We start from the raw sequence: 286698 nt of genomic DNA on the forward strand, positions 1-286698 counted from the left end.
GTCCCAGGTCCCAGGAATCAGGATGTGGACCTCTCTGGGGACTGCTGTTCAGCTGACCTCACTCCGGATGCCTGCTTTCCTGGCCCTGCATGCCTCCTGCCGCCATGGGTTCCCTCTCCTTTGCTACAGGCTGGACACCAGAGGAGCAACTTAGTTCTGACCTGGGGTTCTGGTTGAGTCAAGTGCAAGAGGAAGTCTGTGTCCCTCGGAACACCCCCTAGCCCTCTCAGCCTGTGCTGGTTGCAGTGGAAGAGCATCTCAGAAGGCGGGTTGCAGCCACAGATCCCAGAGAAAACTGACTGTGCACTGTCTGTTTATCCCTCATACACTGGAGTGCCTGCCACGCGCCTGGTCCTTCTCAGAGCTACAGGCACAGCTGCTGGACGGATGGGGCCCTGCCCTCAGGAAGCTGACCTTCTCGTGGGGGAGAAAGGACAGTCAGGGAGGGGCCACTTAATAGGCACCAGACCAAAACCAAGGCAGTGGGGTGTGGAGATGGGGGTGCCAGGGGGGCACTCCGTTCACCGTATGGGACTGGGGAGGGGGAGGCATGCAGGCTGAAGGCTGGGGTTCCGGGTCTGACAGTGGAGCTGATAGTGATGTCGTCTTCAGAGAGGGGTTTATAGGAGGAGGACGGTGTTTTCAGGGCTGTGGAGAGGTGACAGGCCCCAGGTCTGTCTACTTGGGGTGTCAGTGGGTGAAGAAGAAGAGTCTGAACTGGAGCTAATGGACACAGCCTTTGTTCATCCCAGGATGGGAGTCAAAGCAACGAGGTCCCCGTGGAGGAGACGACAAGAGGGTCTGGGGGCTGATGCCTGGGGGGCCTCCGTTTGGGCTGTGGAGGACGAGGAGCCAATGGGCAGAAGCAGGGAGACAGGTGCACAGATGTCCAGAAAACCAAGAGTGAAGGAGCATGTTCACATGGTGGAGAGCAGTCAAGAGTGTGGATGCTGCAGAGAAGCCCAGGAAGGGAATGCTCCAGAAGGACCCGTTTGGTTCCACTGGAGGAGGGCCCCAGTGGCCTTGGTTTCGGCAGCGTGCTGGGAGCAGAGGCTGCCAAGGGTGGCAACGGAGGGTGAGCAGGAAGAGAGGATGCGGGGACAAGACGCGTGAACAGCTCTTTCCTCGGCCGGGGTGTGCGGAGAGAGCCAGGTCAGGGGCTGGAAGGGGGCGTTGGGGGTGACGACTTTCTCCGTCTTTATTTCTGGTTTATGTAGACAGGGGACACCCAGCTAGTTTAAATGCTGATGCTCGGGACCCAGGAGAGGGGGGGCATGAGGATAAGGGGGAGTGGTTGACCAGGTGTTGAGTGGGCGGGAGGAGGCTCCCCAAGAATCCCCATGTAGGGGTGGGCGGCCGCCTGGGAGGAAGGACCCAGCGCAAGGAGGTCGCGAGCAGGAGGGGTGTGCAGTGAACATATAGGCACCAGCTCTGGGCAGGATGGACGGCAGCCTGAAGACCCCCTGGATGGGTCGTTATGGGGCTTTAAATCTATGAGTGATGTGGTCCATTTGGTGCCTCAGAACCAATGTCTGCCAGCTGAGTGAGTGGGTAGGAAAAGCATGAAGACCAGTAAGGAGGCCGATGTTGAGACCCGTCCACCTGTTGGGACGGTGCTCACAGGTGGCCTTCCGCTTGGCAGAGGTGCTGGCGGAAACGTCCATTGTAACTCAAGATGGGGAATGTTCTGAGATGTGGTATGCTTTGAAGTTCATTTTTGGAAAGCTTTTTTTTTGGATGTGGGCCCTTTTTAAAGTCTTTACTGAATTTATTACAATGCTGCTTCTGTTTTCTGTGTTGGTTTTTAGGGGCCACAAGACATGTGGGATCTGAGCTCCCTGACCAGGGATTGAACCCACACCCTCTGCATTGGAAGGCAAATTCCCAACCCCTGGACCACCAGGGAAGTCCCTGTTTTTAAATTTAAAAACACAAGATCTAGGGTGGGTGTCCCCAGCCTCCGGACCGAGGACCGTACCTCCTGTCAGATCAGCAGCGGCATTAGGTTAGAAACGAAGTGAACAATAAATATAATGCGCTTGAATCATCCTGAAACCATCCCTCCAAATCCCATTTTTCTGTGGAAAAATGGTCTTCCATGAAATTGGCCTCTGGTGCCAAAAAGGTTGTTGTTCAGTCGCTAAGTCACATCCAACTCTTTTGCAACCCCATAGACTGCAGCACGCCAGACTTCTCTGTCCTTCACTGACTCCTGGGGTTTGCTCAAACTCATATCCATTGAGTCAGTGATGCCATCCAACCATCTCATCCTCTGTCATCCCCTTCTCCTGCCCTGGATCTATCCCAGCCTCAGAGTCTTTTCTAATGAGTTGACTGAAAAGGTTGGGGACCACTGAGGTAGGGGATAGACTGGGCTTGGATCCTGACTCCCTCCCAACAAGGTGTATGACCTCGGGCTGGTTACTTGACCTCTCTTTGATAGTTAATCGCTTGTAGCTGTGTAACAGATTACCTCGAAACAGCAGCTGCAAAGAACACATTTATTATCTCACAGTCACTCTGAGTTGGGAAGCCAGGAGCAGCTTAACTGGGGCCTCTGCTCAGGGTTACTCATGGGGCTGAGATCATGGAGGCAGCAGAGAGGCCGCTGAAGGCCTGACGGGCTGGGATCCCCTTCCGGGCAAAATCAGCGGCTGTTGGCAGGACTCGGTTCTCCCTGGGCTGTGGACTGAGGGCCTCGGTTCCTCACTGTCCAAGGCCAGATGCCGTCTTGAGTTCCGAATGGAGTTTGTCAAATAGGCTGGTGGAAAATTGAGTCTGGAATTCAGGGGTAAGATCCAGGCAGGTGATATAAACATGGGCCTCCTGGGCACGTAGATAGTATTTAAGTGATTGGATGTGGTCACCACGGAAGCCAGGGCAGATGCAAAAGGTCCAAGAGCTGAGCCTGAGGGTATCCCAGTGTTGGGAAGAAGCGATAGATGGTGAGGAGAGGCCAGTGGAAAAGAAGTGACTCGGGGACCTAGGGCCAGTGAAGGAAGCGTGTCAGGAAAGTAGGAAGGCTTAACCCGCTGTTGCTGCTGACCGTTCCAGCAAAATGACGGTGGACTATTGACCGCTGATTTAATAATGATCTGGGGCCACTGATGACTGTGGCAGGGTAGCATCACTGGGCATGGAAGCTGATGGGAGTGAGTTCAAGAGAGAATGGGAGGGGAGAGGCATGGGAGAAGGTGGACACATACAGTATTTCAAAGAGTTTCGCTGTAAAGGAAAACAGATATAAGGCAATCACTCAAGGGGGAACTGTAGGATTCACAATTATGTTTGAGATAGCAGAAGCAGCTGCGTGCTTGTGTTCTGATCAAAACTGTCTAGTAGAGAAAGAGGCTGGGTGATATCGTGAGAAGGTGGGAGGGAATGGAGGTGGGGAGCATCCAAGAAAGGAACGGGGTGGTTTTTGAAGTATCACGAGGCAAAGCCAAGCGAGCACAGGCACCCTGATGCTGGTGGGGCAGCTGTGGCGGTAAGAGCTCATGGTAGCTCCTTCCGGCTGCTTCCGCGTTCCTCCCCAGAGAGGAAGAGAGGCTGGGAGGAGAGAGGGAGGGTGGCCGGAGGAGGCGCTGGGAGTTCAGGGAGAGAGAGGGCATGTGGAAGGGCCTAGAGAGGAGGACAGGAGAAGAGGGCTCTGGCGTCCAGGCAGTGACGGTCAGGTCTGCAGCGCCTTATGTTTTCCTGCGGCCACGTTTGTGCGCATGGCGGAAACGGAGTGTCGGATTTAACCAGCTTGGGCGGGTGGGCAATGCTGGTCTGTGGGGTTGAAGCTGGGGAGGGGGAGGAGGGAGCACGTCAAGGGAAAGGCAAAAGTGAGAAAAAAGGTCGAAAGGCAAAGGAGCGTGGGTGGCAGGTGGGATGTGGGGTTACTGGAGTCGGAGCTAGAGAGGACAGGGTGAAAAGGGGGGTGCCTGAGACAGCATCGGTGGGAGGCTGGGCTACGGTTATTAGCATTCCGAGGGCTAAGGGCCACGGTTCCGGGACTGGGCATCACCTGGGCCTGGTCGGGCCCCACCCGAGACGGGCTGGGTCAGAATCTCTGGGGGTGGAGCCAGCAATCTATGCTCTCCCCAGCCCCGACCCCCCGCTTTCTGACGAGCACGCAGGTTTCAGAACCACGGCTCTAGGGTAGAACGGCCCACGGAGGAGGACAGTGTCACAGGGCCAGAAGAACTGGAGAAACTGAGAGGTCAGGAAGGCGAGAGCACCGTTTGAGGGAGATGAAATTGCTGAAAATTAAGACGGGGTACATCCGAATAAAGAGCCCAGACTCAGGACCTACAGTTGCTGAGAAATGAGCACAGTGGCTGGGTGGAGAACAGTCTTGAAGTGGCAAAAAAAAAAAGTAAAGAAGCCCCCTACCCTGGAGCCCAGTGATATAAGGGTGCTGGGAGACAGGCAGCCCCTCTGAGGGGCGTCGAGGGCAGGACCACGGCTCCCCACAGAGGTCCACTGACGCCATGGCGCTTGTGCACGTTACCCTACACGGCAGGGGGGACCTGCAGGTGTGACCGCTAATCTCGGGGTGGAATGACTAACGTGGGTTGTCCAGGTGAGCCCAATGTAGCCACCAGCGTCCTTATAAAAGGGAGGCCGGGGACGCAGCCCCAGGGAGGGCGGCCGGGCGGGGCGGCTCTCAGATGGCGGCTGCTGGCTCCCGCACGGCGGCAGGCCCGCAGGCCGGGAAGCCGGCCCTCCCCACGAGGCCGCAGCAGGGACACGGCCCCCGGGCACCTCGAGCTGCGCTCAGTGACACCATTTCGGACCGCTGACCTCCAGAGCCGGAAGGTAGTGAATTTGAGTCACTTTAAGCCACTGCGTTTGGGGTCGTGTACCATGGCCGTCTGTGAGGGAAGCGGGGCTTTGGGAGGCGGGTGGGTTTCGGGGCAGAAACACCAGGCAGTCGGGCGGGAAGGGCTGCCCGTGTGGGGTTTTGTGGACCGTGGGCCATGAGGCGTGGGGAGCAGAGAAGCCGCGGCCGGGCCTCCGCAGCCGGGGTGGGCGCAGGAGCGCGAGACGCGGGGCGGCTCGAGGGCCTGACGTCGGGAGGGCTGAGGACGGACGTCCGCGCCGAGGGTGAGGCTGAGGGTGCCCGGCTGCGTGGCGCTCAGAGGGGCGCAGACCCGCCCCGGGCGCCGGGGCCTTCGCAGCAGCCGAGGCGCCCGCGGTGCAGAGGTCAGCAGGGCCCTCCGCGGGGCGGGAGGCCGGCGCCACGCGGTGCCCTGGCCCGCCACGCGGTGCCCTGGCCCGCCCCGCGCCGTCTGCAGAGCGGCTGCAGAGCGCGGTGCCCTGGCCCGCCCCGCGCCGTCTGGAGAGCGGCTGCAGAGCGCGGTGCGGGAGCGGCGGCCGCAGCTGTGTCTGCGCGGGACCCGTGGAGGCGAGCGGCGGCCAAGCGCGTCAACAGGACGACTGGCGGGGCAGGAGCGCCTCGCCCGCCAGCTTCACCTTGTCAGACAGACTCCCCGGGGCGGCCGCGCGTCGCGTTCGCGTTCGGCGTGTAAACGGCAGCTGGCCGGCCGCCCCGCTCTTCCCCGTCCCCAGGGAGCCGTGGAGCCGAAGCAGCCAGCTTTTTTTTTTACCAGCGGCAGGGCCACGGGTGACGGGCAGGGTGCCAGAAGGCAGATAAGAGCCTGGCGGGCGTGGGTTCCAAGGAAGATGGTTTTTACTGCCGTCTGCAGCAAAGGGAGCTGGCTCACTCTAGGAGCCAGCCTGGAATCATCCACGGATGTGTAATTAGAAGTGAATCAAGTGAGACATTCGGGACAGGAGAAAGGTCTCTCTTGAGTCAGATGTTTGGCTTTTTTAAATGTGTTAAATATTAGGAAATGATGAATTCTCCATGCATTCCGGATGAACCCATTGTTCCCAGTGTCACTTGTGTGTGTGAAACGTGGACGTGTTTGTTCATTCTGCACACACTTCCGGAGGGCCTCCTGAGGGCAGGGTCTGGGCATGTGGCACTGAGCCAGAACAGACTGTCCTGGAGCTCATGGAATTTACAGGTGTGGGAGGCAGACGGTAAACAAGCCAATAGTTGGAACAGTCCACGGGGCTGCAGAGAGTCAGACGACACAGCAAACACGCACTCAGTGTCAACTCCAGTCCCATTCTGCATCTGTTGTGCTGGGTGTGTTGGGGGGGCAGTCAGGGAGGGGTAGACCCCATATTCTGTGAGGTCAGGGAAGGCTTTTGAGGGTGAGATGTTTGATTGAGGACCCCGAGAGGTGAGGGCGAGCAAGTCCATGAACCTCGGGGTCAGAGTGTTTCGGCTCTTGGCAAAGCCGAGACAGAGGTGAGATGGGTTCAGGCTGACCGTGTGGCTGGAGGCGAGTCTGGTGAGGTGGTGAGCAGGGAAGGTTGTCGAAACTCTTGACAGAATTCCAGATCATTCTAAGCGGGAAGGGAAGGTCTTGGTCCTGTGACTGGTGGCTGCTAAGCCTCTCAGACCTAAGTGACTGAGCTGCCTGTTACTTTGAAATTTAAAAAGTGATACCAGCGAGACGGCAGTGGAGGAGCCTTCTACGGTCATTCTCCCACGGAACACTGATGTCGTCTTCAGCTTTACCGAGGTGTGACAAGTGAAACTGTAAAATATTTAAAGTGCACATCATGATGAGATGATAAAGACTGTGAAAGGATCCCGCATTAAATCACACATCCATTCCTGTTCTTTATCCATTACTTTTCTTTATTTTTGGCTGCACTCTGGGTCCTTCTGGCCGCATGTGGTTTTCTCTCACTGCAACAAGCAGGGACTACTCTGCAGGCACAGTGTCCGCCTTCTCTCGTTACAGAGCACAGCTCTAGGTGCTCAGGCATCAGTAGCTGCAATTCTTGGACTTAGTTTCTCTGAGGCATGTGGGATCTTCCTGGCCCAGGGATCAAACCCATGTCCCCTGCATTAAGAGGCAGATTCTTTACCATTGGGCCACTCAGGAAGTCCTGACTACTGCTTGTTTTGAATGCTGTACTGTTAGCTTATTTCAGTGATACAGTGGCGATATGCTCTGGGGGCTTCCCAGGTGACTTAGTGGTAAAGAATACGCCTGCCAGTGCAGGAGACGAAGGAGACTTGGGTTCGATCCCTGGGTTGGGAAGATACCCTGTAGTAGGAAATGGCAGCCTGCTCCCCTATTCTTGCCTGAAAAATTCCATGGACAGAGGAGCCTGGTGGGCTACAGTCCGTGGGGTTGCAGAGGCAGACAGGCCTGAGCGTACATGCACTCAGTATCAACTCCAGTCACTGTGTTTTACATTAGATCCTCCGAACTTATTTATCTTACAGCTGAAGTTTTGTACCCTTTTACCAACCCCTCACTATTTCCCTCACCCCCGGAAACCACTTTTTCTAAGATTTTGACTTTCTTTTCTTTCCTAGATTCCATATGTAAGTAAAACCATGCAGTGTTTGTGTCTCTGAGTTTGTCTTATTTCATCAGCACAATGTCCTCCAGTTTCATAGTTTTTTTAAATTTTATTTTTATTATTTTTTTTAACACCAAAAGCATCTTGTATTGAGGCATAGCTGATTAACAATGTTATGATGGTTTCGGGTGAACAGTGAAGGGACTCAGCCACGCATACACACGCATCCATTCTTCTCCAAACCCCCTCCAGTTCAGGCTGGCCCATAACATCAAGCAGAGTCCATGTGCTCTACAATAGGCTTTTGTTATCAATAACCTCAGATATGCAGATGACACCACCCTTATGGCAGAAAGTGAAGAGGAACTAAAAGTCTCTTGATGAAGGTGAAAGAGGAGAGTGAAAAAGTTGGCTTAAAGCTCAACATTCAGAAAACAAAGATCATGGCATCCGGTCCCATCACTTCATGGGAACTAGATGGGAAACAGTAGAAACAGTGTCAGGCTTTATTTTGGGGGGGCTCCAAAATCACTGCAAGTGGTGACTGCAGCCATGAAATTAAAAGACGCTTACTCCTTGGAAGAAAAGTTATGACCAACCTAGATAGCATATTCAAAAGCAGAGACATTACTTTGCCGACTAAGGTCCGTCTAGTCAAGGCTATGGTTTTTCCAGTAGTCATGTATGGATGTGAGAGTTGGACTGTGAAGAAAGCTGAGCACTGAAGAATTGATGCTTTTGAACTGTGGTGTCGGAGAAGACTCTTGAGAGTCCCTTGGACTGCAAGGAGGTCCAACCAGTCCATTCTGAAGGAGATCAACCCTGGGATTTCTTTGGAAGGAATGATGCTAAAGCTGAAACTCCAGTACTTTGGCCACCTCATGTGAAGAGTTGACTTATTGGAAAAGACTCTGATGCTGGGAGGGATTGGGGGCAGGAGGAGAAGGGGACGACAGAGGATGAGATGGCTGGATGGCGTCACTGACTCGATGGACGTGAGTCTGAGTGAACTCCGGGAGCTGGTGATGGACATGGAGGCCTGGCGTGCTGCGATTCATGGGGTCGCAAAGAGTCGGACACGACTGAGCGACTGAACTGAACGGAGCCTCCATACTGTTCTGCATAGTGGGTGTACCAGTTGACAGTCCCACCCACATACAGGAGGGTTCCCTTGTCTCCACGCCCTCTCCAGGATGTACTGTTTGTGGATGTTCCGACGATGGCCACTCTGACTGGTGTGTGATCTCCTTACAGTTGTGAGTCGCATTCCTGTGATCAGTGACTTGGGGGCGTCTCCCTGTGTGCCCATTCGCCATCTGTATGTCCTATTTAGAGATGCGTCTGTTTGCTCTTCTGCCGTTTCTTTGAGTGGGTTGTTTGTTTTGATGCTATTAAGTGTCATAAACTGTTTGTAAATTTTGGAGACTAATCCCTTATCAGTCACATCACATTTGCAGATATTTTCTCCCAATCTGTAGGTTATGTTTTCATTTATGGTTTCCTTTGCTGTGCAAAAGCTTGTAAGTAGGTCCCGTTTGTTAGTTTTTGCTTTTATTTCCATTATTCTGGGAGATGGGTTAAAACTGATGTTGCTGTGATTTACGTCAGAGAGTACTCTGCCTATGTTTTCCTCTAAGAGTTTTACAGTGTCCAGTCTAACATTTAGGTCGTTAACCCAATTTGAGCTTGCTTTTGTGTAGGGAGTTAAGGAATGATCTAATTTCATTTTTTTCACTCGTGGCTGTCTAGTTTTCCCAGCAGCGTTTGTTAAAGAGACCGTCTTTTGAACACTGTGTAGTCTTGTCTCCTTTGTCATAGGTTAACTGACTAGGTTCGTGGGCTTATTTCTGGGCTTTCTATCCTATTCCATTGGTCTATATTTCTCTTTTTGTGCCATCACCATACTGTTTTGATGACTATAGATTTGTAGTATAGTCTGGGGGCCTGATTCTTCCAGCTCCTTTTTTTTTTTTTTTTTTCTTTCTTTTTCAAGATTCCTTTGGCTATTTGGGGTCTTTTATGTCTTCATACAAATTTTGAGATTTTTTTGTTCTAATCCTGTGAAAAATGCTATTGGTAATTTGATAGGGATTGCACTGAATCTGTGGATTACCTGGGTAGCACAGCCATTTTGACAATATTGATTCTTTCAATCTACAAACACGGTGTATCTTTCCATCTGTTTGTCTTCTTCAGTTTCTTTCATCAGCATCTTATAGTTTTTGGAGTACAGGTCTTTTGTCTCCATAGGTAGGTCTATTCGTAGGTATTTTATTGTTTTTGATGCAATGGTAAATGGAATTGCATCTTGAATTTCTCTTTCTGATCTTTCACTGTTAGCGTATAGAAATGAATTAAACTTCCGTGTCCAGTTCAGTTGCTCAGTCGTGTCTGACTCTCTGCGACCCTGTGAACCGCAGCACGCCAGGCCTCCCTGTCCATCACCAACTCCCAGAGTCCACCCAAACCCATGTCCATTGAGTCCATGATGCCATCCAACCATCTCATCCTCTGTCGTCCCCTTCTCCTCCTGGCCTCAATCTTTCCCAGCATCAGGGTCTTTTCCAATGAGTCAACTCTTTTCATGAGGTGGCCGAAGTATTGGAGTTTCAGCTTCAACATCAGTCCTTCCAGTGAACACCCAGGATTGATCTCCTTTAGGATGGACTGGTTGGATCTCCTTGCAGTCCAAGGGACTCTCAAGACTCTTCTCCAACACCACAGTTCAAAAGCATCAGTTCTTCAGTGCTCAGCTTTCTTCACAGTCCAACTCTCACATCCATACATGACCACTGCGAAAACCATAGCCTTGACTAGACAGACCTCTGTTGGCAAAGTAATGTCTCTCCTTTTTAATATGCTTTCTAGGTTGGTCATAACTTTCCTTCTAAGGAGTAAGTGTCTTTTAATTTCATGGCTACAATCACCATCTGCAGTGATTTTGGAGCCCCCCAAAATAAAGTCTGACACTGTTTCCACTGTTTCCCCATCTATTTCCCATGAAGTGATGGGACCAGATGCCATGATCTTATAGTTTTCTGAATGTTGAGCTTTAAGCCAACTGTTTCACACTCCTCTTTCACTTTCATCAAGAGGCTCTTTAGTTCTTTTTCATTTTCTGCCATAAGGGTGGTGTCATCTGCATATCTGAGGTTATTGATATTTCTCCCGGCAATCTTGATTCCAGCTTGTGTTTCTTCCAGCCCAGCATTTCTCATGATGTACTCTGCATATAAGTTAAATAAGCAGGGTGACAATATACAGCCTTGATGTACTCCTTTTCCTATTTGGCACCAGTCTGTTGTTCCATGTCCAGTTCTAACTGTTGCTTCCTGACCTGCATACAGGTTTCTCAAGAGGCAGGTCAAGTGGTCTGGTATTCCCATCTCTTTGTGAATTTCCCACAGTTTATTGTGATCCACACAGTCAGAGGCTTTGGCAGTCAATAAAGCAGAAATAGATGTTTTTCTGGAACTCTCTTACTTTTTTGATGATCCAGCGGATGTTGGCAATTTGACCTCTGGTTCTTCTGCCTTTTCTAAAACCAGCTTGAACATCTGGAAGTTCATGGTTCACATATTGCTGAAGCCTGGTTTGGAGAATTTTGAACATTACTAGCATGTGAGATGGGTGCAATTGTGCGGTAGTTTGAGCATTCTTTGGCATTGCCTTTGTTTGGGATTGGAATGAAAACTGCCCTTTTCCAGTCCTGTGGCCACTGCTGAGTTTTCCAAATTTGCTGGCACATTGAGTGCAGCTTCTGTGTATTAACTTTGGAAGCTGCAACTTTACCAGATTCATTGTGCTCTGTCCTCCGGGTGACTTCCCCATTCTTCTTGTGTATTGTTCACCTCTGTCTGTTTTTTCTTTAGTTCTTCTAGGTCCTTGGTAAACATTTCTTGCATCTTCTCAGTCTTTGCCTTCGTTCTTTCTCTGAGATCCTGATTTATTTTCACTGTCATTATTCTGAACTCTTTTTCTGACGTTGCCTCCATTCTTTTCCCCGAGATCCTGGGTCATCCCCACGATCATTATTCTGAATTCTTTTTCTGGGAGGTTGCCTATCTCCACTTCATTTAGTTGTTTTTCTGGGCATTTATCTTGTTCCTTCATCTGGGACATAATCCTGTTTCTTTTCATTGGTGTTAGTTCTGGAGGCTGATGGGATTGTAGTTCTTATTCCTTCTGTCTGATCTTTGGTGGATGAGGATAAGAGGCTTGTGCAAGCTTCCTGATGGTAGGGATTGGCTGTGGGGAAAGCTGGGTCTTGCTGTGGTGGGCAGGCCATGCTCAGTAAAACTTGAATTTAGTCCTGCTGATGGTGGAGGCTGTGCTCCCTCCCTGTTTGGCCTGAGGCAACCCAGTCCTGGAGTCTATCGGCTTCGATAGTAGGGCTATCGGTACCTCCAAGAGGGCATGTGCTGAGATGCATCTCCCACAGTGCCACCGCCAGTGTCCCCCTCACTGTGGTGGGCCACTGCCGGCCCACCCTTCTGCAGGAGACCCTCAGACACTCCCAGGTAGGTCTGGCTCAGTCTCCTGTGGGGTCGCTGCTCCTCTCCCCTGGGTCCTCATGTGCACAAGACCCTGTTTGTGCCCTCCAAGAGCCTGTTTCCTCTAGTCCCATGGAAGCTCTGCAGTCAAATCCCGCAGGCCCCCAGTCAGATTCCCTGGGGATTCCCGGTTCCCTGGCTGGTCCCCAGGCTGGGGAGCCTGATGTGGGGCTGGAATCCTCACGGCAGTGCCAGAACTTCTCTGGTATTACTGTTCTCTAGTCTGTGAGTTGCCCACCCAGCAGGTATAGGATTTGATTTTGTTATAATTGTTCCCCTCCTGGCTTCCGCTTTGTCCTTGGACATGAGGTATCTTTCTTTGGTGGGTTCCAGTGTCCCTGCCGATGGTTGTTCAACAGCTCGTTGCGATTTTGGTGCTCTGTCAGGAGACGATTGCCTGCGCCTCCTTCCACTCTGCTATCTTAATCTCCTCCAGTTTCACAGGTTTTAACATATCAAGATACCATGTCGTATGTCTTAACTACACACTGTCGATCATGCCTTCATAAATTTGGGGGAAAAAACAAATGCAAAGGGAAGCCACTGTGCAGACAGGGAGGGCAGGCATGAGCCAGGGTAAGGGCAAAGGTGGCCCAGGGGCCCAAGGCAGAGCTGCGATTCTAGAGATGGAGCCAGCCACCAGAACGTGCTGATGTGTGGAGGCCCAGGGAGTGAGAGATCCAGGGCTACTCCCAGCTGCTTCGATGGTGGTGTCATAAAACAGGGTGTGCTAGAGGGTTGGGGCTAAGCAGTGGAGACAGGAGATTGGAAATTAGGAAGTTTGGGGGTGTGTGGAGCTAGAGATGCCTCCTGATTATCAGAGTGAAGAAGTCACACAGGCAGGTGCGTGAATCTGGAGCAGGTATGTGAGGGTGTATGTGAAATCCGGTGCCAAGATGGTCCTACGAATGCTTTTCCTCAAGAACCGTCCTGAAGGCATTAATTGCAGAGAGCTCGCGATCAGATCTCCATGGCAGCCCTGACTTTTTGAGAACCAGTGAAAACCAGCAGCCTTGTGATCTGGAGTGTTTCATCAGCAGCTCATAGAAAACCCTCAGCTCCTCCCTCTGACCCGCACTTTAAAAAAAGCTAAGATCCGAATATCACCGTATTTTGTATCTGGAGTTCAATGCAGAATTTTATTTTTTGGCTGTGCCGGTACTAGGTTGCTGCACGCGGGCTTTCTCGTGCAGCGGTGAGTGGGGGCTGCTGTCTGATTCTGGCCCATGGGCTTCCCATTGCAGTGGCTTCTCTTGCTGCAGAGCATGGGCTCTAAGGCATGCAGGTTTCCGTAGCTGTGGCGCGCCAGTTTAGTTGTCCCGAGGCATGTGGAGTCTTCCAGACCAGGGATTGAACCTGTGCCCTCTGCACTGGCAGGTAGATTGTTTTTAAAAATGTGTGAGTGTGGGTATGTGTGTGTTAGTTGCTTACTTGTGTCTGACTCTTTGTGACCCCGTGGACTGTAGCCTGCCAGGCTCCTCTGTGCATGGAGTGCTCCAGGCAAGAATACTGGAGTGGTTTTTCATTCCCTTCTTCAAGGATCTTCCTGACCTAGGGATCAAACCTGAGTCTCCTGCACTGCAGGCAGATTCTTTCCTGTCTGAGCTGCCAGGGAAGCCCATTTATTTTTAATTGGAGGATAATTACTTTACAATGTTGGGCTGGTCTCTGCCATATATTAACGTGAGTCAGTCAGAGTTATACGAGGGTTCCCTCCCTCCTGAACCTACCTCCCACCCCATTCTGCTCCTCTAGGTTGCCGGGGGAGCACCAGGTTGAGTTCCTGCGTTGTAGAGCAGCTTCCCACCAGCCATCTGTTTTACATATGGTAATATGTGCATTTCAACCCTGCTCTCTCAATTCGTCCCACCCTCTCTTGGCAGGCAGATTCTTCGCCACTGGACCACCAGGGAAGTCCCAGTGCAGAATTTGAGTTTAAAATCTCTAATAAACCAAGAATTCCCCAAAATCCTGCAGTGAAGCAAGGGTTTCCATCTCTTTGGAGATAACTCTGTATTAAGCCATTTGCCTAGACAGCATATTCAAAAGCAGAGACATTACTTTGCCAACAAAGGTCCGTCTAGTCAAGGCTATGGTTTTTCCAGTGGTCATGTATGGATGTGAGAGTTGGACTATAATGAAAGCTGAGCGCCGAAGAATTGATGCTTTTGAACTGTGGTGTCGGAGAAGACTCTTGAGAGTCCCTTGGACTGCAAGGAAATCCAACCAGTCCATCCTAAAGGAGAGATCAATCCTGGGTGTTCATTGGAAGGACTGATGTTGAAGCTGAAACTCCAATACTTTGGCCATCTCATGCGAAGAGCCGACTCATTGGAAAAGACCCTGATGCTGGGAAAGATTGAGGGCAGGAGGAGAAGGGGACGACAGAGGATGAGATGGTTGGATGGCATCATGGACTCGATGGACATGGGTTTGGGTGGACTCTGGGAGTTGGTGATGGACAAGGAGGCCTGGCATACTGCGGTTCATGGGGTTGCAAAGAGTCGGACACGACTGAGCAACTGAACTGAAGCCATTTACCGAGCTGGACTTCTGAATTTTCCTGGGAGAGTGGAAGCAGAGATAGATTAGAGTGGGAAGCCCTCTTTGGAAGAAGCTTGGACCAGTTCATCGTAGCCTCCAGGGCTCCCCAACAAGAGAAACTACTCTGCTTTCATTTCTTAATGATGCCTGTGGTCTGTGCCTCCATCACAGGGTTATTTCATAGTCAACCTGCTCTTGCCAGGAAATCTGTTTCCTTCCCTTCTGTGAACCTGAAAAGGTTGTGTAGGAGTCAGCGTTGTGCTTTCTCCTGGAAGCCCTGTTCCTTCTTAATCTCCTGTGTGTTATAAGCTGGTGTTGCACGTCTCCTCCTCAGCGCAGATGTATGCACCCCTCCGCTGCAGGGAGCGAGGAACATCAGCAGAAGGTGCAGAGTCTCCCCGCGGAGGGGAGGCCGCATGCCCCAGCCTGTGTTTCCCTTTCGTTTCAGGATTTGAAAGTTGGATAAGTTCAAGATTGTGGCTTTAACTAGTTAACTAGTTGGTTAGCTATCTTAAAGACCTATCGTCAAAGCTCTGAATGCTTCCTGCCAGATATTGGGGAACTGAAGCCCAGCTTTGACTATTAGTTTCCCAACCTTTTAACTAGTAGATGTATTAATAGTTAACATGTATTAAGCTCTGTCTGTGAAATGGGGACTATTCTTATCTTCATTTTACATCTGGGGAAACTGAGGCACAGGCTGACTTTGTTTACCAAGCGTAGCTCACATAAATGTAGAACAGACTAATTTTTTAAACGGTCACATAGTTTTATCTATATAGGTTTTTATTTTGTTTTCTGCTTCAGATGATTCTGGGTCCCATTCAGGAAAGGGGGCGTGAGGTCTTCAGAAAGTGAGTGAATTAGAGCCAGGAATATACAGGCACAGCAAAAGTCCTGAGGGGGCAGAGTTGCTGCTAGGGTGAGTGTGTAGGGGGGTTGTTCCTGGAAAATATTTCTTGTGGGATTCTTGTATTTATAAGCGATTTGAGTCATACTCAAATCAACATTTCATGGGTTTCTCCGGTGGCTCAGTGGTAAAGAACCTGCCTGCAATGCAGGAGACGAGGGTTTGTTCCTTGGGTGGGGAAGATCCCCTGGAGGAAGGCGTGGCAGCTCACGCCAGTATTCTCCCTGGGAAAATCCCATGGACAGAGGAGCCTGGCAGGCTATGGTCCATGGGGTTGCAAAGAGTCAAACACAACTGAAGCAGCTGAGCATGTGCATACTCAAATCAATATTTCAGCCCTGTTCTGTCGGCCCAATCCCATACGAGCCCACAAAAACGAAAATCCTGTGCTGGTCATTAGGAGCAATCTGCTCACCAGGAAGCTCTTCTGGAAACTGGCTGGGCCCTATAGGTATGGGTCCTGGAGCTCTTTGTGACATCTGGCTAACCTTGTGCCCCAAAGGAAATGGATGAGATGGCCCCACAAGAGTGGGGACCAGGGGCATTTCAAGCCAGCACTCATGCAGGACCTTGTGAATGCTTAGGATGCCCTACCCACGTGGAACAGCTGGTTCCAGGCACTGGCAGGGGCTTGGGAAGTCCCCAAGAAGGTATCCCAAATGCAGGGTATGGTGGGGTGCAGTGGTCCCTGAAGCACAGGGCCTGAGGCAGGGACCCTGCTTCCCTGGGGTTTAAGGGATGCACTGAAGAGTGGGATGACCTTTGAACTGTATTACTTTAAGACTTTCAATAGCAACCTTTCTCCAAACTTCATAGATGCTTTAGCTATAAGGAGAAAAAACTGTTATAAAGAGGAAGCCAGCCAGAAAATTCTAGTTTTTATAATATCTAATTCTGCTTGTGGGTTTGATGGTAAAAGATAATTTGGGGGAACTTGGGGATTTTGTTCAAGCAGGAGACTGTTTTGCCTTCCAGGTGTCCAGCGCAGCCCAGTTTACTGTAAGAGCTGTGTGACCTCCTGCGAGCTGGCCCAAGGTGGATGCTGCTTCTAGAGGGGTCTAGAGACACAGCAGAGCTGCGGTGGGGGAGCGGGGCGGGGCCCGGGGAGGGGCGGGTAGGACAGACCCGGAGTGAGCGCACGGCTCTGTCACCTTGGGCTTCTGATGTCAGAGGTGAGGGTCCCTTCCACACAGCCTCCTAAAACCATCGGCATCTCTGAGTACTGGAGGTGGGGGTTTAGTCTTCAGGTTGTGTCTGATTCTTATGACCCCGTGGACTGTAGCCCAGCAGGCTCCTCGGTCCATGGGATTTCCCAGGCAAGAATACTGGCGTGGGCTGCCATTCCCTTCTCCAGGGGATCTTCCCGACCCAGGGATCAAACCTGGGTCTCCTGCAGTGCAAGCGGATTCTTTACCACTGAGCCACCTGGGAAGCCCTCTCCAGTGTTAGGAGTGTCTTTTGTATGCTAATGAGATGATTGGTGGTTGAGGATCCCTAGAGAGCTGCCAGAAAGGGGCTGGCTGCTGAAAGAGGCATGATTGGAGGGTTGGAATTTTCAGCCCCAGATTCACCAATGGCCTGTGATTTAATCAATCACACATACATAATGAAACCGCGGTAAAAATCTCTAAAGGACTGGGCTTGGAGAGCTTCTGAATTGGTGAATCGAGTGCTGGGCGGGGAGGATGATGAGCCCAGAGAGAGCAGAGAGGCTTTGAGCCCCTTCTCCAATCTTGCCCTATGCATCTCTTCCATCTCTTCATCTACTCCAGAGTTGTATCCTTTATAGCAAACCTGTAAATATAAAGTGATGATTTCCCTCTTTCCTCATAGCTCAGTTGGTAAAGAAGCCGCCTGCAGTGCAGGAGACCCTGGTTCGATTCCTGGATCAGGAAGATCCCCTGGAGAAGGGAAAGGCTACCCACTCCAGTATTCTTGTCTGGAAAATCTCATGGACAGAGGAGGCTGGTAGATGCCCAGTCCATGGGGTTGTAAGAGTTGGACACGACTTAGTGACTAAACCAACTACCACTAGTGGTTAAGAAAGTGCCCTGCAATGCAGGGGACTTGGGTTCAATTCCTGGTCAGGGAACTAAGATCCCTCGTGCCATGCACTGCAACTGCTGAGCCCACGACCCGCAACAGAAGATCTTGCCTGGTGCAGCGAAAATCCTGCATATGGCTACTAGGACCTGACAAAGCCTAATAAATATTTAAGTGATAATAAATATCAGAGGTTAGAAGTAAAATGGGCAAGTGCCGATCTCATAGGGCTGAGACGAGCAGAAGAGCCACGCATGGTTCATGCACACACAAAAAAATAGTCCCTGCTGTTAGATGAACTCAAAATGGAAAGGGGTATTTAAGCAGCATCTCTAAAGAAGAGATATACCCAAGGAGCCATTGCTTTCAACAGTTTTATTGCTAAACTATCATGATACAAGCCGTATAAAAATACTTTACATATAGCAAAAATAAACTACATTAAACTGAAGATTAAAAACGTTTTGCACGGGAATGTGATGTATTCAAACTCCTTTTAACAGTCAAGATTTTCAAAATCTTTTTTTAAACCTTCCAGCACCACCCCAGGAGAGACTTTTTATTTGTTGGAGAGTTAACAAGGACGTTCTCAACATCATCTCCCTCTGAGGGCACTAGAGGCAACAGCAGGGAGTGAGGCTCTTTGACAAGACGTGTGTCAAGGTGCTCAGCTTGTCCCAGCCGCAGCCTCCATCAGTTCAGGTCAGTCAGTGTGCTGAGAGCACCTGCTGATCGCATTATTTGCATCTGAAGCCCAACTAGGTAGGCGGAGTTTATTCTAATTGGCCAGCAGCCACTTACAGGCAGGGTTTAAATCCTTTCTTCCAGCACTCAACTCCCCAGCTTGTATTTTTGAGAGGGGAGCTGGCTTAGGGAGCACAGCTAGCTCACCAGCCACCAGGAGAGTTTGTATTCAAACAGTTAAGACAGTGGTGTTGGCTATAACTCAAGACACTCATGAAAACTGAGAGAAACTGATGTTTGGGACCAGTTTCATGTGATGCTTCTTTTTCTTAGGCAATCAGTTGGAATGCAGGAAAACCACTTGCATTGGCTGGTTTGGCTCCATGAGATTTATCGCCCAAGACCCAAGATGTGTTGGGTACCCCCTAAGGGGCTGGCCTCCAAGACTGAGTTCAGGAAGGTTTACCCCAGCTTGTCAAAAATGTCACAACCCCATGCCTCTTGTAAACGTAAAGCAAACAGTTGTTAACCAGACCCTGACATTCTTTCAATTCTGAACAAAATAAAAAGCACTTGGAAAGGGTTTGACATTTGACATGAAAATAAACAAACTCAAGCCTCCCTTTAGTCCAGAGTGACAAATGAGAACACATGGGCTTCCGATCTGTCTGCACAGGACAGCTCCCACACTGGCCAAGGCTGGCTTCCTGAGAGGGATGGCTTGACCACTGGATGTAAACAAGAAAGGCCGAGTCCGTGCATGTCCGTTCTTAGAAGGAGTCGCCTCGATTGGTCAGGGTGGTGTCTCTGCTGGAGAACTCTGGGCGTCCCTTGGGTGGCGTGTCTGTCTGCCAGGATTGAGTCGGCTCGGTAAGCCGCAGCCTGTGCTTCTGTTCTGTGGACGTGAGTCTTTTTAGACTCCCCATTACAACACAGGCGGTTCTGTCACCTCAGAACCACCTACTGGGGCCCGAGACACTTCCCAGTTCTCAGTGACAAGAAGGCGGCTCAGAGCCGAAGCTGGCAGCGTCCGCAGGCAGCACACAGGTGCCGCTGCCTCCCATGCAGCCATCCCTCCCCTGCCCCTGGACGGGGCTTCCAGGAGACAGGAGATGGGCTCTGAGCTGGGCTTGTTTTGTTCTCCTGGAATGAGTAACACATCTTCAAGAATACATCCTCTCTCTCAAAGAAAAAAAAAAAATCCTCAACAGATATGTAAAAAGAGACATTTGAAAAAGATTTTAACCACTTATAAATATTTTCTATTCCAACAAGGATGTGATATTTTGAGGACAGATACAAAGCATAAAAATACAGATAAGAAAATAAAATTTAATACCATACTCATTAATTTGGGGTTGCCATTATATATTATCAAGCAGCAGGTTTTTTGTACAATACAGGAAGACTCGAAACTTTGGAAATATACTACATTCAGCAACAGGGCAGATTGCTGTTGGAAGGGTTATCTATTTACACGACCTTGGATGTAGCAAGTGCAAACCTCCGCCTAACAGATCCTTCTAACACACGTGCAACACACCCATCTTGACAGTTCAGACATCCTTTTTCTCTCTCTTTGAGGCCCGATTGCCTCTTCCCATACTGAAAATATCTCATGAACAGTTTACTTGGCCAAACTTCCCCCGGCCTCTGTCACTGACAAAACTTTCTTAATTGCTGTCACGTCCTATTACGTTCTCTTGCCTGTTTATGTCTCGAATCTAATGCTTTTGTTTCTCTTTCCTTTGTTATTTGGTATAGCTGCTTATGAAAGTGCTTCCTATAATACCCAGCTAGGATGTCTTAGAAGAAAAGAGTTTGTGTCTTACAGACAGAAGCACATGCATCTATACGTACAGAAATCTGAGCTACTAGGAGGCCCTTTGCACTAACGTGGTTAGAATAGTGGTGGAAAGCGCATTAGTCCTTTTCCACCCCATGCACAAGGCAGCTGAGCGACTTTGCTACAATAGCAGGAAGGCACTTGGGTAAAACATTCAGATAACCGAGGAAAGGCCAAATTCCCTCATGTGCAAAAAAAAAAAAAAAAAAAAAAGGCTCCCAGCCAGGTCAAGTGAGAATAGATTGTTCACCCCTTCCCCGTGAAGTCAGCACTGCTGGAGAGTTCTTTGGGTAAAGCTGCTTAGATAAGGAACTCTTTATCAATGAGGAAGAATTTTGCATCCCAGAAAGCTTGCATCCTGCAATGTTGGTCAGCTTCTGACTGACACTCTGTTGAAAAGAATTTTGCTAAACTCTGCTTGGGGTGGGTGGAAAAGTCCCCCTCCTTGGGGGAAAAGAAATGCTAGGTCCTGACGGAAAGGGTGCAGACAGGTGGCTGCAAAGGCACTCTGTTCTTTCTTTGGAGCCCCGCACACAGCAGGCCCGGGTCACCAGGCCCTGAGTTCTGGTCCAGCTGTCGAAAGGTGCTCTCTCTCTGGGGAGACTTGACAACCAAGCCAGAACTTAGAAAACCCACGGGGAACCCTTAACTGCCACTCGTCTCAGAGAGATTATCAGCTCTAAGGGAGAAGGCCTGAGCAAAGCCTTCCGAAGACTGCTAGGAATATAGGAATACTCACACTCCAGGCAGATTGGGGAGAAGCAATTAACATCTAAGAAAGAATCCCTGGCTTGTCCTGGGGTCACTGCAATTAGTGTAAACAGACATCTGTGTGATTAAAAATTCACCTGCCAGGAACTTGGAGGGTTTTGTTTGCAAAAATTGCCCTGCGGAGACAGACACTGGCGGGTGCACTCCCAGAGATAAACAGGGCGGGGGTTGGGGGGCGGATAAACTGCGCACCCCTTCTGAGTGGTCAGAGCCGAGTGCATCCAAATTGAGGGCTGTGCAGGGGGTGGGTTTGCTTCTATTTAGGTCACTTTTGTGTTGGATGAAGCAGCTAATGTAGATGGGTCTTTGGGGGAGGGGGTGGGTTTCAATGGGTCCAGGCAAAGGTAACCAGCGAACTTTGGGGCCAAATCCTGAGCCTTCTTCCTGGAGGAACCCACCCACTGAAACACTTGGACCTGCCAGCGACCACACTTAACAAAGATACCTGCATGGTGGTTCTTTGGGGTGGTGGGAGGGGATTGCTTCAGCCCTTCTGCCATTCCGTCCCAAAATTCAATGCACATGCTTAAGATTCTTCTTAACTACATTACGGAAAAGCACTTGGGCTGTTGGAGAAAAGTGGGAAGAGCAGAGAGTTGTGAAGCTTGTCCGGCCGCAGTGGACGGTGCTCACCCTGCAGCTGGGGTGACTCCCAGCAGTCCCGTGCAGGGGGGAAAGGCAGCTGGCCGAGAAGGGCCCCCCTCCAGCCAGCTTTTTGAAAGCAGAGGAGGTGGGGGGGAAGCAGACACGTCATAACTTAAGGCCAAGAAGTTTTAACAGGTGAACTTGTATAAGCCAGATCAGGTTTGTTTCTTTTTGCTTCAGAAGCAGAAAATCTAAAAACCAAGCTTGAGCTGTGGCCCATCCACAGTGAGGCCCATGCGACCACTAGGCGAACATGGGCCGGCTTCTCTGTTTCTCTCCAGCCTGTCAGCTAGGTCACGTTTCTTTGGTGGCTCTGTTGGAGAACCTCCTTTCCTTCAAAAGGTACAAGAGTCATATTGGTGACCCGAGAAAGTGAAGGCGAGGGCTGGGGTTCAGTTGCCACGCCACCATCTTCTGTTCCAGCGGGTGGTCTTGATCAGAATGTATCTGGGGTCAGCAGGCACTTAAGGCTTGGATGGGACACGGTCAAAGTCAACGGAGATGCTCTTTGGGATTCAGAGCAAGACCCGGGATGCAGAGAGAGAGAGGAGGCGAGCTGGGGAATGAAGGTTAGCTTTCAGCGGGTACTTGGCCCTGCCCGCAGCCCCGAGGCAGGGTTGATGCTAGGGCGGAAGGCTAGGAGGCCTGGGAGGCTCCGGGGTCAGCGACGTGGACGGTGTCATTCATGCTAATGACTTCTACGTTTGATTTCGGGCAGGAGGTCCTGAAAACTCCTTCCTGATAATTTCATTGACTACAAAAGAAAGAGAAGGGGCAAGTGAGATGGCAGAAAAAACACAAATGTGGTCAGCTTTCTAGAACCTAATTCAAGTGGGCTGTTTTTTAAAACAGGTTTTCGTGCTTTGCGATAATACATTCGACAGCTTTTAACATAAGAAATGCCTTCCCACATTGTGACACCCCCCATCCCCTGAAATGATGCTATTTTGTGGTATGGGTTTGTTAGTGAAAATTGCCCAAATGGTAACTTTTAAAAATTGTGGTGGCAGAAATGGGAGCTGGGCCACGGGCACGATTTACGGAACACACACTTCTTTTTATTGGATGCACTGAGGTGCTCTACTTATACCAAACTCTGTCTGTTACTAGGACATCCAGAAGACACCCACTCTGTGACCAAAACACAACTTGACCCACAAAACCTACAGCTCTCAAGAGGGGCCTTTAAAAGGAGAGAGGGCGGAGCCGCCACGAAGACTAGGCCTCAGTGCAAAGGAAGCCTCCATCTCTCCCAGCACGAGCAGGCATTCCACCCCTCACCCCTCCTCCCAGGTCACACTATGAGCCTTCTCAAGTAGCAGCATCCTCCAGGGGCCCTGGAAAGTTCCATTACCCCCTGCCCCAGGAGACTTTGGGGAATCAGCAGGGAACCAAGAAGGCGACGCCACCCACTAGCGTCAAGGAACTAGCCCTCCTCTCCCCTTCTCACCGCTCCTCTGAGGCACTCTGCTCTGTTGCTGGATGAGCGGGGTTTAACTCTCAGCTCCCGCACTAAATGGGCTGTGTGACCTCACCTCTCCGTGCCTGTTTTCTGCAGAGTCTGCAGAGTGAGACTCCTTATTGTGTGGACACTTCAAGATGGTGAGGATGCTGGGTTCTGAGGTGCACGCAGGAGCCGCACGTGAGGCCAGGTGCCCAGCACCGTGCAGCTGTAGCTGTGACGGGCAGTGCCTGCCCCATGCTTCGTGCTGGACAGGAAACCCAGTGCTCTGCATCAGTGGGCTCTGCTTCATGGCAGAAAAGAATCGGCACCCTCCCTGTTCTTCAGATGTGCGCTGAGAGCAGGTTCAGGGAGAGGTCGAGGGTTCAGGGTCCAGAGCCAGGTGGCTGGGGCTGGACACCCACCCGGCCACTCCCCCCGCCCCCCCCCCCCCACTGGGTGAGCCTGGCCGTGGTGATGGAGCTGCTCTGTGCCTCCGCTTCCCCCTCTGCGCGTTGTATAAAGACATGCCCTTCTGTCTACAGTTGTTGAGGCGCTTAAATGAGATAACACAAAATTACCCCAGTCCTCAGCGTACAGCAGATGCTGGTGTGCAGGGTGGTATGTGCAGATGTCCTATGAGAAAGTGACCGTGTACAGAGTGACAACTGGTTCTCGAGAGCAGGAACGGACCCACTGATAGGAACTCAAGAGGATGGCTCCGTGAGTTCAGCTAACCAGCTCTAACCGGGCACTGACTGTGTACCAGCTGACTCCCAGGAGCGGGCTGAAGAACCCCCCCCACCCACCCCCTCCCCGGCCTCTGGGAAGCGTGAGGGGCTGGGGGTCCTGGGCGGGGGCCGCGGGGCAGGAGCGAACGCGCGGTGCCAGGGGCGGAGGTGGGGCTCGGTGCGGCTTCACGCGAAAGCTTTTCAAAGCCCGGATTCTGAAGGGCTTCCTGTTTTCTCAACCTAGGAAGCCAAGAGGAGTCAATCCTCAATGGAAACTCTCCACCGCCTCAGTTTTCTAAAAATAACCGCTGGGCAGAACCGCTGGCAGCGCCGCGCTCACCAGAAGGGTCGTTTCCCTCCTCGGGTCTGCGGGGCGGCCAAGCCCCCGGCCCGGTGGACAGGGCCCACCCCGGCTCTCAGCCCGCGGGCGCTGGGCCCCAGGCCCCGCGCGCCCACGGCGGCCCTCTGGGGAGAGGAACCTTTCGGAAACCTCAGGGCTCCGCCCCTGCCGTGGCCGAGAACTTCTCGCGCAGAAGCGGAGGTGGGTGGTGCCCACGGCTGTGGCCTCAGGGGCTCTGGATAAAGTGTGGGCTCCACGTTCCTCGAAGAGGGGGTCTCAACAGGACCACCTCACCCCGACTTGAGAGGCCCCACCTCTGCGACCTCGAGCCCTGGGGTGGGAGGGGAGAGGCGCCGCTGCCCTGAGCTGACTCTGGATGGATCTCATGATGTCAGCAGGCAGCTGACATCATGTGTCCGCCCCCCGCGGCCCTGCCGCCTCTTCTCTGTCCCATCTCAGCCTCCCTTCCTCAGTCCAGCCCACTGCATGCTTTGCTGTCACTGTTTAGTCGCCAAGTCATGCCCGACTCTTTGTGACCCCATGGACTGCAGCCCACCAGGCTCCTCCCTCCATGGGATTTCCCAGGCAAGAATACTGGGGTGGTTTGCCATTCCCTTCTCCAGGGGATCTTCCAGACTCAGGGATCGAACCCACGTCTGCTGCATTACAGGCGGATTCTTTACCACTGAGCCCCCAGGGAAGCCCCTACCACGTGCTAAAGGTCCCCTTTACCCCAGAGCCCTGCCCTGGGCCCCTGTTTCCCCTGGTCTAGTCCCCACTGTGACCTGCCTCCTGTCGCCCTCCCGAACCCCTGCAGCCAGCCACGGGCTTGTGCTCTGCGTGCTCTCCAGGCCGGGTGTGTGCCTCCCGCCTCTGCCCGGCTGCGGGTCTCCTCGCCTCTTCTGCTTTTCTCCCTCACTTCACTAAGGCTCTGCTTGGCCCTGGCCCTGGGGACAAGCAGCAGAGACACCCCCCGCCCATGGAGCTCAGTCTCCTCCATGTACCAGTTCCCAGCAGTTCCCGATCCTAGTTCTTCAGTTTTCTTGTTCCCTCACAGCACCCGGGCTCGTGAAGATGCCTTGGTACGTGGGAAGCACTCAGTAACATATTAATGAGAAAGCAGAGCTTAGCAAGAGGCTCAGTAGCCTCAGGACACTCTGTCCACACTGGGATTTGGCTCCAGGTCGGACTCTGAGGTCTGAGTGTGGAAGCCCAGTCTTCCAGGTCACTCCCATCAGCATGCGAGCGTCCTGGGCACCCATTGCATGCCACCTCCTCCCAAATCCGGCCACGAGCAGTTCTCCAAATGGCTCCTCTCCCTGTCCATATCCTGACTTCCCTCCTGCCCCTCTTCCTGAGTATTACCTTTGCCTGGAAGCCACCTTATGTTCCTTCCCTGGGGTCCTGACTCCCTCCGGAAGCAAACACTGAGTCCTCCAGGCTCTCTGCCCCTCCTCCCAGTCACCTGTCTGCTCGCTGAACCGTGCACGGCAGCACGCATCTTAGCCCACCATGAGGACCCTACACCACCAGCCTGGGCCACCTGGTTTTTCTCTTATCCAGATGACAGATGGGTTGTTGGTAGGTTGCTTGCCTGGAGCTTCTTCTCTGTTAAAGAATAGAAGCTGTTCACTTTTTTTCAGAGCTGTGTGCCAGGCACTGTACCAAGCCCTCAGTTACTTCTCAGACCACACCTAGCAATACAGTCATCCTCATTTTGTAGATGGAGAAAGACAGGCAGTCACCTGGCATAGCAGATGAAGGGGGAGGGATCAGGATTTGAACCCACAGCCCATTTTATTAACCTGTACATTCATTATATGGCTTCACCTTATGGGTAAAGAGACTGCTGTGAAGCTTGCTGGCCATCACCTTTCTTCTAGGGCCCTGGAACCCTTAGCATCATTTGTATGAGTCAGGAAAGACCAGGGCAACCTCTGCTAGGTGAATGAGCAGAGGCGTGTGTGCTGAGTGGTTAAGGTGGTCACTGAGAATCACTTTCTTGGAACAGAATTGAGGCCAGCAGCGTTCAGTCTGCCACAGACACCGCTGACCTTTCATTACCCTTATAGAGAGGGGCCGTGATGAAAACACGGATGTCGCACACGGCTACAACCTCAGGGTGACTTCTAAACGGGACACCCAGGGCTGAAACCAGAAAGAAAAGACAGACAGATGGAAGTATATAAAAATTATACATTTTTCTTTAAAACACCATAAAAGAAATATGTAATGTTTTCAGGTTACATGACAAAGGTCATTTATATATAAAGAGATACTACAAATCAATAACAATCCTAATAGCTACAGACATAAAAAGAATATAGCAGGGGTTAAAAAACTTTTTCTATAAAGGGCCGGATAAAAATATTTTCAGCTTTATTATAGCCCCTTACTCAGTATCTCAGCTCTGCTTAAAAAAAAAAAAAAATGAAAGCAGCCACATAATATGTGAGCAAATGGGCATGGCTGTGTGCCAATAAAACTTTGTTTAACGAAACAGGCTGGGGGCCGCATTTGACCTGAGAGAGAGTTCCCCAGCTTTAGTAAACACACCAACGGTAAAGAAGAAAAGGAAAGCAGAGTGTGTTTTCTTTCCCTACTTTTCCGGGGTACCAGTCCGGGGAATCAATGCCTTTTACTAGGACTGTTCATCAAACAACTCTGGGTTGATTAGTGTTCAATTTCTTGAAGCTAATTTCTGCTAGCACCCCACTCTGCCTCAGGAATTTTCCGGTTCACTTGCGGGCCGGGACCTCTGCATGCCGGCTTCCTTCTCCGAACCGAGCTCGGAGGTTCTCCAGAGAATGGCCACTCAGGGTTGCACACAGAAACCCACACAGATAGACCAGAGGTGCCACTTAAAACTTTCCAGGGAATTTTGACTATTCTAGGCTTTCTTCCCTTTAACTGCTGACTTTGGAACTTAATCCCCTGAGAAAGAAGCACCGGGAAGGAGGGGACGGGCCTCATCCTGTTTCTCTCCCAAACCTCAGGCATGTTTTCCCAAATCTGGTCAGACCGTGTGCGGGCCCTCGAGAGCCCGGGGCAGCCAGAGAGTGGCTCCTGGAGCAGGGAGGCCGCGCGCTCGAGGCTGGACGCCGAGTCTGTGCGTTTCGCTCCCGGAGCAGGGTGCGCTGACGGGGCGGCCAGACCCCTGCGGGCCTGCTCCTGCGCGGGCTGCTCTTTTCCCGCCGGGGCCCGAGCGGCGCCAGCGAGGTGGCTGGACCCCAGGGCGGCCGAACCAGAAGGCCCGTGCTGCATTCTCCGGATGTGTCCCCCTCTTGCCCCAGCTGCGCTCAGGGAAAGCCACTCTGAAGGCCAGGCATGAGCTCCAGAGCTGGCCTGCTGTGTCCTGAGCACCAGGTCCGACTGCCCCACGAGCCAGCGGAAAGGGGGCCGTTGCCAGCGGGGGACATTGCTTCCCCTGTGACTGGGGTTTCACAAGCTTTTCACTTGCTAAGTGCCTCCACAGCCTTTCTCCCCTCCCAGCCATCCCCACGGGCTCTGGAGGCACTGAGAGCTGGGGAAGAGCTTTCTAGAAGGCCCAGGCTTCAGAGGCTCAGTGGAAAGGACAAAAAGCCCCTTGATGAGGCCTGTAGCCCAAAGCTGTGGGTGGGGTCTGAAGAGTTACGTGATGGTAAGTCCCCTCTGAGGCCATGCAGAGCAGAGGCAGCCTGCCAGCGTTCCCGGGCCCCTGCGAGGTCACAAGCATTGCCAAGTTCTAAGATCAGGGAGGGAAGAAGCGCGTTCAGGAGGCTCTTTGACAGCTGCCTGAGTCTGAGCACTGATCCTTAGCTGCATTTTTGTCATCCTGGCCCCCGGACGCAGACTTCACGGGTGGGACTCTTAGTTCCCGCTGGGTGTCCAGTCAAGGGCCACTGACGTTAATGGTGCCTTTGCACTGTCGATGGTGTTTGAGAGTCACTGGTGGGGAATGTGCTGGGAAACCCTCCCCCTGCTAAGGTTCATGCTGCTGCTGGGAAGTTTTGGTACGTCTCGGCGGGCGTCCTTCTCTGGGAAACAGGGTTTGGGATGTCAGCTCCACCGTGTGTGCTGATGGAGGTGACACTGGATAGTTACTTTTATTGGGTTTTCAGCGTGGGACGTGTGCTGCTGCTGAGGCCTCTGGGTCTGGCCTGTGATGGAGGGAACCCGCTTTCACTGACAAATGGACGATTAACACATCAATGACCAGGGGGTTTCTGCAGAAACTAATGCCTGTGGCTGAAATGCGTCTCCTGTCAATAATGTCTTTAAAAAGTCACAGCCCAGTAGAACATCAAGAGGCACATAAGCCAGAAATACTGGCACTGGCTGGCCTCTGGCGAGCCCTCACCATCTGCTGGGTACGGTGCGCCCTCCCTGATTCTAACCACCTGCAGGCGAGTGAATAACAGCAGTGGCAGCTGAGGCGCAGGAAGGTAAAGGGCAAGGTAAAGGCCCAGGTGGGCTCTACCCCCAGAGCCTCCTGCTCCGGTGCGGTCACCTGGGCTCTGCACAGGCCCAGATTCCAGGGTTGGCGGTGGAGGGGGGATCTCCTGAGCTCAGTGGGAAAACCACACACAGCTCTAGCCTAGGTCCAGAGCCTGGTTTCCCATTCAGAAGTCGAGTGGTGGGTTAACCCCTTCCAAAGCACCGAAGAAGGCCCCTCGGGGGAGGTGGAGCTTTGAGTTGACGACCGGACTGGAGACAACTCAAGTACTGGGCACCTCCAGAGGTTTCTGATCTGCCTGCCCCCCCTCTCGTTCCCCAGTGCAGAACGCCCCATGACTGATGGAGAACACGTTCCCTCACTGCAAACACCACACACGGGGTACAAAACCGCCAGGGAGCTGACTCAGGGCAGGAGCAGAGCTTCCAGAGGCTGGGACCCAGCTCTGCTGCCTCCCCCCTGGGAGAGCATGCAAGCACCCCACGCCTCGTAGCCACCCCCTATGCCCCACCCAGCCGCTGGCTCCAGCCTTCGAGAATCTCAGGTATGCTCCCTGGGGGTGGTGGGGTCTAGCCCTCAAGAGTAGGAAATGTTGGAAAATGAGAGGGCCTTCAGGTGGTAGTTTTCCTTTAATTAAAAAAAAAAAATCAAGGTAAGGAAACACACAGCTGGAAAACAAAAGAAAAGGCAGAAGATATCAATTACCTTTAACTTTGATTTCTCGGATCAAAGATCACAGTCATTCTGTTTCATAATATGTTTTGTATCCAGCTAAGGTGTGTGTCTATCAGCTCTGAAAAAGATGTGCAAAACCATTTTTGAGAAGAAAAAAAAAATCACCTCTATTACACTTCCAACTCATGCTAATATTATCCATTTAATGAGTAGCTGTTGACCCAGGGCCTCTCAGAACCCAGAATAGAATTCAACCCTCTGGCCATAGTTTAAGCCCCCAATTCTGTATGGTCTTAACATCTGAGCCAGAATTCACCCCAAACCAGGGTAATATCACTGAGATGAGGAACGTGGTACAAAGAAACAGGGATCTCTGAAATCAAAGTTCATCAGCAAAGATAACGGTAGTTTTTTTTTTTTTTTTTCTGTAAAGTGAGACAAAATGACTGTATTGCCAGTATGCCGTGCAATTTCAAATCATGGCCAGCTAAAGAGATAACACTGGCAGACCAGAAAATCAGAATCTGATGACGCAGCTACTCAAAATGTAACCACCTCCTGCAGGCTTTTCTGTCTACGCTACATTTGACCCCTGCTTCCTCCGCAAGAGAGAGACAACCTCAGTGGGCATGCAAATTCTCACCCCTGTACACTTTCTTCCTGTTTTTCTCTGGTTGACAAGTTACTATTTTTATAGTCCCTGCCCAACTGAAGGTGCTCAGCAAGGAGATGGGAGCTTTGTATTTCACAGGCTTTCAGTTATATCCCATTCTCGCTTCCATTTAAAATAGCCCCGCTCTGTAGCTGTAGCATGCCGACAGCTTTCAAAGTACTGGTTTTCTCAATCCCTCTTTAAAGTGGCCGAATTAGAAGACCAGAGTGCGTTTTGAGTGCTTGATTCAGAAGTATTTTCTGGGATTAGTTTCTTGCAGGGAATGACCTCGCCTTTCCCTAGATGCAGCCTTATTTACATCCTTAGGTAAACCAGGATAGTCTCTCAAAAAGGCACGAGCGCCCTGCATGCTCATCTGCAAGGCAGAGGACACGCAACAGTGAAGTCGCGTCTGCAGTTCCAGGCAGTCCCGTGTGCTGGGCTCTGGTCAGGGCTGGTCTGATTGGGACTGGCTGGGTTAGGCACAGGCTGCTGCTCATCCCCCCTCTCCTCCTCCGTAGTGGCCGTGAACACAGTTGGGACCATGCATTTCAGGTCCTCTCCTGAAGCGGAAAAGCCCACAGGTGGCTCCCTCACCCTCTCTCCTGTCTCTGCTACTACACACTGGCTGGTTCCAAATCCAAGGCAGACGGCTGTCTGACCGTTCACCACTCAGGGCCTTAAAATGACCAAAGGACTCTTTTCAGCCCAGACCTCACCCCTGAACGTCAGACTTGGACATTAAACTGCCCTCGAGGCATTCAAAACTTCACAGTCAAAACCCGTCCCCTGACCGTCACCGCCATCGCCCCCGGCACCCCGCTCCTCTCCTTCCATGGTAGGAAACGTGCCCGCCCTCCTTCCGGTCGTTCAGGTCAATCTTGGTCACAGCCCACATCCTCTCCAGATAGAGATGCTCCTGGGTCTGCCCTCAAAGTCTGCCCAGAAACTAAGCCTCTCCCACCTCTTGTCTGGCCCCAGCACTGGCCCTCCCCCGTCTCTGCTTCTGTTCAGGGTTCCTGGTCCTCCCCTCAACCCAGCTGGTCCTCTTGGCACTTAAGGCACAACATATGGCCTTGGTGGCTGCTCCTGGAAAAAAATGGCTCCAAGGTGCTAACATGGCCAAGATGCTTGCACTTTATCCACCAGTTCAAGCGGGCCTCCCTGGTGGCCCAGCAGGAAAGCGTCCACCTGCCAATGCAGGAGACACGGGTTTGATCCCCGGATCGGGAAGATTCCTGGGGAAGGAAACGACAACCCACTTCAGTATCCCTGCCCGTGAAATCCTGTGGACGGAGGGGCCTGGTGAACTATAGTCCGTGGGGTCACAAGAGCTGGGCGCGACTGAGCAACGGCAACCGTTCAAGTTGCACTGAGTTGGGGCGGGCACCGTGTACACGTCCAAGGTCACACCCTTGGAGCCCCACTTTTGAATCAAGGTGAAACCCCTGCAGCAGCAGCAGGTCCCCCAGGAGCCCAGGGCTGCCCCAGCTCCACACCCGTCCCCCTGTCAAGAGTTCAGAGAGTTCATAAAACATCACACTGATCGGTTTGGTTGCAGACTTTTGAGGTGCAACTTCCTGTTCAGTTATGAATTTTCACCTTTTGATCGTCTGCTGCTTGGTGGAAGGCAGGCACCAGGAGCCAGAGGCAGGGCCTGTCTCAGTTCAGCCGAGACCTTGACCACAGCCCTCCCACTCTGCAGGAGGTTGCCCAGGCCCCTTCCTTCCTCCTCAGTTATCTCTGGGGACGGGGGCTCTGATGACCACTTCTCCGGCCACGTTCCTGAGGCAGAGAAGGACGGAGCGGGCCCTCCAGGAACTGCCCTGGCTCCGCGAGTGCTAGCCCCAGATCAGGACTCCTCACACGCGTGAGATCATCGAGCTGCCCTGGGGACGGGTGAGAATGCAGTTTTGCAGCAGCAGGACTTGACATGAAAGCACTCAGGCAGCGCGATGTGAAGTCTGACAACCTCGGCCTGAGCCTCTGTTTCCCACACAGCGGGGATCAGGACACCTCCTTGGAGACCCTGCTGGGAGACGCAGCTGCCTTAGTCACAGGCAGATGCTCATGAGCTCAGCCGTACAGACCGTAAAGAAGAAAGACGGAAGGACGAGAAGAAGCTGTGGAGGGAGGCAGGTCAGCCCGTTCCGTGCTCCCCAGGAACCAAGAACACAGCTCTGTTTCCCTATGTGGCTAAAGACGAAGTCCACGCCATTGGTCAGCTGTTAGTAATGTGGACACGGAGAGAGAAGGCAGCGTTTAGAGTTACAACGCGCTCCCTCAGCGACACCAGGAAACCGCCCAAAGGCAGGGAAAGAGGCCGCCTGGTCCCAGAATTGCTGCCCCTCTTTTGCAGTCTTCTATGAGGCTACCGCTGAGGGCCAATAGAGTGATGATGGGCACTTTTCCAGTCCTCAGCATAAATCAGTAAATTGCCCTGCTAGTCTCGTGGATTTAGGATACGGATTAGGAATGGTTCATTGATTTTCACAGAGAATCAAGACGAAAGCGCAGGGTGTCAGCAGATAAGAGACAAACTCAGTCTGTCACCTGGCAAGTTCTACAAGCTTCCAGCCTCCTGAGACCACAGCACACATCTGAAGGGGATGGCGTTCAGTGGGAAGTCTGCGTCAGAGGAGGCAGGCTGCTCTTGGTGGGGGCTGAGTCACTTAAGTCGTTTCCAACTCTCTGTGACCCCAGGGGCTGTAGCCCTCCAGGCTCCTCTGTCCAGGGAATTTCCCAGGCAAGAATACTGGAGTGGGCTGCTACTTCCTTCTCCAGGGCTCTTTCCAGCCCAGGGATTGAAGCCGGGTCTCCCGCACTGGTGGGCAGATTCCCTCTCACTGAGCTGCCAGGGAAGCCCGGACTGGTCGTGGTGGTGGTGAAGTCGTTGAGTCGTGTCCGAGTCTGCGACCCCACGGACTGTGGCCTGCCAGGCTCTTCTGTCCATGGGGCTCTCGAGGCAGACTAGTCTTGGGAATGTTCAGTTTAACACTTTTATAATGGAAACTCCAGGGTCCCTCCCAACCAGTACAGAATGTGATACCATCTTCTCCATCCCCCGCTTTTTCCATGATTACACATCAACTTACCATCTAGGGAGAAACTTTCTCTAAGCTAGAGAAACTCAGCCTCTCTCTAAGCTACACTGCCCTACCAGGAAGGCACCAACCAACTGTATCAACTGAGACCTGAGCTGAGCTGAGTTCTTCTGCCCCGTCCTTTCCTCCAATTCAGCAGAATTTCTTCCGATTACACGTAGCTAAAGAGGTACCTCTCCTATCAAGCAACCGCACGGCTTCTAAGGTAGCAACCACAGGCAGGAAAGCATTCTGAACAACACGCTTGCCTCCTCGTCCCCTGCCACTTCATCCTGGCCTTGGCCCCAGAGCTCTGCCGAGCGGCATCAGCCACAAAGCAAGCATTGCACAGTGGGCCGTTGCCTTTAAAACAAAACGAAAGAGAAGCACTTGTCACTCCGTCCAGTTGAGATTCGGGAGAGAGTGATCCAAACCCACAGCTCAGCCTGCAACCACAAATGAGATGATAAAATAAATACCTAATTGTCTGGGAAGCCAGCTTTGTCTTTGGAGGTTAGAGGCATTAACCAAGCATTTCTGTGAGGATGTCTGTGTCTCCTTAGCCTTGCCTGTGCGGGAGAGGGGACTGAGGCGGGTCAGACAAGCCAGGTGGGTGAGCAGGGAAGCGCGGGGCGAGAAGACACCGCTCCATCCTGAGCCCCGTTCCTCGTGTCACACAAGCGCACGGAAGTCCCGTGAGGCCTCTGAGAAAAAGTCCAAATCTGCAGGCCTGCCTCGCACCACCTTTCCTTCAAAAACCAGCATAGCTCCTGCTGCTTTGAAAGGATTCACTGGCTATTTGCTGAATCACCTAGTCTCATCTCCACCTTATCCTTCCATCAGTTCACCTTGCAGATTGTTCTGTCCTGCCATGTACCACGACCCGCTGACCCACAGCCCACCCCCTACTCCCCCCCAGCAAGAAGGACACCCTTACATTTGTCCATGTGTTTCCAGAGCCCGACCTAAGCCCACCGCCCCCAAGGAGGCATCCTGGCCACTTCATGCTCCATCAGGCTTAGGCATTTGGTCCTGAAATTGGCCCCCGAAAGTTTTCAGCCACATCTGTCTCCCTCTCGAGGCCCTCAGCCCAGTTTGGTGTAAGAACTGACGGACCTCACTGTCCGTCCAGCGAATGCTGTCTCCGAATGCACCTGGCGAGCCCACACCGTGGAGCCCCTTGGACAGCCCGCCCGTGGCCCGCCCGAGGAGGAGGAGGAGGATGGGCAGGGCCAAGGAGCTGGGTGACCACGAGGTACACCTGGGGCCTGGGCTCCCCGGCCACCCTGTGCAGGCCAAGAAGCCACTGGCTGCCTGGACCAAGCAGGTACCAGACCCTAAACTTTTCCCTGTGAGAGTCACAGGTCCAGGCCTGGCATGGACGGCTCGCACCTCACAGAGCCCTTGGAGTGCACAGCGAGGACTATGTGTGTGACAACACCCTAGGTGTCCCTCAGATACCTTAACTCTCCCAGGACACGTGAACAGAACCCCAACTCCTGACTCAGGCCCCTCGATCAAACCTTCACCTTGCTCGGACAGCACAGTTTGTGCTAGGGACCCAACTGTGTCCCGCAGCGTGCCATGTGGAAGCCCGGACCCCCAGTGCGATGGTGTTTGGAGGTGGGCCTCTCCAGTCTCTGGAATTCTGCTATGACAGCTGCTCTGCCCAAGACCACCACTCTCTGATCTCTCTGCATGTGCCCCACCCCGGGCAGGCGTCCGCCAGCTTGGCACCCAGGGTCACGGTTGGGGCAAGTGAGCTCACGGGTGTGAGCAAGAAGCAGGCGCTGTGGGGCCCCGGCATGCTCCCCAGCGCCACACACACCCCAGCGAAGCCGCCTCTCCCTGCTGCGCACCCGGCCTCTCTGGACACAGCCAGCCTCGACTGAGGCCCGGTTCCTCTGGCCAACAGCCCCCTTTCCCTCCCACCCTGACCTCTCCGGTGTGGCCTTTCTGTGTCTGGCGGGGTCGTACGTGTTCAGGGTGGTGGCACGGCTGCCGGGTGCAGGGGCTGAGTGCTGTGGGGAGGGACCTACACCCAGGGCAGAGCCACAGGGAAGCACCAGCGGGGAGCCAGGCTGCCGGGGCCCAAGTCCGGCCGGCTCGGCCCTGCCGCGGATGAGGCAAGCCTTGACCCACTCTGCACCTGCCCTGCAGAAAGTGGGCGATGCTGGTTCTTAATCTGAGAGGGAGTTTTACCAGTTTTAGAGGGAATCAATGAGTTGACACAGGTGCTGTAGACAGCATCCAGTGTGTTGCAAGCACCCCCCGACACACATTCACCGATGAAATGGGAGCCAATTGCTTCACTTCGTGGACCTCAGTTTTTCATCTGTGAAATGAGTGTCTCTTAGAAAGACAGTCGGAACAATGCAAGGTGACAGAAAACCCCATGTTGGCCTCCATTCCAATTAACATGGTTAGTGTGTACTAGTCTACCTCACACAAAACATTTGGTTAACAGATTGAATTGATGGGTGACCAGGCCACCTTCTCTCACCAAAGCACTTTCACCTTGGAAGCTGCTTCTGAGTTTGCAGCGTGGGTGGGTCTGAGGTCAGCCAGGCCCCCAGAAATGCATTTTCACATCCTGCCGAGAGGGCCCTCCTGCCCCCACCCAGGCCAGCCTCCACAGTGCGCCGGCTGCACTGGGCCAGCAGCACGCACAGCAGCCTCTGAGTCACCAACTTTCTGCAAGCCAGAGGCCCCGGAAGCCAAGCCCCTCAGCAGCCCCAGCGTCTCACCAGCAAGACCGCGGAGCCTACGAGAAAAGTGCTCCACCTCGTCCCAAACTGTCCTCAGCTCTCAGGATGAGTAAACACGGCGCTTCTGAGGCTCCGGTTTCGAGTAAGAAGCCGAGGTGCTAAGTGGGTGGAGGGCAGGTCGGTGGCTGGCAGCCAAGAAGGTGCCAAGCACTGGGGGGGAAGGTGCCCTGAGCTGAGCCAGCCTCCGGGGACATGTGCCAGTGCTCACAGAAGCGTAGCACTAGCTGGGCCAGAGCGAAGCCCGCCTTTCCCTCGCACATGGTTACCACGGTGATGGCTCCTGACTGGCGGGGAGGGCCAGCATGGCTCAGGCAGAAGGACCCTGTATCTTGAAGCTCAGGACATGGTAGCATCAGCCCCTCGCTGGGTTGTCATCACTCCATGAGAGCAGGAACCTCGTCTCTCACTCACTGCCGTAACCCCAGCACCAAGGACAGAGCCTGGCACACAGCAGGTGCTCAGTAAATGTTCTTGGAGAGACAGCTGAGTCAATGAATGAGAGACAAACTCCTGACTGTTTTAGATTTAACCAGAATTTGCCCAGTTAATCCTGGTTTTTGATGGCCTCCAGAGGCTGGCCTGAAACCCCAGTTAATAGGAAGGGTGAAGGTCAGCTGTTCTGTTAGCTGCAGATGAAGCCTTCAGAAGCGAGAGATGGCAGGACTTCTGCGGTGGTCCAGTGGTTAAGGATTTGCCTTTCAACACAGGGGAGTAAAGTAATAATTTTATGCAGCAGAATAGTAATTACCATTATTTTTAAATTTTATATCACACTTTCTATCACACTCCATGTGTAATTATTTAATTATAATTAAATAGACCGGGGAGATGCCCTCAGTCTGCTCTGGTAGTCCTACAGATTAGGTATTAACTGTCCCCATTTCACAGGTGATGAAACTGAGGCACAGAGAGATTAAGGGTCATACACAACTTATACAGATGCTAAATCACAGAGTCAGAATTTAAACCTACGCCAGTGTGCCTCAAGCTACCGGAGATGGGAATTCTTTTGTGATTATCATCTGGCAGTCAGAACTTGCTTCTTTGAATGCACCTCGGAGCAGAGACTGGTCCTTGGGAGACCCCAACTTTGATCAGGGTTACACAGTAGAAGTCACCCATCGAGTATTCAAGGAAAACAGAGAGTGCACTAACATAGCATTAACTGTAGTTAATCTAGGGGATGAGATTTAATAAGCAAAGAGTGACTTGGCCCCTTTGGGGCCACAAGGCCAAGCCTGGGGTACAAACCTAAAAGGTGAGATGGTGCTGGATATCCCTAAGACTTAACGCACAGCCAAGGCCTGGGGCTCAGCGAGACACGCAGGACTTGCCTGGTGGTCCAGTGGTTAAGAATCTGCCTTCCAAGGCAGAGGACGCAAGTTCGACCTCTGGTTTGAGGAGCTAAGATCCGACGTGCCGTGGGGCTGCTAAGCCATCGTATCGCAACTACTGAGCCCACGCGCTCTAGAGCCCACACTCCACAGGAGACGCCCACACGCCACAGTGAAGAACCCGCGCAGCCGAAACAGAGAGAGACGGCAGCTTCCCAGGTGTGACTAGAGCCGTCCCCGCTGGCTTCTGTTGGCAATAATCTCCAGCAGAAGAGGGAAGCTGAAGCCCGCTCCCTAGAAACCCACCAGCAGCCTGTGTGTCCAGACCTGAGAGAGCCTGTGCCCGCCCGTGGCATCGCTCTGGCTCTGGTGGCACAGGAGGCATCCTTTCTCCATCTTAGCCTCCCAGGCAGGGGCCCGTCCGACGGGGAGATCCGGGCGATCCCAGAAGGTGACAGAGGTGAGGGGCTGCCTGGCTGCAACTCTCCACAGCTGGACACCCGGTGGCCTTCCATAAGAATCCCATTTGGATGAACTCTCACCAGCCAGCACCAACCCCCTGCTGTGGCCCACGGGTCCCACTTGGCCTCGGAAAAGGCCGTCCCTTTAGCAGCGAAGCTAACGCACTTCTCTTCCTCACTGTCCTCGGCGCCCCTCCCAGCCCGCCTTCTACGCTCCAGGTGCACCAAGCACACTCCTGCCCCAGGGCCCCTGCACTTGCTGCTCCCACTCCAGGGATGCTCTGCCCTTAGAGATCGGCAGGCGTCCCTCAGCAGGATCTCTGCTCGTGTCCCCTCTGGGACGCCCCCCTTCTGGAACAGCAGCGCCCCGGCCACTCTCCGTGCCCCTCAGCCCCACCTCACCTTTGGACACAGCACTTGTTCTAGCTGGTGTTATCATGAGACCACGAGCTCAAGGAGAGCAGTGTGTTCCCTGCAGAATCCCCAGCAGTGGACAATAAGCAGCTGGATGAATGGCCAAGTGAGACAGGGAACAAACAAATGGACAAACTGTGGCTTCTGAGTGTTGGTGACCCAGTGTTGACTCCATCGTGGTCAAACATGGGGTGCTGTAATACCTGTCTCTGCAGAGCGGATGCCAAGAGAAAGAAATCATGTTTTGCTGTCCTAGGGGAAAATCCAGGGGCTCTGAGCTGTGGGCTCCTTATCTGACCGGTGGAGTCCCAGCTCCAGAGTCCCACACGGACCACGGCCCCCAGAGCACCTCGTACCGAGCTCGACACACAGTCGGCATGTTAAGTGACGCCGCGAACAGGCTTAAGACGCAACTGTGGGATCTTTGTTTTCCACTCTGTCCAGCTTCAAGGAGGAGAAACTGTTTCTCCATTTGTGAGCGTCTCTGTTCTGAGTGCATTTCACATGCCAGCTGGGATGTGGCTACAAATTGCCCACGAAAAGACCTTAGCAGCAGGCAGGTTTCTAATAGCAGCCTAGCCTCAGGAAACTGGAGACACTTAGAGATACGAGGGTCAGCTTTCCAGCTACAGCCCTCCGTCATCCCAACCCTGGGGACGTGTCCCCTGCGGCCACTGAGCTTCTAGGGGAGGAGGTGGGTGTGGGGACCACAGGGATGAATTTGTGCGGTGCAGTGCGGCCCACGTGGCAGGGCCAGGGGCCAGAAGGATAGCAAGCCCCTGCGAGGGTGGGCGCATACTCTACTTCTCTCCTAGCAGATGCCCTTGAGCAGGTTTGAGGAGGAGCCCATAAACACACAGTCCTGTACAGTGTCCATTTTCCCCAAGTTGAACGAAGGATTCGATGATCTCAAGTTCACATCAGGATTCAATGCCATTCTGTCAAGCCTGACAAGCTGACCCTCTTAACGTATCTGCAGAAAAGCCAAAAGACACTTACTAGGGAATGACCAGCTGGTGACTAAACCTACCCCAAATCAAGAATATCTACAAGGTGGCTGTGATTAAGAACTGTCTCTGGGGACACACTCTATGGAGCAAAGCTGAGAGACCAGGAAGGCGCCTGCACTCACTTGAAAACACTGTTTACAACACTGACGGGTTACAGGCCCGTAAGGAAAGGATGGACTTCTCCACGGATGAGCTGGGACCACCCCTCATCCACATGGAAAGCAAGGAAATGAGAACCCTACTTTGTTTTGGACATGACAGTCGAATTCGGGTGGACTACAAACTTAAGTGTAAAAGGTAAGACCGTGATGTAAGTGGAAGACAATTTAGAAGCGTCACTCTCTGTCATCCGGGGAGAAAGAGACTTCCTAGACCGGTTCTTCCGGCTCGAGGAGCTTCACAATCACTGGCAGGCTGGTAAAAGTGCTGACTGCTGGGCCCAGCCCTCGCGTTTCTGATTCAGCAGGTCTGGGATGGGCGGGGCCCAAGAATTTGCACTTCTGACATGCTCCCAAGTCACACAGATGCTGTGGGTCCAGTGACACATTTTCAGTAGCACCATCCCAGACGATGCTCAGAAAGCGCAAACCTTTTCAAAGACAAATGTTAACTGTTATAAGTTACTGTTCGTGGAGAGACAGCATCTCGCCCACAGGAGTTGTGCAAACACTCGAGTAATCGTACAGCATCAAACGGTGGGAGGATGCGGAGCCAGGGAATGACTTCTCCGAGGCTGACGGGAGTATAAACTGGTACAACCGCTTCCGAAGACACTTTGGTGCTGTTGACTAACGTGGCAGAAGGGGACGCCCAGTGACCAAGCAATTCCACTTGTAAGTACAACCCAACAGAAACTCTTCTGTGTGCAGAGAAAGGACATTCTGGAAACCACTGTTCTACCAGCATAGGGGTAAAAAAACACCGGGAACAACCAAATGTCCACAATCCATACAGTGGACTGATGAGCTCTACGGTGGACTACGACATGGCAGAGAAAAGAAGAGCAGCTACAGAAACGACAACGTCATGCTGAGGGAAAAAGCAAGCTGAGGAAACTAGTTACAGCATGACCGCATTCATGTAAAGTTCCTAAGCATTCAAGACCCGTGCCGCTCAACATCCTGCTCAGAGACTCAAACAGGTGGTGAAATTATTTTTTTTTTAAAGCAAAGAGACAAACACAAAACTGAGTGAGGATAGCAATTAAGTCTAAGGTGGTAGGGAAGAAAAAATACACTCAAAATTCTGTGCTCCAGGAGCTCGACCCGGTGCCGTGTGACCACCTAGGACGAGGCGCGTGGGGGGCATTCAAGAGGGACGGGGCACGTGTGTACTTACGGCTGATTCACACTGTTGTCTGGCAGAAGCCGACACAGTATTGTAAAGTATCCTCCAATTCAAAATTTTTTCCAAAAAAAATAGTGAAAAAAAACCCTCTGTGCTCAATCCAGGCTTGGAGCATCATGATATGACCACTGCAGAAGAGAGACAGCGGACCCAAGCACCTCTGATGGAGGAACACACCACGACTTAGGAGGGAGCCTTGCCTGAAGCGTCAAACCCAACCTGATCCAGCGCTCGCTTCCCTCCTGACTTACAGGAAATGCTCAGGACGGAGCAACGGTGATCGACGGCACCGAGGAGCTGCAGCCGACAAAACCCAGGCTACGTGCAGGCCACCTGTTTCTCCAAAGCAAGGAGAGCTAGGGGAGAAGATGAAGGGCACCCAGACAGGCGCCATTTCAACAGTTGAGACAAACCATGGGGAAAGGGCATTTATGAGGCAGCAGAGAACCTGAGCATTGAGCCTGACAGTGAAGATTTTAACATACTATATATATAAGATGGGTTTCCCAGGTGGACCAGTGAGTGGTAGAGGATCCACCAGCCAGTGCAAGAGACTCGGATTCCGTTCCTGGGTCGGGAAGATCCCCTCGAGTAGGAAACGGCAACCTGCCCCAGGGTTCCTGCCTGGGGAATCCCATGGACAAAGGCGCCTGGTGGGCTCCAGTCCACAGGTTGCGAAGAGTTAGATGCGACTGAGTATCCACACACACACATATAAAATAGAATATCTGTGTGCAATTAAATCACTCTGTTGTATACCTGCAGCTAACACATTGTAAATGAACGATACTACAATTTTAAAAGTTTTTAATTTAAAAAAAAAGCCAAAAAAAGAGGTTCACTGTGAGAATGAAAATCAGAGAGAAGTTTTTTTTTTAAAGACTCCTCCTGTAGAGAAACAGAACTGAAAGATTTGCAAATACGAAATGTTTTAGAAGGCAGAAGAGTACAAAGACAATGATTATGCTCTTTTTCTTTACACTTGGGGTAGGTACACAGTATTCATTTGTATTATTTTTTATATCTCACGTGTATTTAATGAAGGCCGTCTGGCATTTAAAGGAAAGGGAGAGAGGGAGAGAGAAGGATGGGAGGAGAGAGGAGGTGGGAGACGCGCAGAGGAGAAGGGGGAATGGGGAACCCAGAAGGAAGACGAGACGAGACTGCCTTGTGCCTCCGACCCAAGAACCAGCCCGGGGAACAGCGGCAGCGTGCCCGTGGGGGAGCAGGCGGCGGGGCGGGGGGGCTCTGGCACATAAGGCCCAGGAGAAGGTCACCTCCTCTGAGAGGCCCTCCCAGACCCTGTCCGGAGTCTCCTCCCACAATGTCTGTGTCTCTCCAAAGCGCGTCTCACCATCAGAAACGCGTTTCTGTCCTATTTACCATGCCTTCCCCATCGGGCGGGGACCGCCGCCCAATCACCCGGCACCCGACCTGGCGGCCTCCGCTGTCGAGAAGTCTTCCTGTAAGCTGGCACCTTCTGAGCGCTTGCTCGGTGCCGGGTCCCGGCCTAAGGAAGCTACGTGCATTAACCAGCCAGCATTCACAAGGCTCCCTGAGTAGGTGGTACTGTTATTATTCTTCCCATTTTGCAGTTCAGTAAACAAAGAACTCAGTGGAGGGGCCTTGCTCGGAGTGACGGCCTGCTGCTGGCCGAGCCAGGACTTAAATGTAGGCGGGGGTCCAGGGCACAGGCTTGGGACCGCTCTGCCCTGCCTTCCCGCCTCGCCAGTAAACGCTGGTTTAATGGCAAAGACAGAAGCTTTTTGTTCAGACCTGAGATGACCAGAGTTAACCGTTGAGGTCTGGGAGGCCCTGGCTGGGTCAGCCTGGTTCTCCCACGGCTCACTGCAGACCTGGGGCTGTCCTCTGCAGGCCTGATTTTGGACGTGTGCACAGGCACACACACTGCGTGTGGCCGCGTTGCAAACCACAACGCAAGTCACCAAGTCGGTGCCCTCTGATGTGTTCTCTGCAAAGTGGCAGGAGGTGCTCAGCAAAAGCTGGAGAACTGACTGTGTTTCAAGAATTGAGGCCAGAATGCCAAACCTTCCAGCGCAGAAATTGGAGGTGCCAGTGTCTACGTGGAAACATCCCATCCTCCTTCTCCCTGAGAGATCCATCAGCCTGAATGAGCCCCCATGGGATTTCAGGGCACCCACAGGTGGGGGCCCTTGTCCTACCAGTCACCCCTATTTGAGCACCTTTTCTTCCTGCCTCCCTACCATCAGACAAACAGACGGGCCCCTGAAAGTCCAGCAGATCCCTCAAGGCAGCCAGTACCTCAGTCCCCCAGGGCTGCGATTTAGAGTCTGGATTTAGGAAACTTCCCAGAGGGGTCCCAGCCATGGTCAGGCGCCAAGAGCCCACGGCCTGGTGCCCCCCATGGCCTGCACTCTGACATCAGACAGCTAGGGGCTGGGGTGGGGGACGGGCCGGGGCCCAAAGGGGTGGCACCAGGGATAGGGCTGAAGTCCTTCCCCAGACCCTTCCCCCTCCTCAGAGGAGAACAGGAAACTGGCGGGCAGAGGGGCGGGTATCCTCTTCTCTGAAAGGGGCCGGGGCTGAGTGGGAGAAGGGGTTTCTGGGCTGAGGCGTGAATTTCTCAGAAGCCTGGAAAACACAGGGCTGGTTTCTGTCTTCCGCCCCCAGAAATGCCTGAAGCCCCAGCAGGGAGGGAGGGCCCGGACAGGCCTGGGTGCAAACACGGCGCTGCTCAAAGAGGGAAGGCCTGGGCCAGCTCGGATGCCCACCGCGGGGCGTCCCCAGGGGACGCGCCTCCACGAGGATGGGGCGCTAGAAGGCGGCAGTCAGAATCAGGGCACCGGAGGCAGCAGGGCCACCTCTTGGCATGAGAAGGGGGAGCGAGCCTGTGGGTGTCTCTGCAGAAAGGGCGCCCTGGCCGAGCTCTGCAGACTCCCACGCGGACGGTGGGGGGCAGGTCAAAGCCGCGCCACCGACCCGGCGGAGAGCAGCTGCCCGGCCCTGCGGGCGGCCCGCTCCTGCGGTTGCACAATCGTTTCCATGGCGCTCGGCTTTGCTGTCACAACAGCCCCCGGATGGCCCAGCGCTGGGCAGCGCTGCCGGCTGGAGGCGAGCAGTGGATTTCCTCGCAGGCCCCGAAGCCAGCACATTTTTGAAGGCCTGCCCCGGCCCACTCTCTGGACTCGGCCTCTGTCAAGTCCACGGGGCAGTCAGGGGCCCGGAGAGCGTGGCATCGAGGAGGGGCTGGGGGGCCTGCCGGAGTCCACCGTGTCGTCCCCACAGGGACGGGACCCCACACTGCATCCCCACCAAGGGCCAGCAGGACACTCAAGGGCCCCAAACTCCAAGCTGGCCTTATGATGCCAAGCGAGTAAGATGCCCCCACTGCTCACAGTAAATATAAACACTGCTGTAAAGGTGAAGGTGGGTGTGTGCTAAGTCACTTCAGTCGTGTCTGACTCTTTGTGAGCCCATGGACAGTAGCCTGCCAGGCTCCTCTGTCCTTGGGGATTCTCCAGGCAAGAATACTGGAGTGGGTTGCCATGCCCTCCTCCAGGGGAATCTTCCTGACCCAGGAATCGAACCCGTGTTTCACGTCTCCTGTGTGGGCAGGGGGGCTTCTTTGCCACTAGTGCCACCTGGGAAGGTGACTGACTGACATCTTAGGCTTACAGACATTTGATTAAACATCTACCACTTCAATGCTGCGGCTCTTCCTGCTACATCTCTCAAACCTTTTTAATGGCCTTTGGCAAAGCTCACAGCCCTAAAGCTATAGGGATAAGACCTGATTCTAGGACTCGGGGCACAGGTCATCTCCCCAGATTTTATACGCTGTGACACCTTGCTAGCAGTTGCTCTGGACTTTGTTTGTACTCCTGAACTCCCAAAGAAATGTGTGGCATCTTGCTCCCCAAAAAACTAGATAAAGAATATCTGTATTCTTTATTCACTGTTTTTCAGTTACTCACTGGCTGTGTGATCTTGGGCCAGTTACTTAACCTCTCTGGACTAGTTTCTTCATTTATAAAACGGGAATAATTATAGTCCATGCCTCATGAGGCTGTTGTGAAGATTAAATGAATTAATATAATGATGTCTTAGAAGAGTGCCTGGAATATAATAAGTGATATCTAAGTATTAGCTTCTATTATTATTAAAAAGAAGTAGAACCATTGTGGTTTTATGATGAATAGTTGTAAGTCATTTAAGACCCAGGCAGTATATAATCTCCATTTCATTCTGGGATATTCATTCAGTTCCACAAATATGTGATGAGCATCTTACGTGCAGGGAGCTGGGCTGGCCTGCACAAAGTGGACTTTAAAAAACGCCGTGAGAGGCTTACCTACTGTGTGCAACATCAGCCCCAGGGAAGCTGGGGTAGACAAGTTAGAGACACTGGTCCTCACCACCCGGAGACTTGAACTGAATGAGAGAGAAAAAATATGGAGAAATACCTGAAAGGCATATGTAATAAACAGCAACTGCAGGGAACCAGGTGTGTCTCCAGGACTCATATGAACAGAAAAACCCTATGGCTGCAGGGAGCTTGTCAGAGTCTTGAAATGCTGGTCAGGTTTCAAAAAGCATCAGGGAGAGGGGAGGACATTCTAGGCAGAGATGATGGCTTGGGCACGGGTTCAGAAGCAAGAAAACCTCAGCACAGCGATGTGTTCTCCACTCAAAGCCAAGAAGGGTGGACAAGGACAGAAACAGCTCCGAACAGCGGGAGGTGCATCTGCAGGCATGACTGAAAGCGTTCTGTTTCTACATTCCCATTTAAAATATTATTTAGTAGCTTTTAGGGTCATTGCTAGGACCTGAAATGTGTCCCTTCCTTTTATCTTTTTTCCCTTAATTTTTTTAAAGTAAAGACATGCATATGGAAAAAAAAAATCCAAACCATAAAAACAAACAGGAAAAGATCCCTCTTCTACTCTTATTTCCAGCCGCTCAGTACCCCCCCGTGTGGCTGACTCTCATTATCAGACACTGAGGTTGCTTCCAATCCTCTGCTGGCACGAACAGGACTACAGTGGACCTCTCGCACCCTGCATGCAGCAGGGTGTCCAGAGGGCCTGGGCTAGCATCCCTGACAACGAGGCTCACTGTGAGGCCTGCACAGATGGCCTCAACCGGAAGTGCTGATAAGCTAGTAAAGGAGGGTTGGCACGACCCTGGACAGGGCAAGATGCTGAAGCCGACAAGTGCCAGCCACGTGGCTGACCCTCCTACATGCACTTTTCATAAATCACTTCATTTAAACCTGAAGTACTGCTATTACTTCCATTTTACAGAGGGGGAAACTGAGGTCACGGACATTAAGTCACTTGCCTATGGCAACATCTCAAATGCCTTACGACAGATAGGGGAGAGGGGCCAGGAGCAGAGTAGGGTCAGGTAAAGAGCTCACTTGAGCACTGGCCAAGGCTGGGGTTCCTGCCGGGTGTCCACACACAGCGTCCAGGAGGCAGTCAGATCCCCGGGTCTGGAGGGAAAGCTACTTTTCTGATGTCTCATCAGATACACGGAGTGAAAGGCCCAAGATCAAGGGTCTGTTTTGTTTATGAATTGAATCTAGATCACTCTTACATGCATGCTTCCAACAGCTCATCCCCTGAGCCTCGAGCTTTGAGACCTGAGACTCATCACGACCTCGCTCCTCAGTCTGGTCTCACAGCCCTGATTTCGGAGATAATTAGTCTCTGCCTTCCAAAGGTGCTTATTAACTGGAAGGGCTTGTTGTTACGTTATAATTATTTCCTATACTTGCCAGCCTGTCAAACACACAACCAGACTGCAACCTTCCACCTGCCAGCAGCTTCCCTTCCCTCCAGGAATCAAATCTGAACCTCCTGCTATGGCCTCGGAGGCAGTCTGAGATCTGGCCTGTCCTTAAAATCTCATCTCCTGGTCGTGAATCTCAACTATCCCAGGCCCCTCTTCTCTCCTCCACACAAACCAACACTCAGACCGGCTGTTCCCTCTGTCTGGAATTCCCTGCCCCTACCTCCTCCATCAGGTCTCAGCTCAAGGTCTCTCCTCAAGGAGGCTGTCCCTGACGGCTCCACCTGAAGATACACTGTCCTCTACCTTCACTTCTGAGTTTTACTCAGAGCACTGAGCCCGTCTGAAACTCGTATTGGTTGCCGTTCAGTCACTCAGTCGTGTCCGACTCTTTGAGACCCCATGGACTGCAGCACGCCAGGCTCCCCTGTCCTTCACTATCTCCTGGAGCTTGCTCAAACTCACGTCCATCGAGTCGGTGATGCCATCCGCCATCTCGTCCTCTGTCGTCCCCTTCTCCTCCTGCCCCCAATCCCTCCCAGCATCAGGGTCTTTTCACATGAGTCAGCTCTTCACATCAGGTAGCCAAAGTATTGGAGTTTCAGCTTCAGCATCAGTCCTTCCAATGAACAACCAGGACTGATCTCCTTTAGGATAGACTGGCTGGATCTCCTTTCAGTCCAAGGGACTCTTGAGAGTCTTCTCCAACACCACAGTTCAAAAGCATCAATTCTTTGGCGCTCGGCCTCCTTTACGGTCCACCTCTCACATCCGGCTTCTGATTAATGTCTCCCTGAGAGACTTGGTCCCAGGAGGTCCTTTGTCTACTGCAACCACTATTTTAGCCCAGCTCCTGGCACAAAGCCCAGGAGACAGTGGGTGCGCAGTGAATGTCCATTCAGAGAAGAATGGATGAATGGGCAGCAGCTGATTAAAGGTAAACCAAGAAAACAAATGCCCCAGGGAGACACCCCCCGGCAGTGTCCCGAGGCAGCAGCCTGCCAGCCACATGCTAGAGGAGGCCTTCCCCCGTATCTGCGGGGCACACAACAGTCTATAAAACTGCTTTTCACACATGCCTCGCCCAAGGCCACAAGCAAGGAAGAGGCCACGTGGGGCTCCGAGTCAAGCTTCCTCTGGTAACCGCTACTTATCAACATCTTCTAATCCTGAAGCCACTGTCCTGGGCACTCACCAGGGAAAACACTGAACATAGCCAGGAAGGAGGTCCCAGGGGCTTCCCACACCCCGCAGGAGCCCAAAACTCTCCAGTCTACGAAACAGAGCTTTAGAGCCAACACTCAACATTATGAGACTACTGTTTCAAGCAGAATCAAGCACTGGACCCTTCCGACTGGTGGTTCTTAACTGGGGGCGGTTCTCCCCCCAGAATATATCTGGCAGTTACCAGAGTCACTGCTGGTTGTCACAGCTGGGGTGTGTGTGTGTGCTGGGGGGTGCGCTGGGATGCTACTGGCATCTGGTGACTGGAGCCCAAGGCTGCTGCTACATGTCCTGCAGGGCACGGGACAAGCCCCAGGACAAATGAGCAGGCCCCCAATGTCAACAGCAAGCAAGGTAACAAATGTTTTGGGGTTCCTGGATTGAGTCTGAATTTGAGCAGGATTAGCAATAACTGGACGTGAGGCCTCTTCCCTCTCCTGCTGCAGGTGTTCTTCACAGACTATAACCGCCTGACATTGTTATACACAGTCAGCCCTCCCCACCCGTGGTTCCACAGCCAGAGAGTCAACCAACCATGGACTGAAATATTTGGGGGGAAATTCAGATAGTTCTAAAAGCTAGGCAACTGTTTACTTAGCATTTACCTTGTATCAGGTATTACAATTAGTCTAGAGGTGATTTAAAGCATCGGAGAGGAAGTGTATAGGTTACATGCAAATACTACATCATTCTATATACGAGACTTGAGGAGCTGTGGATTTTGGTATCTGCAGGGGGCTCGTGGGACCAAGTCCCTGTAGATAGAGAGAGACAACTGCATCTTTATTTAGCTATTTGGTTGGGTTCCCTAACTGGGAGGGGTAAGCTTCTTGAAAGCAGGGACCTTTATTATGCACTGCTGTGTCCCCAGGAGCTAAAAACTGCACTTGGCATACAGGAGGCATTCAATAAATGTTTGTGGAATAGAGGAAGATAACTCCTAAGAATATTAAACAAAACAAAACACCCAACCTCCTTTTGTATCTTTTTCCCCAAAATCCATTCTCCCCGTCTTCCACTAGCAGCTCTGCACATGGTTGTGAAGGTTCTCAGTCGTGTCCAACTCTTTGCAACCCTGTGGACCGCAGCCCACCAGGCTCCTCCGTCCATGGGACTCTCCAGGCGAGAATACTGGAGTATTCTTGTTGTTGCCATTCCCTTCTCCAGGGGATCTTCCCCACCCAGGGGTCAAACCCGGGTCTCCTACATTGCAGGCACACGCTTTACCCTCTGAGCCACCAGCACCACTCTCTGTACATGGTTGCGTAAATATAAAAACTACATTTCCCAGCCTCCTTTGCAGCTCACTGTGGTCATATGACAAGACTCTGACCAATGAGGCATCAGACACAGGGATTAAATTCAATTTCCAGGTCATGACCTTAAAGGGACAGGACATGCCTTTCTTCCCCCCTTTCCTGGACCTTCTCCTGCATCCAGGAGCCATCTTAAGACAGTGTAGATAAGCGTACCCTCCTAAAAACGGCAGAGTGAAAAGAAAGAGCCTAGTCTTGGCACCATGGGACCACAATACCAACCCTGGATTGCTTACGTCTGTGCTATTACATGAGAAAGAAATCATCCATCTAGTTTAAGCTATTGTTACTTTGGGTTTCACTTATAGAAGCCCTCTACATTCTCATCAATACATAACTTTCCCCTGCCCTGCAAACTATTTAAACCACACAATACTGCAAGGAATATCTCAGCCAGCTGGCACTCAAGAGCTATTTTATGATTTTCCCCTTCACACATACAGGGAATACAACTCTCAGTTTACATACAGAAATCTTTCTTTCCTGATGCCTCAGAATATCTGAGGACATTGCTTCATAAGCCAGGGGGAGAAAGGAGAGGAAGTCATTATTTAGATCCATCAAATGATAAGGACAAAAGAAACAAGAAAAAAGCCCATTAAAATCTTAAAACATCAATTATGTTTCAATCTATGAGTTCATAATGGTACTTTTTTAAAAAAAGTCCTTAATTGATCACCACTAGAGGATGTTAATGAACCAAACCATTATTTTAAAAACTGGTAAATAGAGGGAAAGAATCCAGCATTCATCCTGCTCTTCCTATATGAATTCTACCATTGTTGATGAAGGAAAGTTTCTCTTTATAGAACTTTTCCAGCTAACAGAGAGGAAGGGAAGACAGAATTAGAACAGAATATAACCACTTTACGGATGTGAGACTTGGACCATAAATTAGGCTGAGAACCAAATCGATGCTTTTCAAACTGTGGTGCTGGAGAAGACTTGAGAGTCCTTTAGACTGCAAGGAGATCCAACCAGTCCATCCTAAAGGAAATCAGTCTTGAAAATTCATTGAAAGGACTGATGCTAAAGCTGAAGCTCCAATACTTTGGTCACCTGAGATGAAGAGCTGACTCATTGGAAAAGATGCTGATGATGGGAAAGATTGAAGACAGGAGGAGAAGGGGGAGACAGAAGATGAGATGGCTGGATGGCATCACTGACTCAATGGACATGAGTTTGAGCAAACTCCGAGAGATAGTGAAGGACAGGGAAGCCTGGCGTGCTGCAGTCCATGGGGTCGCAAAGAGTCGGACACGACTAAGTGACTGAACAACAATCGCCACCTTGCAATCACTGCACCACTGAATTGATGCAGCTCAGCACAGACGTCAGCAGCTGGTGACACGACCAAGAGGGCGGCACCTGATACCACGTGCTTCCTGATGGAGAGATGCTCCCCCCGCGGAGCAGTCTTGCCCAAAACTACTAAACCCGAACCCATGAAAGCGCCAGAACTGACTGCCAACTTACAGGAAATACGGAGGACAGAGGAACAGGCTAACCCTCGCCATGGGGACATAACTGGTGAAAACCGGACTGTGAGAAATTGTATAGGATGAACGATCTGGTCTTTTTCAACAAATAAATTGCTAAATAATGATGATGATGATGATAGAATGAAAAAACGGGTCCTGCCATTTACTCTACAGGGGGAACCTCTGAATGACAACAGTCTTAGACACTAAAGGCATCCATGGGCACTGCGTGGGCTTGGTCTGAATCCTGATCCAAACTATAGAATAATAAAACAAGGAGAAAACCTTTATGATATGGGTGAGATGACCGGAACTTTATACACCAGCTCTTTCCTGATTTTAAGGACTTTTCGTTAAGTTTCTTGCACATTAGTGGTATACTATGAATGTTTTCACAACCCTTTTCTTTTAGATGCAATACTGAAGCTTTACACATGAAATGGTATGGTTTTAGTATCCAGGATTTTTGATGTAGAGAATTTGCTTCAAGTTATTATTGTGAAACGGAGATGGTTGAAGGTGTAGGTGTAGAACAAACCAGATCGGCCACGAGTTGACCACAGGTGAAGCCGAGGGGTGGGTAAGTAGGTACATCTCGCTCCTCTATATTTATATATATATTTATAGCATTTCCATCCAAAAAGGTGTGTTTAAATCTTACCAGCAGCCACAAGGAGGGGGAGGGAAGCAAGAGGGAGCTGACACCTCCAAAGTCCCCGCTGCGCACCAGGTGCTGGGCTAGGCAGCCACAGATGTGAGTGGCACTTCCCGACGACTGGTAACAAGGGCAAACGCCAAACAGGTCTGATGGAATCCCTGGCCGGGCGGGGTCGGCCAAGTGTAAGAGGGACGACGGTACCGACGGACTGGTAAAGAGCGAGGGACACTCCACCCACGGTCAGGAGACAGGAGGGGGTGGGGGCAGCTATGCACAAGTGTGTGCTCTGTCTAGAGGAGGGGTCTCCACTTAGCACCAGCCTTGACTTTGACTCCAGGTAGCCGCCATGCAGAGTGTGGGGCCTAGGGCGGCCAGATCTTTGGATTTTCCAAGGAAAGCCGGAAATCTGTCTTTTTATATGCAACCTCCTAGTTTTTAAACGTTGGCATCTAATCCAAATATTTTTTTTTAAACATTGCGTGGGCCAAACAAAATATGTGCAGGCTCAGTCCGGCCATGGAGCACCAGTGGGGCGCCCCCGTGCCAAGCCCTGCAGAGACCACAACTCAGTCCAGCTGTGAGGCGTGGAAAGGGTGCATTCATCAACGCTGGGTCAATTCTTTTTTAGGCCTCCAATAAAGCTGAGCATTCAAAAGACACCATCCCCTTCCAGAAATCTATAAGAACCGGCTGCGGAACATTTCAAAGGCGTTCCCCACGTAGTCGGCTTATGCAACAGAACCTCCACTCTGCCCAGGGTGTTTGGAAACTTAACAACCAGGGAGCGGCCTTTCAACTTTCCCGGGATGGTGGAACTAACGGGCTTCAGATGAAACCCATTTGTTGGTTTGCAGCATGCCTGGGACTTAAGTCCAAACCGCCTGCAACAGGCAATCTCGTCATAAAACCGGATCGGGGTTCTTGGTGCTCACTGTAAAATGACCGCGGCGCACACTGTTTCGCTTGCCTGGCTGGAGATCTGATTTCATGGCCGCTGAAAGGGATGCCGCCGATGTCATCCTAACGCCAGGAAGGGACAGGGCTGGATCTGAGGACCTGCCCAGACTCCCTCTTCACACTCCACCCTCAGGGTGCCTTGACTTCCCCTCGAGAGAGAGACGAGAGACACTTGACATCGTGGATGAGCAAACCAGGCTCCAGCCTTGCGCTTACAGCCACGGTCTCAGCTAACCAGATCCCAGGGCCCGTAACAAATTAAAGAGGTGTCAGGAATGCGGTGGAGAAGAGCCAGAGAAATGGTTTCATCATTTCCCAAGAACAAAGCCTTTCTCTTTTTGTTTTTTGGAACGGAATGAAAAGTAAAAGAAAACGGTGCTAAAATAGAGTCGGTCCACAGCAAGGAAAGAGAGTCCAGAACCAAGCTCGGGGATAAGAAAAGGCAAAATGCACCCAAAGCTCAACTCTGCGGAATGGAACAAAACCAGGGCTATTCCATTAAAGAAAGGTGGTGTTTTTTTTTCTTCTATAAAAATAAACCTTACTATTTATCTGAAATAGATCTACTGATATCGGAGAAGGTAGGGAGTACCAAGTAGAAATTTAGCATTAAAATAAGATTTGATTGACTGTCCCTCGCCAATATAGTTCATAGCCTCAAATAACTAAATCGCCTTTCAAGTTCTAACTTTGCCAGAGAGAAATGAATTACAGCTCAAGCTGATACTGGGGAGTTCTGTGTTTTTTAAGACACCCGTTCTGCACGATCTTAGGTGATTACCTGGGATGAGGCAAGATCCATCACAAGTACGGTCCTGCACGGAATGACATTACGATACACCCAGTTGCTCACGATCCTGAAACAAGCCACGTCTCCAGCCTGCCTGGCACTTACACCGAGGGAGGAAGTGAGCCCTAGCAATTTCTGGAAGCTGTGCTAGTAAGAATGAAACTCTAGAAGAGCCTTGGAAAAAAAGGCCTGGACGCTCACCTCCTTACATACCTTGCTTAACTGATCACCTTATTCCTTTTCCAGGATGTTCACCTGTTACCACCAGACCATAACCTCATACTGAAGGTGGAAACGGGACGTAGTACAGTTTAAACTGGGGGTTTTGGTGGCTGACTGGGGGGCCTTCGGATGACACCAAATAATATCCCTGGTCCTCTTTCTGGGGCCCTGTCTGCTCTTTGTGGGTCAGAGGCTGCTCTGGAATGCAGGCTGAGTGGACAGCAAGTCTGAGAATGGACTTTCTTGTGGTTTGGTAGCATCTGACCTCAAAATGCAAGAGCACATTCCTCTGAAAACATCTGCTTTGCAGAATCTCAAAAAGATGGCTGAGCACTTCTGCGTCTGGAGTCAGCTGGAAGGTGGCCTCTTAAATTTTCATAAGCCAGCAATGCAAAGTACGCGTGATTTGGGATGAAAGGACAGCTAAGTGCCACAGCTAGAAGCTAGAGGTTCTCAGAAGGTGAGGAAACACCAGGAGGGGCAAAAGAAAGGTGCCCCTGGGACAGAAGCCTCTCCTGGGGGAGAGGGAGGCAGAGGCGCCACTGGCTCAGTGATCATCGACCAGGAGTTCTCACACGTTGTTCAGTCCCTAAGTCGTGTCCGACTCTCTGCGACCCCACGGACCTTAGCCAGGCGTCCCTGTCTGTCACTGTCTCCTGGAGTTTGTTCAAACTCGTGCCACTGAGTCGGTGATGCCATCCAACCGTCTCATCCTCTGCTACGTTCTTCGCCTCCTGCCCTCAATCCTTCCCACAAATGGGGTCTTTTCTAATGAGCTGGCTCTTCACATCAGGTGGCCAAAGTATTGGAGCTTCAGGGTTGAATATTCATTGGAAGGGCTTCTCTCTAGGCAAGCAGTTTCCTGGACTTCGGCCCTTTCCAGTAAGACTCTGAATTCCCTCTGCTAGCCCAGCGGGGTGACAAGGACCCAGGCTGAGTCAGCCTCGGAGCTTTTCTCCAGAGCCAGCTCTGCCCTTCTACCTCGTCGGTCTTCATCAGGTCGGGCGGCTATAACAGAACAGTCACGTGGGGGCTGATAAACACAAATATTTGTTTCTCACAGTTCCAGAGGTTGAGAAGTCCAAGATCAAAGTGCCGGCAGATACAGCCCACTTCCTCCAAGACGACTGCTTTCTCATCCCCGCCTCACAGGGCAGAAGGGAACTAGAGGTCTCTTCTCTAAGGGCAGCAACCCCAGTCATGGGGCTCCGTCCTCGGGACCTAAGCACTTCCCAAAGGGCCCACGGCCTAAAGCCATCACACTGGGGGATACGCTTTAACTTATGAATTGAGGGGACCCAAACACGGAGACCACAGCTGGGGCCCAGAATCGATGATGATGGTGGCAGAAAAGAACACGAACCGCTGAGCACCGCGCGCACACGCACAGGTCTAGTGCTTTCCTTTCAAGATGCTCCCGTTTCCAGGCCTGCAGTCACCCTCAGAGCTGGGGGCCTCGGCCATCAGCCTGAGGCCAGCCTGGAAGCCAGGGAAGACAATTCCAGAAACTCTATAGCCAGCAGGCCCCGAGTCAAAGCTGGACCCCCAGAGCAGACATCTCATTCCTCAGTGTGGGCCCCTGACATGCCCGCCCATTCCCTGCGTGACGGGTGCGTAAGTGCTGCTTGCAATGGCGCGATACGCTCATTCCCGACCTCGGGGGCCTGTGGCATGTTTTGCTCCTTTTGGTAGAACCAAGGGGGAAAAGAAGAAGATATATCTGCGTGTGCTCACGATTACAAACAGAAACCACAGCATGCATTCCCGATCGGGATGATACACCCCCAACGGCGAGGACGGTCTCACACATCACCATGGTCTGTGGCCCTGCAAAGGGCCTGGTACCAAAACAGGTATCGGGATTGACAGTTCATGGGGGCGGTGATTAGGAAAAAAATTATTTTAAAAGGGCCTAAGTGGAAAGGGTGGCCTTAGTGATTAGAACAAAGAAACAAAACAAAACCAAGAAACGCCACTCTAGAAGGCTTGAGAAACCTGGTGTCAAGGAGCAGGGCAGAGATGGGAGGACGATGTCACTGGGTATCTTTTCGTATTGTTTTTTTCAAGCATGTGGACACACTGCCTTTATAAAAACACAGATATCTTTTAATGAACTTTAAAAAAGACGGCTGACCAAAGCCTTCAGCAGAAGCCTGGACTCTGTTGGTGTCCACCAAAGGTGTGTGAGTTCAACCTGGCCTTGGTGCTTTCTGGTGCCCTCCCAGCCCCATGCTACAACACCCAGATCACACTCTCCATGGTGCCATCAGCCAGGCAACCACTTTGCTCAGTTCTCATCAGAGCAGACGATCCCTGCCCGTCAGCCTCCGTCAGCACCGCCGCCCCCAGGGAGGCTGCCTGGAAGCCCAGCCTGCCTGGGCCAGTGCGGCGGCTGGACGCACGGCCGTCGTCAGCGGCAGGCAGGCTGTTGTGGGCTTCGCCCGCCTCTCCAAACAGGAGCTGCTTTGTGACAGCTGTGCCATGGGCCCTGAGCAGCCCCAGCGAAAAGCCCCCCAACCTGCCGGACAAGCCGTGCCAGGCATATGTGCTTCCCCACTTCCTACACGCTGGAGGGTGTGCCTGTCTGCTGTCCACTCTGCCCTGACCTGGTTCTCACGCTCTGGTACATTGAGCCTCTGGGTAAAAGGCTGGGACCCTCTGCCAAGGGCACAGCAAGCAAAACATGGGCCTGACGTTCACGCTCCACCGGGAACGCAGAGCAGGGCTTCCCAGCTGGCCCTGGGCCCAGGGGATCGGCCCCTTGTGTGAGAAGATGTCCTGAGGCCCCTGAGAGAAGCTTGGGAAGGGAACCGTGGGCCCGAGCCCTGGGGCTCTGTCCCCCTTACTCCAGCCCATGTGGAAGAGACAGGGCTTAAGGGCACATGGGCTCATCACCGAAGACCAGAATAGCCGATTTTTATTCTCTTACGCAGATGTGTGGTAAAAATGTTGAACCCTGTCCTCCAAGAAGTCAATTAAATTCACAAACAAAAAGAGTGGCTAACATTTATCGGGGAGTACTTTGGGCCAAGCCCTGTTCCTAAGATATGATGTGCCTTAACTCAATACGCTCTCACCACAGCCTTAGGAGGGAGGAGCTTAAACCAGCACGGAGGAGAGGACTGGCGAGGCAGCGTTTTGTAAAGCGTGCCAGCCCCGCCCCTGCGTGCTCCCCACAACGCGGGCCACGGGACTCACTGCCTTTCTATCAGGGTGTGTCTAAAAGGAAGCAAGCCCCTTGTTTTCCATCTCTTGCCTCCCTACTGTCCACTGTCCAAAGGCAGCCAGTGACATCTTCGAAAGGGAAATCAATTCATGGTGCCCTCTTGATGAAAACCCACCAAGAGTAGCCCACGCCTCTGAGCTCACAGCCTGGTAGGGAAGAAGAAAGAAAGTGAAGTCGCTCAGTCGGGTCCGACTCTTGCGACCCCATGGATTGCAAGCCTGCCAGCCTCCTCCATCCACGGGATTTTCCAGGCAAGGATACTGGAGCGGGTTGCCATTTCCTTCTCCAGGGGATCTTCCTGACCCAGGGATTGAACCTGGGTCTCCTTCCTGCACTTCAGGCAGACTCTTGACCATCTGAGCCACCAGGGTACAGAGAAGGTGACCAGTTAAGTCAGGATGGAGGAGAGGGGAGAGGAAGTCAGGAGAGGAGCCGGATGGGTGGGGGCAGGAAAGGAGGGAGGGAAGGATTTGCTCAGGGCTCCCAGAATCAGGCTACTGTTTTGAGCTGAAGGTTATTTCCCAGGTACAGCCTGGGGCTTTAGAGCAAGAAGCCAGTTACAGAAAGGGACAAGTGGGACAGAGGAGAAAAAAAAAAAAACAGTGGACGTGTGTGCAAAGCATGCATTTCAGAAGAACTGTGAAAGAAAGCCTGGGTCCTGGCAGGCACACAGGAGAGGAGTGAGGATACGTTGGCCCTGGAATATCACTTATTTTGCTAGCTCAGAAAGAGACTTTTGGAAAACGTCTCGAGTCCTTGGAGTGGAGAAAGCAGAAGCTGCATTTTGGAGTTCCAAGGGAAAAAAATGGGGGCCAAGACAGACAGCGTCTGTGTGCAGGAATGCAGCTTGGGAAGGAGAGCGGTGGGACCAGGTGGGACGCAGACCAGACGCGCCGGGTCGTGAGCCAAGGGTCGGGGAGAGCGCGCCAAGGGCCGGGGCTTCCCGGGATCACAGCAGGGCAGCGTGGCCACTGCAAGGGTGATGCGTCTGCATTTAGACCCAAGTCCTCCGTGGCGACCCCTTCCCTTTCCAGCTGCGGAACCTTTCTTTGACCCTCAAAGCAAGTCAGCCCAGCTCTCACAAAATGACCAAGGAAAGTCAAGTCTGCCAAAATCCCAAGGCAGAGGAATGGCATCTGAGAAATAGCCCCCCATCCCCACCCCAGGAGCATCTTCTGCTGGAGTTCGGGTAGCCAGAGTGTATTTTCTGGGGGGATCTCCACTGGGGAATTGATCAAAGGGATGGAAAAGGACCTAGCAGGTCTCCCAGACAGACTAGAGAGATGACCCCGGATTTCCAGTTTACTGGTCAGGAAGAAGCGCCAGAGAGCTGACCGGCCTGAACCCCACCTTTATGAAGTCAACGGCGGAGCCTGAGAACGTTCTCTGAGTACATTGGCATCTGCGAGAGGGACCTCAAAGCCAGCAGCTGGCAGACGATGCTGTAGCCCTCTTCCTGGTGGCTACAGCAGTGGGGCAGGCTGGGGTTAGCCCTGAACACACAACAGGCCACACAGGCGCCTTCCCGTTGAAGGGACCGGGGCTGGGCAGAGGCTTGGGGACAGCACCAGTCAGGCGCAGAGCATCTCACCAGTGGCCAAGGGGCTGCATCTGGGGGCCACACGGGTGGAGGTCATCCCCTGCCCTGTGCTCCGCTCTGGCCCCAGGAACATGAAGCCTGAACACGGCCCACAGGATGGGGCAGGGCCGGTTCTGAACTCTGAGATGCCTCGGCGTTACTCTTCCTGAACGTCAGGGGAAAGGGGTCCCAGGCCGGCCAGGCTGTACAGCTGGAAGGGCTCTGTTCACACGGAGTATACTCAATATGAGCAGCACCCCTGGGGTTGTACAGGTGATGGAACAATTTCCCTTGTTTTGGAAGCCGAGAGTGTCCACGAGGTCAGTAAAGGCTCTGAGAAGTCCTGCAGTAAACAGGTGCTACAAAAACTTGGTTTTATCAAGTGTTTCTCCCCTTTTCCAGCCACGGAACCCTCGTTTCAGAGAATGCCTCCTAAACTTCCAGGGAACGGAGCTTACGGTTTGTCCTTATTTTAGTTGCTCAGTCGTGTCCGACTCTTTTGCGACCCCATGGACTGTACCCTGCCAGGCTCCTCTGTCCATGGGATTTCCCAGGCAAGAGTACTGGAGAGGGTTGCCATTTCCTTCTCCAGGGCATCTTCCAGGACCAGGGACTGAACCTGTGTCTCCTGAATTGGCAGGCGGATTCTTTACCACTGAGCCAGCAGGGAAGCCTGGGCTTACGAAGAGCGTACTTAAGAAAAGGCTCCACCCAGAGAAGCAGGTTCACTGTATCGGGTTTTCCAAGACAGCCCTAGAGCTGACTCGTGTTACTGACCCTCTGGGAGGCCATCCTCACTCTGACCTTGAACCTGCCTGTGTTCAGACACTCAGGAGGCCCCAAAGGGTCTCCATGCTCAGCTGCTTCCTCCGTAACACAAGCTGTCTGGGCAACAAGAGGTGCTCAGAGCTTACTCATGACCGTGGGTCCTAATGCATTTCAGAGAACCAGCGACTGAGCCCGTTCTCTTTCCAAGATGCCCCCGTTGGTCTGTGTGGTGGGATGACGGACAGGGCGGGAGGGGCTGGTACATTTCCTACTCCAGAGACCAAAGCGATGTGGGACAGAGTCAGGGGAGCACAGTCCCAGCCCCTGCTCCGGCATCACTTATTTATGGAGCGCCTCTGCCTGATCCAGCCCTGAGCAGACGCGTGGAGAGCGGTCGGGTTACAGCCCACTTTATCCATCTCTCAGTCGGGAAGGCACTCCGCACCAGCGCAGTTTGCTACCCGCTTTCAGCTAAGCACTGACGCTCGATCTTCGCCATTTCGGGTATACATTGTTTTGCGAATGGATGGCCCCAGGGTCTCTCTCTTTCAAACAGAGCACAGTGCTCCTAATTCAATCTGCGTTTGAATGTTCAGGACCAGTCAGCTCAATGATTAACTCAACAGTACTCCAAGGTCACCTCTGTAAGGCACTTGGGGCAGCCTGACTCTAAACTAAGAGGTTCTCAGGACCTTTGCTGGATACACTTGGGGGGGAGTTTTTGAAAGACAGTTTTACTAGAGAGGGGACGTGGAAACTACAAAAAATGGCGGATTGTCAAAACTTTGCGTAAAGTAAAAGTCAACAGTCTCTGAGTGAGCGCCCTGCACTCACTGTGTCTGACACCTAGCACCCGGTCTTCATGATAACTATTGTGGCTATTTCGAAGTTTTTTGCCTCTTACTTCCTATATCTTGGTTGCATTTCCGAGAGTAAATTTTCCTGAATAACTGACATTTCGGGGCGTCTCAGATGCTGTTGCCAGTCAAGGACGAGGCTGGAGCTGCAGATGCCAGCCAGTGGGACAGGCCTTCCTTCTCATTCAGAAATCCAAGCCACCCGTTTCCTTCCTTCCCCAGGGGAAGGCCGCTTTGCCCGCCCTGCCCTCTCTGCCCCTGCAGTGGCATCTGGCTGGTCCCAGGTGAGTCCTGCCTGCACAGCTCACCGTCCCTCGCTGCGATCATAGACCCACACCACCAACACTGCCACTCCCAAGAAGCCTGCCCCCGGCTGGGCCCTGCCACCCACTCGGGCACCTACAGACACACAAGGCTGGCTCTGCATCTGTCCTTTGGCCCAACCAGCCCATCAGCTGGGCTCACCACAGCGGAAGCTCACTGTTTCCCTGCATCAATGTGCGGCTCTGTTCCACGGGCACGTGGTAGAGACCGCCTGCAGCCTGCCCGCGAGCCCCCATTCATGCACCCTTCCGAGGCAGCCACCCTTCAAGATCTCCCCTTCCCTCTGCCCCACCCCCTCCCCTAAATACACAACAGAAGACTATACAGTGGGAGGTTTTTTTTTCCTCTCCAGGAATAAAAGGTTAGCTTTCCTTCTTTTCTGTTCCCCTATGCTCGGTCTAAATTTGGCGGATGGAAAGAGAGTGGAAGCAGTTAAACGGCCCTGATTTGTGACCCAGGGCACACTCCTAGGGCCGGAGCTGCCCCCACTTGCTCTCTCTGTTGCCGTGGTTTTAGGAGGAGCAACTAAAACCCATAGTGCCCACCCCAAACTCCTGTTGGGCAATGATTCATGCAGAGACTTGGCTGAGGCCTTAAAGGTCATCTTTTTCAATTCCCTTCCTTTAAAGAGGGGGACACCCAGGCCCCAAACAGGTAAAGGAGGCTATCCAGGCCATACAGTCAGCTTGCTGGGGTCGGGGTAAAGGGGTTGGCTACAGGGCATCGAACTCACGCACAATGAGGAAGACAAGCCTCTTACCGTCATCCAAGTAGGTCTGGTCCAAGTTCTGCTCCTGTTTGATCGTCACGCCCGCGGGTAACACTTCCTTTTGGTCACTGACCGGGGGTCCGTTTTTGGCGGCTCTTTGGCTGGGGGCGTTCTGCTGCTGGATGACGGTGGGGTAGGACCCAGGGCTCAGCCTCTGACCCTGACTGACAGGGGGCGGGCCGGGCCTGGCGGGGCCAGGCGCGAAGTTCTCGCAGTACACGATGTGCTGGAACTCCTGGTGGCTCCCACAGCGCAGCGGCTGATTGGTGGGCGAGTAGTGGATGACGGGCGAGGCCTGCTGGTTGGCCGGGCTGGAGTGCAGCAGCGCCGTGCCCTGGCCCTGCGAGCCGGCGTGCACCAGCACAGAGCGGTGGGCGTCCGCCAGCGCCAGCGGGCCGGCCATGAGGGCGGGCTGCTGGTAGCCCAGCAGCCCGGGGCTCAGGCTCTTGCCCCGCTGGTAGAGGACGGCCGCCGGGTTCTGCTGCTGGTAGCGCGCGTCGGGGGATGAGAGCCCCGAGCGGAACTGCTGGCAGGGAGCCATAGTGGCCACGAGGCAGGAGGGGGGCTCGGCCACCATCGGGTGCTGCGCGTAGTACGGCTGGCTCCCCAGGCCCCCGTGGGCGGGGCTGCAGATCAAGGCAGGGTCGTACTCATCAGTGGGCTCCGTCTTGATGGCTGGGACTGCGAGAAGAGAAGAGCACACGGGCGGACCTCTCTTAGCGCCGCCGGGGGAGCACAGAGGATGGGCAGATGGTGATAGGAGCACAGCCTCGGGAGGCCAGACGGCCGGGATCAAAGATCTAGGCTCGGGTAAGAGCTCCCCCAGTGCAACTGTCTTAGGTTAGAAGTTTTACCTTGGGTGATGGCCCTGAACTGTAGGTCTTTCTGATAGCGGAAAGTGGCTGGTGGGTTGCCGTCAGCCCTGGACCATGTGCTGTCTTTTCCCCCAGGGGGAGAGCTCTGACAAGAGCTTGATGTCAAATTATGCCTCCGCCTCCTCCCTCTGCCCTGGAAGCTCCCATCCCTTCCCTGCCTGCCGTCCTTATCACACTCAGCATCATCTGAAATGTCTGTGCACTCCACGCGCTCAGTTATTATCTAAACACCGCCCCCTCCACCCCCTGCCCCGCCTAGACTATCAGCTCCTCCAAGAGAGGACTCTTCTTCTTGGTCTTTTTTGCTCAATGCTGGGACCCCAGCACCCTGAACAGTTGTTAAGTTGTGTTCGACTCTTTGGCAACCCCATGGACTATTGCCCGCCAGGCTCCTCGGTCCATGGGATTTCCCAGGCAAGCATACTGCAGTGGGTTGCCATTTCCTTCTCCAGGGGGTCTTCCCCACCCAGGGATCGAGGCTGGATCTTCTAGATCGCAGGCAGATTCTTTCCTGCCTGAGGCACCGGGGAAGCTCACCCTAAACAGTACCTGGCACTGTGCGGGCACTCAGATATTTTCTTGACAAGGGAATGAATGAAACACGGCTCTCGCTGCCTGTCTTGGAACTGCAGTGCTTGGTGGGAATGAGGCCTCCTGGCCTGGTGACCCGCTCAGTAACTGTTTATCTACCAAGTGTCCACCTACTGTGGGGTCCCTAAGGAGCTGGATTTTAGGGCATATTCACTTTCTGCCTCTACTGTGATCAAATCTACGACAGAGAGACGAGTCATCAAGCTTGCCATCTTCCAGTAAACAAGCCTACATGTGCCCCATGCTTACTCTGCCCTTGCAAGGGAAAATACTAATAACGATAGCCAATATCATTGATGTAGATGGTCCCAAGCACTTCACATGCATTTGATTTCTACAGCTCTCATAAGGAAGGTGCCACCTGACAGAGGAGGAAGCTGAGGCTCAGAGAGGGTGAGTCACTTGCCCAAAGTCGCCCAGCAGATGACAGGCATCCTCACCTGCACACAGTGCCGCCTCTTCACGCCCAAGGGGCCTCCAGAGAGAACTCCTTACCTGGGTGGTAGGTAAAGTGCTGAGGCTGGCTTCGTTTTCTTTTCCCATTGATGACGTAAAAGTTCACCTTCACCGAAGTCCGAATGTGCTTGTTCCGATACTCAGGAATCTCAACAAAAAGCATGTTCTGAAAGAAAGTTGTCAATGATTTAACTGCAACCGCAAGTAAATTCCTACCCAGGGTCCTAAGCACAGTGAGCCAGCCCATCTAAAAGGACTCGTGGTGGGGAGGGACACACTGGGAGTGTGGGATTGACAGATGCACAGTACTCTATATAAAACAGACAAATAGGATTTGCTCTCTAGCACAGGGAACTGTATGCAATCTCTTGTAATAATCTCTAATGGAAAAGAATTTTTTAAAAAGAGACTATGGATACATACGTATACACGCACATAACCGAGTCACTTTGCTGTGCACCAACAGCATATTGTGAACCAACTATACTTCAATAAAAATAAAAAGACTCATGACATATCCTGCAGGCTTACAGGCAAAATTCTAATTAAAGGGAACTTGACTTTTCAGCTGCAGCAAAGATGACTTACTACTTACTCCATCAAAGTATATTAAGATGTCACTGTTACAAATCAGAGGGTCTGATGCTCAGGAAACGTATAATTCACTCATCAACTCAATACCCACTAAATGCCTGTTTGGTCCAAAGCACTGGCACGTTGATGAAGAAAGGACAAAAAAGAGGGAAAGAGAACACAAGGGTTGGGGGTGGACAGGACAGGGCATCCGGTCAGCGCATCTGGGTGCTTACAGGCTGGCTCTTGTCTTTATCCACCGTGGCCTCCATCTCCCAAATTTGCTGCCCATCTGGAAAAATTTAGAAATGACAGACTTTGAAGGAATTCTTAGCAGCAGGAGATTTAAGACAAAAACTCACCAACTTATACCGACCTTGGCTTCTAGGTTCGATCACCTCAGTAAAGTACACCTACCTGTGTGCATTAGGTACGCACGTATGTACATATACGTATTTTTATTTCTATAAACACATATTTCTTTTTGCAAAGAAATATGGACAACAGAAAACTGGGCAGCGCTACAAAATCAGGGAAAAAATAGAAATTGTCCATCATCCCAAAACCATTATCTTTTTTCTCTATAGTTAAATATCTACGTCTTTCTTTAAGATACAAGGATTGTCATATGCTTTACTTTATAATATGCTTTGTTCAACCAAAGGCTATTTCCAAAATGCTCTGCATATGCCAAGACTGTCGCAGGGGCCCCATTACAGACCCACGGCTGTCCCAGACATGACTTCTCCATCGTCTGAGAACACAGGTGGCTCACATATTCTGTCCTTGGAGGTTTACACAATGTCCTGGCTCGCGAGGCCTTGGAGAGGGAGGGAACACAGGCGCCCACCCTCCACCTTTCAGTCAACGGAGAGCCTGGCTCTCACGTGACCCATCACAACAGGCGCAGAGAGGTTTCAGTGGTGAACCCTCCTTCCCTGGGGCAGGGCACTGGCTCCCCAGTTTGGGGCCAACAAGCTGGGCCAAACAAAACTCTGCATTTGCAAATAATAGATTTCTTTTGCTGACCACCTACATTGGCCAGTGGGCAGTTTGGGGCTGAAACAAATCATTTCCACAAGTGTTTCCAGGGTGTTTTGTGGAGCACTGGCTCTGAAGAATATTAAATGGGTTTATGAGAAAGGAAAGCAAGCTCTACCAGCTAGTAAGCATTTGGCAAAGGCAGAGTCAGGCAAGTGGATTTCTTTACCGCAGGACTGCTCAGAGCCTTTCATCTGCTCAGGTGTAGCATTAACTCTCCAAGGTGGGCTGGGTATGTACTGTGTCCCGACGTTTGGCCAAAGGACGCTCCCCCACCTTTGTAAGCGTGGTGATTAGCAGCTTCTGTGATAGGTCAGATTTGAAACATGTCCTGGACCAGCAGGTTTACCCAAAGAAACTGAGTTTCCGGGCATTATTTCAACTTGTAGAGGGCATATTTCCCAACATAATAAATAATAAAAAGTTGTGATTGCCACCAAAGCTGATGCAATCGAGATGACCTGTAGGAAGAACAAGTACTAAGCCGGTTGGAGCCATCTCCAACAAGCCAGCCTGCACGTTCTGGCCTTGCAGTTCCTGAAATGACGAGGGGAGACACAGGTTTATGCCCGAAGGGAAGAGATCCCTGCGGAAGGGACCAAGTTAAGAGTTGCCACTGTTTCGCCAACACCCAACACATGGTAGTGCCTAGCAAACATTTCATGTCTGAATGTACCAAAGTGTCAGCAGCGCCAAAGGCTGCTGACAGGGGCGGGGAAAAACCAGGAGCTGAAATCAGCCACTGCTCAAAAGGAAGCAAGAGAGGACAGATGGATAGACATCAAGGAATCTGAAGTCAAGTCATCAAGACAGGGTACGTCAGTGTGCGAAGCCCCGGACAGAGCTCTTCTGAGAAAATCCTCACTTTTAAAAATCAAAGACAGGTCACAGGTCATCGAAGAGACATGTGTCCACCTCTCAGAAGGCAGTCTGAGCTAAGCACAGGTCCTCATCAAAAACCACATCCTCACTAGCTGCAGTGTGAGCTATGTCAGAAGGTCAAGTAACAGATTAATCCAAGAACGATGTTGATGTCTGGTGCATCACTCTCCTCCTCAGCCTCTCACTGGCTGAACTGAGCTCTTCCATCATGTGGCTGCAGATTCCCAAGACCATGCAGCTTCTCCGCCAAGTTAATGGAGGTAGGCGGGCACTGGTGGTGGCTTGGCCTTCAAGACTCAGCTGAAGTCCCCAGTTTTGGACCAAGTTTATCCCCTCTGGGTACCCTCACCATCACCTGCCCTACAGGATACCTTCAAGGGCCATGACTTCATTTTATGCCCCAGGACTCAGTCATTTGTTGACATGATCAAAGTTTTATTACATCACTGCAGTATGTAACAGTTATAATCTAAGTGGTGGCTGAAGCAGAAAAGTGCTTCGTCAAGGAAAACAGAGGTCCGTGGGATGGAAACAACCCAAGTGACCATCAGTGGATAAAGGGAAAAACAAAATGTGGTCTATACATACAGTACGAATGTGAGACTTGGACCATAAAGAAAGCTGAGAGCCGAAGAACTGATGCTTTTGAACTGTGGTGTTGGAGAAGACTCGTGATAGAGTCCCTGGGATGACAAGGAGATCCAACCAGTCCATCCTGAACGAAATCAGTCCTGAATATTCATTGGAAGGACTGATGCTGAAGCTGAAGCTCCAATACTTTGGCCACCTGATGCAAAGAACTGACTCACTGCAAAAGACCCTGATGCTAGGAAAGACTGAAGGGAGGAGGAGGGGGCGATGGAGGATAAGATGGTTGGATGGCATCGCCGCATCGGTGGACAGGAGTCTGAGCAAGCTCCAGGAGTTGGTGATGGACAGGGAGGCCTGGCGTGTTGCAGTCCGTGGGGTAGCAACGAGTCAGACACCCTGAGTGACTGAACTGAACTGATACATACACTGGAATATTATTTAGCCTTAAAAGGGGAGCAAATTTTGATATGTGTGATAAGCATAGACCTTAAAAACATTACGAAATACACCAGACACAGAAGGACAAAGATGGTTTGATCCCACTCATATGAGGCACGCTGAATAGGCCAATTCATAGAGACAGAAAAGGGACTGCAAGTTACCAGGGGCTGGGGGAGGAGAGAGTTATTATTTAACAGGCACAGATCTCCTGTTTCAGAAACGGGAAATGTCCTGAAACCAGTGCTGTTACACAGCGTTGTGACTGCATTTTAATACTACTAAATGATACGCCTACAGATGGTTACAACGATCAGTATTATGATACGTGTAGTTTGTGTGTTAGTCACTCAGTCATGTCTGGCTCTTTGGGACCCCGTGGACTGTAGCTTGCTAGGCTCCTCTGCCCATGGAATTGTCTAGGCAAGAATATCGGAGCAGGTTGCCATTCCCTTCTCCAGGCGATCTTTCTGACCCAGGGATGAAACCAGGTTTCTCCCGCACTGCAGGCAGATTCCTTATGGTCTGAGCCACCCGGGAAGCCCAGGGTGCAGTTTACCACAGCTCTCTCTTTTTTTTTTTTTTTTTAAAGCCAACTGGCCTACAGAATGGCTTAGTGGCTTTTTAACTAGCTGCTGCCGTTTCAAGATGAAATTTCATCTAAAAACGAAGATTTTGCTCTTGAAAAAATAATTCCAACAGGTGGCATGGTGCCTGAGTTTTCTTTCCTTTCAAATATGGGTCTTTTCACCATTATTTCCATTTTTTTTAAGGCCCCAAAGGCAGTTTTAGACATTTGGCCTGGCTGCCTGAATGGAGGGCGGGGACACGTTCCCAGAGAGCAGGGCCACACTGCAGACTTGTTCTCTGCTTTTTCCCGGGACGACGTGTCTGGCACTTAATAGATGCTCAGCAAACACAGGTGGACTAAATGCACAAACTGACCTCAGGATTCCCCGGCGCTCAGCCCATCACCAGAGCTCAGGAAATGGCTGGCTACTGGCTGCTCTGCAAAAAGACCCCACGAAGCGAAATCACCGCCTGTCTGTGAAGAGTCCTTTGAGGGAACTGACTGAAGGAAGGAGCCTGTTATTACAGGTACAGACAAGGAATCAAACTCAACGAGAGCCACTCAGCCCGAGTTCTAGATAATTTTAGGTAATCCACCTCCGGGTTGCTACCCTAGGTCCGGGACTCAGAAAACCTGCCCAGAACAGAAGAGGCTCGAGAAGGCCCAGGCTGCTTCCACTGCTCTGGGCTGAGATGAAATAAAGGACTTCGGTCTCTCGAGCAGATGTTCGGGCAAACTTCCCCTGTCCTAAATTAACAGGGGCTGGCAGCCAGCACAAAATAGGCTCTTCCAAGTCTTTACTCAGAAGCTAAAAGAGCCAGCTCCTTCGGGCAAAGAGGTTGGGTCTACAGAAGCCTCAGCAAGACTCTGTAAGAGAAACAATGGGGTGGGAAGCACACGGCTCAAGAAATATCCCAGCCTTTGCTTTAACTTGGCGGCTCCGCCGCCAGGAGAACACGGGGGCGCGTGGCCAGTGGGTGGATGGTCCTGTGGAGCTCTTGCAGGCAGCTCTTGAATCCCCTGATGGAGGAGCGCACCCGGAAGCAGCAAGCAGGGCGGCATCGGGTCTGAGCTGGAGTCTCCGCAGTCAGCCTCATGTCAGCGGTGGGCTCACGTCACCACCCCCCGCAGAAAGGAGCACGCGCTCAGAAGAAGGGAAGCAAGCCCGTCCTCACTGGGGCCCATGAGCGTGCCACTGGGCTCCAGGCGAACCGGGAGGAAATCAAAGTGTCAGTGTGGGTTAGGAGCCCGCGTGTGACGCTTCCCAGGCCTGGCTCTGCTGTTTAAAATTAGCTCCCTTCTCCAGGAAGATGGCTGAAGTCATTTGGGTCTGCTCTTTACGATTGCTTAACTAGCAGAAAAACTCACGCTCCCTGGATGCATGGGCTTAATGAGCCGGGCAGATGCGGGGTGGGGGGCGGTCAGGAATGGCCCCTTAGGATTTCATCCACCCAGAATGGTACCTCTGGGCTTCTCAGGTGGCTCAGTGGTAAAGATCTGCCTGCCAACGCAGGAGACGCAAGTTCGATCCCTGGGTCGGGAAGATCCCCTGGAGAAGGAAATGGCAGCACACTCCAGTACTCTTGCTGAGAAATCCCATGGAGAGAGGAACCTGGGAGGGCTACAGTCCGCGGGCTCGCAGAGCCAGCCACGACGGAGTGGACTAACGACAGAAACGGTGCCACTGCCCTCGATGGGTCTCCTGAGAGCTGGGGAGGAAGAGCCTGATTCCCACACCTCCCCTCTTTCCTTCCGCCTCCCCACTTCCTCGGCAGGCTTACCCCGCCCCCTGTGTCCCCATCTGCACAACTGGAGCGCCTGCCCAGTCACCTCACCACCCCCCGCCTCCACCCCGAGCTCATTCTCCCTGCAGATTGCCAAAGCAATCTTAAAAATGTAAATTCAATCATGACATCTCCCTGCTTAAAAGCCTCCAACAGCTACTCGCTTCTGGAAGGAAATGCAAACTTCTCGCCACGTCCACACAGCCCAGCCTGACCTGACCGCCCCCGCCAGCGCCCACCCCCCGCCCCACCCTGTCCGCGACCTCTCCAGGCCTGACTGGTGGTGTACTCGCCTTCACCCTGCACCAGCCGCCTGGGTCTGCTTTCAGTTCCCCAAACACCCCAGGCTCAGCCCCACGTTGGGGCCCTGGCCCGGGGCAGGTCCTCTTGCCTGGACACTCTTCCGACCACCCATGTGGCTCCCTCTTTCCTGCCTTTAGGGCTCCGTGCAGAGGCACCTCCTCAGGGAAGCCCTCCCTGACTACACAGTCCACAGTTGCCAGATGTAAGAAACAAAAATACGGACCGTCGAGTTAGACGTGAATCTCAGAAAACAAGGAACACTTTTTAAACTACCGTGTGTCCCAAGCTCTGTGCCTCTGTGGGGGACACACTCACACTAGGAAATCTGGATTCAAGTTAGCATCCTATACTTTCCTCTTAACCTCCAGACCCTTTGGTCTTGCTCCTAGGACTGGTTCCCCTGTCCTCACAGCACTCATCCCATCTCAGAGTGACCTGCTTGTAGGCAAGTCTGAAACTAGCCATGTCCTGAGGGCAGGGACCTCCTTGGTCATATGCCCCCAGGGGCTGGCACAGAACCTGTGCACACTAGGTTTTTAATAAATATCTAGGGAGCAGCCACGGAAATCCTGGGGGCTGAGTGTGTGGAGGAGCGAGGCCAGAAGAGCATCAGCACACCGTCTGCATAGAGGCCAGATTTCAGCTCAGCTTTCATCCCAGCCCAGGGGCACCTCTTCTCAGCGAGGGGCTGTCATCCCTGCGTGTCCTCCACCGGCCGCCACAGTCACTCAGAGAACCAGGAAGCGGGGGTGTGGGGCCCAGCCCTCCTCTGACGTGTGCTGTCAACTCAAGAAAGTCTGCCCAGCTCCCACGGTGAGCGGGCTTCCCAGCTGTAAGATGGGGGTAGGGGGCGGGGCATTCCTCAGTTTCCCTCCATCGCGTCAGGCATGACAGCAGGGTCTGATGGCTGGGAGCCGAGAGGAGGGGAAAGGCTCACCTGTGCCAGGAAGGACCCTTCTCCCAGACAAGAAACCAACCTGGGCCTTACTCACTCGGGTAAGTAAACCGAGCTCCCAGGGGACACGTGGACAGTCAGCTGACATCTTCTGGGCATCTACCATGGCCTAGCACTTTCAGATCCTCCATCTCCTTTTACGGCCCAAATACCACCAAACCCCCTTTTACAGACGGGGAAACCAAGCCCCAAAGCACAAAAGACGAGGTCTATCCAGGCTTCAAGCTAAATCTGCCGGACGATCCAAAATTCAGCCTGCTTACCCTTAAACACGTACCACTCTGTTTAAAAAGTATGCAACCAAAACTGTAGGAAAAAAAAAAATAATGCAAGAAGGCGTCAGACAGTTCGTTAATAAAAGGTATGATTTTCTCGACGGGGGTGGAAATTCCAGCATGCTGACTGCAAATTACAGAAAGTCTCTTGGCGCCAAGAACAATTTCTGATGGTGAAAACACCAGGGCCCATGTTAATCAGAAAACTCATGTCCTCTTTTTAAGATGCTGAAATAGCAGGATCCTTCAAAGTCTGTTCTTGCACATAAGAGGACTGGAGTTTGGACAAACAGCCCTCTGAAAAGACCATTTTCTCTCTCTCCGGGGGTGGGGGTGGGCTCCTGAGCTGCAATCTGACTTCTGTCACTGGGGGAATGCTCAAAGTCCCAGCCAGCTGTGTTTAAGTGGTGGGCTCCAGCCCAAGGGACCTGTGACACCGTGGACATGAGTCACCAAGGGCAAAGGTCTACAGAGCCTTAGTCATGGTCGAGCCCAGCTTAAAGGCTGACCTTTCCCAGAGGCAAGTCCAAGGCAGAGAGAATCCCAGACCAAGTCAATTGTTTCAGAAGACACCAGATGGGGTGAAGCCAAACCCATGGGGAAAAACAGGTGGGAAGAGGAGGTGTCTTCTCTAAGTGAGTTCCAATGTTTCCAGGGGACGAATCCATGGAAAAGTACTTAATTTAGCAAAAAATTTTTATTTTAAGCATATGCATTTATATTTATTAAACAAAGCTCAAAATACAACCTTTGGGAACCTCCAAGTCATAAAATGACTCACATTAGGATGTGATGACTCAGTGGGAAAGAGGGAATTCCAATTCCACCACCCACGCCTTCTTTCTAAAAAATCAATTTGCCCTCTCAACAGGTGATAGGAGCCTCTGCCATCAGACTGGTCCAAGAAACCATCCAGCAAAACAAAACACAAGTTCTCTTCAAACAATTTAAGTTTCAAAGCTGAGTAATCCGACACAGGCACATTTCCAACCAACGCCCCCGCGGGACACAGAGGGCCAGGGAGCTACTTGGCTGGGGCCAGGGGGAGGGGGGGCCCGAATTAAGAAAGATTTACCAGCTGAAAAATTCCAAAACCCTGTGTCATGTGGAGGAACCTTCCAAAACATTGGATCCCACCCAGGCCCGGCGAGTCGCTCGGAGCCATGGCAACCCCGTTTCCGCCGCCACATCACTTTTATTTTTGTGTCCTTAGATTTTTTCCTGTTTTGCAATGTTTTGCTGGGACCCCCGACTCCGCCTGAGGCCTGGGTGGCCGGGGGCCAGGGTTACCAGCTGAAGTCAGGAACAGCCTGGACTTCCCAGGGTGAACTTTGCCTGCGGAGGTTACACATTTCTTAAATTTCAGAGAATATAGAAAGGCTTTTCAGCAATTACTGAAAGTGGTCAATAGGAAAGCTCTAGATCATTCTGTGGGGTTCCTCTTTGTCCTCTTGTGAGAGAGCTCTCTAGGGTTGATGATAAATGTTCCCCAGGATTCTGGCTCTGTCACCAGCTGGGAGCTGACCTGGGGGCCCATGGCTTGACCTCTGTGAGCCTCAGTGACCTCATCTTTAAGATGGGAGTAATCGTGTCTGCCTCTCCAGGCTGGTGTGACGATTAAATACATTCACTCAGCAATATGCCTAAATACCTGCTTAGCAACTAAACCACCACCACAAGCACCTACTAAGTGCCAAGGTTGTTCCAGATGCTGCAGACACAGCAGCAAACACCATGTTTCAGCCCTCAAGAAACTATTTGTGAGACTAGATAATAAATGAGAAAAAAAAAAAAAGACAAGATCTCTTCAGTAGATAGGACTTCCCTGATGGTCCGGGGGCTAAGACCCTGCACTCCCAATGAAGAGTTCAATCCCTGGTTGGGGAACTAGATCCCACATGCTGTAAATAAGGATCTCAGATGCCACATCAAAGGTTAAAGATCTCATACGACCTGGTGCAGCCAAAATATTAATAAATAAATGGTTTTTTTTTTTTTTAAAAGGGTGATTCTCATAGAGCTAAGAACTTCAGAAAAGGCAGGGCAAGGAGGTCGAGCACCTTCGGAGCAGATGGTCAAGGAGAGGCACCTTAAGAACGTCACCTCTGAGTTGAGCTTTGTAGAAATGGGAGGATGCAACCCATCAGGAAACAGCAAAAGCAAAGCTCCTCTGATGAAAGGAGAGCGGGGTGTCTGAGGACAGAGTGAAGACAAGATAGCTAAGGCCCCAGGAGCAAGGGGGAAAGCCCAAAGGGCCGAAATCGGAGAGATGGGCCAGGGCCAGCTCGCGCGGGCCCCTAGAAGTCCTGCAAATCATTAAAAATAGTAATAAAAACAATATAATAATCATTATTATTACTGCTGCTATAAATAAGATGCCACTTTCCAAAACACCGAGCTTTTCTAACTTAAGAAACACCACGCTCCCCTTCTCCTACTGTTTTTCCACCATCCTCCAATTTGTCATCCTGCTGGAGTGGAAACTGCCAATTCCATTTCAGTCGACAGCTATAAAAAGCACGCTGGAGCTGGTGGTGCCGATGACCCAACGTGGGGGCTAAGATTAGCCCAGGAGGCTGTCACCTTTCCTTAATGTGAGAACCAGCTGGGGTTCCCCTTCCTTGGAAAACTTCAACTGTTCCACTCCGCCCCACCCCACAGCGGCCCAGCCGGCCAAACTGTCCATGGAGATGGGAACGGGGAGCCGTTTTGGAAAAAAGAAGTTGAGCAACAGGGATTCCCCCTGCAGAAGGCGGTCCCGGGCTGGGCGGCAAGTGCTTGGGGTCAAAAGAGCAGGACTGGCTCCCTGCGAATACAAGGGCATCCCACCTCCACCTGTTGGAGCCTCTGGGGGCCAGATATCCTGCCAGGGAAGCCCTCCACTCCTCAGGGCCCGGGGCCACCTCGCACACCCCAGCCTGTCTGCTGGCATCGGTCCAGGGACCGCATCCACCCCGGAGTCTTTTCGATCAGACATAGGACAGTCGTAAAGGACCCTCCTGCCCTCAGTGACCCACTGCAGACTTCAAGAGGCTGTCTCACCACAAAATGGTTCAAGTCAGCGGCTCAGAGCAGCTAAAGGACCTTCAAGCCGACTCACCTGGTTCTGACCTTTTTCAGAGTAGAATAGCTAATGATCAGGCTTCCTAGGGGCCAACCCAGCACTGCCATTCACCAGCTGTGTGATCTTTACTCAGTTATCTAACCTCTCTGTACTTGGTTTCTCAGCAAAAAAGGGGAAAAAGAAAAGAAAAGAATAGTAGCTATCTCCTAGAGCTGTCACGAGGAATTAGATTGTTAATGTTAACACCTACCAAGGGCTCAGAATAAGGCCTGCACCTAGTTTATTATTACTCGTCCTTTTCAGTGTCTCCTCGTTCCATGAGATAAAATCATACTCAGCCTTGTCCTTCCACAGTCTAAATATAATAACAGCCACTAATATTTAACAAGCATCTATGCAAGATGCTAATATTGGAGCCTAAAATGCCAAGCTCCATGCAAAGGGCGTAATCTGAATCCTCTCATTTAACTTTCCCATCTCTCAAGTGAAGTAAATCATCTGTATTTTACAAAAGAGGAAATGCTGAGAGAGGTGAAATGACTTACCCAGGATGGCAAAGCCACCAAATGCAGGTCACAGATTCGAACTCAGGCCGTCTGACCTCACAGCTACGCTGGTGACCACTGCAGCTGACAAGCCTCCCAAAGTGCGCCCACGAGGCCTATGCCCGGGGCAGTATGTGTCCAATAAGTGACCTATGGCCTGAACAAGGAAAATGCTGGAGAGACTGTAAAAATGACAAGGAACACTCCTGATGTACTGAGTGCCCACTGCTTGCTGATGCGTTTAACTCTGGGAGGGAAAACTATTAACTCATTGACTGAAAACGGAAGTCCAGGGAAGCTGGATAACAAGATGACGCTGGGTATTATCTGCAGGTGAGCTCCCCAACTTCTGCAGGCTTAGCCACCTGCCTGTCTGTCAGATGAGACAAGGCACACCCACAGAGAGGAAGCTTCATCATTCCTCTTATTAACATGCAGCTTTGCAAAGCTGAGAGAGACTCTGGGTTTTCCTCCCTTCAAGCGGTAAACAAGTTTCTTCTGAAACCAAGAGAAGGAAAGCTGTGGAGTAAATGTCTGCCTGCCTTCCATCCTTCCATCCAGCAAATACCTATCTGAGGCCCCTGAGCAGCCTCGCAAGCACGTGCGCCCCCAGGACAGTTGAAAGCTGTCTGGCTCCTAGCTCCACAAGGGACTTGGTAGCACCTGGCCTGCAAGCCACCCCTCCATACTTCCAGCAGGCCCCCAAGGAGACTGCTCACCTGGACATGGAGAACAAGACGTCTATGTATTCTCAGTATTTTCCGCTCTGCCGATAAGGTGCCTTGAAGCCACACACTTCTTGTGGAAGTCAGCACAAGACCAGCGGGATGGTTTCCTGGTCCTAGAGACCCATCCCAGCTGAGGAGGCTATTGCTAACTTGGCTGTTTACATTTCATGCACTTTCCTGCTTGAGAACCCACCACGGTCCTCATACCTTACTCACGTACAGACGAAGTCAAGGCTGTGTCTCTACCTGGCATCAGGAGATCTCTCTGAGCTCTGCTCATCAAAACACTTCCTGGTGATAACCAGCCTCTACTCCAGCCACACAGGTCTGCTCTCTGTCTCATGAGAGCCCAGTAACTTCTTGCCATTGAGAATACTGTACACTGTTTCACTGCCTGAAAAATAAAGCCTTCTCCAAAATGTGTCAAGATGTGCAATGCCTTTAAACCCAAGACACCACATGTCGGCCTCAACCTTAGGAAATAACAGTAACAAACGGCATGAGCTAATACATACTGAGCACTTACTATAAACAGTTGGCTCTCTGTATCCGCAGGATCCACATCCATGGATTCAACCAACCACAGACAAAAATATTCAAAACAAAAAAAAAAGTTTAAGAAAGTTCCAAAAAGCAAAACTTGAACATGCCACTCACTGGCAACTATTATCATAGCATTTTCCTAGTATTCAGTCTTCTCAATAATCTAGAGTGATTTAAAGTACATGAGAGGATGTACATAGGTTATACCTATGTACACAAAGGGCTTGTACACTCTCCAAGTCTGGTATCTTTCAGGATCCTGGCACCAATCCATTGCAGACTCTGAGGGACAAGTGAACCGAGCATTTACGAACTCTTCATCTCATGACCATCCTCTAAGGTATGACTGTCACCATCCTCGTTATACAGAGAAGGAAACTGCTGCCCAGAGAGGCTAAGTAGCTTGCCCAAGGTCCCCCAGCTAGGAAGGAGGAGGACTGGGCTTTGAACACAAGCCATCCGGCTGGAGCGTGTGAGCCCTCACCTAGCTGATCAAAGGCACAAACGGGAGGCGCGTCACGGAGTCACTTAGAACAGCACAAAGTTGGAAGCAGCCTCACGCCCAGTAAAGGAGGACGGTTAAATAAAGGATTAGCCACCACAGGACAGACCAGCACACCCACCTACACGTCCGCGCTCCTCCTCACGACACCATCACAGCCCCTCACACCCACAGGGCCTGACTGCGCGCCCTATTTCACATCATTTTTCTATTGCAATGGCGTCGGCAAGCCTTTTTCAAATCATCTGCCTTCTGCCGTGCTTCCAAGATGTGAGGAAGCCGTTCTCACACCCTGGACATGAGGCCAGCCCATCCCAAGAGCAGGTTCTGTGTGAACGTGGGAAGCAGCCCCCCTTTCAGTGATGCTCAGACCCACGATGACCTCGCGCGAACAGTGGCGCCCAGAGGAGGCACCCTCATGCAAAATCCCCACAGTGGACAGCCTGCCTGTGGGCCATCCTCAGGGCCCCCCACAGTGGACAGCCTGCCTGTGGGCCATCCTCAGGGCCCCCCACAGTGGACAGCCTGTCTGTGGGCCACCCTCAGGGCCCCCCACAGTGGACAGCCTGCCTGTGGGCCATCCTCAGGGCAGCCAACAGACAGACATCAGCTCGCCTTTGATCTGACCTGAAATCATGTCCATAAGAAAGAAAAAAAAAAAAGGCTCAGCCTAGCACTCGTAACTAAGCGAATTATATAACCTGATATTTTTCCTACTTCAGACCATGGTCTTTTTAAAACGTCCTCACCCACTCCAGTGTCCTTGCCTGGAGAACCCCAGGGATGGCGGAGCCTGGTGGGCTGCTGTCTACGGGGTTGCACAGAGTCGGACACGACTGAAGCAACTTAGCAGCAGCAGCAGCGGTAGTGAACACTTCACAGACGGCCCGTATTAAGAAAGGAGGCGCATGCCGCTAAACCTCTCATAGCAAAGGCGTGCAAAAGTCAAGTATGAATTCAGCACAATCTTTTAAATTAGAAAACAGGGCATTTCTGGGACGGGTTGAAACCACTGGCCCAGTATTGGTGGAAGTTTCCAATTTGTAAGTTTCTGGAAGGTAATTTGAATTCTACAAAGCGATACATATTTAAAGCTCTCAAAATGACTACCCAAAATCCCACATGGGAATAAACCCAACATAAACAAAAAAGATACACGTGGAGTTTCATGTGTAAGAAGACTAATTAATTAGTCCTACAAGTATAACCAGACAAACTGCAGTATTAGTTACAATAAAAATATAAGCTGCCAATGTTTATTGACTTACAATATACCTGGTGTTGTCATAATTACCTGACATGTATTAACTCGTTTAACCCACATGACAACCCTATGGGGTAATAACTCTTGTTATAATCATTCTATTCATAAAGAAACAGAGGCACAGAAAAGTCAGGGAATTTGTCTAAGATCATAGAGCAATCAAGTAGCAAAGGCAGGATGTGAACCCAGGATATCCAGGGCCTGGACGTATGATATCAAGCATGTACGATTAATCATTGTGCTCTTACTATTCCCTGTTTGATAACAGTCTAAAATCTGAAAAAAAAAAAAAAAAAAGGTGTCTCCTGATGTGTAAAAAATAATTTAAAAAGAAGAGTTGGGGGTGGGAAAAGCCTTCTCATCCAACCAAACAAGCCAGGATGAGCTAAAATACACCATAGGACATTCATGCAACAGTGGGCCATGTCGGTATCAAGGTCCCTGGAGACAAGGAAAATGCTACACAGTGGGATCTAACCCCCCAAATTAAGAAGAAAAAGATGGTCACTTTCGTATGGCGCTCGGAAGGCGCTCTGACCTGTGGTCTTCTCGGTGAACACGACTTTGGACTCGGCCGTGAAGTTCTGTCCCGTGAGAATCATCTGCTGGCCGCCGTACACCAGGCAGCTGTCGATGTCTTGCCTTTCCACCATGGGCAGCTCGTGGGCGGACCGCTGGGCTGTGGGAGAGAGAAAAAGACGTCGCTATGATGACGGAAGACACCCACTCGGAACCGTCCCGAGATTTCACGGGGCACAATGCACTCTGCCCACCTCTGTCACTGGTCACTGCAAACGCGGAACCCTCAGCCCTGGCAACCAGTGACTCTGCAAATGTTATGTTCTTGTCAACATGCCCGAAGTCTCTGGGGCTAATTTTCTCCTAACAACAAGTTTCATTTTCATGACTCAAGAGACCGATGCCTGTTCTCCTTTTAGGAAGGAGAGGAGAATAAGAATTTGATTTTTTTTAAATAAAAGGATAGGCAAATCAACCTTTTTTTAAGAGGTTTCCTTTGCTAGAGTGCACGCTCTTCTCCTGCACGTGATGGCGGCCACACACAAAGGGCTCACAAACGCAAACTTGAGGACCTAATTCCTGAGAGTGTAGACACCTTGGCCTCTGAACTCATTCGCCAGTCTGAACATAATTCGCTCCCATCACATCTCTGACCACATTTTCTAGCACTCCCTTTCGCTCACTCCCCTTCAGTCACACTTCTAGAATGTTCTCACCATCTCTGAAACACACAGCACACTGCCATCTTTGAATGCTTGCACTTTCAAGCCCTAGCCCTCCTCTCTGGAAGGCTCCTCCCCGCTTGCCTGCTCGGCTGCCTTCCTCACTTCTTCCAGGTCTCTACACAGATGTCACCCCCTCAGAGAGGCTTCCTTGACCCACCCTCGCACCCTGCCCCTCACAGCTAACACAGCAGGACCACCTGTCCATCTGTCTGGCGGTGCCCCCCACCTCTCCTCTTTATCCTGCTCCATCCTGCTCAGTTCATCCCCAGAGAGCTTTCCACCTTCAGAAACGCTACCTGTAGCATTCTTGGTTCCCCTGCATTTCATCTCTTCCCTGCAAGAATGTAAGCCCAGAAGAGAGGAGCATCGCTTTGTGCATGCTGCGAGCCCAGGGCTGGGCCCAGGGCCCAAGACTTCGCAGGGAGTGCTTGAGAAGGATATAGGGATGGATGGATGGAGACAGGTATAGGATACAGATGTATCTCAATATATCTTGATACATATTTATCTCGATATCCTCATCTGTATCTGCAGTGAGGAATGGGACAGGCTGACTGTTTAACTACAATGATATACTTGAATGCTCACTGTAACGTTCTAAGAAAAGAAGTATAATGAAATTATATGCCTTCAGGGAGAAAACGGAACCCTAGAAATCAGCTATGGTGATGCTGAGATTTGACCTGAGCCCTTAAGAGCTGGCCTGTCCAGCTCCAGAGCCCCCTCCTTTAGCCCCTCCGTCCAGCCAGTTCTTCTGGAGGACGGGCTGCAGGAAAGAGTGAAGACCCTCTCCAGATGCCTGCCCTGGGCAGGGTGGGAAATGGGTCCAGCCGACACGAGGGACCGTCCCTTGGGCTTCGCCTTGGCAGCGTGGGCCGCGGAGGCCGGCCCGCCCCCTGGGTGAGTCAGCCTGAGCTCCTGGCATCCCTCCCAGAGCCCGAGGACTGGGCAGAGGGCCAGCCCTCTCTGTGCCAGGGGCCGGCAGACCGCCCCCTCCAGGAGCCCAGGGACGCAGCCGCGTGAGGCCCGAGGCGCGGGCCTAACCCTGCCCTCCCGGCCCGCCTGGGCCTCCAGGTCCAGCACCCTGTCCCTTCTGCCCTGGAGCCCTGTTGAAACCCATGCCTTCAGAGGCAACCGTGCACGTGGCAACCTTTAAGGAGTCTGCTGTGGACAAGACACTCCCAGACACTGTACATCGAAAACACAGCCCAGCGACTCTCCGTGACCTCCCTGCCAGTATCTCCCCATCCCAGGCTCAGCCCAGGCTCTCTGTTCCCAGGGCCCAGCCAGCCAGCGTGGTTCTAAGGGGCTCCCAGTTATGGGCACGTATTAAAAAGGCCTCTTGGCAGGAGCTGCTAATTTCTCCCACATGGGCTGGGTTATTAATCCTTTCTTTCAATAGAGGAGTTCTGTGTGACTTCCTAATTGAGCTGCCATCAATGGAGATTTATTAGCAGTGAAAACAGCAGTCACACCGCCTAGAAGAGCAGGTCCCGGCTTTTCGGATCTGCCTTGGACGTGTTTCGGGGGCGAGGAGGGGCTTTTGGTCCCAGGGATGGATGGGTGGGAAGGCCACAAGACCCATGCCGCCCATTCTGCAGGTGGAACGCCTGAGTCACCACTCCTGGGCGAGCTGGCCAAGGGCTCGAGTCCAGCCAGGCCGGGGACTGGACGTGGCCACGAGCTCTCAGTGCTGGGCGGGAGGCTGGCCCGGCCAGCTGCTCTGTGAATCACCCAGCACTACTGTGAACACGGCTCGGCTATTTCCTGAAGCAGCCTCCCTGCTTCTCCCTCCAAAGCCTCACAGGTTCAGGCAACCAGCTGATCCTCCCTTGACCAAATCTTCATTTCCCACCCCTTCTCCTTGATGCTTAGTCCTCAGTCATGTCAGACTCTTCGCAACCCCGTGGACTGCAGCCCACCAGGCTCCTCTGTCCATGGGATTCTCCAGGCCAGAATACTGGAGTGGGAGCTGTTCCCTTCTCCACGGGGATCTTCCCGACCCAGGGGTCGAACTCAGGTCTCCCGCATTGCGGGCAGATTCTTTACCGTCTGAGCCACCAAGGAAACCTCTGCTTCTCCTTACCCGAACGAAAACCATCTTTTCTAATGAAAATGTAAAGACAAGAGTCCAGTCTCGCTTCCTGTAAGCTTTTATCTAAACTGTGGTCTTGCAACTCAAAGTGTGGGCTGCATCCCAGGGACGGGGTGGGGGGTGGCGGGTGATATTAGAGACGTAGAACCTTGGGCCCCACCCCAGACCTACTGAACCTTGTTAAGACTCTGCAGCTTAACGAGGAACCCAGCTGACTCTTACGAGCTGTCAAGGGTAAGGAGTACTGCTTAACCCTAGCTACACATGAGCATCACCTGGGGGGTCGAAACAAACATGACATTCCAGCCCTAGTACTACCATTCTACAGACAGACAGACATGCTCAGAACTCGGCTCCATGGAGGGAGCCTGCCCGGGTGAGGCTGCCGTGTGGGACCGTCCCTGGTCTCAGCTCAAGTCCCCACCAGGTGACCCTTTAGGGGGCTTCCCGGCTCAAAACCTCACTTTGCCAAATTGGAAAAACGGGGCCCTCAGCAGACCCATCCCAGAGGCTGTTTGAGGGTTAAATGGGAGAATTCACAGAAAGCATATTTGATTTAATAAATCCCAGCCGGTAAAGCAAACACCACGATGCGCCGCAGTTCCTCGAGCGGCTGCCCTGTGTCAACCGATACCTGCGGACTGTGTCCGCGTGTTTACACACAGTACCGCGCTCACTGGCGCAGTTCCTGCTGGATCCCGACCCCTAACCCAGGTGTCTTGGCCCTGAGTCCCAGCATTTTTCAAAGTGGGGTTCCCAGGTTACCTGGTTGGGGGAGGTGCTTAATAAAAATGCAGCCACCCAGGCCACACCCCTAACCCTGGGCCCCAGCGGCTCTTGGAGGAGGCTGGACATTTGCATTTTTACAATCTTTCCGGGTGACTTGTTGAAACACACTCTGCTTGAGAACCAAGCCTCACACTTAAAAGGCCACCTGAGGACCAGGGGACCTCCTCCAGGGGAGGCCCTGCACCCTCAGAGAGCCCAGAGGCAAAGCAAACAAATCCAATTAGCCTCTGAAAGAGGAATTGAGAGGCAAACAGCAACCAAAAGTGCGCTCCCGGGGTCCACTTCCTTCTCCCTCTCTGAAGGCTACTCATTGGGGTGACACTGTCACGGAGGCAGGGCTCCCCGCAAGCCCAATGGGCCTCCCAGGCCTGCAGCACCACCCCCGACGGCCCCCACCAAGTCCCGCTGGGCTCTTCAACCATCAGCGGGGCCAGCCCTCCAAGCCACCAAGCCCTAGAGTGGCCTAAGCAAGCCGCCGCGGGTCATCAGCTTAAAGCTAAGCCCACGGCCCGCATCTCACCTGTGGGCAGAGGCCAGCCCCTCCGCTCCTGCTGAAGCATCGCGGTGGCCCTCAAAGCCAGGAGATTTCCCCAGGCTTTCCTCCTGCCCCTGGATTCTGGCACGTCATAAAGGGGCTTGGGGCTCCTGGGTTTTACGAGCTCTGAATCAACAGGGCGCTGTTGGTTTAGCCTGTCTGGGTGTTTACTTTCACTAGCAACAGTGGCTGATGGGGAGTCGAGCCGCGGCAGAAAAGACTAAATGAAAGAAATTCACCCCAGGCTGGTCCTCCAGGTCAGCCTGGACAGGGGACACTGCTGTCTATCTGTCTGCCATTCTCTATCACGGGGCTGCCTGGCCAAGAATGCCGGAGAACTGCAGGGAGAGGAGAGGCTGGCCAGGGAGATCAGGCACGCAGGGTAGGTGGGTTCTGTTAACAACTGCAAATGGTTACAGCGGCCGTAGAGAGGGCCTTGGATCCCAGAGACTTCTCATACACATGGTTCTTTACATTATAAAGCACACACATAACGAGGGAATGCATGGTCATGGGTCAAAGGAAGGATGCCGACAGGTGACTACCTGAGTCTGAAGCCCAGCTCGCTGATATCGCTAAGATTAGCTTGGGGAACCTTGGGCGAGTCATTTCACCTCTCCGTGCCTCTGTTTTCTCATCTACAAAATGGGAACGCATCACACAGTGCTGACCTCAGAGGGCTGTTTGCAGATTAAATGAGCTGGCGCACGGGAAGTGTGTGGTACCTCGTCAGAGCTCCGTGAGCGTCAGTTCTGTTTATTTTTATGGCTGAACTTCATGAGACCACAGAGCAGGAACGATTCCCATTATGGAGCTGAAGGCGTTGAGCCTCCCGGAGGAGGAGCTCCATGCCTGGGAGCTCACAGCTACAGAAGGCAGGCAGGCAGAACTTGACCCCAGACTGTGGGATTCCCCCACCCAGAGGGACTCCTTTTTAGTAAAATGGGGAAGACTCAGTGGGAAAGCGGCCAGGCAGCCTGAACCGGGAGGCCCCCCCCTCCCGCCACGTCAGTCTCACCCGGGCTCCAGCACTGACCATCCCCCAGCCGCAGAGCCCTTCTCGCCTGTACTTCGGGCCCCTGGCCTTGGCCATGAGCCTGGCCTGGCCCGGAATGCAGTGCTCCAGCCTCGCCCGGGAGGGGTGGGGAGCAGGCCTGGCAGACGGCCCCTCAAGCCCCCACCCTGGCGCTGCTGGCTCTTCCCTGGGAAGTGGGAGATGGGGATAGGGGAGCCCAATTCTGAGTGGGGGGTTCACCTCTGTGAGGGGCCTGTGAGCACCCACAGTACAGGGGTGGGATCCATGGCGCTGAAGAGCCTTCCAGCTCTGGACCTCAGGGGGTCTCAGCTTCCTCATACAGAAAATGGAATACAAACCCCGGCCACTGGGTCCATGGCGGGGGGACCCGCTCCACTGTCCTCACAAGGAGCCCCGAAGAATACTCCCACGGGTCTCCAGAAATCAAGACCCTTCTGGGGGGCTCCGTGAATCCCCACATGACTAGTGAGCTTCCTGGCACTGGGGGACCCAGGCAGCCCCAGCAAAGAACTGAACAAGGGCTTTAACCCCTAGCTCCTCCCTTGCCAGCCATGTGATGAGCAAATCAGTTAGCCCTTCTGAACCTCAGCTCGCTTGATACAAGCTCAATCTGTAAGATGAGTCTACCGAGGCCGGGGGACTTCCCTGGTGACCCAGACCAGCGGTTAAGACTCCGTGCTTCCAACGCAGGAGTGTAGGTCTGATCCCTGGTCAAGGAACCAGGAGCCGATACGCTGCATGGTGTGGCCAAATTTTTTTTTTTAATGATAAAACTTTTTTAAAAACTAGAAGCATAGGAGAAAATCTTTATGACCTTGAATCAGGCCAAAAAAAAAAAAAGTGTTCTGAGGCTATGATGAGGATGGAAATGGGTTAACATACAGGGCAGCTGGGGGCACACAGCAACTCTTCAATAAAGGGGAGTTTCACCTGCCCCACCCCTGCAAAATGAGCTCGGTAAAAGGCCACAATCCCAGGGTCAGGTAACCCTATCAATTAACAGAGAAGCCACCCCAATCCTGGGCTCCCCCAAACCTAGCTTTCTGGTAATCACCACCCAGCCAACCCACAGCAGATAACCATCTGAGCTCTGCTGAGCAGCAGGGTTGCGGCTTGCTGCCAGCTCCCCTAAAACAGAGAGTGTTTGCTGAGCCCCTATACTTGCTGCTGCCTGGGCTGTGCACTCTTGGCAGTGACACGGGGGCAGAGAGAGGCAGGTAAACACGTGCTTTGCAGAGCGTTGGGGACGGCTGCCGTAGGGGCAGGACGAGCCATACCACAAGAGAGATACTGGGATTATTCTACTGATACAGATATTACCATTCTTACCAGCCCCACTTTACAGATGAGAAGACTGAGGCACAGAGCACTAAGTAACTTCCCTGGGACTAAACAGTGAGTAAGTGGCAGAGGCAGGATGTGAACCCAGGTCCACAGTCCTAACCAGCACCCTGCTGCTTCTTCCCATCATGCTGGTTTCTGACGTTTCTGAAACGTGGTTCCTTGGTCACTGCTTAAAAGCCACCTCAGGGAGGAGGCCTGGCCTACCTGCCCTCTGCTCCATGCCCCGACGTCCTCCCACATCTGCTGCTACACCATCTCGAGGGAGACGATGCAGTGTGGCGCAATGGGAGAGCGCCCACAGCCCCCTGAGGGTCGCTGAGCTGGTCTCCAGTTTCTGTGAGATGATTAATCAATCAATCTGTCACTCCTGATGGAGCTCAGCCTGGGTGTCCTGGGATTCAGCAGGACATGGATGTCACAGTCGGCTTGGCCCCTTACTAGCAGTGTGAGCACAAGCAATTAGCTTGACCTCTCTGTGCTTTAGTCTTCCCATCTGTAAAATGGGAATGGATGCCGAGTTCCTAGAGTTCTCACAAGGATTCAGGAGCAACGGAGACAGTGCTCGACGCACAGGGTGACTAATAATGGCTGCCTATCCCTCACCTCTTCCCTGTGTCCCTCATCTCCGTTCTTCCCTTGGTCTTCAAGTATCTATCAGCATCTGCTCTGTGCTAGGCAAAGTGCTAAACCACTTCTCCCCGGCGGTCCCGTGGTCAAGACTCCACGCTCCCACTGCAGGGGTGCAGGTCCGACTCCTGGTCGGGGAACTGAGATCCCACATGCTGCACTGTGTGGCCACAGATAAATAAGTGAGTGCACTCAGTCACTGAGTCAAGTCTCAATCTGTGACCCCAGGGACCAAACCCATATCTCCCGCATTAGCGGACAGATTCTTTACCGCTGAGCCACCAGCGAAGCCCATTATGATATTCAGTTCTGTTTGAAGTGTCTGCCGGCTTGTTGACTGCGGATTTTCCCCACTAGAATGTGACCTGCGGGATATCCAGAACTTTGTTTTGCTCACTGCTGGATCCCTAGTTCTAGCACTACAGATACACTCCCAAAGGAGAAGGGGGCAGCAGAGGAAAAGATGCTTAAATAGCATCACTGACGCAAAGGACATAAATTTGAGCAAACTCCAAGAGATGGTGAAGGACAGGGCAGCCTGGCGTGCTCCAGTTAATGGGGTCACAAAGAGTCAGATATGACTTAGCGACTGAATAACAGAAACAACAAAATATGTTTTTAATTGGAAGAATAACATTAAGGGGCCCATAAGAATCACGTGGGTCATTCTGGCTTCTGGCAGGGGCAGACGGACAAGACAGCATCTCTGATTTATGAAGCAAAGCGCGACCAGTTTGCCCGTCTGGTCTCCCTCATTCTAAGGATTTCCACAAAGCGCTGCCGTGCGATCACCCACCTCCCACATCAGACTTCAGGAGTGAAGTGGAGGGGTAAGGGAGAAGTGCGAGGGAAGAACAGGCAGGTTTTCTATGCTCTCACTTTCAGAAAATGGCATATGAAATAATTACATTTCCATATGGAAAACAATGGGACTGGACCTTACTTCACACTGCACACAAAAATAGATCAGAGATGGTTTGTATCCCTAAATCTACTAATAAAAGCCAGAATCAAAAAACTTTTAGAAGAAACCAGAAGACAGTGTATCTGCTATCATCAAATGGGCGGAGATTTCCTAGGGGAATGTAAAGAATAATAATCCCTAAAGAAGAGAATAAATTAGACTTCATAAAAATAAAGTATTGATCCTCTCAATACGGCACAATTGAGAAAATAAATAGGCAAGCTACAGACTGGGGGAAAATATTCTTAATGCATAAATCTGACAATGCATAAATGACTGTTGTATATTAACAATAAAAATACAAGGGACTTCTCTTGTCCAGTGGTTAAGACTCCATTTCCAATGCAGGGGGCGTGGGTCCAATCCCTGGGCAGGGAACTAAGATCCCGCAAGTCACGCATCGTGGCACAGTCAAAAATTTAAAAAGTAAAAATATGAGTGACCCCATAGACAAATGAACAAAATCTTTGAACTAACACTTTAGCGAAGAAGACATATGATAACCAATAAGCACACAGATAGGGGTCAGCAACATTCGCCTTCAGGGAGATGCAAATGATGGGTTATGCACAGTGAGACCCCGTCTTACACTCACCGGCAAGACTGTAATTCGAAAGACTGGCAGAGCCAAGTGGTGGTGAGCATGTAGAGCAAGTGGAATTCCCAGATACCCCGGTACGGAGTGTAAAGTGATTTGGAAAACACATACATTGAGACACACACTTTCCCCCGTGACCCAGCAATTCCATTTCTGGGTATTCACCCGAAAGAAAAGAAAGCGTTTGTCCACAAGGGCCTTGAAGGAGAGTGTTCATAGCTGCCTTATTCATGATCCTCAAACCCCGGAAAGAACCCAAATGTCTATCAGTGGTAAATAAACAATTGTTATATTCATACAGTTGAATACTGTTCAGCAATTAAAAAAGAGAGAGAACCACCAAGTCACGCAATAACAGCACTGGATCTCAAGAAACATCCTGCTAAGTAAAACCAACCACACAGAAGAGCCCATGATGAGTCCGTGACACGAAGTTCTGGGAGAAGGAAAGCTCACTGAGGTGACAGAAACCGCAACAGTGGTTACCTGCGTGGGGGCTGGGGAGGGGGCGATGGCTGTGGGGGAGGAGGAAACCTGCAGGGGTGGAGGGAAACGCCCTTGATCTTGCTCGAGTGGCGGTCACACGGCTGTGCACGTCTGTCAGAACCCACCGCCTCTGCGCCATCTCGTGCATCTGAATTACACCTCGGAGAGATATCTTTGTGCCACAAAAGAGACACTGGAAACAGCGTATGAGAAAAGCCATTTTCTAGTCCACACCTCGTACCCACACCCCCGACCTCTGCAGGATGAGCAAAGGGAGCCTGCACTCCGCACGAGGCGGGCATGGTCCAGTGGGGTCACTGCAGTGATCGGAGAAGCCCCTTGGCCAGGCAGGGAGGAAACTGGGGAGGCTTGCACAGGACGCGGGGCGCCTTGCTGCCTTTCCATCCCGCCGGGCAGCCTGGGGATACTTGTCATCATGCTTTCGATTTTTCAACAAACATTCTAGAGTCAGCTGCAGTGTGCCAGGCCCTGACTGACACCCTCCTGGTCCCTAATCCTAACTGAGAGACGGACAGGTAAATTAGGTGTCAGCAAATAGAGAGGGGGACCCTGAACTCTGTGGGGTGTGGGCAAGATTCCCCCTTATGGGGGCCTGTCTAAACAGGGGCTTTGGATAAACAGAGATTAACTGAGTAATGGAAGGATGGGGGAGGGCCACGGCAGTGGGTGTCTAACTTCATGGGGATGCGAGGTGGAGGGAGTCAGAATCACCGGGCCCCTCTGAAAGTCTCCAGGCCCAGACCTCCCTGCAGACCAACTGAATCAGAGTTTCTGATTCAGATGTGGGCATCGTATTTTTTCTTACAAGTTCCCAGGTGATTCCAACACACAGATAAGACCAAGAACTAGCGTTCTGAATGGAGGGGACAGTGCAGGCAGAAGTCCAGGAGCCAGAGGAAGATCCCAGTGGATCTGGGAACTGCGGAGCAGAGGAGAGGGAAGCCAAGAAATCCCACTGAACAGGTGCAGCGGGTTGAACCGGGCCGCCATCAGGGCTTCCCGTCCACCCAGAAGTCAGAACACGCCCTCATTTGAAACAGAGCCTTCGATGATGTAATCGAGGACGCAGGCGAAGTCATCCTGGAGTGGGGGTGACACCCAGTGACAGTGACCTCACAGGGGTCAGAAGGGCGCACCCAGAGGGGGTCCTGTGGAGACAGCGGCAGAGACTGCGGTGACGCGCCTACAAGCCGAGAAACGAGCGTGACCACTGGCCCCACCGGACGCCAGGAGAGGGGCCTAGAAAGTCTCCCCAAAGCCTCCAAGAAGGGACCCCCCTGCCGACACGCTGATTCCAGGCTGATTCCGGATCTCTGAGAATCGATGTCTGCTGATGGAAGGCTCCCCGGCGGTGGTATCTGGCTTCGCCCGTCCTGGGAATTCGCACAAGAGGGACGGCACGGGTTCCTCCGTCACAGGGAGCTTGCAGCTGAAGCTGAGAGCTCGGAGCAACCCGAGGGGAAGGAGAACTGTCCCACGCCAAGGGGCCCGATGCGGGAAGGCTGCCCACAGCTGCGCCCGTGTGCAGGCTTACTGCTGGGCAAGGCAGGGCGTTCCCTTCTGACCTCTTCCACGTTCTCCCGCGAGTGGGAGGAGGGTTATCTGCCTGGCGAGGGTGGGGGTGGCCTCCAGAGCTTGGGAGACCCGAGAAGGTTCAAAACAGTCTCTCTGCTGCGAAGAGGGGAGGAAACCCAAAAGAGCTCCTTGGCAGCACTGAAGAGCAGGTGGAAATGAGACTAGGAAACACCACGGGCATCTGTCGGGCACAAGTGAGACGTGGCCTCAGCCGTGCCAGCCAGAAAAGAGATGGAAGAATCTGCCTTTCCAGCAAGTAACTCCGCTTTCCAAAGAGTGGCCTCCAGGGTCCTGCTCGAGACTTTTCCACTAGATTCTGAGAAATCACCCTTGATCCCTGAGACGTCCTGTAGTAAAGATTCCTCCAAAGTTAATAAGTTAAGCCTGCGAAGCAGCAGCAGCAGCCCACTAAGTGTTTTTCTTACCAGCTCACCTCCCCCGAAGGGTGTACATGAAATCAATTAGTGAACAAACATTTATAGTACACATACTGTGTCGATAAGGGCTTTGCAGGCGGTGCCAGTGGCGAAGAACTTGCCTGCCAGTGCGGGAGAGGTGAGAGGTGTGGGTTGGGTCCCTGGATCAGGAAGATCCCCTGGGGGAGGGTACGGCAACCCACTCCAGTAATCTTGCCTGGACAATCCCATGGACAGAGGAACCTGGTGGGCTACAGTCATGGGGTCGGCAAGAGGCGGACACGACTGAAGAGAGCCGGACAAATTCTGTCCCTAAGAACCAAATGAACGGGGAGCCAATTAGCCCATAAATGCTGGTGAAACTGCCAGGTGCCGATCCAGGAGAACAGAGCAGAGGAGGAGACAGAAACGGCAGAGGATTCTGTCTTCCCTCTGGGAGAGGGGACAGCGGCCCACCAGTAGCTCTGCTTGGTCTTGCCAGAAGGGTGGGTGTTACAGAAACCCAAAGCAGGTATTTCACAGAACTAGAAAGCTGGAGACCAAGCAGAAACGAATGCATCACCTTACCAAGAACGTCTCGGTTTCCTTATCTGTCAAAGCACAGTAGTTGAATCAGTCAAATGCATTTTTATGAGAAAAAAGGAATGCTCTGTTCAAAGTTCAAACTACTTTTTAACACCCTGGGGAGGTATGTGCAGTCACTGACGATCCTTAAAAATCTCAGGCTGATGGGAGATAAAGGGACTGGAAGGACCGAAAGATGGAGAGGGATGGGGCTCCTGTCACTGGTCCCTCCGGCTCCCCATCTTGCTGCAAACCACAGCCCCATCCTGAACACTGAGTCATCTGCCAGAAAGGGGAGACCTTATCTTCTCAAAATCCCCTAATCACTGAGGAAGAGCCTGAGTTTCCTTCCCCAAACATCTTGAGACGTTCAAAACCAAGAGCAGGGCGGGGCAGCCACCGTGACCAGCGCTTGGGGGCCCGGGGCGGGCTCTGCTGGGGAAAGGAGGGGAATTCCAGGGCTTCTGAGATGATGTTTTTCAAACACTTGTTTTCCCTTGTTGTCTGCCTTTGGGTCTGTCTCCTCTAACATTAGAGCACAGACTCACCACCAGATCCAGCCTGACCCCCACCCTGACTCACTGGCCTGGGCAAAGACCACAGGCCTCCTTCCTCCTCTTCCGAGGACCGATCGAGACCAAGTCCCAGCTTCTCTCTCAAATCGGGCCCACCCGGTCCCCTTGCTGGCTGAAGGCCAGTCTTCCTCAACGCGTTCTGCATAAAATATTCATCCTTTCCCTTTGCTCATGGGTGTCCGATTAAAACTACTTCTGATGAGTCTAAGACGTGTGTAGTCAGCTGACCCACGGAGTGTTTTGAATTTGTTGCTGCTTTTAAAAAATCAGGGATGAATTGGGAGCGTAGAATTGATGTATACGCAGTACTGTGTGTAACAAAGATGGCTCGTGGGAAGATGCCGTGTAACACAGGGACCTCGGCCGCGTGCCCCGTGATGACCTAGAGGTGTGGGAGGAAGCTTCAAGAGGAGGGGCATATGTATACCTACCGCTGATTCCCTTTGTTGTTCATCAGAAATTAATACACTGTAAAACAATTATACTCCAGTAATAAAATAAAAATCATGAGATTATTGGTTTATCTTTAAAAAAAAATCAGAAGATTTGGCCACACTGAGTCGACACTCCCACATGAAAACGCTGGCTGGGTTTGAGTAACAGCTGCCAACTGAGGCGGGGGATATGCCATCCTGGCCCCCAGTCTCCACCACACCTACTGTTGACCCACAACCCATCACACTCATGTCCAACACCTCCCTGGTCTCTGTAGGTAGCTGATTTTGTGACACCTAATTACGGTAAAAGGTTCAGTAAAAAAAGGGAGAAAACCCTGAAACATAACTGAATATGGAACATTACTCTAACATAAAGAAACAAATTCTCAGAAGAACAAGACTTCAAAAGTTATATAAACTGCTTTTGTTTCTATAACTGTTTACTTCTTTCCCTCTTTATGCTTTTTAAAATGACTTCTAAACTCTCAAAAGCTGAGCTGTCAATAAGTTTTGTCAGGTCTAACTACAAAATCCAACAACAAACTTGCCCAAATTACCTAAGAATGAGCTCAGAACAGTTTCATTTTTTGAAGCCTGGGGGAGCTGGGCCAGGCCTCTGCTCAGAGCCTTGTCAAATGGCAGATCTTGGCACCCGTCCCCATACAGGATTCTGAAGATCTTCTGCATCTTTGTTTGGGTATCTTTATCTCTACCAGACCACAGCTTCATGAATGATAGAGAAAATATCACGCTCATCTGCAGGTCCTCAGCACGGCACGAGACAGTGAGCAGATTCTCAGGATACACACAGATGGACTGAGGGTGATGGCGATGCCTGGCTCCTGTATAGCAAAGCTCCTGCTCAAAGCCCACTCTGCTGGGACAAGTCACCCAGCCCCTCATCTCCATCCTTCTTCTCTAAAAGGGCGTGATAACATGAATTCTGCACACTGACCACTCAGCCTAGTGACTGGTGAAGTCACCATTCTGTAAGTGAGAGCCACTGCGATGTCATCATCATTCTACTGAAAGGAGAGAAGAGGACGAGCAACGGAGGACCCTCAGTGCAGCCAGCTCACTCCAACTGCATCTGCCCTTTTTGAGACCAGCCCAACATGTATACACTTCAGATCTTCTCAACCAAGCTGTGGGCTACTTCTCAGCCATGCTATTTTTCGCGTGAAACCCTCCACAAGTAAAGCAGAGAGAAACCCTGAAACGTGCTCTGTCTCTGGGCCCTTTGGTCAACTTGGGCCGCCGTTCATCCCTGTGGGCCGTGCACAATCTTGCAGGGCACCCTGCCCAGGCGACAAGGCCCGGGGTGGAAGGTTGTGTCCGCTGCACTTGCCACACACCCACCCTGCCCAGAACCCAACTTACAGCACTCGATGGGGTTGGACGCCGTCTGCAAGGAGACGATCCTTCCGCTGGCCTCGGGAATGTGCACCCGGAACACCAGCCTCACACGCGTGTTCTTCCTCCCAATGTCCGTCTCGCCTTTCCGCAGCTCAATGTCCGCGTTCCTCAGCTTCAGGATCCCCGCGCAGTCGATGCTGCCGGAGAGGAGAGAACCCACTGACCACCGACCATCTCAGGGAGCTGGAGGTCACCCACAGTGGGCGACTGCAATATACAGATAAATTGTTCAGCCAGGAATTAAGACCACAATGGGGGGTAAGACACAAAGCGATTAGGGAAACTCCCTGGGGGAAGTTACTTCTCTAGGGAGATTCTGCATGCCAGCTGTTCCACTCTCAAAAGTATCTGAAAAAACTCAAACACGCAACTGGGGAAAATTGGTTACGGACTATGTAATAGTAAGAATAGTGTATCGACAGCAAACACCTTGAATCTGATACATGTACCTTGGTGTAAAAAAGGCGTAATGTTTGCAACTAACTCTGAGCCGGTTCCGGAAAACACAGAGGGATGGGGAGAAAGAGTCATAAAGCAAACGTGGAAAAGGTTAACAATTGGGACACCTGAGCAGACGGCGTACCAGGAGCTCTTTCTATGCTGCTTGCAGTTCTCAAGTTTGAGATTAGTCTCAAATAAAGTTGTTTACACTCCACATGGCTGCAATGTTCACCACATTTGGGCACATGCATATTAGCCCTGTGAGGTTAGACCTACCTGCATTATTACTTAATGATTTTAAGTCAAATAAATAATTTTCATAAAAAGTTTAGCCTCATTCCAAACATCATCATCTAAAGGTGCGTGAGCAGCCTTCCTCGCAACATACCTGAAAAATATCAGGGTCTAGAACTTTTCAGGTGGAAACTTTTAAAACAGCAATCTCTGTGGGTCCATCACAGACTGGGGACCCCATCAAGCTGCTGCCATCGATTCCACGGAGTCAAGCCCGCACCTCTGCTGCGCGGCCCACCCCCTCCCTGTGAGGACCTGCTGCACCCCAACCTCGGCCCACCCCCTCCTGTGAGGACCCGCCACCGTGGCCCCCGGCCTTACGTTGCCCTCATGTTGTTTTTCGGCTCCAGCGGAATCTCCAAGACTTTGGTGTTGCCCACGATCTTCTCGTAGCTGGTGGTGGTGACGGTTTTCCCTGTGATTCGATGTACCTGGTAGAAGGCATGGGGCTTAAGGATCCTCTCGTCGGCCGTCCCAATGAAGATCTGAAGCCCCAGGGGCTTGTTTTCCATGTAGCCGTGGAGCTGAGGGTGAGAAAACAAAATAAATTGTTACAGCACCATTAACACATGGGGCATTGGGCTTCCCAGGGGTAGAGAATCCGCCGGCTAGTGCAGGAGATGAAGGTTCGATCCCTGGGCTGGGACGATCCCCCAGAGAAGGAAATGGCAAGCCACTCTAGTACTCTTCCTGGAGAATCCCCTGGACAGAGGAGCCTGGTGGGCTACAGTCCATGAGGTCCAAAGAGTCAGACACGACTTAGCAACTGAACAATAATGGTGGCTGGTGTCCCAGCAAAACAGACCAGAGAAGCGCCTGAGTGGCCGAAAGGACACAGGACTGTGCCGAGTAGAGTGACGGAGAACTGGAAACCACCCAGATGCCAGTCAGAGGGGAACGCCTAGATAAATTACAGGGATCCTCTCTAAAAATGAGTATTAAGCAGCTTGAGAAAGAATCTGATAGATCAGAGCTGCATTTATGGAGAAACAGCCAGAAACTATGCTTCACTGGTGACTAGGGTCACAGAGATGGTAGTGAGAACAGAAAATAATCGGAAAAGATAAACCAGAGCTCTTGACAGTGGTTACCTGGAAAGATCAGAAGAAGGAACTTTCAATTTTTATATGACTACATGTCAATTAACAAGTCAAATTTTATAATTTTAAAAAAGAGCAAGGCAGAAGTACTGTCATCGAGGTTAAAAGGGAAAGACTGGAAGAAAATATGCGTAACGTGTAATAGGCAAAGGATTAATACATAGAATACGTAAAGTATGCCTACAGAGGGGACTTCTCTGGTGAGAAGGTCACCAGAGGCAAACCCCCCACCCTCCTTTTTTCCCAGTAGTAAGAACACGGAACATCTACGGTAATTTTGGGGGATAAAACAAGGAATAGAGACCTGGTCCCTGTGTTTTGGAACTTAGAATCTAGTGCGGAGTGGGGGACAGGAGAAGAAAGAAGAAAACCTAAAACAAGTAAATAAATGAAATCGTTAAACACTGTATTAACTCTTAAAGTCAAGTCAAGTCACTCAGTCGTGTCCAACTCTTTGTGACCCCGTGGACTGCAGCCCACCAGGCTCCTCAATCCATGGGATTCTCCAGGCAAGAATACTGGAGTGGGTTGCCATTTTGGCAACAAATATTCCCCCTAGATTAATTCAGCTCAGGGGCAGCAGTGGTTCCACAGAGGAATGTAGAAGATTAAACTGCAAACTGTTTTAAGAAGTGGGTACTGGACACTTGCAAAACACCAATAGCTCGTATAGAGGTTAAGTCTTACAAACATGCCAAAAGGCACAGTCATAGCCATCCATGAGTTTCCACAGCCACCCTGGGACGCTAGAGAACGCCCCTCCAGGAAAGCTTAGCACCAAACAAACAAATAAAAAAAGTTCTAAGTTCCAAAACACAGGGACCAGGTTTATGTTCCTTGTTTTATCCCGAACCCCTACCACAGATGCTCAGTGTTCTTATTGCTGGGGGAGAAGGCGGATGGGGCAGTTCACCTCTGGTGACCTTCTCACCAGAGGTCGCCTCTGTAGGGGGTTCACTGGCGGCCCAGAAGGTAAGAGTCTGCCTTGCAATGCAGGGGAAACCAGTTCAGTCCCTGGTCCTGGACAATCCTGTGTGCCGTGGAGTAACTGAGCCCACGGGCTCTATAGCAAGAGAGGCTGCCACAGTGAGGAGCCCCCACGGGGAGGAGCCCCACGGGGAGGAGCCCCAACGGGGAGGAGTCCCACAGGGAGGAGCCCCACGGGGAGGAGCCCCACGGGGGAGGAGTCCCAACAGTGAGGAGCCCCATGGGGGAGGAACCCCACGGGGAGGAGCCCCAACGGGGAGGAGCCCCATGGGGAGGAGCCCCACGGGGAGGAGTCCCACGGGGAGGAGCCCCACGGGGAGGAGCCCCAACGGGGAGGAGTCCCACGGGGAGGAGCCCCACGGGGGAGGAGTCCCAACAGTGAGGAGCCCCATGGGGGAGGAACCCCACGGGGAGGAGCCCCAACGGGGAGGAGCCCCATGGGGAGGAGTCCCACGGGGAGGAGCCCCACGGGGAGGAGTCCCACGGGGAGGAGTCCCACGGGGAAGGAGCCCCATGGGGGAGGAGTCCCAACAGTGAGGAGCCCCACAGGGAGGAGTCCCAACAGTGAGGAGCCCCACGGGGGAGGAGTCCCAACAGTGAGGAGCCCCATGGGGGAGGAGTCCCAACAGTGAGGAGCCCCACGGGGAGGAGCCCCCAGGGGGAGGAGCCCCAACAGTGAGGAGCCCCAAGGGGAGGAGTCCCAACAGTGAGGAGCCCCATGGGGAGGAGCCCCACGGGGAGGAGCCCCACGGGGAGGAGCGCCAACGGGGAGGAGTCCCACAGGGAGGAGCCCCACGGGGAGGAGCCCCACGGGGGAGGAGTCCCAACAGTGAGGAGCCCCACGGGGAGGAGCCCCCAGGGGGAGGAGTCCCAACAGTGAGGAGCCCCAAGGGGAGGAGTCCCAACAGTGAGGAGCCCCATGGGGAGGAGCCCCACGGGGAGGAGCCCCACGGGGAGGAGCGCCAACAGGGAGGAGCCCCAAGGGGGAGGAGCCCCAAGGGGAGGAGTCCCACGGGGAGGAGCCCCATGGGGAGGAGCGCCATGGGGGAGGAGCCCCTCGGGGGAGGAGCCCCATGCACCACAGCTAGAGGGCAGCCCCCGCCCGCCACAATCAAACCCGTGAGAAGCAATGGAGACCCAACAGAGCCATACACAAATAAATGAATATTTTTTTAAAAAAAGAATGACTACGAATGAATAAGTAAAGGACAAGATTCTTGGCCATCCTGTTTAAAATCGAGTCCTACCCCCACTGGCTCTCCCTAACTCCTTCCCCTTCTTTTCATCCCATAAACTTCCTATATATTTTCTCAGTTCCTTCTGCTTAGGTCTTTCTCCTACAACGAGACTATCCCCTCCCTGCAGGCAGGGATGTCCATTGCTTTAACTTGCCACAGAATCCCTAGCACCTGGAATAATGCTTGGCACATGGCAGGCATCCTAAGACAATTTGCTAAAATAAGTTAATAAAAACCATCCAACAGCGAAACAGACAACAGGTCTGAACAGGCGATTCACAGGAAAACGAGTGACCATGAGCACAGAAAAGACGTTCAACTTGCCTTGTAAACAGGAAAACGCAAATTAAACAACTATGGGATATCACGTTTCACGCACTAGAGAAGCACCCATGTAGATATTTGATAATATCAGGTATTCTGGAGGCTGTGAGAACGCACTTTCCTGAAGCTGATAAGAACGTAAATGGTTTAACTATTTTTCGAGTAGCAGCTATTAAAATTAAAAATACATATTCCCTATGACCGAATAAATCCACTTCTCAGGATGTACCCTAGATGATATCTGCATACGGGGTAAGCACAAAAATGGTTACTAACACGAACAGAGTAGATGAACCTAGTTTCATCAATTAGGCTTATGAGTAATATAACATGGCCTGGCTATGAAAGACTGCAACAGTTTAAAAAAACAGTATGGTAGAAACCTATGACCTTGCCCAGGAAGATCGAAGACATACTATTGAAAGAGAAAAGCAACTTGTAAAAAAAAATTTTTTTATGGACAGCAGGATACAACTTATTATTTTTAATGCTCCATGCTTTTGATCCATTCATTTATACTCATGTAAATACAAGAACAAAAGGTGTGGACGGATGTGCTCCAAACTGACCATACCATGATCACTTCCAGGGATGGAAGAGAAAATCAAGGTTGAGGTCAAGGTCAAAGAGGACTTCAACTTGATCCACAAAGTTACAGGCAGAAGAGCTGCCTGGAAACCTGTGAAATTTAACACTGGTTTTTGAAAATTATACATCAGAAAAGAGAAAAGGATGCTGAGCTAAGAGTTAGAAGTTGGGTTCCTATCCAGCCACTCCACAGCTGAGAGGTGCTGGGAAAATCCCGTACTCTTTCTGTGACTCTGCTCCTTTCTCTGCAACTGGGAGGAAGCGGGGTTAGACAAGTGACAACTCACTTGAGATCCCACCTTCCGCAGAGTTTTACAAGGGTTCAGCAGGCTGTCTAGTCAACTATAAACCCAAGGCTCCAGGACAATAGATGATCACACATGGTCTAGAATGTTGCTGTTCAAGACAGCAGATGATATAAAAATTGAGCTGAGAAGTCAGTTTCTCAGTCATACAAGCCACACATGACAAGCACCCAGGAGCCACAAGTGGCTGGCGGCTACCACGATGGACGGCAAGATAACAGGACGTTTTCATCCTCGAGAAAGTTCCACCAGACGATGCCAGTCCAGAAAGATGGCATCTCTCGCGCCCCTCTAAGCCCTAGACCAAGAGGCAAGCTCAGGGTGGAGCAGGGCCAGATGGCAACCTTCTTCATAACCTGACAAGCTGACACCCACAACATGTACATACGTGTCAGATACACATCCGAGAAGCACCCTTGGGCAAAGGTGGAAATGCAGTCAGTCTTATCTCTCCACCCCCTCTCCCCCACGCAAACTGCAGAACAAGGTCCTGATGGAGACAAAAATCACAGAAGGAAGGGCAGCGTCCAGAGGAGATTTTGCTTTTGTTGATCTTGCCTTGCATTTGGACCCAAGATAAACATCTCTCCTCACCTGCTGTTCTGGATTTCTCAGGAGGTGGTAATTACAGAATCGGTCAGAATCAAGGAGGAAAGTAGGTGGCATAGACAGTGACCCTAGTGGTCTGAGGCTCCGTCCGCCTCCCCGTGACCTAAGAGCAGAAATCGCAGGCTGCGGGCATTCAGGGTGAACAGCCAGAGAACGGCGGGAGACGGAATCTGTCACAGCCCCCCGGCTCTGCCTGAGTCCAGCCACCTCCGGATCCCCTCCCCAGTGGCATGCTCATCAGCTCACCACCGCCTCTCGAGTGACTGCTGATGCTCTCTGGCTGACCTCCTGCTGGTGTGTAACAGAACCGCCCACTGAGCCCTAAAAAAATGCAAATAGGAGCCACATAGTCCCCCGCTTACAACCCTCCAAAGACTTCCTGTGGCTGGAGAGTAAAATTCAAACTTGATGCCATGGTCTATCTGTGAGGCTGCCGTCAGCCCAGCCTCTGTCTTCCTATCTGTCCCCCATTACGCTCCTGCCGACACCAGCCAAGCTTCTGTTCCCTGCGCACACCAAGCTCTCTCCAAACTCAGGGCCTCTGCATAGCCATCTTCTCTGCTCGCATACTCTTCTTCCACTGGTACTTCCAGCTCTCAGATCTTCAGGTCTCTCCCAAACCACCACTATTTACATATGCCCAGCACTGGAGCCAGCTCTTTCAGACTAGCAAGAGTCAGTTGGTTAAATTTCCAGGAATTTTGAAGAGCTAGATATCACCTTGATAGCCTGAAACCAACCACGGTGAGGACATCCACACTGCGGAGATCAGCAAATGTTAAAAGCTGGGGCTCTTTTTTCCAGAAAAGTGGATCTTAAAGGCTCACTCACACACCACTGGAACAGTCCCTTCGTTACCACCTGACACTGTCTTGCTAGTTGTTGATTTGCTCAGCATCTCTCCTTCCCACTTGAACAGGAAGCCCTCGGTAGAGGAAGTGTGCCTGTTTTGTTCAGCGTGATCACTGAGAGTCAATGGCCACCATCCACAGCACTGCGGTGACTAAGCATGCGCTGCCCTCAAGGCCGAGGACCAGACTCCACGTTTCACACGTGAGGCAACAATGCTAGGCGGGATGGGCCCATTCTATACGTGAGGACACCGAGGCTGGCGAGGTCCTGGCAGCGCGCCTCAGTGGACACTGTTAGTGCAGGGCAGGGCAGGGTGCTCTGGACCTCCAGGCTCTAAGTCCACTTCCACGGTGTACTGTCCGTGTCCTTGCCATCTGGCGGGTTCACAGCTGCTTTATCATCTACAGCTATGGGTCAGAAAGAGCAGACTGGGTTCTCAAAGGAGACACGAGCCAGTGCTAAGTGGTAAGATCCAGAGTGTTCCTCCTGCTGAACAAGAAGTGGGGGGAGGCGGGTAGAGCGAGAGAAGCAGAGAACGGGCAACAGCAACCAAAACAAGTAACGCTGCTTCTTGAGAGAGGAACCTGCTGCTTTCAGCAGAACTCTCTGGGTCTCAGAGCAGCCCCTGCTTAAGCTGGACTAGCTGACGCCACGTGCGCAGACGGAACCCACCTCACCCACGTGAGCTCCCCCTCTTAGAGAGGGTGGGAGCAGGGATTTCACATTTGGTCAGATACACACAACTCTCCATCCAGGCCCTGCTTCTTACGAGCAGCTGTGTGACCTCAGAGCAGTGACCCCACCTCGCTGAGCGTCCGTTTGCTCCTGTGAAACAGGGACATCACCTCCCACTTCCCAGGGCTCTTTGAAGGCTAAATAAGATGACCTCTGTAGGGCCCCGAAGCCCAGCACACAGGAGGTGCCCACGAAACAAGACTTCCTGTCATCAGAGGATGATGCAACTCAAAACACGGAGGTGATACAACAGGACTGAGTGGAGGAGCGAAGAATGAATGAGACTCAACATGAGAAACATAGCCCGCAACAGTCCTGTGAGGTGAAGCCCAGGCCACTCGCCCCCTCGTCTCTGTGGGCAGCCGAAAAGCCCCTGATGTGGACGGTTTGGAGGACCAGACCACCTAAGCTGGAAAGACAGCTTCCCCTCCCCTCTGCACCCTCCCCCTCCCCAGAAGGTGGCCGAAGTACCCAGAGCATGTGTATTCTGGGGGAGCCTTGCCAGTTCTCTGGAGGTTTGATAAGAGCATATAGGGATTTACTTGCTTCTCCAAAAACTGAGTGATTGGGTCTTGCAAACAGAGCTTGATGTCTTGGGAAGGCAAGACTTACCCCTGAGGTCCCAAACACCCTGTGGTCCCCCGTTAGAGGAAGACCAGGGTCTTGAGGCCTCTCTCCAGGCTTCTCCAAAGATAAGGTCATCTCAGGGGCACTTGGCAAGCAGGGTGGCCTCCCAGCCATAGCAGACGCCCGCCTGCCCGCCCGTGGCAACCTAGAAGCTCAAAGTCAGCGAGCTTCCAAAGCAGAAGAGGCTCCACTTGCCGCAGCCGAGGTGAGAGCAAATGTGTTCCGCGTCTTGTAATTTCCCAGGCAGTCGACAAGATTCCAGGAAGAAGGGGGTGCTTCTGACCACAAGGGTCTGCTGCACAGGCAGGCGGGTGTCAGAGCTGATTGCACCCGCACAGCAGCGTCCAGAGGGGAAGGCAGGGCCATCCCTTTTGGGGTGAGAGGGCTGAGGCTTAGCGGGATTAAGCCACTTGCTCATGACCCTACAGCTCCAAAGCCATTGGTGGAACCACAGGGATGTGGCCAGACCTGCCTCCTCTCTGTCAGCTGCCTCCAGATGCTCCCAGATCTCAGACTGTGTCTATTAAGGCAGGCGGGTCCATCCCACCTACTCAGCCAAAGGAACAAGGAATACAAGGAATGGTGTCTGCATCTCAGAGACCCTCAGTTTCCCAGAGAAAGCTCATAAGACCCACCCTCACCCCCAAATTCAAGCTCTGCCCACTCTTAGGGGCAACTTAACATTCCTGATGCGCAGATTAAAGGGCGCTGGTACACGGTAATATCTGCTTTCCCTTTGTCTTGTTATGAAAGTGGTAAGGGCTCAACCATAAACTGCAGAAAAAAACGGACAATATAAAAATACATGAATTATAGAAGAGCTTGAGAGTCGCTTGGACTGCAAGGAGATCCAACCAGTCCATCCTAAAGGAAATCAGTCCTGAATATTCATTAGGAGGACTGATGCTGAAGCTGAAGCTCCAATACTTTGGCCACCTGATGCGAAGAACTGACTCACTGGAAAATACCCTGATGTTGGGAAAGATTGAAGGCGAGAGGAGAAGGGGATGACAGAGGATGAGATGGTTGGATGGCATCACCGACTTGATGGACATGAGTCTGAGCAAGCTCCGTGAGATAGTGAAGGAAAGGGGAACTGGTGTGCTGCAGTCCATGAGCACGAAGTCCACGGGTCACAAAGAGCTGCACATGACTTAGTAATAGAATAACACGGAGAAAATACTCCTGCAAAATAAACACACATCCTGGTATACACCTTTCTACCCTCTTCTTCTATGCACTTACGGAAGCACAGCGGGATTCTATTTTAGATATGGTGTGGCCACTGCCCTTTGTCACTAAATGCTGTTTAATGGGACAATCTCAAATGACTGTATAGAATCTCCCTGGGCTTAGACTGGTGCAAGACTAGTGAGGTGCCCAGGCACACGATTTAAGGAGGCACTGGCTCTCAGGGCTGTGCAAATGCACACTGGGTACCTGAGAGTGGGTGCTACCTTAAATTCTGCCCTTCCCTGCACCCCTTGAGGTCCTCGTATGTTTGGACCACAGCTTCAAGGCCCCCCGCAGCTGGGCACTTAGGTTGCTCAAGCATTCCCTCGTATATAATGTTGCAATGAGAACTCAGAAATGACACTTCCCTGAAAACCATTCTTCTATCAACTCTGTTCAGAGTTTTTAAATACTCTCAGATGCATGAGGCTGCCATCAAATCTAAAATGTGGGATTGATTTTCAAAATGGCAACTGGCCAAGGAAACTGTTTTGAATTTTACTAAAATCAAATTTTAACAATGTTAAGTAGCATTTTTTTTTGTCGAATTTGGAATATTAGGAAACTGGTATCATCCTCAAAGATTACATTGTGAAAGAAGGAAAAAGCCCATGGGGGCATTTCACTGTGATTCCCAACTGCCACACAGCACGTGGGGCAAAGGTCTGTTACAAATGCACATGGATCCCAAATTCTGCCTTTATTTTTAGATGCAAAAGATTGCAGAACATACCTGCTACCCCTACCACACTCCCATCACACACACACACACACACACACACAGAGACACACACACACAGACACACAGACACAGACACACACACACACACAGAGACACCACACACCACACCACACACACCATACACACACACACACCACACACACACACACAGAAAACTAGTCCATGAGTGTACTCTGGTCTCAGTGGTCCCAACAAGCATTACCTAGCCACCTAATGAACACATAGCAAAAACATCATTAAAATTCCTAACTCATCCCTCCTCCCTAATCCTCCCTGTGCCTCACCTCCACAGTGGCTCCATCTCGAAGTCCTATCAGTATGATTTCCTGAAGGGCACTCAAATCCATCACCATTTCCCCATCCATCACTTCCATCCAAAACACCACTGCTTCTCTCCTAAGGAGTTTCTCTGTATCGCCCCTGGTCCTCACACATCATCCTCTGTCCTGAGGACAGACTTTTTCTAAACTCCCAGCTCCCACTGGCTGCACCACCCAACATCACGCCCCCAGCCCTCACCACGGGCTCCCTGCGTCTGACCTTTCAGAAACACGCTCTCCCCAAGTTAATTCCTAGTCATACTGCAGTGTGGCTCAAATATTATCTCCCAAGAAAGTCTTTCCTTGCTCCCTGGATGAGGTGGGGGTCCCCAGTAATAGTTTTCTTTGTTGTGTTTCTCATAATTGCAGGATATAATTAGGTGCCCAATTAATTGCTGCCTGTCTGGTCCCTTTCCATCCTCCTGAAGTTCCATGAACAACTAACTGCCCTTTTACTAAAGAAGAAACGGAGGCTCAGAGATGCCCAACTGAGCAAGCTGCAGTGCAGAGATTTGAACCCACGTGTATGGCAGGAAAGATATTTCCTTCATCTGCTCTATGTCCAGCTGATGCAAAAGATGGAACAAGGGCGTCACCCAGGTAAAAGTTGACCTGGTGGAAATACATGAATCCAAGAGCAGAGTCCGCAGAAACAGGGTGTGCCCGAATCTGTGGCAGACAACTTTGCAGTTGTCTGTCAAAATTACAAATTACTACACTCCCTTGGCTGCATCCGCTCCTAGTGAGTGGGTTATCCGTGGATGTGCAACAAAAAACTAATGACGAGCTTATTTGATGCAGCGCTCTTTAAACCAGCAAAATATTGGAAGCAACCTAAAGGTCCATCAAAAGAGCACTAGTTACATCAGTAGTGGCGCGTCATGGTCTATAATACTGTTATTTTAAAAAGAGAATGAGTGTGCTGAGGACCAGCACCACAGTGAGTATGAGTGGCAACCCCTGGAGTTGCGCAGTGCACAATCCGGGCAACCATACGGGGCACCCTCAGGAAGCTTTTTATATACTGATATAGAATAATCTCCAAAATAAAACATCACTGTGAGAACGAATGTATCTGTTGTGTTTCTAGAGTGGAGAAGGGATGTGTGTTTATGTGTATGTGTGTTGTGTAAGTGTATATCCAAAATAAAAGTAGAAAAGAAATCAGGCCTTACTTTACAATGTCTACTGAGCTTCAATCACTCCCAGGAAGGAGCTCTGTTGTCCCCGGACCCCATGGTTTTAGCTCCCCTGAACCCAGTACGTGGGTTACCGTTCAACACAAAAGAAGGTGTAACATAAGAAGAGTAAAGCCAAAAATCCATTCAGACAAAGTGAGCCCCCCAGCATTTCCCTTTGTAAACCCTGACATTTCTTTTAAAAAGCCACAAAGGAGGAAAACAAAAGCGATAAAGGCAGAAAAGCATATGCCCCGTCCCATCCCATCCCGTAAGACAAGTGAAGACTCAGCAGCCACCCACAGCAACCTCAGGAGCAGGAGTCCAAGGGGGAGCCCCCCAGCAAAGGAAGAGGGAGGCAGAGGAGCCAGCAGGGCCCCCTGGAGTCCAGGGGAGGGGCCCACGCCAGCAGAGAAGCAACCACACACCGCCTCCAGGGAGCGGCACGTCTTGGTGGCTCAGCGCTGGAAACCCAGTGACGCGCACGTCCGGTTCCCACCGCTAGGGTCCAAGCTACCGCCAACTTTTGCCCAGACCGTTGCAGTGGACTCTTCACTGGGCCCGTCTCCTGCCTGGCCTGCTACCTCAACCTCCCTCCTGGTCTCTCTGCGTCCTTCTTGCCCGTCTCTTCCCCTTCCCACGTGATCTCCTGCACAAAGCAGCTAGAAAGTACTTTAAAACTGTACGTGAGGGACTTCCCTGGTGGCCCAGTGGTTAAGACTTCGCCTTGAAAAGCGGAGGACAAGGGCTCGATCCCCGACTGGAGAGCTAAGATCCTACAAGCTGCGAAGCAACGAAGCCCGCACTCTGCTAGTACCGAGCCCGAGCGCCGGAACTAGAATCGGTGCGCCAGGACGAAAGATCCCGCAGGACGCAACGAAGGCCCAACGCAGCCAAGTAAACAAACATTGGGGAAAAAATCCACTGTGCGTTCTATCCTTTCCCTCCTCTGCTCAACCCACCCCTACGCCTCGCCCAGAGCAAACATCTCGTTCAGATCACAAAGCCAAGGTCTTTAACGTGGCGCAGAAGACCCTCCACCTCCAGCCCACCCTCCCGGGTCCCTCCGCTGCAGCCACAGGGGTCTTGCTGCCCTCCAACAAGCCCAGCGGGGGCACACTCCAGCCTCCAGGTCTGCGCACGTAATGCTCCCTCTGCCTGGGGCGCTCATCCCCCACGCCCACAGGGCTCATCCCCGTGCTCTCTCAAGCCTCTCCCCAGCTGACCTCCCATCAGAGAGGCTCTGCCTGACTGCTCGCCCCAACACGGCAGTCCACGCCCATCTCACAGTTCACCCACCCACCCGTGGCTCTGTGTTGCAACAGAGATTCATCATCGCCAGACACTCAGATGTATTTATGTGATTTTTTTTCCCCTCCCCTACTAGGGCATCAGCAACTTCCCTGGGTCGTTCACAGAGGTCTTTGCAGTGCCTAGAGCAGCACGCAGGTGCTGGACACGCGCTCGACCCCAGGAGGGAGGGGAGCCCCGTGGGAGGAGTTTGAGCGGCTGTCATCCTTCCAGACCTGCCCTCCTCCTCCACAACGCAGGGCGGTTCCACCGCCCATGCAGGCACCACAATTATCTTCCTGGCCCGCAGAGACCACTGTGTCCCGCTCAGTGTGGGCAGGACTCAGCTGGCTGGACAACTGGCACCTGGACTCCCCCTGCTCCAAAAAGAGGTGGCAGTTATCTCCAGGGTGTGATGGGGGACGAGCCTTCTGTCTGCTTTCTCAGCCAAGCGGGGGATGCCCCCGGCCAGGACGGTCTTCAGCCTGGGAGGAGACCTCTGGAGCCAGAGGCCTCTCTGCCAGAGCCATATTCTATTTTATTTCACTTTATTTCAATTGAGGCATCACTGATGCACCATGTTATATAAGTCTGAGGTGTACGATGTAGTGATTCACAGCTTTCAAAGGTTATATTGTTTATAGTCATAAAATATTGGCCCTGTGCCCCGCGCTGTACACTCTATCCGTGGAGCTTATTCACTTTATATGTAGTAGTTTGTACCTCTTAATCCCCGGATCCCTATCTGGCCCCTCCCCACTTCCACAGGGCCAGGTTTTTAAGAAATCGCACAGCGAGCCATAAAAAGAGAATGAGCCACTTTGCATGGGCTCGAAAACAAAACAAGCCAGTCTCTCTCAGTATTCTAAATTAAGAATCAAGTCATTCTATATTTCTCGCATCACTGGAAATTAAAAACAGACATATCTACCGCACAGCAAGCATGCTGACTAAAGAGAGAGGCTCGATGGCCTGGCACATGCTAAATTTGTTTCCAATTACCATGTCCACATTTGAAACCCTGAGGAAGCTGGGGAACACAGGGTGGTGAGATCAGAGGCAGGCACGTGAGCCCAAGCGGGTTCAGGATCCAGCGCTCTACCCCACAGCCCTCTCCCCGGAGCCCCCAGGGGTCTTTGAACAAAGAAACTGGGTCACTGTGCCCCTCCCCGCCCACCCAGACACCAACTTTCCCTTCTCTGGCCCCACCCACCCCTCTGTGCGCTCAGCCCCCAACTTCTGGTCCACCCGACAGAAACGTCCGTTCAGCCACGGCTCCCCACCGGCACCTCCATCCTGAGCAACTCTCCTTCCTGGCCAAGGAGCGACTGCGTCACCTAGGAGATGAGTCTGGAAGAGCTGGACTGAAACATGCAAGCCTTTCCAGAGTCGACCTTTGGAAGGAGCTTTGGGCTTTTTTTTTTTTTCTTCTTCACTGCTTTAAGAAGCGAAGCAAGTTCTCATCACATCTCTCTGTTCTCCTCCCGGGGCAGAACCAGCATAACCCTGAGATGAAGAGCAGGATCCCTGGAGAAGCCAGACTGTCTGGGGTTACATCTTGGCATGGGTCCCTGACTCCATCACAGCAGAGAACATTTACATCTCAGGGCCTCAGTTTCCTCATCTGCTGATGGGACTAATGATAACACAGCCTCACTGGGCTGCTGGGAGGCTCCAGTGCGGGACACACAGGCATGCTGCAAGCACTCAACAGATGTCGACTTCCATGACTATCCCTTCACCTACGGCTGGGTGACTTTGGACGGTGAAATTCCTCCTTCTAGTCTAAGGACTTGGAAGAAACCACCTTGAAAAGTTTTCTTTGGTCTCTAAAACGAAATAACCCTCAGATGCATTTAGAAAATCCAAAAGCTTCATCACGGTCTATAAAACCCTACATCACCTGGCCCTTGCCCAGGTCACCAACCCCATCTCCCCACTCTGGTCCAGCCACATGGGCCTCCATGCTGCTCCTAAAACACGCTGAGTTCACTCCTACCCCAGGGCGTTAGCATTTACACTCCCCCAACCTAGAACTCTCTTCCTCCAGGTCTTCCCATGGCTGGCAACTGGGTCTTTAGGTCTCAGCCTGAATCCAGGGCCTTCTCCAAGCAGCCTTTCTAGAGCAGAGCCTCCTCACGGTCACGCCATCACTCCTGCTGGTTTCCTTCGATAAGTGTTATCTCATGCATTGGCTCATTGCTGTCTGTCTGTCTGCTAGAATGAAAGCTCATTCATTGCTATGTCCCCACATCTTGAACAGTACCTGGCATATAGCAGATGTTCAATAAATATTTGCTGAGTAAATAAATGAACAGATTAATTCTTAGGTTCCTATGTGGCTCCACACACTGCCAAGTGATTCATCCTCCAGTGACCCTGAGAAAGGAGACTTATTCATGTCTAGAAGAGAATCCCCATGTTTGGAGTCTGCCTGAATTCACTACCACTTGAGCCAGTCGGCAGGAATGTGTCTCACCATGAAAGAGACATATTATACCAGGCCAATTTCATTGGAAGTCAAAGAGGAGACAAACTCAGGCTGGAAAAATTAAGTGTACAATCTCTTTTCCAGAAGCATTTAGAGACGAACATAGGGAGAAACTGAGTTGAAAGGGCATTGACTTGGCAACCTCTTGAAGATGGTGAGGAAAGGTGAGACACGGGCCTTTGTGTTCACCCAAAGAGCAGACAACAAGCAAGAGCAAGCTTCAGAAACATTTCTCCATGAGCCTCTGGCCCAGGGCATCGGCCTGATATTGAGGAACAAAGTGTCTGATGTCTGCAGGGTACCTGGGCTCTGGGAGAAGCAGGGAAGGGGGAGAAATCGAGTGCCCCCTGAAAGGGGCAATGGAGGACTGAAAGGAGCTCATGAAGCCCTTGGGCACCTATCTGACCCTGACCAGTGGTACCCAACACAGCTGCGTGAACACCCGGGGATGCTGAGACGAGAAGCCACAGCCAGCTCCCAGGGCAGCCCCTCTGAACACTTTGGTGAAACATCCCAAAGAAAATGCAGCTCAGCTCACATAAATGTTCCACTAAAGACAGTGCCATCTGGGCGAGGCATAAACTCTGGCCCCTCCTCTTCCTCTTGGGCCAAAAGCTGAAAAAGAACCCAGAGATGGTGGGGTGGGAAAAGCCAGAACTAGTGAAATGCAAGACAGGCAGCTGAGCCAGTCAAGGCACTAAAACTGTGAGTTACTCCCAATCAAACGACACCCCCCCCCCGGCCCCCACCCCAAAGGCCACGCAGGTCTCTGGATCCAGACCAAAAACTCTGAGTCACTTTTGCCACAAAGGGGAAAAAAGGAGAAGGCAGACGTGATGTGCACCTTTCCGCACTCTATTTTGGGATTTTAAAGATCCAATTTCTTTCGTTTCAAAGGGTGGGTTTTTGGAGGGCTCTGCATGACCCTTGCGCAGTGCGCACGGCGAGACGACGCGGAGACGGGCCTCTGTCGGTGACCTGGGGAGAGGCAGGGCCCCTCTGGCAGATCAACAGATCGCATCATCCGGGAACAAGGAGCCCGTTCTTCTGCGGAGCCACTTGGGGCCGGCTTTCACAACATGATGGAAGCATGTGGGCTGATCCGGCCTGACTCACCTCTTTCTGGAGGCAGCCCCGCGCTCATTCACTCATTTATTCGTTCATTCAGCAGACAGCCTCTCAGGGCAGGGCTGCGAAGCTGAACGCTGTTCTCAGAAGACTGGCCAACCACACATGCCCTGGGTGGAGAATCAGGTACCTCCAGATGGACGGTGACATCCAAGACTATCACTGTCCCACAACTTACTGAAGATGCGGGGCTTCGAATAACTGGTGAATCGGGATTTTTCAGCCTCAGCACAATTGACTAGGGTTGGTTTAGGGGCCAGCTTATTCTCTGCGGGGCTTCCCTGGTAGCTCAGCTGGTAAAAAAAATCTGCCTGCAATACAGGAGACCCCAGTTCGACTCCTGGGTCAGGAAGAGCCGCTGGAGAAGAGATAGGCTACCCATTCCAGTATTCCTGGGCTTCCCTGGTGACTCAGCTGGTAAAGAATCTGCCTGAAATGTGGGAGACCTGGGTTCGACTTCTGGGTTGGGTAGACCCCCTGGAGAAGGGAACAGGTACCCACTCCAGTATTCTGGCCTGGAGAATCCCATGGACAGAGGAGCCTGGCAGGATACAGTCCACCAGGTCGCAGAGTCAGACGCGGCTGAGCAACTTTCACTTCTCAGTGTGGGTGCAGGGATGGGGGGCGGGGCACGGGGGCGGAACTGTCCTGTCCATTAGGAAGGTTTAGCAGCATCTCTGGCTCCGCCCACAAGATGCTCCCTGGCCCAACTCAGTTGTGATGACCAAGAATAGTCTCTGGACACTGTCAAATGCCCTCTGAGAACAAAATCACGGCCCTGGGATCATCCATCCTAGACCTTTCCTGCCCTCTCATCAGGAAGCATCCTCCATGGACCCCTCCCAAAGCCCTCTTACAGCTACAAGGTTAATATTTACCTCTCTAGGCGTCCTAGGATAGTGCTAGTGGTAAAGAACCCGTCTGGCAGTGCTGGAGATATAAGAGACGCAGGTTCAATCCCTTGGTTGGGAAGATCCCCTGGACCAGGAAATGGCAACCTATTCCAGTACTTTTGCTTGGAGAATATCAGACAGAGGAGCCTGACAGGCTACAGTCCATGGGGTCGCAAAGAGTCAGACACAATGAAGCGACATCCAGTAGCACTCTGTAGGCCACAGGCTATGGAAAATCAGATAATACAGGAAGGACTCACATCTCTCAAAAATTTTAAATTGTATTATAAAGGCAGTGCTATAATGTCTTTCTTCAAGGTCATCTGTTGGGACAGAGACCACTTGCTCTCCACCCATTATCCCTTTCCCCTTCCTCAGTAACAGAATCTCTGCTACCTCAGGGGGCAACAAGCCCATCTGAGACCCACACCTCCCAGCCCCTCTGCAGGTGAGTGCAGCCACATTACTAAGTGTTGAGTCAACGAGATGTAAACAAAAGTGCGGAGAGGGCTTGCACAAAGGCTCCTGAGAGGAAGCTTTTGTCCTGCTTTCTTTCTTCTTGGAATTACACTGCTTGGGATATGGATGCAACAGCAGCAGCTCCGATAATCATTTTGGACTGTGAGGCGACCCTGAGCAGAACAGGAAGAGAGGAGGAGCCTGGACGGCTGATAACTTTGCAGTATTTTGGAGGACCCACCTCTAGACTGTCCCCATAAGAAAATAAGCTTCTCAGTGTTTGAAGCAGCTATTTGGGGTTTCCGGCAGATGTGATCCAAGCCTAACTGAAAGGCCCATCATCCCACCACCCTACCGTTTCCTCCACACCTTCACGTCCCCTCAACTGCCCTCCAATGGGAATAAGATGACCATGCTTACGTGAACCTCAATTTAAAAAATACTCAAGGTTCAAAGACTAGACATTTTGGTGCACAAGGCTTCGTAAAAATTGATTTCTCCTACGAGCCAGTGCTGAAGTCAATCGGGAAGAAGGTGCCACAGACAGAGAGTCGGAAGATCCAACTGCTCAGAAACATTTCAGGCAGAGACACTCCAGTCTGCTCGCCTTCCTAGGCACAATCAGAATGAGTGTCTAGAGAGGCTGTCTGTCTGACACACGCGGGGGTGACGATGGCGTGCGCTAGAAATAAAATCGCTGCTTACTTTCTGTCTGGTTTCCGAATTGCTTTTTCCTGGTTGAAAGGTGCCAGGCCTGGCAGTTTTCTAAAAATTTAAAACTCAAGTCAACAAATATTTGTTGAGCACTCTATTCACACACACACAAAAAGCCACGCTAGGGAAAATTTGTGTAATGGGGGATGCTATAATTAATCGTCATCTTCATAACAACAGAACCACCTAATGATGTCCTGAGGGCTTGTTAAATACTGGGCATTGTTCCACAGCTATCAGCCCATCCAGTCCTCATGGCAACCCTGTAGGGCAGACACTACTATTTTATGAGGGAACTGAGGCGCAAAGAGGTTAAGCAATTTGTTCAAAGTCACACAGTCAGTAAGGGAGAAGCCAGGGTTCCAAGCAGACAGGTCTGTGTCCAAGGTCCATCCTCCTGACCCTAGTATGATACTCCGCTCCTGCTGTCTCAGAGCGGGGGAGACCCACAAGGGACCCACACAGTGTCCCCAGAGCTCACCCACACTCTGGCTGCGTTCCTAAGCTGTCACTGGGCCTCTAGTTACCTAATCTTTCTCTTTTACAATGTAACTTGTATTTTCACTTGTAGAAACATATAAAAATACATCTTACATTTTTTGCATAATATGTAGCTACACAAATATTTATAGAAGCCTGCTGTTGCTCAGCCCCTAAGCTGCGTCCAACTCTTTGCCACCCCATGGACTGCAGCATGCCAGGCTGCCCTGTCCTTCACTACCTCCTAGAGTTTGCTCATACTACATGCACACCATAAATAGTTATACAAACTAGTATGTATAAGAATAAATAAACCAAAAGGTTATATTGAACAATACAGAGAATAGAGCCAATATTTTATAATAACTATAAGTGGAATATAACCTTTAAAAATTATGAATCACTATGCTGTATACCTATAAAGTATATAATGTTGTACACCTCAAATATATCTCAATTTTAAAATGTTAAAAAAGAATTAGTAAACTCAAGTTAAAGCTACTAGAAATATTTAGATATACAATAACGCTCTTCAAAACTCTTCAGTAGAAAATGCTGACAAAATGTTGATGGTTGTCAAGTGATGAGTATATAGGGGGTTCATTGTACCATTCTAATTTAATATGTTTAAAATTTTCCATAATTAAAATTTTTAAAGAATAAAAATAATTAAATTTTTATTTAATTAGGATCATCAGTCAGCAATCAAAGGTACACATAAATGCACAGAAAAATAAAGGTGCCAAGAAAACAATTATAAAGCGTTTTTTTGAAATGATGATTAAGTACCACAGCATTCGTTGCCTAGGAAGCCCCAGGGATCACTAACTGACTAGAAGTCCGTCAGAGGCAGTGCTGGGGAAAGCACAGGCATACTTGGGAGCCAGGCGATCATCAGGGACTGGCTAGATATCTACCTCTATCAGCGCCGGACACAGGAGAGGCTCAGCAAACCTTTTGCTCAAGGAGCTGAGAAGCTCTGCAAGGAGAAGCGGTACCACTGCCCTGCCTGTGTGCCAGTAGAGGGATCCTGTGCGCACAGAAGGAAGTGGAGAAAGAAAACCCGCCGAGGTGTAAAGCTGAGGCATGTTCCTATGACCAAAAGTGGCCATTTCCCTGGAAGCCATGTGCCAGCCTGCCCGTCTTCCTCATTCTGTGTGTGCACCTGTGCCAGCCTGCCCATCTTCCTCATTCTGTGTGAGCTGCTGTGGGGTCCCCAGGGGTGGGCTAAGTGTTTCACAACCCGTTCTCCATGGGAAAAAGCTCAGTTTGTAGGGTTTGCCGATTTTCATGTTGTAAATGTTCCCACCGTGGTTGATTTCAGTTGGCAAACAATCCGCCTGCAATACAGGAGACCCCACTTCAATTCCTGGGTCGGGAAGATCCCCTGGAGAAGTATTCTGACGTGGAGAATTCCATGGAATCACAGAGTCTGACGCGACTGAATGACTTTCACTTATGGAAAGTTACCGGGTTTGGGAAGGGATGTTCAGCGGTGGACCCTACAGATGATTTCCACGGTAGGAAGACATTGGATGTAAATAACCTCAGAGGCATAGATTATAGGAAAACACTGCAGAATCCTGAAAACTTCACAGTAGACTCCCATAAACCAGTACAAACCAGCAGGGGCGTCCCCTGGGTAGACGCGGGTCTCTACACATCTGTACACAACGCACACCTGCCTGTACATCCATCTATCCACTTCCTACTCTTGTCCCACCGATGGGGAGCATGCACGCAGGCCCCACCCCTCTCTCCAGGAAAGACCTGAGGATCTCTCTAGGTCTGGCCCCATCTCCCTGTGGCCCGCCCTCCATACGCAGCTCCGCAAACATCCGGCTACACCAGCCTGGGCTCCCGTTGGCCGGATCCTGGCCCCCGATGCTCCAGGCTCCTTCTCACCCAGCAGGAGCCTGGTCTTTCAATCCGATCACACACATCTTCCTGTCTAGACAAGGCCGCTGGCTGCCAGGGCCCGGAGTGAATGAATTCACAGCCCTCCGCACCCTGGCACCGCCGGGCCCTGGCGGAGCTCCGCAGGGCTAACCCCGGGAGCCCAAGGACCCCTGCTCGGACCCAGCACAGCCCCCCGGGCTCGTCCAGGAACCACAGCGGAGACTCCAGCTGCAGCCAGGGGTGGGATCGCGTGAGCGCGGCCGGTCGGGTGGCGTGCCACCCCCGGAGAACCGGGCGCTGGCACTGCCAAGAGCCATCCGTCATCCTTGCGCTGAAAAGTGGGAAAACAAACAACAAAACCCCGACCCCGCCTCATTTAATGTGAACCAAATACAAAAGCCACAGGAGAAAGGCTTTCCTCTTTGCGCTTCCCTTTTCCGGCCCAGAAACACCAACAGGCCAAGATAAGGGCGTTGTGGCCGCCCCCTGGATGGTTTCAAAGGGTTGGCACCCACCCACTCCCAGGCCCACTCCCATGGCTAATGGCCTCCCCCGCCCGCCGGAGCCCCGGGGGGGTGGCGGGGGAGGCGGCCGAGGCCTCACGCCAGGGGCTTGGAAGCGGTTTAAGGCTTGCGCTGCAAAAGGGAGGAAGCGCGGCCTGTCAAGAGGCGTGATAAAGCATCTCCATATCGGGAACTTTCCTTTTAACTGCATCCAGCCAGCGCCGGGGCTGGGCCCCTGTCAAGGCCGAGCGCCTTCCTTTCATGTCGCCCCGTGTCCTCCGGTCACCACCGTGTCCGTGGGCCCACAGAGTTGGAGCATCGCGTGCTGGCATCCTCAGCTTGGGGCCAGCATCTCCGAGAGGCCGAGGTGCTGAGCCTGCAAGCCTGGCCGTCTGGTGGACCGTGCGGCATTTGCAAAGTCACCCAAAGCCTCTGGGCCCTGGATTTGTCACCAGGAAACCAGAAGAAGGGATTAAAAAGCAGTGGAAGCCAGCGGTGTAGACCAGGGGCGGGGCTGGGAGCTGGCAGACCCAAGCTTGAGTCTTGGCTGCTGAACTCGCTGGCTGGTAACCTGGGACGAGCCACTCAGACCCTCTACAAACGCGTCTGCGTGTGTAAAATGGAAACAGCGCCTGCCTATTCCACAGACTCACGAGGAGGAAATGAGTTGTTACACACGGGCAACTTACAACCGTGCCGGCACACACTAAGCGCTCAATGCACACGAGCCATCCTCTTCACTGTGTTTTCACGGGGCTGTTGTGGACACGGGATGAGGTTTAGTGGCATCATGCCACGTCTGAATAATGGGAAATAAATGACGTACCAGAGAAATCGCTTTAGTCTCGCAGACCATTCCGCTCACCTTCCCACTCAGGGGTGACGCCCCAGAGGGACACGGTGACCCCTCTCTCGCAGGAGGAGAGAGCCTCCCATTATGGCTCTGGACGCAAGCCAGCTCCTCTGTCCCAGGGAGCTCTGCAGAAAGAGCCGCCTGGTCCAACACCCCGAGAAGACCCAGCCGAGCCAACACCCCTGAGAGGTCAGTGTGTGGAGGCAGCACCGAGTCCAGCTCAGCCCCCGCACAGCCCCTTCCTCCGTGCTGACGTTGGCACCAGGATGCTCTCCTACCGGCATGGGCAGAAAGACCCAGCAAAGAGCCTGGCCCGGAACCCGGCGGCTCTGACCGTCAGCTTTCTCAGGCCCCATCTGTGTCTCAGGTCTGAGATTCACTGGGGCCACAGAGCACCGCCCCGACTGTACAAGGGTAGAAACAGACACCCACCTTGAAGGTGCTCACTGCCTCGGGGATTAAAGAATACACGCAAAGAGCTTTGGGACAGCACCCGGCACACAGCGAGTGCTCCATAAACGTCTGAGGTGCCATCACCCATTTCAAGCCTTTCAGGCTTGAAAGGCAGCTCAGGGTCATCGTTCATTCATTCGGCTCACGAGTCCTTAGAACAGAGAGGAAGGGGTGGGGCCCACGCTGCCACCCAGGCCCAGCCTGGCACCAGGCACTGTGACGCCCCCAGACGGTAGCTCAGAGAGGTGAAGTAAGCCGCCCAAGGCACCAGCTCAGAAGGGTTACAGCTGGGAACCAAAGGCCAGTCCAGAGGCTTCCCCAGCCAGCTGCTCCGCTGCTACGGCGGCTCCTCCCATTTCCTCTTTGTTGAAAAATCGTCCTTTTACTTTCAAGTGGAAACGCAGCACACACCAGTGATTCCCTTCCACTTCACTCTGAAGAGATTTGTTATTTCAGGCCCCAGAGCCCTTTCCTTTGCTACCATTTTCAGACCTCTGCTCATTCCGGCGGCAGCCTGCCCTAGCCAAGAGCTGAACACCGCTTCGTCTGCGTTCAGAGCCTGGGGACCGTGAGGGGGTGAGGGGCTGGAACTTGGCTGCCAGCGGAGAGGCCCTCCAGGCCCCCCACCCCCCATCCCCTCACAGCAAGGGCGAGATTCTCACCTCCCGAGACAGGGAGGCGAGAGGCCGAGAAGCCAGAGTTTGCCAAGAAGGGCTTCTGGAAGGAAAGGGAAATGAAGTCTGTTGTAAAAGGAAACACTCACTCTCCCTCCTCAAGGACTAGCGAGGCCCGGGAGGCCGCCTGGACGCCCAAGTCCTCTGTTCGCAGAGAGAGACGATGAGCAAAGAGATGGCCACTCGCTGGACTGAAGGCGACTCCGAACGGGGGTGCCCACTGCCCGCACGTGAGCCACACGGGGACAGGAGGCTGCACAGGGATGCGAATGCACCCCATGGGAGGGTCACAACTGGGGCCCAACAGCAAGTTCAGAGGCTTCCCCAGCCTCCTGCCCAGGCACTGGGGTCTTGGAGCTGACCCCCCGGCAGGCAGAGTGAGCCCCCGCCCAAGTGTGCGGGGCCAGAACCCCAGCCACCCCAAAGCCTCCTTTCTGATGGAAGCAAATGCAGCTTCTCCATCATTTCAGGGGCGAGCAGAGACAAATCCCACCTTCAACGCCCAATATGAAGCTGGGGGCTGGGTGAGTACCTAGGGCGTATGGGTCCTGTCGGGTTCAGCTTCATCCGGTTCTGAGCTGGGATTTCCTTTGCTCACTGGCAGAGTGCAGATAAAGCCTGCAGCCCTTGTTTTTAGCAAGCATGGAATTTGGAGGGGCTGAGGGAAGCAAACTGGCTCCCTGTCCTCAATCCGTGGGGTTCAATTACGTTTCTTTCCGTTACTTTCTGAGCTTAAAACCCATGATAAACACACTCGTCCCCGCTCCCACGTGCAGGAGCTCATATCAACCACGCTGGCCAGGCTGACACCCCAGTGTGTCACCTGATGAAGAATTTAATTCACATCTCAATTATCCTTCTGCCTTGAACTCCATGAAAAATCTGTGCAAAAGAACAGACCCCCAACCCCTCGCTACTGAAATGAAGGACAACACCGTCATTTTTATTGAGGGGGAGTTCAACTTTAGTCTCACTTCTATCTATTCTTTTTTTAAAAAAGACTTTGAGTAAATCCAAAGTCCTTTTTCCCTGAATATTCATGGAAGGACTGATGCTGAAGCTCCAAAAATTTGGCCACCTATGCTTGGAGCTGACTCATTGGAAAAGACCCTGATGCTGGGAAAGATTGAGGGCAGGAGGAGAAGGGGACGACAGGGGATGAGATGATTGGATGGCATCACCGACTCAATGGACATGGCTTGAGCAAGCTCCAGGAGATGGTGAAGGACAGGGAAGCCTAGCGTCCTGCAGTCCCTGGAGTTGCAAAGAGTCGGACACAACCGAGGGATTGAACAACAACAAAAATGCTTAGACATGAAAGTCAGTGAGACCTGGGAAGTTCTTTCCAAGCACTTCCCACAACCAGGAACAAATCCCCATCCAGGGTCACCAACAAGGCACCCAGACGAGCCAGGGAAGGACCTGAACAAGCACACTGGGCCTGGTTACAACTAGGGGCCCTGGGAGCCCAGCTCTGACCTCAGTGGAGGGCAGCCTCCCAACCCCCAGCACTCTTAACACAGAGAACATGGGCCCAATGTTGCCAGATCTTCTGATTATTAACACCAGCCAGAGATCCAACCTTTTAAGAGAAATCTCCGAATTTTAAGAGTTGGTAACTGGTGTCAACTTGATATCTTGAGCTGCTAAAACCATCCGCAGACAGACTCGGGCCCCGAGCTCCATCAGTTCTACAGGCTTTCTAGGCTGTTCCTGAAGCCTGGAACATTCTTCCCTCACATCTCTCAACACCCCGCTCAAATGTCACCTCCTCCCAGAAGCTGCCCCAGGTTTTCTGAGCAGAGTGAGTCGCTCAACCCAGACCCTCACCACCTCCTCCCTCTAGTACAGGCATATCTGCTTTATCCTTATCTCCGTAAAAAGAACAGTAATAATAATACCTAACCTCCATGGGACTCATTCTGCCAGGCGCTCTGCTTAGCGCTTCACCGCCAGCATCTCTCTTCCAAGTACCGTCACCATTCTACCTTAGCCACAGAGAGGTTAAGTCACTTGCCCAGAGTCACACAGCCAGTAACTGGCAGAGTCAGGCTGCGAACACAGGGCACCGGGCTCTGTCCCTCCCCCTGCCATTAACTCTGCCTTCAACTGCCTCCCTCAGACCTCCTGTATTCCCAAGTCCAGGTGCCCCAGCAGAGCGAGCGCTCCCTGAAGGCAGAGGCTGACTGATTTCTCTCTCCACCTAGGGTTCAGAGCTGACACGTGGTCAATATTTGCCGACTGGATGAGGGATGCAGCCCAACCTGACCTAGAAACCCCTGGAAGGTTTTGGGGGCGGGCATAAGGGTGTTGTCCCCTAGACGTACGTTGTCCTCAGCAGCTCGCTGGGGGTGGGCAGATGGGCCCAAGAGGTAAGGAAACCCCCCCACTCCCTGACTGAAGAATGTTACTCCTGTCCCAGCCCTGAGAGGGGACTCAGGTCTGACCACAGGACAAGACCCGCACCCCGGTCCCCAGCGAGTCACAGCCTCCCCAAGTCCACTTGGCACCTGGCGACACATCTTCCAAGGTTGTGCCTCTGCCTGAGGAGAGGACGACACACCCACCCCCAACCTCATCCCCCACTGCGGATCAAAAGTCAAGGAGCGATCTGCTTCCCGGACAAGAGAAACAAGTCCACCAAAAATTAAACACACACCAGGAAAATGCGTGCGAGCAGGACACGGGGGTGCGGGCCCAACGGGAAGGGTACATGGATTCTCTCGACACACCCCAGCAGCTCCCTGTCTGATCCCCTTTCTGTACAACCAGTCTTTGGTAGAGACACCCGGCTGAGCCCGAAACCGCCGCTACCGCGAGCCCAGGAGCCCGACACCGCCCGCCCTGGGCATCCACACTGAGTTTCCCGCAGCTCCTTCCAGCCGCCCGGACCCCTCCCCCTGCAGGGCGGGCTGAGGAGGGGTCATCGGAACAGGAAGACGACGGGGTGAGAGCTGGGAGGCGGCCTGCATGGACGGGGCCCTCAAGGCACAGTAAACAAGCCTGCTGCCTTGTTCCCAGCCGGAGCCCAGGAGGCCCGAGCCTAGCACTGCCCTGAAAGCACCGTTCAAAGTTAAAGTTAGACTCACGCAAAGCTGCAGCCCCTAGGGGAACTTGGGCTCCACAACAATCCTCCCTTTGACTAAAAACCACCAGGAAACACCCACGCGTACTTCTCGATTAAAAAAGGAAAGTGAAAAATAAGGTTCTTCTTCTTCTTCATTATAAAACTAACTTGTGCCCATTCCACCAAGTCCGCACTTCTGTTAGCCTCCGGGGAGCCAGAGTCACGCTGGGCAGAGACCAGGGCGGCGGAAGCCTGGGCACGTCCCAGGGCTCCGAACTGGCCCTTCTTCATTGTTGTCACTTCCTTCCTCCGCTTCCTTCAGCACAGCAGAGCCTCCGAGGGGCCGCCTGGGCCAGCACCCCAATCACTCCACGGGGCCAAGGCGAACTGGGGCTCCCCAAGGCTTCCGAGGGCCAGCAGGACGGTCCCTCAACTGACGCCCGTGCACTTTAGGTGCCTCTGAGTGACAGGCACGGTGCCCAGGCCTGGGATGGAGCTGGAGTGGAGGGTGGGCGGGTGGGTAAGCTGGAGGGAGGGGTGGAAGGAGAGGAGGAAGGGAGACTATCTCGGGCTACAAAAAAAAACACCCAAAGAAAAAGGGAGCAGACAGCAGAGGAAAAAAAAGAAAGTGAAGTCACTCAGTCGTGTCCGACTCTTTGCCACCCCATGGACTGTAGCCTACCAGGCACCTCCATCCATGGGATTCTCCAGGCAAGATTACTGGAGTGGGTTGCCATTGCTCTCTCCAGGGGATCGTCTCTACCCAGAGACTGAACTGAGGTCTCCCGCCTTGAAGGCAGAGGCTTTACCCTCTGAGCCACCAGGGGTGGCAGAGGACGAGGGTAGCTATTTTAACAGAGAAATCAGGGAGAGCTTCTTTGTGGTGCCCGTTAAAGTGAGACTTGAGTGAAGCAGAGACAAGGGCTGTGTGGATATCTGGGAACGTGAAAAGCAAGTGCAGAGGCCCTGAGGCAGGATGCAGAGGGCCGCCAGGACGGTGCGCGTGGCAGCGTCAGGACGAGCAGAGAGGCAGGCAGGGATCGGCGGACACAGGGCCCCGCAGTCCAGGGTAAGGAGTCCATGTGGTGGGGGCAGGACGGGACACAGCAGGATTCAGAACCAGGGAGGGCTGTGGACCCAGACACGTCTCAGACAGACCCTCGCAGGGGGAGGGACACCAGTTAGGAAGCCGTAGTGCCACCCAGACAAGGGGGGGGATGAGAGCCCCAAGGGGCAGAGGGGAGGTAGTGAGTGTGGCAGGGCCAGGGGCACTGAAGTATCAGCGTCACCCTCCCTGGCACAGACACACAGGCCTGTGACAGATGCCAACAGGCAAGCACGGTGCTGAGAGAAGCGCACAAGAAGGAGAGAAAGATCGGAAATCTGAAACAGTTCCACATGCTCTCAGCATAAGGCTTACCCTGGGCAAGCCACACATTTCTTGCGGGCTCAGCTTTCTCATTATAGTACCCAATTCATAGGGGAACTATGGGTAAGGCAAGGTGATACTTAGTGTCTGGCGTCTTGTACACGCTTGATAAAAAATACATTCCCAACTTCTGCTTTTAACACTCCGAGTGGTGGCTCTGCCAATTTAGTCACTGAATAAACTTTATAATTCATATCATCTCTCTGAGCCTCCATCTGATAAATGTAAACCAATGATGACTGTACCCTCCTCAAGTACTTGGTGTGAGATGGAGTGAGACATTAGCTGAGCAAAGAGTCTGGCCCTTGGTAAAACAGCAACTGAGGCCCTCGGTAAAATGGCACCTGAGGCCCTCAGTGAGATAGTAACTAAACCTCTCGGTAAAATGGCATGAAGCCAACACACCGGTCATTCAGCTAGATGATTTCTAAGTCTCCTTCCAGCTCAAGGATCCCCAAACTCTAAACCAGTCAGCTTCAAGTCCATGAATGAGTCAACTCTGGAGGGGGGAAATGATGCAAGTGATACAGGCCAAGGTGGTGAGAAGCTGGAACTCCCACCTCGAAGTGAGCAGAGCTAAACGCAGGCGCTTCTACTCAGGTGACACCTAGTGATCTGAGTCACAGCCTCACGTAAGTGTAGGGGTGGGAGGGTGCTTACAGAGCAGCACCCCCTGTTTCACAGCCAAGGCCCCACCGCTCAGAGAGGAGACGTGTGAGACCAGGGCCGCACAGTCAGGCTCGGGCAGAGGTGGAAGCTGACGAGGCTCCGCGCCCGCTGGTGAGAGAGCAGGAAGGAGAAAGCAGCAGAAACCCCACGGTGAGAAAGAAAGGCCTGGAGAAGGGAGGCCTTTCAGACGAGCAGAAACGCCCTTCTTGCCACCAAGAGGTGAAGTCGAATAGACATCTTAAAGGACCAGGTCATACGTCAGTGAGCTGAGCAGCCGGTGCAAAGGCTGATGACTGTCCCTAAAGCTGCTCACACTCAGATTTTTCCTCTTTTTAAGAATTATATCACCAGGGCCATGGCTAAGTTGCCTGGCATTTTTGTACAAATTAGGAAAAGACGCCTCTCCTTCTGCACCCTTGGAAGGCACGTGCCAGGACACCGTCTTGATAAATATGCGAACATGAACAGGTGCCCTTGTGATATGCAGGCCCTTGGGCAGTGCACAGCCTGCGCACTGCACTCAATGACACACAGAAGACTCCCTGGGCTGAGACTGGGGGACCTCTGTCTACATTCCGTGGTCACATAAAAGGCACTCAAATGCCACAGCAAAGTCATATTGGGGGGGAACATGTTCACTATTAATACTTAATCCCTAATCAGACGGAGAAGGCAATGGCACCCCACTCCAGTACTCTTGCCTGGAAAATCCCATGGACGGAGGAGCCTGGTAGGCTGCAGTCCATGGGGTCGCGAAGAGTCGGGCACAACTGAGCGAATTCACTTTCACTTTTCACTTTCATGCATTGGAGAAGGAGATGGCAACCCACTCCAGTGTTCTTGCCTGGAGAATCCCAGGGACGGGGAAGCCTAGTAGGCTGCCGTCTGTGGGGTCGCACAGAGTTGGACACGACTGAAGCGACTCAGCAGCAGCCTAATCAGAACCCACCTCTGAGCTAATGTCCAAAGTGGACACCAAGAAGGCTCCTGCCTCAGGGCCTCTGCACTCGCCGTTCCCTTCCTACAGCACTTTCCCTCAAGACAGTGACACAACTTATTCTCTCACTGACTCGAAAATCTGGTTAAATCTCACCTCTTCAGAAAGTTCTTCCCTAGATAGCATCCTTACCAACTCACAATCATCTTCCAACCCCCATCCTGCCTTATTTGTCTTCTTATTGCTTTTTTTTTTCATCACTAGATTTATTGTTTTGCTGTGTGTCTCGCTTCACCAGAACACCGACCCTGTAAGAATACAGGATTCATCTGTTCTGTTCACTAATCTATCCCCATCTCCAGTCAGCAAATTTTTCCTGAAAGGACATGAATCACCAGGAGATCTTATACAAGGGAGGTTCCAACTCAGCAGACTCTGCATTTTGAACAAGCCCCCAGGTTCAGTTTAGTTCAGTCGCTCAGTCATGTCTGACTCTTTGTGACCCCATGAATCGCAGCACGCCAGGCCTCCCTGTCCATCACCAACTCCCAGAGTTCACTCAGACTCACGTCCATCAAGTCGGTGATACCATCCAGCCATCTCATCCTCGGTCGTCCCCTTCTCCTCCTGCCCCCAATCCTTCCCAGCATCAGAGTCTTTTCCAATGAGTCAACTGTTCACATGAGGTGACCAAAGTACTGGAGTTTCAGCTTTAGCATCAGTCCTTCCAGTGAACACCCAGGACTGATCTCCCTTAGGATGGACTGGTTGGATCTCCTTGCAGTCCAAGGGACTCTCAAGAGTCTTCTGCAACACCACAGTTCAAAAGCATCAATTCTTTGGTGCTCGGCTTTCTTCACAGTCCAACTCTCACATTCATACATGACTACTGGAAAAACCACAGCCTTGACTAGACGGACCTTAGTCGGCAAAGTAACATCTCTGCTTCTGAATGTGCTGTCTTGGCAAATGGACTGAACTGAGTGAGAATCCAGCATGGAGCCTGGCATGTGGTGAAAGCCCATCAACGTTTGTTGAATAAATAAGAGAGAAGCAGGAAAACCCCTCAACCCTACTCCAAGCTTTTCGTGCTACTTTTTAACCACACCATCCTGCCCACACTGATACCATCTGTGGCTTTTACTGCCAATGTTATCATTTTTGGATGGAGTGAGAAAGGATACAGGCACGGATGTGGGATACAGCCAGTGTAGGCTGATGGATTCTTTTACGTCACTATACCTGCTGCTTCTAAGTCGCTTCAGCCGTGTCCGACTCTGTGCGACCCCATAGATGGCAGCCCACCAGGCTCCCCTGTCCCTGGGATTCTCCTAGGGACAGGTACAGCCAAGGCTTAACAAACATTTACTTGAGGCAGCTTCCAAAACTATTCATTAGGGCAGTAGTTACAGTTTCACAATAAATGTCAAATTAGGGAGATGGAATTCCCTTAACAGCAACCTCAGTTTGAATGAAAGTTCTATTTGGTTAAGTAAATGATGCCAAGAAGATCTACTCAGCTTTACTTACTACTTGGAAAATCAAAATGTGATGCCTTTTTAAGCTCCACAGTAATAATGGCCTTGATCGTTTATTGGCGATTTTAAATATGCAGGGCATCCTGCCAAGCCTTTATAAACTACCCCACCAGTGATGAAGGCGAGGACAAGAGTGCGTCCAGCCACAAGGACAGACACAAACCGCCGCTCGAGGGACTCGAGAAACTGGCGACACTGGCGCTTCAGGGAGATGAGGCGCCCCCGCCCCGAGGGTCTGAGGAGGGAGGGAAGGCTTGTCCCGAGCATCTCCTGTATGTCTCGAATTCTGCACCATGCGAATACACTTCCTTCCCCAAAAGTAAGTGGCACAGGAAACCAGAGCTGGCTGTACTCAGCACCGTCCCACCCCCTCTAGATCCTAAGAGAGAAGTAACATGCTGTCCGCTGTGAGGGACCCGGAGGCCCCAGGGGTCAGCTGATCCTTGTTCAGTCACGCCAACTAGCATGATGAGAACAAGTCAGGGTGGGCAGGAACCCAGGTGCGGGCAAGGGCGATGGGCAGCAGGAGAGCAAGCACCCTAGCAGGGGGGAAGTCTGTCCTGATGTTCAAACAGACTGGATTTATTTCCTGATTCTTTTTTCCCCAAATACCTAGGTAACAACAGAAGCCCCTAGGAGCAAGCTGGAAAATTATCTCAGGATCATCGATGCCTCCTAAGGGTGCAGGCTTTGGAGCTGGAGCCTCTAGGCTCAGGTCGAGGCTGACCCACTTCCTTAACCTCTCCCTGCCTTCAGGTGTTCCTGGAAATCATGGCAGCATTGCATCCTCTCACACACGGGAGGCACGCAAAGCAGCTCCCAACTACCTTGGATGTTAGCTATTATCCCCAGATATCATGAAAATAAACACAGATTCAGTAAAGTAAAGGCAGGGCAGGAGCTAGGTGCCATGAGCTTAAGTGTGCAAGCATGGGGAAAGCACCAAAGCAAGGAGATTAGTTCTCTCCAGGTGACAAGGGGGCTGTCTGCTTCCTGTTTTATACGTTTTTCAAATGCTGAATACATACTAAGATAAAAATAAGAGAACAAAAGTGACATATATGATCACACATTACATATACCTGATGCACATAAGCACACATATACATAGTATATGTGTTTATACATTTATATTAAAATATTACATGTATGTACACACACACACACACACACAGCCCCACACAAACTTCTCCAAACCTGAGTCAGAATGTTCAGAACCAGCCAAAAGCAGTGAGCCTGAGGACCATACACAACAGGGGAGACAGCTTGGCCAAGGAGCCCTAGAGGTGCGCTTTCAAATTCAGCTCCAGGACTTCCCTGGTGGCCCAGCGGTTAAGAACCCACCGGCCAGTGCAGGGGACACAGGTTCGATCCCTGGTCTAGTCAAATGCCACCTGCTGCGGGGCAACCAAGCCTGTGCCACAACTACTGAGCCTGCATGCCCTAGAACCTGTGCTCAGCAACGAGAGAAGCCCCTTTAGTGAGAAGCCCACGGCCCACAACTAGACAGAAGCCCCCGCTCACTGCAGCTGGAGAAAGCCCACACACCACAATGGAGACCCAGCACTGCCACAGATAAACTTTAATATAAATTCAGCCCCACCACGTCTCAGCTACACAACCCTGAGCGAGTCCTCTGACCTCACCCAGGGCACCTGCCAGCAGATGACAGGCACGCGTGTCATCTATCATCAGCATTGCGGTCGTGTCCATCCCAGCGCCAGGGTGACAGGCGTGTGAAACCAAATGTCCATGCAAGAAAAAAAGGCTCCTTCTTTATCCTCACAGGATGGTCCAGAGGAAGACAAACCACCACAGGAAAGAGGGATATTGTGCACACGGGAGTGCCTGGTGCACGCCAGGCGCCGTGCTACGCATTTCCCATCTTAAGTCATTTATCTTTGCCAAAACCCTAGGAAGTAGACATTGGTATCGCCCTCTCTGCTCAGTGGTGTGACCTTGAGCCTCGGTTTCCTCATCTGTAAATGGGGTTAATAGTGCCTCCTGCAGGTGGCACATGGGGAAGCTTGGTCAGAGTCACTAGTGACCATCTGTTCCCTGGGGAAGGCACTCAGCACCCCCAAGCTTTGCTCACCAGGCAGGGACAGCATGCCTGCCTGAGCCCCTCCGTGCGACATGCCTGTCACATAGTAAGTGCTCAATAAACAGACACAATTATGGGCAGAACCAGCCCATGGTGCTGCGAGGCTCAGAACAGGCAGCCCTAACCTCCACACCAGGATTCATAAGATGGTTCTTCTTCCAAAAGGCAGCACAGACCAGTGGTTCAGCGCAGGTTCTGCCTGAACACGTCCTATGTCCAAATTAGAGCCACCACTCACCGGCTGGGTGACATCAGCCAAGTTGCCTACCCTCTCTGTGTCCCAATGTCCTTGTCTGTAAAACGAGTCATCCTACCACCCACACTCTATGGCGTGGCTACAAAGATTTAAGCAGCTCACTCGAAGGAGAGTCCCCAGAAGATGCTCAGCACATGTAGCTGCTATTGTTCTATCCGCCCGCGTGGCCCTTAACAAGGACCCACAGATTTCTTTATGCACAAGTGAAGCTTCCTCTCTATGTTCCCACTGGTTGCCTGACGTACTGCAAACACTGTTCGCTTTCTGGAACAGCTATTCCCTCAAGATCCTAGAAGCCTCCGTTCTCTGCTTACACTGGGGGCGAGGGGTGGGCGAGGTGTGGGCGAGGTCTGGGACTCACCCATGGTCATTTCTATTGTCCCGTGAGCACCTCGTGCTTCCCACAGTGTTTCCGGCGTGCAGTCAGGAGCGCACTGCACCATCCAACCCCGTGCCGCCCCGCCCCTCCACACCCGTGCAGGCCCCGCCCCCAGGACCCTCTGTTCCCCGCCCCCGCCCCCCCCCACGGCTCACCTTGAAGGCCAGCACCTGTCTCCCTGCTTTTATAAGGCCTACGTGAGCACTCCAGCCCCAGCCAAGGTAACCCAGGAGGGCTACATCTGGCCCACAGCTACACTTGGTTTGGTCTGTACTCTTTTATTAAAAAAGAAAAAATTTTAATTAGTGGCCAGTGTTACAATCAAGAGAGTGGTATGTAGACAAAGGCTGGGCAGTGAGGACGGCTCCTCCTAAAGCTGGCTTCGGCATCCCCACCCCCCCCCCCACCCCACCCCACCCTCACTTTTAAAGGAAAAGGCCGGGTCAAGCCAGCCCCGATGGTCCCTCCCCTCTGAAAACAGGAGCACCGCAGCGGCGGGGGCAGGCCTGCTCAACCCTCGGAACTCCAGCCTTCCCCAAGACTGCGGCCACACCGCGACTCCTGCCTGTGACCCGCGTCTCAAAAAAAAATCTGATTAGCCTGAACACCGAAAACCCAACCACCTCTCAGGTGCCCCACCCCTCAGGGCCAGTCTGGCCGCCGCCTGTGTCGCCTGGACCACGAGCCTCCCTTGTCTCGCTGCTCCTCTCCCAGCCCCCCGAAGGCAGGCAGCCAGAGGGACCCCGTCAGACCCCAGCCCCCACCTTCCCGTGAGTCTGCAGAGCCCAAGGCCGAGTCTGCGCATCCTCTGGGCCCCGCCTTCTCCTCCCGGGTCCTGACTCAGCCTGCCCTGCCCACGCAGGCCTCCTCTCTGCCCCCAGGCCGCACCCAGCGTGGCCCTGGCCCCCCGGAGCGCTCATCCCCAGAAAACTGCACCTTCCGGTCTCTGGGCTCAGATGCTAGCTTCTCAGGAAGGCCTATCCGACCATGCCCACTTCCCCTCCCCCACCCCGGCAGGTTTTCCCACAGCACTTATCACCTTCCAACACACTATTGAATTTTCCTATTTATTAGACGTATTGTTTATCTCGCGGCAGCCAGAAAGTCAACGCCCTGGGGGGCAGGAATTTGCCTCTGTTTCGGTCACGGCGGTATTCCCAGCGCCTGGACCGGGGCGGTCACCTGGAAGGTGTGTAGCAATGAATTCTGAGCCAAGGAGGAGCAAGGCGAGCCTCGGGTGATCAGCGCCCACGCCCCTCCCCTGAAGCTGGGGCGTCGTTTCCCTCTCCGTTCCTTCCCCAGAAGGTCTGATGGAACCTCTGTCAAGCAAACGCAGCAGCCCTGATCGAGACAAATTAGCCTCAGCAAGTCCCGCTTCCGTTTCCCCAGCCAGCCTCACCGAGCACAAGAGCGTTATGAGTCGACAGAAGCCAACAGGCTCAGCCGACTGCCAGAGAAGCGAGGCTCCCTGTCACGACTCCAGTTTCGCCTGGTAAGGAGGAAACCCCATCTGGCTTCTTTCTCCCCTGTCTCAGATGTAATTTAAAGTGAGTCGCAGCAAGGACAAAAGCCTAAATCCAACAGGATGAAAATCACTGTCCTGTAATCTGTTTTACGGGAGGAAAGCTCAGAGACTTGACTGGCCGCCTCTGGGCTGGGAAGGCGGCAACTGGGACAGGTGCGGCCCGGCCTCCTGGTTTTCTCCCTGCGAAGCTCGGTCCTGCTACCCAGGACGAAACTGAGATCAGGTTTCTGCATCTGCAAGGAATTTCTCCTAAAGGAACTGCCCATGTTGCTTCCATATGTCTGAACATCTGTTGGAAAGAATCAGGAGTATTGTCTTTGGAGGTGTGTAGTGTGCTTAAACAGCCTCGGATTTTGATTACTTTCTAACAAAAAGGATGGCTTTCCAATCCTTCTTTTAGTTGAAAACACGTCCCAGAGAGTGGTGAAAATAACATTTATCGAAATCCCCCACACAAGGATGGATGAAGAAACTAACTGAGTGTCCTCTACGGGGAATTTCTAATGCAGGATTACGGTGAAAGGGTCTGGAAGCAGGCAGGGAAAGGGTTAAGTGACAATGGCAGCTCTCAACTGGGGTATTATGAGCTCCCATCAGCTAGAGAGCCAGGGAAACACTTAAAGCCCAACCTTACAAAGCTACCTTTGAATGCCAGCTTTGTCCACCCAAGGACCACTGCTTCCTGCCCTGAAATAGAAGGAGGAAACGATGGCCAGGTTCCACCAAAAGGCATGTGGCTCTTTCGAGGTGAATTGAGTGGTTCCCTTTCTCTGATCCCTACAGGTCAAAGTCAGGTCAAAGAGCTAAGATACCCAGACTCCTCAGAAAGAACCATAAACTGGCTCTAGCTTCATACGATTTAGAGCTTTCTAGGTGAAACTTCCCGGAGAAGGCAGTGGCACCCCACTCCAGTACTCTTGCCTGGAAAATCCCATGAATGGACGAGCCTGGTGGGCTGCAGTCCATGGGGTTGTGAAGAGTTGGACACGACTGAGCGACTTCACTTTCACTTTTCACTTTCATGCATTGGAGAAGGAAATGGCAACCCACTCCAGTGTTCTTGCCTGGAGAAGCCCAGGGATGGAAGAGCCTGGTGGGCTGCCATCTATGGGGTCGCACAGAGTCAGACACAACTGAAGCGACTTAGCAGCAGCAGCAACAACAGGTGAAACTTCCAGGTTCATACACCCAACCACAGACTTGCCATCATTGCCTGGATGCCTCGCAAGCTCTTTCTAATTCCCTCATCCCACAATGAACTTGTAATCTTCCCCTAAGAAAATGACTTTCACCCCAAGTCTTCTGGAGTGGCAGATGATACCTCCCCTCTACCCACGGCTAAGCCAGCACTGAGTCCTGAACCTCATACCATGGAACCCATTCTCTCCCCTCCCAATGCCACCTCCCCATCCTCATCACCTTGGCCTTCCACCTGGCACTGCCACAGCCTGTCAAATTCGCCTCCCTGCTTTCTCCCTTAGAGGAACCCACTCCTTAGAGGGAAGCCCGAGCGATCCCCAAGTATTCAATCAGAATCGCCTTCCTTCCCTGCTCAAAACTCACCACTCCCTTCCCCTTGCCCTGAAATAAAGCCCTGGTTCCTCATCTTGGCTTATGAGTCCCGCCAACCATCATCCTCCAGGCTAGTCAAGTGACACCGGCCTTCCTTCGGGTCCTCAGAAGTTCTTCCCTGCCTCAGGAGCAGTGTCCTGTACACGGAACACTCCCCCCGCCCACCACACCAAAAGAGAGAGAGAGAGGATGGGCAATACTCCTCTTCTTGCTGGCTCAATCACCTGCTCCAGGCCCCAGGTGACAAGTCAGCTCCACAGAGAGATCCCCCGTCTAACGCAGGTCACCCGAGTCGCGGCTGCTTGGCACAGCTCGTTCTGTCTCAGCAGTCACCCCCAACTGCACGTCCAGCAGATGAACTCCCAATCGGCTGTCAGTCTACCTTGGAGTCCAGGTATAATCCCAGATGGCCTCATCTGGCCTGCCTGACCCACCCACATCTCAGCGACAGTCACACCAAACCATCCTGGTCTGCCTGGCATGCCCTGCCCAGCCCCTCGAGTGCCACCAGGGCCCAGACCTCATCCATCTCACACCCATCAGTACTTTACCAGCGCCTGGCGCGCTGCCAGGCACACAGCAGGTCCTCGACAAAATATTCACCGAGCGAATGAGTCATGAGATCTGAAAAGCATTTAAAGTTTGGAGCAGACTTTCTTCCCAGACCAACTGACATTCAAGAGAAAGAAAAGACAAAAGAAAAAAAAAAAAACAAAAAACAAAAACAGCTGAACGTGGCATATGCTTAAGATTTGCAATTTTATATTTAAACAAAGCGAAAGAAATGGTCGTGTACTCATTTTATTTTCATATAAAGAAGCGCATAAAACCACTAGGCATACAGAAAAAGTGAAGGTTTATAGGTGGTAAATAAAGAGAAGGGTGGGAGCCAGTCACTGAGAGGGAGAGGAGAGAGCCAGGGCACAGTACAGAAATAGACACAGATGGAGAGAGAGGCAGAGATCAGGAGAGAAACCGGCAGGAGCTCCTAGGCAGGACAGGAAGCAGGGCTCTTCCAGGATTGGAAGGGCAATCCTCCAGGCTTTGACAGAGGTTTTCACACCTCCTTAAAGGTTGAGAGTCCTTGTCTTCTTAAAGCCCCCTCTTCTTGTCATTTTTCAAAGAGGGTTGTTTTTTTTTTTAAATGACTTCCTAAGCTAAAACAAATCAGGGGTTAGCACATTTCATTTTGAAGAAAACCTGATCTATTCAAATGATTTAAAAAAAAAAAAAGAAAGAAAGGCTTCACTTTGTGTCTTTTGAGGATGTGGCTATAAACTTTTAAGTCATACATTGGGTTTTCAAACCAGAAGAGGGGCAGCTGGCCTTCCCTGGAGGTGCAGTGGCTCCGCTGTTGGGGGGGGCGGGGGGAGGACGCAGGTGTGACTCCCGGTCAGGGAACTTACGATCCTGCGTGTTGCACGTGCAGCCAAAAAAAGAGAGAAGCGGGAATGCCAGGCACAGTGTAGAGGACATCTTCAGAACTGTGTCTACAGTCTACTTTCTTTTCTGGAACTTTCCATGGCCCCAGCCCTTGATGAATGGGTGAGCAGAGCCTTGCACTCCACATGGTCTGACCTAACTGGACAGTGGGCGGCACCCTTCCTAATCAGAGCCAATTAGGATCTCCCTAAAGGTCAGGATTCGGACTCCAATGAGCTGGTGAGGGACTAGAATTAAGACAGCATAGGAAATCTGACAGGCAGGAGGTGCGGGCATCTTTCCACCAGGTCTTCTCTGTCTGGTGAGAACGAGGAGGCAGGGAAAGTTGGTTTGCAGAGAGATGTGGAATATGAGAAAAGCTGTCTAGCAGGCAAAGCCAGACACCAGAGTCCAAATTCTAAGTCCACCATTCGAGAGCTATGACCTTGAGTAAGGTCCTTGACATCTCCCTGACCTAACTGTAACTACTTCCTAAGGCTTTTGTGAGGATTAAATAAATTTAACTTAACACAGATCCTCACTTGGAAAGGGTGTGACATGAGATAAGTGCTCGCTAAGTGTTAACTATTATTTGCATCATCTTGCTAAACTGTGAGTTCATGGGGGTGAGGGTTTCTGGCTGTTTCGCTCATACCATACCCCAGAATCTAGAACCGTGCCTGGGACAGAGCAGTGCTCCACACAGGCTTGCTGAAGAATCAGAGAGCAAAGGCACCACGTAGCCCCTCGAGGACAGACACCGGGGACACAGCCCCCCAGCTCTTCTTCTTGCTTCTCCCCTGCTTTGCCTGTGCCAGGATGAAAGCCAAATCCTCCCCACTGGTTGACCAGGCCACCCACGCTCCCGCCCCCTGGCCCTTCCCAGTCCAGTTACGTTGGCTTCCTCAAGTTCCTCTGCCACAGTTTGCTCCCTTCTGCCCCCGGGCATTTGCACCTACTGTTCCCACCACGCATCCTCAGCGCTGGTCTCGTCTTTGAGGAAATCTCACCAGGGAAACCTTCCCCCGTCTACACTGACTTATGCGCCCAGAGCCTCGTGCACGCTTCCTTCCTGCCACTTGCCACAGTTTGCAACGTAATTGTTTTCGTGATCATTTAAGTCAGCAACTTTATACCCCCAGATCGTGAGCTCCATAGAGAAGAAGACCATAGCTTCTCTGTCAGTCTTTACTGAACCTCAGCATTAAGCAGATGGCAAAGGGCAGGTGCTCAGCAGATTCCTGCAGGACGTGTCCACCTGTTGACTGGATTGACTGAGCAGAGAAAAAAATCTTGGGACTCGTGACCACCAGCCCAGGTTCTTCCGGAGCTGAATCTCCTGACCTGATTATATGTAATTCCAGTAGGCTCCTCATACACTCCCCCTTTGCTCACTGCCTTTCAATGAGTTTCTCTCTCCGTTACAGCCAAAGGCTTTGACTCCAACATACCCTGCCACCAGCTCCAGGCCAGGAGGTTCTCATCCTAGAGTAGATAAGCCTCACTTGATGACGATATGAAGATTTTCTTTTCCAAAAATCAATTTTCAAACATGATGGAGCAAATAATATGAGACCAGCCCTGCCATCAAAAACAACTACAAAATATGACAAAAGTTTATAAGTCAACTGCTTTCGGGGCGGGCGGGGGGGCGGGGGTTGGTTAGAGGAGAAAGGGCACGTGGATATGTGCGGCTGAGCCCCTTCGCTGTCCACCTGAAACTATCACAACATTGTTAATCGGCCACATTCCAATATAAAATAAAAAGTTAAAACAATGCTGAATATATTTGCGATCGAAGGTCATGAAAGGATAAAGATGGATGTGCCATTTCAACCCAGGAAAGAATAAGCCAACTGCTTTCAGGTATTAGACAGCAGGCAGCATACAACCATGGTCCATGACGGAAAGGAGACGCATCAGGTGAACACAGGCTCCCTGCAGCTCTCTGCCTGGGGACACTTTCCCTCCCACATGCAGAGCGTGGAGTTCAAACAGAACACAGTGGTCCTGCTGAGCAAGGGGTGGCGGCAGGGTTCAGAGTCCCAGGCTGTGGAAGCATCTAGAATCTGTGGGTAAAGCATTAGAGAGGGGGAAGGGGCTGGGAAGGGGGTTCCCCAAGTCTGTGACCAAGGGCTGGGCTGGGTAATCACAGGGGAAATGTGCAGGGTTTATCAGAAAGAGGCAGCTATAGGGTAAAAAGGGAAACAGAGAAGCTGGAGGTTCAGCAGAGCTGGAATATCAGAATTCTAGCCCATCAGAGAGGATTGACCTCCCCAAAAAGCATCCGAAAAGACTAGGCCTTAAGAATGAGGTCATGCCTTTGAGTAAAGCCTACTTTGGACCCACCCTTACACAGTCTAAAACCAAGTCTGAGACTTCCCTGGCTATCCAGAGGTGGAGAATCTGCCTTTCAAGAGGACACAGGCTCAACCCCTGGTCTGGGCAGACCCCACACGCCTTGGGGCAACTAGCCCATCCCACAGCTGCTGAGCCCCAACTCGAGAACCCTGGAGCCCCAACTACTGGGCCCTCACGCCTCACCTAATGCAACCCACATGCCAGGGAACCCACGCTCCGCCACAAGGGAAGCCACAGCAAGGAAACCCCCGAGCACCGCAGCTCGAGAGCAGCCCCGCTCTCTGCAACTGGAGAAGAAAGCCCGCCGGCAGCAACGAAGGCCCAGCGTAGCCAAAACAGATAAACAAACAGAAACTGTGAGTAAGAACTTAAAACCAAGCCTCGACCAGATCCACAAAAGACGGACTTTACTGGCTAACCCTACGAAGTTGAAGGGCATGGGGAACACCTCAGGCTTTGCACAGGTCCCCCGTAACAAAGAGTAAAATCAAACCGGTGAAAGTTCACAGTGACTAGCCAGCAACTGAACTACCTGCAGAGGAAGACAGCAAAATCGAGAGTCTCTACAACGCCCAGCACACTTCACCGCCCCAGTATCACCACACAGCCAGCAATCACTAGACGTGCAGAGAGCAAAACGTACCATGCGGTAAATGAAAAGCAATGAATAGAAAACAAATCCACCCAAAATGGTGATGTTAGATTTAGAAAAAACAATTACCAGGATTTAGAAGTTCCAACTAGTATCACTAAAGTCCTTAACCAGGTGTACACACTCGAAGCTACCTGTGGAAATTTTAGGGTTTAGGGTTTGTATGTTTGTTTTCTGTCTGAACTGTACTTGTTTCATACAGCTTCAGGAGATGCCCAAGAATCTGCATTTTTAACACTACTCTCAAAGGTTCTGATGCACCATCAGATTCTTATCATAGAATACGCTGGTAAGTATTTCACCCTCACTTCATACTTTCCCTCACTTAATACTTTTAAATACTTTGCCTTCACTTTAAGCCAAATTTCTTTTAAAAGAGTTAAATTAATTTAAATGTATTAAAGGGCTGGTTAATTGAGTCGGCAGGTAGGCACCAGTCATCAGTTCCTGGTTAACCAGACTATATAATTAAGAACACTTTAACTCTGATCATTTTGGAGGGAAATTTAAAAAAAAAATTCTCTGCTTATTTTTAAATAAATATCTGAGGTTAAATCAAAAGCCACAGAGGTAAAAGATAATGATTAAGGAAAAAACAGTAGGAAATACTCTGGGTATAATGTAAAGAGAAAAAAAAAAATCAAAGTACAAGCTACTGTGACAACAAGTATATAAATGTACACTGATAGACATTGCCATGTTTGTGAACAGAAAACAAGCAACAGGAAACATATCAAAATGGTAAAAAAAAAAAAATTATTCTAGGTAGTTGGACTGTGTATAGTTTTAACTTTTTCCCACTTTTCAATATGCTGATTTTCCTTAATGGACTCTCACCTAAAATATAAACACAAAACGATGGCTTCAGAAACCTTCAATCCAAACACCTCCACTAAACTACAGTAGTTTCTCAATCAGAAAGAGAAGGAAGAAGAGGGAGCATGAATATCACTTCGACCCCTATCCAGCTCAGGAAGACTTTTTTCCTGGCTTCTGAGTGGCTTTATTAGCTTCTGACACTCAATCTGAGACTTCCCACCCCTTGGAGGAATAGGAAGCGGAGACACGCAGCTCGGTCTAATAAGCACCGAACAACAGCTCCGCAGCAGCGAGCGGCCCAGTGGCCCCCGAGGACACGGGAGGAAGGGAGCGCAAGTCCATACCTGAACGACAGGGTGGCCGCCCGTCGGGGCCTTGACAGCCCCGCGGCTGCCCTCCGTCTCGTAGTGCGCTCGGTGGTGTGGCTTGGGCTGCACCTCGATCCGCAGCTCGTAGGCGCCTGACTGGTGGGAGAGCGGCCACTCCAGCGGAGGGAGGGAGGCGGTCACTGGGATGCTGGAAGGAAGAGCAGACAGAGCGGTCACGTGCGCAGTGAGCCCCGGCCGGCGCCCCCGTACAATAAACGCAAACGGCCCCTTCCCTGAAAACCACCCACCCGCCCGCGGCCGGTAAGATGCCTGCGGCTGGGAGGCACATGTTCCTGAGACATGACCGGCGGGGCTCTTCAGGAGGCAGAGATCTTTCCCCTCCTCTGTTTTCTCTTCCATCTTGGTGAAGACAGTATGACTGACATCTCAATTTCTGAAGCTTATTTCATGACATGTTAGTTCTAGCATGTTTCTAAGGCTGCAACTTCTTTTCCTCTGGGAATTTTGAAAAATATCCCCCCCCCCACCTCTAACGGATAGCCCTTACAGGATGGTTTTTTTTTTCCCCCAAAGGAGTAAGTGTGGCCCAAGGAACTCTGTTACCGAAATCAGGGGCCCCAACTGGGTCACTAACCTGCCGTGTGACTTTAAAAGCAGCTTCAACTCCTTCACTCTCAGTCTCCTAAACCACAAAGGGACTAAGTGGCATTCGAAGTGTTTTTCCAGCTCTTATTTCTATGTCTGATTATCTCAATTAAAAATATATTTAGGAAGAGGCCTTTCCCAGTCATAGTCATTACTTCTCGGGTCAAGTGTAGAACATCTAACCACAGGGAGGTGTCCGGCTTTGGCATGGATGAGCCAAACCACTCAGATTCCCTACAGTTAAATGAGGAATGAAGGTCAAGAGCATGGCTGGAGTTACACACCCAAGCTCAAGTCCCAGCTCCATCTCCAAATACCTGTGTGACTTTGAGCAAATACCTCCATCTCCCTAGGCCTTAGCTTCCTCAACTATGAAGTGGGGACATTGAGATCACAGAAGAAGCTTAAGCCCAATAAATGCTCAATAAATATCAGCTATAATTATTTTTCATGTAATGTATATTTCAAATAAATGTTACTTCCTGTTGACAATCTGTATTAATGGTATTGGTAGTGTCAGACAATCTGACCATATTATTAATGATATTGAAAGTTGTAAGATCTTTTAGGTCAAGCCATTAAGTTTAATTTTACTATAAAATCTCAACCCTACCCAGCACACACAACAGGTACTTGACATGAGCTTGGAATTATGTCATTGAAGAGATGACTGAAGGCTTGACAATCTATATCTAGAGCATGCTCTCAGAGCCCCAGAGAATCTAAAAACATTTTCCCAAGATCACAGAGGAAGACACAGTCAAAGCTCCAATTTAAGTCTCTTGTGCCGTCCACACCTCTACCTTATGTCTTATCGTACTAATTTATTTAAAATAGGTCCAAGAAAATATTTAATTCATGGAACAAGTCTAGAGCAATGTCTGGTCTTCCATGAATATTCAGCGGATGGGCAGATGAACAATCAAAGGATAAATGAAAGGCTGAACAAACAGTTTTATTTCACGGAGCCCTTGCGTGTTCAAAGTAGCTTTGAAGCTGCAAAGGCGTGAATCTGGGTCACTGTGTCCTGATTTTTCACATGCAGGAGGAAACATTAATCTAATCAGGACAGTCTTTCCTGCTAAGTCCAGAACTGCCAGAAGCTAACACTATCAACTGGACTTAATTAAGCATTTGCAATAAGGCCAATTCTATTCCTTCTCTATTAGAGCAATTCCAAGGGGTGAGGGGGGAAACCTCACAAATTCCATCAGCGCTACAGCTTAACCTGAACATACAACTCAGCTTATACTTACATCCTCACCATGCAACACATCTCCAGCCGTTCTTTATAATGACACTGCCCCCTGAAGTCCCTCTAACCCTGAAATCTCAAGGTGTCCAAAGTGCCTTATTTCTACCTTGGCTACAGTTCCAGATGCCTTCAAGCTTCTGCCTACAACCAGGGTGCCCTTCATGTCATATATTCTTAGTCTCGCATTCTCAATTTAAAATTATTTAAAGTTAGCAAAATAAGGCTTATTGAAAAATCACTCCACCTCTGTATTAATCAAAAAATACAGTGAGTAGAGATTCAATGCAATATCCCTAAGTACCAACTTCTAAATTTTTGCTTCTGGAACAACTGGGATACAATCTTAAGACTCAGACCCCTGCAGCAAATCTGACATTCTGCACTTGAACTTCAGCCCCTGTGGAGTTATCCACACTCCCTGAGCTAAATACCATCATGAGACTTCTCTGAATTACCCATCCTCTCAATCGAATAGAAAACTCTTGGAAATATCTCACGGGCTGGCACAGATTGGGCATTTGGAAGGGGCTGAAGGACTCTAAGCCATCAGAACCTCTCAGATCAAGCCATATAATAGAGAGGAAAGGGTTTCATATACAACAAAGTCTCAGATAAATGCCTCACTATTGTGTCTTACATTAATGTTCCTCCTCACGCCCAATCATGATACAAGTCATGTTTTGGAGATCAATCCAGGAGTTGATTAGAAAGAACAAGGGGTCAGGAATCTCAAATTCTGGTTTCCAACTTGGTCATGATCTAGCTGGGTACTGACGGGTGTGTCGCTTCACCCCTCTGAGCCCCAGTTTCTCAACCTGTACCAGCTGTTGTTCTTGATTGGCTCCAGGAAACTTGAGCCTCAGAGCTCTGTGGCCAGATGGCCTTTGAAATGACCGCATGTTCTGCCCACAGCTGGGAGTAGCCCCTCCACAGAGGCAGTCATTGAACCCTATGAAACCCAGAAACTCCTTTTCTCACGGGACACTGACCTACGATGGCACTACGGTTCTCAAAACCTGCCCTGGAGGACACGTCAGACCAGAAGCTCAGTTCAGTCCATTTCAGTCTGGGGTGCAGGGGAGTAGGGAGATTTTGACATTCAACATTTTATTTGAAAAAAAAAAAAAAAAAGACTTGCATTTGCTAAAAGCAAATAACACTTTAAAAACCACTGGAGTAATGGTAACAGCATAAGGCTTCGATTCTTCACCTGATAAAATAGTATCTGCTCCCAAATGCTGTGCCCCTCATTTTCCTTATCATTGAAATGAACACAAATATATAAACAAACCAGGTTTGGGGGAGAATTACCTGACATAATCCAGAGAGAGAGCGTATCAGAAGCATGCCTGGCACACAGCAAGCATCCTGGCATGCTGGTGACTGTGATCGCCAGTATCATCACTCTAACAGCTATTGGGAGCTGTCTCCTAGCAGCCAGCTCATCAACAAGGAAGCAACAACGTGCTTCCTCTACAATGATAAGATCCCCCTGATAACAATAACAGCTGTCTCTTTCATGAGCTCCTTCTTATGTAGGTTCTATGTTGACTTCGATATATATTCTCACCCCTAATCCTTAACAAAAATAAATGAGGTCAGTACTGTTATTATCCTCACCTCACAGGTAATGAACCCAGCCCCGGAGAGGTGCTCAATGAGAATGAAGATTCTGATTGATTAGCAATGTCTTCCTTGGGCACAGCATCAAAAAGGTGGTCAAGGAGAGAGAGCGCTGCGTGACTAGTGATGCCTGATCTGGGCATAGCAGAATGGCAGCGATACGTGTGCCCAGGATCACACAGCCTGTGAGGGGCAAAGCCAGGACTCAGATCCAGACTGGGAGACCCCAAGTCTGCACACTTCAGTTTGCCAAGATTTGAAGCTCTTTGAAGATTCTGGCTCCCACGTTTCCAGAGGGCCTCTATATCACTGACTATCGAAACACACGGCAGATGCCTACCAACTTCAGTTCTTCTTATAAAAAGATAGTAAATTTCGTGTGCTGAGGCTACCTTGGTGCTTACTAGCATGTCAGCTCCAGGAAGGCAGAATATCTTTCCCATTCTGTTCACCCTTTTCACCCCAACGCCTGTTGATAGTGCCTGGCACACAGGGGGTGTTTGATAAACACTTGTTAAAAAAGTGAATGAATGAGCATGCCAGGCGCCTCAGGAGCAATCACAGGCACCCTAGGACTGCACCCTCCTAACAGCCATCCAGGAAGTCAGGTACCCTTATACCCACTTTACAGACGGGAAAACTGCCGTTCAGAGATTCTCTTCCCCAGAGAATTTCGAGATCTGGCAGTCAATTTCGAGCTCTAGGATTGAAAATCAGCCCAGCCCAGCCCAGCCCAGCCCCAGTCCCACGCTCATCACCAGAAAACCTCCTCTTAAAACCAGACCGTGGAGTAAATCCCTTCCAAAGCCGGACTCACCTGCAGACAGGAATGGCGGGCACCAGCTGCTTGGGCCAGGTGGGCGGCACCAGCAAGATGGACTCGGGGGCCGAGTTCCGCCTCTCCTCCTGCTCGCAGGGACCCAGGAACTCCACGGCGGGGAAGAGGTGCCGCGGCAGGCCGGCCTTGGGCGGGGCGGCGGACACCGGCGACGGGTCGGGGCTGGTCTTCCACATCTTGGGGGGGATCCCACAGGGCGAGTCGCCGGCGAGGCTGTTCAAGGCATCCATGAGGGCGGCAGGGCCGGCCGAGGGGGGGTACCCGGCGGGGGCGCCGTCGTCCCGGGGCTGCGGCGAGGGGCTCCGCGAGCGCTGGGGTGAGGCTCCGGGCAGCGGGGCAACCGAGGCCCCGGCGCACGAATGCCGCCGCTTGGTACCAGGCGACGAGGAGCGGGAGGCCGGACGGGGCACGGGCGAGTGGCGGCCCAGGCAGCTGTCCTCAGCGAGGCCGGTTCGAGGTGACATTATTGGCGAGGTTCTGGGGGAATAATGAGCAGGGATGTTTTGAAACTGGGGACACAGGTCCTCGGGCCCGCCGTTGTTGGGCGAGACGCAGGGCGAGGTGTAGGGGGAGAAGGTGTCGGAAATGAAGCTGGCAGAGGAGCCGCTGCTAGCGGGGCTCAAGCAAAGCGGCTCGCGGTACCCCTCGAAGCCGGGCACGGGCAGCGTGAACCTCGGGCTGGCCGCCACCCCCGGCGGGGGCGGCTGCTCGCCCAGGAAGCCAATGTCTCTCACGCGGAAGGGCCCCCCTGCCTGTATCAGTTCGTGGGATGGAGTGATCTCGATCCGAGGGCTCAGGCCCGAGGCCCCCGGTGGCTTGGCGGGGCTCAGAAAGTTCTGGGGCCCCACCCTATCGGGCTCTCGCAGCCGGCCAGGGGGCTCGCCAGAGAGACTGGCCAGGGGGCTGTATGGCTTGAGGCCATAGTCCAGGACATCATCGGGGTAGAGTCCGGAGGGTGGGCTGGCCACCTTATGCGCACTCGGTTCTTCTGGAAAGAGAAGGAGGGAAGGAGGGGTCTTTTTAAGCCTCTAAAACACAACTCCCGATGCACAGCAATCACAGGGTGGGTTTTGCCTCCTGTTTTCTTTTTTTTAAATCCCCATCGCGCCAAACCCCAAAGCTAGAGCCTTCTCTCACAGAAGGAAATTGAGGCAACTTGATCCCAGATGCCCTGAACAGAGACCGAAGCCGGGAGGGTTTAGCGCAGCAGCATAGCTGGCCCCAGCCATGCAGCCTCAGCCAGAGACCTGGAAGGCTGGCCGCCGGAGGGCTCCCAAACTCCTGTCCCTTAGAGGAGGTGCCCTTCTATTTCACAATTCGGCTCACACCATCATACTCACTGGCAACTGAAACAGAAGCTTCCCCAAACAATACTTACCCCGATGCACTCTTATCTATCCTCCTGTCTGGGGTTACTTTGTTTAAATGCTGGTCATAACTCATTAAACAGATTTCCTGGCCCATAGGTGGGTCGTGACCCACAGTTCGAAAAACACTGACCAAGGCCTGTCTGATCATCCTACCCTCGTGATACAGTGATGGGAATGCAAGGGGGTGGCCACACCAGCTCTGGAGGCTGTGGAGCCCTCTCCGGGCTCAAATCCTAGATGTTTGTGCCCACGAGTAAAAAGCGGCTTCATTTCCAGCCCAGACTCCCGAGCCGTGTCTCATCTCATGCCATTTTACAGATGAGGAAACTGAGGTCCAGGGAGGGGAAAGGAGTCACCCAAATACAGAAGGAACAGGACTGGAAATTCCACAGATGAGCTACTCCGCCCCCAAAAGACAGCCATAACTACAGAGCTCCCAAACTAGTAAAATCAGTGGATACAAAGTGATCAGATTTTTTCTTTAATCCTGGCTGCCCCCTCCTGCCACCCTTTCCCACTGAGCCAGTTGCCCCTCCCTGGTCTCCCCATTTCTACACTCGCCCTCTCTGGTCTGCTCTCCATGCAGCCGTCTATTAAAATGTCCACTGTTAAGTGAAATCCAGCTTAAAGGCTGTCCCCGAGATGTCCCCAGGCCAGCCCTCAGCAGGGGCTGGCCCCAGCCTGTCCCCCACCCCGCTCTCCCCACTCCCAGGCTGGCCCAGCACCAGCCCTGCTGACTTCGCCCCCATTCTTCAGGCAGCTCTTGCTGTGGAGTTCCCTCTCCCTGGAAACTCTCCCCGACCTCCACCTGGCTGCTGCCCTTCACCCGCCTGCTCAGTCCGCAGCTCCTGTGACCAGCCCATCAAAAAGATCATTCCCAGCCACCTTTTCTCCACTAACCCCTGTTAGTAGCTCATGTCACATCAGATCTTATCTGTTTAGAGAATCACATCCTGCTAAGGGGCAGGCGAACTCCAGCCCATGGCCCGAAGCTGGTTGCGTGTGTCCATAAAGCTTTATTGGAACAAAGCCACCCATTTGTTCCCGCGGAGCCCGTGGCTGGCTTTTGCGCTGTCACAGCAGGATTGGTGGCTATGACGGGGAAGCCCCTCCTCCTCTGTGCCCTTCTGGGCCAGCCACCCTGGAGGAAGTGCTGTCTGGTTTAGCTGAGCTCATCTTACAGGATTCGGGTGCTGCCCCTCCTCAGGTGGGAGCCCAGAAATGACTTTCCACAGCTCCCGGGGTAAGGATAACCTCAACTAGCCAGCCAGGCGGAGCCTCTGCCTGCCTCTCCAGCCTCTCCTCTCTCTCTGGACTCTGGCCAAGCTGGCTGTTCTTCTCAAAAAGTGCCAAGCTCTTTTCTGCCTCAGGACCTTTGCACTTGCTGTTCCCTTGGCTCAGCAGCCCCTTCCCCAACCCCATCCAGCCCTCTTTCTCTCGGTAACTAAGGCCGCTCCTTCACTGGAGTTTTGCTAAAGTGTCACACACTCCCGAAAGTCTTTCTGACCTTCTTGACGAGATCAGACCCCGCGCACACTTCCCTGCTCTGCTCCACTGCATTCCTCACAATTCTAATTCAGTAATTCTCCAGGTACTTGTTTATAACGTCAGCCTCTCCCCCAGCTCCCAGCCCCCACTGGACTCCTAATGCCTGGGATCGCCCACAAAGCAGACCCTCCAAAAATACTGTCAGTCGGCTGAATAAATGAATAAAGCATGAAATATTTAAACTGCTACTCAAAGGTGCTAACATGCCAACCAAAAGGCAGACAGACAGAACCTCAAGGGGGGTGATTTGGTAGTATCAAAATTCCAAACGCGCACACTTGAAACCCCGCGACGGCACTTGCAGAAATCTCTCCTGCGGGTACACTCCTGCGTGCAATGTGGTGCATTCATAAGTCCAATTAGTCCAGCCCTGTTCTTAATCCCCCCGAACTGGAAGTAACCTTCTGTCCATTGGCTGGGGATGGGTTAAATTCTGTCATTCATACAGTGAGATATAATACAGCTATAAAAGGGTGGAAAAGGTCCTTTTTGCATTGATATATAATGACCACCAGATAGTGTTAGTACACGTAAGATAGAAACGGAGGGGGAGTGTGTGTACACACACAAAGCCGATGGCTGCAGAGGCTCTTCTCTGGAAGTCTCAGGCAACAGGGACCTCCTCCTCCAAGGAGAAGAACTAAGTATTAATAATGAGGGGCAGAGGCAGAAAGGAGACTCTTATTTCTGTATTATGTTGAGAGTAGAAATACAATTTTCAAAAGACATGTTTCATTTCATTCCAAGGGGAGCAGGGTGATGTGAGATGATCTCGCGTAGTGACGCCTGGTTTGGAAAAAGCAGGGAATTGAGTTCCAGTCCTTCTCTGCCACTTTCTAGCCACGTGACCTTGGAAAAGTCCCCCACCCGCTCTAGGTTTCGGCCTCCTCATTTGGAAGAGGACAATATTAAACCCAGCCTGTCTCCTCGGCTGCTTCTGGCTCTGAAATCTTTTCATTTTTCTAGCTAGAGTCTGTAGGGTCTAAGATTCTTATAAAGCTGCAGTTCATCATCAACTTGCATTTGGGCCTGCAAATACACACACACACACGCACACACACACACTCCCCTTCCTGAGGGGTAAGAGAGCATAGATTTTTAATCTAGGAAGAGATCCAGGTCAAATCCACATTTGACAACAGTCTGCAAAAGAAAAATACAGAAAGCCTCTTAGCAAAAATTCCAGCCTTATCAGAAAAACCGAGCTACCTCTTAGCAGAAACACCCTCCTCAGGCTGATGTGAAAATCACAGAAAACTTAAAAACACACATCACTCACACTCTTGGGCAGCAATGAAAAACAGAAAGGCCAGTTTCTGCTGAGCAAAAGCATTTAAAGCATTTACATTGGTTTTAATTAATCCAAGCAGTAGGGTGTCTTTTTCTTTTCTCTCCCCAGGATTTTGAAAGTTTACCCACAAGCAAGGAATATGGAGGTAATTTATAATTATTTAATTCCCAGTCGCCTGGGCATTTGACAGTAGTTCTCACAGACAAAAGGCTCATCGTTCAGCTGTTTCTTTAGGTAGGTAGGGTTCTTCGCTGTGTCCCTGTAAACAGCTGCCACCCTTGCAGACAGCTCCCTCGCAGCCCGCGCCATGCCCACGCAGCCCTGGGCCAAGTTTGTTTCATGTCAGAAGCACCCGATTCTCTCAGAAGGGTTTCCAAAGAGCTTGCTTTTCTTACCACTTGCATGATCTTTGCTATATTCATGTACCACCAGTGAATATTATTTACTTAATATTTCTATTTAAATTCATTCGCATATGACTTTTTTTTTTAAGGAAACTTTACACTGCTGCCACAAATGGAAAATCAGTGTCACCTCCATAAATAGAAGGGAGGGTAAAAATACAATCAAAATAAAAGTTACTAAACTCAAGCGAGACACCGTTGCTAGCCCAAGGCTCCCAGCCTCCGGCCCACTTTTTTTTCCTCCTCGATGCTCATTTTTTATAAGTAAGGCATCATTTCTACATACAGATTTTGAGTGTAGAGTTCCATGAGTTTTGCCCAATGTTCCATGCTCTGGTAGCCATCACCACAATCAAGATGTAGGACATTTCCATGACCCCAGAAAGTCGACATTTTTTCAAAGCCGGAAGTGGGAGGAGGAAATGGCAAAACGTCAGGAAAGAAAGGCGTTAAAGATACAATGACACCTGATGGAGGCCTCACTCCTTCTAAGGAGATTAGAGGGAAGCAGCTTTGCCAAGAGGATGGCGCTCTTATGTAGTGCCCACAGGAGAGCATAAAACCACCCCACATGCCGTGGGAGGCACCTGACCCACACTCCATGCGTCAGTGTTCAGAAAGAGGATGGAGCAGAGATGGGGGATTCAGAGGTTGTTGCTCTAGGTCCTCTGTGTCGCCATGCCTTTGCACGTGCTATTCCCATAGCTCAGAACACCCTTCCATACCTCCTGTCCTCACTTCTCCTAGGAAGCCACTCTTTGTTCATTAAGATTTCACTTGGGCCACCTCCGCCTGAAAGCCCTCCCTGATTTTCCCTAGGCTGGCTCAGACACTACAGACTGCAGTGTTGCCAGAACTTACGGAGTCATGTAGGGAAGTCTATCAAGTACAGATTTACTTCTCTGTCTCCCTACTAGACTGTGAGCTCTCTGAAGACAGGTTAAGGTCAATGATAATAATAACAGTAATAACAACAGCAGCAGCAGCTAACATTTATTGAGAATTTATATGGCAGGCTCTGATATAAGTACCTTACAAGTAGTCCATTCCTTAATTCTCACAACCTGTGAGATGGACGCTGTTTACTCGCCTTTTACAGATAAGATAACTGGGTTCAAACAGGTGAATTAACTTGCCTGAGGTCTTGCAACTTGAACCCCGCCGACCTGAGACCAGGGATTCTCAACCTCAGGACTACTGACATTTAAGTGAAGTGAAAGTCGCTCAGTCGTGTCTGACTCTTTGCAACCCCGTGGACTATATAGTCCATGGACTTCTTCAGGCCAGGATACTGACATTTGGGGCTAGAAAATTCCTTGCTGTGGAGGCTCCAGGATATTTAGCAGCATGCTGGCCTCCTCCCACTAGACGTCTGTAGCATCCCCAGTCCTTGCCCAGTTTGAACAAGCAGAAGCACCCGAGGCTTGCCAAACTTCTCCTGCCAGGCAGAATCGCCTCCAGCTGGGAACCCCTGCTCCAGGCCCAACTGCTCCGGGGCCTCCCCCCGGGGCCTGCACACGGCCAAGGCCCCAAACACTGCTGGGAACATCAGCCCATGAGTCACACCTGAACTGACTCAGAAATGAGACGTCGGCTCCCTGTGAGCCCTGGCAGGTAAACCGCTTCTGCAACAGACATCCGAGAGGCCACATCACCACCACCCTCCCTTTCCCATCAGGCTCTCAGGGGCTCACCCCACACCCCAAGAACGTCTGGGGAGACCTCTGGCCACTCTCTGGAACCGGAAGACAAGAAGGCTGGGGCAGCCACTCCAGCCCCACCGCAGCAGGGCATCTCCATGGAGAGCCGGGTCTCGGTCAATACACGGTGTTAGAGGCCCCCCGTTCCACAGCCTTGCACCCCGGCTGTGTGACCTGCGGTCCTGAGTCCTCGTGTATAATAGGGGCGGAGGGTGGTGACAATACCCACCAGACACTTCACCTCACGCACATGAAACCCAAAGCACAAAATAAACGCTCAACAAATGAGGCCTTTGGGTAATTAGTATTATTATTGTGGAAGGAACTATCATTTAAGTTGAAAATTCTACCCTTTCTCTGCTTTCGTCTGGCTTTCCTGGTGGCTCAGATGGTAAAGGATCCGCCCGCAGTGCAGGAGCCCTGGTTTGATCCCGGGGTCAGGAAGATCCTCTGGAGAAGGGAACTGCAACCCACTCCTGTATCCTGGCGAATTCCATGGACAGAGGAGCCTCCTGAGCTATATTCACAACGAGTAAGACAGGACTGAGTGACTAACACTTTGTTTTCATTCCCTTATTTTACAACTTAAAGTGTGACACACACCAGCCCCCACCAGGGACTTCTTTTAAAAAAGAAAAAGGGAAGAATCCTTTATAAAAATAAAATGGATCAGTCAGCACTTTGAATTCTCTTTTTCTGCTAGCCTTCAGAAACTATGTGGAGTAGGTAAAGAATGCCTCCAACATTCCTTCCGCTCCACGCTTCGTCCTTCTTCTGGGCTACCTGGGAGCTGATCGACTAACTCTTACTAAAGTGTTAGTGACACACCAAGTTCCATGGACACGAGTCTGAGCAAGCTCCAGAGGGTGAAGGACAGAAAGGCCTGGTGTGCTGCAGTCCATGGGGTTGCAAAGAGTCGGACATAACTGAGTGACTGAACAGCAAAGGCAACTGCAACAACAAAAATGATTCTCTGTAACGCAGCTCTACCCTTTATACCAAGAAGCACTCTGTATGTATTTAACACACACTGCTAAGTCACTTCAGTCGTGTCCGACTCTGTGCGACCCCATAGACGGCAGCCCACCAGGCTCCCCCGTCCCTGGGATTCTCCAGGCAAGAGAACTAGCATTTGTCTTACAAGAGCCCTTCCAAGCAAGATATAGTGTCCTCATTTTCTAAATGAGGAAAGTGGGGCTCAGAGAAGGTGATTAATTTGCCCAAGATCACACAGCTGCTAAGTAGCAAAACCAGATTCGGTCTCAGGCAGCCCAGCTCCTCCAGCCCCATAACTCACAAAAGGGAATATTTCCTGGATCGTGACGCCTTCACCCCAACACAGAAAACTGAGGTGTCCCCAGGAGAGGAACTGCTCCGGAGCCCCACGAGGAGGTAGGCTGCCTAGACAACGGAAGACACAGATTCCTTTCTTCTGGAATACTCATAATCCCTCCGTTTGCCCCAGGATTGAGTCAACGATTATTTAAAAACCTCACTCAGGCCACAAGGCGCTCTCTGCCAGCTCCTGCCCTCCCGCTGCTCACCCTCAAGGACACACGGCCAAGTCTGAGACCGCTGCCAGCACCAACCCACCGGCCAACAGATCGCTTTTGAAAAAAGGAACAGCGAGAGAACATCTCTCCGCCGAGGACGACAAGCTGGTGGAATTTTCAGGAAGCAGAATAGAATGACCGAAATAGAAAGCCAGCTCAGGAAGCTCCGGGAGGCATCTGTCCTCAGGAGGGGGAGGGGCCGCGCGAGCCGGGGCGCTTGGAGGAGCCAGGATGCGGCCCGCAGGCCGGACGGCCCTTGGGCCGGCGGCTGGGCCCCGGAGCCGCGGTCCACCCGTCTGAAGCGACAGACCCACCGCTCACACCCTGAGGTGGTGAGAGGCCCGGGCCCTGGGTTTGAGACATCACAGTCTGTCGCCACGGCAACAGTGTGAAGCTGCCACAACCTGGCGGCCGCACGTGCAGCAAGAAGGTGGGGAGAAGCTGGAGGGAGGGGGTTCTGGGGGTCCCGCCCCTCCCCTCCATCCCTCCGCTCTCATAAGGCCCTGTGTGTTCGGGGCTGCAGGAAACGCCAAGAGGAAGCTGAAGCTGGATGGACTTCGCATCTGGCGGCTTGCACCACCTATAGGAAAGACCTTCTTTGAAAAGTTACAGATTGCGCTTTGAGTAACACATTCAGCGATTAGCAAACTTTCCAGCGGGCCCCCCATGCCCCTGCGGCCCCCAGCAGACACACATGCAGGCGGTAACTGGATGCCCGATCAATGAATCGTGTGTGCTAATGATGACGGGGAGAATCAGGTGGTCACACCCTTCATCCAGAGATGACACACACAGACGCAGGGCATGAGAGGTGAGAAATTCCATCCAGCTAAGTCAGGTCCAGAGATGCCAGCAAGGGAAAGAAGGCAGTTTACCATCCTGTCTCGTTCGACGTGGAACCACTGGAAAAAGCCACCATGACTGCTGTGCTCTTTGCTGACCCTGCCCCGGCTAAGACAGCTGTCTCCCTTCACCAGACAGGACAGAAAGGAGCGCTGGGTCCTGCCTCCCAGGCAGCCTGCCATGAGGCCAGGCGCCCGAGACCCAGGACCCAGGACAGTGTGCAGGCTCCAAGTCTTACAGACCGGCTACTGGCATGGCGGTCTGCAAATACACACGCCCCCGCGTGTCTTCCTTCTGGAGAGAAGTGGAGAGATGTCTGGAATCTGCAAGCCTCAAGTTCAGCTTCCGGATGGGAGGGCAGGGCCCAGGCATCTGATAGACACGAAACCCCACCTCGTCTTCAAACTGGGATGGAAAGAACCGGGTGGAACCATTCCATGGGGCCCTCATGCTTTCAAGAACTTCAAAGGCCTCCCCATCTCCCTTCATTCACTGCGCCTCAAGCTCTCCTGTGTACCACGTGGCTGACAAGCACCTGCGAGGCAGGTACCATCTACTCCTCTGTGTCACCGAGGGGGCCAGGGAAGCTGAGGCGGGTGGGGATTCAGCCCCAGTGACGAGAGCAATCAGGCCAGACACTCTTCTGGCGGTCTAGAAGACTCTGCCTCCCAGGGCAGGGGTGGGGCTTCCATCCCTGGTTGGGGAGCTGAGATCCCACGTGCCTCTCGGCCAAAACACCAAAACAGGAAACAGAAGCAAGATTGTAACAGATTCAATAAAGGCTTTTAAGAAATGATCCACATCAAAAAAAGAGTCTTTTGAAAGAAACCAGGGGCAGGGCTGGGGTTCAAATGGAGCCATCCTCTACATGCCGTAAGATATCAGAAGTACGCCTCGGTGCCTTTTTACAAATGTGCGTCCGCTGTTCAAGACACAGAACGCTTCAGTCCTGCTAGATGGTTCCCTAGTGGCCTCAGCCAGCCACCAGCCCTCCTTCAGGGGGACCCCCTCACCTGCCTTCCCTCACTGCGGCCTGGGTTTGCCGGCTGTGATCACGACATAAGTGAAACCGTAGGAAATGGACATGGACATGCTGTAAACCTCAGCCTTACGTCTGAGATTTAACCACGCTGTGTGCAGTTATGGTTTCTTTTTCATGGCTGTGTAATGGCCCATCAGATGCCACCATCAGGCTTGGCTTATCCGGTCACTGTGCCACCCTGCCTCCGTTTTTCAGGAAGACAGCCATCTGAGGTGGAATTTGTGCCTCAGAGAGGCCCTTCTCTAAGAGAAGACAGTCTCTCCCCATTTGTCACGTGGCATACAGCAGAGAGCAGGGCTCCAGCGACTTCCTTGCCAAAAGGAGAAGAAAAGGTCTGGTCAGAAGAATTAACCAGAAACAGACCTCAGATAATCCTCCCTCTGAAACAGGGTACGTGTGGCTAACCCGCCTCTCTGCCAAGGCCCTGCCCAAGGAGACACGGGCAGGGGCCCGGCCGCCCTCTCTGCTTTGATTCCTCCAACTCACTCAGCAAAGACCCCCTTCACCTTTATGCCAGTGCCTCAAAGAGCTGTGCCCCCCACTGAGCCCCGCAACCCCCGACACAGCATGCAAACCTGGTTTCCACCTTTCTTTCAGCCAACTTGAAATCCAAGTGCAAACTTCCCCTTGAAGACAGTGGGGCCCCTGGAATCCCTGGCCAGGGGCAGAGACTTAACATTAATGCCTGATTGACAGATGGCTTCTTTATTTACACTCATCGCCAGGAGCTTTCACTTCAGTGCCTTGTCCCCGGGGGCGGGTACACTTGATCAGAGGCTCCTGCCAACTCCGGGCATTAATGACCTCCTCCTTTCTCCATGGCAACAGAGATGAGGTCACGGGTTGTGGATTTCACACCCGGAGCCCACCTTCTCAGGATCACGCAGGTAAACAGCCCCTTTTTGTGGTCTTTACAATGCCTTTCGCAAGCACTGCAGACGTCAAGGCTTCCCCTACCCCGCCCTGCACTCATTTAACAGTCCACCTTTCTCAGCATGCCCAAGCAGGTTTGTTTTGATAAGGACCTTTATAAATCCTGAGCTTTTGCAGGCAACTTTCTTACCTTCAGAAAGCTCACTCAGGCGTGGCTCAATTAAAATTCACGTAGAAGCACTGCCTTTTAGAAACATATCTTAATAACCGAAACAGGCCCAAGTGAGAAAATTCTCTTTTTCCCTCAAAACCTCAGGTCAGGACACACAGACAATCCCAAACGCCAGCTCAGGAAAAGCAATCTCTCTGCTCTTCCTGTAGTGTCCTCTCTACCTTGGATATATTTCTCTGCAGAAGAAAACAGCACTCAAAGTCTACGGCACAGAACTTCAGATCTAAATGCCAGTTTGTAAGAGATGCAAGGAACAGAAGACTAAACACCACCACAGGGACACTGCTGGCAAAGCTCATCACACAGAGGCCAGTGCAAGAAAAACGGCCTGCTGCTTCAACAAAGGCAAGAAGACAGACTGGTGGGGATTTCTACAAAACAAGAGAGGTCTGATGGTCATGTCAACGATTCACAGTGTTAGGGTCTCCTCTGGATCTTGGTTCAAACAAAGTAACCACGGAAAGACACTTGTGAGACACGCAGTAAGTTTAAACACTGGACATTTGAAATTAAATATTGTGGCTTTGGAGGCTTCCCAGGTGGCACGACCGGTAAAGAACCCGCCTGCCAATGCAGGAGACTTAAGAGATGTGGCTTCAATCCCTGGGTCAGGAAGATCCCCTGGAGGAGGTCATGGCAACCCACTCCAGTACTCTTGCCTGGAGAACCCCATGGACAGAGGAGCCTGGCGGGCTACAGTCCATGGGGTCGCAAAGAGTAGGCCACGACTGAGTCAACTTAGCACGCAATACAGCTTTTTAGGTTTGGTGATGGTATTGGATTTTTCTCAGGAGCCCTTATATTTGAGAGCTACATGCTAATCTATCTATCGATAAAATATCCCATCATCTGCAGTGTGATTTAAAGCAAGCAGAAGCAGAGACGCGGAGCACACACGGGGGTGGGGGAGACTGGCCTTCAGTAGGTAACCGTTGAAACTGGGTGCTGGGAACGCACAGCTAATGCTACCATTGTCTCTACTCTTCCACATTTTGGACAAAGTTTCGGAAAATGTCACAGGCCACTCCTCTTGCTTTGGGGGAACCTGCCGCGGGCTTTCCTCTAGGCAAGAAAGTTGATGCAGCCCAGGAAGAGCCCCAGGGCGAGTCTTGCCTTCTTCCCTGAGCTCGGTTTGGGAACAATCAGTAAAACCCAACCTCGCACCAGCCCAGGGAAGCCGGGTCTGGCTGGAGCTCTGGGGCGCCTGTGGCTGTTTCCTGTGCTGGGGAGGGAGGGAGAGAGGAAGTCCCTTCATGGGGGGAAGCCACAAGACATCCACCACGCTGCACTTCCCAAGGCTGCCGCTTCCTGGCAGGCTCAGGGGTCCCGCAGCACCGGGGCAGGACACCTGAGAAGGCCCCGCCTCTCTGAGGAGCCGCCTCAGGGAACCTTGCAGCCTGAGGGTCTGGACAACTGAGAAAGCTTTTGCCGCAGGCCTAGTTCTGTGGCTGAGGCAGGGGCCTGTGCCCCGGGCAAGCTTTTCATCAGAACTGATCCCTACAGAGGGCTGCCCCGTGGCTCAGTGGTGAAGAACCCACCTGCCAATGCAGGAGGCGAGGGTTCGATCCCTGAGTCGGGAAAATCCCCTAGAGGAGAGCATGGCAACTCACTCCAGGATTCTCACCTGAGAAATCCCATGGACAGAGGAGCCTGGTGGGTTCCAGTCCATGGGATCGCAGAGCGCTGGACACAACTGAGCGTGCAGGCGGATCGCACGTAAGTTGGATATCATGCTATGATGCCAACTGAAGCCCCGCGGCCAGTGACTCATCTCCAAAAAGCATCTTCTCTTAAGGCTTAGGATTCCTCAAAGGCCAAGGCAGAGACTCTCCCCTCCAAGGACCCAGTGCTCTCAAGAAGTTGGGTGAGCCAGACGGTTTCTCAGAGCCTACCACCCTGCTCCCAGCCTGCCGTCCGACCTTCACGCAGCCCCAGCGCCCGCGCTCAATCACACTGCCTTGCGGGAACCTGCCATCACCACCCCATTTCACAGATGAGAAAATGCAAGCGGAGAGGATCAAAATCACCTGCCTGGAGGCAAACCACTAAGAAGGAATTATGCAACTTTTCTTCCATTTATAAGGCAATGATTTATTGCGTGCTTGCTAATGCCAGGTACTTCAACTTGGCCAAGGTCAAGCAAGTAAGAGACAACTAAGGCAGAATTTCAAGCCAGGACTTCCTGACTTCAGTCCTGTTGCTCTGGCTCATTAAGCCTATGGCCGTGGAGCTGGGGGGACACGTGCCCCAGAAGGCATGCCCAACAGTTCACTGAGCTGCAGAAAGAAATACAGAAACAGCAGAACTCCCGTTTATACTCTGTCCTTCCCCACCTGGGTTTCTGCTGCATATTTTATGAGTATAATCCCATTAGGAGAGCAGTGAACATTCCACTGATAATTATATAGATATCAAAACATCACGGGTGAATGCACCCCATGTTGGCATTAAGGGTACCCAGGAAAGCTGGGGTCAGTGAGATTCAGGCTGAGCTGTAGTGCTGAGGACAGGGACTTAGGGCCCCAGCTGCCTGGGCTCAAAGCCTGTCCTGCCATGTACTTCTCGTGACTCTTAGCAAGAGTGAACTGACCCCCAAGAATTCTGGCTTCATGGGTCCTGGGTATGCCTGAAAGATTCTAGTCTGTAGCCAGGATTAAGGACCACTGGCCACCAATGCTACATTTCTCAAATGTATTCAATCCCATCCTCTCACAGGACTAAAAAGCCTTGGGAGCCAACTCAAATAACACAGCATTAAGATTTTAAGAGCCTCTACTTCTGATCAAGGGCTTCCCTGGGAGGTCAGTGGTAAAGAATCCGCCTGCCAACCGCAGGAGACAGGGATTCTATCCCTGGGTCGGGAAGATCCCCTGGAGAAGGAAATGGCATCCGCTCCAGTATCCTTGCCTGGGAAATCCCAGGGACAGAGGAGCCTGGCGGGCTACAGTCCCTGGGGTCACAAAGAGTCGGACATGATTGAGCAACTAAGACAACAACTTCTGATCAAAAGCTGAGGGCACCTTAAGAACAGACAGCCTTTAATTTGCAAGCTGGGATGACATGTGTTCAATAGTACAGAATGATTCGGACAACCTTCTCCCTAGTTCTTTCTCCTCCCTTGACAAGGCCCCTGCTCAACTCAGCCCTCATTTCACCTCTCCAGCTGCACCTGGAGACACTATTTGTACAAAGCAGGCTTATTAAGGCTTGTCCTTAACTCGACACAGACGGCAACGTCTCTGAATGTCACATGTGTTTAGCGAACTTGCTGGCTTAGAGCAGAGCTCTATTTTTAGTAAGTACCAAAAAAAAAAAAAAAGCCCATGATACTATATATCAGCACCTCACCTGTCCCTATTTGTTTACCAGGCTGTGTCCCACATTGGCCTGGGGGCCAGACAAGGGTAAGACCACATTTCATTCATCTCTGTACTCCCACTGGGCCTGGCACAAAACCAGCATTCAATGAGTGTTTGCTGAAAGAATGAGGCTTTAATTGTGCCCTGTGAATGGGCGGAGAGCAGGTGGCCCTGAGTTGAAGTGCAGGTGACATTAGAGAATGGGCTACAGCAGGGTCTGTGACCCTCTGTGACTCTACCTGAAAATGGTATAAAGGTGAGGCACCTGCAATGCAGGAGAACCGGGTTCGATTCCTAGGTCAGGAAGATCCGCTGGAGAAGGGATAGGCTACCCACTCCAGTATTCTTGGGCTTCCCTTGTGGCTCAGCTGGTAAAGAATCTGCCTGCAAAGTGGGAGACCTGAGTTCAATCCCTGGGTTGGAAAGATCCCCGGAGAAGGGAAAGGCTACCGGCTCCAGTATTCTGTCCTGGAGAATCCCATGGGCTGTGTAGTCCCTGAGGTCCCAAAGAGTCGGACACGACTGAGCGCCTTGCACCCCAGGGTTTTCAGGTGCAGAAGGGACGCACATGTGCAAATGTGCTCCTGCAGCACATGGGGCCTGAGGCTTTCATCAGCCTTTCAGAGGTCTGTGACCCAAAGGAGTTTGAGGATCAGCAGAACAAACTCTAAGCAACAGTCAGGAGTCCATTTTCCTTTCTGAAAGGTCAAAGTTAACGCCAGATGCATCCGCTCACCAGAGGAGGGACACACCAGACTCACTGAGGCAGACTAGAAGCAAGCCCTCCCAGCACGGCCCAGAGAAGATCTGGCACCTCTGGAGGTGACTGGGGATCTCCAGAGTCCATCCGTCTTTCCCAGTGTATTACAAGCTGGAAGAAGTAAGAATGCATTGAATTCACAGGCACATACAAAGAAATTAAACTTCTGATCTGTCTACCAACAGCCACCACGCCTCTCCCCTCCAAGGTGGGCTCCTGTCTGCATTCTTTCTATTACTATGTATTTAGCTCTTTCGCTCAAAAGAAAATAAGTTTACTTTGCATGCCTCTAAGAAAATAAATCTGAAAACTCAGAAAGGTGAAGTGGATGATTTCCTAGGAAGATAAAGTTTACCAAACTGGCTCTAGTCAAAATAGAGAATGGATACAGCCCAGTTCCCATAGGCACAATCGAGAAAGTTATCACAGAACAAGACCATAAGGAGGCACCCGGCCCGGGCGGCTTCACAGGAGAATCCTATCACAGCGTGAGAAACTGGATAGTCCCAATAATACACACACTGTTCCTGAACATAGAGAAGGAAAGACATTTACACTTGCCAGCGCACCAAAAAGGACATAACAAACATCACTCATGGCTTAATTGCTAAGCCGTGTCCGACTCTTGCAATGCCGTGGACTATAGCCTGCCAGGCTTCTCCATCCATGAGATTTTCCAGACAAGAATATTGGAGTCAGTTGCCGTTTCCTTCTCCAGGGGATCTTCCCGGATCCACAGATCAAACCCAGGTCTCCTGCATTGCAGGCAGATTCTTTACCGGCCACCAGGTGAACACTGCTAAAAGAAATCTTCAAAAAATATTATCCGGTAGATGCCAGGCCCACCACCATATGAAAATAATACACAGTGACCGAGTGGGGTTAATACCAGGAACGTCTCAATATTAGGAAATCTATTAATATAAATGATCTTAGAATAAAATATTTATCCATAGATGCTGAAAAGTCTGTTCAGTTCAGTTCAGTTGCTCAGTCGTGTCTGACTCCTTGTGACCCCATGAATTGCAGCATGCCAGGCCTCCCTGTCCATCACCAACTCCCAGAGTTCACTCAAACTCACATCCATCAGGTCAGTGATGCCATCCAGCCATCTCATCCTCTGTCATCCCCTTCTCCTAACTCAACTCCCATTCCTAATCAAAACTCTCATGAAAATAGAAATGGATGGATACTTCCCTAACATAAATACATATGCCTCAATTCTAAAGCTAACACTGAAGATTTTCCTGCCTGGGTCAGAAACCAGGCAAGGACGCCTACTTTCCACTACCATGTAGATGCTATTGGAGGCATCAGTTGATGCAATTAGACAAGAAGAACACTAACTGGCGGAGGGCAGGGACGGGGTCTCGTTTTCTATCACGTCCCCAGGATCTAACACCATAGGAGCTCAACAGCTAGATGGATAAGTGAATAATGACTCACATGAACCGAGCACCTCTATTAACAAAATCAAAGGTTTAATAAAAAGCTAGGGACAAATCACACTGTGTTAACTGATTTGAATGGGTTAAGCCATTCAAGGCAGACAGTCCTATGAGGTAAGGACTATCAGTCAGTTGTGTGACAGCTGAGCAAACAGAGGTCCAGAGAGAGTAAATGACTCGCCCAAGATCATCTTGTCAGTAATGTTTTAAACTCCAGTCTTGCATGGTGCCAGGCCCCTAACTGCTTTGTGCGTGTCTCTCATCAAGTGAGGGGCCAAGAAACTCACACAGTAGATCAGAAACAGGCTCGGGAGCAGGACGGCCAGGTTCACGTTTCAGCTCTGCCGTGTACCAGCTCTGCTTTCTGGGGAAAGTTCCCTCACCTCTCTGTACCTCATCAACCCCTCTACAAAACGAAGGTGACAACCTTCTATGAAGTGCGTACCTTCTATGGTTGGAGGGGTACTACACGGGCTAATCACAGCTGCCACACGCTCAGGTTCCACAAAATAAGCATCAGACTTCCCCCAACTCCCTACGTGCCATCACCAGCTCCTGACAATGTCTGTCCCAGGAGCAACCCTCTTCCTTCCTTGGTCTTTTGCCAAGCCAGTTGCCCAGAGTTAAAGAGAATACCTCACGTGTATCACCAACATAGTGTCATGTGAGACAAAGCCCATTAGTAAGACACGGGCTAGTGTTGACCCTTGGGGAGTTCCATCATGCGGAAGCAGAGAAAAGTGCCTGCTATTAACATCTGGGTGAGCCCGAGCCCGACCCACATCTGGAACAGCTCGCTTCAGCCTCTCAAGGCTCACGACATCCCTTCTCTTCCTGAGCCATGACGTTTCTGCCCTGGTGCCTTCCCAGCAAGGCGTGATTCCAGATTCCAGAGCATAATTCCTCATCCTTAAGTTGGGCGGCACGTTTGGCACGGAGTAACTTTATGGTGGAAGAACCTGCCAAAGGCTACCTCGGCCAGGTGATCTAGGCTATCATCAATAACGGTAACTCATGTTGATGGTAGGTACCCATGATGTGACGTGATGGAAACGGTCACTTTATCTCTGCAGTCTTCCTCCCCCCAAAACCCATGGCCCTGTCCAACCATGAGAAACACATAAGACCCCACTGAGAGGACATTCTACAATGTACCTAGTCAGTATTCCTCAAAACTGTCAAGCTCACTTAAGAAAAAAAGGGACAATCTGAACAAAGTATGGACTTAGCTTCATAAAACTGTATCATAATATTGGCTCACTAATTATAACAAATGCATTCTGCTAATGAAAGATGTTCCTCCTATGGGGAGCTGTATATACAAGAGCTTGCTGTATGTACTCTCTTTACAGTTTTTCTGTAAATTTAAGACTGTTTCCAAAAATACAGTTTATTTTTTAAAAGATACATTCTGGGGCCTTCACCGTGGTCATTTAGACACCCATCTGGCGGCCACCAAGCACCCCTTTGCCAAGAAAAACTATAAAAAGCGCCTCCCATCAGATTTGGCTTGGAAACTATTTCCCCGGAAATCTCCCTGCTGCAGGAAAAAAAAAAAAAAAATCCGCTGATTGTGAATCTTGGAGGGGTGTAAGTATTCCCTCCAAACATGACTTTAATCTTAACGAAGAGCAAGACCACGGATGCTAGAGGGATCGTTTGCAGATTCTTAATTGTATCTTTTCAAAGCAAAGGATGGCCTCCAGATTGCAACTCAAGAAGACTGGTTTCTTTGGCTGGCTAATTATTTCCATCTCCAGCCAAAATAGAGAATGGTTACTAACTACCATCTTCACTTGGTATCCGATCAAAGGGCATCTCTGAAGTCAAAGCAAGCCCCTCACCTAAGGAGTTTCACCTGAAGACGCTGCGGAGGGAAAGTTGAAATTTCTTTGCCTCACACAGCATCTCTGGGAAACAGCAAACTCAGGAGAGTCCGGAAAGGGCCTCCTACACACACCAGCCAGCACAACCCCTTCCTGCTCCCCCGAAGCAGCCAAGCCCAAGTGCATCTGGAAGTCACCAACAGGCCTGCCCCCAAGGCTTCAACAAGCACTGGCTGGGCTAGGCTGTCAAAATCAGGAAGCCTGGTTGGGTTCTTCTGTTTTTCTTCCAAGACAACCTGCTAACCAGAAAAATACAGTGAGGCTGGGTGTGCGACGGCCTCCTCTGACCAAGGCTCCTGTTAAACACGTGAAATGACGGCCCAGCACGGGGAAATCCCCAGCCCCCAGCGCAGAGCGCAGTTGTAGTAGGGACTGACAGGTCGCCGAGGCAGGAATAAGCCTGCACCTTCCTGAAACCACAGGCGGGCACCCTCCAAGTCCCCACAGTCTGGATGCCTGTGGGGCGGCGCGGGGCGGGGGTCGGGGGGGGACCCACTTAATAAAGCTCAGCCTGAAGCATGTGAGGTGATGTGCAAACGGCAGCGGCAGAACTCAGGGAGGAAATGGGCCAGCCGCCTAAGATGAGGGCAAACCACCCCCTAGCATTAGATACAGACAACCTCTTCCTTAGAGTCAGCGCAAAGTCCCCAGCAACGCTCGAGCACCATGGGGCTCGGAGGTGGGCGGATCCGCTTCACCAGCCCTCTTTTTGCACCAGTCCCGGCCGAAAAACTCCATCCTTCGGCTTCCTCACCTCCTCCCTCCAAAAGCAAAACTCATAGCTTACACCGCACACTGATGACCAGCAGCGGGCAAGAGACCAGCTGAGACCCCCGCTCCCTTTTGCTTCACTACCAGGGACCCTCGGGGAGAAGTAACTAGAAACTGGGGCCCCACCAGGCAGAGTGAGCCTAGTGCCCTCTAAAGGCGGCTGCACTCTCCGACGGCTCCCGCCCTCCCTCTCACCTGGGGAGAGGCACCCCCCCAAGTTCAGGCCCCCCAGGAAGTGTGACGCGTGGGGCAAAGGGGCCCCACCCGTGGCCACTGCCCAGGCCCCAGCCCCAGCCCAGGCTCGGGGGCCAGGCCGGGGCGAGCCTCCACCGACCTTCGATAGGATTCAAATAGTCATAATCGAAGAGGATGGAGAAGTCGAACTCGTCTTGGGGGCTGCCCCCAGGCTCGTGGCCCGGGGCGTCCCCGCCGTCGGGGTCGGGCTGCGGCTCCGGGGCGTCCATGGCGCGCGGAGGGGCGGGCGGGCCGGGGGCGGAGGCGGGCTCGGTGGACTCCCGGGCCCCTCGCCGGCGAGGGCGAAGGGGGCAGGAAGCGGGGCGGAGAGGCGGGCGGAGCGGCGGGGTCACTGTCCTCGTGGGGACACACGCGGGGTCCGGGGATGGCGCGCCCGGGGGAGCTGAGCGGCGGCGGCGCGCGCTTCCTGCTCCGGAGGCACCTGTTGCAGCCCGGGAGGGGAGGCGGGGACAGCGCGGCCCGGCCGGCGGGGCGGGGCGACACCCCGGGACCGGGAGGGCGGGGACGGCCGGGAGGAAGCCGGCCGCCCTGGTCCCGGCCGCACCGCCCCGCGGCGCCGCGCGTAGCCACCCGCCAGGCGCTCGGGCGCGGCCGCCGCGCCCACCCTCCCGGCCTGAGCGCTGCGCCCCTGCCGGACCCCTGCAGGACCCAGGATCCGGATGAGAAAGCCACTTGTCTTTTTGCCCTGGGTGACCGGCTGACACCAACAAGGTGGGGGCCGGGGCGGGGGGCGCGGTGCACCCACTGCCTTCTCTTGCGGACCGGAGCCTCTGTGAGCCCGCAGCTGTGGCTCGACTGCCACCTCCATCAGTCACATCCAGGACTTGGCGAAGACTCCCAGATGCCGGCAAGGCGCAAGTCCTGCCTGCCTTTCCATCTACGCCTCTTGGCCACCTGACATCTCCAGGGACCAGCAGGCACCAGACACTCGCCCAGGGGACGTTTAGGTCCTGGTGGGGGAAGAGTCAGGACCCAGATAAACTCCAGAACAAAGAGCATCCCCCTGGGCTGCCCCAAGAGTGCTCACCAGAGATGTAGGGGAAAGGCTGGGGGCTGGGGCGGCTTTGGTCCCCTCAGCGGTTAGGGGGCACGGAGGGGCTCTGGCAAGATGGCATTCGGAGGAACCTGACTGCTGTGCAGACCGGGAGGAACAGTGCTTCCGAGGTGAGACCCAAAACCAAGAGAGGCAGAAGCTCGGTGTGGCAGAACAGGTCAGGGGGCAATGCAGGTGGAAAGGGCAGCTGGGGCCCAGTACACCTGGATGCTTGGTCAAAACGCAGATCCCCAGGCCCCGCACTGGAGCTTGAGTACGTAAGTCTGGAGTAGAGGCTCGGAGATGTGCATTTTTAGGCAAGCATCCAAGGTGAAGGCTGGGAACAGGTACACTTAGGGAACAACGCATAAGAACCGACTCCCAACAACCCCCCCATCCCCCGCCCCGCCATAAAACACTTCCAGAGGTCTTGCACCAAGTTAGCTCAAGTCAGAAAGCAGACTCACAGAGGTAAAGGAGACGCGACCAGCGGCCTCCACCTTTACAGCACATTGGCACCACCTGAGACGCTTTAAAAATGCCTGTTCCCAGGTTCCAATCCAAACCCATTGAAGGTGTTTTTTTTTTAATGACCTCAGATAATTCTAAAGGGCGGCCAGGGTTGAGAATTACTGGATCAGAAAAGGAAGTGGGAGAGGTTCAGGGGTTCCCTGAGAGCCACAGCTTGACCTGAAATGGGGACTGACTCAGATCCTTCCCCACATGCCAGAGGGATGGAGAGGATGCCCTCTTGCAGGGGAGCTGTCCCGGTTCCATTAAGGGATTCGTGTGACGCTGTCAATCATGCATTCCCCAGACCTTTACTGGGCACCTGCTAGGTGCCAGGCACAACTACAGACTCCGGGGTGCAGCTGTCGGCAGGACCGGGTCTCTGCCATCCTCATCCTGTTTACGTCCTGTTGGTAAAGAGATACAGCAATGAACAGGGTTTCCATACTGCACTTAGACCAGTGACTCCTAACCCCACTTACACATTAGCCTCACCTGGAGAGCTGTTAAAAAAAATTCAAGAAGCTGGGTCCTAGAAGGGGCCAGTTACAATCAGAATGGTTGATACTCAGGCATCAGTATTTTGTAAAAGCTCCCCAGATGCTTCCAGTGTGTGGCCTGGGGTAAGAATCACTGGTTTAGACACAAACTCCATTCCAGGGTCCTGGGCCTGGATCCAAGACTCATGCATTTCCAGTCTTGGGAAGCTCTTTCTGGTTGTCAGAACATTAAAAAAAAAAAAAAAATCCTCTTGTTTGTTTCTTAGGCATAAACATACACACCCCAGGTGTATCCAGCAAGTACCCTAGGGGTGGCTGATCAATTTAGGTGGAGGAGGGGAGATGACCCAGGCTAGGACTACTGATAGCCCAAGCATCCAGAAGGAGGGGCCTTCCAGGTGGCAAAAGAATTTACCTGCCAATGCAGGAGACACGGGTTCGAACCCTGGGTGGGGAAGATCCCCTGGAGAAGGAAATAGAGCCCACTCTAGTATTCCTGCCTGGAGAATCTCATGGACAGAGGAGCCTGGTGGGCTACAGCCCATGGGGTTGCAAAAGAGTCGAACACGACCAAGCGACTAAACAAGACAGCGATCCAGAAAGAGATAGATACTCTTGGGTCCCTGTGACAGGACTCAGAGTCCAAACCCTGAGATTTAGCCAGGGACAATCGAAGGAACCAACCCATCCTTGTGCTACAGACCAGGAGCGGCTAGTGTCATCCTCACTGGTCCCTTTTCATCCCTCCAGCCATGATGACTAAATGCCTCTAATCTAGAGGACATCTGTTGATTCTGCCTACCTGGCGTCATTCCCCGCTGCTTCTGATAACAACACCCCAGTGTGTTCCTTTGGGAAACTACTCTTGATGATGCAATTTTGGTAAAATTATCAACCCAGTTGTCCCATAACTACCCTGGCGAAGAAGTGTACAAATGACCCAGGCTTGGCCAATCAGAGCATTTTATCTCCATTAGCCTGTGAGATCCACTCCGGCAGGGGTCATGATTGATTCATTCACAGCTTTATGTACAATGGGTGTGTGGATATGCAGATAGATAAATGAATGGGTGGATGAGTGGATGTTTGGATGACAGATGGATGGATGGATGAAATGGAAGAGTGGATGGATGGATGGGTGATGGATGGGTGGGTGGATGATGAAAGAGTGGATGGATGGATGATGGACGAATGGGTGGGTGGGTGGAAGAGTGAATGGATGGATGGATAAAAGAATCTGATTGTCCTTGTGTATATAAGATCCTTATATTTGTCTTTAAGGACCCTCCTCTCTAAGACTTAATCTGGCCACCCCATTGTTTGGGCAAGAATCTAAATTCTTACCCCCAACTGACATCCTCTTGAGATAGCCAATAATAAGATGACATAGTAAACGTAAAATCACCTTCCATTTGATAAACTGCCTTGTGAGAATGGTTCAGGACATGGCAACTAATACTCTCATTGCCTCAGTTGTTCCTCTGAACAGTAGAAATATTTTTTAAGTTTCTAGAATCTGGAATCTGCACCAAATCAGAGCTCTTAAAGGGAAGGGGTTCAGACTAGGTCCCGACCCAGAACAGAGTTTCTGCTAGAGCACAGGGGAGTGAGAGAGTTTTCTTCTCTAAAGGCCACTTTGAAGGTTGGGGGATGGCATATTTTCAATTCCAAAATAAATAATTTGTGCTGTTAGAAGCAAGGAGCATAATGCACGACCTTTATGCATTCAGAGGCCACTCCAGGAGTGTGGGGTGGGGTGCAGGCCTCGATGGTGCAGCTCTGTCAACCTGCCCTCTGCCCCACTGCTGACCTTGTGGAGGCCCTGGCCTTTGAGCTTTCCTCCAGGCTCCCCAACAAAAGTGCAATGGGAGGTTAGTGAGGCCGCTGAGGGTCTGCAAATCCTAGCACACGTCTGATCCCGGCCCAGGATTTCAGCTCCACTCAAAAGCATTGACTCTAGCGTATAATTACAAACTGAGACTCGGGCCATGAAAGGGAAGCAGACAATGAGGCAGAGGCCACAACAGTAACATCAACACGGAACTCAAGAAAGGCTTCCTTAGGCAGCTGATACTTGAGCTGAGAACAGAAGGCTGAGCAGAAGGTAGCCAGCGAAGAGTGAGGGGAAGAACTAACAGCCAGCTGGGAAAGTTTGTACAAAGGCCCTGAGGCAGGAAGAGGCAGGAAGTATTGAAGAATCGAGAAGACTGGAGGGGCAGGTGCTTGGGGACGGACCAGAAGATGGTGTGGCGGAAGGCTGGGGGATCGGTGGGGCCTTCGTGGAGAATTTTGGACCTAATACCAATGAGGAAGGACTAAAGTGCGTTTAGGCCGGTACGTGACAAGATCACACTTGGGGTTTTAAGTGGTTGCTCTGGGTTCTGGGTGAAGAAACTGCACGTGATGAAGTTTACAGCAAGAAGACCAATTAGGTCCATGCAGCCATCCAGGCGAGAGACAATGGGAGCGCGGGCCGTGCTGAGGACAGGAAGCAGCGGAAGCACACAGAGGCGAGCGCACTCTCACCCTCTAGTCCACCCCTGAGTTCTCTCTTTTCCTCTTGCCGGCTGCCTCTTTAGAAAGGCAGCAAAATCTGATTGCACGTGAACACAAACACTCGGAGTATACCGGCCCTCCCACTGGTCCCACCCCGCCCCACCTCACCCCAGGTGACTCTCAGTGCTGAGGCCCCTGCACGCCGGCCCTGGAAGGACACCCCCCCTCTGCCAGCACGTAGCCCTGCGCTCCTGCCCCCCTTCTGGTATGAAGCTCATTTTTAGCCTCAGTCTCCGCTTCTCCCAGAGCTTCCCCAATCGCTCAGCCGGTAAAAAATCCGCCTGTGATGCAAGAGACACAGGAGATACGGGTTTGATCCCCGGTTTGGGAAGATCCCCTGGAGAAGGGAATGGCAACCTGCTCCAGTATTCTTGCCTGAGAAATCCCATGGACAAAGGAACCTGGTGGGCTGCAGCCCAAAGGGTCACAGAGGCGGCCAGGACAGAGCAACTAAGCAGCGGGCCTGTCCCACCGTCCACTCGACAGCTGCATCTGGGCACCCAGCAGGCGCCGTGGAGCACACCTGTGCAAACCAACCTTCTTATCGTCCGAAACTGCTCCTCTCCCACAGTTCCCAGCCAGATCACCCTCCCATTCGTCACGTTCTCCCACCGAAAATCAACGAGCAAGCCCTTTATTTCTCTCTGCTCACACCCACAGGCAAACCCTCAGCAAACCGAAAAACCCCAAACCCCATCGTGTTTCACCAGCTTGACCATTCCGCCTCCAAGCCCAGCAAGCCTAGCGCACATCATCTCTCACCCTGATGACTGTCCTCCCTGGCCTCGTTACTTCCACGCCGGCCCTGACATGGAGCAGCCAAAGGGAAATTTTGAAAGGGATCCCTGTAAGGGCCAACATGGAAGGAACAAGATGAGGGCGGAGGCTCCCACAGGCATCAGGGAGTTAAACACAAGCACTTTGACCTACAAGGTCCTAGATAAGCTGCCCCACGCCAGCTCCCTTTAGGCATCATCTCCAGCCACGGTCCCTTCTCTGACTTCCTTCTGCCACCCACTGCTCAATCGTCCAGCTGTTCCTTGAAAATACCAAGCATGGCCCTATCCAGGGGACTTTGCACCTACTATTCACTTCCTTGCTTTGTTCATTCCTCAGCTCAAACGTCAGCTCCTCAGAGAGAACTTCCACGATCATCCCAATAAAAACAGCACCCCCTGGCCTCCTCCGCCCCCTGACCCTGCTTTGTGTTCCTCGAAGCCCTTATCTGGCAGCATGTTTATTCATAAGTACATTTGCTCATCTTTTTCTGCCTCTTCTCAATTGACCCCACAAGACCAAGAATGTCTGTTTAATTGACTGCTGTCTCTAGGGCTGTCAGGTGCAGTACCCAAAGGACACCCAGTTAAATCTGAATTTTGGACAAACAATGAACGCTTACGTTTTTTCGCTCAAGTACGTCCCCCCAACATTGTATGGGACACGCTGAAACTAAAAAAGCATTCGTCGTTTGCCTGAAATTCAAAGTTCACCGGACATTCTATATTTTAATCTGGCAAGTCCAGCTGTAGCCCCAGATCCTGGAAGCGTTCCCAGGGCACGGTGGGCACTCACTAAGAAGGAGCTAAAGGACTGGATGAAAGAACAGCACCCAACAGAGCTCACACTGAGAGATCTCTCAGAACACGGAGTGGCATCAAGAGGCAACCCTGAGTCCCTGGTTGCCTCAGTTTAATGGGACTTGTCAGGGATGTCTGAAAATCTGGTGTTTTGCACAACCGGTGGCCCAGCCTCTAGCATGGTTATGACACCTGTAATTATTTTTATGTAAATAACATTTCATCTGACTCAGTGGCTTCAGGGAAATTCTGCCTGTACATGCTTTTTTTCTTTTTCAAAAGGAAAAGAAAAAAAAAAAAGACTTGTAAAAAAATATGCTCTGGTATAGGAAATAGATTCCTGGGGTCATTATAACAAAACTAATGGGTTTGAATCCAGTCGCTGCCTTCTCTTCCAAGCTGAACTTCCTGGAGGTCAACGGCACCCACAGGCATGAAGACATCACTGTCTGGCCAAGGTTGGGGTGACCCTGTGGTACCATCAGGAAGATCACAGAATGGGGGCCCAGGATCCAATTCGAGTGCTTCCTCTGAATCACTCTGTGACTTTTAAGCAAGTCAATTGGCCTTTCTGGGCCTCAGTTCTTCTATCTGTAAAATGGGGGCAGTAAATTAGCTCATACCTGAGGCTCCGTTCCAGCTGAGGGTCCAGGAGGCTTCAGTGCTAACCTGAGCTGCAGCCAAGGTCAATTTCATGGGTTCAACCTGTGCCATCGCAGAGGGTCCTGCACCCAGAGGACCACAAGGTCTAACACCCTGCCATCACCACCTTAAAGTTCTTAGCAATATTTGAACCAGGGGCTGAGAATTTTCTTTTATGCTGGGCCCTGAGGACTACATAGCCAGCCCTGATGGCAGCATGTAACAACTAAGTCACCTGTTCTCAGCCCAAACCCCACAGGCCTGACGGCCCCATCGTAAGAAAAGCTCAACTAGAAAATGTAGGCCCTGCAATGTGCTTAATCAGAAAAGTAGGAACTCTCCCAGATCCCAGAAAGGACCACCCCTCAATTTAAGTACATCCTGGGATTATCACCCTAGAAGCCAATATTTTAATTTACATACGGATACATTTGACTCCTCCAGGACTGGAACCAGAGTGAGGCAAGTGAGGCAAAATTCAAGAGGGTACCAAAAACCTCAATAATCAAATACACTATGCTTTCATAAAACATTTTTTAAAAATAATAAGTACAAAGAAAATCTATGTTAAGCAAACCATTACACTTGGAATAAAGACAGGGTCAGTAACACTGCTGTGTGGACCCACCCTCCCTAACCTTAACCCTAACCCCTAACCCTAACCCCTAACCCTAACCCTAACCCTGAGGTGAAAGAAAAAATGAATAATAAAGATCTTGTCTTTAAATCTTTTTTCTATTTTTGGTTCATTGTAGATTTTTGCATCAATTTTTTTGTATTTATTTATTTACTATTTTGCCCTGTAGCATGTGGGAAGCTTAGTTCCCCGACCAGGGATCAAATCCACGCCCCCTGCAGTGGAAGGCAGATTTGTAACCACAGAGTCCCTTTGCATCAGTTTCGATTTCCAAAATATTTCGACCACTGAGTATCCTGGCGTCCCCTTCCACGTTGCCTCTCCTCAAAGCCAGTTTTCAGGGATGACCTCCTCATGATTTGGGGGAACCACAGACAGTTTCAAACTTGACTTTCACTCCAATCTACAATCAACGTCATCTTTTAAAGCCTGGACAGAACTTCTCTGCTGTAAGAAAGATAATTTCCAGAAGATTGCAGCTGAAGGCAGTTTGTTGAAACTGGCGCCACCCCCTGATCCCACCTCATTACCACCAGGCAGGCAGAGAGGGTTAAAGCTCCAGGAAAACAGGGATCTACCAAAAGCCGGAACCCAAATGGAGGTGTGGACTGTAAGGAGACACCCCACCGCACAGCAGTGGTGGTCACAGGCCTGCAGTAGCTTAGCCAAACCCATCCTGCAGGCATATTATGTTTGGCCTGCCCTGTAACTTTTTTTAAATCTGAACTTTTTTTTTTTAATTGAGCGGTTTCATTTAAAACTTCAAGTATCCGATGGCTCCCCCAAATGGGAAGACCAGGTCACATCGGACCTGTGCTCCCCGGTGGCCCCGGCACCTGGGGCTGAGCAGAAGCCGCCGCTTCCAGGTGATTCTCCTGCTGTTAGGACATCACCGCCCCACCCGCTGCCCCCGTCCACCCCGTGGGCATGTGGGCACCAGACCCTGGTCTCCAGGCCCTCGACTCCTTCGCCCTGGTCCCTGCTCACCTACTTTGTCCTGGCTTTGTCTGTCCTCTCCATCCCTTGCTTCCGCAGCACAGTCCCTTCCGCCTTATGGAACTGACATTTCACAGGCGAGCACGGTCAGCACACTGGCCTAGCCCTTAAACTGCGGTTCTTGCCTTTAATTAAGCAGGAGGTGTCACCATCCCTCTGCCAGGGGAGCTTCGCCCTCCACTGAATCAGAGCCTTAATGGCCTTAATGGCAGCAGCAGAGCGCTGGTTAGCCAGGGGATGGAGCATCGGTTAGTCTTTGCCCAACCCCAGAACTATTTCTTAACCGTCTGCTGTCTCCCTTTGTCCACCGTCACCCTCCTGTCACCCGGCCGTCTCCCCAGATGACCGCGCCCCCAGGATCGGGGCTCCCACATCCATCCTCTCTCCTGCCTAGTCTTGCAGACTCGAGCATCTGTGTCGAGTTCATAATCTATGAAGTCAGAGAGGGATGCGGACAAGCAAGCTGACCTCAGGGATCTCGAAGCCACCAGCCTCCCTCCAGCACAACCACACCCCAGAGCATCTCCCACCCGCCCCCTCCCAAAAGACCACATGGCCTCCGCTCTTGCCCTCTCTCTCTCTCTTAAATTCCTCTATCAACACAATCAGTAGACTGCATTGAAACTTTTAGTTCTTTTGCCACCAGGCTCCTCTGCCCATAGGATTCCCCAGGCAAGAATACTGGAGTGGGTTGCCATTTCCTTCTCCAGGGGATCTTCCCGATCCAAGGATCCAACCCGAGTCTCCAGCATTGGCAAGCAAATTCTTTCCCACTGACCCACCAGGGAAGCCCTCGTAGGTTAGTAGGCTGAAGAAAATGAACAGCTTGACTCTGAAACACCAAAATAAGAGTGAAAATGGCAGCTAACAGGCACTGATCACTGTCTATACACTGACCTGATCTGCAAACCTCCAAGCTTCCGCCGTGTGTAACGATTACCGTCACCCCCGCTGCTCAGCTAAAGAAACGAAGGCATGGAGCAGGCTGTGATGTTACTTTCGAAGTCACACATGCCCCCACGGAAGTGGTTTTGTCCCACAGCAGTCTGATACTCATTACTGAGTCACAGTGTTCCTGGGTTATTAGCTCAGGGTGGATGCGCTAAGGGACGTTTTTGGACCAAGATGAAATGCCGAGAGAAGCCTTCTGACTCCCGGTGATAGCAGAGGGAAGGAGGAGATACCAGGGGAGTCCAGGCTGGGCCGAGAGGAGACCCGCTGGAAGAGGCCCATATTATTCACAAAATTAATGGCAAGTGCCCTTGAGGGCCAAAGATAGGGACCACCACTGCGCAGCCCCAGGACTCAAGGGAGCACAGTTTGGAAACCAAAAAGGACAAGTCTCTGCAGACAGGGAAACACCAACTCCTCCCCGCTCCCTGCTCCCCACACTGGCCCCAACCCCTGTCATCCCCACCCAGGCCACTGCAGTCGCCTCCCACCTGTATTCTAAGCATCCCCTGTTACCTGGGAGAGGTTTCCCACTTAAAGGTCAGTGTGATTCTCTGAAAAGACTCAGCAACTCACACCCTCAGTGACTTCTGACTTCCCCAGGGCCTCCCTATTACCAGGAGAATGAACTTCAAACTGCTTGCAAAATCCTGCTGGGTCCCGCCTTGGCCTGCTTCCCCCACCTTTCTATTCATATCACACTTCCCCTCCCTCCCTTTCTGTTTCAGCCACTCAGGGCTGGCTGCTCCTTGACTATCCCAAGCACAGCTCTCTCCTCTGGGCCTTGGGGCTCACTGTTCCTTCCGCCTGAGATACTGTAGAGACAGATCCCTCACTGTTCAGAAGTCACTGGATACGAGGAAGGGACCCACAAATGTGAATTACCCCGTGAGTGTGTGTTGAATTACATCCTCTCCCCAAATACGCTCAAGTCCTAACCTCAAGAACTGGTGGCTGTGATCTTATTTGGCAAGAGGGTCTTTGCAGATGTGATTAAGTCCAGATGAGGTCTTCAGAGCTAAGGGTTCAAATCCAACGACTGGCATCCTTGTAAGAAGAGGAGAGAACACACACACGCAGGAAGAAGGCCATGTCAAGGCAGAGACGGAGAGTGGACAAACACAGCTAGGAACCAGGGACCGCCGGGGACCTGCGGGGACCGCTGGGGGCCGAAAGAGCCAGGGAGGGGTCGTGCCCCGCGCCTCTGGCGAGAACACGGCCCTGACACCTTGATTTCACACGCTCAGTTTCTGAAACTGTGTGAGAATAGATCTCTGTTGTTTCAAGCCAGCCGGTTTGCGGTAATTTGTGATGGAGCCACAGGAAACTCAAACACCCACGCACCACACACAGGTATAAACAGAGACCTTCGCAGCTCTGAGCTCCTGTTATGGTCTCTAGCCCTTAGCACCATTCCACGTTTCTCTTGGACGTTCCTGGGTGGCTGCCCTAAGGTTTGCCTTGTGAGGACAGACACCCTTAGTCTTGTTCACTTTATCCCCAGCCTGTTGAAGGGCAACCGGTACATCGGAGATGCTTGAAATGGTGAAAATGAATTAAATGGTCAAGGCGGCTTCTAAGAGGAGGTAAGGCTGAGTTGGGCATTGAATAAAAATGTGGGGAAAAAAAAAAGGGAGCAAGGACCCCGGGGTGGAAAGACTGGCTTAGCCAAGGCTGAGGGAAGGACTGGGGGGTGCCAAGGGGCGGGGGGGGCAGCCCGGACCTGCTCCCACAGCAGCCTGGGAGCCGGTGGCTCAGGCTGAAGAAGTGCAAGGCGGAGATTTGGCCAGCGAGAGGCTCTGAGGAAATGGGTCCCTATTGGCAGGTCCCAGCTGGAGAGGGAAGGGGTGCAGCGGCCACAGGCTCCTCAGCGGCCCAGAGAGGCAGGTGGAAGGCAGGCGAAAGCCCCACTGCGAGCCCACCCAGCTCACCGACTGGCTGGGAGACCCTGCTGCAGGAAGCAGCGGAGGCAGGACCGGGCAACCCTCAAAAGCAGAGCTTTCCGCACCGGCGCTGCCCTCCGAATGCCTTGACCGGGCCCGTCTTGGTTTCCTCTTCTCGAAATGGGAAGATCATACTCAATCCCAACCAGTCAGGTTATTTTGGGAGGATCCACTAAGACAATATCTGTTCCTGCTCGGCCCTACAATATATACAGTCTGGTAGGGAAAACAGAGGCCCTCCTTGCCATGACTGTTCAGCCTAACGGGGAGCAACACGGTGCAAGGGGATTACTTCCGAGCTTTGCCACCAGCGATGTGACCCGGGCGCAGCGGGCACCCCTCCCTGTGCAAGACGGGGCTGGTTGGGGGCCAATGAGGTGGCCCGCGGAGAAGCCCTGGGACGGTGCCTGGCAGACACGGGGCCCTCGGGAGGCAGTGGCAGCTGTCACGGTCGTCGTTGCCGTTGTTGTTGGGAACTGACTCATTCCAGACAACAGCATGGAAGCGTGGGCCTGTTGGATGACCCACAAGGAAGCCTGCTTAGGTCACCAGCGTTTGGTGGGAAAACACGCAAGTCAAAACCACCGTCATGGTCAAAAAGAGGTGGAATGAGTGAGCCAGAGGACGGCGCGGTGCTTCGGCGTTTAAGTCTTAATTCTGTGGCCTCAACAGGTCAAGCAACCCTACTGCACACCATTCGTTTATTCCTCCATCCGCGGAACAGAAAGTACTGAAAACCTGCTGAGTATCAGTCATGTTCCAGGCACCGGGGCCCCCGGAGTGAATAAGACAGCTGAGGTTCCTGGTTCCTGGCGTTCAGTTCTGGAGGAGGATGCAGACATGGCGTGGACAACGACCTTCAGTGTGAGGCACATAGGATAGGAGAGGGCAGGGGGGAGCCTGGGGGGCACAGAGGGCCCCTCCCAAGTCTGGGCGGTCAGAGTCTCGGATTCCTCATCTAGCAAAGGAACAAAAAGAGGAACCTGCCGCGCTTCTCCGAGGCGAGAGCCGAGATGTTCGATCACAGGTGTGCGTAGTGAGAGCCAGCCAATGAGAGTATGTGTGGCAAGCACTCGGCGACTGTCGCTGTTGTCTAGGTTGGATTTGGGGTGTATAAATGTTGAGTTAATGAAGTATACAATAATAATAGCAGCACTTATTAATTGAGTTATTTGAGGTTCATGCTGCTTACTGAAAGACTGGAACTCTCCTTAGATTGGTAAATGATGGTTGTCATTCCCTTCAAGGGACTCTGCGGCCTTGAGACCCTCCCTGTTATTGTTGTTTTTGATGTTTAGTCACTAAGTCGTGTCTGACTCTTGTTGCAACCCCGTGGACGGTAGCCGGCCAGGCTCCTCTGTCCATAGGATATTCTAGGCAAGCATACTGGAATAGGTCACTATTTCCTCCTCCAAGAGATCTTCCCGACCCAGAACTGAACCCGCATCTCCTGCATTGGCAGGCGGATTCTTTACTGCTGAGCCGCCGGGGAAGCCCGAGACCGTCCCTTATTGTTGTTGGTCAGTCTTAAGTCATGTCTGACTCTTTGCAACCTCATGAACTGCAGCACGCCAGCCTCCCCTGTCCTTCACTATCTTAGACCCTCTCTACAATTCGGCAAATGAAGGGTTAAAGTCTGGTCCAGCAGGGCAGTCTCCTGGGACACTGCTCCTGCCATTCCGATTGGTTGATACTCAGTTGCTACATACAGTAACCAACACTCCAGACAATCTCACTAACACTTTTCTAAATGTGGGGAAACCGAGGCACAGGAGAGTGAATCACTTGTGCGAGGTCACGTAGCCAGCGAGCGGCAGAGCCACGGTTTGAACCTCTCAGCTCACATCCTAAGCTGCTGATGACTTGGATATAAAAACCTGGGATCCACGAGAGAGTCACAGAACCGGACGACCTGGCCCTGTCCTCAGCTGACTTAAGAAAAGTTCTTAATAAAGGCAGGAGCATCTGGGGAAATGAGTGCTTCTCTCTGAACTTCTGGGAAGAAAAGGAAAAGCCCAGAGGTCTTTGTGGAGGAGGCACAGACTGGGTAGCCAGGGAGGGGCTCAGCCAGGAGGGGGGCTCTTGGAGCAGGTCTGGGTTCTGCTTGGGAAAAAAGCAATACCGGCTTTACAGCCCCCTGGCCGTCTGGGGACTTTCAGTCCTCTAGTGGAAGTGGAAAGACGCTGCTCCGGAGGCAAAGCAAGGCACTCTTCCTGACTCACCCTCCACTTGGGACAACTTAGGGCTGCCTCAGTTTCCCTGTCTCCAACATGGATGCTTGTCCCCTCCACACTACCCCCATCACACAGACTTCTCTCTCTTCCAGGATATGGCAAGGACCAACGTAATGTTGGCAAAAGAGGCCAGGACAAGGGTCTGGCCTTCCTCAGTGTCCTCATCCGCCAAACGGTGCGATACCAAATGATAATAGTAGTAAGCTCCAGAGTCAGCAGAGCACGCGGTCGAGAGCCTGGGTCTGAGTCCCAGCCTCTGCCACATCCCTGCTGGGTAGCACTTGACTGACTCCTGCCCCTCTCTGCGCTTCACTCCCTCCTCCAGCCCTGACAACGAGAGACTTCAAACCCTCAGCCCTGCCGCCCCTACTCAGCGCTCAAAACACTCTCTCACCCCTGCGGAAGGCAACAGAGACCTTGCCGTGTGCCGGGCTTCCTGCTACAAACCTGCTCTGTGATCCTGGGCAAAGCTGGTCCTCATAGTTCTCAACTGTCAGAAAATAATAACAGCCAGTGCATGTTAAACACAGAGGTAAGTGTTTTATACGCATGATTTCATACGATGCTCATGACTCCCCTGTGAGGTCATCACTGTCATTATTCCCTTTTACAGACGAGGAAATGGAGGCTTGGCAAGCCATAATCCTAGCCCAACCTGTGTCACTGTGAAGCTCCAAGAAGTTACAAAGTCTCTTGAGAGGTTTAGGGTACTGTGACTCTTCAAAGAATTTCTGCCATGAAATCTAGTTTCTATACCAATATGTTAGTTTTGTATTTTAATAGGAATCACAGGGTATTTATCCAGTGTTGACTATAAGCACGGCAGCATTTCAGATGCCTTACACATGTCACCTCATTGACTCTCACAACCTTCTTTAAGGGAGACATTACTGGCTTCATTTTACAGATGTGGAGACTGAGGCCCAGAGAGTTTAAGTCACTCACCCAAGCAAGATCACATAGCCGAAATGCAGTGAAGCAGAAATTCTAAGCCAGGCAGAAGGCAGGGAATTTGGGTCTGGGAGTGAGCAGAGCTCACCCTGTGTTTGTTTATTCCTGAAATAGTTTCCATCATCCCACTGCAGATAAAACTGAACACACCTCTTTCAGATCTTCAGTTTTTCCCAGAGCCTCGGCCCAAAACTGCACAGCAAGGTCAGTATTTTCTTACCATGCAAATAGTTCTATTTGCTATTTAATGACCCCGCCCATCTACATGCACCCTGAGGTCTGCCCCTCTGCTCCTGGTGGTGTTTGAGTGTGAAAGGCCATTTGGGTTTCCCTCAGGAGACCCCGATGCGGGCATAGTCGAAGCGCCTCTCATGCCAACTGTTTCTGAAGCCTGGAATTGCAGCCTGTGTGCCCAGCTGCTTTGGCATGCCAAGAGTCGTTTGCCGGGAACAACGTGGTGCCCTGTCTCCCACATGTGGACACACACTAGCATGCACGTTCTACAGTCCCTGAACACACGAGCGTGGGCTGAGGTTAGGCAATGCGTGTGCACACACAAAACACACATACACACTTCCCAACCTAAGAGAGGACCAAGTTCACAAACCTGGAGCAGAGGTGTAACAGCCTCAACAGAAGGTGAGGCTCGTGTGAGGTCACACTGTAAAACAGAAGTCTCTTCCCAACACGCTTCTTCCAAATAGACTTAATTTTGGCATTTGTCTGTCCCCTACCCCCACATCATAACATCAAACACTGTCTTTCAGTATACATGGCATGGCAGTAAAAACCCACTCCCGTCCTTAATATATCTGTCGCCTGTCTCAAAGCACCCCTTTTACAGGTGATGCGATATTAGTAAAGATCCTGGTCATTACGTCATAGGCTTGACCACCAGCCGAGGACAGGATAAACTGGTACCAGTTAAAACGTCCAGAGTGTTGGCAGGGTCTTGCTTTCAAAAGTGCAACTCAGCTAAAAATATGTCATTGAGGTCCTCTGTGGCAAAGCACACCATTTACCTAACCTAAGGCATTTGGCCCCACTCCCGTTTTCAAAAAGAAAAAAAATAGCCCCTCAGGTTTATTTACAGAAATTGTCATTTCTTCCCCCCCAGAACTTTAATCAGCCACGCAGAGCACAAAACCTACATTCAACTCTGATTTTATGACACGAGGCTAACTCCTCCTACGCATATTTATTTCATTTAACTCTTGCGGCCCTGCCCTCTCCGCCATGCCCCCCACTCTTCTCAGGACTGGCCTCCGAAAAACACATCCCATCGCCTAGTTTCTACTTTTCAAGTCCGCTTGGTTAGTGGACAGCCAAAACTCCTCCACAATCCCAAACCAGATGGGCCATTTTCATATCATATTCGTATAGGTTAAGCCCCTCCAGTAAGATCTAAGTAGTATGATTCCAGGGCGAACTCCAAGAGGAGGGAGAAAAGGACAGAAAGACGGAAAGGAGAGTGTAATCAGATCGAGAAGCAAACTGATGGTACATTGCACTTTAAAGGGGGAACTGGCGAACTGAATCCACCAGGCACATCAGGAAAAAAAAAAAAAAAAACGGGAAAGAAAATTGTTTAAATGTCCCAGAGCATCTGCGGCTCTGTTAAAAAGTAAAGCCTTCATTACTAGATAGTAAAGTACCAAGCCTGTTCTCCTAAAGAAAAGGAAAAAAGAGCTAAATAATGATGATGGTGATAATAATAATCCGCTGACATCTGCTCTCCAAAGCCCAGCGCGGAAATGGTTAAGCAGCCCGCGGTTAGTAGCGAGAATCCCTCCGGGTGTCCCACGGAACGGACCATCCTTCTGACAGGCTGGCCCGGGGAAGGAATCCCGCCTGGGGACGCTTCGCTGCCCCCGCGCGAGGTGGTCCCAAGTCGGCGCCCCCGACCCCCCTCCTTGGCCAGGGCGGGGGCGCCCGTCCTCCCGGCCACGCTACCTGTGCGCCCTGGGAAAGCGGCGTCCCCGGGCCTGCCCGCGACCTCCGCCGGGAGCCGAAAGCGCTGGCCGGGGAGAAGCAGAAGGGAAAGGGCCGAGAGGCGGGAGGAGGAAGCGGCCGGAATAGGGGGCGGGGGGCAGTTACCTTGGTCCACAGACCCCATGGCGCGGAGGGGCTCGCAGTGCCCCCGTCTCAGCGCAGCCTCTCTCTGCATCTGGAGGGGACGGGGGCTCGGCGCGCGGGCTGAGAGGGCTCGGCGGGGGCAGACCCGGAGCCAGAGGGGCGCCGTCCTCTCTAAAGCATGCTCGGGGGGCTGCCCTGGCCGAGGCGCCTGCGAGCGGCCCGGGAGCTGCGCGCCTCCCGCCTCCCGGCTCCCGGCTCCCGGCGCGGCGGAGTCGGCGCGGCTCGGCGCTCGGGCTTACTCGAGAGGGAGCGCGACTTCCTTCCCCGCGCTCCGTGTTTATAGGCTTTCAATGCAGTAAAATAACGGGATTCCCTCACTGTTTCCTCCTGTTTACCCAGCGCCATGGAAACCGCTGGATCCCGTCCATCTCCAAAACTGAGGGCTTTCCTGCAAACTCCACACTCAGGAATCCATGACGTCGCCCGCTCCGCGGCCAGCCAGCTCCGTGGCTCCCTCGGCCGCCAGCACAAGTCCCTGATTGTTCGCGGAGAAAAGTCAGGGAGACGGAGCGATGCGGGCGACGGCGAGGGGAAGGGGGTGGGGGCGTGGGAGTGTCCAAGTCGGTCTTGCCCGAGCTCCAGGCGGCCGTTCGCAAGGATCGCCCGGGCCACCGCCTCCCTCACCCGCTGCAGCTTTGCATAAACCCTGCCCAAGGCTCCCAAGCGCCCCCCAGACCCGCGACCCCCTTCTTTCAAGCGGGCGTCTCTCAGAGCAAGTCGCCCAGGGCTCACACGGACATCTCAGGGGGTCCAGGGCTCCTGAACATTGACCTGGGGGGGGGCGCCCTTCCCTGTCCCTGGGGACCCCCGGCTGCCCAGAATTTTTGTGCTCAGGACTGATGCGGAAGAAGAGGGAGGTGTGGGAAGAGAGAGGGGGAGGGGAGGAGGGAAAAGAAATAAATAACGGTGCCTTGTGTCAACTCTCCAAGATTTTTTTTTTCAAAGAGGTCTATTTTTAGATTCATTTAGAAAACCCAAGGTTTCCAGTGATGCTCAGAGGCTCCAGCAATAATGAAATGGCCAAAGAGACGCCGAAACCAGGCAACGCGTGTGTTTACACATGCTCTGAATAAACAGGAAAATAAAGGGAAGGGATGTCATGAACTCTGCACAGCCTCCAGAGGATGGTCCGTGGGATGCCACGCGTGGCCCCCATCAACAGGCCGGGGACCCCCCCGGAGGGCGGAGCAGGGGGAAGGAGGTGCTGCTGTCAGAGTGCTCTTTCTGAACTCAGCCTGGGTTTCCTCCACCTGTGCGCAGGGTGGGAAATTGGGGGCCCCTCCAGATGAAGCCAACTCTGCAAATGGCCATTTCAGACCCTGTCGTGGGCACTGATAAAACTTCGGGGAGCACCAAGGCTGCTGACTCATCAGCGCCTCCACACTTTCTTACAGACCTTGACTGCACGTTGAGAGGGGCTGGCTCCACTGTGTTCCATGACTTGACCCACTGGAGCCGCACTGGGCTCTTGGACGTGACCACCCCTGCTGGACACAAGGTCCCACAAAGACCCCCGCTCCCACCCAGCTCACTTCAAAGCCTGCTTCAGGCAGGGTGGCCTCCAGCTTGAGTAACACTGTTCCCCCCCCCAAAAAAAGCAGCTGTATCTGCCCACCTACCATGCAACCTTGCCTTGAACTCCTTGCAGCCAGCCTCCCAGTAGGGGAGCCTTCTCCCCCACTTTCTACAAGGGAAACTGAGGCCCAGAGAAGGCAGATGACTTGCCTGCTGCTTTTCCCCGGCAGACACCACAGGGCAGCCAGGGAGGTCAGGGAAGAGATTCTTTTCAGGGAACCCTACTGAGGAAGACCCATCCTCTGAGGTCCTGGCACCCCGTTCTCTGGGGGCAACAACAGGGTGACCACCCTTCCCGGTTTGCCTGGAGACGAGGTGGTTCCTGGGATGCAGGACTTTGAGTTTTTAAGCCGGGAAAGTTTGGGACATGCTGAGACAAGTGGATCATCCTGGCTGTGAATAAACCTCCGCCTCAGCTTCCTTTCATGGGCCCAGGCCTCCGGGGTAAGGCTGCAAGCCGTGGTCACTGCGGACAGCCTCCGCCTGCAGCCTCTGAAGACCAACCCAGCTCTGCTGGGGTCCTCAGTAAATACCTGCGCCTGGGTCCCCTGCAGAGGAACGCAGACACTGGGAGGGGTGAGCCCAGTGCCCTCTGCTAGCGTTGCCACTAGCCACATATGGCTCTTAAAATTTAATTAACAATGAAATAGAGAGCTAAAAGTTCTTTGATGCAGAAGTCACATCTCCAGTGCTCAGAAAGCCACCTGTGGCTGGTGGCTATTGGGTTGAACAGAGCAGAAGAGAAGAGCTCCGTCCTGCAGAAAGTCCTATAGGGCGGTGGGTGCTTAGGCAACCTGAGAGGCAGCATAAAGTACAGGCTCTAGAATCAGAGGCTTGGCTCTGCCACAGGATCACTTAGCCAGTCTGTAAAATGGGAACACTATGGGCACCTTCCTTGGGGTTGATGTCAGGATGTGATGCTGAGAACACTAAAGTATATAATAAATGCTTAAAATGTGTATAGGTATGTCTGTATACATATACTGTTTATATATGTGGATATATGTGTATGTGTGTATAGGTTTTCTTTACGCCTTCCTACACTCAAGGCCTGAGTAGTCTTTAAGGCAGGATGACTCACTCTGCCATCCATGGCCTTTGCCTCCACTGAAAGTGAAGTGAAAGTCACACAGTCCTGTCGGACTCTTTGCTACCCCATGGACTATATACAGTCCATGGAATTCTCCAGGCCAGAGTACTGGAGTGGGTAGCCTTTCCCTTCTCCAGGGGATCTTCCCAACCCAGGGATCAAACCCAGGTCTCCAGCATTGCAGGCTGATTGTCTAGCAACTGAGCTATCAGGGAAGCCCCTTGCCTCCAGACTTCCCTTTATTAAACACAGCTGCATCCAGGGCCTAACGCATCCTCTATGCAACATCCAGCCTGTTTCACACTCCCACTGAGCTTGATGCTGGAAGCCCTGTTTACAGATGAGCAAACCGAGGCTCTGTGCACTGATGATGTCCACACAGCCAGTCCAGATCGGAACCCACTGATGTCCACACAGCCAGTCCAGATCGGAACCCGACTCTGTTTGGCCAGAACGCCTGTGTTCTTGGCACCATTGCCCCTACCTCCCAGAGGCCTCCCTGGAAGCTGAGGTCTCAGAGGCCAGCAGGGAGGCAGGAAACGGGCACGCTGGGCCCTCCTCTGCCAGACTCATTATCGGGGATAATTTTAGACTCCGTCCCACCCAGGCTCAGGCCTCGGAGGCGGGCCCGGTCTCCGCAGGTGCCCTGCGCTGCTGAGGGGGGACGCCTTTTGGAACTCGACAGAACTGGCACTCAGCACAGTTTTATAGAGCCCACTCTTTGTCACAGTTAAGCATTTTTCCCTTTTAAAGCACATTAATACTACAAGGAGTGGAGCCGGGGGAGTCACAGCTGAGTCACCTAATTTGCCCTTATGGGCTGCAGCTTTCAGCTTCTTAGTTTAGCTGCTCTTGGGTTCCTCAGACAATTTCTTTCCTCTCCCAGTGCCAGGGCAAGAAATATTTTGTCCTTTTGAACTGAACCACCCACTGTTTTTCACTTCTCTCGAGCACTCTCCCTTTTTTTTTTTTTTTTAAGGGATGCTCCAAGGGGGGTGGGTGGGGAGCTTCCGCCCACTAAATTATCCACGAAAACTCCCAAAAATAGAAGCTCTCAGCTGGGGTGGGAACAAGCCAGCAGATGGGGAAAAAGCAAGAGAGAAGCTGAATCAAAGCAAATAGAAGGCGTCCAGGTGGCCGTGGGGAGAAAGGCCCAGGGAGACTGTCAGGCATACGGGCTGGAGGAGACCTTGAATCACCGGCGAAGCCTTTTATTAGAATCTCTCCCCTCCGACAGCCTCCTAAATAAGAAACACAGGTATTTCTGCTGAGACATCACTTACTGATGCTGCCCAGACAACTGATTCAACACCAGGAATATTTAAGAGGGCTTGGGCAGCTTCGAGGCGAGCACCCACGGGTCCTCTTGCTGCGTTTATAGCCTGGGTCCTCCTCACCCGTCGGTCACCTTGACCGCCAACCCCTTCCTGGCTGGAAGGCAGACAGCAGTTAGAATGGGTCTGGGCTCCCGTGTGTTTCAAACACAGAACATGGGAGAGACCCCGACATACGGAAGCCAGAATGACGAGGCTTACAAATCTCTTATTACATGACCGCTGCCTGAGTACTTGCTGTGGGGCAGGTGGAAACTCACTGCCTCCTCTCAGCAACCCTAGGATTATCATTTTGCAGAGGAGGAAACTATAGCACAGAGAGGTTATGCAATTTGCTCTAGGCTGCACAGCCAGGACGCGGCCGAGATAAGACTGGAGCCCCAGCTACCCAGTTCTAGAGCCCGGGTTCTGACCCACCAAGCAGTGCTGCCTCTCAAGTGGCAAATCAGTTGCTCCACTGAATATATGATTTTATATATATATATATAAAATTACCTTCAGCAGAAAGTCCAGAATCCCATAGGCAGCCTACAAAGGTCTATCAAATTTACCCCCATCCCTTCCAGCCTCATCTCTCACCTCTGACACCTCTGAACTCCATGCTTCTGCCTCCAGAAGTGCTCAGAGCCCCCGAACCATCTGAGTTTAACTTCCTCTCCCTCCCGTCTCTGCTCTCCTCTCTTGGGTAATTCCACTGGCCTCCAGGGCTTGCCCTGGATACTGTTTCTTTGAGGAGGTCTCAGCTTCCTCTGGCTTCCCTGGGGGCTCAGCAGTAAAGAATCCACCCTCAATGCAGGAGGGGCAGGTCTGATCCCTGGGTCGGGACGATCCCCTGGAGAAGGAAATGGCAGCCCACTCCAGTACTCTTGCCTGGGGAATCCCAGAGACAGTGGAGCCTGGTGGGTTACTGTCCATGGAGTCGCAATAGAGTCAGACACGACTGAGCAACTAAACAGCTTCCTCCCCTGTAAAATGGAGCTACATCAACCTCTTAGGGAGACGTGAGGACCTGAGATGTTGTATCTAATGACGCACTAAGGACAGTGCCTGGTATGCAGGAAGCACTCGATAAACATATAGGCATTAAAATTGCTCTCATCCTGCCACCACACGCAGCAGTTACACAAATACCCGCATCCACCAAAGATACCATTTCAGAGCGCTCTCATCCCTCCTAGAATATAATCCAGGTACCTCGCCGTGGCTATCATAGCCAGCCCCCGAGAAGGTCCCGGTGGTGCCCGCCTCCTCCCACCCTGCGGAACACGAGGACATCCCCAAACGGCAGTATGTGCCCACCGAGCTAGGTTATAGGAGAAGTGCGGCTTCTGCTTTGAGATCTTGGCTCGCTCCCTCAGGGGGCAGCCGGCCACCACGCTGTGACGACCCTCAAGCAGTGCTTGGATGGGATCGCGTGGTGGAGGAGAGAGGCCTCCTGCCATCAGCCAAGACTGCAGATGAGGCAGCCACGCCAACCACAGAAGCTGCTCCAGGCCCACAGAGACATCACACGCGTGTTCCTTTAAGCCTAAGGAACCAAGACTGCAGGGAATGTCAGCAAACTAGCACTCGGCCTCCAAGACCCTCCCTGACCCCTCATCTCCCTCCCTCCCCCACTCTCTCACCGGCTGCAGCCTCACTGTCCTGCCCTACCTGGCCCCACCTGGTGACTTCTGTGCTTCCTTGCCCCTCACCTGGAACCCTTTGTCCCATGACCTCTCAAGGCTGGTTTCTTTGATCCTCTCGGTCTCAGTTTAAACGCCACCCTATGAACACATTCTTCTATGACCCTCATCTTCAAAACTGGCTCCTCTGCCCTGGAGCCCAACCTCTCCAAACAAATCTCCATCACAGTGCCTGTTGTCTTTCGGTAGAACATTTACCACTTGCCACAAATAAATGACATATTCACTATTCTACCCGAGGTCTCCCCTGCTTCCCAACAAAATATACATGCTACAAGCGGGGGACTTTGCTTTATCCTCAGCCCCAGGAATGATGCCTGGCATATGGTGGGACCTCCAAAAGTTTTGTTGAGTGAATAACAGAATGCAAAAATTGTCTCATCGGTTTGTTTAGTTGGTTATGACTCATTTCCCCACTAGATTAGTAGAAGAGGACCATGCCCGTCTTACTTGGGGTTTGGAATGATGTCTGGAATTGGTGGGTACTCAGTAAATAATCCCATCATATGTCTCCCGAGTGATGTCTATGCACCAGGCCCTCCCAGGCCTCCTTACATACTAATTCATTTGGTCCTCACAATCCTGTAGGAGGAAGACTACTATTCTCCCCATTTTGCAGGTGAGGAAACTGAGTCGCAGAGACCCAAGGTCCTCAGACAGTAAGGAGCAGACAGAGCGTGAACTTGGACAGCGGCAGCCTGGCTCTGGAGCCACACTCCCTCAGTAAATAATCCCATCATATGTCTCCCGAGTGATGTCTATGCACCAGGCCCTCCCAGGCCTCCTTACATACTAATTCATTTGGTCCTCACAATCCTGTAGGAGGAAGACTACTATTCTCCCCATTTTGCAGGTGAGGAAACTGAGTCGCAGAGACCCAAGGTCCTCAGACAGTAAGGAGCAGACAGAGCGTGAACTTGGACAGCGGCAGCCTGGCTCTGGAGCCACACTCCCAGGTCCTGTCGAGGCTTGTCGAGTGACTGGCAGGCCGGCTTGAGCATCTGGCCGCCTTCTCAGCCGGCTGGGGAGGACCCTTGCTCGATCACATGGCCGAGGGGGTGGCTGGGATGCTCGGCTGGGGTTGGCAGGGAAGCAGGAACGGGGGAGGCGGCCGGGCAGCTGGAGAGGCTTTCCCCGTTTCCAGGCGATGGAAAGGTTCACCTCATGCGGAAAGAACGCCCCGTTCCGTGGCTGTGGCGAGGAGCGAGGTGTCTCCCCGGCCTGGTTCATTTCAAAATACATTGTCTTGCTTCTCATAGCCTGCCTGATCTGCTCTTGGAGGTTCTCATGACGGACTGTTCCCAAAATAATACCCGGCGCCGCTTTTTCCAACTCAGAAGTGCTGAATCTTGCTACCTCCCAATCAGCCGCTGGCTGCCTCCCAGAACCCTGGTAATCCCAGGGTCCCCCAAGCCGGAATGTGACCCAACAGGGAGATTTCCGAGGCATTTGGAGAGAACCCCGGACGCTCTCTGCCAGCTCATGGGGCTGCTGACGGCGAGTTTCCAGCGAGAGCCTGCCCCCGCGGCCGGGCGCCCTCCGCCGCTGCACCGGGGATGGAGCAGAGGCCGGCGGCAGCCCTCGGGATGCCCCGGGCCCGCGGGCATGGGGAAGATTTTCCTAGAAGCTGGAGAGCTGACGTGGAGAGAGAGGGAACGGGCTCGGCCTGCCTTCCTCCCGCTGCCGGCAGAAGGAAAGGAAAGGCGGGGGAAAGGGAAGCTTTATCTGCTTTGCATTCTTCTGAGTGCTCAGGCTGAAACATTCTGGCTTTTCTTTGGTTTAAAAAAATAAAGGGGCCGAGGTGCCTACACCCAGAGTTTTCTTCATGTTTCACTTTTTAAATTGTTTTCTCATTTATTTATCTCTGGCCGTGCTGGGTCTCCGTGGCCGCGCTTGCGCCCTTCTCTCGTTGTGGCGAGCGGGGGCTTCTCATTGCCTCGGCTTCTTCCGAGTCCCAGCTCCAGGGTGCTTGAGCTCAGCAGTTGTGGCTCCCCGGCTCCAGAGCACAGGCTCGGTACTTGTGACGCACGGGCTTAGTTGCTCCGTGGCATGTGGGATCCTCCTGCATCAGGGATAGAACCTGTGTCTTCTGCACTGGAAGGCAAGATTCTTTACCACTGAGCCACCAGGGAAGCCCCTCTCCTCATATTAAAAAAAAAAAGTCAACAAGGGACCTCCCTGGGGGTCCAGCGGTCCCAGAAAGGGTCCACATCTTCCACTACAGGGGGCGTGGTTCCATACCTGGTTGGGGAACCAAGATCCCACCTGCCACACAGTGCAGATAAAAAAAATTTTTTTTTAATTTTTACCAAAAAATTTTTTTAATTAAAAAAACAAACAAAAAAATCAATCGCCTGTCTTGTTGCTTTATTGATTGATTCCACCAGATTGTCACATACCTGCACAATTCTGGACACAGGGCTACAGCTATGAGAAAAACAGGCGCAGAGCACCATCCTACCAGGGCTTACAGTCCGGGGGGGTAGCTAAGGGAGAGGGCACACACAAAGATGACAGGGCTGGGCGGCGACACATGCGGGGGACGGGGGGGGGGGGGGAGACAAAGTGCAAGAAGGCAGAAAAGGATGAGGAAACGGGCCAGTTTAAACAGGTGGTCAGGGCGGGCCTCACGGAAGAGGTGACATGAGCAGAACTGAAGTATGAGAACCAGCTACACAGCTAGTTGGGGAAAGGCCTTGAGAAGAGAGGGAACGGCACGTTCAGAGGCCCTGGGGAAGTCTCCTTTATGGTAGACAACCTACTGTCACTGGAAATGTTCATGCTTTCACACACTGCACAAGTTTTCTGGACACCTGCCATGTGGCCCTGAACTTGCTGCTGGAGATACAGTGGGAAAACCAGAGAGAGGGTGCGTGTCTTCTGGAAACTCTCCACCCAGAGCGGCAAGAAACCTCAACAACATTACAGAGCGAGGTTCTAGGGCTGCAGTGGGAGAGGCTTGCAGAGCCATGAACCACATGTGAGAGCAACAGAGCCCAGTCATGGGGAGTAGGGGGGGGGGGAGACCATCAGGAACAGTGTTGTCTAAACGGCATCAATGATAATAGTCACTAACATTTATTGAATGTTTATACTTGGCCCTTTTCCAAGTGTTTGGCATAAATTAACTCATCCAACCATCATAACCTTTGAAAGAAATTCAAATTTTTTTCAAAGATGATGAAAGAGGTTAAATGACTTGCCGTAGGTCACTAGGCGGAAGAGCCTAGAATCAGACCCTTAAAGAGACAGGATATACAGTCCACTTTCCCTTTTCTTGCTGCTAAAACAGGGACTTGATGGTAGGAGCTCACGCATCCATTTTAGGCCATGAGGAAGAGACTGCGTTAAAGAAGACAAAGCTGCCAGATGGAAGCAGCTCAGGGCCCTGAGGATCATGGCCCCTCCACAGCAGCCCTGGCCCTCCCACCCAGGTTCTTCCGTAAGGGAAAAACAAATGTCTAACTTGTTGGATCTCCTACTGTTTGTGGGTCTTCTGTACAACAGTTACACTTGCTCCCTAGTCAATGTGGATTTTACTTTAAACAAATAAAGATACCGAGTACAGAGCTACTGAGTAACATGATCAGATAGGCACTTCAGAAACATCGCCATGGATGGAGTTAAGAGTTAGGCTTCAGAGCCATCTGGGCTCCTTGCAAATCCCGGCTCCCCCTCTGCTCAACTCTGTGACCACGCTACTTCATTTCTCTGTACCTTGGTTTCCTCATCTGCAAAATGGGAGTAATATTAGCCAACTGGAGAGCTGTGGTGAGGAGTGGGCATGTGGCACACGTTAGGGAGCCTCAGGCTCTGCAAGGGCAACTGTAGGAAGACACCTCTTACCTGAGCCCTTGGGTCTCCACGAATCTCTCTCCCCAAGGAGGCTCTGCTCCGTACCAGGGAGTCCAGAAAGCTGTCTAGAAGCAGCTCCAGTCCCCTGGTGCAGTCAGAGGGAACGGGCCACAAAGGGCAATGCCTGGATGGGGCAGTTACCCAGGATGACGCCACTGAGCCCTGGGGAGCTGCATCTCTGCCGGGGGTGGACCCGGCCGTCTTGCAGGAGCCACCTCAGCACAATCCAGCCCAGGGAGCCGAGCCTGAGGGCCCAGCGCGGAAACTCGGCCGGAGAAGCGTGCTGCCCTCCCCCGGCGGGCTCCCGAGAAGATAAGGAGCCCCGGCTTCCTGAGGATGTGCTCTGAACCTTCCCGCTGGCTCCTCTGGGCTTGTCAAAATATTTCTTTGCGGAGCCATCCCTGTTTTTCCATTAATAAAGGTATTTTTGGGCTCCTGGCAACAATGAGTGAATGTTACAAAAGAGGTCGGGCCTTCCAGGATAAACACTGCTCATCCCAGACCCCAGTTGGCCAGCTCTGGGCTGCCAAGTGTGGGGAGCAGAGTTCTTACTCCGGGGCTCTCTGTGTTCCGCGCCGTGATCTGGCCCAGGAGAGTGGGCTCTGGGCTGTCTGCCTCCACGGGGAGGACAGAGTCACGCCCAAGCAGAAGGGCACTGCCACTGCTGTTCAGGACCCCTAGGCTTTCCCAGGGCAACACGGGCCACATCCATCCATCCCCGCTGCAGCTCATCAGCCAGGCGGGCAAAGCACGCTTGCTGAGGTCCTGCTTTGGGTCCAGCACCACACAAACAGAAAAGGCACGGAACTGTGGTGTTGGAGAGGACTCTCGAGAGTCCCTTGGACTGCAAGGAGATCCAACCAGTCCATCCTAAAGGAAATCAGTCCTGAATATTCATTGGAAGGACTGGTGCTGACTCTGAAGCTCCAATACTTGGACCACCTGATGCAAAGCATCAGCTCATTGGAAAAGACTCTGATGCTGGGAAAGATAGAGGGCAAGAGGAGGAGGAGGAGGAGGAGACAGAGGATGAGATGGTTGGATGGCGTCACTGACTCGATGGACATGAGTTTGAGGAAGCTCAGGGGGATGGTGAAGGACAGGAGACCCTGGAGTGCTGCAGTCCATGGGGTCACAGTCGGACACGACTTAGCAACTGAACCACAACAACCGGCCTGGAAGAGCACAAGCCTTGCAGAGCGACAGACGCGGAAGCAGGTGGACCCCCAAGTGGGTGGTGAGTGTCTCCCTGGAGACAAGCAAAGCGGCGCAGGGGCGCGTTCAGCACAGTGATGAGGACGGTGGGCCTGGGCTCTGATCCAGCTCCGCGGCGGACTGAGCATGGGGCCTGGGAGAGTGGCTCAGCCTTGCAGGGAGCCAGTTTCCTCATCTGCAAAACGGGAAAGCAGCGAAAGTTAGTACTAAAGATACGCTCAAACGAGAACTGTTCACAGTGCAGGGCTAGCTATTAAACCATTGTTGATAGAGCAATCTACATGTCCATCGACAGATAAATGGATAAAGAAGGTGCGGTGTCCATGCACCCTGGAATACACGAAAAGAATGGAGCAATACCAGTTGCAGCAACACGGATGGGCCTCGAGATTATCAGAGGTCAGAGAAAGACAAGGGCTGTATGATGTCACTTTTATGTGGAATCTAAGACATGACACAAATCAACTTACTTACCTATGAACAGAAACAGACTCACAGACAAAATAAACTCACAGCTACCAGAGAAAAGGTGGGGAGGGGGGATAAATCAGGAGTTTGGGATCAGCAGATACAAAGTACTACCTGTAGAACTGAAGAAGACATAGTCCTGCTATGGACACGGGGAGCTATAGTCGATATCTTGTAGTAAACCATAATGGAAAAGAACACGCATATAAACGTATAACTGAACCACTTCGCTCTATACCAGAATCTAACACGACACTGCCAATCAACTATACGTCAATAAAAAATCCAAAGAAATCATCGTTGTTAGATGACTGAAGCATACTCTGTAAGATGAGCGTTTGCCCTCAAAAATATTTCAGCAAGTTTTATAGAAATCTTTCTAAATTTCATTAAACTTTATACACTGTTTAAAATTTATTAAAGGTCAATGTTTGTTGAATGAATAGATGTGGATAGATGGACGACGCAAAGTATCGGTGACTGTTAGTAATCTAGGAAGGCATAAGAAATCACCCCAAAATTTAGCACTTTCAAATAACAATAAATATCCTTCTCTTATATAGAGTGAGTGAGAAATTTGAGAGCAGCTTGTTTGGGGTCAGGGTCCTTGATTGCCCTGAAGTCAGGCCGGCCAGGGCTGCAGTCATCCGAAGGCCTGGCTGGGGCTGGGGGATCTGGTTCAAGGAACTGTCTTTCCGTGGCTGGCACACGGGTTGTAGGCGCCAGCGGGCGGCCTCAGTTCCCCCATGTAGGCCTCTTCTCAGGCCACTTGAGCATCCTCAGGGCATGGCAGCTGGCCTCCTCAGAGAGGCCAGAGAACCAGAAGTCCAAAGACCCGATCACAGAAGTCACTCCAGTCACCCCACCACACCTGCTCCTCGATGTACCCGGCGAGTCCAGCCCACGTTCCAGGGCCAAGGGACAGGGCCCACTTCCGCCTTTTGAAGGGCAGTGTGTCAGAGAACTCAGATACGCTTGAAAATCACAACAGTGACCAAAAAGACGCCTGAAACAGACCGGAAGGGCTCCGAATACCAGCTTCTGCAGATGGAATGAGACGCTGTATGAAACGTTGAAAGCGGCCCCGACTGGTCTATAGCAGGGCGCTCGGAGCAACGGTTGGTGGCACGGGCGGTGGGGTCATCAGCAAGAGCAGCAGAGGTGGTCTGTGTCTTGATGGGGTAGGGGGCGGGGGCGGGAGGTGAAAGGACACTGAGCTGTATATTTAAAATGTGCATTTCACTACATGCAAATTGGGACTTAGCAAAATTGACTTGAAAAAAAATACCAGCTCCCGGACTTGGACCACTAACTGTTGCAACAGTTGCTTTGGTCTAGCCCAGGGGTTGACAAACTTACAAAATCTGGCTCATTGCCTGTTTTTATAAATAAAGTTTTATTGAAACATAGCCATGTATGTTTATGTATGGACTGTCTCTGGCTTCTTCCCTGACAAAATGGTAAAGTGGTACAACTGGGTTACAACAGAGACCACACGGCCTATAAAGCTGAAGATGCCGACTATCTGGCCTTTTACAAACCCAGTTTACTGACCTCAGCTCTAGAGGCAAACTAGAGACTTAATACTACTTTAGATGCATTCATTTTCAATGTCCCAATCTTTTTACCCCAAAACTGCCCGGCTCCCATGTGTGCGTGGCAACTTCTCCCAGAGGCAGGCAGATGTGGGAAGATCCACGCCCTCCGGAAGATCCCTCCATTTGCCCCATTTGGGAACCATCTGATGCTGCCTTGGAAGCGCCTTCTACAGCCCACTCTTGTCTAGCAGCTCTGCCTCGGCTGGAGAGTCAAGAAGAGGGTCATCAAATAGAACCTGGCCTCACAGAGCAGGAGCCAATGGCATCACTCCTGGGGGAGTGTTTATACTCCATGAACTATGCTTTATTGACCTGGTGGCTCAGACGGTAAAGAATCTGTCTCCAGTGGGACACCTGGGTTCAACCCCTGGGTCAGGAAGATCCCCTGGAGAAGGGAATGGCAACCCACTCTAGCATTCTTGCCTGGAAAATTCCATGGCAAGAATTTGAGCCCAAGGCAAGAATCCTGAGCCTGGCAGGCTACAGGCCATGGGGTCGCCAAGAGTCGGACATGACTGAGCAATCACACTTGCTTTCTTTTGTGCTTACTGTCGTTCAGCCTGCCTTCCCGCCTTCCCGCCTTCCCTTCCTTCCCGCCTTCCCCGCCTCCCCCACCTTCCCGCCTTCCCTGCCTTCCCACCTTCCCTGCCTTCCCACCTTCCCTGCCTTCCCTTCCCGCCTCCCTCGCTCCTTCCTTCCTCTCTTCCTTCTGCAAAGACGTGCCAGTCCACTGGATCAGTCCTGGGCCAGGTTCCCTCAAAGTGACTCTTCTGCTAATTCAGTGCTAATTCAGTTTGCAGTCAGATAGGCAGCTAAAATCACACATTATAATCAGCTTGAAAAGCAAAACTCATTAAAAACCAAAATGGGAGCAATGATGGAGGGAAGGCTGCAAGAAGGGCCACCAGCTCTCTGCCACCAGCTTTCCTCCCAGACCTGAGAATTCACAGCCCAGGACACAGCCACCCGTCTCCAGGTCCCAATCCTGACCAACCTTAAACCCTGACTGGGCGGCAGGGTCCTTTGGGTGAGAGGGGCTTTACCCCACAGCCTGCTGGGAGCATCCTAGACACTCCTGGGCTTTGCCCTCAACCCCAACACCCCTGCCTTCTTCTTCTGGAAATAGTGCCCCGATTCCTATTTGGAGATCAAACCTTTCTCTCAGTTCATGCTGTTCAGAAGGGCTGCGTCCACCCCAGCTTTGAGGACGGGCATGTGACCTGGGTCCAGCTTACCAGCATCTAGAATGATTGGCTCAGGCCAATAAGAACCGGCTCTGGGACTTTAGTGTGAACCATTAGAGAATAGACTCCCACCCACACATACATTCTCTCTCTTTCCTCCTGAAATAGAAGGATATAAGCCCGGACCTGCTGTCAGCAACATCGGCGCATTGCATTTTCCATAATAAACTGCTTTTTACTTAGATCAGTTTGCACGTTTGCAGAGGTCATGGGTTGAATTTGAATTTCAGATAATTTTTTTTAGTATAGGTATGCCCTATGCAATATTTTGGAAAACCTTAGGTAAGAAACCTAAGGTTTATCTGAAATTACAGTTTAACTGGGCATCTTGTCTTTTATCTGGCAAACTTACCAGCTTGGGCCAGGTTTCAATTCAGGTTACTTGAATCCAAGCATGTCTCAACTGACGTCCCGCCCCACAAGGGCTCAGAGGTACCCACCAGCCCTGCCTCCTTGCACAGACCAGCCCCGCGGCCCGAGACGAATTTGCACGGAGCCTCCACTGTCCTCCTTCAGAGAGTGACTTCTCCTGCTGGCAAGGATGCCACGCCCGGAAGTAAAGACCCACTGCCAACCTCCTGTGTAGAAATGCCTCCTAGAGGTCAGAGCTTGCTGGGCATTCTCTTGCTTCCTCCTTAGGACGTTATTCTAGGAGGTAGCCAAGCCACAGTCCTCATTTTATAACAGAGCAGATGGAGGCTTGGGCATCCCTGGTAGCTCAGCGCCCACGGGGTCGTAGTCGGACGCAACTCAGTGACAACACGACGACACTGAGGCGCACAAGCTCGTGCGTCCCACTGGGTCAGCCGTGTTCTCCACCAGGCCCCGGTTCCGGGGCGGGGGGACACGTCTCAGCGGGAGGTAGTGGCTCCCCGAGGACCTTTTGGAAGAAGCCTCATGGCTGCTCTCTGGACGGAGGCGAGAGGCCTGGGGCGTCTGAGTCACTGTGGCTGGAAAACCCAGTGGCTTCCTTCCCTGACAGATTGCAAGGGTCTGGAGAGAAGGGTCAGCGAGCAAGCCGACCCCAGACAGGAGGTCAGGGAGGACTCCCCAGAGGGTCCCGGGGGGGCAGGTTTCCCACCCCCCGCCCAGCCTCCCCAGCGTTCGCCAGGCCCCTCTCCTCAAGGGCTCTTCCATGTCAACGCCGGTTTTGCTTCTTTTTTTTTCCCTTTCTTTCCTTCTCTCTGTTGTTACCACTTTGAAAATAAATAAATAAAGCAAACCAACAAAGCAAACATCTGGAAAGTTTTGTGGAAAATGGCATCTCCTTCTGACAGCCACCCCTCCCTGGAGTCAGAACGCAAATGCCCGCGGGACTCACAAGTGGCCCCCAAATGCTCGCAGAGGAGAGCCCAGGCCCCTCTGTTCTCCTACCAAAGCCCTGTCTTCGCCTGGGGTCACGTCCTTCCAAGCACGCCACCATCCCCAAGTGGTGGTTCCCAACTCCCTGCCCTGCACAAGTGCCCCTCAGGCTCCCGGGCCTCCTGGCCTACTCCCCGCACGTCCCAATCCCACCCGGCCGCCTCCTCCCACCCGGGCTCCTTTCCCACTCAGGCAGTCGCTGCCACACCCTGGACTTCCATTGCACTCCTGACCCATCACCAAAGCCTCTTCTCCCACCATCTCATCTCTTCTCCTTCACTCCAACCCACCCCTCTCCCACCATCCCTGCCAAGGGTGTCTTTCCAAAAGAGAGCTCAGGTGATAATATCACTCCCCTGCTCAACAACCCTCTATGGCTCCCCACTGCCTCCTGAGATAAACACCGGATTTCCTCACTGTGGTGTTAAACCTTCCAGTGGTGGATGTCCGTTGTTCTGGTTTTCCATCATTCCTCTTCTTTTCTCTGGGCAACTCAACTCTCAGTTTTCTTGGGGGAAGAGAGAGGAGTCACATATTGCCCACTCTGAGTCCATGTGGTCTGGGGGCTGCCCCCAGCCCCACATCCAGGAGGGGATTGTGTGACCCAGGCTGGGCTGATGCATGAGCTACATTCCCCTGAACACAGGAGTTGGTTCAGGGGTGGCCACGTGAACTAGGTTTCTGGCCGGAACTACTGAGAAAGAAGGGCTTTCTCTGTCTCTTTCTCTCTGTTGGTGTGGCCGGGCTAAAAAGACGCAGGCCAGAAGTTGCAGGGGGCCCAGTGAAGGCCACCAGGAGGAGAGGTTCTGCCCGAGAGAGAAGCAAACATCCAATCAAATAAAAGTGGGAGACAGAGGCAGATACTTGATAGCAATTTCACCCTAGATCCAGCCATGCCTGAAGCTGATACTACTCTACTTTTTTGATATGTGAGTCAAGAAATTCCCAGGCTTCAGTCACTTACAACCGTAAGTCTCAGCTGATACAAGTTCCACATCTTTCTCTCCATCATAATGACTAACCCAGAGCACAAGTGGTCCACAAATATTTAGTCATTGATTAAATGAGGGCAGGACACACTGTCTGCCCGGTCACCACCTCTTCTCCCTCCATTCCGCCTCCCCTACTCTTAATCTCCTAAGATCCACCCATCCTTTAAGTCTCCGGTGAATTCTCAGGTAGGCCTTTTCCGGGCTTCCACCTTACGACGCAGGGGACACCAGTTCTATCCCTGGTCCGGGAAGAGCCCACACACTGCGGGGCAACTAGGCACGGGCACACCAACTACCGAGGCCGCGCACCCTGGAGCCCCTGTGCCCTGGAGGCCACGTGTCCTGGAGCCTGCGCTCGGCAACGAGGAGCCCCCGCAGTAAGAAACCCATGCAGCAGAGAACGGCCCCTGCTCGCCACAGCCAGAGAAAGCCTGCACACAGCAACAGAGACCTAGCCCGGCCAAAACCAACTAAGTAAATAAATCACATTATAAGAAAGGCTTTTCCTAATAATCCCAGAAAAAAAAAGTCTCCCTATTAGGGGAAGACGTGAATCTCTTCTGGGCCCTGTAACACCCCAGTCTTTTCCTTCATAACATTTCTTGCAGTTGGTGCTTCCTAATTATTGGTGAAAGTAGTTAATTATTCTCCGTTCATTTCCCCTCCAAACTGCAAACTCCACCACGTAAGACATTGTTTATTTTACCTCCACATGTCCAGAGCCAACGTGGAGCCTGGCACAGAGTAGGTGTCCAGTAAATGGTCAGTGAATTAATAAATGCCTTGACACCACCCCGAAATCAATTAAAAGAACCTGGGACTCATGATTCTCAATTTGAATAAGGATGGCGGAACCACATCGCCTATTAAGATCTGATCCAATGGAGGGAGGTTCGAGGGAGAATCAGGCTGGGGAAGGCTTGGAAAGAAATTGCCTCTTTGTGCAACTCCACAGGGGTTTTAGCATCTTGAACTTGATCAGAAAGCCCGACACAATTTGTGATTCATTACTAGGGACCCTAGCCACGCCCTGAAGCAAATGTCAAATTTCACACATTTAATGAACTCCATACTTGAAATATGTGGCCTGTAAAATCTGATTTACACTGCTGTTAAAATCCATGGTGCCTAAAAAGGAATTCGAAAAGTATATATTTGTGCTTAGAGAAGGGCCTTTTTTCCCCGAGACATTAATTCACTCCAAGGTGCATAAATGTTCCCTAAAGCATTATTTCAACTGCAATATTTCTTTCAGCACCTCAAATTTAGTTACCAACCTTTGAGACGAGTGGCTGTGTTAGGTCACACACGAGTGGGAAAGTGCCACCATGTAACTGTCAGCTCTCCGAAAGGTAAGCAGAGTTGACAGCTGAGCTGGGGACAGCCCCCAACCTGCCCAGCCAAGCTTACTTGGCACCATAATTAAAACCTGCCTTAAGTCAACACCAGTGCAGCCATGGTGCTTGGCAAGGTGGATTTGTTTTTCAGTTCAGCCCAAATCCTTATTTATTGGATGCTACCATCTGGTGTTTCTTTCTTCTCCAGGTTCGCCGCTGGCTCTGGCACATTTTAGCTAGGTTTGATATCTGGGGCGGCTAAGCTACCTGGCAGGTGACACATGGCGCCCCTCTGGGCTGTTCCATGGAGCAGCAAGGAGACAACTTTTATGGCTATTTCCGGACTGAGAAGGACCCCAGGACCACCACCCAAGCTTCACTGGTTCAAAAAGTCTGTCTAACAAGAGAGAACGCATTGCAGGCCATGCTGGGGTCAGTCAACTGCCTCTCCCACGGTGGCTTCGGAGAAAGTGAAAAAGTGTTAGCCATTCAGTCGTGTCTGACTGTGACCCCATGGACTGCAGCCCACCAGGCTCCTCTGTCCATGGGATTCTCCAGGCAAGAATTCTGGAGTGGGTTGCCATTTCCTTCTCCAGGGGATCTTCCCTACCCATGGATCAAACCTGTGTTTCCTGCATTGCAGGCAGGTTCTTAACCGTCTGAGCCACGTGAACAATGGAAAGCAGGGGTCAAATCTGATTGGTCATCCTGCTTTCCTCTCTCAACAGTGATTGGTTTAGCAGGGGGTGTGTATCTTGGTACTGGCCAATGAGATGTAAGAGGGACTTCCGGGACACGTTTTCAAAGCTGATCAAAAGAACGTGTCTTCACTTTTCTAAAATTCTACCAGAGATCCTGAAAGTCACCCTGGTGTGGAACTTAGTGCCTTCATTTCAGAGTGGGAACTGAAACCCAGTAGAGGGAACATTTTGATCAGGGAGCTCAGGGGCAAAGCCAGCATCATTACTGTAAGGAACACGGTTATTCTTTGAACACCAAGCGTCCATTTGCCTTTTCTTCTTGGTGAAACAAAAACAGTCCCTTTTAAAACTTACCTCTTCCCCACGGTAGACCATCTGGAGGAACTGTGAGTCAAAATACCTGGCCATGCAACCCAAACTGGATTCATCAGATTCTCCCACCAGGACTTTGACTCTGGAGTGATGTGAGGTTCAGTTCAGTTCAGTCACTCAGTCGTGTCCGACTCTGCGACCCCATGGACTGCAGCACGCCAGGCTTCCTTGTCCATCACTAACTCCCGGAACCTGCTCAAACTCATGTCCATTGACTCATGTCCATTGATGGATTAAATAAAGCCAGAGGTGATAAAGCAAGCTGACTGTAGGTGGATTAGCTCCTGCTAGCTGTATCCCCAGCGTATCCTGGTTCTGTCTGTTCCAAGCCCAAGCTCCAGTCTGACAATAAACCCTCCCTCCCCCAGTTCTTGGCTAAGCTTTGCCACCACTGATTTTGGTTGTATGCAATCATGGGGCTGTAACTGATACAGGATGGCTTTATGTGCTCATGTGCCATGCTGGCCATCTCCCATATATCAACACATTGATTTCTCCCAACAAGCGTTATCAATTAGGGGCTAGGCATGCATACACTCAGGTTTCCAAGGTAGCTCGGTGGTTAAAAAAAAAAAAAAAATCCACTCACCAGTGTAGGAAATGAGGGTTTGATCCCTGGGTCGGGAAGATCACTTGGAGAAGGAAATGGCAACCCACTCCAATACTCTTGTCTGGGAAAGCCTATGGACAAAGGAGCCTGGCGGGCTATTGTCCATGGGGTTGCAAAAGAGTCGGACACAACTTAGAGACTAAGCAAACAGCACATACACGCACAGATGAAAACCTTCAGGCTCAGAGTACATTATCTGCCCAACATTCCACAGTGAGTTAATAAGCCAGGTCTGGAATATAAGTGTATCTTGCTCTCCTTATCTCTCAGAGGAGTTTAATTCCACTTAAACCACATGGTTACTGTGAGGACTCAGTGAGACAATACAGGTGGAAGACAGAGCACACACAGCCCTATTTGAAAGCCACATGGTTCACGGAAGTTTCTTTTGTGAGAGGCGTCTCCTGAGCCCAGTGGATATTCTCTCAAGAATCAAGAGCTTCCTCATGGTTTGATCCAGCTACCAAAAGCCACACCCTGGACCTGGAGAAGAAATGATCGGTCATACCTGGGGCGAGCAGTGCGGTCTGGGGCAAGAGTCACATCCTTGACATTTCTATCTATGGAAATTTCAGCAGGTCCATTGTCTAAGCTGGCCAGGAAAGGTCAGAAGGCCGGAGCTCCGGCCTGGTGGAGACAGCCCCAGGGCGGTAAACGGATGCCTTCCTACTAGATAACAATGCTCACTTCCTGCCACTCATCAGCGCTGGGGGCCGTGGCTCTTCTCTCTCTTCCTCAATACCCTGAGAACTTCCTGCCACAGGGCATTTGCACATGCTTTTCCTCTGCCTCCAATACTCTTATTTCTCATACCTACGAATCCTGGTTCCTTTCGACTTTCAGATTCAAGCTCAAAATTCATCTTTCCCAGAACACCACCCCTGGCCACCAAGTCTGAGACAGCTGTATACAGTCCTTATCCCTCACCCCTACCCCACTCCAGTCAGTCTCCCTAATGATACCCTGCTTGGATTTCATCAGAGTCATCATTGCAAAATGCAACTACCTTATTTGCTTACTTCACTTATTCACTCTACATTTATTGAACACTCACTGTGTTCGACCTTTTTGTAGGTACTCAGAATAGCAAATAAGTCAAGAGCATACATTTTAGTGGGCAATACTGGAAAAGAAAAAAAAAAAAAACACAGAAAAACAAACAAACAAACAAAAAAGGCTCTAATAGTCCTAAGTGCCTGAGGACAAATACAGCAGGGTAAGGGGTAAGGAGGGGCTTCCCAGGTGGCTAAATGGGTAAAGAATCCATCTGCCAATGCAGGAGACACAGGTTCGATCCCTGGGTCGGGAAGATCCCCTGGAGGAGGGCATGGCAACTCACTCCAGTATTCTTGCCTGGAGAATCCCATGGACAGAGGAGCCTGGTGGGCTACAGTCCATGGGGTCACATGCCTGAGCTACTGAGCATGGCAAAGTGTTAGGGAGCTACAGGGCAAGTCAGATGCGGTGGTCAGGAAAGGCCTCTCTGAGAAGGGATCTCTGATCAAAGATTTAATGATGCTTGTTTCTCCTCCAAATAAGACAAAAGCTCCCTCAAAGCGGGGGCCATGAATGCCACATCTCCAGCGCCCAGAAGCTGCCTGGCATCCAGCAGGTGCTTGTGAATGTTGAATGGTACCCCTATTCACCCTAGGGGAGCTCTTCCTTATGACAACATCCCTGAGATGACTCATGACTTGAGGCCTCTACCCCATCTCAGGGCTGACTCTGCTCATAATTAGAAGGTGGGGACAGCCACAATGACAGCAGCCGGAGAATGTGGCAACTTCCTGGGAGCTGCCATGTCAGGGGTGGAGGTGAGAAGGGCCCCGGGAATGACGGGAGTCAGGTAAACTGGGCGTGCGTCATCTTCGCTGGCGTTTCTCAGCCTCTCATGACAAAGCATTACAGAGTGCAGCTTGTTGGACAGAAGTCAGGCTGCTGAGGGTTGAAGGGGATTATAGCTCCAAACAGGCAGCTGTCTTTAAGACGACAGACCTGAGTTCCTATCCTTCCCCATCTCTTAACTAGGACCTGTGTGACCTTGAGCCGGTCACTGAATCTCTTCAAACCTTGCTGGTAGAAAAGATAATGACAGTCTCTCCCTCTTCAGAAAGGTTCTGTATATAAAGCACTTTGCACAAAACCAGAGCTGCTGTTGAACCAAGACCCCACACGACAGGCTAAGAAATGATCTGATGCAAATTAGAACCACAATGAGATACCACCATGCACCCCCCAGGAGTGGCTAGATGAGAAATATTGGTGACAAAGACAACGAATTGACAAGCTACAGGTGGGGGAAACTTTTTTTTTTGCAAATCACATAATCAACAATATACGTCCATATGGAACACACAAAGGATTCTCAGAATTCAACAAGGAGAAAATGGGAATGTTTCACCAAAGAAGACGTGGGTGGCAACCAAGGAGATGATGAGATGTTCAATGTCATCAAACGTTAGGAACATACAGTCAAAAAGCAGGAAGAGAGACCACCACACGTCTATCAGAACGACAAAAAGAAAGGACAACAGCAAGCGCTGCCGAAGGTACGGAGCAAGCGGAACCCTCATGTTGCTGCTGCGGAATGGGAAACTGGCCCAGCCACTCTGGATGCAGTCTGGCAGGGCTTGGCTTTTGTCTTTTTGCAGAATTGACACACGTTATATAGTAGAAAATATAATAGAAGTTATATACCCCTATATGGTGTATAATTACATGTGTTTCAGTGTATGTACAACCATCATCACAATCGAATTTTAGAACATCTTCATCACCCCCCAAAGATGCCCATTAGAAGTCACCCCCACCTCCCAACAGTCTATCTTCTGTCTTTATAGATTCGCCTCTTCTGGACTTTTCCTATAACTATGGAATCACACAATATGTGGCCTTTAAAAGTGAAAGTCACTCAGTTGTGTCCTATAAAGTCCATGGAATTCTCCAGGCCAGAATACTGCCGTGGGCAGCCTTTCCCTTCTCCAGGGCATCTTCCCAACTCAGGGATCAAACCCAGGTCTCCCGCATTGCAGGCACATTCTTAACCAGTTGAGCCACCAGGGAAGCCCAAGAATACTGGAGTGGGTAGCCTATCCTTTCTCCAGCGGATCTTCCCAACCCAGGAATCGAACCATGGTCTCCTGCATTGCAGGCGGATTCTTTACCAGCTGAGCTTCCAGGGAAGCCCTGTGTGGCCTATAGCGACTGGTTTATTTCAGTCGGCATTGTTTTCAGGGTCCATCCACGTCGTGCCATGTGTCAGAGCCTCGCTCCTTTTTAAGGCTGGACAGCATTCCCTAGTGATGGACACACTACATTTGTTCACCCGCTCATCAGCTGATGGACGGCTGGAGTGCTTCCCCTTTGTGGCAACTGTGAACAGTGCTGTGAATACTTATGTGGTTCGCTGGCCCTGCTTCAACCCTAGTCTCTCTCAACGACGCTTTTCTCATCTGCAAAACGAGGATACCACCACCTCCTAATCACAGAAGCAGGGACAGGTGGGAAAGCACTTTGCAAGCGTAAAACGCCGCAACACAGCAAGGCCCATTTTTTGCACGTCCGGTTCCTGAATCTTCCAGAGCCCACTCTTAAAACTCAGGGACCACAACACTGTAAATCAACTACATCCCAATAAAAATAAAAAAAAACTCAATGACTTAATGCCACCGAACCGTACACGTTAAAAGGTTTAAAATGGTACACTTTGGGTATGTTTTACCACCATAAAAAAGCAAACTCAGAGTCACAAAGGTTTATGGAACCCTCGCCACAGGCCAGGTCCCGGGCTGGCTGAGGACGAAACCGGAAGTCAGCCCCTCCCGAGCCACCCCTCCATGACCCCCAAGAGCCCCGCCCAGGAGGAAGCCACCCCCAGCAGGGCTCCCGTCACCCACGCCCCCTTCACTTCTGTCAAGTCTCCTGGTTTATATTTTCAAACTCAAGCAGATTTTGCCCTCTGCTCTATTAATCTGCTTTCATGCTAAAACAAAACAAAACAAAACGTGGTAAATGACTTGCCAACCCAGCGACTGACCCACTCTCATTCTCCACCCCAAGTTGCTGAGTCTGTAGAGCCTGGGGGACGGCCCCTTTGGCTCCATCTACCCCTAGTCCTGCAGGGGTGTGAGCCCCGGGCAGGGATGCCCAGGTTAGCCCCGTGCAAGGCGGGCAGGTGGGCGTCCTACGCCGAGTACTGGCGTCTTGGAAGGAGCGGGTAGGGGAAGAGGGGCCGCTCAGACCAGGGCCTTCCAAAGGGAAAGCACCTGTGAAGTCAAGGAAGGCGTGGCGAGAGTCACGGTGGGATAGGACCTCTGTCCCCAGTCTGAAATCTTTCAAAAACTCTATCCACACAGGTGACCTCAAGGTCGGGAAAACAGCATGCACATTAGCCCATTTCTATGAAAGACTTGGAGCTTGGAAGAGACTCCCGACCTCCTATCTGTAGCCTGCCCTCCGCTTGGAATGAAGACCACAGCTGCGTCCTGAGCCTCGCGGCTGGCCTCCCAGGCGGGGCTCCCATTCCTAACAGCAGGCAAGGAACTGAAGCTCAGAGAACTTAAGGCTTCCACCCCAGTTCACTCAGTAGGTGTGGGGATGGGCATTCGGGTCTGTCTCATCCCAGCTGGGTCCAGGGCATGGTGCTCTTTGCTGCCCGCCCCCCCGCCCCCCGACCAAATTCCAGCCCATCCCCTAAAAGGCTATTGCACTCATTTCTTCTCCCGCCCACATCAGGCCCAGAAGAAAGGTGGCGTTTCCCCCGGTGTCTCTCTCAAGCATGAAGCTGTTTTGGAGCGAGAGTCTCCACGTCTGCATCAGGCTGCCTGGCTAGCGGATTTTTTTTTTTTTTTTTCTGGCTTGATTTTCTTTAATTCTGGTGGTGATGAGCTGCCTAATAAAATCATGCTAAGTTATGCGCATAGCGAGCAGCATCTTACACTCTAATTACTGGCCGCGTCTTTGAAGAATTCCTGTGCGACTTGCAGGCTAATCAACTCACCTCTTTTCTTGGGTCTGATTAGTCGTGTGGGCCAGGGGGAGCCCCCACCCTCAGCCCCACTCAAATCAGCAGGGCTCTGGATGTTGTTCGCTACTCCAATTGCCTTTTAAAAAATCTGTTTCACATAAAAGGACAAATGAGAATGAATATTTGCCCATCTTTAAGACACTAACTACATTCTTTTCCACAGCCTGTTTCTCGTTATTCTTTCTTTCTTCAGGAGGAATTTGAACACAGCCTGGGTTCCCGCACGCAGTTCATGACTGCAAAGGGCTTCCTCTTCGAAATCCAGCCCAAATGGGCACACTCAAGAAATGTGGCAGCTTCAGAGAAATGTGACCCAGTTAAGTACCTTCTATTGGTTCTTCCTTCAGAGTCACCTTCTCCATCAGGGGAGCCCGGCTTTCCAGGGCTTGCCTGAGAACAATCAGCTCTGCCCACAGCACCCCAGGTGGGGCTGAACAGAGACCCTTTGTAGTATCTGCTGCAAAAGCAAGAGGAAACTTTAGCCAAGGACCAGCTTCTTCTCCCCTTATATAACAGTGTCGCTTATGCCAATAAAGTCGTGCAGAAAGACTGGGCGTGGGAGAGGGCTGACTCTGGTGGGAATGGTCTTGCCGGAACCCCCTTGGAACACAGAGGTGGAGACAGAGACAGGCAGGGATGGGTCAGTGGGCAGTAGAGAGAGAATATGATGGGCCCCTCTGACACAGTTCAGCTCCTGCCACACTCACGAGCCAACTTTAACATGCCTGCTTGGGTCTCATAGCACTCAGTCTGGATGCCACGGACGGGGGAGGGGCTGGTATACCTGCCTCCCCGCCCTCATCCCAGCACTCTGGCCATGCGCCCTCCTTTCTGCTCCTCCAACACACCCAGCCTTTTCAACCCCAGGGCCTTTGCACACCCTGCTACTTGAACACCACTTCCCCCGGTTCCTTTCCTCCCATCCTTCAGGCTTCTGTGCCAGCAGTCCACCCCGAAGGGCTCTTCTCCGACCCCCATCACTTCCTCTCTCCTTACTTATACGAGACCATCCCTCTGTCTCCCCTTCACCCTGCTTCCTTTGGAGGACATTGGAGTCTCTATCTGCATGTCCGGTCTCTCCCACACAGAAGACGATAATCATTATGAGGGCAGGGATTATCCATCTTGTCCTCCCCTGTGCCTCCAGCCCAAAGAACAGTACCCAGCACATAGTAGGTGCTCAGTAAATATTTAGCAAAAGAATAAATGAAAATATCAGCATATTCCACAGAACTCTGATCCCTTGTTTTTTGGATTCAGCAATCTTTCTGGAAGGAAGTAAAATAATATATATTCGTGGGTTTATCTAGACCCAATAAAAGGGAAAAAAAAAGTTCTTAAATCTCTTGGAAACATCAAACTCCCAATGTAAGCAAAAGAACTTGCAGGTTGAGTTCTAAGATATGAGACCTGGCTGGTCACTGAGCGTAGGTTGTGGGGCCGGGGACCTTACATATGATTCAGTTACCCCAAATTTTAAGGCAAATCCATTTCAAAATCAAAACCTCAATATGGAAAGTGGAGTGTGGCCTTACTCTGGCATTCCTACCAGAAGGCAGGCTTTCTGAAAAGATGCTACGTTGTAGATAACTCATCCACAAAAGGGCGGGGTGGGGCAGTGCGGGGAGGGAGGGAGGAAGGGAAAAACCCCAGGATCGGGTGTCTTTCTCTGCTAAAGCTTCAGATGAAAACCGATCCGGGTGTGCGTGACCCTCCAAAAATCTGCCAGCCCCCAAAGTACTTAAGTTACCCCTCCGACCACAGCCACATGGAGAATGAAATTAAATCCCACGGAAAGATTTGACTTTTTTTTTTAACATTATGCAATGTTTGGATGAAGAAAGGGAAGGGGGGACTATTAGAAGAAAAAGAAAAAAAAAAAAACACCTCATCTTTTTCCCAGAGTTTAGCAAAGCTATTTCTAGCTTTTAACGATATATCTCACCATCACTTCATGGGTAGTTTTGAGAGGCGAGAAGGCGGGACCGTTCTGTTATGTAACCCATTTAAAGTAGGAAATTAGCAAGTCCTGAATGAATTCTGTTACTGTGCTCCGACTTGTGGAAAGTCTGGAGCGACTACAGTTCTATTTTGAGGTGAGCAAATCCATCATTTACAGATCAGCTCACAAATACCGCAGGGTTTCATGTCACCCTGAAAAGTTTCATAACAAAAACAGCTAAAGTACTTGGGGTGATGGAACATTTCGTCTCTAAACCTTATTAGCCCGAAGAGCAGCGAGGAGGGCAAGGCTTCTCAGTTGCCAATTATTCAAAAATGCAAATATCCGAGATCAAATAAATATTCATCTCACCCTGCTCCCATCTTGCTGTTTTTTGTTTTTTTTTTTTCAAGCTAAGTCCAGCAAAACAGTCCGGTCAACAACATAAAAAGAAATGTCTGTTTTTAACGGAGCCGTTGGCCATGACATAAAATTCTGAAGCTATGAAAGCAGCATCTTTAAACAGAACAGTCGGGTATGGAGGGCCCGGCAGGCTGGTGAAAACAGGAAATAGAAAGGTCTTTTGATCCTCAGGTGCCCCCTAGCGGCGCGGCGGGAGCAGTGCCTGCACGGTCGTGGAATTTCACAGCAGGCAAATGTGGTCTGAAGCCTTTACATCGACCGCATGCGGTTAGGAAAAGTACCGTCCCTCTGCCCTGGAGCGCATGCGTCCCACATGGGCCCAGGGAGCCGCTGGTGACGCGGGCACAGCTAATGTAAAATCCCATCTCTAATCCGTAAACCGAGAACGGCCCTTTCAGCTGACAGCCAGCGAGAGGACACCAGCAGCCTGCACTGCGAAGAGCTGCTAATTAAAACATTCGGCCCGCTGGATGCTAACTGGCTTCTTGAGACAAGGAGTTTTACTGCTGGGCTCCTCTGGAAATGAAGGCTCCTACAAAGGGCAAAACTGACGCGTGCAGGTTGCGGGTGGGTTTCTCAGCCGCTTCGGATGCTGGGTTGGGTGATCCTCTGTGGTGGGTGGGCTTGTCCGGTGACATGTAGGGTGACCTGCGGCATCCCTGCACGGTCCTCCCTGGATCCCAGCAGAGCACACCCCACAAGCTGTGACAACCAAAAATGACTTCAGACATTGCCCGTGTCCCCTGCAGGACAACATCGCCCCTGGTGACGAACATGCTGAATGAAACACAATGCCCCCTGCATTCTACACAATAGCTTCAAAACCTCTTTTCCCTAAAACTTCAGTGACTTATTTCATGGGATCCTGAATCCTCGATCACTTAACAAAAGGTTGGTGTTTAGTTGCTCAGCTGTGTCTGATTCTTTGTGACTCCACGGACCGTATGCAGCCCGCCAGGCTACTCTTGTCTACGGGATTTTCGGGGCAAGAATACTGGAATGAGTTGCCATTTTCTCCTCTGGGGGAATCTTCCTGACTCAGGGATTGAACCCGTGTCTTCGGCATTGGCAGGCGGATTCTTTACCACTGAGCCATCAGGGAAGCCCCCAATAAAACATACTCAAAGCAATCAAAGACTGTGGGTATAAATAAAATATGAATCATAAAATAAATGTTTGCCTTTTTTAATAGAGATCATTTTTTGAAGTTCTAACATGTCTGGAATAGGCAACAGTACAGAATAATAAATAATGCATGGATTTGTGGGGTTTTTTGCTGAAATTGAAACAGTTCTTCACCCAGAGAAAAAGCTCTTTACTTTTTATGTACCACAAGACACACACAAAATAGGAGCATTATCATAAAAAGTTCTCATTCTGACACCAGAATTTCATGTTTCTGCACAAATTAAAATGATCCCCGAAGGCATAAAGTACACAAGCTTTATTGGGCAACAGCAACGGGCCACGCTGGCAGACAAAACAGAACCGTTCAGAATCACGCAGGATCACGTGTGTGTCATCACGGCATCAAGAATTTAAATCATCTGGGAGTTCCTGCTAAATTCAAGTTCTGTACCAGAGCTTCTCTCTAATCAAAAAAACGCTGTCCTGGTGAATATTTGCCGAGAGGATTACAGACAGTCTACTAATGAGGAAGTCAAGGAGCCCTAGAGGAATTCACAGACAGACCCATCGCAACAAAGTAATAAATGAGCCACAGTTGTTTTTTTTTTTTTGCAAATACCATGCCCCCTCCCCAGCTGCCCCCCAACAAATACAATATTCACTGACATTGCCCAGCAACACCAACAGACAGTGCCCCCAGCCACACTGTGACAGAGAAGACCAGATTCCCTGGAGCAAGGCGCTGGCTGGAGAAGAGACTGCAAATCCCCAAGTACTGCCACACTGCTCAGGTGCTTCCAGGTTTTGTACAAAAGCATAACATACACTCATTTTTCTAAGATAGAATGGACATAATTCATGGAACTATTTCCTAAGAAGTATATATAAACGACAAAAAAAAAAAAAGTGCTTTATGTTAAAAGGTGAGAGAAATAAAGTCTTGCCTTTGCAAAGCTCCTTGCATATTTCTTAATGAAAAAGAAAACCATGACTGACAGGATTTTAACACAGTGAAAACCAAGTACGTCTTTGAAACTCTTGAGGTGCCATCATGCGCTCACACACACACACATTCCACACACAAAAAAAAGGTCAAAGATAAAAATGGCTGATGGGTGTTGGCCTTAAAAAGGATGGAGCAGAAGAACATTTAGGTCCCATTTGCAATGTTGGCGGAGGTTTAAAATGCTGCCCCATAAACGCGCAAGAGCGTTGCATCCCCACCCTAGCAAAGACGAAACAAAGCATGAGAGCAAAGGTCTGGAGAAAGAAAAACAGGCATGATCGTGTCAATTCCCAGTGAGCACAAAAGCTCAAAATACATTCAAAAGTACTGTCAGTATAGTCTAAATTTTCAGCAGAAGCCATACGGGGAAAAGGGTAAGCAGACGCTGGTATTTAACATCACTGCTACAAAAAAGGGTTTCGCTAGGAAAGTCAGTCTGGGATCTGGATACAATGAAGTGGGAGGAATCTCAGCTCTTGGCCCCCCAGCTCCAGGCAGCTGTGAACAGATGGACCGGCTCCAAAGTCTAGCTGCTCCCCGGGGTGCCCTTCTTCACTTCGGGGAAATGTCCTTTGCCCCAAGCAGCCCGAGTCAGTGTGGCCAGCCTCACCAGGCTCCACTGGCAACACACACGAGCACACACAGGCTCTCAAAACGGCATCAAGACAGGCGGAGACAGGAAGTCACTCGAGCTAGAGAAGCTCGTCCGGTCACTGCCCTAGAGAAAGGGAGGAGGGAACAGGCGGGAAAAGACACACCAATCGGACGGCTCAGCTGCCTCCATGCACCCCGTCACCAAAAAGACAAGAACCACCATCAATTACAAAAGAAAGACCTAGTATTGTTGACGGGCAGGAGGACGTGTCATTCTTGTTTTTAAACTTGGAAGGAAAGTATTTAAATAGCACTGTGCCTGTGTGCTGGGGGGGGAGGGGGTCTCTGGCTTCCAATCAAACTGGCTGTGGGAGCCTTGGGGCCACTGAGTTCCAAGGTGAGGGGACCTCCAAGCTGTCAGCGATGCGTCCTCAATTCCTTCCCAGGCGGTGAACAGAGTCTCATGCTCAAGGTTTATGACTCAGGAGCTTCCTCTAAAATGGGGGGTTTTGCTTGTGTCCTTGTCTTCTGCCCGCAGAGAGGCTAAGCCGGGAAGCGCCCGTGCGCGCTGGCTCTATAGGATTACGCCTGCTGTGTGCAGGTCAGGATCCAGTACCATCAGCTGACTCGTGGCTCCCACCCTGTGGGTCTCCAGCATGTGAGAAGCAGATGTGTGTTTTCCTAGACACTCGGCACTTCTGCGGGCGGTGGGAACAGGCTACCTGCCGGCGGGGTGGCTCTCTGAGGTGGCCACGGTCTCGTCTCCACTAGCACGTTGGATCCTCAGCTCTTGGCTGCCTCCACCGGGGTGTGGTCGAGAGACTGAGCGAGCGGGTTTGTGCACAGCACGAGGGAGCACGTGTGACTTCCGGGCACGGCTTCTTCCACTCCCCTGCGACCCTTTCTCCCTCTCAGATGCCAGTAAGGAGTTTAGCCAACTCAAGCACCACAATCAAAGTTGGGAAGTAAAGAAAAATCCAAAGAGACCATCTTCATTCCCCATCTCCGCTGTTAATCTAAACATTTCCTACTGAGGGTTCCAGGAGACCTTCCTGTGGAAGCCATCACCTGTCTGTGAATAAGGTCAAGGTCAGGGCTTGAGAAAGGGGAGAAGGACCTTCAGACTCCCAGGTCGACAGGGCTGACCTCCAGGCAGACAGACAGGTGCAAGAGCACTGAGTACACCTTCCTCCCGCCCCACCTCTGAGACCACATAAAATCACCCAGCAAAGACGCCAGACTGGCTCATTCTTCCTCAGAGTTTTGGAGCAAGATCTTCTTCCTAAATAACCATTCATTTAATGCAACATTTATTTCCTGTGGGGCAGAAATGGCTGGGACAGAATGGGAAAAAATCTCGCAAAACTGCAGAATCTTGAAAACAAAAATAGAAGTGATGTCATAGTCAGTTTAGCAACGCCTGCAACTTACTGTCATTCTATAAAGTTTTAAGAGGGCAACGGAAATACATCAGTGTATCAAGCGGTCCGAAGGCAAGGACCTGGTGTCCCCAGCAATCCAAAAGCGGGCTTACCCGTGGGGGAGGTGGCCATAACTTACACCTCTGAAGCACAAGAAGAACCAGGCCAAAGAGCTGCAGGGAATGCAGTCAGAAAAAATTAATCACAAATCTAAGATCTCAAGCATGATCAGCTCTTGCAGATCCGCCAACCTAACCCTTCTGGCACACACATGTGGCTTCTGGAGGGAGAGACTCAAAAACCCAAGAAAGCTTTGCCGGGCCACGGCCAGCGCTTGCAAAGTCTCTTGTTCCTCTGAAACAAGAAGCCATGGCTTTATAAGAAACAGTCGCACAGGGCCCCACCCGAGTTGGGGAGAGGAATCTCCACTCATGGCCGCCTTTGAGCAAGCTTCCCTTGAAATCCGGAGGCAGTGCAAGCAAGCCCAGACCGCAAAGCTGCAGTCCAGGCCTCCCCCCGCCCCAAGCTCCTCACTCAGAGCTGCCACTGATGACCCACAACACGCTAAAACATGGCCCCCTCTGTCACTGCGTCCTCAGCAATTCCTCCGAACCGGAAACAGACTCCTGTGGACGTCAAGACCCCCATCCTTGACCTTTCCACCTCGGACTCGGAGGGTCTGAGCCACACGTGTGACGTGGTCTAAAGAATTAGCTGAGTGTCTTGTCACGCTGTTGGCACGTGGAGGGGCCACCCAGTGGCACGTTTCCCGCTGAAAAAGAAAAAAGTCCCAGGGTGTCCTCAGATAGCCACTGGGTTTGTAATTATTACCAGGTCCAAACGAAGCAAGATAACACCTTTGAAATTCTTTTACGAGGTGGTAGGTGACGTTAACGTGAACGCTGGGGCTGTAGACGCTGAGCTGGGGGAAGGATAACGTGCCTCTCTCACCCCCTTCTCATGGCTTTTTTGTAATTCCAGGAATCCAGCGCCGTTTCGACAAGCCAGGCTGCCTTAGAAAGGATATTTAGCGTTTCAAAACTAAGATTACCGTCTGCTTAACTTTTTTAACCAAACAGCACCATCTTTTCCCCAAAACCAACACCAGGAGCTCTCTCTTTCTCTGAAACCAGTTTTTTAAAGGGCAGAAAGATGTAAAAAGTGCACACACGTTGGGATGGTTTAAAACAACGAGGAACCCTCTATGGTTTTCAACTGGACAGAAACTTTTAGCACAGGACAATGAAATTCAAGTCGTAAGGAAGCCTGCACGGCGACGCACGCGCCAACCTCTGGGCTGGGCCACGGGGTTTCAGAGTCACGTTCAGTCCTCCGTGAACTGCCAGGGGCTCAGACAGGCCCGCGGGGGCCCTCGGGCGCCTGCCTCCCGCGTGTGCCAGGCCGGGGCTCTGCGGAAGCCCAGAGCCTCAGCGGTGGGCCTGCACAGTCCCCGGGCGGTGGTCAACAGGAAGCAGCTTGGACTCTGCCCGCCAGGCGTGTGCGCAGCCCGGGGTCCCCTCCCGCGCTCGGCCTAGGACGTGAGCTTCGAGTAGCTGGGAGGCGAGAACCGTCGTCGCAGGTACTTGAGGACGTAGAGGGGCAGACAGCTGACCAGGGTGATGACGGACACTTTCCACAGGAAGGACAGCGTGGCGATGAAGTACACGTCTGCGGGGAGACAGAGCACAGCGGTGGGCGGGGGCCGGGGGGGGGGGCGCCCGGCCGGCGGCCTGACAGCTGCGCTCCCCTCCTCCCTGACCTGCTTCTGCAGCTTCCGGATCTTCCGTGAAATGCTACTTTCAACAACTGGGAAAAGAAAACTATGGCATGGGGTGGGAGGGGGGCCCTTCCAGGTGTTTTTGATTTGGAATCTGACAGCTGGAGGTTTTTCTTTCTAAACCTGGCAGAAAGGGAGGCTCGAATACACGGTTCTACTTCCGAGCAGCTTTTTGCCTTCATCTTGGCGACAGTCACAGAAGCCGGAGCCAGGTCTGAGGGCAGAACAAGGCGGTGGAGGTCCCTGGTCAGGACGAGCATGACCTTGGGCGGGGCAGGGGTAGGGGGGCGCTGGCGTGAGATCCCCTCCTGGCTCCAGGACAGTCGTCCCTGCGGTTAGGTGGTTTTTTTCGAGAGGAGCGACAGCTAGCGAGTACCAGCAGAACTGGGGGCATCTCCCCTGCCTCTTGAGCAGAAGCTGGGGAAATGCAGGGGCACTGAGTAACTACCTACTAAGTGCCACGCCGAAGGCCCCACCCATGGGCTGCTTGCCCAGTCCTAGGGCAGGTCCACGTCTAAAGCGCTGACTGAAGCTCCTGGGGGCAGGCTCGTCTGGCAAGCCTCTGTGACTCCCCGGAGTCAAGCTGCTGAAATGCACGTGTAGGTGCTCACAAAACCCATTCAGGGAGGCTTTTCAAGCAAGTGTAAAGCTGTTCTAAGACTTCATCTTCCGTGGGAATGCTGCTGTATCAAACTCTTAAGGAGCAGTTTGCTGATAAACAAGAGGCAGGATGGAAGATGCCTCTGCAATAAGGCAGAGCTTCTCAAGCCAACAGCCGTGTTACGTCCTGCTGACAATCCCTTACTCTCCAGCAAGCCTGACTTGGCTCACCAGCTCCGCAGCTCCACGGAGCCCAGCACGGTGACCAGCTCCCTGGAGAAAGCCCAACAGGTCCTCGAATTAAACAAATCCCCTTCTAAGCAAGCGGGCACGGGGCGTGGTTTAAAGACCACACTCAGCACTGAGATCACGCCCACCGGCCTCAGTTCCAGGAGGCCGACTATCAACAGTGCCTTGCTCCAAGGGACGCCAGTGAGACAAGGAGGGCTGCTGAGTGCAAAGGCCTGCTGGACACAGGGCCCAGCCCACGAGGGGCCCGCCTCCCTCCCAAGCTGAGGCCCCTGGGCCTGCTGGGCAGGCTGTGCGTGTGCCCCAGACGGGGGCGGGCAGGGCCCTTACCAATGAACTCGTGCAGGAACACGAGGGAGGCGATGTAGCAGGCCAGGCTGAGCAGCTCGGCCACCGTCATCAGCCAGTGCCAGCTCTGGATGGTCAGGGCCACCATGAGCAGCTCCGTGAGGATGAGCGACGTGAAGGAGATGGCCACGATGTGCACGAACTCCGACTCGAACAGCAGCAGCGCCCCGTACATGATGGTGCTCCCTGCGGGGGGTCCACGTGGGAGGGGTCCGCGTGGGGAGGGGGGTCCATGGCGGGGGGAGGTGTCCACGTGGGCGGGTCTGCGTGGGGGGGGGGTCCACGTGGGGAGGGGGTCCACGGGGGGAGTTTGCGTGGGGGTCCACGGGGGGGTCTGTGTGGGGGGGGTCCACATGGGGGGGTGCGCGTGGGGAGGGGGTCTGCGTGAGGAGGGGGTCCACGGGGGGGTCCACATGGAGGGGGTTCCACGTAGGGGGGTCCACGGGGGGGTCCGCGTGAGGAGGGGTCTGTGTGGGGAGGGGGTCCGCGGGCAGGGGTCCACATGGAGGGGGTTCCACGTGGGGAGGGGCCCGCAGCCCCGCTGCTGGGCGCTGATGCCCCCCATTCCCCCAGGACACAGCCTGCTCGCCCACACCTGACCTCGCTCCTCTGCATTTAGACATGAAAGGTACCATTTGGTCAAGGATGGTGATGAGAAGCCTTCAGGAGGTTTGAAAGACAGGCAGCAGATCCTAGTTCTCCTATGTTCTTTTTTTTCCCTTTTAAATTTTTTGGCCACGCTGGGCAGCATGTGGGGTCTTAGTTGCCCAACCAGGGATCACATGGAAGCATGAGTTTGAACTGCTGGACAGCCAGGAAGTCCCTAGCTCTGCTACACGCCTTCTGACTTATATACAATTGAGAGTTGATCTCCGGGAGGGAAAGGAAAAGATAGACAGGAAAGACAGGAGAAGAGGCAGAAGGAGGAGGTAACTATCTGGATTGGGGGGAACAAGAGACAGAGGTTTCTGTATTTTATTTGAAATGACAGACATGGCCAGCCACTGAAGAACACAGCAGGGGCTCTGAAGGGCTCTGAAGTGGTCCTGCTCACAGAGACACAGCAGGGAACAGTGACTAGCAAGGAGCTGCGGGGAGGAAGGGAAAGGCGCGCTTGCTGCTGGATGGATACACAGTTTCCGTTCTCAAAGCTGAGCAGGTTCTGGAGATACACTGAACGCTACTGAGCTGGGCACTTCAGAAGAGTTATGACGGTAAACGACATGTCCTGTCTCTTCTACCTCCACCCACCCCCGAAAAACATGCACAAAAGAAACAGGCAGCTAAGAGACACTCGAAAAATCCTGCGCCCGTGCTGAGAAGAGAAAGGGAGGTGGGGGAGAGTCTAGATAAGCACCTTTTCATCCAGAAGTGCAGGAACTGAATAGACAATGTCTCATGTTGATCACACACACTAGCTACGTGAGGTCACTGGTTACAAGCAGGGCCAGGAGACGGAAGCCCCGAAACTCAGGTGAGTCTATCACAACAGAGCTGGGGGTGGAGGGGGTGCAGCAAAGCGCCACTGCTTGTTGCTGTGAACTTTCACGTTGGCTTTGCTTTCTTCAACCAGACACACACACGTCACTCTGCTACACCTATCCGGAAGACCCCTTCAGACTGTTCTAGTGACAGGGTAGCCCCCCCCCCCAACAAATCCAACGGTCACTACACTTCTTACCTACACGTCACCTCATCAGGAAAAATCACTAAGCATGAATCCCTAACGGACAATACGTATTTGTGAACTATCCATGTGTACCTGTGCAGACAGACATAGAAAGCAGGCCCACTGTACAAATACATCAGCTACATCACAAAAAACACCAGTAAAGAGCAATTCTAAACAGAGTGAGAAAAAAAATATGCACAAAGAGGGCCTGAGATTCCCTGTCCACATTCTAGTAAATCAGCTTGCAAAGCCTCTAGTCTGAGGGACCCTCTCTGGAGCCCACCGAAGTAAATCCGTTGTTCAAAAACTAGAGCTGGACCTCAGAAAACGTATCAGGACATCCCAGAAAGCAAGCATTTGTTTGTTACAGTGACTCCAACACCCCAGCAAGCTCTGATTAGTATTAGTTACGTTTTTCTCTGGGCTTCCCTGGGGGTTCGGGCGGTAAAGAACCTGCGTGCAATGCAGGAGACTCAGGTTCGATCTCTGGGTGGGGAAGATCCCCAGGAGAAGGGAATGGCACCCCACTCCAGTATTCTTGCCTGGAAAATCCCATGGACAGAGGAGCCTGGTAGGCTGCAGTCCACGGCGTCACAAAGAGTGGGACACGACTGAGTGACTAGCACTTTCTCTGATTTTGCCTCAGTTCAGCTGGCAGCGCCACGTCACACGTGTGACTCTGGGCCCCACAACTGCGTCCTCAGGACTTGCAGAGGGGGCTTCCGGGGGCCCAATGCCACGCTCCTGACTGCTGTCTCAAGATTCTAGCTGTTTCTCTTCATGTTCTACAGACACAGCACAGGAAATGTGACCCTCAGGCCAAGGCCAGAGCACAAGACAGCCGGTGGTTTCGCCCATCCTTACCTTGATAGATGCTGATCAACACCCATATCAAGAACGTCTTGTAAGACAGCGGCCGTCCCTGAGCGAGAGAGGAGGAGACGGAGTGGGTCAGCAGGCAGGGCTTGGCCAGGGCGCCAGGCGCCTTCAGACGCCCCTGCGCCAGCCAGACAAGACAATCTGCCTGTTTTCATCGAAACAGTGGCTCACACACGTCCAAATACATTAGAGAAATGACTTTTTTTTTAAGAGAAGTGATTTTACATAAAAATAAAGCTGCTCCTTATTAAAAATTCCTTGAGGACAAAAAAATGCAATTACAAACACACAGGTTTTTCCGGACGGTACATAAGAGCATTTCCAGGGGCACAAGGAGCAGCTGCAGGACAGAACTACTGGGGCGAGTAAAAAGGTGTGAGGAGGTTGGTTTCCTATTGACCTATCAGTGTTACGGTTTAACAGTCTTTACGTGTGCACACAACAGTTTAAGAACAATGATAAGCCCCCACGCCTTCCTCTCAAAAGCAAGCAAGCCATCAGTTCAAGTGTGTTCACATCAGACTTGGAGTGTCCATGTGAAATACGTTACAAGAAGCAGAAAGGTGAGGTCTTTGAACAATTTGAGTAGAGTCTATACTATACCTTTTGCTGACAGGGTGAGAAAAGGTCTAAGAAATGTATCATAAAAATAAAGACGTGACCATAGCCACAAGAATAGCTTTGTGGGTTAAGGCAGAAAACATTTGCCTATATAAGGCAAACAGGCTGCATTAAATGCATGTTAATTTATAATTTAGATAAAGCAGCAGGGAAGGTGGGAAGAGGGGGTAACGGGGCTGGAGGAGGAAGCCGGCAGGCGCTCGGGGACCTTGAGCAGGTCTTTGTACAGCTCGGGGTACAGCATGGCCACTTCCGACTTGACGTCTTTGTCCAGAACCAGAGAAAACACGGGAAACATGGTGTAGATGGTGGAGTACCTGCGAGAAAGAAGACCCCTCAGCGGAGAGCCAGCCAGGCGCCCCCGCCGCTGGAGACCAGCTTCCACCGCTTCACTGAACAACCGTGCACGCAGCGCCTGGGGGACGCAGGGCCGGTGTGAAGCCCTGGAGGTGCGAGATGCAAGGCAGACAAAGCCGCCTGCCTTCAGGGAGCGCCCGTGCTGGGAGTCAAAAACCAAACCCAGCAAACCGTGCTGCGTGCCGCAGGTAGGGTGCCGAGGAGGGAAACACGAGGGCGGGGAGGGAACAAGACACAGGGTGAGATGGTGCGACTCCAGAGAAGGTGGACGGGAGATGAGACGGTTGAGGAAACGCCCACAAGAGGAGAGGGGCGGCCGTGTCGGTGTCCAGGGAGGAGCCTCCCAGGCGGACACAGCGGCAAGGGCAGAGGCCCCGAGGTGGAAGTGTGTCTGTCCTGTGAAAAGGGCAGCGAGGCAGCCCACGTGGCCGGAGCCGCACAGGCGGGGGGATGCGAGCAGATGAAACCCAAGGGGAGGGGGACCAGATCCCAGGGAGGCACGTGGAGCCTAAAGCCCTGGTTCTGTTCTGGCAGGTTCTGCCACGGTTCCAGGACCTGACAAAGGGCAGGCCGTTTTCCCAGTTAGAAGCAGGCAGAACCCCAGTGCCGGTTCTCAGGCTGAACGTCAGAAGACGTACTTTGTAAGACGGCCCTGGGGGCAGCGGGCCCCTCTGTGCCTCCTGTCTTGGTAACCAGCCACCCTACCAGCATCTATCCGGGGCAGGGGGAAACCAGACTCCACCTCCCTGGGTAACTCAGAGACCAGCACATCCTCTGCAAAGGTCAAAAGGAACGTCACAAATTCCAGGTCAGGAACAGGGGTGGATGTGACGGCAGCAACCGTCCAAGGGACAGCACAGGGCATGGCACAAGCTCTCCCAAGGGTACGTGCCCCCGGGAGCGAGGCTCTGGCTGCCTTAGAGACTCACCAGCAGGCGCTCGCTGCAGGCGGCCATGGCAACGAGGGTCCTTCCCAGATCCCCTCTCTCCGCTTTTCCTAAGACCCCTCAGGGACTTCAGCTTTGCCTGGTTGCCGATTATCTGATAACCTCAGGCTCTCGCAGGCCAGCACGGTTCAGTCATCAGGTACAGAGGGACCACAAAGAGACTGGACTCGACCTCTGCACTCTGGTTACGAGCTTACCAGTTCAAAATCATATTAACTCAAGAAGGCTCTAAGCCAGACTGCCAGACCAGCCTTGACTTGGGGACCGAGGCGTCTTTAACACAATGCTTCTTCCTTCTTCTGTGGTGGTTTAGGGGTGGTTCATTAAAAATTAATACTTTGTCTGGACTTTCTTACCCAATGATGAGGAATCCTTGATAGAGGGGGACGGAGGCAAAGTAAAACACGGAGGAAAACACAGCCTGTGCCAAGGAGAAAAAAGGACGTTACCAAAAACTGTAAGCAAAGCCCGTGTCTGTATTATCAACACAGCATCAACACTCACACAGCGCTTACTTTACACCTGCCTGTTACAGTGCTTTAAGTCTATTCGCTTATTTAATTCCTACAGCAACCCTACAAAGGAAGTGTTGCTATCATCGTACCCACTCTACAGATGAGGGGAGTGAGGCGCAGAGTTTCAGTGACTTGCCCAACATAGCAGAGCTTGTAAGGGACAGAGCCAGGAGTCACGTCAGAGGGCTTAGCTCCAGGGTCCACTCCCAGCTCCTCTGTAAGCATTTATTAACTTACACACAAGCCAGACCTGGGAATACCTTGCATCTGATCTCGGTGAGTCTCCATAACAACCCACGAGATCACATCCTAATACCGCCTACATCATAGAAGGGGAAAGTGAGCAGGTAAGTGGCCCTGCAGGATTCAAGCCCTGCTCTGTCCCCACAACCCACACACCCAGGGGCTCAAAATCACCTCCTCTCTGGGTGTACAACCGATAAACAAGCTGGCATATGCGTGGAAAGAGACACAGAAAAATATCCTCCACCCTACGGATATGTACCAGTTACCCTGGAGGGTGGGATCCAGAAGGCTTCCCTTCTCCTATTACACATTCTACTTTTCTTGGAAATTTCTACGACGAGCCCTAACCTACTACTTCTGCAATCAGACAAAAGCGATAGAGATATTTACCAGCCCCTGCTGCCTGATTTGGAAAATGTTAGCAGTGAAAAATTGACTGGGAGATGAAACCAGGCTTGACGCTCTGTTACTTCCTTCTCTGAACACCTACTGACCTCAACAGAAGCAGCGACTGCTAAGCTAATTAGTACAAAACCTACCGGAGGCCAGGGGCAGCTGTTGCCTGAAGGATTTTAAAACCTGAACACGGAAGAAAATCACTGTGGACAGTGACCGCAGCCATGACATTAAGAGACGCTTGCTCCTTAGAAGAAAAGCTATGACCAACCTAGACAGCATATTAAAAAGCAGAGACATCACTTTGCCAACAAAGGTCTGTCTAATCAAAGCTATGGTTTTTCCAGTGGTCATGTACAGATGTGAGAAGGGAAAGTGAAGTCGCTCAGTCGTGTCCGACTCTTCGTGACCCCATGGACTGCAGCCTACCAGGCTCCTCCGTCCATGGGATTTTCCAGGCAAGAGTACTGGAGTGGGGTGCCGTTGCCTTCTCCAACAGATGTGAGAACTGGACTATAAAGAAGGCTGAGCACCAAAGAATCGATGCTTTTGAATTGTGGTGCTGAAGAAGACTCTTGAGAGACCCTTGGACAGCAAGGAGATCCAACCAGTCCATCCTAAAGGAGATCAGCCCTGAATATTCACTGCAAGGACTGATGCTGACGTTGAAGCTCCAGTACTGATGCGAAGAGATGACTCACTGGAGAAGATCCTGATGCCGGGAAAGATTGAGGGCAGGAAGAGAAGGGGATGACAGAGGATGAGATGGCTGAGTGTCATCACTGACTCGATGGACATGAGTTTGAGCAAGCTCTAGGAGATAGTGAAGGATAAGGAAGCCTGGCGTGCTGCAGTCCATGAGGTCGCAAGAGTCAGACACGACTGAGCGGCCGAACAACAAATGGAAGGAAAGGCTGGGCCAGCCTAGTGGCTAGAAAGAGTGTGGAACCAGAGACCTGTCCCCCTCATCGCCTGTTGTGGGCCTTGGCTTCGTACAGAGCTCAGGACGCAGGTGGCGCCGAGGCCCACGGTCACGGGCAGCCTGGCCCTGCCCTGGTTGTGACTTCGGAACTGAAAGGTGAAAGCCCCCTTTCAGATGACTTTTCACACAGGCTGCTGCCCAGGAAGGAGGATTGTAAAAAGGTCAAGAATCCTGGTGTTCAGTTTTGCAAATCAGTCAGGAACCTCTTCCTCTAAATGGGCCAGACTGACGATAACACCTTCACCCTGGAAACAGCAGTGTGGAAAATAAACGTGCCGTATCTTCATCTATTTCAGAGGCCACTGTCAAGGCGCAACTCTAAGGGGACTCTCTCAGCCAGTTACTTTTGGCACAGTGGACAGGGTTAAGGGGTTTTTTACTGGGGATGAGGGAGTGGTTGGTTTGTTTTTTCCCTCGATAGCACAAAAAACAATTCCTCACGCTAAAATTGTTTTTTTCTGAATCCAGGTCTATAGTAACATACGGGCATTACAGAAGTAAATTCATCCAGGCCAGCTTTTGTGTGTTTGCCTGAGAATGAGTTGATTAATCTCCCAGTGATTAAAACCATGACATTATCCAGTCCAACTGATGAGCTTACATAACATAAAAGTACAGATGTGGTCTGATGAACCACGGCATCTGTTAGCATTTTAATCGTGTTGATGAAAATCACTTTAAAGCTCCTTCACTCATAAGTGCAATAGATATTGAAAACAGACCGCCCCCAGTCCACCCCCGCAGATGCACAGATGAGCCAGTGGAGGGGGAATCTTCCTGAAGGCAGGGTGTCTTTCGCATACGATTAAACAGCTTCCCCACACATTAAAACAACACCTTAACCTAGAATGGTCAAATTCAGAGAGTCATAAAGTGCACTGGTAGATTCCAGGGCTGGGAGGAGGAATGGGGAGTTGGCGTTTAATGGGCAGAGCTTCAGTTTAGAAAAGTGAGAGATTCAGAAGATGGACGATGGTGAGAATCGCACAGCCTTGCGAACGCTGTACGCAACGCCGCTGCAGTGCACACTTATGTGTGGGTTAAACGACGTTGTACATTATGTGACTTTTACCACAATAAAAAAGTAAAAGGATAAAACCTCACCTTAGCTTTATACATTAGCCTGTTTTGCTTTTATTTATGAGGTAAGGATGCCTTCAGCACTTGATGCCTTAATAAAACTCTCTGCTTCTCAAAGCAGCCCTCTCTGCGGGGCCAGGGCCAAGACCCTTGAACAGAGTGATGCCCCCTTGACAGGTGGAAAGACTGAAGCCCAGAGTGGTAACGTGATTTGCTCAAGGTCTCAGAGACACCCGGGGATACGGGTCCAAGATGAACCATTCATAAGTTCTCACCACTTAACTGGGGCTCTTTTTCACCTAAATGCCCAAGGAAGAAAATCAGCCAATAGATGTTCAACACCCAAAATGTTTTCTTTCCCTGCTTTGAGCCTCCTCCGTACCACGACTTCACTGCCACGGCCCAGTGATAGACTATGAAGGAGCTGGGGGGACAGAAGATGGGAAGATACCTCATACATTCTGGAATCCTTTGTGAAAAAGCAAGATGTTACTCTTTGGGTCTGACCCCTGGGTCAGGAAGATCCCCTGAAGGAAGAAATGGCAACCCAGTACAGTGTTCTAGCCTGGAGAATTCCAATGGACAGAGGAGCCCGATGGGCTACAGTCCATGGCGTCACAAAGAGTCAGACACGACTGCGCGATGAACACTTTCAACTCCCCGAGAGGACGGACAACTGGGCTGAGCACGCTGGACCCCCAGCCTGGCTGCGCTGGAGGCAGAGCTGAGGTGCACTGGGCTGTCCCACTCTCACTGAGCGCCCCCTTAGGTGGAGGCAACACATGCCCCCCAGAATGGAAGGCAGAGGGGAGACCTGGAGTAACAGGGCAGGCACCAGGGCCCCCTGCCTGGGTGGACTAAATCCCTGAAGGATACTGTGCCAATTCCTCGCCCTCACTGAGCCTCAGCTTCCCCATCTGTAGAATGGGCACAGACTACAGTGAAGACTGCAGGTGCCCCTGCTTTGTGAACACTTAACCTGCTGCCCAGGGTACCGGACGCTCTCAAAAAAGGCACACTGTCTGTCTGTGGCTGCTCTCTGTCGGTCCTTGATTCTGCATGCGGGAAACTGTGCTGGAATATTCATTTGGCATTTACCTCTGCGTCCTTCTCTCTGGCAAACTAAGGATGACAACTCACCCCGATACACGAACCCAAGTCACCTACACCACTGTCCATCTCGTGCCCCGGCCAGGCCCCACCGTTGAAGCTCTGCAGAGCAAGCCCAGCCTTGGCCCCCACACAGGAGGGCTCCAGGCAGGCGCTCCGAGCTCTTTTGGAGTTGCGGGGGGAGTGGTGCAGGAGAGGAGGGCTGGAACTGGCCCAGCGGGGTCACCGTTCCAAAGCTGCTTCTCAGGCACTCTCCATAGCAGCCCCCACGCGCCCACGTGCCCGCACACCCACCTGCATGGCGCTGATGCAGAGGCTCCTGTGGATGACGAACTGGCTGAGGGCGGCCGAGCGCTTGTAGCTGTTGCGACCGTGCACCATGAGCAGGCGGCCGAGGTGCCGGAACTGAGTGATGGAGAAGTCGGCGGCCAGTGAAGCCTGCTTGCCCTCCTGGGACCGGACGTCGACATCAGGCGCCATCAGGGGCACAGGAGGTCAAGGCAAACACATGTTTTTTTTTTTAATTGAAAAAGCAAGAGGCTGGTAAGGAGATCTTTGAAGAACTTCAATAAAGAAATTCTTTGGTTTCCAGCTATACACAGTTGGTGGTCTGAGTCTAAATCTGATTTTAAAAGAGGAATTTATTTAAATAAAAAACATTCTAAAGCACAGATAGTCATAATTGGGAGGTCAAACAGATCTAGTATTAAGCCTTGGGGGTTAGGCCCAACCCATAATGGGAGTCAGGAGCAAAGAATCATTCCAAGACAGGCAGTGAGCACTCAGCTCCCTTAAGAGTTAAGCGTATGGGGCAGGGGGGCAGGCGATGCTCCTGATGGTACTAAATTGAACATTCCCAAACACAGCTTTGCACATTCACAGAACTGAAAACAATTTAGAGTGCAGCCACATTATGGGATTCTTTAAAGGCACGTGACAGATGCTATCAATGGGACAGATGGACATCACGGCCTCCTGGTGGTGAACAGGAAGGCACAAACTCCTCTTATGCGCCCCTTACACCAAACACACAGGACCATAAGCAAGCCCACCCGTTCCACAGACGTCATGGGATTGTGCTCCAATTGCCTGAACGCCTCAAGAATCAACGTCCTGAAATACACCGCCTCTCCCACAAAACAGGCAGAGAGAAGGGTTCTCCATTAGAGGAGAGCACACAGGCGCGAAAGGCCCAAGTAAACGTGGTGTGTGAGCCTCCACTGCTGCCGGGATTTCTTTCTTAAACATTTTGGGACCCCTGGAGAAATGAGACCATGATGGTGATGCTATTTTGCTTATGTAGAAAAATGCCCTCTTTCTTAAGAGATCCACCCTGAAGCACTGAGGGTAACATATCTGCAACTTACTTTCAGCTGATTGAGAGAGAGAGGGAAGGAGAAGGAGAATGTGACAAACGCGAATAACTGGTAAATAATCAAAGCAAAGAGTAAACAGGTGCTCATTGTCCTAGCTCGACTTTTCTGAAGGAGTTACATCTTTCAAAATAGAAAGTTCGAGGAAATAAACAAAATGATGTATCTACATGTTCTGATGTGTAAAGAAATCTAAGGTACGGCAGATTTAGGCAAGTTTCACTTTTAAAAAACATAGTATAATGTTTTAAATGTTAAATTATACATGAGAATCATATACATGTGCGTAAGGTGTATGTATATAGGTGGTGGCTGTTTAGTCGCTAAGGCATGTCTGACTCTGTGACTCCGTGGACTGTAGCCCACCTAGCCCCTCTGTCCGTGGGATTTCCCACGCAAAAATACTGGAGTGGGTTGCCATTTCCTCCTCCAGAGGCTCTTCCTGACCCAGAGATCGAATCTGCATCTCCTGCTTGGCAGGCAGATTCTTTACCACTGAGCCACCTGGGAATCCCATGTATATATGTGTGTGTCCATATAAATTATATACATCCCCATAACAAGTAGTATACACATAGACAAAAATTCTAGGAGAATAATCACTGTTACTAGTTTGATGCAGCTGACTGAAAGAAAAAAATGCTCTTTACCCATTTCTACATTGTTGTGGTTTTCTTACTGTGAGCACTTGTCACTTTTATACTCCAAAAAACAAAGGAAGCAGACTATAACTTTTAACAGAAGAGAAAATGTTCTCCTACTATACAGCATCGTGTAAAGAATTCCATCTATTAACCTCAACTGTGCTTTTTACAACCTGCATTAAAGGAATCATACAGATTTCAGACCTAACATCTTCTTCAAGGATCATTTAGCTCTGCAACTTCAAGCAACTGTCAACTGGATGAGAACCAGAAAACCAAGGGAAGAAGGTGGAAAGGAAAAAAACTTTTTTGGAAAATCCAGATGCATGAATGTATAGAGATGTATAAAGAAATATATATGACAAAATGCATATATGTCTATATATGACATATATGTCTATATGCATTTTGTCTATATATGATAGAGAGCATCTCTGGCCCTCCTTCAAGGCCTCCTCACTCTCACTCCACACTCAGAGCTAACAACTGTGGGCTCAACTTTGTGGCCTATGGTCATCTCAAGTCACAAAGGACAGAGGGCAGGGCAAACGATTAGTGGAAGGCACACAGTTGACAGGGAAGGAAAAAGAAAGATGACTGTAACACACAGCCTCTAAAAATCTGCAGCTGCCACAGCATTTTAGGGAGGAGCAAACCATGCTCCATTCTTCCATAATCCCTGAGAGACGACCCACAGTGTGAAACTAACGCTTTTACTAACAACACTCCCAGGGAAGCATTTGGAGTACATTTGCTGCACCCCAAGAATGCAGCAAGACACTAAAAAAGATTAGGTCTGGGCAAGCAAAGACTCAGCGTTTGTCTGTAAGATACCCGGACACCGATCTCTGACTTCCCGGTAGTAACACTAGGTAATTACCAGACGTGGTTCCTTATGCTCTGTAATTCTAATCGACAATTTCCAGAAGCACCGAAGCTGCATCTCGGAGGGAAAGGGAAACCCCAGCTGGTGGAGCAGAGCGGCTCCCCTGTGACATCCTCATGACCACCACCTAATGCCCTAATGCTGACCCTGGGGCAGAAATCAGCGCACACGCCCCGATCCGTGCTCACCTTTCCCTCCACGCCCACGCCGCAGTCCGACTCCTGGATCATGCTGACGTCATTGCCGCCGTCGCCTGCGGGGCGCACAGACCAGACAGGAAGGTCAGCAAGGACGGAGAGGCGAGAAACAGGACCGCGCTTTTCCCGGTCACTTTCCAGACTCGCCCACTGCTGCCTCCCGTCGCAGGCTAAGTTTCTGTTCTGTTCTGTCCACTCAGTCTCTCCAACAGCCTGCGGAATCAGCTTCTTTTACAGGCAGAGGAGCTGAGAGTCAGAGGGACAGGGCAACTGGTCGAGGGGCCTGGCTGACTCACTGAGCAAGGGGGCTGTGTCCACGCCGCGTGGGGGTCTACAGCCCCTCGGGGCCTGCCTCCGAGGGGTGGGGGTCCCATCATCATCACCATCAGCGATGACAGGTGCTGCCCGGCTTACTGCAACGGCTGCAGGCACCTCGTAAAGGCTACGGCCCTTCCGAATCCGCCCAGGCACCTCTCCAGGGAACCGCGGGTCCTCTCCCATTCTACCAATAAGGAGACTGGCTCCCGACGGGGAAACCAAGACCCCCGCGGATCCCCAGCTAGGGAAAGCCTGCAGACTGGAGCCAGACCCCTCTCCACAGGTAGTCTTCTTCACCCCCGGGGCTTTGCTGCGCTGGTGTCACTAGTCAACAAGGCACAAACCGAGGAGAAACGTCCTTCTGGACGCTTTCTCAGAGCAAAGTACTTGAAAATAATGGCGACAGAAACAGGGCCAAAGACGGGAAGGGGTATCAATGTCACGGCCTGGGTCAAGGGGCCTGGGAACCTGCAGCGCGCGGCTGTGGGGCCCCGCCCCCGAAGGTCACCCAGCGCAGGCGCGGCGGGCCCGTCCCCCAAAGGTCACCAGGCGTCCCCTGGAGGGTCACGGGCAGCCGTGGGGCCCCGCCCCTGAAGGTCACCCGGGGCAGGCGCAGCGGGCCTGTCCCCCGCAGGTGAGCGGGCGCGGCCGCGGGCCTACCTACTGCGCAGGTCAGCCTCCCGGTGCGCTCCTGGAGCAGACGCACGATCTGCGCCTTCTGCGTGGGTGCGCAGCGGCAGCAGACCACGGCCGGGCACTGGCAGGCCAGCTCCATGAATTCGTACTCGTAGTACTTGAGGCACACCTGGCGGCAACGGGGGAGAGGGGCTGGGTCGGCCACGGTCCCCCTCCGCCACCACGGCAGCTCCCGGGGGTCCCGGCGCCCACCTCCAGGGAGTCTCCGGAGATGACCAGCGCGCAGTCGTGCTTCCTGCGGAAGGCGTTCAGCTCCAGGTGCGCCTCGCCGCGGTTGGTCACCTGGAAGGGAAGACGGTGAAGGAGGCCTCGCGCTCTGAGCCACTGGGAACAGGTGGCGACTTCCTGGGGCTCCCTGTGAGGGCCAGGCCCCTGGCCTAGAACCCCACCCTCCCCTGCCACCGACCCCCGAGCCAGAGCAGACCCTGTTTGCTGTGACTGTGGGCATCAGGGAGGTCTGCACACCAACCATCCCCTTGCCTTTCCCCCAGGAAAGCTGGGAGCCACATAATCAAGGGAAGATCAAAAAGCCAGTGTCCTTTCATTCTGCGCCCAGCACTGTGCTAAGCACTATTCCTGTACTTTCACCCCTTTATTTCTCACAAGGGCTCTTCCAGGCTCTATTGTATGAGCAAGGACACGGACGCAGGCGCGATGTGTTAGCTTGGCTAAAGGAGCACAGGCTGTCCGTTTCAGAGCCGGCGGCTGGCTTTTCTGTAAAGAATCAGGTGTTAAGCATGATACGCTCTGTGGACCACAGTCTGCCACAGCTACCCCTCCGCCGCTACACTGCCAAAGCAGCCACAGACAATCCTAAACAGATGGGCAGATCTTGCATTTAAATAAAACTTTATTAAAAAACAAAACAAAACACAGGTGACCAGCACACAGCCATAGTCTGCCAGAATCCTAGAGCATACAGCGTGTTCTCATTACGTCCAACAGTTATGTTCTGTGAAGCCGCTGCGAACACTCAGTGATTACTGAACCACTGCTGCTGGCGGAGATACAGGGCTAGGCTCCTGAGCCTCTCATCACTATATTTTTGTGCATCGGTCATTACAGAACCTTGATTTCTACGTGTCTCTGTTTAAAGACATCTTTGAAAATATATACTGCTGAAATAAGTCAGAGAAAGACAAATACTGCATGCTGTCACTAATACGTGGAATCTGAAAAATGAAACGAGTGACTATAAAGAGACAGATACAGAGAACACGCTGACTGTGACTAGGGAAGAGGAGGGGCAAGACGGGGTAAAGGATTAAAAGATACAAACAACTGTGTATAACATAAATAAGCTACAGACTCTATTGTATAACACGGGGAATCTAGCCAATGTTTTATAATTATAAATGCAGTGCGTGCTAAGGTGCTTCAGTCATGTCCAACTCTTTGCGACCCCATGGGTTTTAGCCTGCCAGGCTCCTCTGTCCATGGGATTCTCCAGGCAAGAATACTGGAGTGGGGTGCCATTTCCTTCTCTGTATACCATTAAAAAAACTGTAAGCCAATATGTTGCACATGTGAAACATATAACGTTGTATATCAACTATACCTCAAAAAGTTTTTTTAGTAATATACATAGGTATAGTTGACTCGTTAACACTAGACTCGTGGCCAACAGGACCGTAACTCACACCTGAAGGACGCTCATCTCTGGGAGATGCGTCACAGCCTTCTTGCACTCAGGGACATGGTCAGTACTCAGCTCTGTGCTGGGGACCATTTTAAACCGTGAGATTGCGAACAAAAACCCCACAAAAATGCAAAAAAAACAGGTGGCACTGAATACACTGAAAGGACCCCTGCATCCACCTGAGGGCTGGTACAAGACGGCAGAGCGTCGCCTGGCTCCGCCTCAGCTGGGAACCTGCTCGGCAGGTGACGCCACTCTGCACGTGTCCATATACGACTCTTAAGGCAACTCGAGTATGAATTTTTGGGTGACAAATAAATTGTAATGAGTGGGCAGATCTGCAAATACTGAATCCATGAATAATGAGGGTCTGCCATATCTGCCCTGCCTCTGTGTGATGCTGGTTGGGCTATTCCAGAAACCGCTAGATTTTTTAAAGCTTCAACGTGCTATGGACCAAAGGCAGGGGTGGTGGTGCGGGGAGACCCCTAGAACATCTAGAGAACCCCCAGCTGTTTGGTTCGGTGGCTCTGGTGGCAGACACTCAGGACCACCATATTCAGCCCTGGAGGAGATCCAGTGGCTCTCGCCTCACGCCTCAGTAAAGCTAGTCACAGTCCTCAGCTTCGGGCCCTGGAGTGGCTCCTCTTGCCTGTACTGTTTGGCCAAGGGCTTGCCACCAGGGCAGGGAATTCTCCTTTGCCACCCACCACGCCTCCTTCTAAAGGCCCCCTCAACGGTTTCCTTCAGGAAGGTAGACAGGCCAGTACCTGTGATCTTGAATTTATTTCCTACCCAAGGACTTGGCTTCGAAGGGTTCAGAGAAACCCTAGACTCACGTGCATAGTTTCACGTGTACGAGCTTATCTGCATCCCGTCTTCTCCAAGGGACCATGGCCCCAGCAGGTCAAGAGCATGAGTTAATGCGAGGTGGTCACCAGGAGCCCCTGCACCACGTCCGGAAGGAATCCTTCAGCCTCACCTGGGCCATTCAGTAAGTCCACCCAAGCCAGTGCCCTGAGCTCCCCCTACCCTAGGTGGTTAACGTCCTCCCCCTCTCCCTAAAGGGCCCCACGTGAGATTATGAGGTTACAGGGCAAACAGAGCATCCCACCCTCGCCACGAGGCCCTGAAGCGAGAATGCTTTACCAGCCGAAAAATGTGGATGTCCTGGTTCCTGGTCACCAGATGTGCGTTCTTCGCTGTGCATGTAGCCGTCTCCAGCTTGTCTCCCGTCAGCATCCAAACCTGAAATGACCGCAGGGAAGACGTCCCCTCGGTGAGCCTTCAGGCCGGCCTGTCGCCTGTGTCAGCTGGGTTTCCAAACACATCACGCTGAACTGATAAGCTCCAACTACCTCTAGGCTTACAGTGTCCCCCAAGCACTGCAGGGAAAGCCCTGGTTCAAGGGCTTCAAGACCCTGTGTGCCTGCTGCTGGAGGAGCAGAAGCTGGCACAGCACTTTCGGGAAACGGCCCAACGTGCCTTGGCAGACACGAGAAGCCCAGCCGCTGCCCTCCTAACCCCCCTTCTGGGAATGTTTCTGAAAGCAGTAAATAATCTCAACGAAGGGGGAGGCTGTATGGATGGGGGATTGCTTCCATGTCCTACAAGAAACTGATTCGTCACGTTGCTGCTGCTGCTGCTAAGTCGCTTCAGTCGTGTCCGACTCTGTGCGACCTCACAGACGGCAGCCCACCAGGCTCCCTCGTCCCTGGGATTCTCCAGGCAAGAACACTGGAGTGGGTTGCCATTTCCTTCTCCAGTGCATGAAAGTGAAAAGTGAAGTGAAGTCGCTCAGTCGTGTCCAACCCTCAGCGATCCCATGGACTGCAGCCTTCCAGGCTCCTCCATCCATGGGATTTTCCAGGCAAGAGGACTGGAGTGGGGCGCCATCGCCTTCTCCGATTTGTCACGTTACATGGGACCTTTCCACACAGTCAGATTCCCCTGTGTGATCTCAGGGGGCTTGAACGTGAAAGTGTTTATCGACTCTCTGCGACCTCATCGAGTGTAGTCCCCCAGGCTCCTCTGTCCATGGGATTCTCCAGGCCAGAATACTGGAGTGGGCTGCCATTCCCTTCTGCAGGGGACCTTCCCCATCCAGGGACCAAACCTGAGTCTCCTGCACTGCAGGCAGGTTCTTTACTGTCTGAGCCACCAGGGACGCCCCAGGGAGCTTCACCCTAGCTGTAAACTGCCAACGGTAAACATGCCAGGTTCCTCATCACCCTATAACAGAAATTCTGCATCTCACTGCTGTGGGCTCAGAGAGGGTAGGTGAGCTCCCCAGAGCCACAGGGCTAGCTCCTGTCCTGACCAGGCCCAGAACCCAGATCTGTGGAGTCTAAACCAATGTGCTTCCTGCTCCGCCTGTTCACTCTTTAACTCTGTTATCTCTGCTCCCAGGATGGGGGGTGGGGGTGCAGGCACCTTAGAGTCATGGGACAGGGACACCTTGGCATGAGGGGAAGAGCAGGGAAGAAAATAACCATGAAGGTTCTTCACCATGCCAGGCACCGCCTCAGCTCTGTGCATTTAACCAAGTGTTCAGGGCGCTGTCCCTTCACACACCCTTATGAGACAGGAAATGGAGGTGCTGTGAAGTCAGGCCACCAGTCAAGAGCCACAGAAGTCGTCGGTGGGGAGGCAGGATTTGAACCCCCAGGATGAAGGCACCAGGCCCTGCTGGGGGCCCCTTGCCTCTGGATTTGACCCCCAGAGTATGTCGGTGTTTTCCCTCCATCTCCCACCTGGTCTTAAAAACAGTGCTGTTGTTCAGGAGGGAGGGGGCCTACGTATACTGCTGGCTGATTCATGCTGATGTGTGGCAGAAACCCACCAACACTGTAAAGCAATTATCCTCCAATTACAAATAAATAACAATGTTGTTTTAAGTGATCCCAGTTCAGTGCCAGTCTTCAGGGTTCTCTGTAAGAGAGCAAACCCTGGGACAGGAGCTGGAAGGCTAGAGTTCCAGAAAACCATGGAAAGTCCTGAGCGCACTGAGGCTACATCCCTCGCAGGAACACAGGCAGGGCCCCATGGGGAAGCCCCAGTCCCAGGTCTGTGGTTCCCAGCATGAGAGCCTGCGTGTGGAGGCACCTCACGCGGCCTGGGGGGCTGCACCCAGGAAGGGAGTGAAGTGGAAGTTCCCAAGTTCTAACGCCTCCTGGCCTGTGAAACACCACACGTTAGACGGTCATCACAAGCTAGCCAGACCCCTAACTATACACTCCACGCCCTCCCCCTCACAATGGAAACCAGCAAAGTCCAGTGCACGCTCTATGAATAAAACACCTCTTTTGGAGAGAATGGTTTTAAGGAGGGAAAAAAACCTCAGGACAAAGCCAGTGGCAGAAACTTGGAATCTCCCAGATTCCTAGAGGAGAGGTTTTAGAAACTGGCAGGAACAAACACGACATGCCCCAAGGCGTCAGAAATGGGCCTCTCTGACATCAGACTTTGTGCAGAAACGGGATCTCACTGGCGATTTCCTTGCAATGAACCAGGCCTGTGGGCCAAAGACAAGTGACACTTTGGTTTGCAGTGAGACACGCCCACACACGCGTGAGCCCCTGTGGGCTAGAAGGTGGCCGGAGCTGGTTTATGACCGCAGGCCTCATGCCTCTTGTTCACACCATCCTGCTCATAAGGACGCCTGCTAGACGCGGGCCCCAGGACGTGGTTGCGTAGAGACAGGCCACTAACCGACGTTATCTTCAGGAGCTTCTAACCCATAGGGCTTCCCCGGTGGCTCATACGGTAAAGAATCTGCCTGCAATGCAGGAGACCCAGGTTCCATCCCTGGGTTGGGAAGATCCCCAGGAGAGGGGAATGGCAGCCCACGCCAGTATTCTTGCCTGGAGAACTCCATAGACAGAGGAGCCTGGTGGGCTACAGTCCATGGGGTCACAAAGAATCAGACACGACTGAGCAACTAACACTTTTACTTGGTAACCCAAGAGCTTGCTAATCCCTTTCTTGGGTCCACTGAGATAGAGCCTGCTCCCCAGACGCCCTCTACTGGCCTCTCCAGATTAAACAACTGGATATGAACTTTCCGGCCCCCAAACAGGAGAGTACAAGAACGTGAACACCGCAGCAGGGTGCTGGGGCGGGCGGTCACTCTGCCAGGCGGCCATTCATTCACCTAGACCATAAAACAGCTGGCTGGATGGCCACTCGACAAGGATATAACAGACACCCCAAGCATGCAGGATACGGAGGTCTGAGCTAAGGTGAAGCTCCCGGGCCTGCCTCATGGAACCCAGTGTGCGGAGGGCAGCCACCAGCGAAAGGACACACAGGACGTCTTCTGAAAGCGGGCTGTCAGCGCAGGAAGGATGGAGCGCTTCAGGTCACCGTCCGAATCTGGCTCCCTGTGCTCCCCGTCACTGCTTCCACCCTCTGCCCCGTCTCTAATTTTCAGCCTCCGCTGAAGAGCCCACTCGCCCAAGCCTGGATCTGCTACCAGGCGGCAGGCGCGCCGTACCTTGATGCCGGCGTTCCTCAGCGTCTCCAGGGTGGGCCTCACGTCCGCCTGCAGCTGGTCCTCCACCCCCGTCAGGCACAGCAGCTCCATCTCCATCTCCAGGCTCTCGATCACCGTGGCCACTTTCAGGGAGCGGTCATGCACGCTCAGTTTGGCCTGGACATAGCGGGCCTGGGACACACCAGGGACCACGGTCACGCCGTGGGGTGGGGAGGTGCACGGCAGGCCAGGCCCGCTTAGGGCAGGGATCCCAGCCCCTGGGTGAACCTCAAAGTGGTGAAGCTGAGATCTTCGGCCTCCTTCCAAGCTCATCAGCCCAGACACCGGAGGTGGAGACCAGAGTCCCAGCCTTCGCTCTACGCTCACCTGCTGCGCAACTCCCAGCAGGTCGTTAAACTTCTCTGAGCCTCAGTTGTCTTCCTCCACAAAGAGACAATAATAGCCCCGACTGGACTGAGTTTTCACAAGGATTAGCACAACTCTAGACCTCAAAAAACAGTAGGTTCTCCCCCATAAACATACACTGTAACCAAGAACCAGGTTGTCTAAAGACGACATCCCACTTCCAAAGACTACTGACCCAACCCTTCCGTTTAACCCCTCTTTATACGGTTAGCAAGGATATGGTCATTTCAAAGCATATGCCTTTAAAGTTCAGAAAACGGTAGAATGCATCAGGGCTAGAACTCCTGTTAAATCAGACTTCACAGAGAACTCACGCCTGTGAAAGGGACAGACCAAGCACAGTTTCTCCGGGTGGAGCAGCTCAAGGCCCCCAGAAGCCTCTCCCTGCAGCCTGCTCTCTCTCTCCCTTCCAGTCATGTATAAATATAGTCGTTTAGCTTTGTGCCAGGACAGGGGGTACAACAAGGACCCCTCCTCAAGGAGCACACAGTCCATGGGACAGGATGACAATTAACAAGACATATTTATACCGCAAGGCTTGGCTGTGAAAGTCAACGACCTAGTTCACAGCCAACACTTTCTACAGCTTAAAAAACATCAGAGCCCCAAGAAAGTTTACAATTTCAAATTTAAAGGTTTCATTTCAAATTTCCTAGAAGATTTACAATTTCTACCCTAAGTGCTGGGGTACAAGAGCAAACCAGACCAGTAAAGTTTGCTCTCAAGAAGATTTTATTCCAAAAAGAAGATATTAAAGAGAGCGTTGAAATATACACATTAACAAAGTCGTCATATTACAGCTGTTGATAAATGCAAATGAAGAAAGCTCAACAGGGTGACAAGGGGAAGGGATGAGGTAGGACTGCCTTAGATGGGGAGCCAGGAAGACTTCTCGGAGGAGGAAGCATTTGAGCTGAGACCCAAAGGCAGCAAGCGAGGCGGGCCACGGGGTTCCACGAGGGAGGAGAGCTCTAGGCAGAGAGAAGAAGCTAGTGTGCTCGGAAATGACATCGGCCTGGGCCAGAGCAGAAGGGAGGGAAGACGGCGAGGGGGGCAGGGCTCAAGGCCAACAGGAAAGTCACAGAACCCACTTACCTCAAAGTCTTGATACTGCTCCTCTGCTAGAGATTTCTTCGCCACCACGAGCACCCGGAGCCCCTCCCGGGCCATGTTCCCACACTGAAAAGCAGGCGCCGGTCAGTGGAGAGCCGCGCTGAGAGGTGAGTCCCCACCTCTCCCTGGGGATAGCTGGAGGCTGAAGCAGATGGGACCCCTTCCAGTCCAGGGAGGACCCCTGGCAAATCACAACACTGCTTCCTCCTAAAGCCGTCTCCCTGAGCAAACCTTCTAAAAGGGGTTCAAAATTTAAGCCAACGCAGTCTGACTTAAATCTGGATATTTCTGGCTCGTTGGAAAAACTGCACCTCTGACAAGAGCACTTTCCCAAATGACCACAGTCAATGACGCCACAAGACAGCTGTTCCCATGAAACACAGTTGTCAGGCGAGGAATGTGCCAATATGTTTAATACACACCGTGTGACTCTGCCAGAAAGCACATCCCGGCCCGTCTCAGTCACCTGCCTTACCTGCCCGGCCCCTGTCGGCATGTGGGACTGCTAGCTCGCTAATCAGAAATGTATTGTCCCTGAATTTAAAATGTGAATTCTGCACCTGGAGCTAGGAGATGGCACAGAAACGGCCTGAGACAACAGGCAGTTCCTCCCCTCCAAGGTATGGCCAGTTCTCATGTCACAGCCTGGGACAAGGCAGCCTGGGGCTGGGGCCCCACGATGCCCACCTCCTGGTACCCACATCCCTGTATGATCACCTGCTCTGAGGATGCAATGGACCCAGGGCCTTCTTCCCGACAGACAGAAAGCAGCTAAGTGAGGGAAGGTCATTTCAGAGGAGGCGGCTCCTGTTTAACCTCTGTTCCCGTGCTTGCTGTCTCTGACAAAACCAGGGCCACGTGTGTGCTGCCTTACGCACAGACCCACAGCACGAGGAACATGGCTGCCTCCAGCCAAGAGGAACTGCGGAGCTGAATCCCACCCCCAACTGCTAAGCGAGCTCAGAAGCGGGTCCTGCCCCAGCCGAGCCCTCAGATGAGACCCTGGCCCTGCGCGACCCCTTGACCCCGGCCCGAGAGCTGAGCAGAGGGCCTGGCTGAGCTGTGCCTGAAGCGCTGACTCGCAGAAGTTGTAAGAAACAACCCTTCTTTCTAAGCTGCTGAATTTGGGGGTGACCTGTTACATGGCCACAGCAAACGCACACAGGCCCCCGCCTGCCCGTTCACACAAGGGACAGGCTCCAGAACGCGCTTCCTGGGCCCCACGTCTGCGCCGTGCATCCCGCTCACCTCTTCCTCCAGCCAGTCGTTATACTGCACGATGCCCGCCATGACCACATCTGCTCCCTTCATGTAGAACGTGATCTCCCCGGTTGACTCATCCTGGAGAAGGGGCGGGGGGCGGGAAGCATGAACACGCGGGAGGAGCCTGCCTTCCGCGCCAGCGCCCACTGCCCACGAGCGGCGCCACGCGAAGTGTCCTTCTTCAGCGGGTGTTGCTGTGTGCTCACTTGGCCAGAGATGGAAAGCGAGATGCCGGGGGTTTGGGGAAGGGGAGAGCTCGCTTTGGGGCAAAGGCCACAGAAGAGAGAAGAAAACTCAAAGCCCTTGGAAGACGGTTAAAGGATCAAAGCCAGATCAATAGGACTGAAGAGCTCTGTTTTTACAGGTATCCCTATTCTAACAGAACGGACTCCCACAATGGAAGACCGTTTTAAACTGATACACAGGGCAGCCAGGGTGGCTGAAAGGTGGTCTATCAGAAAGAGTCTGGGAAGTAAGATAATTCTCGGGGTCAGGGCTTCTCCGCCTCGGTGATGTTGACACTAGGTAGGGGCTGGAGAATTCTTTGCCACAAGAAGGCTGGACTGTGCATTGCACCATCTCTGGCAGCATCCCTGGGCCTCTCCCCACTAGATGCCAGCAGCAAGCCCCATGACGACAACCAAAATCTCTCCAGATATGAACAAACATCCCCTGGAGGACACAGCGCCTCAGCTAAGAACCACCGGTCTAGGCAAAGCTGGACCCTAAATGAGGTCCAGCTGGACCCTAGCTCAGCCCTCGACTCGAGGACTCAGCTAGAGAAGAAGGTACGCAGATTCTCGGCCCACACCGACCAGCTGTTCTGGGGAGAGGCTGACACCGCAGCCCAGGCGTCAGATGCTTACACCCAGCACCAGCTCCCGGCTGTGTGCACCTGGACAGACTGCTTCTCATCTCTAGACCTCGCTGGCCTCCTCTGTGAAGCTGGGATCCTAACAACTCTAACCACGTGGCTTGCTGGGGCTTAAGTGAAATAATCTACATAGAGCAGCGAGCAAAGGGCCAACACCTACAAAACTGCTGGCCCAGACTTATTACTCCTGTTGGAGTGATAGTAACTCCTTGAGACCCTCAGCTGCACTGCTTGTAGAAAACAGGGGTCTGAATGAGGGTGGTTTTGTCCCCAGGGGACTTCCAACTCGTCTCAACACGTATCTGACTGTCTCAACCCGGAGGTGCTACCCGCATATAAAGGCTAGAGAACAAGGATGCTGCTCCCCATCCTAGGGGCTCCCCAGGGGGCTCGGTGGTAAAGAACCCGCCTGCCAATGCAGGAGGCGTGGGTTCAATCCCTGGGTGGGGAAGATCCTCTGGAGAAGGAAATGGCAACCCACTCCAGTATTCTTGCCTGGGAAATCCCATGGACAGAGAAGCCTGTAGGCTACAGTTCATGGGGTCACAAAGAGCTGGACATGACTTACCAACTGAACAACAACAATCAGCCTACGATGTCCAGGACAGTCCCCGCAAAAGAGAACCATCCCACCCCAAACGTCAGTAGTGCGGAAGTTGAGAAGCCCTGGTTTTAAGGAACTGATGGTGAAACTGCTGATTGTTATCCCATGACTCTTTCCTCAATGACCTTCATCACAGGGAACCTGGAGGCAGTGGAGACGGGCAAGGGGAACAGCCCAACCACCACCCCCTGCGCCTAAACTCTGCTGCCCCAGGAAGCCCAGAATGCATGGTCTCTAAGCTCCTCATGGAAGAGGAAATGAATACCCAGTGCCAAACCAGTGGTACAGTTTCATCTTCTAAAGTGACTTCTGAACGCCTCTGATCACTGACCATCTTTTCCAACAGTGTGCTTACTCGTAAAAGCACCCACAGGCCACGACAAAGCACCTGCATTTTAGCCACATTACAAACGCAGGCTGCTTCTTTGATGGACTGCATCTATGCTTGCTTGTGACCCGGGCCAAAGACAGCTATGGGGCCTGAACATGAACACATCAGGTTTCTCTTTTTGCTCTTCATTTCCCCTTCACCCAAAAGGCACTGTGGGAAACAATGCCCTCCACCCCAGCTTCGTCTGCTCCAGAAGGGGCTCAGAAGAGCCTGGGCATCTCGGCCAATATAAATACTGCACCGACTCTCTCCTCCCCTGAGTCACTTCCTCCCACCAAGTTCATCGCAAGGTTACTCTGTTCCCATATTATGGCAAGATTACGCTGTAAATTTACAGAGATCTGCCCGTTGTGTTGCATCGTTTGGGGGCCTCATCTTTTTCCACTGTGGTCTGATTCTGGCACCTGTTCAAAGGCTTCTTTTATTCAGACAATGACAAGGGTCATTGGGTCTCTACCAACGATCCGACTTCGGCACGCCACATGGGAAGGGTGCGGGAAGGGCGATGGAACATCTTCAAAAACAACGAAAACAAAACCAGCGGCCCAGAGCTGAACACACAAGCCCCAAGGAAACCGGCTTCTCGAACCTGGCCGACCTTCTCAGAAGAGAGAGTCATGCAAAGACCAGACCTTGCTTTGTGAGTGTTCAAATGCTGCTCAGTTCCGCCCACAAGCTCACAGGTGTTTGAGGGTTGACGGGGACTTCCCTGGTGGCCCAGCGGTTAAGAATTCACCTTGCAATACAAGGGACACGAGTTTGACCCCTGTTCGAGGAACTAAGATCCCACAAGCTGGAGAGCAGCTAAGCCCAAGCATCATAACTAGGGCCCATGTGCTGTGACCAAGACCCAACTGAGCCAAATAAATAAATAAAAATAAAAATACACTAACTGTCAACAGTCATAAACCAAGTTGAGAACCGTTTTGTAATAACTGAGGGCAAACCTCCTCACATCAGGTAACTGGACCCACAACAGGCAGAAGAGATGGACACCTGGGAACAGAGTTTCTCAGCCCCGGCCACGACAACCATTCAGGGTGGAACATTCTTTGTTAGGAGGCTGTCCTGGCCTCTACCCACTAGATGCCAGTGGCATCACCCTCTGATTTGTAACAACCAAAAAATGTCTCCACACGTCCCCACGTCCCCTGGGGGTAAGATGGCTCCAGGATGAAAGACATTTAGTGAAAAGACGACAGTGAGGTTTGTGCAGAGAGGTGAGCTAGTCCCACGGCCCTGAGCTGCACTCAGCAAAACCAAGACAAAGAGGGAGATGGGTCAGGAAATAGAAATATCAGCAAAATAACCTGCATTTCATTAAAGACAACTAACAAAGATGGACGTGCACGGATTCACTGTTTGTACTGAGACACAGAAAACAATCTAAGTGTCCAGGAAAGTGACCTTTGATTAAATGATGCTACATTTTTTCCAACAGAACACTAAGCGCTCATAAAAAGCATGTTTTAATGACAGGAGAATATTTTTAGCATACCTATCGTTCAATGGAGGGGGTGGGATTTTACAAAGTTTTAGGTAGAGTTTGATGTCAATTTTATAAAAATGTGTGTGGCTATTTACACTCATTTATGCTTAGAGAGAAAAACAGAAGGAAATTCCCTGGAAAGGCAGGAGTGAGTGAGTCAGTCTTTGGGTGGTGGAAACACAGATGGATGGCTCTACCCCTCCGCTTTAACATGTATTTGTTCTGAATGCCTTAGGTGGCTGCTGATTTTTCAAAGTATGACCTGGGAAGGACAGAGAGCCCATCCAACAGTATCCCAGACATACACCCCATTCTTGCTGAGGGCAGAGCCAGGGGTCACGGCTCGTAAACTATGACGCGAGCCTGAGCATGAGAGCCCTTCGCAACACACGGGAGGGGACATACTGCGCCCGCTTCTAGAACAGCTGATATCGGGACTATCTGATGATGACTCAACCCCCAAATGACTCCAGCAGAGCCCACGGCCCTAGAACTTGGAAAAATAATGGCTGGGACAAAATCACAGTAGGAGATAATGACTCTAATTCCTCCGGAAACACCCACCCACAGGATTCATGTGGCTGCTTCCAGGCCATGGACGTTCTTGACATCAGACATGAAGTCAAGACATGGTTTGAAGGCATGGGGCAGGCAGGGTGCAGGCCAGTGGGTCCCACTTAAAAACTGCCAAGGATATACATCCGGTAGAGTCTGAGGACCTACTGGCCTCAGGGACATAAAGCCCCTTAAAGGGTGTTGTTTTCAAGGCACATTCCCTGCTGCGTGTCACTGGACCATCAGGACCATGTCTAACTTTAACCTGGAGAAGCGGCCTCTTCAACGACTCCCACTTCCCCCATCAAGTGAGGGGGTTGGACCCAGTGACCCGCTTCGGAGCCAATAGTGTGTCTGCTGCTGCTGCTGCTGTTTAATCGTTAAGTTGTGTTTGACTCTTTGGCAACCCCTTGGACTGTACAGCCCACCAGGCTCCTATGTCCATGGGATTTCCCAGGCAAGAATGCTGGACTGGGTTGTCATTTCCTTCTCCAAAAGTATATCTATTCTCCAATAAAAATTAATTTTTAAAAAATCAGATTTTTTTGGTAAAATATAAACTAATTAAAAATAAAAGCAATTTTAAGGCAGGAGTTAAAAGAGCATCTACAGCTTCCTTTATGTAAAGCTCAGAGAGACAAAGTCAGTCCGTGGTAGAAATGGGACAGCAGTTAGGCCCTTGTGGGGAGGAAGGATGCCAAACCAGAAAGGGGCACAGGGAGCTTCTGGGGTGACGGTGGAGGCGTTCTGGCCTTGTTTTGGGCACCAGGCAAGTTGGGCTAATTTTGCAAACATTTAAGCTGCACATTTATGAAGACTGCACCTTTCTCTGTGTACGCTGTACTCCCATAAAAGTTTCAGAAAATTTAAAAAGAAAATCTGAAACATCCAGGCCAAAATGACACGCTGCTGCATGATCACACGTTTTTCAGTAACTTTTGTGACTGTATGAACGAAAAATCACCGAAAATATTTTACTACGATAAAGGTGTCAAGACTATTCAATGGGGAAACAATGGTCTCTGCAACAAACGATGCTGGGACAACTCATATCCACAGGCAAAAGAATGGAGCTAAAACCCCCACCTCACACCATACACAGGCCTCACTCAAAATGGACTCATGATCACAAGAGATAAAACTACAAAAACTTTTCAGAGAAAACACGGGGGTGAATTTTCATGACCTTGGGCTTAGTTCATGACTCTTAAGTAAGACACCAAAGTCAAGAGCAACAGAGGGAAAAAAATAAATTTCACTTCATCAAAATGAGTAAGTTACGTGCATGAAAAGAATTTTATCAACAAAACAAAAACATAAGCTAGAGTATGAGAGAAAATATTTGTATGTCATATCTCTGATAAGGGACCTAGACCTTCTAATGAACTCTTACAAGACAACGATAAAAGACAACCCAATTAATAAGTGGGCAAATGACTTGAACAGATATGTCTCCAAGGAAGAAATACAAGTGACCAATAAGAATATGTCAAGATGCTCAACATCATTAGCCGTTAGGGAAATGCAAATCAAAACCACAATGAAATACCACTTCATAGCAACCAGGATGGCTACAATGAAAAGAAAATGGAAAATAACAGGCATTGAGGAAGAGAAACCAGAACTTCACATGGTAGAATATAAACAGTGCATCATTTTGCAGAAAAGTTGTGGCAGTTTCTCATAAAGTTAAAAGAGAAATTATCCAGCAGTTGGGAAATAGACCCAACAATTCCACTGCTAGGCATCTATCCTGGGGAACTGAGATTAGGTACTTACATCCTTTTACATGAGTGTTCACAGTAGCCAACTATTCACAATAGCCAAAAGATACAGACAGCCCAAATGCCCACTCATGGGTGAATGGATAACCAACATGAAATATTATTCAGCCATAAAAAGGGATGAAGCATGGATACAGGCAACAGCATGGATGAATCTCTAAAACTTTAGGCTAAGCGAAAGGAGCCAGGAATATTGTGTGATCTCATTTACATGAACTGCCCAGAACAGGTAAATCCTAGGGACAGAAAGAAGACTGGAGACTTCCAAAGACGACAGGCAGGGAGCTTTGAGGAGTGACTGCTCAATGTTGAGGTTTCCTTCGGGGGCGACGCAAGTGCTTCAAAACTACAGAAGTGGTGGCTGTACGACATTATGAATGTACTAAACGGTAATAAATTAATCATGTCAGGAATTTCACCTCAACAGAAAAGAAGATATTTTAATTAAATCAACGAATATACAAGGAGAAATGTATTATTACCAAGAGTTGCCCGATCTACACTCATTAGACCTTTCACTCTGAAATGGGGTTGACCAAAAAGCTGAGCAGCTATCAGAGATCTGTCCAACTGAAGAACAAATTCTCTTACTGCAGAGGGAACTGTATCCTCTTGTTAGTCTGAACAACAGGCAATACTAGAGGAAAGAGAGGGGTAAGAAAGGACGTCCAGCCAGAGACACACATCAGACTTAGGCATGGTTTTTAAAAAACAAAAACAAAATTTTTAGCCATAAACGAAAGACAACTCACCCTCACGATGATGCCCATGCGTTTGCTTTCGTAGGTAAAGGGGAAGAGCTGCAAGATGGTGAAGTTCAGGATCTGGTCGCCAGGGGTCCTCAGCTGCATGGAAGACTGGTCGCGGCCCACCAGCGTTAAGCCCACACTTTCGGTCCACTGCACCAGGGCCACCTAAACGAGACAAGGGCCAAAGGTCAGACACACGGGCGGGCGTCCTGGTGCACAGGTCAAGCAAACGAACAGGAAAGTGGACAGGCACACAGACAGGTGAGCTTAGCGGAGCCTCTGTCCCTCAGGGAGGCTGGGCCAGCACCCCGCTCAGGCCCATGGGGGCCCCGGGCTCACGGCTGCCTCTCTTCCCTTAAGCAGCCATGAGCCGGACTGTGGAGAGAGCTATGCAGGTTCAAGGGTGACCAGTGCAAACAGGGGTCCCGTCAGGAAGAATCTGCACAAGCAAACTGCAAATATCGGGAAAGAAGGAACACGACGTGGTGGGCGGGGGGGTGGCGCACACGTCCAGGCTCCCCACTGAACCTCACGAATATCCAACCGGGAGGGAATCTGCAGTAGCTCTCCACTGGGCAGCTCTGCCCTCCAAGGGCACAGTGTTGGTTGTCACGGCCAGGCAGAGGGTGGACATTTGCTCTTGGCATCTTGTGGAGAGGCCAGGAACTGCTAAACATTCTACACCACACGGGACAGCCCCCTCCCCAACAGAGAGTCATCCCCACCCCACCCCACACGGCAGGCCTGTTGAGGGTGAGAACGCTGGTCTGTGCCGGTGAGGAGACTGAGGCTCGGAGAAGCTCCCAAGTTGTGAGTGGTGATGTTCCGGGGCCGAACCTGGATTCACCTGGTGCACAGCCATGCCCTCCACCGCCCTCTGCACTTGCTGGGGGGCTGGTCCAGTCACCAACTAAAGGTTTTTACAGCCTGAGCAAGGCTTGCTTCGCTGCCCATCAAAAGGCACGGAGGATGCAGATTCCAAGGTGAGGACCAGACCGCTGGGGACGGCAGCTGGCAAGGGCCCGAGCCCCAGCTGGAGGCAGCTGCCCCTGGGAATGGGGGTCCAGGCTGGGCATGGCTTCCAGCTTCTCAAGAAAAACCAGAAACCTGACCTTGCCCCCGAGCGTTCTCAACTTTTCAGTGTAAGCAAGTAAGCTGCGTGTTTTAAATGCCCGTGAAGAAAATGGAACATTCACCTGCAGATGAGTCTGGCCTGGGGTCTTCCGGGAAAGAAGGAAAGAGGAGTAGAAAAGGGGGGAGCTGGGAAGGGGCGAACCCCCCGTTGCCACAGGAAGGGGGATGGCAAGGATGAAGAGCTACAGTGTGTGGATGACAGTGTCGTGTTTCCCTGTCAGAAGAGCCCACAGAGGCAGGAACTGCCAAGCTCCACACGGGGGATGAGGAAACAGAGACGGGAGGGGAGCTGCTCCCAACCGGCAGCTACGACGGGCTGAGATGAGATCTAACCCTAGGTCCAGCAGACCCGAGGCCCAAGAAGTGCCCGTCCTGGGCCATCCAGGCGTCCGTTCTCAAAATACCAGGTGCATGCACCTCAGAGCATCCTCAGTGAGCACCTGGCCACCCTTGACTCCCCGTCACCATCAGAAAATTGACGGGAGGCACCGGGGCCAGAGTAACAGCCCCCAGACATGTCCACCTCCTGGTCCCCGCCGACCTCCCCGCCGACCTCCGCCTCCTGGTCCCCGCCGACCTCCACCTCCTGATCCCCACTGACCTCTGCCTCCTGGTCCCCGCCGACCTCCACCTCCTGATCCCCACCGACCTCCGCCTCCTGGTCCCCGCCGACCTCCACCTCCTGATCCCTGCCGACCTCCGCCTCCTGGTCCCCGCCGACCTCCACCTCCTGATCCCCACTGACCTCTGCCTCCTGGTCCCCGACGACCTCCACCTCCTGGTCCCCGCCGAATTTTTTTGCTACTAACTTATATAAGTCTTCAGAAATGCATTCATGTAACTGTTTGTTCTAATCACTCTGAATTTCAGTATGGCCTGTCTTATCTGCTAACAATTTTCTTTCAAAGTTTAAAATGAAAAAAATCAGTAAAGATTTTAAAAATCTCATCCATATATATGAAAAAGAACACTGAGTAGTAGCTCAGCTGGTAAAGAATCCATCTGCAATGCAGGAGACCCCAGTTCGACTCCCCAGTCGGGAACATCCACTGGAAATCATTCCAGTATTCTTGGGCTTCCCTGGTGGCTCAGAGTCACCTGTAATGTGGGAGACCTGTATAGTCCACGGGGTTGCAAAGAGTCGGACACGACTGAGCGACTTTCACTTTCATTGAAATGCTCACTGGGTAATTCACATGAAGAGAAATTCCTCCCAGCGTTTCCTTTTCTCCATGTATACTACTGAAATATTTTGGCATATACATGTATTTCTTTTATTTTTGCCATTTTAAATTTTGATTAAGTAAATAAATATCCCTACACAATGTGAGATATTATAAATACCTAGCTCTATACAAGACTCAAAAGCTTGACTAAATTTACATCCTCCTTTACATACAAATTTAGTAACAAATAAAAAATAATTCTTCCTCTGATGCTTTCTAACACGACTGCTAGGGAACAGATTTTTTTCATCCTTGCTTTGGAACAACTATTACTTCACTCCTTAAAAATGTATTTAATTGTTCTGAAATGATGTGAAAAGTCTGAGATATTGGGCTTCAAGGAGATACGCTAAGTCCCCGAAAGCCTATTCTTAATGTCAATCAAGAGGACTTTCCTGGTGGGCCAGTGGTTGAATCCATCTGCGAACGCAGAGGACACAGCGCTGGTCCCTGGTCCAGGAAGGTTCCACCTGCTGCGCAGCGGCTCGGCCCGTGTGCCACGACTACTGAGCCCACAGGCCTTAGACTTCGCGACGAGAGAGGCCCTTACGGTGAGAAGCCGAGCACCGCGATTGTGGGTGGCCCCCACTCACTGCATTGAGAGAACCCGCGCGCAGCAATGGAGCCCCAGTGCTGGCCCAAGAAAATAAGAAAGAAAAAGAAAGGACCCGAAACGGGAAGCGGCTTTCAGAGCTGCAGGGGCAGTTCTGGCCTCAGCCAGCCCAGATGCCCCCAGCACAGACCCCACAGGACTGCGCTGGAGGGAAAGCTGAACCGGAAATCTCAAATGAGCACCAGCAACACATGCTCCCAGGGAAGCGTGAACTACAAGGCCTTGGAAACATCTTCTCAGCCTGTATTCTGCCACAGCAACACCCCTACCGCCCCCACCCTCACCCCCGGGGTCCAAGGTCCTAATCAAAAGCTCGAAGGTCTCTTCAGGGGCCGGTTCCAACAGGATATGAGTCCTGCGGGGGGCCTTTCTTTCTCACCTTCCACTCTCTTACTTCAACTAACATTAAGTCAGCCTTAATTTAAAGCTGATCTCTATCCGAAAGACATAAAATCCTCTGGGGCCTACTCAGAAGAGAGCCGTTTAGAATGGGGGGGCTATCTAGGCCTTCTCAACTGCGGTGGAGACAGACATTTCAGGGGTCAAGAAGGGATGCTAGCTACCCCTTTGCAGAACAAGACGATGTGAATAAGGCTACTTCTTTCCCTAGGCAGTGAGAGCTTTAGTTCAAAAGAATCATTCCATATTGCCAAATCAACAAGTCTCACCTGGGATATCACTGAGTCTCACTGAGTAGGGATCTCAGAGGGCCTTGGGTGAAGCTATCTAGAGGTCAAAACGGCAGCAGAAAAATACATCGCATAAAGTGGCTCACTGTTAAAGAACCAGCCTGCCAACGCAGGAGACACACGTTCGATCCCTACACAGAGAGTATCTCCTGGAGGAGCTCATGGCAACCCACTCCAGTACTCTTGCCTGGAGAATCCCATGGACGGAGGAGCCTGGCGGGCTACAATCCACGAGGTCACAAAGAGCTGGACAGGACTGAGCGTTCACGCATGCATCAGGTAAATGAATAAACAAATTAAGAGTCAAAGGCAAATGCTAGAAACCAAGAAAGTGCCAGAGGCGGGATCTGGCTCTGTTGAGTCGGCTGCATAATCCGGTTTGGGTCAGGGGAAAAAAACAAAACAAAACGGAGCCTGCCACTCTACCCTGCCCCCACGAAAATAAAAGCCCATCTGAAGCACTCTCGCCAGAGCTGCCCGTGAAAGGGCTTTTTCATCATTTGTTGGTCAGCAACGAGCCATCTGTGATAAGTTTTAATAATTTTTCCTTTGTACCTGGGAATGTGTGCCTGGGAATTACGCCAGGCAGGCTAAAGAGCCTTGAATTCTTGTCAAAGGCAGGATACATGTGAAACGTAAGAACACGCACAAATCCGCTATCTGATTTATTAATAAAAGGGTTCTTTGGTGGCCTTCAATCAGATAAACAGCCAGGCTTACAAAGAGTGGCCAGTCTGCCTGAGGCCAGCCTTTCAGGATTATAAATGTATCCACAGACCTAGGATGTTCTTTACTGAAGAAATAAGTTTCATAAAACCACCATATGACCCAGCAATCCCACTACAGGGCATACACCCTGAAAAGCCGTAACTGAAAAAGACACATAGACCTCAACATTCACTGCAGCACTGTTTCCAGCTGCAGGACAAGGAAGCAACCCAGATGTCCATCGAAAGACGAACAGATAAAGAAGTTATGGTACATATATACAATGGAATACTATGCAGCCATTAAAAGGAACGTAAAATTTGAGTCAGTACTGATGAGGTGGATGAACTTAGAGCCTATTATACAGAGTGAAGAAAGTCAGAAAGAAACAAATACCATATATTAAGGCACACACATGGATGAACCTCTTTGCAGGGCAGGAATAGAGACTCAGATGGAGAAGAGGCCTGAGGACACAGCAGGGGCGGGAGAGGGCGGGCTGAACCGAGAGCTGCACTGAAATACACACAGCATCCCACGCCAACCAGAGAGCTACTGGGAAGTTACTGCGTAACACAAGGCACTCAACCCGAGGTCCTGTGACAACCCAGAGGGGTGGGATGTGGTGGGGGGGGGGGGGGGGGTTCAAGAGGGAGGGGACATATGAACACCTGTGGCTGATTCATGGTGATGTACGGCAGAAACCAGTGTAACAATGGAAAGCAACTATCCTCAAAAAAAAAAAAAAAAAAGGTTCCAAAATGTGCCACACGGTGGTTGCAGGTTTGACTGTCGACAGGAATAGGGCAGGCAGTGGACTGGGGTAGGGCAGGCCACCGGGGCAGTGTGGGGGGTGCGCCTGGGGAAACAGAGGCAGCAGCCACCCCACTCGGCTCACTGCTGCCAGGCAGAAAGCGGACCCAGTCTTTCCAGGTTCTGATCTTTCTCAGGAGAAGCTGACTCTTACAGAACACTAAGTGATTTTTAAAGTTTGCTGATTAAAAAACAAAACAAAACAAAACAAAAACCATCATGGAGCCAGCAACGTTTGAGAATCAGTGGACAGGCAGTTCCCCTGGAGGTCCAGGAGTAAGGACTAAGGCTACACTGCAGGGGACTCGGGTTTAATAGCTGGTCCAGGAACTAAGGTCCTGCACACCACGTACTGCGGCTAAAACATTTTTTTCACAAAGAATCAGCGATCAAGGTAGCAGAATAAAGGGCCACTCCCTGATCTAAATTCCCTTGCTCTTATACTCAAAATTCATCCTCCTATCACTCAACTCTGATGAAAATCTGAGAAAGAAGGGTGGCATCCCCTCCATTAAAATTCAGCCATTCAGAAATGACTATTTACTTAATCCTCGATGGCCCAAACTAACACGCTGCAGGACATGTCTGTCCACGGATGAGCTCAAACAAACAGGCTAATACGACACTTTTCCAGTGTCCCCCACAGCCCCATGGTCCTGCCTTTTACACAGGACCCCTCTCTTCTGAGCAACCGAACTCCTATTTCAAGATTCCAGCCCGACGGTTAATAAATAACGCTGACGGAGGGTTTTTATCAAGCTCCCGACCACTGTTCTCTGACCTCACCCTCGGGCCCCAGCGCTTGGCAATGGTGGAGCTCCACCAGCCTCCCAAGCCACTCTGCGTCAACACGCCATGCTCCCCCGTGCATGCATCTGAATGCTGGCATTGTCCGCGGCCTGGGGCCGAGAGGCAGGCACCAGGAGGCGTTCAGGAGAGACAGGGATGCAGTCCTGGAGGGAAGGGGAAAAGAGCCTCAAGGCTGCAATCAGACTGGGAGGTTGCCAGCCCCTCCTCAAGGCCACGAGCTTCCCTTCCCCTATAGCGTTTCTCCTCACTCTTTGCAACAGGGCTAAGAAAACACGAAACGAGGCAACTGGGACCTTTCGTGCATGCCGCGCGGTGCAGAGGGACTGAATACGCAAGGCCCTCCGTCACGACGTAGTCACGACGGCCAAAACAGGGGCCCACCTAAACGTCATGCTTGGGAGACAGGAAAAATAATCTGTGCTGTATCTCAGCAGTCACTCAGAATCTTCCCATCATAGACGGTTACTGGAAAGGGATTAATGCAAGGGAACAAGTCAAGGTCGTTGAACTTATAAGGTATATATACATACACACACACACCAGAGAGAGGTAGCAAAAACATCAAAATATTTTTGGCTTTTTTTTTCTTTAACTTTTTTCTTTTTCTATAAAAAGCTCTTGCTACTGTTTTCTTTTAGATATATAATTTATTTCCGGCTGTGCTGGGTCTTCATTGCTGCACAGGTTTTCTCTCGTTGCAAAGAGCAGGGCTTACTCTCGAGTAGCGGTACTTTGGTGGTTTCTCTTGTCATAAAGCCAGGCTCTGGAGCACAGGCTCAGTAGTCGGGGTGCACGGGCTCTGTGGTTCCCCGGCATGGGGGATCTTCTCGGATCAAAGACTGAAGCCCTGTCTCCCGCACTGGCAGGCGGATTCCTTACCACTGAGCCACCAAGGAAACCCTGTTGCTCTAATAATGAGTGCGGGCTCAGTTACTTCAGTCGTGTGTGACTCTGCGACCCCATGGATTGCAGCCCGCCAGGCTCCTCTGTCCATCGGATTCTCCAGGCAAGACCGGAGTGGGGAACAGAAAGTAAAATCCACCCTAGAGCAGCTGTACCTTCCACTGCACACCCCCCTGTTACGTCACCCCGTCTACATTACTCCCAGCCCCTGACATTTCAATGGATGCAGGGATGCTCTCCATCTCCGGAGTCTGAAGAAGCCCCCTCCACTGCACCCCACCTCTGACGGTGCCAAACGTCCTCGAAAGGATGGGATGTGGTTAGGGCGAAATCCTCCCCAGCAGACTTCATCCATTTCACTTCCCTGGGGAGTCACTGTACTGGGCTGGGGGAGGGCGCTGCCCCCAGGCTGTAATCAATAGCTGAATAAAGACACTTCAAGGCTTCCCAGGCGGAATGCACACAGGAAACAAATTTAGGAAATCCTGCTTTCTGTTACAGGAAATGAATCCTGGGCCAACTGGTAGGAATTACTCCAGCAGCTCCGAAGTAAAACGGATACTGGCTTCTGTGTGTATTCCATCAACTGACCTTGCCTGCACCAGTGAGGCTCTACTGATATAGAATTTCAAAGGTAGGATTCTAGACCCTGCTGCTCCTACATGGAATCCCAAAGAGATCTGGAAACAGGACGACTTTCTGAAAGATTTCATTGGCAACAGATTCGGCCAACTTTCTGTCAGATGGTCTATTTACATAAACAGATTTCTGTTTTGAGGTATGCGTCTTTTGAAGTAGTTTAAAAGGTTGGTGGGGAAAATATTAACAGTGGTTACTTACACCTTTTAGTTGGGGCTTCCCTGGTGGCTCAGTGGTAAAGAATCTACCTGCCAATGCAGGAGACTCGGGTTCAGTCCCTGATCTGGGAAGATTCCCTGGAGAAGGAAATGGCAACCCACTCCAGTGTTCTTGCCTGGATAATCCCATGGAGAGAGGAGCCTGGTGGGCTATAGACCACGGGGTCAAAAACAGCTGGACACAACTTGGCAACTGAACAACAACACATCTTTAGTTAGCAGGGTTTTGGCTTACCTTTTTTCTTCTCTACATTTTCATATATTCTATCACAAACCTGAAATAACTGAATAATAAAAAAAAATAAAAGTCATGGCGACAAGGAAACCAAGAAAGTAACACTGACCTCTATGAAGACACCAAAGACCAAAAGAAATATCTTTTAAAAAAGAAACACTATTCAGAATCTTAGCAAACCAGAACAAATCTGAATCCAGAGGTGATTAACGGACAGCAGAGATAAAGGGCTCTTCTCTTTAACAAAAAAGGAGCTGAGAAGCACACAGCATTCCATGGAAGATTTACCTTTGTGGAAAAACCTTTGCACAGCCCTAAAACAAATATATCAAAGTTCAGCAGGAACCAGGGGTGCGGCAGGCATTAAAGACCACCACAGATGCATGTCAATAGTCAACAGGAGCCCGGAGGCAGAAGTGCTCGTCCAACCACACCACTTGGAACCTGTTCGAATTTAAATTCTACCAAGTAGCCACAAGCTACTGGTTCCCAGTCCATAACATCAAGACTCTGGTCCTTTCTCACATGGACCATTCGCTGGTGTCATCCTCCCATTCCCAAATGGAAAAGCAAGATCAAGCAGACGAACCCTGGTGAAGAAACAGTGCCAAATGTGACAAGCTTTTGGTTCCAGGGCAGACGCCCCAAGAGACCAGTAGACTCATCCATCCCTACAGTCCCTCCCTCCTCTTCTTTCTGCACACAATTCCCATCTCAGAATGTGGCCAAGGGCTACCACATTTTTCACCCCTAAAAAGCCTGGTATCAGTGGTCACAGATCAACTGGGCCTCACAGTTTGAGCTCTTCCACAAATACCGAGCAGACGGAAGGAGGAATCTCCCAGGGTACCCATTCCGTTGCCCCAGAGAAGGAGGAAGAAAGGACCTCATGGGGAAAGATGCACCGAAGTGTCCTTCCTGACCTTTGGAGAAGATTCCCGTTGTGCTTCCCTCGACCACATCAACCACCGGCTCACTGATGTTCTCAGAGGGGTCCAGACTTTGAAAACACATGAATGAGTTTCAGCCTGAGTTCCTTCCTTCCCAGGAACAGTTCAGCTGAATGGGGCATAGGAGAAAAGCTTGCTTCTGGTAGGGGAAACACGCTGAAAGCCCCCACCCTGACCAGGCACCATAGGTAACAATCTGCACGAGACAGGAGGTCCTAGTAAGGAACACGGAACTAACAAGCCAGCTCCAACCGGAGGAGTTAGGTAAAGGCCCAAAAGGGACGCCACGTGTCCAACCTCCCAGAACCCTTCTCGCTGGCAGCCACTTTGGCTGAGCAGTAGATGTGCTACCAGAAAGGACCCTGAGTCAGAGTGATTGGCCAGAGAAAACCTGGAAACGAATCCCATCCCATGTGGCTGGGAGCCACATGGCAGAGCAGTTCTCCTGGCTCCCTTACTCTCCTGCTCTCTACTGGGGTGCCCCTTCCCAACAAAGTCTCCAGCGTGGCTGTCTCTTCAGACAGTTCTTTCCTGAGTATTAGACAAGAGCCCGCTCTCAGGCCCTGGAAGAGGTTTCCCTTCCTGCAACATTTTCTTTGACTCCACCTACCAAGGCTTTTGTCTACAATTTGTTCAACCACGTGCTTTACCGGGAGGCTGAAGGCTGAGCCAGCAAAAGCAGGTGCTGCCTGGGTCCAACCTCTGGTGCTCACCAGCTATGCAACGTTGGCCAAGTTGCTTACCCCCTCTGTGCATCTGTCTCCTCATCTGTAAATCAGAAATCATGATAGAAACCACCTCCCAACACTGTTGGAAGCATTAAATAGTAATAGTCACTGACGTGGTTCAGACGGTAAAGAATCCACCTACAATGTGGGAGACCAGGGTTCGATCCCTGAGTCAGGAAGATCCCCTGGAGAAGGGAATGGCAACCCACTCCAGTACTCTTGCTTGGAGAATTCCATGGACGGAGGAGCCTGGTAGGCTACAGTCCATGGGATCACAAAGAGTCAGATATGACTGAGTAACTAATACTTTCAGCACTTTCCCAAAGCTGTTGTAAGCATTAAATAATAATAGAGTCAGTTTCACACAATTCCAGGTGCATGGTAAATGTCAACTGTCATTGATGTTGTTCAGTAACCCAGTCGTGTCCAACTTTTTGTGATTCCACGGACTGCAGCACACCAGCCCTCCCTGTCACTTGCCATCTCCTGAAGTTTGCCCAAGCTTACAGCCACTGCATCAGTGATACCATCCAGCCACCTATCTCATCCTCTGACGTCCTCTTCTCCTTCTGCCCTCCATCATTCCCAGCATCAGGGGCTTTTCCAATGAGTCAACTGTCATCACATACATATTAAAAAACAAACAAACAAACAAACTTCATGTACCACAGAAGCCCCTCCCTCCTTCTTGAAATTAATAATAATAGTAATAGTTGGGATTCCCTGCAACGCTGGTGGAAGAGTAAAATGGTTAAAAAAAAAAAAATCCCGGGAAGCGCTCTCGTATTTATATAAACAGATTCATTCAGTTTGACCCGTGGGATTTATTGACCATTTACTAAAAGCCTCACAACACCCTCTGGTGGGTTCCATGCCACAGATCCACCGTGAAGATAAGAAACCTGCCCAGGTGTGGAGCTGGGAACCCAGGATCCATGTGCTCAACTGTCTCACTCCAGCTGCCCCTACGGACGTGGCCTGGTGTCTTGTTTAATGTAGACTCCTAGTGCCTGGCCCATGGGAGGCCCTCAAAGATACCTGGTGAAATCATGAACCCAGTTACACCATTTCTACAAACATCAGGTGCAAGGATGCCCATCAGAAATGTTTCTAAGTACTACTGCTTGAAATTAAGGCATAATCTGAATCCAGAAATATGAGCACAGTTAAAAAATGTTATGGTCCACTCATGGGCAGTAAATCTGAAGAACCGTATTCTAATAATATCCAACAAAATTTAGAAACAGGCATGATAAAATATTAAGTGAAAAAAGGAGGATGCAAAACCCTTGCCAAAACTAAAATTCTCATTTTTTTTAAGAAAAAAATACATTAAGACCTAGTAGAGGGGCTATATTTCAAACTAATGAAAATCAATATCTTGTGGTGTCTAAAAATGGTTTAGTAAAAGGTTTAGCAGAAAAGTAAAAGAATCTGGGCTCTGAAAACAAACTCTGGTTAAAGCCCTCACCCTGTCACCCAGGGGGCTGGTGTTAAGTCAGTCACAGAAAACGGCAACTTCACCCGGAAGAAAAGTTTTCTAGGGGACACCACCTTAGCCAAGAAACCTACGTTAGGATCTCTGAGAGCGGGACGCGCCAGCATCGTGTGACTCCAGATACCGAGGCCAGTGCCAGAAACACGTAACCTGAGGCAACATCATATGCGAAGCTCAGACGGACACAACCTGAAGGACACGCTGTAAAACCAAGGTCAAGCATAAAGGTGACGTGACCCAGTAATCCCTCTCCTATACGCACACCGAGGGAAATGAACACACACGTCCACACAGAAACCTGGACACAGATGTTCACAGAAAAACATATCTAAACATCCCACAGGTCCATCAACCAAAGAACAGATAAACAGAACACAGTATCATCCATTCGAAAGCATACTGTTCATTCAAAACAAGGCATGAAGTATTGATACACACCACTACATGGATTAACCTTGAAAACACATGCAAAGTGAAAGAAATGAGGCAGAAAATGAGACACGGTGGATGTTTCCATTTGCATGCAATGTCCAGAACAGGCCAGTCTACTGAGACATAACGCAGGTCAGGGCTTGCCAGGGGCTGTGGGGAGGAACGGTGGGGGTCTGTGGGAAGATTGGCATGGAGGGCTTCCTTTAGGGGTGGTGAAAATGTACTAAAGTCGACTGTGGTGGGGATTTCCCTGGTGGTCCAGGGGTTAAGCATCCGCCTTCCAATGCAGGGGACACAGGTTTGATCCCTGGTCGGGGAACTAAGGTCCCACAACATGCTATCGGGCAACGACTGGGTCCAAGCACCCCGACAAAGACCCTGTGCAGCCGAAATAAATAAAAATTCACTCATCAATTAAATAAAACAACTGTGGCAAGGTTAGAGAACGCCACAAAAATACTATTAAAATAAAAAACACTGAGCTGCATTTCTGTTAAACGGGCAATTGCATGCTATGGTTTAGTAAAGGATTGGATTATATCAATAAAGCTTTTTGAAGGAATGTGGTTCTTTAAGGGACCTGTGTCCCGCGGGCTGGCCGTCTGAACCACAGAGATCGCTTACTCTTCCCTGATTTATGATGCATCTCAAGATCCAGACTGCTCCTTCCGGAGGAAGGGCGGGGCCTTTAGGGACCCAGCATCAACCCGGCTCCCGCCCCCGCGACAGGCGGCTCCACCCGGCGCAGGAGCGCAGCGGGCCGGGCGGCGGGCCGGGCGGCGGGCCGGGCGGCGGGCCGGGCGGCGGGCCGGGCGGCGGGCCGGGCGGCGGGCATGCGCGGGGCTTACCTCGTCCGGGCTGGACGCCTGGTACACGCGGCAGGAGTCCTCGTACTGCTTCTCGGCCTCGGCCTGGTCGGTGACGCCGTTGGACTCGTACACGGGGGTGACGTTGTGGCAGAGCGCGATGGCCTTGACCGCTTCGTGCACGCGGCTGCTCATGGTCCGCCGCACCTTGGTGGTCGGCGCGGAGCCCTTCTGAGCCGGCGGGTCCTGGGGCTGCTGCGGGAGAGGAAAGCAGCGAGGAGAACCAGGACACGGAGGGGCCTCCAGGGGAGCCTGCTCTAGCACGTGCCGCCCTAGGGGCGCACACTTCAGGGATCCAGTCACTGGGCTCAGCCAAAATCAACAAATACCAAATAAACAGGAAGAAATGACAGCCAAGGGAATGTGGGCGAGGCCCCCGGGAATGCTGGGTGGTGTGGGCGGCTCCGCCACGCTGCCAGCCATGCTGGTGTTTCAGACCAGGGCTCCGGACTCAGCACTGCTGACATCTGGGGCTTCCCTGGGGGCTCAGTGGTAAAGAATCTGCCTGCCAATGCAGGAGACCCAAGTTCGATCCGTGGGTCAGGAAGATTCCCTGGAAAAGGAAATGGCAACCCACTCCAGTATTCCTGCCTGGGGAATCACATGGACAGAGGAGCCGGGCGGGCTACAGTCCACGGGGTTGCGAAAGAGATGGACATGACTGCGCGACCAAACAGCAACTGCTGACACTTGAGGAGGATAATTCTCTACTGGGGGGGGGGGGGGGATGCTGCGTGTAGCAGACGCTTAGCAGCTCCTCTGCTCCGTCTCTAGACTCCAGAAACAACCCCAGGTGTCACAGGAGAACAGACAGAAAATGTCTTCAGAGGTGGCCAAATGCCCCATGGAGACCAAAATCCCACCCAGTTTAGAGCCACCGTTTTAACTGTACATCCCTCGCAGTTTAAAATGGAAAACAGCCTCAACGGGGCTCCAGGGGGCGACAAGCATCCCAGGGCAGGTCAGGGAGAACGTCAGTAACACACTGCAAAATGGAACGAACCATCCACTCAAGGTCGATTTTCAAGAGTTAACTGAAGTGTGCTCAAGCTCTGCCTTCCGCACTGACCAAGGACCCTAATTCTCATCTAAGAAGCGGCTGCCCGGCTTACACAGCCCTCATCCACCTCTTCACTATACCTTTCAGCACATGGCTTATCCTCTTAATGGGTTAAGTCTTGGGGAAAACGTTTTGAGCAACACGGTAAAAAGAAAAGCAGAGACATTACTTTGCCAACAAAGGTCCGTCTAGTCAAGGCTATGGTTTTTCCAGTGGTCGTGTATGGATGTGAGAGTTGGACTATAAAGAAAGCTGAGCACCGAAGAATTTATGCTTTTGAACTGTGGTGTTGGAGAAGACTCTTCAGAGTCTCTTGGACTGCAAGGAGATCCAACCAGTCCATCCTAAAGGAGATCAGTCCTGGGTGTTCATTGGAAGGACTGATGTTGAAGCTGAAATTCCAATACTTTGGCCACCTGATGCAAAGAGTTGACTCGTTGGAAAAGACCCTGATGCTGGGAAAGATTGAGGGCAGGAGGAGAAGGGGACGACAGAGGATGAGATGGTTGGATGGCATCACCGACTCAAAGGACATGGGTTTGGGTGGACTCCAGGAGCTGGTGATGGACAGGGAGGCCTGGCGTACTGCGGTTCATGGGGTCACAAAGAGTCGGACACAACTGAGCTTCTGAACTGAACTGAAGGTGAGAAATCTGAGTCTGATACTCAGATAGGTGTCAACAGCTATGTGACCTCAAGCAAGCTGTGTGACCATCTGCCCTCTGGGCCTTGGTTTCCTGCCAATGAGAGGAGGGGCTGGTTTTCAACCCACAGGGGGAGTAGAGGAACCCTGAGAAACGCACTTAGCAGCATCAAACATGGAGGACAAGCAGTCCCTTCCCCACCTGTGTACCATCGGGTACCACGAAGGCTCTGCTTTGAAGAATGGGTTCTACTGCTTTGCTCTGTGCTGTGCTGAGTTGCTCTATTGCCTTAAAATATAACAAAAAATTAAGGGCACTAGAAAGAGACCACTTGTCAGCAGTCTATGAGTTAGTGGTCAGTAAAACTCAGATACACCCCATGGCCCACCTGACCAGCCTCTCTCCAAGCTCCTTATCCTGCCTCAGGGCCTTGCTCTTGCGATTCCCACTGCCTGGAACACTGTTTCCCACATCTTGGCAGAATTAGCTCGTTCCACCTCATCATTCAGGCCCCAAATTCACCGTTGCCTCCTCAGAGATGCCTTCCCCGACCCCCTAATTGGCTCTGCCTCGGGTGCCTGCCCCACTGGGAGCCACGCTTCCATGGGACCACGTGTGCCTCTGTCTTCACTGACTAAAACTGGCTTCTTTACCTGAAAATTCTGCCGTTAGATCGTGAGCACAGAGAGCTTGTCTACTGAACTCTAGTACCAAGGGCAGGAGATAACTTGCCTCCAATATCTGTCCAACAAACAACTTAATTTTCCTGAGACAATGGTTAGAAGTCCTCATCTGACACCCCCCACCCCTGCAATTTTTAAGAAGAAATAAATATCAAATTGACCAACATCAGATTTTAAGCCACAATTTAGGACAAAAGACTTATCATAGCCTCCCTACCTCCACAACTGAGTCTCAGAAGCGAGAGATGTTTATGAGTTACTGAACAGTATGTTCCATTAAAAACATATTTTATCCAACAGAGGAGAAGCAATCTGATCTTTTAGAATGAATCATGTTTTATACCCATGAACACATGGTTGCCCAAAATAGAGAACAGATGGGTTATGGGAAACAAGAAAAGACTTTCATTTAATTTTTTAATACTATTTTTAGCAGTGGCATCAGCCCCCTCAGGTAATTAGACAATTACTAAATTATTCTGGTCACGCAGGCACACACACACTGCTCTGGCTTCCTGCTCTGTTAACCTCTGGTGTCAAGAGGACACGGGTTTCACTTCCAGGCCAAAGGGCGCTGCATGGTAACAATAATTAGAGTAATATATCAGAACTACAGTTTAAATGAATCATTATTTGCCAAGTGCTTTTAATTATAAAGAATTTAACTCTAAAATTATAACGAGGACTGAAGATTTACAGAAAGGTCCCCTCTCGTAGTGAGGCTAAATCAAGAATTTTTTTTTTTTTCAAAGTTCTGTAATTTATGTTCTGGCCATGGACACGTGTCTTCATTTTTTTGCCCACATTCCTCAGCACCTGGACCAAATTATTATTTACCATTAGGAGCAATAACAAGACCTTTGACAAAGTAATTGCTCTGGCTGGCAAGTTTTAGCAACAGTGGGTTTGAAGGGAAGGCTGAATTAAGGGTATCTTTCACAAACCTTTGGGTTTTAGAAGCAATCTGATTATGTCTACAGGAGTCAGATACTTCCACTAATATCTTAAATGTGGGATAACACAGAGCCCTGGGGCTTTGCATTCCAGGTGAAACCACTCCAGAGCAAAGCAAAAAGAGAAACACAGCCCAGAGTTTTGCAAAGACCCCACTCTCAGATCAAGGAACTAGTTGACAGTAAACTAGAAGATGACGGTGACTGAATCCGACCAGCGTCACAAGCAACCAATTTGCTGCCTCCACGTTCCTTTGTCTCTCTCTGAAATTGATACGTATCCCCCTTTACTACTAAGATCGTTTTGGCCTGTCTCAGGTCAGATTTGGAGAGGGAAAAGGCAACCCACTCCTGTGTCCTTGCCTGGAGAATCCCATGGACAGAGGAGCCTGGCAGGCCACGGTCCATGGGATCTCAGAGAGTCGGACATGACTGAAGCGACTAAACACACACACTACTAAGATGTTTCAGGGAAGATGGGTCATAACAACCACTGATTCTGATTTAATTTGCAAATAAAAGGCTCACCCACGCCCCAAGTGGTGATACACACATACCAGGAAGGCACTGGTCACTGCGAGGGGTCCGGCCAGTGTTTGTACCAGGGCCGGTTGTTAAGCATCCTCACGCTGCCCACATGGAAAAGTATCACGTTGTACAGTGTTATCTCCAGCCTCCCCCACAGCCCCATAGGCCCTTTAACCTACACACATTTCTTCTTACTTAAAAAATACCAGGGGAAAATAAAAACAGATGTGGTATCCACAGAGGCAGGTTACAGCCCTTTCTGCCCTAGGGGGCAACCACCGGTCCTCTTAAGGAGGGGAGGACATGCTAGGCCCTCGTGAGGTCAGAAGTCGAGTGAAGAATCAAGCTCTACGCACACACAGGCCCCTGCCTCGGGCCCGGGGTGGGTGGGTGTCCCGCACCATGGGGTGTCTCGGTCATTCCATGCCACCTCAGCAAACAAATGAGACTTGAGATTCCATGAAAAAAAAAGAGGCCTCCGTTTCTCGTTAACAATCCACAGCAAAGGTACTTCCTGACGAGAACCCCAGCCTATATTTCAGGAAAGAGTAATACAAAAATTAAACACTCGGTCACCATGAATATCCACCTTCTCTTACCCACCTTCTTTCCAAATGCAGTGAAAACAGTGCCACTTATGAACATTCATAAGATAACAGCACAAATGGGTTGTAACTGCTTAAAAGAGCACTGTTGAAGAGAAGGAATTCCTGTTTCAATAGGTCCACTTCACTCCCCAAATAAAGCTCAGAGCTGATAACTCATTAGCCTCAAAGGGCCACTCTTCTAGAGACAGGCTCAGAGCTACAACTTTCAAATGAATCAACTGACTTACAGGCTAAGGGACTGAATAAATACAACACTTACTACGTAATAGCCGGGCTTCCCTACTGGCTCAGAGTGTAAATGGGCCTGCAATGTGGGAAACCAGGTTCGATCCCTGGGTCCGGAAGATCCCCTGGAGAAGGGAATGGCTACCCACTCCAGTATTCTGGCCTGGAGAATCCCATGGACAGAGGAGCCTGGTGGGCTACAGTCCATGGGGTCACAAAGAGTCAGACATTACTAAGCAACTAACACTTACTATGTAACACTACACACCTTTCTGTATGACGGAGGCAACACATTGCATTTGTTGAAACGGAGCCACACGTAACACAGGGGCTCTCAGCTTGGGAGATTCTGCCCTCCCCCTTGGGCAGTGTCTGGAGATATGTGGGGTTGTCACAAAGAGCAGGGGGCGTGTGCTACACGCAGCTAGACAGTGGAGGGCACAGACGTTGCTAGACATCCTACAAGGCACAGGCTGGCCCCCACAACAAAGAATAATCCCGCCTATGACGTCATCACGGCAAGGCTGGGAACCAGACACGCACCCATTGCTGCCAAAAAACCAGGGTCAGGACAGTGAGACCAACCTGTGCAAGTGCTGAACTGGAGCCTGTCAACTAAAGATTTGAATTCTTTACATTCGTTTTGAGTTTTTATAATATTGCATTACAATACGATTTGTCTTAATGACTGCGCTTTTGGCCATCTCAATGAATTTTCCTTCCTAGATCCATTCCTCACTCTACCCCTATCTGGCCCTGTTATAAAACCATTCAAAAGGATCACAATTATGACATGTGTGGGAAAAAAATGAAGCTGGACAGTGTTATTCTAACAGTGGGTCTTAATCAGAAATGCCTTTCTGAATAACCAGGAAAGATATATATATGCCCAGGTCCTGGTCACTTAAAGAATACAGCAGGGCCCAGGCATATATACATATTTTTCAATTCTACACGTAATTTTGATCCTCAGCTCTAGTTTAAAAGAATTGCAAAAATATAATGACTTCTTGTTGGAAAGAAAAAAGAACCAGAGAGAGAGAGAAACACGGTAGACATCTCCACAGACGCACAAAGGCAGACAAATGGCGTTTTATACAGTTGGGTGTTAACACCGTAATCTCTGACTGATGTGAAAACAGGTGATCTCAATGTTTTTTCTTTGCACGGATCCGTATTATTTATCTTTTCTGTAGCAAAAAAAAAAATGCATCCTAAGAAAGGATTAGAACTCTTTTTTAATGACTAAAAAACAAAGTAAGCTCTGTGTCCCAGAGAAAAACACACGAGTAAAGATTCTTCCCTGAGAAAACACAACCTTCTCTGTGCTCCCTAAAGATGCAGAAGGCAAGAGGGGCACTACCTGGGCCACAGCGCACACTGACGGCCAAGCGCATCCTGCGTGCACGTCTTGTGCAGAAAGCAAGTCACAAACTCACACGCTCCTCAACATACTCATTAAACAGAACAGGAAAAAAGTCACTCAGTAAAGTCCAACTCTACCAAGTCATACAACAGTATCAGAGACAAACTATTAAGTGAAAAATCATAGTTCACAGATCAAAATATGTGCGATAAGGTGAACTATGTTTTTCTAAAAAAAAAAAGAATGTACCATATAAAACAGCCTAGAAGAACACTCAGAAGCACTGGTCTTGGTGTTCTCTGACAAAGGACACCACGTGGCTCCCAATTCCCAGTCATTATTTTTCTCAGACACATATATCAATAAAAGTTAAAGATACTTCCACTTGCCAGAGTTGAGTAAAATAAAATAGATGATTCCATATTCCAGGCAATATACAGACTAGTCATCTCAAATATTCTGACCATGTTGAGAAAAAAAATTAAGTACCTTCTCCACGTCTGTATTCAAGTTGTATACACACTGTCCTGTGCATTGGGAAACAGCCAAAGATTATAAAATGACGTGACGAAGAGAGAGCACATTTCACAGAGTTAGCTAAAAGTTCAAAATAACATATGCTGAGGATTATAGATTTAAAAGTATAATTATTTAAAATTACAGATTCGAACTGTCATATCTGTTTGTCATAAAGGAGCATGAAGTGCTGACACACACTGCAACCTGGAAAAACCTTGGAGATGTTACGCCAAGTGAAATAAGCCAGGTGCAAAAGGTACTGATTGATTCCAGGCATCTGCGATGTCCAGAACAGGCAGACCCACAGAGACAAAAAAGAGACGGGTGGTTGCCAGGAGCTGGGGAACGGTGGGAGTCTAAGAGATAGGGAGGGTTCCTCTTTGGAGTGGTGAAAACAGTCTGAAATTAGATAGCAGTGGGGACTGCAGAACGTTGAGAATATACTAATAAACCCTGACCTGTACACTTAAGAGGATAAATGTTATGGTTTGGGAACCATCTCTCAATTTTTTAAAGGTGTCAGTAAGTAAATCAATAAGCCAGAGGAAAAATCATCACGTCTCCCTAGCCTGTCATGGGTTTCCCTCATAATGTGCTGGCCATTTCTTTGTGGTTTGCTTGCGCCTGTATTAATCATCTGGAGTTTCCCTGCAGGAATCTTGTAAAACCACCTGCCTTCTTTATGAGGTTAATTTAGTTAAACAACATCCCTAAAACCAGTCACCTAGACACTCATAAAACACAGTCTGTATTCCAATGTTTCAAAAATAAACAATCGCAAAATTCTGACTCCTTCTGCAGGACACCTCAAGGACTGTCCTGACAAATGTTCGTCTGATAAATCGAGGGAGGGTCCCAGGGTCAATCTTCATGCTCTTAGTAAGGTTTAAATTTTGCTTTAATTTTGAAGATGAAACTGAAGTGTGTGTGAACACTCAAATCTTTCCTTCCTGCACCTCCATGCACCCTCCGTTTTGGAGTTCACAGATCTAGAACAGCGATATTCTGAAAAATAACGGCGGACCTTAGATTCACGGTGGGCTTCCCAGGTGGCGTGGCGATAAAGAATCCCCCTGCCAATGCAGAAAATGCATGATCGATCCCTGGGTTAGGAAGATTCCCTGGAGAAGGAAATGCAATCCACTCCAGTATTCTTGCCTGGGAAACCCCAGGGACAGAGGAGCCTGGCGGGCTCCAGTCCATGGGGGTCACAAAAGGATCAGACATGGCTGAGCAACTAGATAACAATTAGATTCAAGGTAGCTCTAGCGCCTCTGTTGCCCTTTGGAATCACCTGGTTCACCGGTTAAAATTTTAAATCCAGCCACCACTCCTAGAGATTCTGACTTGGTCCCCAGCCATCTCACCCAGGAGTTCCAAACGCCGTATTTAGGAGACACTGTTATAAACATCCTATTATTAAACTCTAAAGGGCAGATGGATGGCTGTAACAGGCTCAGGAGAATCCCACTGGGGGGGGTGGGTACGGTGTAAGATTGGATTGTGGGGATGATTCCACAACTTTGTAAATTTACTTGAAAAAAGCATTAAACAGTACATTTAACATCGCTAAATGTTATGGTATGTATGTTATACTTCAATAGAGCTGTTAAAAAAAAACACACACACAGGAAAGGCTTCATACTTGTCCTCACAAAAGAATCCGTGTGTTTACTGCGGGCTTTTCGCTGTCCGGAGAGAAGGGTGCAGATGGCCTCCCTGGGGGAGGGGGTGTCCACACCAGCCCCAGCCTCTCCCCATCACACCCTGCTCTTGTAAACCCAAGCCCAGGATGGGCAAGTCAATTTATGAGCCTCTGCTGAGGAAGGGTGCTGAGAGTTCACTGTAGAAAAATGCTGTTTTCTGACTCTCAGCACTTGACGGAGAGGCTTATCTGCGCTCCCGCGAAAATGGGCCACAAAGCTGAGCCAGACGAATATCCTGAGAAAGGGTGGCTTCTGTCAATACCGCAAGCTCTTAAAAATACCACCAGGATGGGTAGGGGTGTGCCTCCAGCCAGGGCACGTACGCAGTGCACGACGCCGTCTAACATAACCGTCGGCAGGCCGGCACCGCTGACACGGGGCTCCGAGGGAGGCAGGACCCGGCCAGGGGCTGACAAGTGTGACGATCCACACGGTGACCCCTTCAGGGGAGTCTGGAGGGCACTGGAGGGGGCGGGTCAGAGGGAAGACTACTCCAAGAGACAGAAGTGACGCCGCTCACCCTGGCCGGGAAGCTGCAGGCCGTGGTGAGCGGGAGAGGAGGCTGAACCACGGGAGAGGGTGGGGAGGGGATGCAGGCCACGCTGGACGCCACGGACCCCACTGCCAGGACCAGGGCGGGGAGGAGAGAAGCAGGGAAACCCTGCAGGGTCTCTGCGGACAGCCAGGCAAGGGAGAGTGCAGCTTCTGCCTAGTGAGTGAGAGGGGAAGACATCCAAAGCCGAGCGGGTGGTCTGAGGGGCAGGCCTGTGCCTGCAGGCAGGTGGCCACGGGGCAGGAAGCAGGGGCCTTTCCCAAACCCCGGGATGGAGCTCACAGGACCAAGGGGCACGGTGCTTACAAAGACGAGAATGACTCTGAGCACAAATGGGGATGCAGGGAGAAGGATGGGATGTGGGTGCACTGCCCTCCTGACGTGCGAGCGGGGATGCCAAGGATTCCAGGCTAAAGCTCCAGGTCGGGTCGAGGCAGACACGGGAGCCATCAGCTGTGACAGGGCGGCAGAAGCTGGCAGAGAGGGAAGCCCCCTAGAGAGTGACTCCACACTCTCTAGGTGCAGTGTGGAGTGACTCCCCCTAGAGCACAGACTCCACGGCACGATGCTGGAAGACGGGCCAGACAGAGGGGGAAAGGGACCGGGGCAGGCTGTGGCTTCTCCTCCCAGCCCAATCACGTCCTTGTGATTTTCTAACAGTCTTAAAGTCCATCTTTGAAAAAGGTCCATGGATCCATTTACAGTCAAGCCACGATGCCCACACAGGCAGCCAGTGGAATGGCAGGTGCCTCGTGCCCGCTCTCCTCCCGCTGCCTTGTGCTGGCTGGACGTGGATCGAGTGAGCAGTTCTTCACGTAAAACCCACCCTCGCTTCCAGACTCTGTTCCCTACCCTGCCGCGTTCAGGAGACGCCCCAGAAATCCAGGTGTGCCAGCTGGCAAATGTCCCAGAAAACTAAACTGTTGACTCTGATTGTGCTGCTGAGCATTTAGAGAGTCCATCTCTGATCCTTACACAAAAATACATTTTTAACTGGCCTTCTGACTAAAGAATCAGTATCTACTTGGACAAATTCAAGCAAAACACGGCCTCTTTATTCTCTTGTCCTTAGTGTCATAACCCCGTAGCTGGTCTAATGCAATCTACGTTAGCTCTGTGTGTGTGTTTTCAGAATTACCAAGGGAATTGCTTGTTTATCATCTTTCCTTTAACACACCGAAGTGCATCTGAATGAGCCAGAATCTCTAGGGTATCAGGCCCAAGCCAATGTCTTTTGTTTTGCTTTTATTCTATTTGTTTTTTAAAACATCACTAGGAATTCTGATGAACAGTCAAGGTGGCGACCCACTCACTGGTCTAACATCTTAGGACTCTTAGGACGCTTACAAGTAATATCTTTCTCTTAAACAAAAAAAAAAATGACTGGTTTCGAAAAATCTTATGTGGGGGGGGGGGGGGTAGAAAACCAAGAGCAGGTAAGTTGATAGTCCTTTCTGATCATTTCTTCCACGAGATTGCTGAGTTGAAAAGAGATGAGGAGCTAAAGCTCATCAGTTACACCGTGATTATGTCACAAGCAGTCCATTAACTACTGATTGCTTTTGCTCATAACTGGGGAAAAGTAAAAAGTAAACATGTCTATAAGCTTGAAGGAGAATCATCATGTTCTCAGAGCTTTTTCTGGTGCTGCTGCTGCTAAGTCGCTTCAGTCGTGTCCGACTCTGTGCGACCCCATGGACGGCAGCCCACCAGGCTCCCCCGTCCCTGGGATTCTCCAGGCAAGAGCACTGGAGCGGGCTGCCACTGCCTTCTCCAATGAATGAAAGTGAAAGCGAAGTCGCTCAGTCGTGTCCGACTCTGTCCGACCCCATGGACGGCAGCCCACCAGGCTCCCCCGTCCCTGGGATTCTCCAGGCAAGAGCACTGGAGCGGGCTGCCACTGCCTTCTCTGTTTCCGGCACTAGTCACTGGCAAGTAGTATTTTTCCAGGTTTCCCCTGTCATTCCTAAGCCGGAGGTCAGCAGATCGACCCTCGGGATGAGGGAGAAACCTCAGCTGCAGGTTAATTCAGGCTATGAAGAACCAGTGATGGCCAGGGGCCTGGAAGGAAAGGTGGGTGGGGGGAGCAAGGAGTGACTGCTCGTGGGTAAGGCAGTTCTTTTTCGGGTGATGAAGATAAAAACATTGTGGAGAGAGTTACACAACTCTGAGTATTCAGAACAACCCCCTGAGTTGCACACATTTAATGGGTGAATCATACGGTATTATGAATTCTTCCCAATAGAGATGCCAGTAAATATTTTTTAAAATCACTTTGGGTATCAAAACAGAAGGCTTTACCTGGGTGTAAACACTAAAAATGTGGCTCTGAACTTCATCCATGGAGTCGAGGCCATAGGCTACAGTGCCAAGATGGAGCCGTTTGAAAACCATCTCATTCTGGGTAAGAGTTCCTGAAACACAGAACAAGGAGTAACTGCGCCTACATCCTGAAGCTCTTCTTATTAACAGTGACGAAAGTGGTTTTTTGTTTTTTTTTTTTTCAGAGTTTACTCTACGTCACATGCTCGTTTCAGCACTGCTTCTTCTGGAGTAGACATCTGTGATATTCTGTCAGCCTGGAATCCAAGAATTTCTTCTAAAAACAGAATCTTAGAGTTCCAGGGGATATGATCATCCTTGGTCCCTGGGATGGTCTAGAGAGAATGCCAATCAGGGTGCCTGGCTCATTCCATTGGCCAAGAGGGCGGGACATGACATACATGAGGCCAATCAGATTCAATCCTGAAGGAATCAAAACCTTGACCAGACCGACGCACAGACAACAGACGAGAAGAGTCAAGTCAAGAGACCATCCGGACACTGACACAGCTGGAACCTGCCTGGTTCTTCTTTCTGAAATCTAGCTTTGCTCTGCCTTCCCGGATCTTTGCAACAAATCCCCTCTTATCCCATGTTCACTAGACGGTAGAGGTGAAGGTTGAACCCAGTCTCCCCACTTGCTCTCAACCACTACAACCACCTCGTAACTTGATAGGTGCTAAACTGTAAAGAGGCATTTTAAGATGTGGTTTCAAGGTCAGGACTTGAAGCCAGTCTGTCTGAGTTCAAAGCCGACTTCTGCCACTATATGCTTCTGATAAGTCACGTAACCAAGTCACTTAATAACTCCAAACACAATATCAGGGGAGGATTAAGTGACTGGATACAGACACCCAGAACAGTGCTCTTCCACACGATTAGCACCAAGTGATTGCTGCTAGCATCATCATGCCCGCCAGGAGTCTATCTTCCTCCAAAGAAGAAGAGGATACAGGAACCGCAACACTCATCTCTAACACCTCCAGAAAGATAGTCCAAGCATCTTCTTTGACTCTGAATCCTGCAAGGGCCCCGGACACTCACCCGTCTTGTCTGTGAGTAGGTAGGAAATCCTCCCCAGCTGCTCAGGAATCGTGCTGGAGCGAACCACGGTCCCAGGGATTTTCGAGTCCCGGCGAATGACCCAGCTGTACACGATCTTGCCCATGTCCAGGTTCACACGCAGGCTGGGCAGAAAACCAGAGCACACAGGTTTACAGGACACACACAAAAAGCTGCTTGTATCTCAACACCGATTCTAAAACACACACCGTGGGTGCTGTAACATCAGCACAAATGAGACCACCCCTGTTCCGGGTCATCCCTTTACAAGGGACCAGCTCCTTCTCAAAACCACAAAAGCACGACCTTCAGATAGACAGAGACGCACAAGCGCTGCGGCACCAGCTCGCTCTCAGCGCACCTGATGGGGATGATGTTGGAGAACAAGAGAAGGAAGCGGAGGATCTGCAGGTACCAGCGCCCGGCGAAGTGCTGGAGGGCAACCATGACCAGGGACACCACCACCAGGGCTCCGAAGAGGATCTTCGTGAGGCAGTTCACCTCCAGGTCAAACAGGCCGATCTGCGGGACGGCACACAGACAGAAACTCGCCACGAGCTGGTGCAGCCCACAGCCCACCCGCAGGGCTGGGCCTCCCCCTGGACACCGGCACCCTGGGTGAGACAGCGGGCTCTGTGGATCCCCACAACTTTGGGGGAGAATACTGGGCTCCACGGAGTAACCGACATCCCAGGGACCTCAATGAATCTCATTTTGATTTTTTCTTAACAATTTAAAGATTTAGCATGGAGACTTATAAGAGGGTTACTGCTGCCTTCAGTGGTGCTGTGCACTGCACGGCCTCAACCGTGCTCCCAGCGACCCGTGAAATGACCCAGCTCTACGCCACGCACTGGTTTTGTATCACATGGAAATTCAGGACACACCACCACCAGCGGCATCTGATTTTTAGGTGATGCATTCCTGAACATTATTATTTTAATGACTATATATTTATCTTAATACATGTTTTTTTAAAAATGGAACCAGCCCATAAAACTCATCACTTTGTAGAAACATGGCCCCAGATAAGGCTAAAACCTCAAATAAGTGGCATTTATAGTTGTAATATAGTTGGATATATGTAATAAAGTTAGATATGTAATATAGCTGGAGTACAAAATAAAGCAGAGCAAAGGCTAGCAGAGTTTTAACAAGAGAACGCACTGGTCATAGCAAACACCCTTTTCCAACAACACAAGAGAAGACTCCACCCATGGACATCACCAAATGGTCAATACCAAAATCAGACTGATTATATTGTTAGCAGCCAAAGATGGAGAAGCTCTATACAGTCAGCAAAAACAAGACCAGGAGGTGACTGGCTCTGATCAAGAACTCCTTATTGCAAAACTCTGACTTAAACTGAAGAAAGTAGGGAAAACCACTAGACCATTCAGGTATGACCTAAACCAAATCCCTTACCATTATATAGTGGAAGTGACAAAGAGATTCAAGGGATTAGATCTGATAGACAGAGTGCCTGAAGAACTATGGATGGAGGTTAGTGACACTGTACAGGAGGCAGTGATCAAGAGCATTGCCAAGAAAAAGAAATGCAAAAAGGCAAAATGGCTGTCTGAGGAGGACTTACAAATAGCTGTGAAAAGAAGAGAAGTGAAAGGCAAAGAAGAAAAGGAAAGATACACCCAGAATGCCAAAGAATAGCAAGGAGACATAAGAAAGCCTTCCTCAGTGATCAGTGCAAAGAAATAGAGGAAAACAATAGAACGGGAAAGACTAGAGATCTCTTCAAGAAAATTAGACATACCAAGGGAACATTTCATGCAAATATGGGCACAATAAAGGACAGAAATGGTATAGACCTAACATAAGCAGAAGACATTAAGAAAAGGTGGCAAGAATACACAGAAGAACTGTACAAAAAAGATCTTCATGACCCAAATAACCACAATGGTGTGATCACTCACCTAGAGCCAGACATCCTGGAATGTGAAGTCAAATGGGCCTTAGAAAGCATCACTGTGAACAAAACTAGTGGAGGTGATGGAATTCCAGTAGAGCTATTTCAAATCCTGAAAGATGATGCTGTGAAAGTGCTGCACTCAATATGCCAGCAAATATGGAAAATTCAGCAGTGGCCACTGACCTGGAAAAGGTCAGTTTTCATTCCAATCCCAAAGAAAGGCAATGTCAAAGAATGTTCAAACTACCACACAATTGCACTCATCTCACACACTAGCTAAGTAACGCTCAAAATTCCCCAAGCCAGGCTTCAACAGTACATGAACCATGAACTTCTAGATGTTCAAGCTGGATTTAGAAAGCGCAGAGAAACCAGAGCTCAAACTGCCAACATTTGTTGGATTACAGAAAAAGCAAGAGAGTTTCAGAAAGACACCTACTTCGGCTTTACTGACCATGCCAAAGCCTTTGACTGTGTGGATCACAATACACTGGAAAATTCTTCAAGAGACAGGAATACCAGACCACCTGGCCTGCCTCCTGAGAAATCTGTATGCAGGTCAGGAAGCAACAGTTAGAACTGGTCATGGAACAGCAGACTGGTCCCAAATTGGGAAAGGGGTACGTCAAGGCTATATATTGTCATCCTGTTTATTTAACTTATATGCAGAGTACATCCTGTGAAATGCTGAACTGGATGAAGCACAAGCTGGAATGAAGATTGCTGGGAGAAATATCAATAACCTCAGATACACAGATGATACCACCCTTATGGCAGAAGCATAAGAGGAGCTAAAGAGCCTCTTGATGAAAGTGAAAGAGCAGAGTGAAAAAGCTAGCTAAAAACTCAACATTCAAAAACCTAAGATCATGACATCTGGTCCCATCAGTTCATGGCAACTAGATGGGGAAACAATGGAAACAGTGAGAACCTTTATTTTGGGGGGGCTCCAAAATCACTGCAGATGGTGACTGCAGCCATGAAATTAAAAGACACTTACTCCTTAGAAGAAAAGTTACGGCCAACCTAGACAGCATATTATAAAGCAGAGACATTACTTTGCCAACAAAGGTCTGCCTAGTCAAAGCTATAGTTTTTCTAGTAGTCAAGTATGGATGTGAGCGTTGGACTAGAAAGAAAGCTGAGCACCAAAGAATCAATGCTTTTGAACTGTGGTGTTGGAGAAGACTCTTGAGAGTCCCTTGGACAGCAAGGAAATCAAACCAGTCCGTCCTAAAGGAAATCAGTCCTGAACAGTCATCAGAAGAACTGTTCCTGAAGCTGAGGTTCCAATACTTCCACCACCTGATGCGAAGAACTGATTCATTTGAAAAGACCCTGATGCTGGGAAAGATTGAAGGCGGGAGGAGAAGGGGACAACAGTGGATGAGATGGTTGGATGGCATTGCCAACTCGATGGAAGTGAGTTTGAGTAAACTCTGGGAGTTGGTGATGGACAGGGAAGCCTGGCTTGCTGCAGTCCATGGGGTTGCAAAGAGGCAGACATGACTGAGCAACTGAACTGAACTGATAGTTGTAATGATGGTGGTCACGGGGATTGTAACGGTGAGGTGAAATGACTGATATTTGTTCATGGTACTAACAAAGGAAATCATTCTGCAATATTCTGAGGCTAAGAAACTGGAGGAGGGCTGGGGCTGGGCGGGCGGGTGGGTCGGGCAGGTCCTGTTGTGCTCGAGCAGTAACAGGGCCGTTAGGTCAACTCCCAGAGCTGACTCCGCGGGCTGCGCCAGAGCCAGCAGCTCGGTGCGGGTTTGCATCCAGGTCTACGCAGCTTCGCCAGAGCGTGGTGCTTCTCCAGGCCATTTGTCCTCTTGAGAAGAGGCTGCAGACGTGTGCTGACAGGCTGGTGTAAGGATTAAGAGTGATGTGGGTAGAGGGTGCTGTACTACGTGTGGCAGACAGTAAGGACTCAACTGTGGTGGTTTAGTTGCTAAATCACGTCTGATTCTTTGTGACCCCACGGACTGCAGCCCACCAGGCTCCTCTGTCCATGGGATTTCCTAGGCAAGAACTCTAGAGTGGGCTGCCATTCCCCTCTCCAGGGGATCTTCCCGACCCAGGGATCCAGTCTGAGTCTCCGGCACTGGCAGGCAGATTCTTCACTACTGCACCACCTGGGGAGCCCTCAGGACTCAACGCTTCATTTTAAACTTTAAAATGCTATGTTTTCATACACAGGCAGTCCTTAGTTTAACTGCAGAGAGCTTTGCAGATACCATGTTTTTCTACAAATTGAAGGTGTGTGGCAACCCTGTGTTGCCAGATAATTGTTAGTATTTCCTAGCAATAAAGTATTTTTAAATTAAAGTATGTACATTTCTTGATACAACGCTTTTCCTGCACACTTTAACAGACTACAGAATAGTGTAAACGTAACTCACATGCACTTGGAGACCAAAAATATTCGCGTGACTTGCTTTGTAGTGATACGCACTTGACGTGGTGGTCTGGAACCCGGGCATCTTCAAACACGTATGTGAATATGTGTTCATGTATTTTGTGTGTAAATAGATACATGGGCTTCGCAGGTCACGGCAAGGGTAAAGAACCTGCCTGGCGGTGCAGGAGACCAAGAAACACGAGTTCAGTCTCTGAATTGGGAAGATGCCCTGGAGGAGGGCCTGGCAACCCACTCCAGCATTCTTGCCTGAAGAATCCCATGGACAGAGGGGCCTCGTGGGTCACAGTCCATAGGGTCGCAAAGAGTCAGACACAACTGAAGTGACTTAGCACAGCACACACACACACACACTTATGCACAAACATGTACACAGAAAGTAAGTTTATACAAATGAAGTCACACTTTTAGGGGTTCCTGTTTTTAGTCTTGCTCCTCACCCCACCGACACCAATCATCAAAGCACGTGAGTGAGAAAGTTCTGGCAAGAAAACACACGCTCCCACCGTGTACACACCTTGCTTCGAGGATTCGCGGTATTCATGACACTCCGGAGTTCTCTCCCCGTGTAAAGAACAACACCCACGACGGTACCTGAGACGAAAGGAACACAACCCAGAGAAATGTGAGCGCAGACAGGCAGGCTTGCAGAGAGTCTGACGCGCCCGAGCGCGCCTCTTCAGTCCAGCGTCCGCAGCGTGAAAGTCCCCGAGTTTACACCAGGGCCAACCAACGTCCGTGTCCACACAGACAGTAGGAAAGCTCCGGCCACATGTGGCCATTCACATTTACATTCAGTGAAAAAAAGACTGAAACACAGCCCCCATTTTCATTAGCCTCATTTCAGGCTCAACAGCCCCAGGAGGGCAGCGGGGCATCCAGTTCAGTCAAGGCGCAGGGCGTCCCCACTACTGCTGAGAGCGCCACTGGTCAGGCTTCCCTGTGGGTCCAGTGGAGAAGACCTGCCTGGCAATGCAGGGGACAGCAGCTCGATCGCAGGTCTGGGAAGATCCACATGCCGCGGGGCAGCTAAACCCACGCCCCACCTCCTGAGCCAGCGCTCTAGAGCCTGCGTGCCTTAACTGTGAGCCGGGTACACAGGGCCCACGCACGGCAACAAGGGGAGCCAAGGGAACAGGAAGCCCACTCTCTGCAATTAGAGAGAGTCCAACTACCGCAACGAAGGTCCAGTGCACCCCAAAATAAATATAAATTAATTTAAAAAAAAAGCACCACTGGGCATTGCTGGCCTGTGGCCCTGGCCGCCTCGGAGAACAGGAGAGGTGGGGGCAGGGGGCCCTGTCCTTTATGCCACGGGCCTCATAGGCTTCCAGAGGTGCCTGCAAGTTCACAGACTACCCTGGAAACCTATGAACACACCCCTCTCATCAGAGCACGTTCTTCCCACGGGCTGTGATTCCGCTCAGAGTCGGTGTGCAACCAGAACCTTTGGCAGACGTCTGTCTGGATGGCAGCTCTTTCCTGAGAACTCCCCTACCCCTTCCTTCCACCCCTCCATCAAAATTTGTTTTTAAAAAAGACATCAACTGTTATACACAATTTCTAAAAGAAACCCAAAAACCCAATTAACATGAGAAAAAATGCTTACCGTACTCTAAAACCAAAAAAAAAAAGGGGGGAAATTCTTATTCCCATCCTCGTAATAAAAATTCAGATGCGTGAGAACATAAGCGTGAGCCCAGAGGTGGGAAAACAGACTGGCATACACGCTGGCCGGGGCATCTGCTGGAACAGCCTATCTGGGGAGGAGAACGGGCAGATCAAAACCAGACCTCTGTCTCCCCTTTCCAGGATGTGCCAGGGAAATGCTCCGCACAGCGGGGCAGGTGGAGAGTCAAGAAGGGCAGCAGCACCCCCGGTCAGCACGGGAAACCAGGGGAGAAACAGACAGGAGGGGCTGGGGAGGGGGCCGGCGTGCACCGGGGACCAGGGCCACGGGCTCAGAGTGGAGGACATCTAAGCTGAAACAGGAGAAGGGGCAGCCCCACCAAGCACTCAGGGGAGATCCCAGGAATACAGTCAGCCTGGGCTCCGCGGATAAAGGGAACCTCTAAGCCTCTCTCCTCTGGCCCCACAGCTCTTGGCAGGTCACCAGCAGAGGGACGCACCCAAACCGCCAAGAGGTTCGAACAGAGTCGCCAAAGGAGCACGACCCCAGGTGGAGTGCTGGGGCCGTGTCTTTCAGACAGAAAGACACCAAGGGCCCCTGAGTCGCCGCAGTCTCCTGCACAATGTGGCTCCCTTCCAGGCTGGCGCTCTGCAGAGAGAGAGCTGGAGAGAGCGCCTGCCTGCTCCCAGGAAGATGGCAAGCTCCAGCGAGTGCAAGCCAACCCCCGCACACGGTCGGACAGGGGGAGCTGAGCCCGGGGTGCGCAGGGGTGGCCATGGCTCTCACCCCAGGGCGGACATGAGTGGGTCCCAATCCCCAGAGTCCAGGGTTCTAGAGAGTCCTAATAACAGGGGCCCCTGAGGGCAGCGTCCCTATCTAGTACTGGCCAATCCTGGTACCTTCAAAGGCCGCTGGAGATGCCCTCTCCCCCACACCTCTCTGTGCCCAGGACCGAAACAGTCTCCAGGAGATGCAGACCCCAGCCTCAGCCACCCTGCAAGAGCACGCCAGCAGTCCACAGAGCCGCGCTGGTCTGCCCAGTGCTCGAAAGCTCTGTCTCTTTAACTTCTGGCTGTGCTGGGTCCTAACTGCTGCGGGTGGGCTTTCTCGAGCTTCAATGAGTGGATGGGGGTGGGGGGACTGCTCTCGAGTTGTGATGCACGGGCCTAATTGTCCCCCAGGGTATGGAACCTTCTCAGACCAGGAATTGAACCCACATCCCCTTCACTGGCAGGTGGATTCTTAACTGCTGGACCACCAGGGAACTCCCTAAAGGTTCTGAAGTAGTTGCCAACTTTTACATACAGAAGCTTTCATGTTAAAAAATATATATAAATAGAGATTTCTGGTTTCTTCTGGAAAACTGGAAGATCCGAGGCCACTGGGTCTGTAGTCCTCACATCTCCGGCAGGTGCTGAGCTCAGCCACCCTGCTTGCCTCCCACTTTCCGCTCATCACTGTCCCCACTCAGCCCTGAAGACCCCTGACCTGCACCCCTCTGCTCCCCCAGACCCCGACCCGACTTCTGAGGCTACATCCCCGGCGGCTCCCCTCACACGGCCCCTCCCTCGGCCGCCTGCCCACTGTGGTGTCCACTCTACCCTGCACACCAGGGTCTCCAACCAGCCAGGCTGCTGGGGTCGGGTATTTTCCCAGCCCCTCAGACTCTCCACTGCAGTGTGCTGCTGCCGGCGACCTCTGACCCCGTCTGAGACGAGAGAGAGGGTAAGCCCCAGAGAGGGAGGATTCGACATGTTTACAGCAACCAGACGCTGCTCTTACATGAGTCTGTGATTCCAGGACAAGCCCAGAGGAACAGGGTTCAGACCAGTAGGCATTATCAGACCCGCATGATGTGACCCGCATGATGTGACCCGCATGCTGGTCACAGTTCAGCCCCGGCAGGACCACCAACTGACCTGCTGCACACTGGGGTTGGGGGCAGTGGCTCAAGAAACTGTCCCTTTCCACGGAGAGCCTGAGAAGAACTGGCATTCGCGATACCCAGGTTCCGCTTCTGCCGAGCCCCACCAGCCTCTCCCGTCTATCATCACCCCAGTGACTCCTCAGCCTAGCAGTCCAGTTACCATGGCAACTGCATCCTCTTACAGACTGATGCCAGCCAGTGTAGCTGGACCCTTAGCACTGCCTGGCAAGCTCTTTTATTCTTTAAATTTTCAACTGATAACAGTGGAGTGATCAAGACATGGGAATTTTAGATTCTGAAGGGAACACAGAAGTGAAATCTCGAATAATTAAGATTACTCTTGAGGGCTGCTTCTGGAGTTGAGCACCGGAAGGAGAACATGGCTTGCATTTGACTCCGTGTTTATATTAGAACCAGAGTGCAGTCAGACATCTACGCGGGGAGAAGCGGAGGCCTGCTAAAGAAATGGTAGCCGCCCAGCTCCTCAGACCCACTGCAAAGCAGACGTCCACTGCAGGGCGTGGCAAGTAATGCTTCTGGATTGGGGGTCACAACTCTCTCTCGTCCCACCTCACCAAACACAAAGAATTCACACAAGTGGGGAAAGAATGCATGTTATGACTTCACGGTGCCTTTCTGAGGAGCTATGTGAAATCTTTTTTCCACCTTCCAGGTCTCAGCGTGCCTTCCCTTCTCCTCCCAGGAGACGATCTCTCCAAGGCTATGTGGCCTTAGGCAAGTCGCTCAACCTCTCTGAGACTCAACTCCTTATTCCATTAAGTGTCTTCATTTAGTGTTGTGAGATCAAAGCAAGAGAATGGAAGATAAAACGCTCTGTAAACACACAGTGCCTGATAGATAGGCCTTCTTTTTGCTAATCTCTGAAATTAAGGCCGAGAAGCTGAGCTCATCTCTGCCCACTGCACTGAGCGCGTGGGCAGCAGCCTTTGCAGAGGCTCTGCCGGTCCCTCTCCTTTCAGAGAGCGCCTGACTGAGCACCTGCTGGACTGCAGAGCCGCAGGGCAGCAGCGAGCGGAGGGAAAGGGCTGGGAGGGGAAGTGGGCCGCGGCACGGGCTTCTCCCACAGTAAAGACAGGAAGCTGCCAGCAGTGGAATTACATGTTAAGAATTACATATTGGGTTGGCCAAAAAGTTTGTTTGGGTTATGCGTAAGATGAAGTTTTTCGTAAGATGTCACGGAAAAACCCAAACAAACTTTTTGGCCAACCTAATAACATATACGATACAGTGAAAACAGGAGAAGAGAGTTCTGCTTCTGGGGTAAAATGCCTGGGCTGGAGTCCCAGCTTTGCCTTTTACATGTTGTGTGAGCTTGAGCAAGTTGCTTAACCTCACCGACCCTCAGCTTCCCTACCTGCAGCATGGGGACGATGCCAGCACCTGCCCGCAGCGCACTGCTGGGGGGTTAAGTGAACCACGTGACGCACAGCAGGTGTCGACAGACTGGCGCCCCCACCGCCATCACTCCAGCTGCCCCAGGCGTGCTCAGCCCTGGAGCCCTTCTGCTCAGCTGCACCCCAGTGTCCCAACCTTTCCTTTCTGCGCCTCCACAGGCCATCCCGCAAACTCTGTTCTGGAGTCCAGAGGACCAGACAATCTACGTCACCTGGGAGTCTCCAACACCGGGGCGCCATCAGGACCAGCTGGGCAGCCCTCACAGATGCAAGAGCCCGGACATCCAGGCTGATCCACTTTCTGGTACAGATTAGGACGTCAATCTCACGTGGCAATTAGGGGCTATTCCCAGAGCGGACGCTGTGGCCGAGTCCATAGGCCAGGGCGGCCTCCCCTCCAGACGCCTCCAAGCACCGGGGGGCAATTAGACGGCCGTTTCATTCCCCGGGGGTGCAGGAGCCAGTGGAAAACTCCATTTGACCGACAGCTCATTTTCCCAACTGACAGATGATTATTCTCATTATACCGAAGGATTTGCTTTCCTCCTCAAATTGCTAACATATTCCTCTGCAAGGGCACGTACCTGACGCAGTGACGGTGCCGGCCCACAGTGCGTTCTCTATGCTCAGGCTCTCGCTGATCGGGGGGTCGCTGTCCTCCTGCAAAAGAGCAGATGGACACAGGCTGGCCCACCCAAGTCTGCACGGAGCCTGCTGCTATCTCCAGCCTGCTCTTTGCAAGAAAGGAAGAGAGGATGACCCCCGCATTTGGAAGCCAACAGCCCAGCCGGGAGAGAAGGACCAGACTCATAAACCCTTATTCTTGGTGCTTCAGCCCCACGGAAATACCTGAAAACAGTAATCCGTGACTTAAGAAATGCAAGCTTCCAGCACTGGAGGAACATTTCACAAGGTGGGAATGAATGATAATGTAAAAGGCAAATCCATCAGAAACAACCCTTTGCTGGCCTATCTGAGGGCTTCTAGAACAAGAGCAGGCACAATTCAATACAGGTTCCATAAACCTATCATCTCAGGTGCCTAAAATAATTCAAATTTAATTTTTATTCCAAAAGGTTGGGATATGATTTAAAAGTTATAACCATGGTGGACAGGACTTGGAGGATACTCATTGGAAAAGACCCTGGGAAAGACTGAAGGCCAGAGAAGGAGAGGACGACAGAGGATGAAATGGTTGGATGGCATCACCGCCTCGATGGACGTGAGTTTGAGTAAACTCCGGGAGCTGCTGATGGGACAGGGAGGCCTGGTGTGCTGCAGCCCATGGGGTCCTAGAGAGTCAGAGATGACTTAGCAACTGAACAGCAGCAATGAATGGGCTCATGTGAAAAAGACAGAGCAATGTTAATTACAAGAACACTTGGCTCTCAGTAGTCAGCAATGAAAGCTGTTGGGAGGCTGCAAGAAATTCCCAGTTGTGTCGCCTTTACTGAGAAGCAATATGTCCGTTTTCAAGGTGGAGTCTTCCGATGGGGACATCACCCCCACGTGACACAAAGCCCTGACAAAGCCCTGCTGGCACTGGGCAGCGGGCCTGCACCCCAGTCACGCGCCCCCCCGGGCAGGACCCTGCACCCCTCAAGGCTTACTCACTCGGGTGAAGGTCCCCACGAAGTTGTGGATGTCGATGTTTGGCTCTTCTGCATACACGTATGAGCGAATCTGAAGAAGGTCCTGTCCCACAGGGGTGACATTTTGGAGGTAAAACAAAGTCAGCGCATGATTAAAAGGGACTTCGGGAAGCATCCACCGTTTTTCAAAAGCAACTGTACTTTCCAAACAGGCCCTCAAAACCGCAGGGCACGTGGAAAAAAAGGAAACCTTCCAGCAACTTAGTCTGGGAGTCTCTACCTGCAAGATCCCCAAACACCCTGAAGCCTTAAAGGGGAGAGTCTGTGTTTGCCCGGCTTTTCCAGAACTAATCGACGGTGGACATCCCTCCCTCTCTTCGACACTCTCGTTCACAAGAATCATTCAAACCCACTGAAACCCTTGCTCATTCAACAAAGGGCCACAGGGCGCTGACTTTGTGCAAAGCCTCGGAAAGGGCAGAGAGGTGAGCAAGGGTGCAAGAACGCCTCCCACCCAGCAGGGTGGCTACTATCAAAACAACAGGTACGAGGACTAACCTTCCTGGTGGTCCAGTGGCTAAGAAGCCACCTGCCAGTGCAGAGGCCACGGGTTCAACCCCTGGTCCAGGAACACCCCTCATGCCTCACTTGGGGCGACTAACTGAACCCCCACAACTACCAGGCCCCTCCTCTAGAGCCCGGTCGCCCCAAGAGCAGAAGCCACCCCACCGGAAGCCACGCCTGTGACCAGCCCCCGCTTGCCGTAACTGCAGAAAGCCTGCACAGCAACCCAGACCCAGCCCAGCCAGAAGCAACTAAATACATGAGGTTTCAAAAGCAAATGAAACCCCAGGGGCTTGTGCACACAAGGCAGGAGCGGGCCTGCTTGCTCCTGGAGGAGAAGGGCGAGGGTCGGGGGCAGGGGCTTGTGCACACAAGGCAGGAGCGGGCCTGCTTGCTCCTGGAGGAGAAGGGCGAGGGTCGGGGGCAGAAGGCAACGCTGGAGCCGGCGGGCACGGGGACAGGGCGAGAGGGAAATCCTTCAGAAATCCTTTCGCTGGCCTGTCTGAGGGCTTCCAGAACAGGGCAGGGCCTCCGCAGGGAGATGAACCGCAGGACCGCATCCCAGTGGCCGCGACGCCCCTGGAGGGCATGCGCGGAGGAGCGCACGACTGTGCCGCCTTTTAGTTTCATGCCAGGTCCTCAGTCAAGGTTTCCTAAGGGCTGGAGCTGCCCGCCACAGACCATCAACCCCGTCGGCTAGGTCGGGGCTCACAAGGCTACACGGCCCACAACCAGGGAGCACCTGAGCCACCGGGATCTGGGGACCCCGCAGCCCCACATCACAGCAGGCAGCCCCCCGTGTGGCCCCCGAGGAAGATGTCAGAGCCCCACCTGGACGCAGCCGTCGGGGGGGCTTCTGCAGGGAAAGCTACTCACAGCGGCAGTGGGCAGCCTCTGCGTGCAGGCCACCGGAAGCCGAAGCTTCCAGTCTGTCTCCCCATCCAGCTGATCCGTCCGCAGGAAGCAGGACCCTGTGGAGAGAAGAGGGGGCGCCCTCTGTGCACGTGCAGGTCAGGACTCCCCCCACCCCCATCGCGGGGGCGCCAACAGCTCCTGCTCCGGTCCATGTCAGGACAGCCAACCAATGGCCAAGAGGCAAGAAGTAATACCCGACTTCCTGCTTCCGCCATCAGCTCCGGGTTTAAATCCCTGCTCCTCTCCACTCACAGTGGGAGCCGGGGCTGGGCTCCTGACAATGCTAAGCCTCAGCCTGTCGTGTATGTAAACTGGGGAAAAACGCAGACCTCACAAGCTGGCTATAGAGGATTCAGTGGGGGTGATCGTATCCCCAGACAGCAGCTGGCACAGGCTCACCAGCATTCGACTACGAGGTGCAGGCGTTATGAGCACCTTCTCAGGAACCGAACCTCCTGGGTTCAAGGCTCCATGGCTCACTAGCTGCGTAACTTGAGGAAGCTGCTTCCCGTGAGCCTCAGTCTCCTCGCGTGCACAAATGAGGATATCAGAGGGCCGACTCACAGCATGAAGACTAGAGAGCTGCTTCACGCAAACTGCTCCGACCCGGGAAGGACCCCGGAGCCGTCGGCCGTGACTCCCCTGCACGCGTGACAGGTGCCGGTTTCAGCCTGATGTGTGCAGGTATGAGCAGTCAGATCCATGTTTCATCAGAGGAGCCACCGAATATCCCGTCACTGACGGTGAGACTTCTGAGAGCTTTCAGGAAGACCCCTTCCAGTCCATCTTTTGTTTTGTTTTTGGAAAAAAGAGAAGACTTCTCGGACCCTAATCCATTTTCACTGACAAGGAAATAAGGACCAACCCGAGGACAAAGCTGTAGTGTTTAAAAGACTTTTAATGGGAGTGCATTCCACGCACCCTGGTGATTTAGCATACACTCATTAGTATGCCCTGGCCACCTGATGCAAAGAGCCAACTCACTGGAAAATACCCTGAGGCTGGAAAAGACCCAGGGCGGGAGGAGAAGGAGGCGGGAACCAACACAAGATGGTTGGATGCACATGAGCCTGAGCAAACCCCGGGAAACAGTGGGGACAGGGAAGCCTGGCATGCCGCAGCACATGGAGCCGCAGAGTCAGACACAACTGAGCGGCTGAACAGCAACAAATTAGATATGAAACCTCATCCTCACTTTTATCCAGTTCATCACAGAATGAGGTTGCAGCAAGCTCAAAAGAGTATAAACGTGGATTTTTCTGAGGTTCAAAGATCTCTGCTTCTGCCTGCTAGGCAAGAGAAAAATGGCCTTGTTTCCTGAGAACAGCTTAAATAACAAAAATAAAAAGGAGATTTGAGTCAACTGATGAGGCAGGCAGGCAGGCAGCAGAGGGGGCAGCCACCCTGGGAAATACAGCCGGGCCTCCAACCCTGCTATGGATGCAGACGGCCGAGTGTGCAGCATCATTTCATGTGAGGGACGTGAGGATCCGTGGATTTGGTACCCACAGTGGGGGGTGGGGGGGTGTCCTGGAACCAACCCCCCTGGGACACAGAGACGATGGTAACTGTGACATGTAGGGTCTTGAAGGAGACTGAGAGGGTCACTCAGGCAAACAGGCTGTAAACAAGAAATAAACAGACGGGCAGGGGCGACCATGGCCCCCTCGCTTGTGAGCCGAAGTTTGGGGGAAGGCCACCCCCTCTCTCCTGCCCGGCTTCTCTCCTGCCCCACCTCGTGACACACCTCCCAGTATCTTCTCAGAAGAGAGTCTGTTGCTGTTGGCTTCAGTGTGTTCGACACACTTCCTCATCCCAACTCCGGAGGCTGAGCTGAATGCAGCCCAGCGCGGGGTGGGGGGTGATGCCCAGCCACCGCATGTGACCCCCCAGCGGTGACTCAGCAGAGGTCCCGCTGTCTCTGTCGTGATCAGAAGCTGTTGACCTGCACACACCAAGCACCCCCTCCCCGCCCCCACCTCCTTTTCAAAGACTGCTCTATGAAAAGAAGCGTTTCTGGTCGGCCTCCATGGCTCCAAAATGAGCATCCACTTCTGTCAGATTTTCAACTGATTATTTTGCCAAATCACCACTGAAAGGTTAATGGCTATTTCCAAAATTGATCCCAGATGCTTACCGTTTTTTTCTGATGTCCTCAGAAAGATCATGTCGGCAGGGACCCGCTGGTTCTGTGTTATGAACAGAGAGACTATTACCATGAGTGCCTCTGTGTGGGGATTCGCAACCCCCTACCCCTGGCCCACTCGGTGGGGAGTCGGGGGGGTGGCAACCAAAACCCACAGCCTCTTTTAAGTGTCTGCCGTTGTCAGAGACAGATCTGGGGATTTATCCTGTTTTTGAATCTGAAAAATCTTGCGCTGCTGCTGTTACATTGCTAATCCCCTATTGAAATCTTATCTTGAAAAGAGAGCTTCCCGTTTTCTGGCGAATCCAACCATTACCTCCTGCAGCTGCAGCCTGCGGACCCGGGGGGCCCAAAGCCTGCTCCCCGAGTTGGCTCGTCCAGGCTGTCTGCCGAAACTAAAGACAGACGTACACTAGGCTCATCTTTCTGCTTCGACCAGTTTTCTGGCTTGATATTTGGCTTCGAACGGGATTTAAGTAAGGAAGTCAAGTAGGAAGAAGCGAAAAAAAGCCACGCTCGAAAAAAAAAGAGGGTCGCCAACAGTAGCCCTCGTGTAATTGTGAACAGGAAAGTGTGTCACAGCAGAAAGAGGTCTGCGAGGGTCTTCGCAGCTGCCACTCAGGAGAGCTTTGCTTTACCTCAAATCAACTCTGAGTTCTTAGATTTAATCCTTTTAAAAGAGCAGAGTTCACTTCCTACAGAAAGGAGCTGAGATGCAGTCCTTTCCTAATCAAGTATGATTCCAAGACGCTCCGGGGCCACCCCGGTATCCAACACCTCCCAGCGTACACAGTACTAGGAGATATGAGCCCTGGCTGGGCTAACAGAACCACCGCGCTGTTTTTTAAAATGCATTTGTGGCCTTCTTACCCTTCTCATGTTTCACTTAACCCCCAGTCCCCATAAAATGACAGAAAAGAACAATGTTTAAGTCAAAAATACACAACCTAAAACTGTTCAACAGGCAAATGACTAATATTTTTATGTGCCGATACAGGCAGCCGACCTCTAGGAAAAAACTTTATGATGAGTTAAAAACAAAGAGACTCCCAAAGAACACATCAAACAGGAAATGAGAGCTTGTACTCTTCGTGTTTGAAGTGGGATTGCTGGCTGAGCAGCACAGAAACCTTGAAACTGTATTTTGTGTCTCACGTTTCTCCCGGGCAAAGCTGCTGGGTAGAGCCCGGAAAGCTTATGGCCACAGATACAGGAATCGCACGGCAGGATTAAGTGGGCGTGACCACGCCCCGCGCATGCGCGCCCACACAGCAGCGGTCACAAGCCGCGGGGATCCACTCTCACCTTCTCGACGATGATAAGGTCTCCCACCTGGATGCTGGAGCTCTTCACCTTTACCGTCCCTGCAAAGAAGCAGGCCCACGATATATCACATCTGAATTCAAGTCGTGTCGCTATAGAGCGTCCGCTAGCCTGCACACCGTGAAGGATGTGCCCCCCAATCCCAGCGGCTGCAGCATCTCCTGCCTCTCTGAAAAAACGTTCTTCTGCTGCAGAGACCAATTCAAAACCTGATCCCCACTTCTGAGAGCCCTGGAAGGACTCAGAGGCCTCAAGTCAGATCTTCCGTCCTAACGGCACCTTAGAGGCGCTTCTGAATCAGCACTATAAAAGATGCATTCAGCCTCACATACACACAGAGAAATGGGGATCCATGGTCAAAAGATCAACACTGAATTCTCAGCAGTACCAAAAAGAAGCTAACCCAAAATGACTTTTTAAAATTTGCAACTGCCGTGCAGTATGGTTCATATGGGCCTCCCTGGTGGCTCAGACAGTAAAGAATCCGCCTGCAATGCGGGAGACCCTGCTTCCATCCCTGGGTCAGGAAGATCCCTTAGAGAAGGGAATGACCCACTCCACTATTCTTGCCTGGGAAATCTCACGGACTGAGGAACCTGGCAGGCTACAGTCCACGGTGTCGCAAAGAGTCAGACATGACTTAGCGACTCAACAACAGCAAATGGCTTATATGATTCTAATCAGACCGCACAACTCTGGCTGGATGCTTATCTGGATAAATAATAATATTAAACATGGATTCCATGCTAAGCGCGGTATACACATTGACATCCTAATGGCTTCACTTCCTCCTCTCAATGGCCATCAGAAAAGATACTATCTCTAGCTTTCAGACAAGGGAAGTGGGCTCAGAGAGGCCCCATCTGCCCCCAGTCTCACAGAACAGGTCAGCACCAAGAGGCACAGCCCCACCTGACTTCAGAGGAAGGAAGAAAAAACAGGAAATTCACTTCAACTCAAAAAACATTTACTGAAGTGCCATGGTCTAGGAATTCAAAGAAGATAGTCCCTCATCCTAAAAAAGCCCACAGTCCCATGCAGGAGTCAGCAAAGGCATCCTGGGAAGCGCAGGACAGTACACAGTTTACGTTCTGCAGCCAATAAACAAACTCCAATCTCCCAACAACTGTTCTCCCCAAAGGCCAATCCTCTTTTGCGCGTTTATGTTGGACAATGTAAAGACCATTCCTGGCTCCCAGGCGGAGATGGTGGGCTGAATTTGGCCTGCCAGCTGTAGTCTGCAAACCCATGAGCTGTAAGAAAGACAGCTGGATAGATGCTGTGAGTGCAACATAGCGTGAAAGCACAGGAGTTGAGTGGGTGCAGAAAGGAAGCAGGAGGGAGGCCTCCTCCCTGAAGGAGGACCGAGAACGGTGACTGGCACCCCGAGGGCACGTGACCGACTCACCCCAGGTTCAAGCCCCTTCAGCTGAGCGCCTGCTGGAGGCCAGGGGCTCCCAGGGGGGGCTCCACAGACTTGCACCCGTGGAGCGGAGCAGGCAGGAGACACACAGTGAGTGGGGGGGGGGGGCATGGGGAGGTGTCGACGAGCACTCTACAGGGGAGCTGAGGCCAGACCTGACCAGAGGATGCTGGCTACCAGCATCGGGAAAAAGGTATGAGATGAGAAAGAGACGCGTGAGCAGTACACGTATGTGTGTGGCCAAAAGCTGGAACTCCTTCAGCAAGACCAGAAGCATTGCATGGAGCACAGAGATGAAGGTCTGTGGGCGGCCAGGTGGCCCAGCACCTTGTGAACAAGCCTGCAGAGGACACGGGTCTTCACCCTCGTGAGGGACGGGATTCCCACACGAGGGAGCAGCACCACCAAAATCGTCATGCTCCTGGCACCTCCTGTTAGGCCCATTTAATAAGTCCAGGGGTCCTGAATCTGCTGTCCCCGACTGTAGGCTTCTTTATCTGACATACACCCAACATTCCCCACCAGGAACTTGTGCACGCAGCTCAGATTATTTTATCTGACACTTTTCACATCATTTAATGCCACAGGTCTTTCCAGTAATTCATCACTGCTGAGATGCTTCAAAGCATTCCGAAGACTTCAACTGAAACAATTCTTTCTCAGAGGTTCCACAGGGTTTGATCTTTAACTAAGGTTTGTCCTTAATTAAATTCTGTCATGGTTAACAGTGAGAAGACCTGGTGCTAAAAGGGCAACTCTCAAACACAAATGGCGTCTAGGCACGATGCAGAGCGTTCTCAAGGTGGCTCGCCGGGCCCAGCTGGACCCTCCCTCCCCCAAAAAGGGAGACTCCCATAGAGCCTTGCTTCCATAAAGCAGAACTCAAGCCAACAGCCTGAGCCGGGGCACCCTTGGAACCCACTTGCCTTAAGCATTGATGATGCTGCTATCTTTGCGCTAATCCTAAGAGTCAGATCATTAGAAATGTATGAATGAACAGGGGGTGTGAAGTAGAGAATTCTCTTCCTGCCTGAACAATGCTTCTGGCCCCACCAGGGGGGCAACAGGGAAAAAACGCACAACAGACACACTGCTCTTTCTGAGCAGCTTATCAAGGCTCTTCCTGGAGGGAAGATCGTAAATTCAGCACGTCCCCCTACCCCCATCCCCTGGTGCCCGTAAGCTTTTCCTGATTTTCCTTTGCCTGAGTTCACCCCAACTTTCCCAAACATAAATTTACACATTGTCTTTGGTGTTCTCAGTGGAATTTATGCTGGTGGCCTGACCCAAACCATCCCTGAGCCTCTGTTCTGATCTTCAAGACCTACTCACACGTTTTCTCCAAACAGCCAACCCTAAGAAGAACACTGTTATAATTCTTATTAAATAATAACTGCATCTGGATGTGCGTGGGTATGTGAGCAAGACAGAGGACAAAATCAGGGGGATTATCCTAAAAAGGTTAATCTAGGGACAGAAGAGATTTATCCTTTTCTTTGGCATATGTACTTTCTAAATGCTTCACGATGATTTTTCTTTTTTCAAGAGTTAACATGAGAGGCTCTTCCAATAAGAAAAAATATATAATAAATTAAATTAGCTCCAACCTCTAAGTGACCAGGCCCAGACTTCCCCTTCCACGGCAGAGTTCTGATTTACGGTCAGTTAATTTGAACTCTGCCTCTCTGTCCATCTGCTCTGCCTCAACAAAAACCCCTTTAATCCACTGCGCTTGCAGAGCAGTTTCTGACCAACCCCGGCAGGCCGATCCCTCCAACAAACCCTCCTACTGTAACGGGCTCCATGTCGGGAGTAGAGCGGGGGGTGGGGGGGCACCCCCCCATGAGGTCCCTGGGGAGTCTCAGCCACAGCCCCCTCGTTAGCATGTTAGTATTCGGTGGGAGGAGCCTCAGCTTTTCAGGTTCCACACGGAGACCCTCAGTCTCACCCGCTCCGCTGAGCCAACACCCAGGCCGGACTATAAGTTTGGACCCCTCGGGTCGTGCTGGCGTTCTGGGGTGATGACAGCTACGCGGTTCACAAGCGTTAAACAGGCAGCTCGCGGGGGCCGCTGCACAGCACAGGGGGCTGGGCTGGATGCTCCGTGATGGCCTAGAGCCGCCATGGTGGGACGGTGGGCAAGGGGAGGAGGGGGGTCCAGGAGGGAGGGGACGTGTGTACACTCACAGCTGGTTCATGCCGCTCCACCTCCGAAACCAACACAACACGGGAGAGCCAACATCCCCCAAATTAAAAAAACAAGAATGCCTGGCTCACATCTGCAGGCAGAACACACATGTCCCCGCTCGTTCTGACGAGAGAAGGCAGAACCAGAAGGAGGAGAGGACGGAAAGCGGCCGGAAGGAAAGAGAAGGGGAAGCAGAGATCCCCACTTCGATTCCATCACTGGGGGTTTTGCTGCCCACATCCAACATCCGGATGACACGCCCTCTCTAAGGCGGCCTTGAGTGGTAAGGAAACCACCGCTGCGGCAGGACAGAAACAGGCCCAGAGTCAGTGGGGAAGAACCGAGCACGCAGTGGCTGGGATTAACTCCCAAAAGAGAAGAATCTCAGAACTGTGGAAAGGGTCCAGAGCACATGATGTCTAACCATGCCCGAGCCGCTGTTCTGAGCGTTCCACCAACGTTCCTGCAAGAAAGGAAGAGCAGAAACGTTCACGCTCTCGCACAGCTCCCCATCTTCCTGACAAAGGAAAACAAGGCCTGAAAAATGGCACAGTGACAGGGACGATGACCTAGACCCTCAAGAGAGACGAGATCCTGAGGCTCCCCGGTGGCTCGGTGGCGAAGAGTCCGCCTGCCAATGCAGGGGGCACAGGTTCGATCCCTGGTCCTCGAAGATCCCGCAAGCCCTGGAGCAACTGGGCCTGTGCCCTAGAGCCGGGAGCCACAGCTGCTGAGCCCATGGGCTGCGACTCCTGAAGCCCACATGCCCGAGAGCTGACGCTCTGCCACAAGAGAAGCCACTGCAACACGACGCCCGCGCACCGCCGTGAAGAGGAGCCCCCGCGCACCGCAACTAGAGAGCGCCCGCGGGCAGCAACGAAGACCCAGCACAGCCAAAGTGAAGAAGCTGTTCTGAGAGAGAGAGAGGCGCTCTCCCTACAGTCCCGTATCGGACTGCAAGAAAATTCCCTCAACACCCCACTGGGAAGTCAGCACAACTACTTCCCAAGGGCTCCGATTTTCTGTCCTTTTTTTTTTCCCATCTACTCCAGAGACTCCTACAGCTTCGAGACAGAGCCCAGCCCTGTATATTCACGTGACCTGTGTATTCACATGGACCCCCTTACCCTTGGGCGAATGGCCTACTCTTTTCATACCATAAATCTTAATAACTTTTAAACAAGGGACCCTGAATTTTCATTTTGCACCACAAATTACACAGCTGGTCCTGCTCAGGAGTGAAAACACGCACTCAGACCTTCTTTACAAAGGGAGGAGGAGACCTGGTCTAGGAACTGAAGACACAGAACTCCCACCTTGCCCCCCAGACCTCCCTTCTCTGTCGGACCCTGTCACACTCAACCTCCAACCTCTTGGCTCTGGGATTTTCACGTATCTCTGCAGAAACTCTACAGAAGTTGGGTAAGAGATTTTTCAAAGGTTAAGCGGCAGATTGCCTGCCAGCCACATCCTAAATCATGAAATGCCTTCCATAAAATAAATGCACCCCGTTCAGCTTCGGCCACTTCACCCAAGCCGTCTCTTGAGTCAGAGTTTATAATGGGGAACAAACTTCCAATTACTAGATCTGTTTATTTCTGCAGAGATGGACCCCCGAGCCTTTCATAAGCAAACCTATTGAGCCCAAACCATGCTTTTCATGGATGAGAGCTTCAGAATAAGGGCAGTTTGTCTACACTGCAGAGAGAAACCAGATGTTTTCCATGAGTTGAAACAAGCAAATGACAATTCAGTCAAACTGCAGAACCACCCGCAGAAAAAAAAGTAAATTCCAGGGCACTAGTACGTGTGGGTCAATTTTCTGACCCCCGAACACCTCCAGCTATACTTCTATTTTTCATTGTGCACGGAGGACATTAATTGCCTTTGTAGGTCTCTAGCAGCAAGCTCCAGGCACTAACCCTGGTTAATGTATAACTCCTTAACTCGCACTCTAATCTGACTGTGACAGTGATGAGTTGTAAATTCTACGGCATGTGTACATTTCCTGGGCTTGACACGAAAACGCCTCTGCAGGCCCGGCAGAGTTCACAGGTTTAAAGTTGATATTTTCGTCTTCCAATCGGATTGTCTTGCATTGCCCAAAGCCGGAGAAAAGACTGTTATGTGAAAACAGGGTGGAAGAGTATTATTATAAATTCCACGGGCCACTTCCTGGGGCTTTTGTTTAAATTAGCGGGAACTTTAAAAAGAAAGGCTGGAGTTTAAATTTAACAAGTTTATACTCAGCAGAGGCTTTTAAAATAAATATATAAATGGTCCTCCCCTGCTTCTGGTGCCCAATAATGATGGAATAGACCAACACCCCCGGCAGGGGGTAAATACCTGTTGGGAAAGATAACAGTGCAATTTGCATGTGAGATTTTTTTTCCGGGGTTGCTTTTTTATTTTGATTAAACAGTAGATCAGTTCACCAGTGATTTGTAATAAAGTGAATTCTGAGCAGTTTGAAAGAATAAAAGGAACCTTATGAGTTTGAAATAACAAACTTCGCATCTGTCAGAAAATGTATGGGAAAGTGTTTGGCAAGACCTATTTTAAGTTAAGACTTGTAAAAGCTAATGCTCTGAATCTTAATGAGAGAAGCCTGGGAAGGGAAATGCTTCGCTTACTGAGCTGTATTTGAGAGCCTCAGTAAAAACCTTTGCAATTGTTTTGCAGCAGGAATATCCAAACGACCATCACTAAGCAGATACAAGCTATTTATGAATAAAATAGATAAGGTCCTAGTGTTTAGCATAGGAACTGGATTCAATAACCTATAATAAACCACAGTGCAAAAGGATATGTGTATGTATCACTGAACCACTGTGGTGTACACCAGAGATTAACAGAGCACTGTAAGTCAACTGTACTTCAGTAAAATCAAATTTTCAGGGAACTGTATTCAATGTCCTGTGAGAAGCCGCAGCAGAAAGAATACAGAAGAAAGAACTGTCCGTGTGTGTCTAACCGAGTCACTCTGCTGTACCGCAGAGGCTGGCACAACACTGGGAATCAACTGTACATCAACTTCAAAAACACAGTTTAAAATGATTTTTAATAAGAAAGTTTTAAAAGACCATCACTGTAATTCTCTTCTCGAGAAAAGTATGAAGACATTTTTAGTGTTATCCCATGTCTGGACAGAGTTCATGCTTTGAAAACGTGAATGGTACCTGTGTTTAAGAATACAGGGTTTCCGTTTAGCTAATTAACTATTAGCTAAACAACTGCCGCTAATGAACCCATGTTCCCTGCCCTATCCGATCTCCTGACGAACTCCACTGGAATACAAGGTCCTAAAGGAAACACATGTGTATCTTTATACTTCAAATTTTAGTCATATTCACTGCAGTCCTAAATAATGGGGTAAAGTGGATTCTGAATTAAATTTTTTTAAATGTATCACTCTCAAATGGAAGTGAGATCCTTGAGGTTACTCTGTAACTGGCAAAGGGTGCATAGAGCAGCATGGAGGAACGCTCTGGAAAGAACGGAGGAAGGGTGAAGATACCAGCTCCGTTTTTTACACATCTGTCCTAAAAAGCTGAAGATAAGAGAGTCCCTCCATTTTGCACAGACCTTTGACTTATGACTTGCGGTTCACCCTATGCCCAGATGTCCCCAGCAGGAAAGAAGCACCAGCAATTGTGTTAATTGTGCTTCTGTTTGTACTTTCTTTCAAGGCTAATTATCCACTTGCTTCATTTAGCCCTTGATCACAAGTTAGTCTGGGAAAACATTCCTGGCATGAAGACCCCTGGAATTCATCTGGTGAAAATTCGAAACCAGTTACCCACACCCCACCTGTGATGAGCAAGGCAGGTTCCCCGCTTCAGAAATAAAGTTTGGGTTTGGGGAAAGTCAAGGATAAAGAAAAATAATTCCTTTACTAATTATTATTTCTTGGCCCAAGCCAAATCTTTCAAGTAGCAAAACAAAAGGTTTGCTAAGTCTGCTACAACTTCAAGACCCTCTCCTCTTCGGCGTTGGTGTTTCCAGGGCCACCGAATGCTATTAATTTGGAAAGACAGCTCTACAATTAAAGTCATAAAATGCATAAAGGTCAGAGAACCTCTCTTAAGTCCCTCATCAGGTTTCAATGTGGATTTCACGCAGGAGGAAAGGGGGTGATTACTTATTGAAAAGCGTCCTTCCTATGTGGCTTCCAACAGTTTGTCTGCTTCAGAATGAGGGGGCTGGATCGGCTTCTTTGGACTCAGAAATGTGTTTTGTCATATTGTATGTTCAATATCCTGTAATAAATCATCACAGAAAATAATCCGAAAAGGCTTCCCTGTTGGCTCAGAAGCAAAGAATCTGCCTGCTGTGCAGGAGATGCAAGAGACGCGGGTTCAATCCCGGGTTGGGAAGATCCCCTGGAGAAGGGAGTCACTCCAGTATTCACTCTTGCCTGCAAAAGCCCACGGACAGAGGAATCCAGTGAGGAACCATGGGGGTCACAAGGGTCGGACGCGACGTAGTGACTAAACCACCATCATATATGCGTGCAGGGCTGGCCCAAAAGACCTCACAGAAAAGTGCAAACGGACGCTTTCGCCAACTCAGCATATAACTGAATCACTTTGCTGTACCCCAGAAACAAGCACAGTGTTAACAGAACGCTGTAAATCAACTAAGGCAGCAATTTTAAAAACGCCTTTTTAAACTATGTACTAAAGCTGAAAACTGTGGCAATTAAGAGACCCTACGGGGAAGTCTGAGCCTCAGCTCGGGGCCCAGTGGTGACCAGACTCACAGGCGAAGGTGTCACATGAGACATCCAGGCTCACGCCGCAGCTCTCCCCTGTAACTGCCACATCATCTCGGACACGACGCTGTCCCTCTCCGAGCCTCGGATGTCCATCTGTAAAACCCACCTCTGTGAGGCTGTTTTAAAAAGTACAGAGCAGACCTTACCCAGCGCCTGGCTGGTTTACAGTCAAAAAACCTTCCTTCGTTTTTTCCTCTCCTGCTTCTCACTCTGGACAGCATTTTTCTAACAGTTCCAATGCACCGTCTCCCTGCTGCATGCCGTGATGACAGATTCCCGGATCACAAAATGAACTTGCCCAGAGTCTCTGGTCTTCACTGGCCTATATGGTCTTTTCTTCTCTTTTCCCAGGAAGAAGCGGCTCAGGAAACAAGGCTGAATTGGGAAGAACAAGATGGAGCCAGAACGTGGAATTCTGTCCCCCACGCTTCTAACCATCACTGTCCGTGACCTTTGGGAGACTCTTTCTTCTTCCTTTCTTCCAGCTGTGCCGGGTCTCTGTGGAGGCTTACAAGCTTCTCCACTTGCTGAGCACAAGTTCTGAGTACAGCACGCTGGCTCAGTTACTGTGGCACACACACAGCTGTCCTGCAGCGTGTGGGAACTTAGTTCCCTGACCAGGGATTGAACCCTAGTCCTCTGCATTAGAAGGCAGGTTTCTTAACCTCTGGATCACCAGGGAAGTCCGCCGGAGAACTCTTTACCAGGCCACTTCCCGGGCATGTGATCCACGTGACGGCACAGGGGGATGCACTCGGAAGCGGCCGTGACTTGGTTTAACGCTCTGCTGTGCCATCTTGAACTTCTGAACAATTTTTGCACGGGGGCCCCTTGCCCCTCTGCATTCAGCACTGCAAATCACAAAGCCAGCCCTGCCTTCTTTCGTCCTCTAGGACTCAGGATGCAGGTCACCTCTTCTGCGAAGACACCAGCAGCTCCTGCCTGATGCACTCCCATAACCTCCCCTAACTTCTAGCTCGTACCTCCATTTAGTCATCCACCAATATTTAAGGAAGCCCTGCTACAATACCAGTAGTGCTGCCTTTCCTGGGCACAGACCTAATCCCAGCCCAGTGCTAAATTCTTCTCATGCAAGACTTATACTCACGGCAACCCTCCAAGGTAGGCACTATTATTATCCCCAATTCACTGACTGGTTAAAGGATCTGCCCCACGTCAGAGGGGCGGCAGAAGTAGGACTCTTGAATCCGGCAGAACACAAACTCAAAACCACTAACTTCTTCCACCGCCAGGCACTGTGCTTAGGACCATAAATGCAGTGGTTGCTCAGAAGGGCCATAATGCTCGTGCCACTACGGTATAATTACGAATCACATTTTAGAATCATCCTATTTACCTGTCTGGATACCTTGCTGCACCATTAATTCCTTGAAGTCCCAATCTCTCATGTTTATCTCTGCAATACAGAAACCTATCACAAACTCTGGGAAGTGATGGAGTCTCAAATACCCTTGAAGAATGAATAAAAGGTCATTTGTACATGTAGGTTAATTTTACTATTGCTGCTGCTGCTGCTAAGTCGCTTCAGTCATGTCCAACTCTGTGCGACCCCAGAGACAGCAGCCCACCAGGCTCCCCCATCCCTGGGATTCTCCAGGCAAGAACACTAGAGTGGGTTGTCACTTCCAAATACTTATTAAACTATGACAATTACATTAAAAATTGATCTACTGGTGTGTTGTTCTAGATACATCTTGATTGAAACAAGATGATCAAAACCCTTGGAAGCAGCAATTAAAAAAAAACAAAACTATCCATTTTTCCTCCCAGTGCTAAGTTCCTGATTTCCAGGGTTTTAAGTTCAGTTGTTTAAAATCAACTTTTTCCCTCCAAGTTCAGAACTCTTTCAATTTGGTTAACATAATGCCTCTAAAACTTTGGCAACATCCCAGAATCTTTGCCATTGACATTCTTATAATGATACTAACTGTGCGATATCTTGAATCTAATTTTGAGAT

The 286698-nt window shown here is 51.5% G+C and overlaps 2 protein-coding genes across 9 annotated transcripts in view; both read right to left on the reverse strand.

Moving 5' to 3' along the window:
* Positions 1 to 17790: 17790 nt before the first annotated feature.
* On the reverse strand, positions 17791 to 173800 carry NFATC2 (nuclear factor of activated T cells 2). Of its 5 annotated transcripts, XM_042230280.2 has the most exons (11): positions 156961 to 157307; positions 137526 to 138534; positions 133201 to 133372; positions 91773 to 91975; positions 90681 to 90853; positions 76533 to 76673; positions 62745 to 62800; positions 61975 to 62101; positions 60005 to 60694; positions 29029 to 29116; positions 22095 to 22130 (listed from the first exon to the last, which is right to left on the reverse strand). In XM_042230280.2, the coding sequence occupies exons 1-10, from the start codon at positions 157088 to 157090 to the stop codon at positions 29073 to 29075; spliced, it is 2745 nt and encodes a 914-aa protein (XP_042086214.1). In that variant the 5' UTR covers positions 157091 to 157307; the 3' UTR covers positions 22095 to 22130; positions 29029 to 29072. The 5 variants fall into 5 exon arrangements, with proteins under 5 accessions (XP_027833133.1, XP_027833131.1, XP_014955421.2 ...); XM_027977332.2 differs by lacking the exons at positions 29029 to 29116; positions 156961 to 157307 and adding an exon at positions 173509 to 173800 and having other exon boundaries at positions 17791 to 22130; positions 137526 to 138023; XM_027977330.2 differs by lacking the exons at positions 29029 to 29116; positions 156961 to 157307 and adding an exon at positions 173509 to 173800 and having other exon boundaries at positions 17791 to 22130.
* A 27745-nt stretch (positions 173801 to 201545) lies between these two features.
* The window catches only part of ATP9A (ATPase phospholipid transporting 9A (putative)), a 128452-nt gene continuing 43299 nt past the window's right edge, over positions 201546 to 286698 (reverse strand). For 3 of the 4 annotated variants that reach the window (XM_027977333.2, XM_042230283.2, XM_012189354.5), the window contains exons 5-28: positions 276314 to 276372; positions 275000 to 275051; positions 272824 to 272918; positions 271406 to 271486; positions 270376 to 270451; positions 265337 to 265413; positions 260832 to 260992; positions 260453 to 260595; positions 259388 to 259500; positions 248224 to 248436; positions 235783 to 235944; positions 229319 to 229411; positions 228053 to 228136; positions 226553 to 226723; positions 223207 to 223305; positions 220611 to 220700; positions 220383 to 220527; positions 219396 to 219460; positions 216599 to 216754; positions 212332 to 212396; positions 210880 to 210988; positions 210036 to 210093; positions 207482 to 207685; positions 201546 to 206193 (exon numbers count right to left, since the gene is read on the reverse strand). In XM_027977333.2, coding sequence (XP_027833134.1) covers positions 206057 to 206193; positions 207482 to 207685; positions 210036 to 210093; positions 210880 to 210988; positions 212332 to 212396; positions 216599 to 216754; positions 219396 to 219460; positions 220383 to 220527; positions 220611 to 220700; positions 223207 to 223305; positions 226553 to 226723; positions 228053 to 228136; positions 229319 to 229411; positions 235783 to 235944; positions 248224 to 248436; positions 259388 to 259500; positions 260453 to 260595; positions 260832 to 260992; positions 265337 to 265413; positions 270376 to 270451; positions 271406 to 271486; positions 272824 to 272918; positions 275000 to 275051; positions 276314 to 276372 — 2708 coding nt within the window. In that variant the 3' untranslated portion in view covers positions 201546 to 206056. The remainder of the gene's footprint in view (positions 206194 to 207481; positions 207686 to 210035; positions 210094 to 210879; positions 210989 to 212331; positions 212397 to 216598; positions 216755 to 219395; positions 219461 to 220382; positions 220528 to 220610; positions 220701 to 223206; positions 223306 to 226552; positions 226724 to 228052; positions 228137 to 229318; positions 229412 to 235782; positions 235945 to 248223; positions 248437 to 259387; positions 259501 to 260452; positions 260596 to 260831; positions 260993 to 265336; positions 265414 to 270375; positions 270452 to 271405; positions 271487 to 272823; positions 272919 to 274999; positions 275052 to 276313; positions 276373 to 286698) is intronic. The other variant, XM_027977334.2, reaches the window with a different exon arrangement.

Source organism: Ovis aries, chromosome 13, assembly GCF_016772045.2.
Source record: "Ovis aries strain OAR_USU_Benz2616 breed Rambouillet chromosome 13, ARS-UI_Ramb_v3.0, whole genome shotgun sequence".
NCBI classification, from domain to species: Eukaryota; Metazoa; Chordata; class Mammalia; order Artiodactyla; family Bovidae; genus Ovis; species Ovis aries.

Coding starts and splice junctions, on each gene's coding strand:
- NFATC2 (XM_015099935.3), bottom strand. CDS start 157,090: ATGGACGCCCCGGAGCCGCAGCCCGACCCCGACGGCGGGGACGCCCCG. Junction 62,801..76,532: donor GTTCACCGAGAAGACCACAG/GTCAGAGCGCCT, acceptor AAATTTTTCCAG/ATGGGCAGCAAATTTGGGAG. Junction 22,131..60,004: donor CCAGACCTACTTGGATGACG/GTAAGAGGCTTG, acceptor TTTCTTTTGTAG/TCAATGAAATTATCAGGAAG.